The sequence below is a fragment of the Podarcis liolepis genome (genome assembly GCF_965112155.1).
Source record: "Podarcis liolepis genome assembly, chromosome: 17".
In the NCBI taxonomy this organism is placed as follows: Eukaryota; Metazoa; Chordata; class Lepidosauria; order Squamata; family Lacertidae; genus Podarcis; species Podarcis liolepis.
In genome coordinates this window covers 1,077,417-1,334,286 of record NC_139571.1, presented here as the reverse complement: position 1 = coordinate 1,334,286, position 256,870 = coordinate 1,077,417, and the positions used below count along the sequence as shown (strand labels likewise).

Below are 256,870 nucleotides of genomic sequence, written 5' to 3'. Positions count from 1 at the left end.
GGTGAGAACATATAGACCAGTGGTTTTCAACCAGTGTTCCCTGGGGTGCCTTGAATGATGGTCAGGGGTGCTGCGGGCAACACTGGCCCTCTTTCCTCCCCTCTGATGTCCTCTTGCATCTCTGCTTCCCAAAAGCTTGCACAGCTGTTTGTTGCAGCTTCCCTGGCTACAAGCTCCCCAGGCGAAGGGTGCTTCTGGGGCTGGTCAGGGGGTGCTTCCCAGGCCCCTGTGGGGCAGTGGGAGGAGGCACCTCTCTTTGGGGCGGGGGGGGGAGCTCAGAGACCAGGAGTGGCATCAGCAGTTGCCCAGAGGACTCCCAAGGAGAGGGGAGAGGAGGCCGAGGGAACATTCTAGAATCATAGAATCATAGAGTTGGAAGAGACCACAAGGGCCATCGAGTCCAACCCCCTGCCAAGCAGGAAACACCATCAGAGCACTCCTGACATATGGTTGTCAAGCCTCTGCTTAAAGACCTCCAAAGTAGGAGACTCCACCACACTCCTTGGCAGCAAATTCCACTGTCAAACAGCTCTTACTGTCAGGAAGTTCTTCCTAATGTTTAGGTGGAATCTTCTTTCTTGTAGTTTGGATTCATTGCTCCGTGTCCGCTTCTCTGGAGCAGCAGAAAACAACCTTGCTCCCTCCTCTATGTGACATCCTTTTATATATAAAGGATATAGAATGGTCACTGTTCCAAGGGGTCACTCCACTTCAGCTCGGCATTTACAACCAGCTTGATTTGCAGACATCAGTCGGGATTAATGTTCATGCACATCTTGCAGACAGCCTCACTTGCTGATATTTGCACATGGAGTGGATGTGAGAGGCCCAAGATCAGGCCAACTCACTTTGTCCTCCTCAGCTGGCAATGTCCTGAGGCCCAGCTCTTCCACTGCAACAAGAATGTAATAGCAAATTGTAATTGCTTTCCTGGATCAGACAAGCAAGCTGTTTCCAACAGCAGTCGGCCAGTTGCTTTTGGGATGTGTCACAACCAGAGCATAAAGGAACGGGGGTCCCAAAGGTCATCTAGTGCAGTGTTTCCCAACCTTTTTTGGGCAAAGGCACACTTGTTTCATGAAAAAAATCTCGAGGCACACCACCATTAGAAAATGTTTAAAAAATTAACTCTGTGCCTATATTGACTATATATAAAGTAACTCTCTTTAATAGGAATCAAATAAACACAAAGAAAGTATTTTATAATTACTTTATTATGAAATAGTAAGTAAACAGAAATATGAAAAATTATAAAATACTTTATTCAGTGCGCAACCTGGGCCTGTTTGGCTGAACACAAAGCTGATATTCTGGCTGGAATCGAAGAAAGACACACACGTAGCTCTTCGTCAACAGCTCTCAGTCTCTCTCTGTATTTAGTTTTTATAGCAAATGAAGGAAGAGTAAGCAGGCTGGGGTGGGTTAAGTAAGGGCTGAAAGTGCCTAGATGAAGTGGGGGAAGCTAGAGAGGAGGTACATTCTGACGTTTGAGGATAGACTAGGTTCTTTATGTGAATGATAGGTGAGTTATTTGACAGATCGAACTGAGAGCAAGTTGTGGCTTGTGTAGCTGGGGTGGACATGAATGTTTGGGGTGCAAACCCCAGGCCGGCCAGGTCCGAGGGGGGGCAGGGAGAGACGGGCCTGCCTGCCTCTGCCTGCGCTGTGGTGTGTTTTGCCCCGACCGGCGGACGGACCGACCTGCCAGCTGTCTCCGCAGTAGCAGCGCGGACTGGAGCTCCGTCATTCTCCCCGCCGGTGCCCGGGGAGGGGAGTGTGGGGCGGCCGCTGTGGAAGCGACGGCGTGCTCCTCCTCCACTTGCCGGGCTAGAGCCAGCCGGCTAGCGCTCGCCCCTCCTTGCTCGAGCCGACCCCGCCGCCGGGGGCCTTCCCGTCCTCTCAGCGGCGCCGCCTCGCGTCCCTCGTCCGGGGGTTGGGAGGGGGCTGGGGGGGAGGAAGGGGGCGAGGGGGAGCAGCCGCCGCCGCTCCTGAGGAGATTCTGAGGCGGTGGCGGGCGACGCGTGGCGGAAGAGGAGGGGTCCCGCCAGCCCCGCGTTTCTCTCTCTCTCTCCCTCACGGAAACCTTCCCCTCAGCTTCTGCCGCTTTTTCTCTTCTTTCCCTCTTCCTTTTTTTTTTTTTAAAAAAAATGAAAAATCTTTCCTTTCTCTCTTTTCCAGCCCCCCCTCCCCTCTTCACGGAATTTCACTGCACTTGGGCGCCGCGGCGCGCAGGCGCACTGCTCGCTCCTCTTTCCGCGCAGGCGCCTTCTCTCGCTCTTTCGCCTCCTTTTCTTTCTCTCTCGATGGTCCGCCTACAAAGGAGCGAGGGAGGCGCCCGCCATGTTTGGATTTGCATCCAGCAGGAGATGTCGCCGCCGCCCCGCCTCTCGCCGCCCGACTCGCCCGCCTCCCTCCCACGGCACACCAGGCAACGTCTCACGGCACACTAGTGTGCCGCGGAACACCGGTTGGGAAACACTGATCTAGTGCAACTTCTTGCCAGAAATAACTATTTGCTGCATATTTATCCCCAGCACTTGGGGCTGGTTGAGTCTTTGTACTCTGAAGATCATGAATTTGCAAAAAGGAACCATTTATTTCACTTGTAATCTTATCTTCGTTGGTCGAACAATCCCATAGCAAGGAACAGCACACTAGGCAGAATCAGCAGGGTGGAAGCATAAGGGTGCAATGACAGAAGCTTCTGCAATAAACAGAGTCAGCACAAAACATCCTGGTTAAGTAACAAAGAAGGCAGAAGACTTCCTATAAAGGTTTCCTAAGATTTTCAAGAATCTTAGGTGGAGGCACAATGAATATTATTGCTGCCACCTCAGGCCAAGTGCCTTTGAGGACATGCAAAATGCATTTTGCCAAAGTGGGATTTTAAAGAAGAGTTTAAAGACAAAATGTTTCTCAGCATGTACAGTGTGTCTTTCTATTCCAACACAGTCACTTAAAATAATAATAATAATAATTACCACAGATAGTTTTTGAGAATATAAATAGTGCCTACCCCACTCCCTGCTAAATACACATAATGATCACACTTTTTTTTTGGTCCTGGATTTATTTTCTCTTGATCTGGTAACTGGTGCCAGGAGCTTGAAATCTGGTCTGGACTGTTTGGCAAAAGTTTGCCCAAGCTAGATATGCAAATACTCTAATGGCGGTACAAGATTTTGCCTTGAAAACAAAACAGCATTGAGACTGAAGTGCAGTGACAGATTCCAAGAATGCAGAGTTGATTTCATTTCCCCGCTTATACAAACACCAGTGATGTCAGAGTAGGGAAACAGCAACAGAGCCTTGTGGCTATGGAGATTTATGCACCTGTAGGCCACTGCAACGTCCCCCACCCCTGGAGTGCTGTGGCACTTATGAGGAGCACCTTCCACAATCCCCTCTTTTACAGAGATATCTGTTTCCCTGAATATTTTACTTCTCAAGGAAAAAGGCAGCTGGAAACAGAGGGGTGATCTTGAGCAAAAATGAAACTGGAAAGGAAATAGTTATTGCCGCCACCACTTAAGACTGTGGGCAATTTAACAGCTGCTGTTCTGCCAGCTGAAAGTGAAATAACAACTCTGCTTCCAGACTTCGTAATTCAAATACAGTAACATTCTGTAGCCAAGTGAGCAACACCCCCCTGCACAAAATATGGAGAGAGGTGGTTTAATTGAGGCTGCTGTGGGGGTCAGAGGGATCTACATTGGGATCTGCTGCCCAAGGTGGTCACCTCACCGTGCCTCATGGGTGGGCTGGCCCTGTTTAAAGCATATTCTAAGCATGGTTCCTCCCTCAAAGGATTCTGGGCACTGTAGTTTACCACCCCAAGCTACAATTCCCAGAAACCCTTCACAAAGTACAGTGCCCAGACTCCTGGGCTTCGAATGGGCTTTAGAGGTAGAATGTGGACGCAGCCTCAAAATGGTTAGAACACTCCCTTGATGGCCACCAGCCATGGGTCCTCTGTCTCCACCGCTGGAGGCAGCAGGGCTTCTGATGCTGGGGTGAGAAGAGGATGCTGGCCTGGAAGGGTCATTGGCCTGGGCAGCAGGCTCTCCTTAGGTACTTAGAGGTCATATAAGTGACCAAACTACTGAAGGGTCCAAAGGGTCATCCATGTCTGTTGAAGTGAGTTCTACTGCATTTTTTAAAAGATGAATTTTCTCAGAAAGCAAGGAAAGGGAAAAGCATAAGCCTGTGGGGGTTGTTTCTGCCTTTGTGCTCTGCTCCGGGGTTCTTCACAGCCATCTGACTATCTGCTGTGACACAATGTTGCTGAACTAAAATGGGCCTTTTGTGTGAGCCAGGGTGGTTCCTCTTATGATTGCTGGGAGCTGGGGAGCCTGGTGGTTAAAATAAGCCCAGTCTGTGTGTGTTGGTGACACCAGATGACTCGGGATCTGGCCCATGAAAGCTCACGCCAAAGAGCCTTCTGTCTTTTCTAAGGCATTGAAGTTGATTACATCTTATAATGAAATTTATGCTCTCCATTGTTACTGTTATTTGCTTTTGTGTTTACCTTTGAATGTGAATATATATATATATATATATATATATATATATATATATATATATGGGAGCCTATGGCCTTTGAGATGTCGTTGGGCTCCCACCAGCCTCATTAAGCACCACCAATGGTCCAGAATGGTAGTACCTGTAACAGCCTCTGTAGTCCAACCTAAAGACATCTGAAGGCAGCCCTGTTTAGGGAAGCTTTTAATGTTTGTTACGGAAATTACGGGGGGGGCACATCTTTAAAGTTAAATATTACAAATATTATGCCTGAATGTATCCTTTCAACCTGACAGCTCAGGGAAGTTACCTAGCTTTAAAAATAATATAAAATCATCTCCTTTCCCAGTTTCCCCCATTCCAAAGCTATTTTCCCCTTGAAAAAGGACTCCAGGAAGTTCCCAGGGGTGACAATTGCTGGGCTCATTGTTAGTCAAAGGAAGCCAAATCTCATCACCTGACTCGCCTCAGGCTCCAGACATGCAAAAAGAACTTCTATTGTACTTTTGGGTGGTGGGTACTTAAGACATACTGTATTTGCCTATGCTATCTTATACCTGAGTCTTGCCCTGCCATGTCTGCTTATGCTTATCTTGTACCAAAGACTTTTCTGGACATGTTTGCCAAGGTTAACTCCTCCCCTTCGAACTGTATTCTGGGATATGGTGGGAAAGTTTTAAAAGTCCTTGTCACCCCATCCTTGGGGTTCAAATTTGCTCTTTGAACCTATTGTGCAATAAACTTTGGTCTACAGCTATTTGCTCCGGTTGGCTGGACTCCTTCCTTTATTTCGCAGGGACCCGCGGGCTCTGCCCGACCAGCTGGGTGACTGAGCAGCCTCACACCTAGATTTTTCCTTAACATGTTTAATAGGTTATTGTATTTTAGTGTTTTGTTGGAAGCCGCCCAGAGTTATTATTATTATTGTTAAGTTGTGGGTTGACATAGCAGACGACACAGCAATTTCTCCAAAGCAGCTCTTTATTTGTAAGCTGGAACAGAACTGAACTGAGGAGCTCAGTCAGCCTGCTTAATAGAGCTCCAGAAGAATTGTAACTGTTGCAGCTTTCTAAAACTATCCAATCACTGAACGTCACTTTCGATCCTTCATTTGCATAACTATCTACAGTATCCCCTTGCTGGCCCAGGGTGAGAACTTCAGTACATAACAATTATTATTATTATTATTATTATTATTATTATTATTATTATTATTACCTGGCAAAGGTTCCCCACTCCTGACTTCGGGTGTTGTGTGACAGGGTGCCTTTAATGTATCACCAGGTGCCCCCCCTTCTCTTCTTGAAACCCTTTCTGCCTAACCTGCACCCCTGCCTTTCAGAGCCCTGGTGTGTCTGCTCTGTCTAGCGGCTGTCAGGCTATTGGGGTTCCTGTCATTACACAGTGCACCCCAATCATAGAGGGGTGAGAAACTTAGGGGGTGCCTGGGTCTACTCACGGTTTTATATTGTTTTATTTACACATCCTGTATATACAGTCTGAGCACAGGATGGAGGGGCTCCAGGCATTAACATTATAAGAGATATTGACTCCCCATGAGGTTTCCAGGGAAGCCCCAAGCTCAGCTTTGGGTCCAGCACAGTGCAAGTCATGTCTTTGTCTCCAGCTTTCAGCATCAGCCAAAAACTCACAGTAAGTAACTCTGGCTAGTGTTCTTCTACCTTACAAGGTGACTTGTTTCCAGCTAGTTGTCTCCATGGCAACAGGGCAACATCTCTCTAAAGTAAATGGAAGGCTAAGGCCAACTGGTTTGACTGGTTTCCTCTTATAGAGTCAGACTGCACCTACACAGGTTTGGAAGGGACCCCGGGGTATCTTCCAGATTGACTCCCACCCAAACCTTTAACAATACCCAGCTCTGATGTTACAGACTCCTGCCATCTCCCCAACAGACTATGCTCTACATCAGCAGTGAGGAACCTGTGGCCATTCTTGACCATTCCTCATGTTGGCTGGGGCTTTCAGGGTTTATAGTCGCTTGGGGGCCACAGGTTCCTCCTTCATGCTTGAGATTTTGTGCATTGATCCACAGCTCTGCTTACAGAGAACAAAGAGTCTTGCATCCCCTTAAAGACTAATGAATTCATTAAGGCATGATGAATCTCAGGGTCCATAATGAATGGACAGATGATGCAGGAAATGGTGTCCTTGGCTGGTCGGTGTACATATGCCTATATCAGAGGTTTCCAACCTTTTTGAGTCCGTAGCTCCCTTGACCAACTACACTCTTTCTGTGGCACCCCTGTGGGCCTCAGGAGTTCAGTTATGTCACCCCTTGCCCTCAGAGCCAGCAGCCCCTCACCCCTTTTTGAACACCCTCCCGTGTAGAACGTGTCCAGAGGAGGGCAACCAAAATGGTCAAAGGCCTGGAAACGATGCCTTATGAGGAACGGCTAAGGGAGCTGGGCATGTTTAGCCTGGAGAAGAGGAGGTTAAGGGGTGATATGATAGCCATGTTCAAATATATAAAAGGATGTCACATAGAGGAGGGAGAAAGGTTGTTTTCTGCTGCTCCAGAGAAGCGGACACGGAGCAATGGATCCAAACTACAAGAAAGAAGATTCCACCTAAACATTAGGAAGAACTTCCTGACAGTAAGAGCTGTTTGACAGTGGAATTTGCTGCCCAGGAGTGTGGTGGAGTCTCCTTTTTTGGAGGTCTTTAAGCAGAGGCTTGACAACCATATGTCAGGAGTGCTCTGATGGTGTTTCCTGCTTGGCAAGGGGTTGGACTCGATGGCCCTTGTGGTCTCTTCCCACTCTATGATTCTATGACTTAAAGACAGTGAGGTCATTTCCCCGTTGCATTTCAAATTGCAAATGCACATCGTTGTGTGCATCAGTTTGATTGAATGACTTTCCAAGTCGCCTATTGTCTGTTCACCATATCACTTACATTTTCAAATTGGATTGAAGCTTGTCAGGGGGGAAATACATCAAAATGCAGTATTTCCAAAGAAACCAGGGTAGCTGTGGATTGTGGCCAATATTGTGACCCATAGTGGGAGAGCCCCAGGTGCAGAATAAGCAGCCAAAGGGGCAAAAGCCCCTGTTCCTGGGGTGACCCAAGAGCCAAGAATCACTGCCAGGGATGGAAAGATAGGGGGAAAGATTATTTCAGGTTTATGTGAGAAAGGCACAGATGTGCTAGCATACACCAAAATTCTGCGCACCATAAAGAGGCATGAAGTTCATATTTATATGATTGTTCTACCACGTTTCATGTGAACACAACCTATTATGAATACACATTGGCTGCTTGAGGTGTGATCAGCACATGTGCACCTTCTCATTGGTTAATAAAAACATGCTCCTATCTGCATAAACATTACCATGGCAACAGGCAACTTCAATCAAAGCAGCATTTTTTAGCTTGGCCTACTGCCCATACCAGCCAGGTATGAACTTCTACTTTGATTTAATACTGTTGTAATGATTTTATAGGTTTTTACATTACTGTATTTTAATGAGTCCCTTCCCCTCCAATAGCGTACACCACTGAGAGATTTTCAAAATTGTAAGTGGCCTGTTATATTGCCAAACCAGTCTTCAAGGCTCGGTTTCTCTAATAACCAGCCCATGTACATTGAGATCTTCCTCAAAGGCACCTTTCTCAGTGGTGTTGCCCAGTTTATTGAATGCTCTCTCCAGGGAGGCATGGCTGGTACCTACTTTGTTCTGGTGGTTACATTTTAGTACATTTTAGCAAATGTCTTTAAGTTTAAACAGCATGTGTAATGGGTTGTTTTTAATTGTTATTGCTGTGTTATAGTTTATTGGGCATTTTGTGGTTTGTGGTTCGTTAGATGCTCCAGGAACATTGAGAAATGTTCAAATATTGTAATTGCTGTTGTTTGTTTTATTGATAATAGTATTAGTAATTAGTCTTTATTCATTCATTCATTCATTCATTTATTCTTAAGAGCTGATAACAACGAGTGCTGTTTATTAATATTTGGGCAAAAAAGGGGTTAAAATGTCACCACACAGCATTGGGAAACGAGGTTTTTCTTTTCTGTCTTGCACAATGGCTTCTGGGAACAACCTTGATAATGATCTAAATTAAGAGGCAAGAGCTGAGGCTGAAACTGCAGCTGGAAATTTAACTTCTTCTTAAGAACTGAAAGGGGATTGGAAGAGCTATTCAAGTCAAGGAAATAAGACACATTATTGGAAGAATGAGGAAGCTAGCATAGACCAAAAGAGAGGGGGGCGGGGAGTAAAATCTCCTTGGCAGATAAATCTCTGCTCTGCAAAAAGAAAGAGATGGGACCTCTTCATAGCTCAAACAAAGCAGTGAATGGTAAAAAGCAGCCCCCACAGAACTGCAGCAGCAAAGAGGTGCTTTGCACACCAAGGAGAGGAGGGCTGCTCCTTCCTAATGTCTGCAGCTCAAGCTGCTGCCAAAGATGTGGGGACCAATTACAACATATTTATTTGTTGGCCGCTCCTACCTGGAGAGCACACTTTTAAGGCCAGGCTGTTGGACCCACAACTTTCATCAGCCCCAGCCGGCCTGATCAATGGTCAGGGATGATGGGAGATGGCATTCAAAACCATGCGACATGCTCCTGACATGGTGGTTTTCAGCAGCAAGCTGGCAGTCAGTAAATCACACCATGCATAGGAGCCCACTCCTAGGGGCAATGGGTGCTTTGGCCTCTGCAATAAAATATTTGAGGGGCCCGGGCCCCCACAGAGTTGATGAGCATAGCTATTCAAATGGTGTGCATGCACAGTGCCATTAGTGAGCATTCCCAGGTGTGTGCAGAAACAGGCCTGTATGGCATAGAAGACCCTGAAAGGCTTATTCTGCTGATTGCTGCAAATCAAGCTGCTGTTTAATGACATAGCAGCAAGGGCAGGACAATAAGTTGACGATCCTACCTGAGCCACTGCAAACCATGAAATCCCAGTGCAGTCCTTTCCCCCTTCCTTGGGATAATGATCACATCCACACACTATGTTTGAAGCACTTCCTTATACCTGCCTTAAATATACCAGCATTCTGGTTCCATTGGGTAAACTCTGGGTTCTAGTCTTCCCACCATCCATTTTTCCACACCGTGTCCTCTGTAAAGTCAGACAGCTGTGAAGCAACTCTGTGAATGAGGCAGGCCGTTTCCAGACTCCCATTATTTTCAGGTGGAATTCAAGCACATACTAGCTAATTCGGGTTGTGCAATTACAACAGATTTAGAGATCTTGCACAACAAACTTGCTCTCCCCCTCCCCCCTTTATTATTTTTTTTCTTTTTGTAATAAAGAATGTGATAGGGAAATGAATGCTCAATAAACGCTCCTCGTAATCTAAGCTCCAGGAAATTTTTGTGCAAACAAATCAGGATTAATGCTTGATAACCAGTTCACCTGAAAGTGACGCCAGTTGGTTTCTGAAATGGTAGAGTAGAGCATATCGCTTCAGTCTTAACTGATATTTTGAATGCTCCATGCAAGTTGAAAAGAAGTGCAGGAAAGAGCTTTTCACCTTGGTGTGCCAAGCTGGCTGGCTGGCTTGCAGAGAGTTGATGTGGCTTTGTGATGAAGGGAATAATTAATAAAAGGTGATTTGCCCCACCTACTGTACCTCCTGAAGTGGTACAGTCCAGTTACCATCTCATAATCCTGTCTGTTTTATGAGTCACCCTGGCTTTTGTGGCTGCAGAAGTCTGGCAAAAGGGTGACCCAGATATAAAGAACATCAGAGCCACTCAAAGAATGGGACCGTGTTTCATTCCATTTTCCCAACTTGTGTGCGTTTTGCTTTGTTTTACACTACAGCCCTTCACTGTGCTGAATCATTACTGTTCTGCAATTGCTGAGAAGCAGAATCATAGCTGTGGTTCTGAAGGGCATTATATTCCAATTAAAATCCTGCAGTGCTCATCCTGACAGGAAGAGGCTGCTTGTCAGCTTTTGTTACTTTATTGTCTTTTTGTGAACACAGTTCCATTGTAGGGGCACCTCCAGACTCTTGCTATTGGGGGGGATCCCAATCTCATACTGAAAAAATCAAGGTGTGCAGTTGTTGTTAATTGGCAGCTCTGGTGCAAGAAAGCCACTTCACCAAAGTAATCAGACTTGTCACAAGAAGGAAAGCACCAGAAAAAGGCACCTGCAAGTGTGGGTGAAATATACTTGGAGTCGCATAGTGATTTCATGCTCTTTATTGCAGCTCGTAAAACAGTGACTGAATTTTCCCCCAAACCTCTGGCTTTATATACATTCTTTACACAATGGGTCCCGTTTGACTGGCTGATTCTGCTTCCCTCCTGGAGCCTCCAGTTGTTGCATTCTAGGATCCTACCTGCCTAATAGACTGATTAACTTCCTCCAGGGGCCTGATGGCCTGCTCCTGCAGGCCAATCAGGTTGTTGCATTCTAGGATCCTACCTGCCTATTGTTCTAGGATCCAAGCTACCCCATAACAGTGGGGTAACAGTTGCTTTGACGCAAGTGTCATCTAATCTCCCTGCAAACAGATCGGAGTGAATGCTCTTTAAACAGCCAACTGCTTTCTAATCTCCCTGCAAGCAAATCAGGAGGAGTGCTCAGTAAAGAGTCACTCTGGAAGCCTGGAAGCAAGAGGTTGAATTCAGTAGAACTTACTGCTGGACAGACATGGTAAATATTGTGCTGTCAAGTAAGAGGTGTTGTTTTTGCAAATACTATAAGGTAGTGAACAAATACACACACACATTCATTAAATGTATTTAGGGAAGTGACTATGACTCTGAGGCTATGCTTAAATTATGCAAGTGCATTGTTCCACTCCACTGGCAAGTACACTTTAATTCTGGCAAATCTAGGGCTGCCATGTTTGAAATAGGAAAAACCAGGTCACTCAAAAAATGTTAAATTGTTGAGCTTTTTTTTTTTTTACAAAAACACCAAAAACATGATTTTTTGATTGACTTGCCTAAGATCCAGGACAAAAACCACCTTGCGGAAATCCTGCCCCCCTCCCCTGAAGTCAATTTCGCCTTTGAAATCTCAGTGACGTCTGGGAAATTCAGACATCTGGCAGCCCTAGACGAATCCCTTTTCTGCAGCTGAGAGAAGCGAAGGGGGAATCACCTGGAGCTGAGCGTGAGCTCCACTCAGACAAACTTGCAAAGCTGCGGACCCCAACCCTTCTCTCCCACTAGCTCAGGGTTGCACTGCAGGCACCAAAGAAACCATTTCAACCACTTTTTTGTTCCCCTTTTTGATCCCTTGTGCTACATTCAGCACAAAAACAAACTTTAGAAGAAAGACGTAACAGTGGCTCTGAAAATGTAAATAGGAAAAGGGACACAACTAGGCTGAAGAGCAAGTCAGGTGGATAATAGTGCTTTGCTAGCACACGTGGAAATCTGCTACTGAGATATCATTCAAAATAGGGTTCTCTTCCGAGAGAAAGGAGTATGGCAGTGCAGGGGTTAAGAGTGTGGGACTAGGGAACAGGGTGCAAATCCCCACTCAGCTTATCTGTAGTGGCTGGTGTTAAGTTGTGGGCGAACATAGCGATTTCTCCAGAGCAGCTCTTTATTTGTAAGCTGGACAGAACTGAAGAGCAAACAGCTCAGCCGGCCTGCTTTTATAGGCAGCCGGCTGTCAACATTGTAGCAACAACAACCCAGGGTTTCCCGCCTAAAATAACTGACGTGGACCTGAGTGAAAACTATCTACACTATCCCCCTGCTGGCCCAGGGTGAGAACTTCAGTACATAACACCCCTCCCCACCAAGATAAGGCGTTAGTTACAATTGTAATGGTTTCCTTATATACAGCACTACATGTAATGGTTCAATTAGGCACAAAAGCATATCGGTTACATTTCCCATACTTAGACCAACAGTGATACATGTCCAACAACATAGTCCTTTAAATAAGTTGGGCGCTTGGAAACTCTGCCAGACCGCTGGGGACTGGTAGCCAAGTCCGGGGGGCCACACAATTCTTGCTGAGGCTGTGGTGCGACCCTAGGTGGCGTTGAAACCAAATCCCCTGGATCCGCTGCTGTGGGTGGAGCCTCCGCAAGTGGAGTGGTCTGAGTCTGTGGTAAGTCTGGCAGACCCTCTGAAGCGGCTTGGTTCGGCTCCACACTGGCAGTTTGCGAGGGAGGTGTAGGTGGAGCCTCGCCATCTGTAAGTGTCTCTTCTGGAGCCACAAGCGCAGTTGGGGGCACCACGGTAGTGTCCAAGTCCCCAACCCTGTGCCTAAGCTGGTCTATGTGCCGGCGCCACAAGCATCCGTGTTTGAGTGCCACCTGGTACGAGCGAGGTCCAGTGACTCCCCACTACTGTGGCTGGCACCCAAGGAATGTCCCCCACATAGTTCCGGGCAAAGACCTGGTTTCCTGGAACAAGACCATGGCGCGTTGGCACAGCCTGGGGGTTTGGCCACGGCAAAGTCCGGGTGCAGCCGGTCGAGCGGTGACCTGAGGCGGCGGCCATAAGCAGTTCAGCAGGACTCCGCCCTGTGGCCGCATGAGGGGTGATGTGTTGCATGAACAAGTATTCGGCGACCCGCTCGTGCCAGTCTCCCCGGTCCAGGCGCGCCAGTGCCTCTTTTGCCGAGCGCACCATTCTCTCCACTTGCCTGTTGCTGGATGGATGAAAAGGTGCTGTTAGGGCATGGCGGATGCCCAGTCCCAAAAGATACTGCTCAAAAGTGCCTGACGTGAACTGCGGTCCATTGTTGGAGACAAGGACATCAGGACACCCATGTGTCGCAAACAGGCCTTGCAGCACCCAGATGACGGCCTCGGTAGTGGTGGAGGGCATCAGGGCCACCTCCAGCCATTTGGAATAGGCGTCCACCACTACCATAAAGGTCCGGCCGTGAAAGGGGCCAGCCAGATCGATGTGCACCCTCGACCAGGGTGTCTTTGGCGTCTCCCAGGTGTGTCCCTTAGCTGCCAGTGGTGCAGGCCTTGATTCTTGGCAAGCTTGACAGGCGGACACCCAGGCAGTGATGGCATCGTCCATGTTAGGCCACCAGATGTAACACCGAGCCAACGCCTTCATTTTGACAATTCCCGGGTGGCCAACGTGCAGAGCCTCCAGGACATGTTGATGGAGTCTTTGGGGAATCACGACACGGTCTCCCCACAGCAGACAGCCACAATGAGCCGAGAGTTCATGCTGTCTGGTTGCGAAGGGCTGGAACTCCGATGCAAAAGGCCCTTGTGGCCACCCCCTCCACACCCAGTTGAGCACACGGCTGATGGTGCGATCCTGGGCAGATGCAGAGGACACAGTGGCAGCCGATACGGGCGCTGCCGGAAGAGCCTCAATCAGGAGGAGTGATGAAGCTGGAGCCGGGTCTTCCACAAACACTGGAAGAGGGCAACGGCTGAGGGCATCGGCATGGCCCATCGATTTCCCCGGGCGATGGACGAGCCGGTAGTGGTAGGCAGCCAGGAAAACAGTCCATCGCAGCATGCGTGGCGAGAGGACCAGTGGAGTTGGACGATCACCGGCGAGGAGGCCCAGGAGCGGCTTGTGGTCAGTGATGAGGTCAAAAGTCCTGTCATAGAGGTATTCATGGAACCTCTTCACTCCAGCCACAAGTGCCAGTGCCTCCTTGTCTAGCTGGCTGTAATTCCATTCCGTTGGAGATAGCGTCCTGGAAAAGTAGGTGAGCGGTGCTTCTCTTTGGTCTGGAAAACGGTGACTAAGGACAGCGCCGATGCCAAAAGGTGAGGCATCGCAGGCAAGGACCAGTGGCCTGGATTCACTGTACTGTACCAGCACACGGTCTGATGAAAGGAGAGCATTGACCGCGTTGAAGGCCGCCGTCTCCCGATGACCCCAGGACCAAGGCGTCTTTGTGCTGAGGAGTCGGTGAAGAGGCTCAGCCACCATGGCTTTGTGGGGCAGGAACATGTTATAAAAGTTCAGTAGCCCCAGGAACGCCTGCAACTCCGTCTTGTTCTTTGGGATGGGGGCCTGCTGGATAGCGCGGATCTTGGATGTGGTCGGGTGAAGGCTGGAGGCGTCGATAAGATAGCCCAGGAACTCCACCTGTGGAATGGCAATCTGGCACTTCTCCCTCTTTAAGTTGAGCCCGGCCTCCTGGAAAGTGGTCAGCACGGCGCGGAGGCGCTCGAACAGCTGCTGGTTTGAGTCTGCGGACACCAAGAGGTCATCAAAATACGGTACCACGCCCGGAAGCCCTTGCAGGAGACGCTCCATAAGGCTTTGGAAGATGCCAGGAGCCACACTCACCCCAAACTGCAACCAGCGGCAATGGAATGCCCCTCGGTGGGTGACGATCATCTGGGCTTCAGCAGTGGCATCATCGACGGGCAGTTGTTGATAGGCTTGGGCAAGGTCCAGCTTAGCGAAGACCGTACCCTCACCCAGGGAATGCAGCAGGTGTTGGACAACAGGAACCGGATAAGCGTGCTGCTGAAGTGCCTTGTTGATCATGCACTTGTAGTCAGCGCAGATTCTCACCGACCCGTCTGGCTTGACAGGCGGGACGATGGGGGTTTCCCACCTAGCGTGGTCAACCAGCTCCAAAACTCCTTGGGTGATCAGCTTGTCCAGTTGTTCATCCACCTTAGCCTTGAGAGCAAAGGGAACCCGGCGTGGCTTTAGCTTGATGGGGGCGACTTGTGGATCAAGGCTAAAGGAGATGGGCGTACCTGTATATTGCCCCAAAGTGCCATCAAAAACCTCGGCAAAGTCTTTGACCAGACCCTCAGTCTCTGCGTTAGAGATGCAGTTGATGCTGGTGACTTCCAGGCTGAGGGCATCAAACCAGTCTAGCCCTAGGAGGCTTGGCTGCTGACCTTCGACCACCACCAACCGGAGCAGGCCCGAAAAATCCTTGAAGGCGATCCAGAACCAGCCAACGCCTACCATGGGGATTTCATTTCCCTGGTAGTCTCTCAGGTGTACGCGGTGAGAGTCGAGTTGCCTTTTGGACACTCTGGGTACCAGTCTTTTGATGGTGCTCCAAGACACGATGGACAGGGCAGACCCGGTGTCGATCTCCATGTCACATGGAGCTCCTTCAATGAGCACCGAGACGTTCAGCTTGCGTCGCGTAGGCGAGTCGGTTTGGCCAATCGTGGTTCCAGATGGGCAGCGGCAGTTGGTGAGAGCGAAACAGCTTTCCTTGGCAGACTGGAGTGAAGACTTGGACTTGCGAGTTGGTGAAGGGGGGGTGTCAGACAGAGCCGATCGGCAGACCTTAGCGATGTGGCCCCTTCTGGAACACGTCCGACAGTCTCTGAATCGACACTTGGCACGGGAATGGTTGCCTCCGCAGCCGGCACATTCCGGTTGGCCCTTGGACTTCTGTTGGAGTTTCCTGCGCTCCCGCTTTGTCTGGTGCACGTCATCGTCTTCACTAGAGGATCCCTCATCACTGCTGGCCTCTTCGTGATGCCCTGGAACTGGCTTCCTAGCAAGACACGGGCTGCTGGACTTGCGGATCTCCTGGGCAAGCTGCAAGTTCAGCAGCTTCTGAGGCCACAGCCTCCTCAATGGCTTTCTGTAGCGTGAGGTCTGGCTTGGCGAGGAGACGCCGTTGCAGATGGATGTCCCGGACCCTGCAGACGATTCGATCCATCAGGGCATCGTCTAAGTCTCGGAACTCGCAGTGCATTGCAGCCTGTCGCAGGGCGGTGGTGTAGTTGTTGATTGACTCCCCCTCTGCCTGGTTCCGGCAGTAGAACGCATGGCGAGCAGCAATCTTGGACGGCTTTGGTGCGTAGTGGTTGCGGAGTTTCTCTTGGATCGTGTCCCACGGTGTTGCCTGGACTGCTTCAGGTGCAACCAATGCTCGGGCCATCTCAAACACCTCAGGCCCACAGAGGCTGAGGAATAGGCCCCGCTTACGCTCCTGTGATACTTGCGTCAGCTCGTTGGCTTGGAGGTAGCAGTCAAACCGAGCAAGGTAGGAGTCCCATGATTCAGAGGCTGGTGCAAACGGCGGTAGAGGCACAAGTGAAGCCATGATTCCGATGCCGGCGTGAAGGGCGATGGATGGAACACAGTGCTCTAGCCAGAACAGTCAGCTCTGAATTGGTTCTGTTCAGTGATTTCGCTCAGTGATTCAGCTCAGTGATTCAGCTCTGCTCAGAGGGTGGCTGCATCTGGCTGTGCTCTGATGTCCATCTATCCCATCCTCGTCGCCAGTGTTAAGTTGTGGGTTGACATAGCAGCCGGCACAGCGATTTCTCCAGAGCAGCTCTTAATTTGTAAGCTGGACAGAACTGAACAGCCAACAGCTCAGCCAGCCTGCTTTTATAGGCAGCCGGCTATCAACATTGTAGCAACAACAACCCAGGGTTTCCCGCCTAAAATAACTGACGTGGACCTGAGTGAAAACTATCTACAGTATCCCCCTGCTGGCCCAGGGTGAGAACTTTAGTACATAACAGCTGGCATGTCACACTAGGAGCTGGGAGACCAGCATTCAGCCATGAAGCTCACTGGGTGACCTTGGCCCAGTCACAATCTTGCCCCCTAACCCACCAGCAATGGGGAGGGGAAGAACCATAGATGCTCCTTCAGCTCCTTGGAGGAAAGGCGGGCCGGAAATGTAATAAATAAAATAGACCTTACATGCATGATGGGAAATAGCGTCATGAAGCTTACGGTATTTCCTGACAATAACATGACACGAATTCTCCGGAAACCCTGAAATGGAACCTGAAACATGGGTTGATATCAGTTCTGGCGAAAACACACAGTTATCCTGGTGAACCTAGGAACTTCAATTGTTTTCACACAATAAAAGGCTCCATAATTTGATCAGCAACATTTCCTGCATGTGGAATCATTTTGTTTCTCCTGTGCTGTTCTGCCTCATGTTTTCAGCAGGTCTCCTGGGGATACTGTTGTGCTGTTCCTGCTTTGTAAATGTGTTGATTCGGGCTGCAAATCCTATCCACACTTCCATATGAAACTAAGCCCCTGGACTCATGAGGACACACAGGGGATTGCCCCATTGTTAATTTAAAACAAACAAACAAGCAAAGCATTTTGAGCATCTGCACATGCACGAGCGGCGAAACCCGGAAGTAACACGCTCCGTTACTTCTGGGTCGCCGCAGAGTGCAACCCGAAAATATTCCTCCCGAAGCTACTTCAACCGGAGGTATGACTGTATCTTGGAGAAACCTTTCCCAATAGTTATTTCACCTACAAATCCTTAAGGGAATATTTTGCGTATTAATACAGTATGAATCCTGTGACCTGGATTCAAGAACTAAAGTATTTGCCATCTCAGAGGAATGGCCAGGCAACCAGCAAGTATTATCTTAACAGACAGGAAACAAGCCACACTCTCAAATTTCTGCTGCAGACCACCTCTTTCTGTGTATGATGCTTTTTGGGTGGTCTTTGGCTAAGGGGCTGGGCAATTTCCAAAGTCTTTAAAGGTTCTTTTACACCTTTGCTCTGGGTCTTCACCTCCTTGCAATGCAGTGGGGAAACTGTTGCCATGGAAAAATAAAGCTCTACTTTGCTTTCACTGAATTCTAGCGGACACAGAGTCCCTTGATGGAGAGTCGAACTGTAAAAGCCAACCCCAATTTCTTCTATAGCACAGCTTTGCACGGGTAGTGGGGGAACGGATAAATGGAGAGTGGTGGGGGGACAGTCAGAAGGGGTTGTCCCACTCAGCTTTAGGAGCTCCTTCTGTGCTGGTTTTCTCACAGCAGCCTGGCAATGTAGGGATAGTCACAAGGTGGGGCAGTTCTAGGGGTCTTCCTGACTCTGCCTTCTGAGATTTTGCCTTTGTGCACAAATCCCCACAATGTAAGTCAAAGGCCTGCTGTGCAGTTGTCAATCAGAAGGTTGAAGGGTGTTTTTTTTAATCATTTTTTATTGAAAGTTTCCCACACAAAATGCAATAAAAGCCAAGCTAATCTAATGTGAAACGATTTATTTAAAAAAGAAAGAAAAGGAAGAAAATAAAGAGTAAAAGTAAAAGTACATACAAAGCCCTCTAGCACCATTATTTATTAGCGTTTATGCCACACACAAAAGAGTGAACCCTCCCAGGTCACCCCTGGGAGCTCCCCCCTCTTCCCCCAGCCTCCCACCCAGCGAGATCCTCTCTGCCCTGTCTGTCAGGCAGGGCCCCTCCTCTCCTGTCTATCACCTTCCTGTGTGTATCTGCATTAATCCAAAATAGGGAAATTCAGAAATCAACACAGAAGGAAAGCATGAATTGGAAATCACAAAGAGCTAAGATAGGTTTTGGGATGAAGGGAGCATCTTGGAGTGAGGAACCACCATCATGTCCAGCCGTGAAGGTTAGGCCTCAGGGCATCAGGTTATGATTTGGGTGACCTGTCTGTCAATTAATTTTCACCTAGAACACAAATTGTATGCTGGCATAAGAAGATACATTAACTAACAGGCTGAAAAATAATATAAAAATTGCATCTACAGTCATACCTCGGGTTAAATATGATTCAGGTTGAGTGTTTTCAGGTTGCGTTCCATGGCAACTCGAAAGTAATGGAATGGGTTACTTCTAGGTTTCACGCTCGCGCATGCGCAGATGCTCAAAATGACGTCACGCACATGCGCAGAAGTGGCAAATCACAACCGGCGCATGGGCAGACACAGGTTGCGTTCTGCTCAGGATGCGAATGGGGCTCCAGAACAGATCCCATGCGCATCCAGAGGTACCACTGTAATTATCTGACATTAAGAAAGATTATAAACAGGTAGGGATGCTCGGGTTATTTTATATTACTTTTTTTTAAAAAAAAAAATTTTTTTTTATTGGGTTTTCCACTTTTATAACAACAAAACACACACAAAAAAAAATGACACATAACAAAACATGTATAAATTCAGCCAATCCTCGTTTCATGACCTTGTTCCCTGACTTCCCCCCACCCCCCCTCGTGCATCCCAATTCCCAAGATTATATCAGCAAATTGGTATTTCTCCTCTTAACCATCTTGTTCTTCTTATTACCTCTTTTGTAATTAAAATTGATATTCCTAAGTTGGACTTAAGATCTCTTCCATCGATTTTTCATTTTGTCTTAATTAAAAATCATATTAACCAAACCTAAAAATCTTAAGAGTTTCTAAAAGTCTCCTCTTCCCTCCCTCCCATCCCCGGTTTTTGTCCCTTCCCGATGAAAGTCCAAAGTCGAGATTCTCAGCCTGGGTTCCTCACGTCCGAGGCTTTCAAGTCCCTTTCAGTCCCTATCCGCCGTTCTTGTTGGTAGCCCTTTATATCAGTCGTCGAGTCTGGAAAAGGCATCCAAATATATTCTCTTCCCACAAGGAGATTTGTAATCAATTGCTGGAAAATTTCCACCAAGCCTGTATCCTCAGAACCAAAGTCCAAACAAAGGCCCCAATCATGCCTCTTTATTTTAAATTCCTGTATTCCATATTGTCCCAGGGCCTCTTCCTTCTTCTTCTGCATCTTTCGCAGACTTGTGGTAGATGTGTTCCCAAGATCTCCTTGCTTGTATTCCACAGATGTCAGCTTTTGGATGTTGCTTCCCAAAGTTACTTTCTCTTTTTCTTGTTTAGTCTCTTCCACCTCTGAAAGTATTGTTTCCTCTTCAGCTGTGGATTCTTTCTCATTCAAGTCCTCAACACAAACAGCAGAGTTGCCTGTTCCCAAGGTCATAGTCACAAGTTGTTTATTCATAGCCAAACTCTGCTCTTGTAAGGTTCCCACCAACTGAAACATCCTTTCAATTTCAGCTAGTAACTTTCCATCCACAGCCATTGTATCCATTGTAGTTTCACAGAATTCCCCCTAGGGGGAATCTGGTTACTTATTAATCTTTTACTCAACAACCCTTTAACTTCTTATTGTTACTTTGTTTCCAACAATTTTGATTCAATTGTGTCTTAGTCCAGGGGGATCTTAAACAACAATTTTTCCGCTTTAAATTGCCCGTTTGTCAGCTTTGACAGCTGTCAAACTCCGCGGCTCTAACACAAGCACTAAGGCAGGACGTTCCCGAGCCCGGGAGGGGGGGTAGTTTAAAACAAAAAGAAGGCTTCTGAAACTCCACTCTCCAGCATTAACTCACCCCACCAAGGGCAGGCTCTCCAGCTTAGCTCTTATGTCGTTGCTTAGATCTTCTGCAAGGGGGGGGGTGCGGACTTCCTTTTAGCACACCCCCCGGTCGTCTCTAATTCAGGGTAGAAATTTTTAAAGTCCCAATCCGTCTTACTCACGGGTAGTTCTTTCAGTCCAGATTTTCAAGGAAGGAAGTTGGCGCTCTCTGGTTATGGCTCGCGGCTTCGCTCCACCGAGGTAGCGATCGACTCTCAGTGCCACGCCACCCCCGTATCCCCTCCGCAGCCTTTAAAAAGGCTCTTCGCGAATCAGGGGGGCGCTTAAGGCACCCGCCGAGTCTTCAGTCCGCAGGCATCCGCGCCTGCGGTTTTTAAGGGTCCCCGCGTCGCCGGCGCGGCTAAGACCCATCCTCGGTAGAGCCGATTCCCTCCGGAGCTCAGAGGGAATCCGCCATTTCCAGATCGCGTCAACCCGGAAGTCCCTATTTTATATTACTTTTAACTCTCCGTCCTTTCTGTGAGCGCTGGTTGCAGAACTGAAACTACATTCCTTAGCATGGGGAAAGAACGTCTTTCTTAAAGAGACAGATGCAGATTTTGAAGGCAGAGACTGCTAAATTGGAAACCAATGGCCACTTAGTTTATATCCAACATCATTCTAACATTCATTAATTTTACAGTATTTCTGTAAATAATCTTTAAACTTTTTCCAATCTTCTTCCACCGACTCTTCTCCCTGGTCTCGGATTCTGCCAGTCATTTCTGCCAGCTCCATATAGTCCATCACCTTCATCTGCCATTCTTCCAAGGTGGGTAGATCTTGTGTCTTCCAATACTTTGCGATGAGTATTCTTGCTGCTGTTGTGGCATACATAAAGAAAGTTCTATCCTTCTTTGGCACCAATTGGCTGTCAATGCCCAGGAGGAAGGCCTCTGGTTTCTTCAGGAAGGTATATTTAAATACCTTTTTCATTTCATTATAGATCATCTCCCAGAAGGCCTTAATCCTTGGGCACGTCCACCAAAGGTGAAAGAATGTACCTTCAGTTTCTTGACATTTCCAACATTTATTATCGGGCAAATGATAGATTTTTGCAAGCTTGACTGGTGTCATGTACCACCTGTATATCATTTTCATAATATTCTCTCTTAGGGCATTACATGCCTTAAATTTCATACCTGTGGTCCACAACTGTTCCCAGTCAGCAAACATAATGTTATGTCCAACATCTTGTGCCCATTTAATCATAGCAGATTTGACCGTTTCATCCTGAGTATTCCATTTCAACAGCAAGTTATACATCTTTGACAAAATCTTAGTTTTAGGTTCTAACAGTTCTGTTTCTAATTTTGATTTTTCCACCTGGAGGCCAATTTTCTTATCCAAGTTATATGCCTCCATTATCTGATAGTAATGAAGCCAGTCTCGCACTTTATCTTTTAATTTCCCAAAACTCTGCAATTTCAATTTGTCTCCTTCTTGTTCCAAAATTTCCCAATATTTTGGCCATTTGGCCTCCATATTAAGTTTTTTCTGAGCTTTCGCCTCCATCGCTGATAGCCACCTTGGGGTTTTGTTTTCAAATAAGTCTTTATATCTTGTCCAAACATTAAACAATGCTCTTCTGACAATATGGTTTTTAAATGCTTTATGTGCGTTAACCTTGTCATACCACAAATATGCATGCCACCCAAAAACATTATTAAAAGCTTCTAGATCCAAAATGTCTGTGTTCTCAAGAAGCAGCCATTCTTTCAGCCAGCAAAATGCTGCTGATTCATAATGAAGTTTAAGGTCTGGCAGGGCAAATCCACCTCTGTCCTTTGCATCAGTTAATATTTTAAATTTTATTCTGGGCTTCTTGCCCTGCCAGACAAATCTAGAAATGTCTCTCTGCCACTTCTTGAAACAGTCCATTTTGTCCAAGATTTGCAATGATTGAAACAAAAATAACATTCTTGGCAATACATTCATCTTTATAACAGCAATTTGACCTAACAAGGAAAGCTTCAAATTTGACCATACCTCTAAGTCCTTGTTATAAGAGAATATGAGAAAATGGTTATTAATAGGTAAAAATTTAATGTTATAATATTTTAAAATTGAAGATCAAGATGAATGAAGAGGGGAGGGATTTGCTGAATTAACAATTTGAACTGGAATACAGAAAAGGGAGGCGTGAGGAGGTCCAGGAAATAAGCAAATGAAAAATATGTGACGGAAAGACTGAATTGTTTTTAACTATTTTTATTTTGTATTTTTCTTTTTTCTTTTTCTTTTGTATTTTCTTGAAAATCTCAATAAATATCTTATTTTAAAAAAAGGAAACCAATGGAACCCCATGTGGCAAAGATATTGCTGATTTTTGGTATCATGAAGCAGTTTTTTTAATGAGCAATTGAAAGAGCTCATCTTTTGCCTTAGGGATCCTAGATCTCTCTCTATCTCTCTGTGCTGCTCTGGGCTTTGCTCAAGTGGCTTGACCTCATGAGAGCAGACTGCTCCTGCTCTAGCTAGATCACTTCCCTTGCCACTTCTCTGTATTTATTGCTTTCTTTGGGCTAGTTAGGACCCTGAAAGGAACACAACAGAAGCCTCATGCTCACCATTAAATAGTTTTTTATTATTATTGGGAGGTCCTAAGGAGCTCTAGTCATGCTGGCCACATGACCACATGAGCTGTACACCGGCTCCCTCGGCCAATAAAGTGAGATGAGCGCCGCAACCCCAGAGTCGGTCACGACTGGACCTAATGGTCAGGAGTCCCTTTACCTTTACCTTTAAGGAGCTCAGTTTGCTTGCTAGGACAGTGCAGAGCCCAGGGCTTAAGGGTAACCTAGAAAGCCTGCCTTATGTGTTCAGCCACTCCATCACAGCCAATGTTCTGAACAATACACAGTCTCCTTGTTATTATCTGCAGACTGTCATACATTCATAAGACTTGTTGCCTGGCACTTGCCAGAACTCCAGTATACAACTGCAATGCCCGCAGGTCACAGTGACATTCAGGAAATTGCTTCATCTTCTTCCCCTTTCCTTGGAACAGTTTATTCCAAGTCATGATTTATTATTTCCCTTTCTCTCTGTCGTTTCCATTTCCAAAAAAAGGGCTGTCTTTTTTGCTCCCCATGTGCCTGAAATATGAATCATGCATTCAAGCATTTCCCCAACCCCTGATGCATCTAGGACTCCAGTTCAAGTCACCAGCTTCTTGTACCCCTCCCAGTTTATCATACCGCAACCATGAGGCTCTCTGCTTCTGCCTGCTTCTATCAGTTTCATAGGCAAATCTATGCTATTGGTCCAGGCAATGTGGGCTTGGAAGGTAAGTTGTGTGTGACCTTGCTGTGATGAACCATTTGGCCATTTGGCCACACTACATTTGGCCCTGCAAGGCACAAAGCCATTTTACACCCCTGACTGGCATGATTATAGGTACATAAATAAATTATTTTATTCAAACTCTGATTTGGTCTCAGTGGTTCTCACCAATTTCCCCCCAAGAACTTAAGGCAGAATTCAATATCCGCCAGAGCACGCAATCTCCAGATTAAATCACCCCCAAATTGCCTGTAAACACACAGGCGAGCTTGAGAACACAGCTTCCTTCCTATCTGATGGTGTTTCCTGCTTGGCAGGGGGTTGGACTCGATGGCCCTTGTGGTCTCTTCCAACTCTATGATTCTAGGATTCTATGATTCTTCTAGTCCCTTCCCTGGCTTCTGCTTTCTCCCAAAGGTGGTGATAGGTTGTTGGCCCTCTTGGCATTGCCACCGTTTCCATTGGCCCTGCTCCCCTGCCTGTAACAGAGGGGTGGAGATGCCGTGGCCCCCCGTATGCGACTGGTCTCTGACTCCCCCCCCCCCCGCAGACATGGCCAGGGTCAGGAAGGAGGAGCCACCTGCAGCTGCCCCATCTCGGCTTCACCTGCTAAAGCACATGGGCTCGGCTGCTGGAAAGGGCACAGCAAAAGGTGGGCATTCTGGGCACCCCTTGACTCACCTGCTTCCCTCCTTCTCCCCACCCTCTTTGCCCCTCAAGGATCTCAAAGATCAGCAAGATATGTGGAAAGTGAAGAGAAAGTAAAGGGCCAAACTGCGTCTCATCCATTTGACTCTGTATGAACTCCATTCTCCCCTTTCAGGATGGATGGCGGCTAACAGATTGAGGTTGAATCCTGACAAGACAGAAGTACTGTTTTCGGGGGACAGGAGGCGGGCAGGTGTGGAGGATTCCCTGGTCCTGAATGGGGTAACTGTGCCCCTGAAGGACCAGGTGCACAGCCTGGGAGTCATTCTGGACTCACAGCTGTCCATGGAGGCACAGGTTAAATCTGTGTCCAGGGCAGCTGTTTACCAGCTCCATCTGGTACGCAATTTGAGACCCTATCTGCCTGCGGACTGTCTCGCCAGAGTGGTGCATGCTCTGGTTATCTCCCGCTTGCACTACTGCAATGCACTCTGCGTGGGGCTACCTTTGAAGGTGACCCAGAAACTACAACTAATCCAGAATGCGGCAGCTAGACTGGTGACTGGGAGCGGCCGCCGAGACCATATAACACCGGTCTTGAAAGACCTGCATTGGCTCCCAGTACGTTTCCGAGCACAATTCAAAGTGTTGGTGCTGACCTTTAAAGCCCTAAACGGCCTCGGTCCAGTATACCTGAAGGAGCGTCTCCACCCCCATCATTCTGCCCGGACGCTGAGGTCCAGCGCCGAGGGCCTTCTGGCGGTTCCCTCATTGCGAGAAGCAAAGCTACAGGGAACCAGGCAGAGGGCCTTCTCGGTAGCAGCGCCCGCCCTGTGGAACGCCCTTCCAGCAGATGTCAAAGCGATAAACAACTACCTGACATTCAGGAGACATTTTAAGGCAGCCCTGTTCAGGGAAGTTTTTAACGTGTGATATTTTATTGTATTTTTGGTTTTTATGGAAGCCGCCCAGAGTGGTTGGGGAGGCCCAGCCAGATGGGCGGGGTATAAATAATAAATTATTATTATTATTATTATTTCATAAACACTTCTCTTGAGAGTATTAGGGAGGGGCTCTTTTAATGAATCATAGAATCATAGAGTTGGAATAGACCACAAGGGCCACCGAGTCCAACCCCCTGCCAAGCAGGAAACACCATCAGAGCACTCCTGACATATGGTTGTCAAGCCTCTGCTTAAAGACCTCCAAAAAAGGAGACTCCACCACACTCCTGGGCAGCAAATTCCACTGCCAAACAGCTCTTACTGTCAGGAAGTTCTTCCTAATGTTTAGGTGGAATCTTCTTTCTTGTAGTTTGGATCCATTGCTCCGTGTCCGCTTCTCTGGAGCAGCAGAAAACAACCTTTCTCCCTCCTCTATATGACATCCTTTTATATATTTGAACATGGCTATCATATCACCCCTTAACCTCCTCTTCTCCAGGCTAAACATGCCCAGCTCCCTTAGCCGTTCCTCATAAGGCATCGTTTCCAGGCCTTTGACCATTTTGGTTGCCCTCCTCTGGACACGTTCCAGTTTGTCAGTGTCCTTCTTGAACTGTGGTGCCCAGAACTGGACACAGTACTCCAGGTGAGGTCTGACCAGAGCAGAATACAGTGGCACTATTACTTCCCTTGATCTAGATGCTATACTCCTATTGATGCAGCCCAGAATTGCATTGGCTTTTTTAGCTGCCGCGTCACACTGTTGCCTCATGTCAAGTTTGTGGTCAACCAAGACTCCTAGATCCTTTTCACATGTACTGCTCTCAAGCCAGGTGTCACCTATCTTGTATTTGTGCCTCTCATTTTTTTTGCCCAAGTGCAATACTTTACATTTCTCCCTGTTAAAATTCATCTTGTTTGTTTTGGCCCAGTTCTCTAATCTGTCAAGGTCGTTTTGAAGTGTGATCCTGTCCTCTGGGGTGTTAGCCACCCCTCCCAGTTTAGTGTCATCTGCAAATTTGATCAGGATGCCCTTGAGTCCATCATCCAAGTCGTTGATAAAGATGTTGAATAAGACCGGGCCCAAGACAGAACCCTGTGGCACCCCACTAGTCACTCTTCTCCAGGATGAAGAGGAACCATTGATGAGCATCGATAATGCTTTGCACGTCTTTCAAATCACATACTGTACAGTAACCATTTGTTTTGTTGTTGTTTTATTATATTGCACTTTTCAAAATAGTTTTCCAAAAATGAATTATTAATTATTAAGATAATTATTAAAGGAGCTTGCTTGTCCCCACCCTCATGTTCTCTCTCTCTGTTGGCTTCACTTAAACAAAAAAAGAAAAGTAAGAATTAATGGATGTGTAATAGCCATGTCTGGCCACACGAGGGAGGTACCAAACCACAACAACACACCATGTGCAGCAATCAATGAGATGCTGGGGGGGGGGCTCCCCGCGAGGGGTTTGGTGCGCTGGCAGAGTCGGGGATCTGGAATATCCCAAGTGTGGGGACTCGGGAACTCCGGCTGGCAGGCAAACACTTTTAAATAAAACAGGTGTTTGACCACCGAGGTCTGTCTGGGCTGCTCTAGGCTGCTTGTTCGCCTCTGCTGCCATGTTTGCAATTTAAATACGTTTTTAACTGCCTTACATTAAAAAAAAAAACACTTTCCCATATGCTCTGATGTTTACATTGTGTTACTGCATAATACAGTTTGCAAATTGTTTATTTTCTGTTGCAGACCTTATTGTTAGCTTCCATGAACAATTTTTATTGAAAAGTGGAAGGGATAGATCTCTGTCAGAGGCAAATACATGCCCTCCAAAATTTCTTTGATGAAAATAGGGACATCTATTCTTCATTTATATTTATGTTTATGTTTATACCCTGCACTTCTGACAGGGTTGCCCCAGCTACTCTGGATGGCTTCCAACATATATAAAACCATAACAAAACACTAAACATTAAAAGTCTTCCCTATACAGGGCTGCCTTCATATGTCTTCTAAAGGTTGTCTAGTTACTTAAATCTTTGGCTCGGACGTCACATGACTCCATACCCTCCAACATTTTTCAAGTGAAAATAAGGATGTCCTAAGGAAAAGTGGGATATTTTGGGACCAAATCAGAAAGCAGGACAGCTTCTGTAATTCTGGGTCTGTCGCTGGAAAATAAGGACACTTGAAGGGTCTGAAGACAGCCTTTGTTGTATACAAATTTGAAACAACAACTCAGAGTACAGTGGTAAGCAAGCAGCATGCATCTCCCTTTCAGATAATTGCCAAAATACCCTTTGTCATGGGGAAGTCCAAGCCCAGGAAACAAATGCCGCTCCCTTGCATCTCTGTCTGCTCTTTGGGACTCCCCCCCCCCCGCACTGCCCTTGCTTCACATGCCTTGAGAGTTGTGGGGGCGGGGGGGTTGCCCCGATGTCTTGTGTTCTTGAACACTCAAAATAACATCCCATAAACACCTGAATGGGCACAGAGAGTGTGTGTGTAAACTACCCTGCTGTACAAAGGTACAATTCACATTCATTGTTCTGAGCATTTTGGCCTCTGGACCTTCCCATTACTGGAGGATCTGCCAGAAGAGATCACTGCCTCAGGCTAAACATGCTTTCCACCCCATGACAGCATCTTGAGTCATGCTGCTGTGATGCTGTGCTGTACAAAATGGGGAAATGCACCATCCCATAGTCTTCCATGTATCTCTGTCACAGGTGGAAACTAGATAGTGGACAGTAATGGACAGAGAACTGTTCTAAGCACCTGGAATGCAAGTCATGTCCACCTGCCACAGTGAATGCTGAAACAAATTTTTGCTTGCTCTGGTAGTGCTCCTCTGAGATCTCGCGGAGTGAGAGAATCCCAGGGTCACTTGCCTGCCTGGCTGCTTGCTCCCATGAATAAGACCATGGCATTTCTTTCAAGAGCAGGTCACCCATGGTCAAAGGTCAGGGGTGATGGGAGCTGTAGTCCAGAAGCGTTCCAAGAACATCAGGTTTCCCAGATCTGCCTGGGAGGGGTAGAGCCTAAGATAGCAGTTTTCACAACCTTGGAAACTGAGCAGACAAAAATTTCCAGAGCACGTTCTGGGGCATTATCACATGTGATCTAGAACAGGGGTGTCCAACAGGTTGATTGGGATCAACTGGTCGATCCCCGGGAGGTTTTGGTAGATCATGATAGATCACTGGCTCCTCCATCCTGCCCCGCCCCCTCGCCCTATCCTCTAGATTGCTAGAGCGGAAGTTGGAGTTATCGCAGCCAGGCTGACTGTCTCATTAGTGAACTCTTTGTGAGTGCCTTATTTTATTTAATAGACATAAGCCGCTAAATTCACAAACAATTCCTCCCTAAAAGCTCAACAACTTTTACCTGAACCCCCCCAAAGGGGTAGATCACTGCCAGATTTTAATTGTGTGAGTAGATCACAGTCCCCAGGAAGTTGGACATCCCTGATCTAGAAGATACTCAACACTTGTCTACAGCTGCACATTACTGCTGAAGCCCAGCTGCAGTGGCTGAGACGCATTTCAGAGCAGCTCTTCCACCAGGATCTCTTGTCTCTTTGAGAAGCCATAGTTCGATATCAGAGGCTCAGAGCACACGCTTAGCATGCAGAAGGTCCCAGGTTTAAACATTTCCAGGTGATGCTGAGAATGTCTCCTATCTGAAACCCTGGAGAGCTACTGCCAGTCAAGGTGGGCAATAGTGAAGCAGATGGGATAATCCATTTACTCACTATAAGACATCTTCCTATAGTCTGAATCCATGGTAATGTAGTGCTTTTCAAACATCATGCAAGGTTACCCTTCAAAAAACCTGGGCACATTTCTAAGGCCCCTCTTCTGATGTTAGCACCAAAGCTGATGCCATGATCTTTAGGAAATCATCCACGGGCACAACATCTCCATTGCAGAATGAGGGGAGCCACATGTATTTGATGCTGGGGCCCAGGTGTGATGTTAAGAAGCTAAGCTGAAGAGTGTCTTAGAGGCCTCAATATCCTAACCATCCAATCTCCACGGTTGACCCCATGAGCAATAAAGTGGAACATTCTGTTGGTGGACAGGGTCCCCAAACTTTTAATAGTCATCTAGAAGAGAGAAAAGGGATGTGGGTTAAACCACAGAGCCTAGGAAGCTGATCAGAAGGTCGGTGGTTCGAATCCCTGCGATGGGGTGAGCTCCCGTTGCTCAGTCCCTGCTCCTGCCAAACTAGCAGTTCAAAAGCACGTCAAAGTGCAAGTAGATAAATAGATACCGCTCCGGCGGGAAGGTAAACAGTGTTTCTGTGCGCTGCTCTGGTTCGCCAGAAGCAGTTTAGTCATGCTGGCCACATGACCCGGAAGCTCCCTCGGCCAATAAAGCAAGATGAGCGCCACAACCTCAGAGTCGGCCACGACTGGACCTAATGGTCAGGGGTCCCTTTACCTTTAGAAGAGAGAAATCCAGCCTTGTGGCTTTGCCCCTCACCTACATAGCAAAGCTGCACCTGATGTACTTCTCTCTCTTCTGCACTACTGTTAAAGGCATGGGAAGTCTGTCCATTTAGATCAGTGCTTCCCAAACTTGAGTCTCTCTCCAGCTGTTTTGGGACTACAGCATCTATCATCCCTAGCTAGCAGGACCAGTGGTCAGTGATGAAGGGAATTGTAATCCAAAAACAGCTGGAGATCCAAATTTGGGAGATCCTGATTTAGATAGTGCATCTCTCTTTGCAGATTCTGCAGGCAGCATCTATGAAAGAAGTCAGTGCACCTCATTTGTCAATAGTGCAGCCTTTCACAAGCTGGTGGCCTCCAGGTGTTTTTGAATACAGCTCTCACCAGCTCCAGCCAGTAAGTCTTTGCTGACTGGAACCTATGAGACTGAAACATTGAGGGGAGGGCAGTAGGTAGGAGCTGGGTGCAAGAGCTCCATAGCTGGAAAGCTCTTCTTGCTAGACGCTGCCAGATTCATCGTGTGCTGTGGCTGCTAGCATTGGGAGATGAATTTAGTCTGCAGGACACCATATGCTCCCAGCTTCTGAAAGATCAGTGGAGTCACTGAGGCTAGAAAAGTTGGTCACCTGCAGTATAATGACACCCCACCACTGCCTCCCTCCCATTTGCTACCACACAAACGCCCATCATCCCAGAACCCTGGCCAGGCTGGATGTGGCAGATGGGACTTTGAGGGCATGAGCAACATCTGAAGGGCACACACATGAAAGCTGTACTTTCTTTCTAGGAAATGCAGATGACTCAGGTCCCAGAAACCCTTTTCAGGTCTGCCCTCAACTCCTTGCGACAATTGTTTGTACTCCTTCATTGATTAAGCTGTGAACCAGATCTAAAGTGTTATTGTGTAATACACTTTAAAGTGGGCGGGTCCCAGCCATATCGACTCACCATCTAAGAGCTTGTTCCATCCAGCATTTCCATCATGCCCTTATCAAAAGGGTACACAGAGGGGAGAGGAATGTCAGCCTTTGGTGATGTCATCTGTATGAAATCACCTCCAGCCCTCCAACTGCCACTTATCCCTCAGGTATCAGAGCTGATTGTATTTTTATAAATTGCAGGGTGACATCACCAGGGTCCCCAGTAGCACATTTTCTTCCCAGCCTGTTTCTGACATAGTTAACTGCCCAAATGTGCCCCCACTAGAAGCAGAGAATGGATGTGGGAGCCCCTATTCCCTGTCTTTCACCCCCTGACCTTCCCATATCCATTAAAGACAGTCTGTTCTTGGACAGTAAGGCTCAGCAGCCCCTCACAAGTTTATAAGCACCCATTCGCAACCCGACAAATGTTTTGAATATGAGACATCGCAGGGAATATCAGTGTGATCCTATGAATGTGGTGTTAGAGGAGCCCAGGTGTCTTGGCCTCATCCTCCCCCCAGACCCAGACATCAAACAAGAATCTCATCTGGTTCTTGATCTGAGAATAATAAAAGCCCACTTCAAATGTTCAAAGCTCTTTGCATATATTATTTTAGTAATCCTTCTAGCAACCCTGTAAGGTAGACCAGTATGGTCAGTGCATCTGGCTGTAAACCAGAAGACTGGTGTTTGAGCCCACCCAGGGGAGGGACCAGCTGACTCTTGGGTTCCCCTCCAACTCTACAATTCTGTGATTCTGTGACCATTCCCCATATTAAAGACTGGGAAGGCACCGAGGAAGAGGAGCTTGTCTAAGGTCGCCTCACCCCTACACAGTACATTCAAAGCACTAGCATCATACCACTTTGACAGTCATGGGGAATCCTGGGAACTGTAGCTTCTTAAGGGTGCTGGGAACTGTAGTTCTGGAAGTTCAGCACCCTTAACCACACTGCTCAGGATTTCCCATGGCTATCAAAGTGCCTTAACTTGGGATTCCTGGCTCACACTTGGGCAGGTAAACTTGGAAGTGAGTTCCCCTGGGTTCAGTGAGGCTTATTCCAAAGTGGGTATGCATCGGACGGCAGCCTTTACTTCCAAGCTGCACAAGCTTTAGCAGAAGGGATTCCGTCAGCCCCTTCTATGCCTAATAAGCATATCCCCAATTTCTTAGGAAATTTCTCCTTCCCCAGTCTGGCCCCCAAGACTTAACAGACGCGTTTCCAGCCCATAGAGCCAGCCCGGCTGTTCTGGTCTTGTGTGTTCCCCTGCTCAGCCTGGAGCGGAGCCCCAGAAGGGAGAGGAAACCTCGCCAAGGTATTATTCACCAGCCGAGCTAGAAAAGGCGGCGGCGGCGGAGATTGAAGTCAGTCTAGCAGCATCCCAACATCTTCCCCCTACCTCTCCTCCATACATCATGACATCATTTCTGTCCCCTGCCCACCCCACGGAGTGGTGATCTCCATCTGGGCGGTCCCTCGCCTCTCCATTGGCTAGGAAGCTATGTCCGTCATTCCCTGAAGTGGGCGGCCCCCACGCTGCTCTCCTTACAACGCCCCCCCCCCTTTGAAATCTGGGACTTCAGAGCGTGACAGCTGGAAGCAGGAGTTGGGTACCTACCGACCCCAGCAAAAGAAGCCGGACCCCGGCTGTGCCCTAGGCAAGGCAGCGGGTGAGTGAGCCTGGGTCCCCCAGTCCACGGTCGAAGGATGCGGTTGCTGCGGGAGACGGGATGCAGGAGGTGGAAGGGGCGGAGTGGGGAAGCAGCTAGGCGGAAAGTTTCCCGGCTTCATCTCGTCCTCTGTACTGACCTAATTCCTCAGCTCCCCTTCCTCAATCCCAGCACCATTCTCCCAGCCCATCTAGCCATCCCCGCTTCTTCTTTGTAACGCATCCACTTGGGTCCATCCAGCGATCTGCACTATTCCCCCATCCTGGCTCCTGCTCCAGGGATTCCCTGGTGCCCAGCCCACCTTCCCTAGCACCCCACTCCCCACCTAGGATGGAGGATATAAGCAAGCCAGGAGTTCTGCAGACCACCTTTCCCAGCTATCTAAAGTCAAATCCAGTCCAAGCAATCATTGATTCTGGCACAAAAGGGAAAATGCTGTGCTTGTGGTATTTGGAGTGATTTTTAAAGCTGCCCTTCTTTTGTCACCATGGTACATGCTACATCTAGGACTGGGCAAAAAAGAGAGAGAAACAACTCCTTGGGTCATCCCTGGAGTGTTCCCCTCCTAAATTGCACAGGCAGGTGAGGTGGGGCTGGAAGCCAGGGCTTAAGGTGATCCACCACAGCCAGGAAGGTTGATGAAGGAACCCTGGGACTCGACTAACTGGGGGCACAGACTTCCATCCCCATGCACATTCAATGCAGCCAAGCAGGCCGTGCCATTTTTAAGGGTTAGTTTGACTCCCCGTGCCTGCCTGCCTCCAACCAGCCAGTAGCCATCAACACATTGCTTCCTAGTTTCGTTCCAAGTGCTTTGGAATTAACTGAACAGCCCCAATATGTACTGAAGTGCATGGTGTGCCAACTGGCAGCAGGTTTAGCTCTACTGTGTTACTTCACTGTGCTGTCACTTATGTTTTGATTCAAGGAATGGTGAGGTTGAAGTGCTCTTGCTCTGTTCCCAACCTTGAAAGCCTCTAAAATGGCAGCAAAGAAGGAAAGCTCTTTGAGGGTGACCACAGGAAAGGGGAGCACATCTCAGGAAGAAAGCACCTGCCCAGGTGCATCTCCAAGTGGGGCTGGGAGAGACTTCTTGCCTGAAACTGTAGGAGGTGCTGCCAGTCAGTGTAGAGGAGCCAACAGTCTGACTCCACTGCTCACTACAACTCTTGAGAGCCTGGACAGAGACTCTGAAGCAGTGCAGAAACTCCAAGTGGAGGACACAGTTTCGCTGGGAGAAGCCACCCTCCTCCATGGGACTCTTTTGTCCTGCCCCAGCTTCCCAAGGAGAACGTGCACTGGATGAGAGCAGGTCCCACGTCCAGCCCCTTAAGATATCTTCTAGACAGAAGCAGAAGTCTTGGAGACACTGGGCAGATGGGAACCACCCATTCATCTGCACCTTCTCTGCTTTTCAGTGTCATCCTGTAATCACCCTGCACAGGTTGCGACAGAATAGAAAAACGAATTCCACATGGGGAAGGCACAGCTCAGAGTATGAAGGGCAAAGGCTGTCCTTTGCTAAAGGCCAGTCCTTCCCCAGAGATGACCTTCTGGGATGGGGGGGGGAGCAATCTCATCAGAAAAAAGGAGAGAAACTAGCCATGCTTTCCCTTGAGCAGGCAAGAACTGCAGCCTCACCGGGTAAACAAAACAGAGGCAAAAGAGAAAGAGAAGTTAGAGGAGCTCTTTGTTGCACCCAGCTGTGGTGGGTTCTTCTGGGCACTCTCCCTTTGACCCCTGTTTAGGATTCATTGAATATGGTCATTCAATAATTGTCCACTGATTCATTCATATCCTCCCCGGGTCCCCATTTCCTCTTCTTAATGCAACTGAGCTCATTTATGAATTATTATTTTTTGCCTAGATGCCCTCGTCTAGGTTAATTTTGGAGGATTTTGGTCATGTCCCATAAGAAAAGAAGGTCAGCACATAACAGATAAATTAGAAAGATTCCCAGCCGAGAAGGGAGCTTCAAATCAAAGAGCAAAGAAGAAAAGTTGAGGGAACTGGGCAGTTTTTACATTGGGATGAGGAATGCTTCTGTGAAGAAATTACTAGCTCTGTGAGATGTGCACTGTAATGGGGCCCAGGACTCCCTGAGGCAACCTAGGGGTCAGTGAGAGGGAGCAGGCTTGGAGACCAAATCAAATGCAAGAACAAAACAACAACTTTCCTGCTACCAAAAATCGGTCCCAGTTGCTGGAGGAGCATTGGATACACAGTCATCCAGAAAGGTTTGGGATAAAATTATCTCTACTTGATGCAGTGGCAAATCTCTCAAGGTGCCCTCAAAGGCCACAGTTCTCCCTGCACAAAGTAGCAATTGAGTCCCTTGATCAGCTGCTGACACTGCTTGCTGGCTGTACTGCGTTATTTCCATCTGTTCATAATAATACTTGTTATTTGCCTTTCCTATCCATGGACTCAAGAGAAGCAAACAGGTTTTTTAAACAAGCAACAAGCAACAACAACAACAACAACAACAACAACAACAACAACAAAAGATCACAGTAAAAACTACACCAAAAATAAGCTACTTTTTTTTAAAAAAGCCAACTGGCACTAATAAACCACCAGCCCTGGGGGGAAAAGCCTTCAATATATGACAAAATGTAGTTACTTGTGTTCTGCATATACAAAGCAAAGCTCAGGTAAATGGTGTCTGAGATGCTTATCGAAAGTGGCCTGGCCATGGGAGGATGGAAGTGCCTTTGGATTATGCTTCTTGGGGGAGGCAAGGAGAGCCTGCTTACACTCTGCCTTGCACAACTGCCTTGCAAAGTAGGCCTGTCGCATCTGCAAACTACCCAGGAATCACTGCCATCAAACCCCTTAATTCAGCTAATCAGAGCATAGGTCATGTTTGCCAGGTAACCAGGTAACCGACTTCTTTCCAGAAGTTGAAGATCTGGCAGACGCCATGGTTATTGCTGGTGGAGTTTGCCAGTGGGGTTTTCTCAATCTTCCTGTGCTTATGATTTCAGTAGTACATGCCTCACCTGCTCAGGCTAAATGGAGCGGGGAGGGGGAGCAGGACAGCAGGGCTTTTATCCACATTTGGCTCATGCTGGAGTGAGTCAGTGGCCACAGCCAAAGTCGCTGGCCTTTCAGACCTTGCTCAGTTCAAAATATGGTCCTTGTTAGAATATTAGTTGCCCACTTGGGGCACACAGGAAGGATGTCAGGGAAGGGAGCTCCCCAAAATAAGGCCCTGCTATACACAATCTGTGAATTCACTTATAGAATTATAAAACCATAGCTCTGTGGAGTTAGAAGGGACTCCAAGGGTCACCTAGCCCAACCCTTTACACTGCAGGAATCTCAACTAATACACCCATGACAGATGACCATCCAACCTCTGCTTCAGAACCTCCAGGGAAAGAGTCCACAACCTCCCAAGGTTCCACTGTCAAAAAGTTCTTCCTGGTGTTTAGCCGGAATCTCCTTTCTTGTAACTTCAATTCATTGGTTCAAGTCCTACCCTCCAAAGCAGGAGAAATCAAGTTTCCTCCATCTTCCATGTGACAGCCCTTGAGATATTTGAAGATGGCTACATCTCCTCTCAATCTCCTCTTTTCCAGGCTAAACAACCATTCCTCATAAGGCTTGGACTCTTGATCATCTTGGTTGCCCTCTGTATTCCAGGTATGGTCTGCCCATGGCAGACTAGAGCAGGACTATGATTTCCCTTGATATGGACACTAGACTTCTGCTGATGCATCCTAGAATAGCATTAGGGTCTTTTGCTGTTGCATCAACCCAGCTGCCCATGCTAAGCTTGTGATCCACTAAGACCCCTGGATCCTTTTCATACGTACTACTGGCAATCCCTCATTTTATATTTGTGCAGCTGGCTGCTCCTGCCTAAGTGTAGAAACTTACATTTATCCCTATTGAATTTCATTCTGTTAGTTTGGGCCCATTTAGTTCAACAATTTGTTAAAGTCATTTCAAATCCCAATTCTGTCTTCTATGGCATTAATTTATATGAGGGTGAGACCATTTTCCTTTCAGCATCCTTAAAATAATGGCATCTGACTCTGAACATGATTCATTTCAGAGACAAATGAGTCTTAGCTAAATCCATCACAAAGGAGTGCAGGATTTCAACCAATGCCATAATACTGACGCCTGACAATGGCTCTCAGAGTGAACAATTCACAGGGTTGTGTTATCACCCCAACTCTATTTATTATTTTCATTGTCATGATCCTACACTTTGTCCAAGAGAAACTCCCCACCAGGGTGGAAATAGATCAAACAGATGGTAAGCTCTTCAATCTGAGCAGGCTGAAAGCAAAGAGTAAGGTTACCATAACTTCTGTCATAGAGCTTCAGTATGCTGATGACAACGTAGTGTGTTCACACTCAGAGGATGACCTCCAAACCATCCTTAATATCTTTGTAAGTAAAGGTAAAGGGACCCCTGACCATTTGGTCCAGTCGTAGCCGACTCTGGGGTTGTGCGCTCATCTCGCTTTATTGGCCGAGGGAGCCAGCGTACAGCTTCCGGGTCATGTGGCCAGCATGACCAAGCCACCTCTGGCAAACCAGAGTAGCACATGGAAGCCATTTACCTTCCCGCTGGAGCGGTATCTATCTACTTGCACCTTGATGTGCTTTCGAACTGCTAGGTTGGCAGGAGCAGGGACCGAGCAAGGGGAGCTCACCCCGTCGCGAGGATTAGAACCGCTGACCTTCTGATCGGCAAGTCCTAGGCTCTGTGGTTTAACCCACAGCGCCACCCATGTCCAATATCTTTGTAAAAGGTAAAAGTAAAGGGACCCCTGACCATTAGGTACAGTCGTGGCCGACTCTGGGGTTGCGGAGCTCATCTCGCTTTATTGGCCGAGGGAGCCAGCGTACAGCTTCTGGGTCATGTGGCCAGCATGACTAAGCCACTTCTGGCGAACCAGAGCAGCTCATGGAAATGCCGTTTACCTTCCTGCCAGAACAGTACCTATTTATCTACTTGCACTTTGATGTGCTTTCGAACTGCTAGGTTGGCAGGAGCATATCTTTGTAGAAGCATACAAAAAGTTTGCCTATCACTCAACATCCAAAAAACCAAAGTGCTGCACCAACAAGCACAAAATAACCCTTCTGCAGCGCCACAAATCCAACTCAGTGGAGTAAGGTTGGAAAGTGTCGATCACTTCTCCTACCTGGGCAATTATCTCTCCACAAGGGCTGACACTGATGCCAAAATCCAGCATCACCTGAGCTCTGCAAGTGCAGCTTTTTCCTGGTTTACAAAGCTATTGTACTATCAACCTTACTGCATGCTTCTGAAACATGGACCACTTACAAACGCCATCTCCAACTCCTTGAAAGATTCCATCAATGGTGTCTCCAAAAATTTTTACATATCACTTGGGAAGACAGGCGAATTAATGCCAGTGTACTTGAAGAAGCAAAAATCACCAGTGTCAAATCAATGATTCTTCAACATCAACTTTGTTGGACTGGTCATGTTGTGCAGATGCCTGATTATTGTCTTCCAAAGCAACTACTCTATTCTGAACTTAAAAATGGAAAGCGTAATGTTGGTGGTCAACAAAAGAGGTTCAAAGACTTTCTCAAGGCAAATCTTTAAAATTGTGGTATAAATACTGACAACTGGGAAACACTGGCCTGCAAGCGCTCTAGTTGAAGAACAGCCTTTACCAAAGGTGTCATGGACTTTGAAGACACTCAAACTCAGAACACAAGGGAGAAACGTGCTAAGTGGAAGGCACACTTGGCAAATCCACACCATGATCAACTCCTGCCCGGGAACCAATGTCCCCACTGTGGAAGGATGTGTGGATCCAGAATTGGCCTCCACAGTCACTTACGGACTCACTGTTATAACCGTGTTCATGGAAGACAATCTTACTCAGCCAGGAGGGATCGCCAAAGAAGAAGAACTGGTGCCTGGTGCCTGACCCCGTGAACTTCATCCCAAGGGAAGGCCACTTTGCCACCTCTATAGAGATCTTTCGCTGCAAAGAAAAAAGCCTTTGTGGGTTATTCAGTTGCAAACTGTTTTAATTGTTTCATTTGATGCCTTTAGATTGCTTCAGCCTTGGCTACTTTTAATTTTTGCACATCTTCTGTGTTGTTTAGCTTGGCTGTTGTCAGCTGTCTTAAAGTGTTTTTGAGGAAAAGTGGGATTTAAAAAATTGCTTTACATGGATATATGACTCAGAAATAAAGGAAAGGAAATGCACCCTTCACATGCTGAGGTGCAGTCTCCTTTGCTGCTGCTTCAAATATGCTGCTCTGCATATTCTTGTCATCCATAGCAGAGCCTCCAGATATCCTCATTCACCAGGGAATGTCCATATTTTCTGATGCTTCTCTCTGCGATATAATCGTCTCTATTTTTGCCTTTTAAAATTTGTGCTCGTGTGAGATGCTAGTGTCATACAGGTGGACTTCTGGTGAAAGAAAGAAAGGACTTGTCTTCTCTATCTGGGGAGGGTCATTGCAGGCAGACAATTGTCTGTGACCCTCAGCCTCGTTTTATGCAGCACTCCAAGGAGGAGTGGGGTAGTACAACAGGAAAAAGCTGTTCATAGAACTGTAGAGTGGGAAGGGACCCCGAGGGTCATAGAATCATAGAATCATAGAGTTGGAAGAGACCACAAGGGCCATCGAGTCCAACCCCCTGCCAAGCAGGAAACACCATCAGAGCACTCCTGACATATGGTTGTCAAGCCTCTGCTTAACGACCTCCAAAAAAGGAGACTCCACCACACTCCTTGGCAGCAAATTCCACTGTCGAACAGCTCTTACTGTCAGGAAGTTCTTCCTAATGTTTAGGTGGAATCTTCTTTCTTGTAGTTTGGATCCCTTGCTCTGTGTCCGCTTCTCTGGAGCAGCAGAAAACAACCTTTCTCCCTCCTCTATGTGACATCCTTTTATATATTTGAACATGGCTATCATATCACCCCTTAACCTCCTCTTCTCCAGGCTAAACATGCCCAGCTCCCTTAGCCGTTCCTCATAAGGCATCGTTTCCAGGCCTTTGACCATTTTGGTTGCCCTCCTCTGGACACGTTCCAGTTTGTCAGTGTCCTTCTTGAACTGTGGTGCCCAGAACTGGACACAGTACTCCAGGTGAGGTCTGACCAGAGCAGAATACAGTGGCACTATTACTTCCCTTGATCTAGATGCTATACTCCTATTGATGCAGCCCAGAATTGCATTGGCTTTTTTAGCTGCCGCGTCACACTGTTGCCTCATGTCAAGTTTGTGGTCAACCAAGACTCCTAGATCCTTTTCACATGTACTGCTCTCAAACCAGGTGTCACCCATCTTGTATTTGTGCCTCTCATTTTTTTTGCCCAAGTGCAATACTTTACATTTCTCCCTGTTAAAATTCATCTTGTTTGTTTTGGCCCAGTTCTCTAATCTGTCAAGGTCGTTTTGAAGTGTGATCCTGTCCTCTGGGGTGTTAGCCACCCCTCCCAGTTTGGTGTCATCTGCAAATTTGATCAGGATGCCCTTGAGTCCATCATCCAAGTTGTTGATAAAGATGTTGAATAAGACCGGGCCCAAGACAGAACCCTGTGGCACCCCACTAGTCACTCTTCTCCAGGATGAAGAGGAACCATTGATGAGCACCCTTTGGGTTCGGTCAGTCAGCCAGTTACAAATCCACTGAGTGGTAGCATAGTCAAGACTGCATTTTACCTGCTTCTTTACAAGAATATCATGGGGCACCTTGTCAAATGCCTTGCTGAAATCAAGGTAGGCTACATCCACTGCGTTCCCTTCATCTAGTCATCTAGTCCAACCCCCTGCAAGGCAGGCATCCTGCCCACAGCCATCCCTGGGTGAGCTCAAATCACCTCCTTCTGGTTACCAGCCAGACTACAATAATGCAAACCCCACTTGTTCATGGGCGAATCAGGGGCCAGCTGCTCCCCCCACCCCAAATCAAGTAAATAAATAAAAATACTTCACTGACTGATTGTGTGGCAGATAATTCAGTTCACCCCCCCATAAAGCCTCTTCTCCCCCCCCCCGAAAATAAAGCCTGGTTACATCCATGCACTTGCTTTTGTCCCTGACTCTGCCCAGACTGGTACTTAAGTGGGGGTGGCTGGTTTCCATGGGTACTTTTAGGGTAGAAGTCAGGAGGCCAACAGTAGGGGGAGCCAGAGACAATGGCAATTAATTCTTGTTCCTCTCCCATCTTCTGCCCCCTGATGCCTACAATGGCAGCCATGAGACTATGGAGGTGGAAGCTGATTGCCAGGGCCTCCGTTGGGCTGGTTGCAGACAAGAAGGCAACAGGTTGGCTCAGAAGAATCAAGGCTGAGGCTGGTGGGGCAGTGCCCCATTTGTCCTCATGGACAGCACTTAACTTCCTGTTCTCTAGTAGTGCAGAAGAACTAAAAGACCAGATGGAATTTCCTGGGTTCCTCCACTTGGTTGGGTGAGGTGGGTTGAGGGACAGACATAGCCAGCCCAGGGTTTCTTGCCACCTTAGGGCCAGCGCCAGATTCAGTGCAGTGGGGGTGGTTCTTTCGCACAGGGCGCTGAGCCAAGGGGGCACAAAATTGAGAAGATGCATTTGGGGGTGCCAGGTGTTGGCCTCACACATAGTCTGACCCTGCTTGGGGCTGATGCTGCTTGCTACCTCTTGACCGTTGACTATGGCATTCAGGCTCCATATGTGTGCTGGTTGACTTAACGGGCTAAACTTGCAGGCCTTTATACAGCTCCTTAGGGTGGGGCTCTTAAAGTAGTCCTGAAGGATAGTTCCTCCCCCACTCTCTGCACCCCCTAAATCCTAAGAACACAAAAAACTCAATGGTCAATACAGTTAAGTAACATAAAATCACTCACTGTTAGCATCCAAAAGCCTTCTGAAATACCGTATTTTTCGCCCTATAGGGCGCACCGGCCCATAGGGCGCACTTATTTTTTTTGGGGGGGGGGAATAAAGAAAAAAAAAGTACTTCCCCCCGAGCCCCAAAGAGCAAAGAAGCCATGACAGCGAGCGGGAAAGATCCCGCTTGCTGTCTTGGCTTCGTTTTTAGCCTCGGGGTTGGGGTTCCGGGAGCGAAGGCGAGGTTGCGCTCAACTTTGCCGTCACTCCCGAAACTTGCCAGGCTGGGGGTGGGGGAAGCCAGAGCTTCCCCAGCCCCCAGAACGGGTCCGGGAGCGATGGCGAGGTTGTGCTGTAGCCCGCAAGCTTGCGGATAGCTGCCCTAAGCCCAGGGTGCGCAGTGCAGCGCTCCCCAGACTTCGGGCTGCAAGCACCTATCCGCAAGCCTGCGGCGCCCGGCGGGAACTCCCGCTGGGTGCCACAGGCTTGCAGATAGCTGCCCTAACTCCGGGGTGCACAGTGCCGCGCTCCCCGGGCTTCGGGCTGCAGGCAGCTTCAGGCTGCAGGCAGCCTGCAGGCTTGCGGATAGCTTCCTGAAGCCTGGAGAGTGAGAGGGGTCGGTGTGCACTGACCCCTCTCGCTCCCCAGGCTTCAGCGAAAGCCTGCATTCGCCCCATAGGATGCACACACATTTCCCCTTCATTTTTGGAAGGGAAAAAGTGCGTCCTATAGGGCAAAAAATACGGTAAATAAAAAGTCTTCACCAGTTTCCATTAAACCTACCAAATTCACATATGTGTCTCTGCCCACATACCCATAGGTTTCTGCAAAATGTTGCTTGCTCCTTTTTCTTAGGTTTTCCCAATTCAGATTTACTGAATCCTGGACTTTTGTTTTTGCCTGTGGAGGAAACAAAAATAAACTGAAAATGGGCGGGGTGTGGGTGTGTGGAAGCTTCGTTAAATGAATGGCTTCCATGATATGGGGTTTTTCTTTCTTTCAGTATTTAATGCAGTTTTATTAAGGGAGGAAATTTTATATATATATATATATATATATATATATATATATATATATATATTAAAGTTTTCACAGTATTACATAATGAAAAAGAAAAAAGAAAAAAATAGGAAATAAAAAACAGTTTAAAATAATTCCATCTTTACATCACTTATCTTTCATTTACTTGTTTCCCGGACCTCCTCATACCTCCCTTTTTTGTATTCCAGTTCAATTTATTAGTTCAGCAATTCCTTTCCCTCCTTATTATCCTGATCTTTAATCTTAATATATTATAACATTAAATTTTTACCTATTAAAAATCCAATTTTTCCATATTCTTTTAAACCATTACAGCTAGAAACCACTTAACTTCAATCCAACATCATTCTAACATTCCTTAATTTTGCAATATTTCTGTAAATAGTCTTTAAATTTCCTCCAATCTTCTTCCACCGACTCTTCTCCCTGGTCTTGGATTCTGCCAGTCATTTCCGCCAATTCCATGTAGTCCATCACTTTCATCTGCCATTCTTCCATTTTCAAAGCCTTGGCCTACCCCCATACCCTGTAAGTTTTTTTCATAAAAATCCAAGAAATGTTGTCAAAGGCTTTCTCCGCATCCACAAAAATTAAAACTGCCTTAGTGTTTATATTCACTTGTAATTTTTCTAAAATATTAATTATGTTTCTCACATTATCAGATAGATCAGTGTTTCCCAACCGGTGTTCCGCGGCACACTAGTGTGCCGTGAGACACCGGCTGGTGTGCCGTGGGAGGGAGGCGGGCGAGTCGGGCGGCGAGAGGCGGCGGCGGCGAGGATCCGCGTCGAGCCGGGGGCGGCTCCGCGGTGCTGGTGCCGAGCGGCGGGGCAGCGCGCGCAAAAGGGAGGAGCGCGAGACAGCGGAGGAGGAGGAGGCCGGCATGTCCGGGCAGCAGCAGCAACAGCAGCAGCAGCAACTCCCGGCGACGGCTCCTCCTCCGCCCGCTATCGCCGCCACCACCACAACAGCCGCCGCCGCCTCAGCTGCCGCCGTCCCTCAATCCCTCGCTCTGCTGCCTCCTCCCACCCCGGCAAGGGGAAGGGAAAAAACTTTCACTTTTGTGCGTCCCTCCCGGCGTGACGCTGCGTGCTGACGTCACGGGGCGGGGCTTTAATGGTGGTGTGCCGCGAGATTTTTTCCCGGTAAACAGGTGTGCCGTTGCCCAAAAACGTTTGGGAAACACTGAGATAGATGTCTTCCTGGGAGAAAGCCTGCTTGGTCCTTATGTATCTCTTCCACTAAGACTCTTTTTAATCTTTTAGCTAAAATATCTGCAAAAATTTTGTAATCCGCATTAAGCAATGATATGGGGCGATAGTTCTTAAGCTGCGTGTTTTCAGTCTCTATTTTCGGTACAAGTGTGATATATGCTTCTTTCCACGACTCTGGTGCCCTTTTCCCCTCCATTATTTCTGGAGTTTCTACTCCAGATCTAGAATTCTTCCTCTGCAGCAATGACCTTACTGTTTAGGCCTATAAATTTCTCCTGGCAGCTCTTCTCCCGCTGGATTAGCATCAGGGTAACAACTATCAAAATAACAGAACCCTCATTTGGGCAATGAAACCTCAGGACTGTGATATGTTTAAACAGGAACACAGAGACAATATTCGCTTATCAGTTAGGCTGTCCTTCTCTCAAAAGGGGACAAAACACACATGCCATTGTCATTATCATCACTTTTCATGTACATATGCTCATTTATTTAAAGAAATTTACTAATTGTGCTACTAACTAGGTAGCACCTTCTCATTAAAGCGTGAGTTGCATTTTTTATATTATACAAGAAACCTCATCCCCAGCGTTGCTTGAGAATTCTAAGAAAGAAACAAACAAACAAAATCAATACAGAGTTAAAATCATTGCAATTTTGAAAGGTTCAGCCCATCATCTTGTTTAATGGCATCCAATTATATACAAATTTGGACAAAAACATGCTCCTTGATCTGAGGAACCATCATGCAAGATTTGGTTACAATATCTTAAATATCCAAATACATGGTGAACAGACAAACAACTTTAAAAAATATTTTGTAGACATATTACAAACCCTGCCTCTGTCCTCAAGGGCTTAAGGAAGATCACCCAAAAACATTCAAAATGTCTAGCAAATGCCCATCAAATAAGCTCATGCTGTTAGATCACCTATCCTATACAAGTGAAACATCCACACAAAAAGGAAACATATTTAGTGCACAAAGACACATTTTGAACTACACAATATTGAGATAAAATATGCAAACTCTTGATTCCAAACCCAGCCAGCTGTACAATTTTAAAAAGCTAAAGTACCATATATGAAAATGAATGAAATAAAGAGATCTGAAACTCTGAAACTTCTACATTACACCTTAGAACAAGCCCTTTACTTGTGCAAGGTCTGGGGGGCAGGGCCATAGCTAGAGGGTGGTGAGGTAGGCCCCTACCAGGGGTGCAGGCGATGGGGGGGGCACAAAATTGGCTAAAATATGTCCATAAATATAAATATTGATTATTGCCTCGTAAGAAATGGTTTTAAATAGAGGGTGAATTGAATGGGTGGAAGGGGGGGTTGGAGGAGTGGAGGAAAGAAGAGCTAATTTGTCCATGGCTAGGGGGAGCAACCTGGGCGGTTCTGCCAGAGGCGCAAGATCACCAGCTACGGCTCTGGTGGGGGAACAGTGGCAAGGGAAACTAACTACAGGTTTGGTTTGCTCATAAAACTAAGCCATGGTTTGTTTAGCCAAAGTGTGGCTTGTTTGAATGTCTGAAACCAGTTCAGCAAACTAACCTTGGCACGTTTCCAGCACAAATTACGGTATGATGTGAAACTATGGTTTGTTGTTGACTTACAAACTATGGCTTCTTTGAACTATAGGTTGGCATTATGCCTGAAACCAACAGCCTTGCTTGACTACAGTTTGTTTGATCACCCCATCCCAGATGCTCACCAAACTATAGAGGCATGAGGGGAAAACAAACCGAGCTTTGCAGAAACACACCATGCCTGGTTTGCTCTTCTGTGAGGTGACTCATGGTTTGTTGAACAAATTCTGCTTAAAACAAACCATAGCTTTGTTTTGTCAGTCTTGCTATATCATGCTGTATCATGGCAACATAAAAGTTAAACCACAGAAGACATCTGAAGGCAGCCCTGTTTTGTGTCATGTTTAATGTTTTATTATGTTTTTATATATGTTGGAAGCCCCCCAAGTGGCTGGGGCAGCCCAGTTAGATGGGTGGACTATAAATAATAAAAGTATTATTATTATTATTATTATTATTATTATTATTATTATTATTAAATAGGGAATCACTATGAGAAATGTTGGATGGTATAGAAGCAGCCTAACTATCTGGGGTTCTTGAGGGAGAGATGTACAGTGCATTTGTTTGTTTTGCAAAAAACAAAAAGAAAACAGTGGGGGAGACAGATCCCCAAGGGGCTTACAATCTAAAAATAGACACAAGGGAAAAACAGATGAAAGATTTTATCTCTCTCTGACTTAGTTCAGTCAGATATTGGTTCTAGGGGCTTTTTCAAATGCCTTAATGTAAAATTATGATTATGTTGTTTTATCGTATAAAAAGTGACCAGGTCCAAAGGAAGGCAGTGCTCCTGTACCTTGGATGAGAGAATGTTGGTAGGTTTTGTTTTTTTCTCCTCCCCTTTGGGATGAGCAGCTGCACCTGCCAAAATCCCTGCTTTCGTAGATCCATTTGACAAGGAGCCTGGTTCTTCTCTGCATCTAGTTACCTGCCAGCGCAGCCGCTGCAAACACATGCAAATAACCACAATGCACAATCATCAGTGGGCAGTCACAAGTGCACCCCCCCCCCCAGCTATGTGAGGCCCTGCGCCAACACACTCTAGAGCCAGGTCCGTCCTGACATGATGCGCTGTGCATGTGAGTGTGTACAAAGAGGGTCAGTTCAAGTTCGGGATTGATGGGTGTGGGGATCAATTATTCAAGAGGCCCAATTAATATTCATAAGCCTCCGGCACCAAACTGTCAAAGACAAGGAGGGGAGATGAGAGCAAGCATCAATATGCTGTGTTTGTGTGTTGCAGGGCAGAGAGAAGAGCAGTTCCATCCCAGTACTTGCAACCCAATAGTCCCAGAATTAATAATCTGTCCATTAAGCTGGGCTCTCAACCTTGGCCCAAGAAATGACCCTAATTAAGAGTAAGAAAAGCTATGTTTGCGCATGTTCTGTCCCACAGACCCAAATGTAGACCTGGGTGAGTGGATCGCTGGGGCCCCAAAGGAACCAGTTGCAGGGATTCCAAAGAAGGCTGAACAAAGTGCTCTGGGATCAGTTCTAAAGCTTTGCTGTAGAGAGACTCACAGTGAACCACTCGGTCAGGATTCATATTTGGGCAAATGGGTAAACCAGCAATCCAAAGCCTCACACACACTAATTGAAATCGGCAGGAGCAAAGGAGTCACTAAAAACCTTACTGAGTAGCAACTACTATACAAGATTTCCCAAATTTCCAAGCCGCTGGGGGGCAGCATGGCCAGGGGCTGTGATCACAGTGGAATCACTGTTGCCATGTGGCAAACCTTTAAAAGGCATGTGCAAGTGCTTCTCTGTTCAGCATGTCTGCATTGCCTACCTTTAATTCTAAGTAAAACTGCGGGGGGGGGGGGCAACAAATACTAAATGAGGCAGCAGCAAAACAGTAAATAAAAAAACCCATTAAACAAAGGACAGAGCAAATAAAAGAGTCTTCCTCTGACAATTCACCTAGGTGCTAAGAGAACCTTAACATCATATATTTCAAGGCAGGTGATTAGCTGTGGGAGGAGCTTATCAGAGCTAGCAGGGCAGCAGCTGAAGAAGGAGCAAAAAGGGTTTTCGTGTGTGTGTGTGTGTGTGTGTGTGTGTGTGTGTGTGTTTCTTTGTGGCTGATTAGCTGCTCTCCCTGTGCAAAGGTCAGAGGGGGCAGGGTTTCTGTTGAGTCAGGTGATTAGCTGTGGGAGGAGCTTATCAGAGCTAGCAGGGCAGCGGCACGCGCAGTTTGACCCATCTTTTAGATTTAGGGGAGCTAGTCTCAAACATTTGTTGGGGGAGACCTAGGGTTTTTTTTTGTGGTGGGAGTTATTTGTCCTGTCTTCACGCTTTTTATGATGGAGGGCCGCTGTAGCCACCCCCAACAACACGTTCTCAAGATGGAAGGGGAGGGAACAGCTGCAGTCGCCTGCGGTTCCTGCGCAATGTTTGCCATCTTGCCAAAGGTTGCAGGCAGCTTTACCTGCAGCAATTGCATGTTGATTGCCCTCTTAAAAGACAAAGTCCAGCAACTGGAGGAACGTGTAGCTACGCTCCAAAGAATTAGAGAGCTGGAGCTCTTCTTGGAAGCAACAGAGCACCAAGGAGGAGACAGGGGACTCCCCTGAGAAGGAGGCTAGTTCACCAACACAGGAGCCAGATATATGGAGAAACATGACTCAAAGAAGTAGGAGGCCCAGGGTTCGCTCTGATTGTTTAGAAATACACAATCACTTTGAGGTCATCTCCCCTAGCATGGAAGACGAAGAGCAGACTCCATTTGAGGATCTCTCCCTCATTACAGTCGATCAGGTATATGAAGACGAGCAGCAAAGTCAGTCCTCAGGGAATGTGCAGGCGACCTTGGAACGGACAGCTCATGGAAGAACCCCGACCAAACCCAAGAGGAGGTGTGTAGTGGTGATAGGCGATTCCCTACTGAGGGGAACAGAAGCAGTGATCTGTGGGCCTGACAAGAACGACTGCAAGGAATCATAAAACCCACTGACAAATACCCCTTCCTCTTGGTTCATGTGGGAACCAATGACACTGCAAGCAATAGCCTCCAGAAGATCAAAAGAGACTATGAGGCTCTGGGCAGGAAATTGAAGCAACTAAATGCACAAATTGTCATCTCATCTGTCCTCCCAGTTGAACGACGTGGCCCAGGGAGAGAGGGAAAAATAGTGGAAGTGAACAGCTGGCTTCGCAAATGGTGTAAACAGGAACGGTTTGGATTCTTAGATCACGGACTGCAGTTTCTTGAAGATGGACTTCTGGCAAGCGATGGGCTGCACCTCACAACGGTTGGGAGAAATGTTTTTGCCAAAAATCTCAGAAACCTCATCAGGAGGGCTTTAAACTGACTAATGTGGGGGAGGGAGACAGTGCTCCTGAAGGTAGGAGTCTATCAATTGATGAAGATGATCATCCAAATGTCATAGACCAAATGGAGCAAACAGCACGCAGACCTAGTGGTGGGAGGAAAAAATCCTTAAATAAGAGACACGGGGGAATGATTAATGGACTTCAATGTCTGTACACTAATGCGCAAAGCATGGGAAATAAACAAAATGAGCTTGAGCTCTTGGTACAGCAAACTAAATATGACATAATAGGCATCACTGAAACCTGGTGGGATAAGTCCCACGATTGGAATGTATTAATGGGGGGATACAATCTATTTCAGAGAAACAGACCAGACAAGAAAGGAGGAGGAGTGGCGTTATATGTCAGGGATGTGTATACCTGTGAAGAGATCCAAGATTTAGAACCTCAAAGCCAAAGTGAGAGCATTTGGGTCAAAATTAAGGGAGAGAAGAATAACAGAGACCTCATTGTGGGAGTTTACTATAGATCCCCAAGCCAAACGGAGGACATAGATGATGCCTTCCTGGAACAGATGGCCAAGCATGCAAAAGGAAGGGAGATAGTAGTAATGGGGGACTTCAATCACCCGGATATTTGTTGGAGGTCAAACTCAGCCAAGAGCATAAGGTCAAACAGATTCCTCACTGGCCTTGCAGACAACTTCATTGTCCAGAAAGTGGGAGAAGCAACAAGAGGAACAGCCATTTTAGATCTGGCCCTAACCAATGTTGATGACCTGGTTAGTGGGGTAGAAGTGGAAGGATCATTAGGCGCGAGTGATCATGCTCTTCTGAAGTTTACTATACAGCGGAAAGGAGCAGCCAAGCATACTAGGACTCAATTTCTTGACTTTAAGAAAGCCGACTTCATAAAACTTAGGGAAGTGCTGGGTGAGATCCCATGGACAGTAATACTAAAAGGAAAGGGAGTTCATGATGGCTGGGAGTTTGTTAAGAGGGAGATAGTAAAAGCACAACGTCAGGCAATACCAATAAGACGGAAACATGGAAGGTGCCTAAAGAAGCCAGGGTGGCTATCTAAAGAACTTTTAACTGAGTTAAGATTAAAAAAGGATGTGTACAAAAAATGGAAAAGGGGGGAAACCACCGAAGAGGAATTCAAACAAATATCCAGCACGTGTATACACAAAGTCAGAATAGCTAAAGCACAGAATGAACTCAGGCTTGCTAGAGAGGTTAAAAGCAACAAAAAAGGCTTTTATGGGTATGTCCGTAGCAAAAGGAAGAACAAAGAAACAGTGGGGTCACTCAGAGGAGAAGATGGTGAAATGCAAACAGGGGACACAGAAAGGGCTGAACTCCTCGATGCCTTCTTTGCTCAGTCTTCTCCGATAAAGAAAACAATGCCCAACCTGAAGAATTTGGAGCAAATGATTCAGCAAAGGAAACACAGCCCAGAATAACTAAGGAGATAGTACAAGAATACTTGGCTAGTTTAGATGTATTCAAGTCTCCAGGGCCAGATGAACTGCATCCAAGAGTATTAAAAGAACTGGCAGATGTGATCTCAGTACCACTGGCAGTCATCTTTGAGAATTCCTGGAGAACAGGCGAAGTCCCGGCAGACTGGAGGAGGGCAAATGTTGTCCCTATTTTCAAAAAGGGGAAAAGAGAGGACCCAAATAATTACCGCCCAGTCAGTCTGACATCAATACCAGGGAAGATTCTGGAGCAGATCATTAAGCAAACAGTCTGTGAGCACCTAGAAAGGAATGCTGTGATCACCAATAGTCAGCATGGTTTTTGCTCTGATGGTGTTTCCTGCTTGGCAGGGGGTTGGACTCGATGGCCCTTGTGGTCTCTTCCAACTCTATGATTCTATGATTCTATGATTCTATGATTCTATGATTCTATGATTTCTGAAAAATAAGTCATGTCAGACTAACCTGATCTCGTTTTTTGACAGAATCACAAGCCTGGTAGATGAAGGGAACGCAGTGGATGTAGCCTACCTTGATTTCAGCAAAGTGCCCCATGATATTCTTGTAAAGAAGCTGGTAAAATGTGGTCTTGACTATGCTACCACTCAGTGGATTTGTAACTGGCTGACTGACCGAACCCAAAGGGTGCTCATCAATGGTTCCTCTTCATCTTGGAGAAGAGTGACTAGTGGGGTGCCACAGGGTTCTGTCTTGGGCCCGGTCTTATTCAACATCTTTATCAACAACTTGGATGATGGACTCAAGGGCATCCTGATCAAATTTGCAGATGACACAAAACTGGGAGGGGTGGCTAACACCCCAGAGGACAGGATCACACTTCAAAATGACCTTGACAGATTAGAGAACTGGGCCAAAACAAACAAGATGAATTTTAACAGGGAGAAATGTAAAGTATTGCACTTGGGCAAAAAAAATGAGAGGCACAAATACAAGATGGGTGACACCTGGTTTGAGAGCAGTACATGTGAAAAGGATCTAGGAGTCTTGGTTGACCACAAACTTGACATGAGCCAACAGTGTGACGCGGCAGCTAAAAAAGCCAATGCAATTCTGGGCTGCATCAATAGGAGTATAGCATCTAGATCAAGGGAAGTAATAGTGCCACTGTATTCTGCTCTGGTCAGACCTCACCTGGAGTACTGTGTCCAGTTCTGGGCACCACAGTTCAAGAAGGACACTGACAAACTGGAACGTGTCCAGAGGAGGGCAACCAAAATGGTCAAAGGCCTGGAAACGATGCCTTATGAGGAACGGCTAAGGGAGCTGGGCATGTTTAGCCTGGAGAAGTGGAGGTTAAGGGGTGATATGATAGCCATGTTCAAATATATAAAAGGATGTCACACAGAGGAGGGAGAAAGGTTGTTTTCTGCTGCTCCAGAGAAGTGGACACGGAGCAATGGATCCAAACTACAAGAAAGAAGATTCCACCTAAACATTAGGAAGAACTTCCTGACAGTAAGAGCTGTTTGACAGTGGAATTTGCGGCCAAGGAGTGGGGTGGAGTCTCCTTCTTTGTAGGTCTTTAAGCAGAGGCTTGACAACCATATGTCAGGAGTGCTCTGATGATGTTTCCTGCTTGGCAGGGGGTTGGACTCGATGGCCCTTGTGGTCTCTTCCAACTCTATGATTCTATGATACTATGATTCTAAGCACATGGCTAGCCCCCCCCCCCAAGAGAACTCTTGGGGCTGTAGTTTGTTATGGGTGCTGTGAATTGTAGCTGTGTGAGGGGTAAACCAGTTTCCTCGATTCTTTGGGGGAACTCAGCCACTGTAAGTGTGCTTTAAATGTCTGGTGTGGATGGCTCTGCAGATGATGTTCCAGAAATTTAGGCATGCTAAGAAAAGGCCTTATCTAGAGTCTGCATCTGCTTATCTCCAGTGGTCAGAGCATTCGGAGCAAGATTTCCAGGGATGGGGCACCTGTGGCCCTCCAGAGATTGATGGACTGTGACACCCATCATTCCTAGCCATTGGCCATGCTGGCTGGGGCTGATGGGAGTTTGACAGCATCTTGAAGGCCACAGGTACCCCATCCTTGAACGAAGGAAACAGGCAGGTACTGGATGCGCTAACAGCTCAGCTGTCAAACGCCAGGGTCTTTGCAGCTGCGAACGATTACATGAGACAAGTGGTTGGCAACAAGCGTCCTCAGACCAAGGAACATAGAAACATGGGAAGCTGCCTTAGACTGGTTCAGACCATTAGGTCTATCTAAGCTCATTAGGGACTGGTAGCAGCTCTCCAGGGGGTCGTGCAGGGGACAAATGGTGCCCCTTCCCTGTTAGACAAGTGTGGATCTTCACTCACCCCTTCTTCTCTGGTGGCGGGGCGCCATTTTGTGGTTTGCTTCAGGTGCCAAAATGCCCTTCTTCATGACAGGGCTGGCCCGGGGGGGGGGGGTCACCACCATGTTGCCAGCTCTGGCTCTCTGCCACTTGCTTATATATATATATATATATATATATATATATATATATATATATATATATGTCAGAGCTGCTTGAAGATCCTAGCTCACAGAGGATCACGCTAGCCAGCGGTCATTAAGTAAAAGTCTTTATTGAGTTACAGTTTCCATTCTCAAGCTGCTGCGTGCAACTCTACGTCTAGTAGCTAGATCGGCGAAGCTCCGTCTGAGTCTCCGCCCCGTGTGCACCAACTTAATATCCTAGCCCGGCTCCACCTTTTCCGCCTGACTGTCCTCCTCTGGGTCCCTCTACCCCCCGGGGTCTCTTCCTTCCGGGATTCTTCTGACGCTGACCCCCCGGACCCTCCTGTCTCCTTGCGCCGGGCTTTAGGACCTGGCTCCCTTTCCGGGCTGCTTACTGCGCCGCCTTCCTCTGCATTTGAACTTGGCGCGCGCGCCCAACCTTCCACTTTCCGCTTAACCGTTTCTTCGCTCCCCGATGGAGGTGTGGCCACTCCTGACTCGTGCCCTCCCTCCTGTGGTGAGCTGCCAGCGCTTGCCCCCTGGCTCCCTTCCTCTTCCCTGCTCTCTGGCGGTGACGCTGGTCCCGATTTCCAACTGCTCTCCTCTGAGTCCCCTCTGGCTCTATCTTCCTGGGGTGCCCCCCTAGACTCCCCCCTTGCCCTGGCCACTGGTGCTCCTTTCTGTGAATCCTCTGATTCACTGGAAAGACTCGGAGATCTCGGGTCGTCGTCATCACTCATCTTTTCTTCTGCCTCCTCCCCTTCGCTCTCTGTTTCCTCCCTTGCCCTTGCCTCTGCTCCTAAACCCCTGACATCCATCCCCCCCTCGAAGCCCCCCATTCCCCCCTCCCCTCCTTCCGGTGCTGGAGCTGGGTGCTGCTGTTGCAAAGGGACGAACGTCGGATATCGTTCGCTTCCCGTGGCGGGCCTCCATCTGAAGTCTCCCGGGTCTTCCTCCCTGCTCTCGTCGACGACGGTCACCTCCGCTTCCATCTCTGTGCCGCCGTGCTCGAAACCAGGGTCGTCCCCGAAAACGTCCATGTCCGTCTCTCCCTCACTTCCTCCTGGCGGCGTTGCTCGTCCTGGGCATTCCAGCCACTTTCTGCGGAACTGCTCCTCTGGTCTATCGTCCCACCAATACGAGGGTTCTGAGGCAGATCCCGAGGGTGACCCCTCCGGGGAACGGACGTCTCGTGTCGGGTCCTCGTCCGAGTCGAACCCCCGGAACGTGCTGGCCGAAAGCGTGGGCGTGAAAAGCCAGTCGTCGAAAAAGTCTGCTGGCATTGGTCTATGTGGGAAGAGGGCATGAAACTCGTCTTTGAGCAGAGGTTCGTCCAAGGCGTAGCCCGGCACCCAGCTGTTCGCACTGGCCGGGGTGCCCTCCTTGGCGAGAAAGTATTCTACCCCCTCTTCCCCCCATCTGGAGTCCAAAATCTCCGTGACTTCGTTGATGCGCTCCTTCTGTGCCACTCCCGCGTGCCCTGTTCTGTCTCTGACCGGACTCGGCGCCGTTCCGGGTTCCTGGAACCTGTGCGGTGCCTTGTAGGGAGTGAGCACCGATCTGTGGAACACCGGATGCATTCTGGAACCCTCCGGAAGTGCCAGTCTGAAAGCTACCGGGTTGACCTGCTCTTCGACTTGGTAGGGCCCCAGTTGTTTATGCCCTAGTTTCTTCTTGGCCAACGACCTGGCCGGCACTGCGTGGGCTGCTAACCAGACCCAGTCTCCCACGTGGAGCTCTTCGCCAACCCTTCTGTGTTTGTCCGCTTGTACCTTGTATGCGTGCTTGGCCAGCTCCAGGTGGCGCCTCAGCTGATCGTGGACTTCCTGCAGCTCCGACGCGAACGCATCTGCTGTCTGCGGCTCCCCCTCCCCCATTCTTTCCAGTCCCGGGAAGGTTCTGGGGTGCCTCCCATTGTTGGCGAAGAACGGCGTGACCCCCGTGGACACGTGCTTCGTGTTGTTGTAGGCGAACTCGGCAAGCGGCAGGTAATCCACCCACGTCGCAGGCTGTTGATTTGCATAACATCTCAGGTACTGCTGCATGATGGCATTGACCCGCTCCGCTTGCCCGTTGGTCTGCGGGTGTCTCGCCGACGCCAGGTTGATCTTGACGTTCAGGAAGCCCATCAGCTTCTGCCAGAAATTCGAGATGAACTGCCGCCCCCGGTCGGACAGAATAGACCGTGGCAGACCGTGAACCTTGAACACGTGGTCTATGAACAGTTTGGCGGTTTGCTCCGCCGTGGCCACCTTAGCACACGGAATGAAATGTGCCATCTTGGAAAACAGGTCCACCACCACCAGCACTGCCGTCTTGCCCCTCGAGCTGGGCAGATCCGTGACAAAGTCCAGGGCCACCCTTTCCCAAGGTTCGACCGGAGTTTGCAGCGGTTCCAACAGTCCGGCCGGCGGTCTGTGCACTGGCTTGGCCCTCTGGCAGGTGTCACACCTCGCCACGTAGTCTGCGACCTCCCCTCTCATTCCAGGCCACCAGAAATCCCTGGCGACTAATTCCACCGTCTTCTCCTTGCCAAAGTGCCCGGCAGTGGGCGCGTCGTGCAGCTGCTGCAGCACCTTGGCGCGAAGGTCGTCTCCCGGCACGTAGATGGCCCCTTTACGGATGAGCAATCCATCTCTTAGCTGGAAACCGTCGGCCGCTGCCTTGCCCCTTTGCACCTCTGCCATCTTTGCTTGCGCGAAGGAGTCATCCTGCAACGCTCGTCGCACCGCCTCCAGGTCCACGGTTGCCGCGGCGCACGCCCACACTGTTGGTGCGAAGATGTGCATGGCGGCCGCTGGCGTTGCGTCCTCCAGATACTGTGGCTTACGGGAGAGAGCGTCCGCCATGATGTTAGTGTCCCCCGGGACATACTCTATGCGGAAGTCGAAGTTCGCAAAGAACTCAGCCCAACGTATCTGCCTCTGGTTTAGGAACTGTGCCGTGCGCCAGTGCTCTAGATTCTTGTGGTCCGTGCAAACCTGCACCGTGTGCTTGGCGCCGATCAGGAAGTGCCTCCACGCTTTGAACGCTGCATGAATGGCCAGCAACTCCCTGTCCCAGATGGTGTAGTTCTGCTCGGACTTGCTGAGCTTCCTGGAGTAAAACGCTCCCGGTCGCCACACCCCCTGCGGGTCCTTCTGCAGCAGGACCACCCCCACGGCTCTGTCCGAGGCGTCTGTCTCCACCCTCATCGGCCTGCTGGGGTTGACATGAAGCAGCTGCTCTTCCGACGCGAAGAGACGCTTGAGTGCCTGAAAGGACTGCTCCGCCTGCTCTGTCCAAATGAACTTCTTTTTCTTGGAGCTAAGCGTGTCTGTGATGGCCGCTGTCTGCATAGCGAAGCCCTTGATAAACTTGCGATAGAAGTTCGCAAAGCCGACAAACCGTTGGACCTCCTTCCGGTTGCGTGGGCTCTTCCAATCCAACACCGCTCGAACCTTGGCGCTGTCCATGGCGAGCCCCTTGTCAGACAGCTTGTAGCCCAGAAAATCCACCTCCGTCACGTCAAATTGGCACTTCTCCAGCTTGGCGTAGAGCCTATGTTGCTTTAGCCTGCTCAGCACTTCCTTGACGTGTCCGTCATGCTCCTGCTGCGATTCCGAAAAGATCAGGATGTCATCTAAGAAACAGACGCACGTCTTGTAGAGAAGTCCCGCCAACACGTGATGCATGAAAGCTTGAAAAACGTGGGAGCCATTTTGCAATCCAAAAGGCATAACTCTATATTCGTAGGTACCCAGTGGCGTGAACATGGCCGTCTTCCACTCATCTCCTTCCCGCATGCGAATGAGGTTGTACGCCCCTCGCAGGTCTAACTTGGTGAACACCTTTCCGTTCCGCCCCTTCGCTAGGAGGTCGTCGATTCGGGGCATGGGGAAGTCCGATGGCTTGGTCCCATTGTTTAAAATGCGATAGTCCACTACCAGTCTTTTTTGGGGCGTGTCCCGCTTTTTAACAAAGAATACAGGACTGCCCCCCGCTGCCTTGGACTCTCGGATGAAACCGCGCTCCAAATTATGGTCTATGAACTCTTTGAGTTCTTGCAGTTCGTCCTCTGACATGGAATACAGTTTCCCTTTAGGCAGCACCGCCCCCGGCAGCAGGTCAATTTTGCAGTCATATGGTCTGTGAGGGGGTAGCCTGTCTGCCTCCTTCTCGCAGAAAACTTCCAAAAATGCTGCGTACTTGTGGGGAATCGCTTGCAGCGTGCCTAGCAGCAGCTGTGACTTCTCTTCCTCTCCTTCCTGCCGGGGCACGATGCAGTGTTCAGCACAAAAGGAAGAGCCGAAGGTCAGCTGCCTCTGGTACCAAGCCAGCGTTGGGCTGTGCTTGTCCAGCCAACTCATTCCCAATACAATGGGCGTATCCGATAGTTGAGTGACATTGAAGCTGATGATTTCTTTGTGATTCCCAAGTCGCATCACCATTGGTGGCGTCTGCTTCACCACTTGCCCCCCGAGCAGCTCCCTGCCATCCACCGTGACAACCTGCAGGGGCAGTGTGGCCGGCAGCAACTGTATAGCGTGTTTGTCGACAAAGTCCTGCCCTATAAAGTCCACATTGCTGCCTGAGTCAATGGTGATTGGAACGTCCATGGTGATTCCATTGGGCAGCTGGAGAGATGCGGTGAGCCTCACTACTGGTTTGGGCGGGAGGGGGTTCACGGGCTGTAAAATCTCTGGGGACTGCGTCACTAACACGTCTGGCTGGGCCCTAGGGCCTCTTCCTCCAGCCAGACTGCGTCGTTTCCCTGCTGTGGTCCTCCTTGCTGCGTTGCTGCAGTCACCATTGCTGAGGCTGCAGTGAGCTTGTGGAGCCTCTGTAGAGGTGAGATATTTGCTTTCGTAGATTTTCACAGGAATGTAGGTTTTCCTCTCTGCCCAGAACGTTGGAGGCTATACACCACACCCCCTCAACAGTATTTATAGGAACTCAAACACTGAGATCCTGCTCTGTTCCAGTAACAAGAAGCCGAAAGCACCAGCCTGAAGATGACGAGTGAGACCTCGTCGAAACGTCGCCTAGACACCCCAACTCTTACACGGGAAGACACCCGAAGACACCAAAACCTACATTCCTGTACCCGTGAAAATCTACGAAAGCAAATATCTCACCTCTACGGGGAGGAAACCTTCCAGCTGACAAGAACCTACGAGAAACTAGAAATCCGAAGAGCCACCATCTTATGTGATCTCTTGTTCCTACGCAACTGCCGAGACAACAACTTAATTCCCACATGCTTCCAACTTAAATTCCACTCTAAAACCCCAGCTACCGAAAGGATCCTGAAACGAACTGAACTATCCCTAGTCAGAAACGAAATACATAAGAAAAGATACCTACTAAACCAAACCAACAAAGATCTGCTCACTCTTCACCTCAAACTCTGTAACAAAATCCACCCTGCACTCTGGGACAAATGCAAACAACTAGCCGTCTGGAGAGCTGAAACTGAGACCTCACATAAGACAAACAGACACACCAACAAACTCCACAAACTAGAGAAACGCCAGAAGCCCAGCCACCCTCCACAACAACCCATGAAACAAACAGTACATAACATATCAGACAGGATCCTCACCTCAACTGAAACCAAAGTACTCTCCAAAGGTTTCAACTTTGCAGTCGCCCCGAGACGCATCCCCACGGAAAACATCATATGCGGAGTCGAAGCTAGCCTAACCAAAATCAACCCAGATGAAGCCAATAAAATCAGACTTGAAGTCACCAACATCCTCTGCTCCAGCAAACCACCCAGAAGCAATTTACACAAAGAAGAACAGAAAGCACTCACCAACCTGAGGAAAGACAACAACATAATCATTCTCCCAGCAGACAAAGGTAATGCCACTGTTGTGATGAACACATCGGACTACCAAGCAAAACTATCAAATCTACTCCAAGACCCTACCTACCAACCTATAAAAACAGATCCCACCACCTATCTGGAAAAAACCACCAAATCCAAAATAAAAGCCTCTCCTATCAGTGAAGAAATCCAGCTAAGAATCATCCCCAGAGAAAAATCATCCAGATGCCCCAAACTCTACGGTCTCCCCAAGATACACAAAGAAGGAACACCACTCAGACCAATAGTCAGCTCCATAGGCTCACCTCTACAAAATCTCGCTAAATTTCTCGCTAAGCAACTTCAGCCCTATGCAGAATCCATCGCTTCACACGTTACTAACTCCTTCCAGTTCATAGAAACAATAAAGAAGCAAAACCTACATCCCGATGACCTACTTGTGAGCTTCGATGTTGTATCTCTCTTCACACAAGTGCCCATTAATGAAGCCTTGACAGCCATTCAAAACAAATACAATCCCCCCGAATACATCCTGGACCTGACCAACCACTGCCTAACCAACACGTACTTCATCCACAATGGACAAAGATACAAACAGATAGAAGGAGCACCTATGGGATCACCCCTCTCACCGGTCATCGCAAATTTGTACATGGAACACTTTGAAACCAATGCTTTAGACAAGTCAGAACACAAACCCAAACTTTGGCTCAGATATGTTGACGACACCTTTGTAATTTGGCCACACGGGAAAGAAAACTAGATAGCTTCCTCACACATCTCAACAGCCTACACCCCAAAATACAATTCACTATGGAAATAGAAGCCAACAACCAACTTCCCTTCCTTGACGTCCTAATCTACAAAAAACCTGATGGCTCCCTAGGACACACTATCTACCGGAAAAAAACACACACCAACCGCTACTTACATGCACAATCACACCACCACCCTGCACAAATAAACTCCGTAGCCAAGACTCTCATCTCCAGAACCAAACGCCTGGCTGACAAAGACCACTTGACAACTGAGTTACAGAATCTCTCAAATGTGTTAATCGCCAATGGATACCAGCAAAACAGGGTTACGAAGCTAATCCAAAAAGAAACACCCCCCAAAAACCAAGACACAGAAGAAAACAATGGCATGGCCCTCCTTCCTTATATCAAGGGCACTACAGATAAAATTAGCAAAATCCTCCATAAACACAATATCAAAACAGCCTTTTGCACCAACCAAAAAATAGCCAATATCCTCAGAAACCCCAAAGATAAAATCCAGTTGGAAAACCAAGGGGTCTATGAAATACCCTGCAAAGTCTGCCCAGCCACGTACATTGGACAAACAAACAGACGAATAAATGCACGGATCGCAGAACACAAGAATGCCGTCAAAAAAGAAGAAAAAACTTCCTCTCTTTTCCAACACATGAAAGAAACAGGACACGAAATTAATTTTGCAGATTCCAAATTGCTCTTTAACATGGAACATCACCACAAGAGAATAATCATGGAAGCCATCGAGATAGAGAAACACCCTCACAACATGAACAAGCGTGACGACACGTCCCGCCTGCCAGACATCTGGAAATTAGCCCTCCCCACAAAAACCGACACCAGAACCAGAGGCACACAGAACGCCATCACCAATCAACCACACCAGACCCAAACCCAGACCCTCTCCACAGATAAATTACAGACACCATCCAGTAGCCAAACCATAGTGGCACCTCCGGATGCTGCACCCCCCTGCAATCCCTACACAGATCTGGCTGGCACAGGGCACAAAACCACAGCTCGCCCCTATACACGAAGCCAAGCCAGAGCACAACTAAGTGCAGTACAGCCATCTTCTCAGAAAAACTCTTCACAAGCTCAAGAGGTCAAGACACGAAAGCTTTAGCAACTAATCCACACTTAATGACCCACCTAAGTGGTACTCAGAATATCACTCAAGAAATCACTCAAGATATCCCTCAAGTAATTAAGGAACAAAAGAAGAAAAGACACACTAACCTGGGAACTTCCTCTCTGCCCAGAACGTTGGAGGCTATACACCACACCCCCTCAACAGTATTTATAGGAACTCAAACACTGAGATCCTGCTCTGTTCCAGTAACAAGAAGCCGAAAGCACCAGCCTGAAGATGACGAGTGAGACCTCGTCGAAACGTCGCCTAGACACCCCAACTCTTACACGGGAAGACACCCGAAGACACCAAAACCTACATATATATATATATATATATATATATATATATATATATATATATATATATATATATATATATATTTATTATTGGGTTTTGTCAATAGAAAAGTTTAGAAAAATACAAAAAACGAAAAAGATACAAAATTACAAAATACAAAAATACAGACATTGAACACTAAAAAAGAAAAGGAAAAAACACATATAAAAGAAAACAAAAATTCCCTCTTTCTTAATTTTTCATCTTTAGTTAACTTATTTTCCTGACTTCCTCACGTCTCCCATTTTTTGTATCCCTTTTAAAAATTGGTTCAGCAAATTCATGTCCTGTTAGTTTATCTATTATTAATCCAATCTTGCATTTTACCTTGTTGCTAGAACCCCTGCAGTTCATTTCAATGTCATCAGCATTCAAAAATTTTACAATATTTCTGCAAATAAGTTTTAAATTTCCTCCAATCTTCTTCCACCAACTCTTCTCCCTGGTCTCGGATTCTGCCAGTCATTTCCACCAACTCCATATAGTCTATTAGTTGCATCTGCCGTTCTTCCAGAGTGGGTAGGTCTTGTGTCTTCCAATGCTTTGCAATGAGAATTCTTGCTGCTGCTGTAGCATACATAAAGAAAATTCTATCCTCCTTTAACACCAATTGGCCAACTATGCCCAGGAGAAAGGACTCTGGTTTCTTCGGGAAAGTATATTTAAATACCTTTTTCAGTTCATTATATATTATTTCCCAGAAAACCTTGATCCTTGGGCACGTCCACCAAAGGTGAAAGAATGTACCTTCAGTTTCTTTACATTTCCAACATTTGTTATCGGGCAAGTGATATGTTTTTGCAAGCTTGACTAGAGTCACGTACCACCTGTACATCATTTTCATAATATTCTCTCTTAGGGCATTACATGCCATGAATTTAATCCCGGTGGTCCACAACTTCTCCCAGTCAGCAAACATAATATTATATCCTATATCTTGTGCCCATTTTATCATTGCAGATTTTACCGTTTCTTCCTCAGTATTCCATTTCAACAGCAGATTGTACATTCTTGAAAGTATCTTAGCATTGGGTTCTAACAATTCTGTTTCTAACTTTGATTTTTCCAAATGGAAACCTTCTCTTTAAGTTTGTCATAACTCTGCAATTTCAGTTTGTCCTGACTCTCTGCCACTTGCAATTCCTTGTGTTCCCTCTCTTATACTTGCCCCAAATATCTCTTCTTTGGCATCCATACAGTCCTAGGGGGCGGGGATGTCCTCACATTCTGCTTCCGTGTGGCAGGCAGACTTTGTAAGAAAATAGTCCCAACTTCCCTGTCAGCGGCTTACAATGCAGCTTGCTGGTTAAAAAATATATATATAATCCTGCTTCTCCGTCACTGCAGTAATCAGATGCAAAGGAGAGTGGAGCATCTATCCCATAATTAGTAAAGTTGCCTTTTTCATTAAAATAAATAAATAAAAGGGCCCTGCTCTTGTATTTGCAGTGACAGCCTGACATGCAGCAATTTAGCAGGCGGAGAGTTTCTGAGTGCAGAGAGGAAGTGATAGGAAGAACTTAGCTTAAAATGTTCTGCATGTCACATTGATGTTTGAGAAAACTAGAAGAGCGTAAATCAAAAAGAAAGCAACCTTGCCTTTGTTAGTTGTGGCTGCGGGTCGAACCCCCTGCTCAACACACACAGTTTCTCATTGCTGCATGCCCTTATCTGCTAAAATTTAGTCTTCGAGAGCAATGGGTCCCACTAAGCTAAGGGCTGCAGATCCCCCTGTTTTTAAAGCCAAGCCATGGACCCCCTACTTTTGAAAAAAAAAATGATATCTCTATGGTAGTTTGTGTTATGCAAACAGTGTCATGGACCCCCTGCAAGGGTTACACAGACTTCCTGGGGGCCGCAGACCACCAATTGGGAACCACTGAGAATAATCCAGGATTCCTGTTGTGACTTTTTTTTTTTTTTTTGCATGTGACAGGCCAGCACATCTCACAGCATGCATCAGCATATCGCACAGAGTGCTCATGTCACACAGCGCAGGTCCCCTCAACTGCAGGGGCAAGTCGGCACACCTGAACAGAAGTCTAGCGTCCTGATCAAGGGAAGTCATAGTACCACTCTATTCTGCCTTGGTCAGACACATCTGGAGTCCTTTGTCCAGTTTTGGGCATCACAATTTAAGAAGGATGTTGACAACCAAGATGATGAAGGGTCAAAAAAACCAAGCCTTATGAGGAATAGTTGAAGGAGTTGGGTATGTTTAGCCTGGAAAAGAGGAGACTGAGAGGAGATATGATTGTTGTTGCTGTTTAGTCGTTTAGTCGTGTCCGACTCTTCGTGACCCCCTGGACCAGAGCACACCAGGCACTGCCTCATGCTGGTAGTTTCGAGAACACCGTCCCACCATCTCGTCCTCTGCCGTCCCCTTCTCCTTGTGCCCTCAATCTTTCCCAACATCAGGGTCTTTTCCAGGGAGTCATCTCTTCTCATGAGGTGGCCAAAGTATGGAGCCTCAGCTTCAGGATCTGTCCTTCCAGTGAGCACTCAGGGCTGATTTCCTTCAGAATGGAGAGGTTTGATCTTCTTGCAGTCCATGGGACTCTCAAGAGTCTCCTCCAGCACCATAATTCAAAAGCATCAATTCCTGGGCGATTAGAAGAAGAAGAGTTTGGATTTGATATCCCGCCTTTCACTCCCTTTTAAGGAGTCTCAAAGCGGCTAACATTCTCCTTTCCCTTCCTCCCCCACAACAAACACTCTGTGAGGTAAGTGGGGCTGAGAGACTTCAAAGAAGTGTGACTGGCCCAAGGTCACCCAGCAGCTGCATGTGGAGGAGCGGAGACGCGAACCCGGTTCCCCAGATTACGAGACTACCGCTCTTAACCACTACACCACACTGGCTCTTCTTTATGGTCCAGTGATAGCCATCTTCAAACATCTAATGGGTTTTCACATAAAAAATGGAGAAAGCTTGTTTTCTCCTGCTCTGGAGGCTAGGACTCAAATAGTGGCTTCAAGCTGCAATAAAGGAGTTTCGGACTAAACATCAGGAAGAACTTTCTGACAGTAAGAGCTATTTGATAGTGGGGGGCTCTCTTTCCTTGGAGGTTTTACAGCAGAGGTTGGGTGGCCATCTGTCATGGATACTTTAGTTGAGATTCCTGCACTGCAGGGGGAGGGACTAGATGACCCCTGGGGGTCGCTTCCAACTCTACAACTCTGTGATTTTGTGAACTAAATTAACAGGATCAGCTGCCTTTGAGAGAGTCCACAGGAAATATATGGTGCCTTTGGAATCATCTAGGCTTTGTTTTTGTTTTTTGTTTTTGCTTTCACAAGTGCCCCTGCAGAGCAGGCCGTGAGACAAATCTTATCCCCTGCTAATGTTTGCCGATCATGCTATTGTTAAAGCCACAGGTGTAGGAATCAGAGAGGCTGGCAAGCCTACTTTAGATCAAAGCCAAAAAATGTCCCTTCCCCTACCAGGCTATGGCAAACGGAGGGACAGTTCAGTTGCATCAGATCCAGGGATTTCCCCTCTTTTGTTTTCATTCCTTATTGCTAAGGCTTGAGCAGCAGAAGGCTGGCGCAGCAGGTGATGCTTTTCCTGGTAGGAAGCGGTTGGGCAGGTGCAGCTTGCTCTGCCAAGGCTAGCACAAACTGCAGCTGCCAAAGCTCTTCTGCAGGAGTTGTGCCTGCTCAGCCCAGTCACCACAGGCCATTTTTCCTTATAATGGCAGGCAATTACCAAACAACAAAAGGCAAGCCAAACAGTGGGTTGTCGTGTTGCATCTGCTGCTCAAACTGAGCCTGTGCTTTGTGACCCTTGCAATCTGGACCATTTGTGCAGCCATTAAAAATCTGTGGATCAGAGGCTGTTGAAGGTTACAGTTTACAGGCACACTTCCATGCAGGGAACAAATCTGCCAAGGAAATGCCCCAGAAGACCATTCACACGCTAGTCCCAAGCCAGAGCGGGGGGTGTATGTGTCTTCATTCACTTCCTATGGGAAATGAGACACAACATCATTGGAGTGTCCCATGTGCTTCCTCTGTCTTTTCTCAGACTGCAGAAGGCAGACTTTCTTTTCATTGCTGTCAAGAGAATGGAGCCCTTATCGCCATTTCTAAAAGTTAGATTGCTGTAGTGCAGAGATGAGCAATGTTGTTGTACTCTAACTCCCATCGGCCCCGGCAAGCATGACCAATGGTCAGGAATGGTGGAAGCTGTAGTCTAGAAGCCTCTGGAGGGACCCACCAGTTCCTCATCCCTGATCAAGTGCGCTCTCTCTCTCTCTCTCTCTCTCTCTCTCTCTCTCTCTCTCTTTCTCTTTCTTTCTATTTCTTTCTTTCTTTCTCTTTCTTAAGAGTTGTGCCTTAGATATGTGCAACGAGGCAACAGGTGGGTGAACCCATATATCTTGGTGCACTTTCACTGTTATGTTTCTGGTCAGGATCGTTTTAGGTGTATGGAGTTTTTCTTAAAAAAAAACCCTGATATTTTAATTTGTATTTTTCAGCTATATAGTTTTTGAAAAGCTAAGTATTCATGGCTAAATATGTTATAGTGCAGTTTTGAATTTATTTATTTTTGGCCAAAAATATTGCCTTATTTATTGGTGTAATTTTTGAATCGTATTTGCTTTTTAAAAGTTTTCCTTCTGGTTTTTAACAATACCAAAGTAAAACATACCAGCAGTTGTCTTTTGAAGCTCTTTAGTGCCAACTTGAAAAATCATTTAAAATTTCAGCAAAACTGGAAAAAAAATTGAATGCTAGGTGAACTTTCCCTTATCTTCATGTCAGTTGCAATTCTGCATGTAGCACACAGCACTGATTGTGTACCTCTGGAAACCATCAGCCCAGGCACACATTCAAAATCACTTCAATCTGATTAGTCCTCAGACTCACCAGCCTTTGACTTTTCCAGATCGAAGACTGACTTTTAAGTCAAACTTGCAATGTATGACCCACTTTAATTTCTGTAAGATCTTCCTCTGTCTGTCTGTCTGTCTGTCTATCTGTCTCCTCTCTCTTTTCTCTCCCGAAGATTGCCATGGCAGTTCTTGTGTGAACCACTTTAAATCGAGCCTCAATCCAGTTCTGGATCACATTCTACTCAGGGAAAGATGGATAAGTCTAGATCCAGTCCATTTCCAGTACTTCACATTGATAAATCTTCATCCCCTTTTTGTATCAATCTTCTCTTTTAAAGAAATATGCTCCCCAAAACTGTATTTAAATGTATGCTTTCTCACAAAATACACATTACTAAATGTATTTTATCTTAAAACATAGACTTATATATGCTTTTAAAAAAACTTTTGTTTGCTTTTTGAGCCAAGAACTACATCACAAAATTTGGAGAAGAGCAGTGTCTGAAATATATCTTCATACTGATCACACATTAGTCCAGGAGATGTGGATCAGATCAGTCTGCAAATTGGCAGAAGTCAAAATTCCTCCAGCCTTCGTCATTCTACCTGTTAAACACCAGTGGCCATATTCACAAGCAGTGTAGTTAAACAGAGGTGTCAAAGGGATGTCAAACTCAAAAAGTGGTTTGAGTGCCCAAATTCATCATTCATGAGATGCCATTACAGTGGTACCTCGAGATGTGAACAGGATCCGTTCCGGAGCCCTGTTTGCATCCAAAAGCAAACGTAACTAACGACGGCACGTCTGTGCACGCGCGTGTTGCTTTTCGCCGCTTCTGCGCATGCGCGTGACGTCATTTTGAGCTTCTGCGCATGCACGAGCGGCAAAACCCAGAAGTAACACGCTCCGTTACTTCTGGGTTGCCGCAAAGCGCAACTTGAACACGCTCAACATGAAGCATATTCAACCCGAGGTATGACTGTTCTACAAAAATGTCACTTTTTGTGATTGCAAAGCCAAATTATTAAGTCTACCTCAACCTGATACAGCGGTACCTCAGTTTGAGAACAGTCCAGTTTAAGAACAAGTCAGTTTACAAACTCCGCAAAATTGGAAATAGTGTCCCGGTTTGCGAACTTTACCTCAGTCTAAGAACGGAAGCTGAATGGTGGAAAGGCACCGGCAGCGGGAGGCCTCATTAGGGAAAGCATGCCTCGGTTTAAGAACAGTTTTGGTTTAAGAACGGACTTCAGGAATGAATTAAGTTCGTAAACCGAGGTACCACTGTACAAAAAATGCAGGGCGTGGGGGAGGGATGTTAGTTGTTTCTGCAGCTGAGGCAACTTGCCTGTTCTCAAAGCACTTGAATGTGAAATAAAGAATATGTTATGTGTACACACATTTGACCATGCTGAGTGCTGGGCACATGCAATGTGGCTTGCAAGGAGTCAGACTATTAGGCCACGTAGCCCAGAACTAGTTGCCCCAAGAACATTCCACCAACTAAAAGTCATCTTTAAAGCAGCATGCAAGCCCATCACACAAACACACACAATATCCATGAGAGCAGAAGGACAAAACAGTCGTAGGACAGAAAGCCCACAACAATGTTCCAGGAATCACGTGTATAGTCAAAACTCATTGGGTTAAATGGCAGGCAGGAATGCCAAAGGCATTTTCCTGGAACTCCACTTCCTTTCATCATCATCATCATCATCATCATCATTATTATTATTATTTGCCACATGTGTTAAGCTGAATGTGCACAAGTTAAATGCGTAAGTTGTGAGCTGTAACTGGCAAGAGTCAGTTCCTGTGGTTTACTAAGGGGCTTTTGGCTTCCATGAAGATGGCTCTGTGCAATGTGTGTGGAACGCACATTTGCAACCCTGAAAGAGCTTTGTGTGGATCTCCCCACCCTGTGACTCAGGGGCAGCCAACAGGGTCCCATCCAGATATTTGTGCTGGACTACAGCTCCCATCATCTCTGTTCCTTTGGCCATGCTGCCTGGGGCTGATGGGAGTTGTGGTTCATCTGGGGGGCAGCCCATTAGCAGCCTGTGTAGAGTCCCAAGGGGGAGTACTTCTGGCCATGGAATGCCAGAGCAGAACTCATGGGAATTTCAACATTGCATAGCACTACACTTTCCCTAAATAGATCTCCCTTAAAAAAATTAAAAACCTTTTTTAAAAAAGCTGCTCTTCTTTAGTGACCAGCCACAAAGCAATGTTCTCCTGCAAAGCTGGCAGCTCTGAACAAGAGAGCCGGGGACAAGAAGGGATGTGAGGTCAGGATTAAGAGCATCAGTGACAGAGGGGGAAACATGCCTTCATCACAGGCCTTGTCAGCAACAGCAAGCAGCCATCCTGAACAGATGTACCGCCCTGCCCTGCACCTTGCCACTGCCACAATTCGAACAAGGGAAGCACCTAGGTGAGGACACAGGGCCAGGATCTGTGTGTCATGCCTGTTCTGAGTCGCTGACAACTTCCATCCGCTGTTTTCCAGTGCTGCTCACCCTTAATGCAAGTCCTCTTAAAGTCACAGTCCTAGTCACAAATTCTACTCTCCACCTCCCCCCGCCCCCGCCCCGTCCGCCACTTCTCTCTCTCTCCTCTCTCTCTCTTTGACACATCTCTATTTTTAGCTTCCCCTTCACGGCAGCATTTGGCTGCTGTTGCTGCTCTCGGCCCTCGTGCAAATGAGCTCACGCTCTGCCTCACATGCCTCAATCGCAGTACCTTCCAGGCCTGGCGCCAGTTCTGCGGCTGCAGGGGAGAGGGGGGCAGGAGGGGCAGGGAATGAGGAGTCTCAAAAATCCCCCAGCTTCTGCTGGCCCTCTGCTTAGTGGTACACCTTGTGGAAGGCACCTATGTGGCACAGTGGCTTGGTCATTGGGCTAGGACTGAGGAGACTTTGGGGGCCTCGAAGCCGGGTGGCTGGACTTGGACCAGTCACTGGAGTCCACTATTGAGCAAAAGGCTAAAATTGGCTCTGCAATGCCATACCCTCCTAACATTTCCCCAATGAAAATACTATTAAAGTGTTGTTGTTGTTGTTGCTGCTGCTGCTGCTGCTGCTGTTGTTGTTGTTGTTGTTGTCATCATCATGCCCCCACCCTTCTGACTAGGTTTCCCCAGCCACTCTGAGCGGCTTCCAGCATATATGAAACCATAACAAAACATTAAGCATTAAAAAGCTTCCTAGCCAGGGCTGCTTTCAAATGTCTTCTAAAAGTTGTCCAGTTACTCCTCTCCTTAACTCAGGGGTGGCGTAACTTCATACCCTCCAACATGTCTCTGATGAAAATAGGAATGTCCTAAGGAAAGTGGGACATTCCAAGATCAAATCAGGAACCAGGATGGCTTCTGTAAATCTGGGACTGTCTCTGGGAAATAAAGGAGGGTCTGCAATGTTTCTGAATGCCAGGTGCTGGGAACCTCAGGAGAGAGGAGAGGGCTCTTGGGCTTGGGTCTTGCTTGGGGGTTTCCCTGTAAGCATCTGGGAGGACACTGGGAGAACAGCTGCTGGACTAGAAGAAAGGTGCTTGCAGAAAGGTTACGGTACATGGTGGCTAGACAGTGTGTGGTATTTATTGAGCAGTAGTTCTGATTCATGACCATGAGCATTCATCTTGCAATCCTAAGAGGGAGAGAGAAGCCTGAGATTGGCCAGAGGCACCTAACTCTGCTCAGTCCTTGCCCCATCTTCCTACTGTCCAGTCATCCAAGGGGAATATGGGCAGGGGACAGCATTGCTGTGCCCTTCAGAGCAGACAACAAGCAGAAGCTGATTGTGGGTGGGGAGATTCAAGGGACTGCCTGCAGGCTGCAATATCCCTCAGGCAGAATCCATCGCTTTGGTTGCTCCTGTACCACCTTCAAGGATTGCAAAGGAGAGTGAATATAAACAGGCATCTCCTATCCTAGTGGTGCCAAGATGGGGAAAAAATCACACCTGGTGAAGTTCTCTCTTCTATGCAACCCTCAAGACGGAGGTGGCTAACTTGTGGCACTCAGCTCCCCTCCCAGCAGAGCCAGGAGCCAGGACTGATGGGAGCTGTAGTCTGAGGAAGGGCACCAGATGGACAAAAGCTCTCTCATGGGGTCTGAATTTGGCAAGCCATCATCCTTCCTGCTGCAATATGACTTACTGCTCCCATCATCCTAAACCCATGCCTCTACTTTGCTCTCTCCTCCTGCCCTCCACAAATCCTGCCCTGCTCCTCACATATCGCACCAAGTGCCCTGATCCACACAGTCATGTTTTCTCATCTTCTGTCCCCTGACTCTCTCCCCCCGTGCCCCCGCCCAGAGATCTGCAAGGCTTGTCAGGCTCCAGCTGTTCCACACAGTGGTTTATCTAGGTCACCAATTACCCAACAGGCCCTCTTGCTGCCAGCACCACTGTCTAGAAAATCCCATCCTGCACAGATGGGACAGATCAACAGCACCCAGGGTTCAGGAGCCGGTCACTGATTTTTGCTCCCAGGGACGAGGAGGGGAAGCTTGGGAGAATACAGCTCACCCCCCTCAAGCCCCCAAAGCAGGAACAGAAGCGCCAGCATCTACACCAGCTGTTTTCCTTGGGATTAGTCCCAGAACAACCCAAGAAAAGCTGGTATAATCTGCATCTCATCTGCTGTATTGGCACTGATCAGGGTACCAAACCAGGTTTATTTCATGGCCATAACTGCTTCCTCATAGATGTATTATGCTCACCTATGACATTTTTCATCTCCAGAGACCTCCCAGGGAAAATGGTTCTGCCCTCAAATTTGCCACTTATAATGACATGATGGTTGGGAACTTACAAACAGTTCCATTCCTGGAGAAGTGCTCCAGCCAGATGGGCAGGGTAGAAATAAATTATTATTATTATTATTATTATTATTATTATTATTATTATTATTATTATTCTACAAGTAAATTTGCTCACAAACAAGCACACTAATCAGCCATTTCAAGCAATGTGCTGGTGTACCTACCCATGCACAGATCACCCCTCAAATTAAGCATTTGAGGCTGCCACTGCAGACTGTAGAATCATAGAATCATATATTTGGAAGAGACCACAAGGGCCATCGAGTCCAACCCCCTGCCAAGCAGGAAACACCATCAGAGCACTCCTGACATATGGTTGTCAAGCCTCTGCTTAAAGACCTCCAAAAAAGGAGACTCCACCACACTCCTTGGCAGCAAATTCCACTGTCGAACATCTCTTACTGTCAGGAAGTTCTTCCTAATGTTTAGGTGGAATCTTCTTTCTTGTAGTTTGGATCCATTGCTCCGTGTCCGCTTCTCTGGAGCAGCAGAAAACAACCTTTCTCCCTCCTCTATGTGACATCCTTTTATATATTTGAACATGGCTATCATATCACCCCTTAACCTCCTCTTCTCCAGGCTAAACATGCCCAGCTCCCTTAGCCGTTCCTCATAAGGCATCGTTTCCAGGCCTTTGACCATTTTGGTTGCCCTCCTCTGGACACGTTCCAGTTTGTCAGTGTCCTTCTTGAACTGTGGTGCCCAGAACTGGACACAGTACTCCAGGTGAGGTCTGACCAGAGCAGAATACAGTGGCACTATTACTTGATCTAGATGCTATACTCCTATTGATGCAGCCCAGAATTGCATTGGCTTTTTTAGCTGCCGCGTCACACTGTTGGCTCATGTCAAGTTTGTGGTCAACCAAGACTCCTAGATCCTTTTCACATGTACTGCTCTCAAGCCAAGTGTCACCCATCTTGTATTTGTGCCTCTCATTTTTTTTGCCCAAGTGCAATACTTTACATTTCTCCCTGTTAAAGTTCAACTTGTTTGTTTTGGCCCAGTTCTCTAATCTGTCAAGGTCGTTTTGAAGTGTGATCCTGTCCTCTGGGGTGTTAGCCACCCCTCCCAGTTTGGTGTCATCTGCAAATTTGATGAGGATGCCCTTGAGTCCATCATCCAAGTCGTTGATAAAGATGTTGAATAAGACCGGGCCCAAGACAGAACCCTGTGGCACGCCACTAGTCACTCTTCTCCAGGATGAAGAGGAACCATTGATGAGCACCCTTTGGGTTCGGTCAGTCAGCCAGTTACAAATCCACTGAGTGGTAGCATAGTCAAGACCGCATTTTACCAGCTTCTTTACAAGAAAATCTATCATGGGGCACCTTGTCAAATGCCTTGCTGAAATCAAGGTAGGCTACATCCACTGCGTTCCCTTCATCTACCAGGCTTGTAATTCTGTAAAAAACAAGATCAGGTTAGTCTGACATGACTTATTTTTCAGAAATCCATGCTGACTATTGGTGATCACAGCATTCCTTTCTAGGTGCTCACAGACTGTTTGCTTAATGATCTGCTCCAGAATCTTCCCTGGTATTGATGTCAGACTGACTGGGCGGTAATTATTTGGGTCCTCTCTTTTCCCCTTTTTGAAAATAGGGACAACATTTGCCCTCCTCCAGTCTGCCGGGACTTCGCCTGTTCTCTAGGAATTCTCAAAGATGACTGCCAGTGGTACTGAGATCACATCTGCCAGTTCTTTTAATACTCTTGGATGCAGTTCATCTGACCCTGGAGACTTGAATACATCTAAACTAGCCAAGTATTCTTGTACTATCTCCTTAGTTATTCTGGGCTGTGTTTCCTCTGCTGAATCATTTGCTCCAAATTCCTCAGGTCAGGCATTGTTTTCTTTATTGGAGAAGACTGAGGCAAAGAAGGCATCGAGGAGTTCAGCCCTTTCTGTGTCCCCTGTTTGCATTTCACCATCTTCTCCTCTGAGTGACCCCACTGTTTCTTTGTTCTTCCTTTTGCTACGGACATACCCATAAAAGCCTTTTTTGTTGCTTTTAACCTCTCTAGCAAGCCTGAATTCATTCTGTGCTTTAGCTTTTCTGACTTTGTATCTACACGTGCTGGCTATTTGTTTGAATTCCTCTTTGGTGGTTTCCCCCCTTTTCCATTTTTTGTACACATCCTTTTTCAATCTTAACTCAGTTAAAAGTTCTTTAGATAGCCACCCTGGCTTCTCTGGCACCTTCCATGTTTCCGTCTCATTGGTATTGCCTGACGTTGTGCTTTTACTATCTCCCTCTTAACAAACTCCCAGCCATCATGAACTCCCTTTCCTTTTAGTATTACTGTCCATGGGATCTCACCCAGCACTTCCCTAAGTTTTATGAAGTCGGCTTTCTTAAAGTCAAGAAATTGAGTCCTAGTATGCTTGGCTGCTCCTTTCCGCTGTATAGTAAACTTCAGAAGAGCATGATCACTCGCGCCTAATGATCCTTCCACTTCTACCCCACTAACCAGGTCATCAACATTGGTTAGGGCCAGATCTAAAATGGCTGTTCCTCTTGTTGCTTCTCCCACTTTCTGGACAATGAAGTTGTCTGCAAGGCCAGTGAGGAATCTGTTTGACCTTATGCTCTTGGCTGAGTTTGACATCCAACAAATATCCGGGTGATTGAAGTCCCCCATTACTACTATCTCCCTTCCTTTTGCATGCTTGGCCATCTGTTCCAGGAAGGCATCATCTATGTCCTCCGTTTGGCTTGGGGATCTATAGTAAACTCCCACAATGAGGTCTCTGTTATTCTTCTCTCCCTTAATTTTGACCCAAATGCTCTCACTTTGGCTTTGAGGTTCTAAGTCTTGGATCTCTTCACAGGTATACACATCCCTGACATATAACGCCACTCCTCCTCCTTTCTTGTCTGGTCTGTTTCTCTGAAATAGATTGTATCCCCCCATTATTACATTCCAATCGTGGGACTTATCCCACCAGGTTTCAGTGATGCCTATTATGTCATATTTAGTTTGCTATACCAAGAGCTCAAGCTCATCTTGTTTATTTCCCATGCTTTGCGCATTAGTGTACAGACATTGAAGTCCATTAATCATTCCCCCGTGTCTCTTATTTAAGGATTTTTTCCTCCCACCACTAGGTCTGCGTGCTGTTTGCTCCATTTGGTCTATGACATTTGGATGATCATCTTCATCAATTGATAGACTCCTACCTTCAGGAGCACTGTCTCCCTCCCCCACATTAGTCAGTTTAAAGCCCTCCTGATGAGGTTTCTGAGATTTTTGGCAAAAACATTTCTCCCAACCGTTGTGAGGTGCAGCCCATCGCTTGCCAGAAGTCCATCTTCAAGAAACTGCAGTCCGTGATCTAAGAATCCAAACCGTTCCTCTTTACACCATTTGCGAAGCCAGCTGTTCACTTCCACTATTTTTCCCTCTCTCCCTGGGCCACGTCGTTCAACTGGGAGGACAGATGAGATGACAATTTGTGCATTTAATTGCTTCAATTTCCTGCCCAGAGCCTCGTAGTCTCTTTTGATCTTCTGGAGGCTATTGCTTGCAGTGTCACTGGTTCCCACATGAACCAAGATGATCTTCTGTAGGTGAGAGACATTCCAGGTATATTTCATTTGCTCATTTGTTTAAGCTGCAAGCATTTCTGCTGCACTCTTCAATCTTAAAAGAGATCCCAGAGCAGGCAAACAAGAAAAAACAAAACAGCAACAAATGATCACACTAAAACTATGATACATTTCAAAACATCTAAAAGGCTTACAAATAAAATTCCCTGGAAAACAGAATAAGATTTTTACAGAAGCCATTTCACACCAAAAAAATTGGACGAACTCTTCCTAGCTGGCACTACTTTAAAACTTTTTACACCCACTGACTGCCAGTAAGACAGGATTTACTATCTATCGCTACTCCTGTCTCTGAGAGGTGAGAGATTCCAGGGCTTCCAGGAGCTTCCCTAGAGTTTGTGTTTCTTTTGGAACAAGGAACAGCGGAGACTGTGGTGTCTTTAGGATATATGGTTTATTTACACATATATCCAATCTGTGCCTACGATGGAGGGGTTTACAGCATTAAACCCCCCAAAAGGGTCTTGCTTCTCCCAGAGCTGCAGCCTTGGCTTCAAACAGAAATCAAGCATAGCTCTGTCTCCCAGCTGCTCAGTCGGCAGCCTGCTAGTTTCTACTTCAAACACACCTGAGCTCCCAGCTCTGGCCTTTGATTCTCTAACTACCAGCAAGTTGAGGGAGGGAGGTCCAGGCATCTGGCACAGAGCCATTTCCTTTGTTACCTTAATGGCCCATACTTAGAGGGCCCTTACCAAGAGACTTGCCTGGCTGTTTCAGCAATTTGAATTAGATTTTAACACTTGCTATATCCAGGAATTAGAAGAGTCTCTGCATACAGCCTATCCCACCCCCACCAACTCATAACACTGTGTTAATTTCTGAGCCTGACTCAGGCATAAGAGGTGATACTGTTCATCTTGCTAGCTAGGAACCTCTTTCTCCGCCTTTTCCTTATCCCTTCTACAGTACTTTCTGCTTCTGAAGAGCTCTCCATCCATTTCCATCAACTCTGATGGACCCCTGTCTCACAAAATAAGGACCCGGCATTAAACTTCCTTTCTGAAGCCCATCAGCTGACCACACCAGTCTCTGACTTTCCACTTCAAAGTCCAATCAGGTCCCTGTTCCTTGAGAAGACTTGCTCCTTTTCTTCCTCCAATTAAGGACTGGTTCTTTGGATACAATCTAGGGATCTTTGGAAGAGCATCCCTTTGTTAATCTGCTATTTATGCAAACAAATCAGAAGCACCCAACCCAAAAGAATCCTGGCAGCTGTAGTTTACACCCCTTGCAGAACTACAGTTCCCAGCACCCTTAACAAACCACAGTTCCCATTATTCTTTGGGAGGAGAGAATGTGCTTTAAATGTATGGCATGTACTTGGCCTGGATTCTGGTACCTTCTAAGGGTGGTAAAGCAGAGGACATTTCAGTAGGTGCAGCTTGTTATGGGAGTGTGTGTGGGGGAGAGAGAGAGAGAGAGAGAGAGAGAGAGAGAGAGAGAGAGAGAGAGAGAAGCTGCACTTGCTAAAATTCCATCTTATTAGAGACCCCCTTCCTTTTTTTGCATCTGGTCATCCAGCTTATAGAGACAAGAATTTACCTGCTTTGGGCCAGATCAAATTCCTCTTAAATGGAAGAGACAACCATGTAAGTAGGAGTGTGACTTTGTTTTCAAGCAGCAAAAGCTCTTAAGGATTTTCATAAATATGAATGTGATTGATTGCAGCAGTGACAATGTGCTTCACAAATGCTCTTGGGGTATATAAACACATAATTCATCTCATATTTGATCTCTGATTGATGTATTGAGTTACAGATACATTTCTACATACATACCTTGCACACTTTTGACTTTGGCATTCATTACTTTTTAGCCTATGGCCAAGACAAATAAAAAAAAGAGAAGGGGATGGGGAATGTGCTTGGAGCAGACACAGGTGAACTGCAGCAAACCAGGAGTTGCCGCCAGCGACACACCGCAGAAAAGTTGGTTTGAAATTCAGATCGCTTTCCCAACAAAGGGCACATATCGCACACCAAAAGAGGAATTCTCCCAGATAGACCTCTTAGCAGGGAAGTCAGATTTAACCTTTTAAGAGTGGTGGAGGAGAGGACCAGAAATGTTGCTGCCCTGGACATGCCCACTTTGGTTGCACCATGAGAGCGCCATGGAAGCCCCTCCCTCTGCTGCTGACCTCTCTCCATCTTTTCCCAACTGACACCAACTTGGACCTTCCCATGGCTGTGACATTGCAATGCCTTAGCCAATGGCTTGTATAGTCTGTGTTTTCATCAGGTCTTGCCCTTTTGTGACCATTTTTGCAAAAGTGCCGTGTGCACAGATGTTGTTGTTAGCTCCTAAAATTCCATTTACTAAGAAAACCTGAGTTAAGAAATGGAATATAGACTTTGGGGCTCAGAATGGGATCTTGTGTAGAGAGCAGCAGGAAGTTCTTTACGGATATTTGCACACATTTTCTTACTCTGATTTATTCTGTTCTAAAATAGTGATGATCGGAGAAGAGTTGAGAAATAGTTCTGTGAAAAAGTCGGGGTGGGGCAAGAGACAGGGAAGGGGAGAGCTGCAAGGAGCAGCACAGGGCACGGGCTGCTTACGTCCTGACCACAGCTAAATTCCTACTAGTGATTTTCAGACCAGATGTTGCTCACATTGTCCACTACAGTACTGAGAACTAGAAACGTACTCTTAAAAAGAGACAGAGAGTGTGTTCACATTACTCCTTTAGAGCACAGTGAAGTTGTTGCGGTGGGTTTTTTTTTTTTTGTTTTTTTGTCATTTCACTGCTCTCCCCACACCCAGCTGTTCACATTCTTGTGCTTCATTTTCTTCTATTTGTGTGCACTCCAGGGGGCACTGGCTGCCTTTACTCTGTGAAGAGGGGTTCACACCTGGTCTAGAGATGAGCTAAAGGTAAAGGTAAAGGGACCCCTGATCATTAGGTCCAACCGTGACCGACTCTGGGGTTGCGGCGCTCATCTTGCTTTACTGGCCGAGGGAGCTGATGTACAGCTTCTGGGTCATCTGGCCAGCATGACTAAGCCGCTTCTGGTGAACCAGAGCACTGCACGGAAATGCCGTTTACCTTCCCGCCAGAGCGGTACCTATTTATCTACCTGCACTTTGACGTGCTTTTGAGCTGCTAGGTTGGCAGGAGCAGGGACAGAGCAAGGGGAGCTCACCCTGTTGCAGGGATTCGAACTGCCGACCTTCTGATCAGCAAGTCCTAGGCTCTGTGGTTTAACCCACAGCGCCACCTGCGTCCCTCGAGATGATGAGCTAGGAATGGCTTCATGTCTCCAGAAGCACATGGGGGCAGCATTCCATGGAGCAAGCTGAAAAGCTGGCGTGGACAGAAGGCTTGCCATGGTGCTACCTTGAATTCCTCCACCAGCACTGGAAACACAGGGAGTTCACAGTCAACAGGAAGCAGAATACAGCCAGAGGCAGGAGGCTAGATTTGAACTCAGAATACATGCCTGCTCTGAGAAACCCCACTTTCATATCTGTCTAACCCAGTGTTTCCCACAGTGGGCAATACCACCCCCCGGGGGGGGGGTGCTGGAATGACCCAGGAGTGGTAGTAGCCTTGGGTGCAAATGGAGGACATTGAATAAGGGGGCAGTGGAAGCATACAGTAAGAAGAGAGGAGAAGAAAATTTTGAAAAACAGTTTGTAAAAACAGTTTCATCTGTTGTGTAATGACACTTACTGACAAGTCAGGCACCATTGCAGGACAGCAACAGTACCTCCCCTGGATCTGGCAGTCAGGCTAGAGACAAGGGCTTCTCCCTTTCCAGCTTCACCCAGGCCTGGAAAGTGGGAAGTGTTGCAGAGCATAGGTAGCAATATAAACACATAAAAGATCACAAATTTGTCGCTGCATCTTTCTGTTTGCTTGCTTAAAGAAGGTAGATTTCCGGGGGGGGGGAGTAATTTTTTTCTGTAACGGAGGTGGTAGGCCAAATAAGTTTGGAAACCTCTGGTCCAACTCATTCTCTCTTTTGCCTTCCAGAGATGAGCTTGCTCCATGGACTGCCCTAGAGCTCACATCTGACAGATCAAGATTTTCTCCCCAGCTGGACCCGGCCTGTCTGGGGCGGACACAATGCCCTCCTTCCCGCTCCGCACTCTGCTGGTGCTGCTCCTGCCAGGATTGCTGCCTGCCACCCTCACCTGCCCGCCACAGTGCGTCTGCGAGACTCGCCCGTGGTTCACGCCACAGTCAGTCTACCACGAGGCCCGTACAGTGGACTGCAATGACCTGCTGCTGACCCAAGTGCCAGGGAATCTCTCTTCAGACACCCAGGTTCTCCTGCTGCAGAGCAACAAGATATCCAGGGTCAGCGGGGAGCTGCAGCACTTGCTCAACCTGACGGAGCTGGACCTCTCGCAGAACCACTTCTCCAGAATCAGCGATACTGGGTTAGCTAACCTCTCGCACCTCATTACGCTTTACTTGGAGGAGAACCAGGTGGAGGAGCTACCTGACCACTGTTTGCATGACCTCACGTCACTTGAGGAACTTTACATAAACCACAACCGCATCTCTTCCATCGAGCCGTTGGCCTTTGCCGGTTTGAGCAGCCTACTTCGGCTGCATCTCAATGCCAATCATCTCCGTGCCATTAACCACCGCTGGTTCCTTCCTCTCCCCAATTTGGAGATCCTGATGATTGGAGAGAACCCCATCTCGCAGCTAGAAGGGGGCAGCTTCCAGCCACTGGGACGGCTTCACAGCCTCGTCTTGGCTGGGATGGAGCTAAGCGAAGTACCCGCTGATGCTTTCCGAGGGCTGGATTACCTGGAAAGTTTGTCCTTCTATGACAACCATCTTCCACATGTTCCCACCAAGGCACTGAAGGGCCTTCCTCTCCTGAAGTTCCTGGATCTCAACAAGAACCCCATCGCAGAAGTTCGGACAGGGGACTTCAAGGACATGCTGCACTTGGAGGAGCTGAGCCTCAACAACATGGAGGATCTGACCGGCATCCACAAAGACGCTTTTGAGAATCTCCCAGAGTTGGCAAAGCTCGAGCTGTGCAACAACCCACGTCTCTCCTACTTGCATCCTGGAGCCTTCCGGGAGGTGCCAGCTCTTCGCACCCTTCTGGCCAGCAATGCGGCCCTCAGCCTCTTCCCTCTAGGCCTGACAGGGGCCTTGCCAGCTTTGGCAGAGCTCAGTCTCTATGGAAACCCACTCCGCTGTGATTGCCCAGAAGCCTGGCAGCCGTTGGCCACGGGACATGTCCGGTTAATTGAGTCCCAAACCACGCTCTGCACTCTGCCCTTGGAAGCCGCTGGGCAACAGCTCCAAGAAGAGCTGAAAGGTGTCATGGGAGGATCATGCCTGCCAGAAATCTCCTCCAAGGCTCTCTCCGAGAGGCTGGAGGTATCGGCCGGCTCAACAACAGCTCTGGATTGCCCAGCCAGCTCAGAGCCACCACCGCAGTTCCACTGGATAACGCCATCGGGGGGGAAAGTGACCACAGGGTCAGGGAGGCTCCATCTGAGGGTAGGGGGAACTCTAGAGATCAGTGCCACCAGCCCGGCAGACTCAGGAGTCTACACTTGTGTGGCGTGGAATGGGCTGGGCTCTACCAGCCGCAGTGTGGTCCTTGCTGTGACGGAAGACAGACCCATTGTCCCCATCCGGCTGCTTGTCCTTGCTAAGAAGGTTCAGTCACATTTTGTGGTGGTGGAGTGGACGACATCCTTTGCGGAGGGGAGGAAGAGTGAGAGGAGTGATGAGTCCTCCACAGCCCACCCACCTCCTCCACTGCTGCCGTGGTCGTCAGCTACCATGCGAATCCATAATCCCCACCTGAGCTACACAGCACGAGTCCCTGTGGGCATCAAGGAGTTCAACCTCACGCACCTACAACCAGCCACCCGCTATGAGATTTGCCTTACTGTTGTGTCCTCCGTTCCCAGGTCCTCGGCAGCTGCTGGTTACGCAGATGTCCCCCCATCCTTGGTGACCTCCACCAGCTCTTTGGAAGCTGCCTTAGCAACCCCACGTGCTTCCGCAACTTCTCTGGATTCCTGGGCAACCCAAGAAGGGTCTTCCGCCTCTTCTGTGGGTCATCTGACAACCACAGTTTCTTTGGCAGTTTCCAAGGGCTCCTCGGCACCCCCAACAAGCCCCTTGCCAACCTCTGCCATGACTCCGCCTCTTCTGCAGCTGCCCCGCACCCAGCGCTCCTGCCTCAATGTCACCACCAAGGAGGCCTCGCTCGCAGTGGAACTGATGGGAGGTTGGGCTGGAGGAGCAGCCTTGGCTGCCGTCACCGGCTCCTTGCTGGCCGCCCTGAGCGCAGTGCTGCTGCTTCTCTGCGCCTCGCGGCGACTCAAGGAGAAAGGCTGCCGTCATTCGCTCAAGAAGTACATGCAGCATGCGGCGGCCATCCCGCTCAACGAGGTCTACCCGCCCCTCATCAGCTTGTGGGATGCGGAGGGGGACCCGCCCCTGCCCATGGCACCGCTGGCGCAACTGGCTCCGCCCATGTCAGCTCCGCCCCCTCCTCCAGTCACAGGAGGGGGGCACCCTCTCCTGCTGCCCCCTCCACCAGGCCAGATTGACACATCCAAGACCTACCTGTGGCAGCAGCCGTGAAGGAAACAGGTGGCAGGTGGGCACACACACCTCTGCCTCCTGCTCCTGGTGGGAGAACTCCCTTCCCCATGGATTTTAGGGTATGGGGCTTCCCAATCCATGCCCTTTCCTCCCACTTTTCTTCCTTGCGCACCCACCTTTGCATACACCGCCTCTAGAGAGCACCAGGAAGCTAGATGTTTATTCTTTAGTCAAGGTCTCACTGTGTAGTCGTAGCCAAATAAGGAGGGGAGCGTGACAGGTGGATGACAGAGCAACTGGGACAGTGTAGCCTCTGGGGGGCAAGGGGGGAGAGATGAGTTTTTGAATAAAGCTGTGGCATTAGAGAACACAGAGAGTGTTTGGGTGTGTTGGTTGGAAAGGACGCCAACGCAGAACATCCCTGTGCAAGCTGTGAAATGCATCCATCTTACCCAAAGTAAAAAATAAGTTGCTTTTAGAAACTAAGGTTGAGATGCTTCCCTCTTGTGGGCATTTGGGGATTAACAGGCCAGTTTCTCCTCCTGGGCTGGACTGCAGCTTCAGTTTCAGACGGGAGAGAGGAGGAGAGAGAGACCTGTCCAGATCAAGGCATCCATGGCCTTTAGAGACCCTAAGCACTGGGGGAGGGGTTTGGTGCCCCCAAATTCATGATGAAAAATAAAAACAATACTAATCCCCTAAAATATATTTTTGTTTTTCAAAATGACACAAAAGTTACACATATGCCGAAATGCACAAGCATAGAGGTCCCATGCAACCGCATTATTGTGATCTACTGTAGCAGGACCCCCCCTGGTTTAGGTGGGTGTTAGGAAGAGAGCAGGAAATGGGGGGGGGAGGGTGCCTAGGAGAGTGTAAGGAAGCCTAAGAAAGTTCTGAGTTTTCACATGTTTTTTAAAAAATATCAAATGTCATTTTATTTTTTAAAAATCTCATTTGTGTGTGGGGGGAGGGGGAGTTTGGTACCCCTGCTTTTCTGATGCCCTAAACACATGCTTAGTCTGCCTGTTGGATAATCCAACATTGCGTTAACAGCAATCCCATGCTCTGGCCTGTATGTCCTCTGTTCTGATCCCAGGCATACAAGGACAGATGGTGCTTACCTGAGTGGCAAAAAAAGGCACTTTGCTCAAAGGGCATTACTTCTCATGTTCCAGGACTATGAGCCATGGCATTAAAAACTGGTTTTGCAGTTTGAGCCCTGAATCTTGTGAGCTTTCTCCATGCTGTTTTCCACTGGCTGGCTTCTGGCTAGCCTCAGCCAAACCCCATGGACTCTCTTTGTCGGAAGGTGATGAGTCAGCCGGACCTGAGCATCTTTTACCATTGAGAGCTGGCTGAGCTTCCTCAGAAGACAGCTGGCAGTTGCTGAGTGCTAATCCTGTGGCCCCATCGTCATCATTTCCCCAATCATTTCAAGTCCTTTGAAATTCCTTGACCAACTGAAGATGATTCTCACACCAAATCCAGGTTACAGAAAAGGTTGGAATCGTAGAATGGTAGAGTTGGAAGGGGCCATGTGACTCATCCAGTCCAACCCCTGCAGCGCAGGAATCTTTTGCCCAGCGTGGGGCTCAAACACACGACCCCGAGATTAAAAGTCTCGTGCTCCACTCACAAAACATTATGGCGGAAGCAGGAGAAACAGGAATGGCCACCCCAGGGGTTCACATTATGCATAATTTCAGAGGGGAACTTGCATTTTCTGCTGCAACAGTGTGACCATGCTGTCTCAGTACACACCCTTCTGCTCTTCAGGAACACCAGAATGCAGAGTGCTGTAATATGGCCATTTATAGGATATTGCGCTTGCAGCACTGAAGCCACTGTTTGGCTCAGCTAGTCCACTGGCACACAACATCACAATCCTGACAGCAATGCTGACATGGTTTGACAGCAATGCGAGGTAATGGGAAATTGTCACTTCAAATGCAAATAAAAAAATTTTGTACAGGAAGAACCTTGTAGGGCAGGCTGAGTGGTAGAAAAGTATAGGACAGGGAGCCAAGGGGCAAGACGGCTAAAGAAAGGGTCAAATGCAAGCAATGGAATAAGAATGAATAACCTGGGAAAAGGATAGGCTGAGGACAAGACTTGAGGCAAGGAAAGGGACTAATGAGAGAGGGGCTTCAGACGATGAAATCTCTAAATTCTTAAGATCAGCTTGCCTTTGGGGGGTGGGGGGTAGAAGGATACAGAAGGTACCAAGGAGTAGGGCTGCCATACATCCGGATTTCCCCGGCCATTACCAGAATTTCAAAGGCAGAACTGACATCCATGTGGGAATGTTAAGGAAAAGGAAAGGATATATTGAATAAGTATTCTCCTTCCTTCACTCACACCAGTGAAGGAGTGAGTGATGTAGCAGAGCAGATTCCCCTTAATATAGCAGGGGGATATAGTAGGGAGCTGGTCTGCAGATTTGTTTGAATCTCTTTAGTTGAGTAATCTAATCTGGCTTGTCCAGATGGGCTATTCCTGGTGTCCCCTTTGATCCCTCTTAAAAGAATAAAGACACAAGAGTCTTTCCTTAAAAGTAACAAGAAGTTTACTCACATTTCAGTTCACGATTTGATCCCTGAAAGGCAGGCTTTACTTAGTAGTTACATAACAAACTGAGTTCATTTCACATGGAGATTGAGCTCATGTGTTGCTGGCTAAGAACCAGCAGACAGCAAAATTACATTAAGAGAACAAAATGGTAGCAAGAGATCAGCACGAGAGGGAGATCAAGAGAGAGAAAATGGCTGCATGACTCGGCTCCTTTATGGAGTCAGCCAGGGCCACGCCCATCTCCCAGGTCACATGCAGGGGAGGATGCTCCAGGCCAGCAGAACAGGAAGTTACACTGGCTGGAGTAGCATCCCACTCCCTGTGCCCACTGGGGAAAGAAAGAATGTTGTACAGTACTTGACTGTTCCCATGGATTACATCCCACAATCCAGGCGGCACTTTCCCTGATTTTATGCAAGTCAAGTGAAAAATCGTGGTCTCTTGGTGTTTTTGTAAAAAAAACAAAAACTCAGCAACTTGCTTGTCCTAGTTTTTACATTTTGAAATATGGCAACCCTACCAAGGAGGAGGAAGTCTAAAAGAAACAGGAAGTAGGGCAGAGTAGGAAGTGGGCTGAAAAACCTGGTGAAGACATGGGACTGAAGGTGTGCCAAGTCCCTTTGGCCACCTCAGTGTTGGGGGGCGCTGCAGAAACTGGTGCAGCCTAGCAGAAGGCTGCACTGACCTGTGCTGTGTCGAGAGATGTGCGTGACGTCATGCACTGGGGCCCCTCAATCTTGGGGGCAATGGGGTGCTTCTGAGCCAAGGAGAAAGAAGATTGTGGTGCAGTCACACTCATGGCCTAACAGAGGAGGAGGAGCTATGTCCTGTGGCCAGGAAGGAAATCTCCAGACAAAGGAGGAGATTTGGGGGGCTGGGTAATTGTGGACCAAAGACAGAAGGGAGAGTCACACCCTGTCGCCTGTGTGAGGCAGAAATGGGGCACCTGTGGCCCTCTAGGTGTTGTCCCAACTCCCATGATTCGCTGACCATTGACCATGCTGCTTGGGGCTGGTGGGGGCTGGAGCCCAGCAGCATCTGAAAGGGCCACATGCCCCCCTTGCCACCATCCCTGCTATAAGAGCCGCTGGGCAGGGATTGAACTCTGCCAGTTCTGTTCTCAGCTGCCACTGCAGGAATGTGACCTGGCAGCCCCATAGAGGATAAGGATGAGGATCAAACTCAGAAGGTGGGTGGGGGCAGGCAGGATGAATTTCACAGTGTGGTCTGGATTAATGAGCCAAACTCCTTTTCTAGTAGAAGCTGTGTGTTCTGTGGCAGGAGGGCCAGCAAGAGGTCCTGGGGGCTGAACATGGTGCTCACTTTCCAGAGAGAAATGCCACTGCTATTGAGCCCGTCAGAAAGTGGAATGCTCTGCTTGCGGTGCCTTGCCTGCTGATAGCAAATGTAGCAGAAATGGAGGCACCCTTAGCAGGGGGGCGGGGGGGGCAGAAAAGTGGGTGCAACCAAAGGCAAAAATGAACAGGGCAACAGATGTGGCTTTTACCTTTATATAGTCGGCCGTGTTCCACCCCATACGTTTAGCACATGGCTTACCCAAGGAATCCTGGGAGTTGTAGTTTGCTAAGGGTTCTGGGTATTGCAGCTCCATGCAGAGTAAGCTACAGTTCCCATGATTCTTTGGAGGAAGCCAGGCACTTCAAATGTATCTTGCAGAATTTGGAGGCTTGTACAGCAACCCCAACTGCCCAGCCCCATGGATCCAACCAGGCAAATGAGAGGCATGATGTGAGCCCAAGCGCACATTCCAAGCCAGCCCCAAGCACTCCTGTTGGACAGTCAGTGGGGCCAGGTAGGGACAGCATGGCCTAGGGAGCAGGTGTGCACTGGCCAGAGTCAAAGGGCCAAAGAAAGCCCCATGGGCAGAATGGCCGTATTTGGCTCAAGGCTGAAGGTTCCCCACCTCAACCTAAAGCCACCTCCTGAGTGGATGGCAGCTGGGTCATCCGGAGGCCAGGGCACCTGATGTTCAAAAATACGGGTGACTGGAAGTGTTTCATTCACAGTGGGCATGGAATGAGTCCTGGGCACAGGTGTTGGTGTGGCACAGGCCATGGTAGAGAAGGAGGGTTTTTTCTGTTGAGGGCTCCTTTCTCTTTGCAGAGACTCTGTTTGTGGGTTCATGCCAAGTCGCTGAAGCTGATGGGAGGGGGCCACAGCTGCAAAGGGAAGGGCCACCCCTTTTCCTCTGCCTTTTTCACCATCTCCTTTTCTATCCAGTGGTTCCATCCGGGACAGAGGCAAGTCACTCATGAAAGATGTCTGAACTTGTAGCTGGAGTCTCCTTGCAAGTAATCCCTAAGCAGCCAATGAGATGTCATCTCAGGAAGCCCCCCCCCCCCGTGTTATTTATCATCACTCCAGCAGCCGCTACAAGCTGCCCAAGGGAGGAGGCCAGCAGTGGTCAGCAGCCATGGAGAGACCTTGGAGAGCCCCCAGGATGCTCCCTCACAGCCGCTGCTGCTCAAGACAAGCGCTAGTGCTGGCAGGGGAATTAGGAACTGTCAGGGGCTGCCTCAGGTCTCAGCTCACAAAAGACCAACGCCAAGCTCTTCTTATATACAAGGATGTTTATTGCGGTTCATTAACGGTTCCACAACCGAGGCGCGCAGCCCCGCGTCTCTTAACCCTAGACATTTGAAGTCCCCTCTGAGTCGGTCCCGCCTCTACACCAGCTTAAGAGGCTTGTGCTAGACCACCTCTTCCTGTCCTTCCTTTTCCGCAGGGTCTTTCTGCCCCCCTGGGTTCCTTCCCTCCTGCTCTCTCCTGAAGCGGATTCCTCAGATGCCTGTTCCCCCCTCCTTCGTGCTTTGGGGCTAGGCTCCTCCTCCGGGCTTTCTCCATTTCCGCGCGCCTCCACATTTGAACTTGGCGCGCGTTCGCTACCCCTGACCTTCCTCTTGACACTTACACTACTCCCTGTACTACTCTCCGCCTCTTCCGGCAGGACGTCCTGCCCCGATCTCCTTCCCCTGTCTCTTTCCTGCTCCGCTCCGTGTGTCACACTGGGAACCCACCTCTCTTCCCTTCGTTCCTGCTGGGAAGCCGGCCCCGATCTCCCACTCCCACTCGGGGTTTCCCTGCTGCTTCCCTGCTCCTGGCAGGTCCCCCCTGTGACCCCACTTGTCCTGACTAGGGGCGCCCCCTCCTGAGAATCCTCCGATTTACTTGAGAGACTCATGGAAGACCTCGAGTCACTGTCATCCTCTTCCTCACTGTCCTGGGATTCTTCCTCATCGCTCTCCGTCTCCCCCCCCCCACCTGTGCCTCTGTCTCTGAACCCCTGACAGGAACATTACAGGATCAGATCAGAAGCCAGGGTGGCTTTCATAATTCTGGGACTGTCCCTGGGAAATAGGGAGACTTGGAGGGTATGCAATGAGATTTGAATGAACCTCTTCCCCACAGTGCTACACCACCTCTCTGAAGATCTCCTTCACTGAAGATTTTAGATAGAGTAGACTGTGGAGCTGGGGGTGGCCGGGGGGGTGCTGGAATGAAGGAGAGCCCCAGGAGAGTAGAGGCCTTTATCTTGGCAGCCAAATTTGGCTTCCACCCCCACATCCCGCCAACACTGCAGTCAGCTAGAAATAGATCAGCGTGCATTAAGGAACAAAGAGAATGGCTATGGCAACCACAAATCTGTGCTACTTTTAAAGCAAACAGCTAATGAGTGCTTTGGAGAAAGGAAGAGGAGAAGCGAGGGTTTCACCCACTCATTAGGCCCAAGATTACCAACTTTTCTGCTATTTGCTGGCAGGCCTCCCCGCTTAGGTTTTAACAGCTGCATGGCCAGTTGAAGTTCAGAAACAGAAGTTCAGCAAGTGAAGACTCCTGCAGTCTTGCAACAGCAAGGCCAGAAGGAGATTCGTTAACTGAATTTCTGGTGGTTGCACAGCTTAAAGGCACAGGAGCCTTGCCCCAAATGGGAATTGACAACCCTAGAGGAGGCCTGACTAATTAACTGTAAATAAAAAGTAGGCTATTTTAAGAGCATTGGTAGCAGTGACATCTCAAACCCCAGAATAACAACAGCAAGGTTGCTTTAACACATGACCGAACCCAAAGGGTGCTCATCAATGGTTCCTCTTCATCCTGGAGAAGAGTGACTAGTGGGGTGCCACAGGGTTCTGTCTTGGGCCCGGTCTTATTCAACGTCTTTATCAACGACTTGGATGATGGCCTCAAGGGCATCCTGATCAAATTTGCAGATGACACCAAACTGGGAGGGGTGGCTAACACCCCAGAGGACAGGATCACACTTCAAAACGACCTTGACAGATTAGAGAACTGGGCCAAAACAAACAAGATGAACTTTAACAGGGAGAAATGTAAAGTATTGCACTTGGGCAAAAAAAATGAGAGGCACAAATACAAGATGGGTGACACTTGGCTTGAGAGCAGTACATGTGAAAAGGATCTAGGAGTCTTGGTTGACCACAAACTTGACATGAGCCAACAGTGTGACGCGGCAGCTAAAAAAGCCAATGCAATTCTGGGCTGCAACAATAGGAGTATAGCATCTAGATCAAGGGAAGTAATAGTGCCACTGTATTCTGCTCTGGTCAGACCTCACTTGGAGTACTGTGTCCAGTTCTGGGCACCACAATTCAAGAAGGACACTGACAAACTGGAACGTGTCCAGAGGAGGGCAACCAAAATGGTCAAAGGCCTGGAAACGATGCCTTATGAGGAACGTCTAAGGGAGCTGGGCATGTTTAGCCTGGAGAAGAGGAGGTTAAGGGGTGATATGATAGCCATGTTCAAATATATAAAAGGATGTCACACAGAGGAGGGAGAAAGGTTGTTTTCTGCTGCTCCAGAGAAGCGGACACGGAGCAATGGATTCAAACTACAAGAAAGAAGATTCCACCTAAACATTAGGAAGAACTTCCTGACAGTAAGAGCTGTTCGGCAGTGGAATTTGCTGCCAAGGAGTGTGGTGGAGTCTCCTACTTTGGAGGTCTTTAAGCAGAGGCTTGACAACCACATGTCAGGAGTGCTCTGATGGTGTTTCCTGCTTGGCAGGGGGTTGGACTCGATGGCCCTTGTGGTCTCTTCCAACTCTATGATTCTATGATTCTATGAAAGGATATATTTTTAAAGTGATGGGTTTCCTGCCTTTGGCATACATACCATAAGCTCATACATTTTTTAAAAATGAACAACACAAACCAATGGATAGATGTAAGTGCTGTCAATGGCAAGATTGCCATATTTCAAGAGGTACAAATCCAGACACAGTTGCTCCAAAATGTTGTTGTTGTTGGGCTTTTGGGGCAATCAGACAGTGGTGTGGCAAGTGCACTTCTGAACTCGCCATCTAGGGGGCAACAAGGAAGCGACCACTGCACAGCACTTCCGCTTCCATCAGGGGGGAAAACTAAATCATGGACATTTACTATTAATTGAAAATTCCCCCCGGGCTCCAATTTAGCCCACACACTCCAGACATTACCGGAAATTTCCAGTATATATGGCGACCCTAGTCAATGGATGTTCCCAACAGTGTTTGAAACCAGTGTGGGATGGAGCCACCCTCTCAACACGGCACCCTCCCCAGTCAGCAGTTACTATAAGGGCATTTTGAAGAGAGGTGACTAGGGAGGGCAAGAGTCCCGCCTCACCCCTTTAAGGGTGCTGCCCATGCAGGTGCCATGCTTTACAGCAGGTGGTAGCAACTGGGAGAGGGAATGGTATTCCTCAGTCCTGGGACCACCCATGGCTGGTTCTTAGGGTAGGGTCTTATGACTGTATGTACCTCAGTAGGCCTCTAGCGTGGTGCTCTGCAGCAGGAAGCACATGCCGAGTGCAGCTCTGGACAGCTAGCCTCTGTCCTCTATGGCAAGACCTGTGGCTCCTTTGTGCCACACACATCCCTGAGCGTGGGGAGCGCCATCTGGAGTGTGTGTTAATCTGAAGGGCTCCATGTTTCCCTCTGAAATTCTGGAGACCGACTGAACTGCACTTCTGCCTACCAATAAAATTCACAAGTCCACCTGAGCAAACTTGAAATCAACAGGACTTACTTTCCTCCAGTGAATGTAAGGAGAACACAATAGTTTAAAACTTCAAAGTGGGGGAAATGAGTGCAGCAACTGCGGGTCGATCCAGGCTGAGTGTTAGGGCTGCTAAATCTCAAAATAAAAAAATACAGTGAGTCCAACAGCAAAGCCCAAGGGGTTTTTGGGGGGGAGAAGCAGTGCCCAATAGTTTTTGACATCTTAGAGTGAATCCTGCTACAAAAACTCATGCTAGATGCACATCTAAAAGCACAGAAGGGTGGGTAGGCCTCACTCAGTGTCTTCCTGGAAACAGGTCCAAAAGCAACGTGTGTGTGTGTGTGTGTGTGTGTGTGTGTTGGCTTGGCAACACTACTGAGGACACACATTATGTACCTGCCCAGGCACTCTCTTCCACCTCATTGTTTCTCCGCTTCCAATCACCCCTTCCTGAAGCAGCTTTTCTTGGGGTGCTGTAGGGAGCTCTCCAGGTGCTGATAACACTGGGCAACAATTTTTTACTTTTTGAATGTTGTCTAGATTTCTACAACTGATTTAGGGTATTTTTGCACTGCTGAATCAGGAAATGGCATCCGTTTCTCTCCATCAGGTCAGGTTTTCTGTAAACTGAATGGTGGGCATTGATAAAGGTAAGTACACGTAAATTGCATGTTGCTTCACCATTTTTCAAACTTCAGGGCTTGAACTTCTGTTTCTTGGAACTCCTGGAATGCTCAGCAGCACGGAGATCTCTCTTCAGAGTCCAACAGTAGTCAGCCATCATGACTGCGTCCCAGCAACCCTGATACCTGGTCTCCATCTCTTTCATGTCCTAATGGAATCTCTCCCCCTGCTCGTCACTCATTGAACCCAGGTTCTCAGGAAACCGGTCCATATGTGAAAATAGGTAGTGCATCTTGACGCTCATGTTGCAGCCCAGGTTTCTGAAAGCAGTCAGCATGTTGTTGACAAGTTCTGCGTAGTTTCTGGCCTTATTGTTGCCAAGAAAGTTCTTCACTACCAGAACAAATGCCTTCCACGCTTCCAGTTCCACTTCGTTCATTGAGTTTCCGAACTCTGGATCTCTGATGAGCTGACGGATCTGAGGACTGTCAAAGATGCCAGCTTTCAACTTCTCCATGGTCAATCCTGGAAAAGCCTGGCACAAGTAAATGAAGCAGTCACAGTTAAGCTGAGCTTGATGTGCAGCGGTGGGAAGAGTATTCTGTCTCTGTCCACCAGAGGGTCGTTGATGACGTTCCTTTCTTTGCAAGGCACCAATTCCTCCTACACAGGCCAGTCCTTCTTCGTGTAATGCTGAGCACGGTCCCTGCTATCCCACATGCACAGAAAACATGGGTACTTGGTGAAGCCAGACTGTTGTCCCAACAAAAAGTTCACCATCTTCAGGTCAACACAAATAAACCACTTATGCTGATCATAACCAATTTTCTCCAGCACATACTTCACCGCTTCATAGTTCTCCTTCAGTGTACTCAAGTGAGCCAGGGGTATAGAGGCAAACTGGTTGCCGTTGTGTAGCAGAACACATTTCAGTGATCGCTTGCTGCTGTCAATGAACAGTCTCCAATCTTTGGGTTCGTACTGTGGCACTCCAAGCTTGAGCAGAAGCTGCGCAATATCTGCACAGTACACCAAGTCCTTCTCTTCCAATAAAAAACAGAGGTACTCTTGATGCCTGTTGCGCAAGAAGCTGATCCGAGCACTGTCAGAGAGGAGGTTTTTTCCCTTCAATCTGGATGCCAACAGTTCGGCAGAGTCTTTTGACAAGCTGAGGTCATAAACTAGATCATTCAACTCCTTTTGGGAAAATGGATGTGGAGCATCATCTTCAAGAACCACTTCTTCTTCTTCATGTCCTTCAACACTGGAGGCATCTTCGTCACTAATGTCAGGAAGTTCTCCGAAGATAGGCACTGGAATTTCATCACAATGAGCTACAGGACAACGTGCTGATTGAAGATCAGGATACTTCGTGGGGCGGCTGCCCCATTAACTTAGTTTTGATCCCCCAACTTTATGCTTTGCTGGACCAATTTATGGAAGATTTCGAGGTTTTATGACTTCAAACTGATCCCTTTTTGACATAATCACCCAGAACTATCGGACCTGAATACTTCTTGTCATTAAAATAATCATTTCCAATCAAAACAATTATTCGACATGGCATTTTACCCCCACCAACTTCTTCTAAAATGCTCCACACAAGCGTACATGTGAACAAAAATGTAAAAAAGACATGTGGCCATAGCTTAAAAACTTGACCTGATTGAGCAAAACCAATGTGATTTTTGGATTCAGCGCATCAGATTCATCCTAAATCAGCTGAAAAAATGCAGACAACAAATTTGTTGTTGACCAGTGTAATGTGAGTCAGTTGGGCCCTGAGAAAGAAACTTTAGCAATGCTGGTTAAGGGCTGCTTCTTGCCTCAGGTGTCATCTCCATTATATAAAGGGAACCCTTCTCAAGAGAGAAAGAAATTTTAGGTTTTGAGGTGGTGGTGGGGAACACAGCACGACTATTTTTTCCTTTGCAATAGATGAAGGTTGTTCAAGAGTTACTGTAGATGGTTTCTGCTCCTCAAGGCCACCATCGTCATGAGGAGAAGCAAAGGCCTCTCAGACAAGGTGGCCAAGATAGGGAGCTGGGTGCAATTTAGGAGCAGCAGTTTGTCTGAACTATGCCACGTCTCTCTGGGTTCAAACTCACCAACTTTGGCCTTTTGGGGGGGTGGGGGAGAAGAGACTGGCCAAAGAAAATACACAGAATGGGAGAAAACGCCTAGATCATTGCGCATATATACTTGAATCAAGGCGTATTAAGGCATGAAAGAAATGTGTAATGGTCAAAGTTATAGAGATTCGCAAAAAATGAAGCAGCATTCTGTTAATCAGTGAGATGCAGCCACATTTAGCATAGGTGTTTTGTTTTTCAATTCTGAATATTTAGCTTTTTGCTAAGGAAGAAGCAGAAAGTGCTGCTTTGGGCATAGCTCACTGTGGAAAAGCAACACAGAAATAAATTGAATTAACACTTTCTAGACTGGCCCAAAGTCAGTTGTTTTAGGAACTGCGTGTGCGTAATCCAGCTACTCAGTGGTTCCATCTTCGTCATTCCTGCCCTGCTGGCTTCAGCCAACTAGACGGAGGCAGAGGAGGAGGAGGAAGCAACCACCCTCCTTGACATGTTCTACTCTGAGGAGCTTTTGCTCTTGGGGATGGGGGAGAAATGATTCTGTTTGCCTTTGAAGACAAACCTATTGAATCCACACTCTCCAAAACAATATGTAACCCAAAATAGGTATCCTTCAGAATTCAGTTATCCAGATTTTTTAATTCTCCAAGCAATGCATTTACAAAAATGCACATATTACAGTAAAGTGTGCATTAAAAGAACATATTAGTGGAAAAATTAAATGTATATTAGGGGAAATTGCTTCCAAAAAGGTGTACATTAGTCAAAATGGCAGACAAAAATGTGTGTAGTATGCTGATGAATTATCACGAGGATGTTGTATTGTTTTTCTTATGCTCAACTTGCAGCAGAAATGTAGGAAACTGGATTTAAGATTAGAAAAATGGGAAACCGAGAGAACTGAAATTAACAAACCTGCCTATCTCTAACTACTACTGCCACGTCACTCCAGGCACGTGTACAAGACAGCCACTCAAGGTCAGCCCTATCAGTAGGCAAGCTGAGGCAGCTGCCTCAGGCAGCTGATTTTGAGTGTCAGGCAATGGCAGCAAATGGTTAGTTATTTAATGAATTCTTTTTGTATTTTTACTACCGGGGTGGGAAAGGAAATTTTCTGCCTTCGGCTCCAAACTAGCTTGGCCAGCCCTGGATACTCCTCTGTCTTGTAGAAGGGAAAGCCATTTGCTGTTTGGCTTCCCATAGCACAATGTCATGGGGCAGCCCTGATAGGCTTCCCCCCCATGGTTCCTCTGTTGCCCTGATTGCTGTGTCACACTCACGTGGACTAAGGTAGGAGCAACTGTAGTGAGAGCTCTGCGTCCCCTGTGAAAAACGGTGTGTGTGTCTTTGTTGCCTATAGTTTCCCTCTGCTCTCCATGCCTGGCTGAAGAATCAGCTGCAAAACCACAGCTAGAAATTCCTCATAACTCCTCTCCCTACAGGGGCAAACTGCACATTACACAGCAACTTGGCATAAGAGAGATATCAAGAAGGCATGGTTTGCATCAGAGAAAGGGAGCAGAAAGGGAACCCTTTATCACCTTCTTCTGTTGACATCTCCCCCCACACTTTTTAGCAATATTAGCACAGGTTGAGGCTATCTGGGAAATGACCGCAGAGAACTGAGAGGATTTGCACGTTGGGGGGGGGGCAGACACAGAGAAATTTATCAATTCTATTCAATAAATTAAGTTGTAGAGAGGGACACTGCTGTCCAGGAGCCATTAGCTGCAGGCAGTATCCCAGTCCAGAACGAGTCTCCCCCGCCCCCGGGCCCCCGATCCAGAGCATGTGCATTGGGGTACACTTCCAGAGTAACATGGCTTAGGGTTATTGAGGTAGGTGCCACTACTCCCACAAAGAGTGACATTTTGTGTGGTTTACATTAAGTAGCCCAAGGGAGAAAGAGGCTTCCAAGAGACTAAAGGATCTGGAAACAGTTAGGAAAAAAGAAAGAGTCAGCAATGAAAGGGTTTTGTTGAAAAATAAATTTATTTACAGGGCAGGATCCCAGAGAGAGTCATCATAAAAAATAAAACAGGATCCAAGCCCCAGTGCAGAGGTAACCAGAGAGGAAGAGACCCCCATCACCCCTGGCTCAGGGCACCAGACCAGGTCAACAATGAAGAAGATCAGGAAGGGGGAAACTGCAGCACATCTACTTCAGCATGTTGCAGGATCCCAGCAGATTATCTACTTCAGACCAAAGTGCTAAATCCCTGGATTTTGCCTGGGTCTTCCCATGTGTCTCAACCAGTCCCTGCCACATTGGCACTCTCAAAGTGCCATTGAGATAAAAAGAGAAATCCTGAACAGCACAGACCCAACAAAATTGACAAGTCCTCAAATACAAACAGAAGCATGTTCAAGCGAGGAAGGCAAAAAAAAAAGTCACTTCTTTCCACGGACAATTGTTAGTTACTGCAGCAAGTTCCCTTGCTATATATTAGATGAAATTATTTTGGAATCAATGGTACAAGTCCCTTCCCCATAGCCCAGTCTGAATGTGATGTGAGGCTCAGGGAGAACTGGTGCAAGCCTTTTAAAAAGAGGAAGACACCACATTCCCTTCTCTTGGGCACACGTTACTCTATGGCCACATCCAGAGGCTATTCATTTAGACATGGTCAAGATGTGATCTTACATCCTCAACAAAGCTTTGCAAAAAGTCTCTTGGCACCTTAACACCATGAGAGATTTAGTGCAGCGCAAAATTTCATTGACTAAAACTCACTTCATTAGACGCCATTTGATTTCATGACTTGTCTTTAAAAGCTTGTGTGGCAATATTGTAAGCCACAAGACTGTTAAGTTCAGTTCAGTTTATTAGTCACAACCAAAAAGGTTTTACCCACTGTGACTCTGTTTTGCTTTAACTTGACTTTTCTGCTTGGCCCTGTCTCAACAGACACACTGGCCAACAGACGTAGCTTTGAAATTTGACAATTATTATATTTGTTTATTAGCAGCTTTATACAATATTGTAATTACCAGTGAAGTTAAACCAGCTTCTTCACTTAGCAAATTGAAGCTGGTAAGGTTGGAGAAAGGTCTGCAATTTTCACCTTCTGCCCGTCATGCCTATTATACAGAGATTTTAGACTTCCGGTCGGTGCCAGCGCTTAATGGCGGTCCTAGCCCCGAGCTCCGGGGAAGGACTGCTTCGCAAGTTCGGGTCTTACCTGCTACGGCAAGCGGGGGACCCCTAAAATCCCAGGCGCTGAAGCCTGAGAACAAGGAGACTCGGTGGGCACCTTTGCGCCCCCCGGTACCGTGAAAGCGACACCGGGAGTGAGCGCGGTGCTGAGAGTCGCTACCCAGCCTGCGAAGTGAAGCCGCGTCGCCATTAGCGGAGAGCGCCGATTCCTTCCTGAAAAGAAAATTTGGACTGAATTCCCGTGAGTAAGACTTGAAAAATAACTGGGACCCTCTAAATTTTAAAATTTGAACTAAAAATGGGGGAGATCTAAACAAAGGAAGTCTGCCTCCCCCCGACTGCATGAAAGTGAAAGCAACGGAGCTCTAAACTTGCATCCGTTTAAACCAGCTCTTTAATCTGCTAAACCGGACATTTGGACCTTTGATCTCCCCTCCAGCTAGCAGGGCAGAGGGGAGGTGAATTGGACTAATAATTGCATGATCTATTGGAAGTTAAAAATCTCTGCCGTCTCACCCATCTGAAAGCATGAAACGGTCTGCCTTTTTTTTTTTTTTTAGCACACTGAACTGACTTTTCCCTGTAAAGTGATATCTTGATACAAAGTTCCCACAGTGTCTGGCTACTCTGTAGTATAAGAAGAAATAATACAAACTGGATAACTGTGGCAGCTTAAAGCTACAAGCTTTCTAGCAATATTGATTTGGACTGTGTTAAGCTCTTGTTTTGTATTCTGGACAATCTCCCCTGTTTTTTGTACTTGGAACATTGTTCTATGGCCATTTTGATTTGCTCCCTCTAGAGGATAAAGTAAAGTTTGCCACAGCTTGACAGTGGAACTTTCCAAGGGAGAAAATTCCCGTGGGAAGTGACCTTGACATGAGTGGCCCACAAGAAGAGATAGTCACAAGAGCTAAGACCAAGCACCATCAGCAACAACAACAGCTGCAGCAACAACAGGCAAAGAAAAGAGGATCAATTTCAGGCCCAACAACTGGAGCAGCAGGAACAACAGGACAAGATAAAGGGACAGCTGTATCTATGGAAGCTGTGACAGATGCGCTGCTTAAGATCAACCAAACTTTGGAGTCTTTAACAAAACAGACCTCAGAGAACACACTAAAATTAGCAGAAATCTCAGTAAGATTAAACCAGAATACAGAATCTATAAATAAACTGGTGGAGGAAAATGCCACTACGCGTCAAATTGCGGAAGATGCCAAGGCTACGGCGGGAGAGACACAGGAGAAATTAGAGCCGATTGCCAAGAAGGTCTATGAGCATGACTCAACTTTGGCCTTGTGGGACTTACAGAGGAAAGAGAGAAACTTAAAATTAAGACTGATCCCGGAGAACGAAAGAGACAACCTTGTGGAATATCTGACACGGGAGTTTGTGGATTGCTGGGACCTTGAGGAAGACGAATTCAAAATTACGACTGCTTTTAGATTGGGAAAAAAGCAAGACAGAAAGACCCCGAGAGACTGTTTGATTACATTCAGATCCAAGGAGGAAAGAGACAAAATATTAAGATTACACTTTGAAAAGGCCTTGCAAATTGGAAATTCAACTGCACAGTTCTTCAAAGACATCCCAAAACACATTTTGGATTTAAGAAACTTCTACAAGGACTTAGCTCTTTTGCTAAAGAAAAATTCCATCCGTTTCAGGTGGGAGTTCCCACAAGGACTGTCATTTGACTACAAGTTAAAGAAGGTAAAAATAAAGACAATTCAAGATAAAGAAAAATTTTTGGCAAGATATCAGGAGGAGCTACAGAAGGGGATTGTGGACGTACTTGGAGAACAGAGGAGAGCACTGGAGATCCTGATCCGTGACCAACGAAAAGAGACGGTGGAAGAAGACTGGAGAAAATTTAAAAGCTATCTGAAGGACTATTATAAACTTAATGAATGTTAAAAATGTCGTGGTTCTCAGAAACAAGGGGGTACAGGGATATATGGTTAGAAGATAGAAAAGGACTAAGTTGACAGAGATTTGAAAGTAAGAATTGGGAGTTGCTAGTTGAAGTATGGATATTGGGATGCAGAGAGGGGGGGTATGGGGAAGTCCAAGAAAAGAGGTTTATAAGAAATATGTATGAAACTATGCGTGTTTGTTTGTCATTTTCATTGTTTGTTTGTCTTTTTAAAACGTTGTAAAACCAATAAAAAATTTTATAAAAAAAAAAAAATATTATACAGAGATTTTACCTAGTCTCTCTATATAATAACAGCCACTCCCTGGTACCCCATTGTTGCTTTATTCAAATGTCAATGAAACATAAAGGGATCAGTTAGTTTAGGAGACGTAAAGGAGGCTATATATGGAAGGGTTGGGCCTCAGCTGAGGTGAAGAAAGGAAACAATGTGGTTCTAAAAAAATGTTTAGGTAGGGCTACTCTTATTTTAACTCAAGAAAATCGCCAGGAAAGGAAATGAAGCCACCATCAGAGGTGGTAACAACGAAACTGACCATCACCATGCTAGATTCCAACTCCTACCTCACACATTAAACACCGTGCCAGGAAATGGGGCCGCCATCAGGGGTAGCAGCAGAACTTTTTTTTTAGTTTCTTCTCCCGTTAGATTCCCAAAATATTTAGGGGTATGCGTACCCAGGGGGGAAAGCACTGGTTCTGGTTCTTGCTTCTTCCTGACTCCCCAATAAAAGGGGGGCAGTGCATCAGAAAACTCCTTCTTTTCTCATCCACCAGTGGAGCTCCAATCTCAGGAAGTGCAAGAGCTGCTCAGCTTACAAGGCTGGAGAAAGAGTTGGGAATAAGCAAAGGAGGGTAGGGCCACACACACACACACACACACACACACCCTGCGTATTTAAAGTACATTACTCTCCCCAAATAATACCAGGAAGTGTAGTGTACCCCTCACAGAGCTACAGTTCCCAGCACCCTTAACAAAGTACAGTTCCAAGGTTTATTTTAGGGAAAGCTATGTGCTTTAAATGTATGGCATATGCAGCCCAAGCATGGGAAAAGGCTGGAACCCTAGAAAATCATCGGCTTTTAATTCATACTATGTGATAACTCCACTACCTCCTCATACAGCTTATGATTTCTTTCTCTCAGGATTCTATCAAGTCAGGAAGGGCATATAATGGTACCAAATACAGTTTAGTGAAACTGCTGCTTAAAGTTATTTCTGCTTTGAGAGCTTGCAGCCACACATCTGATTACTCCTGAATTTCACCATGATGTTGGCATGAAAGGATTCCAACTGGTGACTCAGCAGAGTTTCCCTCAAATGTGCACCAGTAGCCCAATCCTGTGAAGAATGCTGTAAGGAAGCCCATTGAAATCATTGGGCACACTTTTAAGCACACTGAACTCCACAAGGGATCAAGCTGCAATGTGTATAAACAAAAACAAAATTACGCTCGCTTCTGCCAATTAGAACATTGCCCCTAAAAATTAAGCACTCCCACTTCTGGGTGCTGCCGAATGGTGGACGGAGCAGGAGCCTGCTCTCTCTGACAGGCTCGGGGTTAGGGGAAGTGCAAAGATGATGCGTACCCCTTAAAAAACCTAAAAGGGTTCATTTGAGGCTCTTCGGGGTCCTGCTGCCCGAGACGTGAGCTCTCTTGCTCTCCCCCGCTGCTCTGAAAAGGGGAGGGGACGAGTTCGAGCCGCCGGACAAAGGCTCCAGCAAAGAAAAGCCTCAAGCGCCAGCCAATAGCGCTTACCTTTCCCAAAAACTGTAAAGCTGAAGATAAAAAACTTCTGGATTATTTGGAATACCTGGAAAAATTGGATTGATTTGGCAAAGCGATGGGGTGTTAAAAAGGAAGTCCATCCCGGCCGTGGCTTCCTTTACTCTGCATGGGAACATTCTGCAAGTGTAAGAGGATCTCTGACTTTCACTTCTTTTCTCCTACTAATACTACCAAAAGATTAAATAGTTAAGAAAATTTGGATAGAGGACTTGACTTTGACCTTATTTAATATAATTTTATAAGGTCAGTTTTTACTTTTATTTTTTATGGTTTTTGACTTTTATTTCTTTTTTTCCTGCTAATGATTAAGTGCTAAAGGATTGATTAATTAAGAAGATTAGATAGGGGACTTGGTTTCAAGTCCACCTCCCCCCCCCATATTTTTTAAATTTATCTTGCAGTGGTATAAAGGTAAAACCATTCCTTTGTGTTATTTAGAAATGAGTAACCTTCTTGGGGAACTGAGCACCCAGGTCAGTTTTGGGAGTTGAAATCTTGCTAAACAATTTTTTTTAAAAAAAAAAAATTACTTTTTTACTTTGAAAGTTGAGGCATTGAACTGGAGACATAAAATTTGGATTTATGTATTTATTTTAGCAAAAAAGTTGAGACACTGAATTTGATCTCTCTGCTAGGGAATTGTGAATAATATTGAATGACTTGGCTTGATCATCATTATAGACATTAATTATAAGATATCCAATACACATCTTGTAACCTGACCTGCCAAAAAAAATGGAATCTTCGCTATTATAATTCAATTTTTAAAATATATTTCTTCCTCATTATCATTATCTTGATTGATTTGGGCCTATGGGGAACAAACTAAAAAAAAGCCTGGGAACACTCCTGGATTGGGCTTTAAGAAGCTGAAGAAATATTCCTCTGGAAACTGGATTCCTGGCTCTCTGGTTTTATCATTTTTTTATTTTTTCATTTTTATCCTGCGAGTTTAACATTGGATTTGATTCCTGAGTGAAGGGTACCCTTTCCCTTTTCTTGTTGGGGGGGATTGAATTTGCCTTTTAAGGTGTTGTTTGGTTGGATTAAGAAAAGCTCAGAGAGTAAAGCCATTTTCCAGGCTTTCTTCCATTCCCCCTGTGTAGTTCGTTACAGAGAATGACAGGAAAAACTATAAATAACCTTTCCCTTTGGGTGAGCAGAACTTTGTTTTGAGGACAGTCAGCAAAACAGAAGAAGTGTTTTTAAACAGGGGGAGATAGAAGGAGAGGGGAGGGGAGGAGAGGGGGAGGAGGACATCTGTTGATGGGAAGTTGTAATTGCATCTGGATTTTTTTTGTTTTCTCTGTTGAAAAGAGAAAGTGTGACACCTAGCAGACAGAAAAAAGTACATCCGATAAAACTTGTGATAAAATTGGGAAAGATTGTGTTAATTAATAGAAATAAACCATAGAATTATAAATATTTAGATATGGCGGCAACCCCCCCATTCCAACAGGAGCCTCGGTGGCAACTCCAGGACAGGGGAGAAGGGGTTCCGCCCAGGAATTAGAACCAAAAACTGATATTGCAGAGATGATTATGGATTTAAGAAAGGAAATGAGGGAGAATGCAAAAACATTGGGGGGTCAACTGGATCAGAATACAAAATTTGTACTAGACTTGACAGGACAAATTAAAGAATTGACAAATAAGATGACAGCTTTGGGAATATCAGTACAGGAGCTTAAAACTAAGACACAAAGTTTAAAAGAAAAGACAAAGAAAGCACAGGCAGAGGGAAAAGACTGGATAAAAGATCAAGAGGAAGGGGTTTGCAGAAGCGAGGGCCTTGCAGGAATCAGCTTGGGATGCAATAGCAGTATTGGAAATGTGCTTCCGGGGAATTCCAGAAGAATGATAGGAGGATATAGGATCTAAATCAAGCATGGCCAAACTTGGCCCTCCAGCTGTTTTGGGACTACAACTCCCATCATCCCTAGCTAACAGGACCAGTGGGCAGGAATATATAGGATCTAAATCAAGCATGGCCAAACTTGGCCCTCCAGCTGTTTTGGGACTACAACTCTCATCATCCCTAGCTAACAGGACCAGTGGGCAGGGGTGATGGGAATTATAGTCCCAAAACAGCTGGAGGGCCAAGTTTGGCCATGCCTGAATTCCAAATTAATTAAGGAGCTGTCAGAATGGACAGGGATTCAGGAAGAATTGGTGGGAAATTCGATAGACAGAGCCTTCAGTTATGCTTGATTGCCAGGAGATTGCCTAGTAATTTTTAATCCATGTGTAATAAAGGATACAATATTAAAAATGAATTATCAAAAAAGATTACAAATTATCAAAAAAGATTACAAATTATCAAAAAAGATTACAAATAGGAGAACAGAATTCAATCATCCTGAAGGAGATACCTATTGGATTACTTTTAAAACTAGCTAATTACAAATTTCTGACATATGCTCTGAAAAGTAATTCCATATAGATGGGAATTCCCAGAAGGAGTTTCCTTTACATATAAGGGTAAGAAACAAAGGTACAGAGACATATCAGAGGTACAGAAATTTTGGAGAAAGTATAAAAAAGAATTAGAAGTGAAGCCCTTGACAGAAGGCGAAGGGGAGCGAAGACAAGAAGAGGTAGAAAAGGAACAAGACTCGTAATTAGATAACTAGAAATAATAAAATTTTAAATCAAATCAGAATGGTAGATTTAAAAGTATTAACTTGGAATGTAAATGGCCTTAATGGTAAGGCAAAAGGAAATAAAATAGAACATGTGTTGCAAAAACAGAATTTAGATATAATTTACTTAAAAGACACTCATGTAGCTAAAAAAACATAGAAGAGTCTTGATAAATAAAATAATTGAATTGGAATTTGTAACTCAGATAAGAGAAAGAAAAGTGGTATCATATGTAAAACCCAAACTGGAGCCAAAACAATTATTTAAGGATGTGAAGAGAAGAATGATTGCAGTACAAATAACATCACAAAGCGAGAAAATAATCTTAATTAGAATATATGCACCAAATGAGAGAAAATCAGAATTTTTAAAAAATGTTAGAAGATAATATGTTGGAATATATGGACCAGAAGATAATTTTAATGGGAGATACAAATGGGGTAGTCTCCCTAGAGATGGACAGAACAATAAGAAAAACAGAAACAAAGGAAGGGAGACTACCCACAACCTTTTTAAAAATGGTGGAGAATTTTGGTTTGATAGATATTTGGAGATTTAAACACCCACTGGATAGGGAATTCACATTTTTTCCAGAACCACACCAGTGCAGTGGAAGAATTGACTCAGTATGGTTCTCGAGAGAATTATTGATACAGGCCTAAAAGGTAGATACACAACCAAGAAAACTTTTGAACCATAATTTAATAATACTTGAATTAAAGGGAGAGAAATACCCTGTGTAGATGGAGATTAAATGAGGGACTTCTAGATAACCAGAACATCTTACAAAAAGCAGAAAAAGCCCTGAGGGAATATTTTGAGCTAAATTTAAATCAAGAAACAGGTAGAAAGATGGTCTGGGATGCTAGTAAAGCTGTAGAGATGATTCTTTATCCAACAAAATGCCAATAAGAAAAAAATTAGAGAAGGAGAAAAGAAAGAAGTATTGGAAGAATTGAGTTGGTTAAAAAACCAGGGAAAGTCAATAAAACAAACAATAAAGATGCTACAAACACAATATTCAATTATAATAAATCTGGAAATAGAGTGCAAAATAAAAAGGAGGAAACAGCAAATTTTTGAATATGCCAATAAGCCAGGTAAATTACTAGCATGGCAGCTAAGGAAAAAACAGGGCATAAATTTAAGAAGAAGAAGAAGAAGAAGAAGAAGAAGAAGAAGAAGAAGAAGAAGAAGAATTTATTAACACCCCACCCATCTGGCTGGGTTTCCCCAGCCACTCTGGGAGGGTCCCAATCAAATATTAAAAACAAAATACAGCATTAAACATTAAAAACTTCCCTAAACAGGGCTGCCTTCAGATGTCTTTTAAAAAGTACTTTGAAAGAAACAAAGAGAGATTTGAGGTAGGATGAATTTATCTTTTTGGGGAAGAATATCAGTGATAAAAATGAATGTATTGCCAAGAATGTTATTTTTATTTCAGTTGATACTGGTGATCGGCAGTGCAGGACACTTCAAGGAATGGCAAAAAGATATTTCTAGATTTATTTGGCAGGGGAAGAAACCAAGGATAAAATATAAATTGCTAACAGATGCTTTCGCCTTACCAGATTAAAAATTCTACTATAAGGCATCCTGAATTTGCTGGATCCAGGAATGGATAACATTGAAAAATGCAGATATTTTAGATTTAGAAGGACATGATAATAGATTTGGATGGCATGCATATTTATGGCATGAAAAAGCAAAGGTACACAAAGATTTTCAGAATCATTTAATAAGAAAATCATTTTTTATGGTATGGGGAAAATATAAAAACTTATAAGAACAAAAAAACCACCTTGGTGGCTCTCCCCTTTAGAAGCAATATCTCAGGAAAAAACTGAATATGAGAAGTAATTGGCTGACATATAGAGAGCTGTTAACCAAAGTAGAACACCAAGTAAAACTAAAAGACTATGAGGAGATAAGGGATTTATTAATGGATTGGTTAGAGTTTCACCAACTAAAGGATATTTTTAAAAGACAATAAGAAAGGGTTTAATTGTGAGATAGCAAGATTTCAAAAAGATCTATTAGAAAATAATCCCAACATTGTCGAAAATGTACAGTTTGCTCTTAGAATGGCATACAAAAGATGAACAGGTCAAGTCAGTAATGATACACTGGGCAAAGGATTTGGGACATAATATTTAGATGGCATATTGGAAAAGGTTATGGAAAACAAACTTGAAATTTACGGCATGTTTGAAATAAAATTATATGAAAATGATGTACCGGTGGTATTTGACTCCTAGTAAGTTAGCAAAAATGTATAGGACAAGTACAAATACCTGCTGGCAATGTAAAGAAAAAGAAGGTACTTTTATCATATGTGGTGGACTTGTAAGGTAATAAAAGCCTTCTGGGAGATGATATATAATGAAATAAAAAAAATGTTTAAAATGCCTTTGTTAAAAAAACAGAAGCTTTCTTATTAGGAATTATAGGTACTAACATCCCAAAGGAGCAGAAAATCCTTTTTATGTATGCGACAACAGCCGCTCGGATCTTACTATCCCAGAGATGGAAAGAAGACAAAGTCCTTACCAGAGAAGAATGGCAAGCTAAGCTGATGCCAAAATGGCAAAGCTGACTGGAAAACCCAGGAACCAAGGGAACAATTTTTTTTAAAAGAATGGGGAAATTTTATAAGGAGACCACTGTAAGCAGATGGAAACATTCGCAGGATTTTAATTCCACTTGTATTATAATAAATACTTTGGATAATATGGATTGATATAAAATTTAGAGTATGGAAGAAGTTGTAAATGTTGAAAATAGAGGGAGTGGGGAGAAGTTGCAAGATTCAGAGTAATTTCAATATATGGATATGTATTTGGATTGTTATAATTTCATATTTGTAAAATCAAATATTTCAAAAATATAAAAATTAAAATTAGGCAACCCCAAATGCTAAAGTATTTTCTGATTGTTTTGGCTTATAAAATAATTCAGATCCACTGATCTTGCAGTATTACTCTCAATTTACAAGACAACTGAACTTAAGAAGGAAAATATATGCAGTGTATGTTATTTGCTGCAGTATCGTGTTCCATGGTCCTTTTGCAGTCACCTCTTGAACATGCCTCCACACGAGGATCCCTTTGTCACATGGGTCAGCACTAATGTATGGCTACAAAAGTGGTTTTACTCCAGCACAAAAAGTTATCGAAAGCTGCGCATGGTGAAGGGAGGAGGGGGAGCAAAACACCACCCTAGGACTGCGTGCGGTTCCTTTGACTCCTTCGGAGCCGCGCCCTCCTAAGTCCCCCGGGGACTTTCAAGCAATTAACCCTGAAGACACAGGCTTCAGGATGGAGAGCGCCAAAGAGGCCGTTTGTCCTAGGCAAAAGGTTGATAAAGCTACTTTGCTGGGTGCTCTCAAGAAAACTGGGACAAGCCCAATGGCACCTGCATGAGAAAGAGGCTCCACGTGGAGAGCCAGCGATTGGAGAAAGCCCGGCTCAAATGGTCCCAAGCATTGTGCAGGCTCTCACATGGCTTGACCATATCAGTCAATCATGGCTTACTTGATCTCCTCACTGTTTGCATATGGTGTACTCAAAGTGTAACCATATTTCACTTAGTTTATATGAAACAATATTTGCATTTTACTGATTGTTTACTCATGGCTTACCTGCGGTTTGCATGTTGGATGGCTAAAGCTAAACCACAGGTTATTGATGAAATTACGTTACAAGTTCATCGTTTACAAATACTTACACATGATGTATTAGAGGGTTACACAATGTCTTGCCATAGTTCACTCTTCCCTTGCCTGCGCGTTGCCAATGGTTTTTCCTTCCATCTGCCACTTGGATACACTGGGCTCAGCCACAATGTATTCTCATTCCCACCTGTTTTGCTATCGTGTAACTCATGGCTTATGCTGGTGTACTCACAGTTTGCGCTAAAGCACACCTTACTTTATACACAAATCACACATGATTTGTTCATAGTTAACACTCGTGGTTTGTACCTGATTGAGTTGCAGATTGCTGTTTACACAAAGTGCCTAATTTATTAAATAAATCTGTAAACCACCCCTTGTAAAGCACTTAAGATTTCTCCCAATGGGAGGCAATATGGAAGTGCAAAAAAGTATAATCATTATTACTATTAAATGCTACACAAAGGGATGATTAAAATTAACCACATATTTCTTTTAAAGCACAGAAAATCTGCCACTTAAAATGCTCTTCGGCCACCTCTTGTCTCTATCATCCAATCTCTACTCCCTCTTGGCTTCCTCTGGCTTCATAACTTGTGGTAGCAAGAGCGCATTTAGCATCATCGGCCACAAAAGGGATCGGCTTCAAAAAGGAATGAAGCCTATGCATCTTAATTGGTACTTCTAAAGTTACAACTGGGTGTAAGCGAATCAGGGCCAAACTGGACACAAATGCAGCAGGAGTGTGTTTTCAAACTGCAAGAGGGGCAGATGGGTGGGGGCGATAACCTCTTACCCCACCCTTTCCATAGTTTTCTCGCAGCTAAACTCACTTTCCATATGGGATCCCTGCTGGTGGAAAAACCATGCAGAACAAACTGTGGGGAGGTAAGCTGTGAGTCAAGGAGGGTTTCATGTGCCTCATGCAGAAGACCTTCTCCCTTTGTCAGCTCCTCCCCAACCCCAGTTTCAAGGTGGCATGGGGTCATTTCCATGTTTAAATACATGGGCCTGTAGTCAACTTACCTGTCACCATAGCAAAAGCCAGTGCAAGGGCTCCCACTAGTGCAAAGGGGCCTTCTCCCTCCCCCCCCCCACCCAGCCTTCCCCAAATGTGCTCTGGAGGGTCAGGAGAACCCCCAGAACACCCCCAGGGGGAGGAGAGGAGTGGCTATTCCATCTGGCAAGCAGAAATGCTGGCACTGACAGAACTATCAGAAGAGCATGACACAGAATTCTTCCCCATGGATTTCATGCTGTTGCTCTAGTTTGGCCCTCAGATACCACAGAGAGAGAGAGAGAGAGATTTCAATGAAGTCACTCTGTGTGACCCAGGTGTACAGCTTGGCACAGTCAACTATCCTCTCCATTCAGTCAACCCTTCCCACAAGGAGGGAGGCCTTGTCGCAGAGGAGCTGCTGAGCATCTGCTACCAAGTCCCTGAATGCATGCATCTAGGGCTCTGGACAGCCTCCCTGGGCTCCCCTAAATCAATGCTCAATGTTTCCCTGTTGCTGAAGTTGGGGGAATCTCAGTAATGGTAGACATGTTGTCTCACAGAGCAGCCTATCCATCGTTGTGAACTTCTGAGGGAGCGTTCTGGGAACAATCTGAAAACCATGGCCCTCAAAACATGTCCCATAGTCTTCTGTCCACTTAAAAACCAAACACAACTGGAGAGCCAAGGGCTTCTCTTTCCCACTTGCTTTAAAATAAATCTTGATCTCCCACCCCCACCTTAAAAAATAGATATAAAAAATGGACGGATAAAAAGATAAATATAGCTTTAAACCATCTACTATTCTCTCAGTATGACTTTTTTGATAATAGATAAACCTGTGATATATACTCTGTGAAAAAATAGAAGGCGCCAGGAGTTCTGATTAGGAATCATATGATATTTCTGAAACAGTATCTTTTCTGCTTCATTAACAAATAGTTCTGAGGAATCCCCACAAAAACCTCAAAGCAGAAGGGACGGAGTTTTCACGATCTGAGGACCCAAGTTAAAAACTCACCTTATGAAAAGACACAGCCCTTTTGTAAAGAGTCACAAATTCCCTTTTGATGTAACTGGAAGGAAGTGGGAAGCTGCAGAAAGAGGCTTAACTTCCTTTTCACTGTTTCCATAGAAAGCTTCCCCCTCCCCTGCCCCCTTGTTTGGGTTGCAGGAAATGACCAGGATACGCTCTAACGTGGGAATTTGTCACTGCGGCTTCCAGGGTGACTTGAGAGCTGGAAGTAAGTGAGGAGGTATGTGAGGACTTTCTCTTTAGTGACCAGTCAGCAAGTTAAACTTCCCCAGAAGATGGTCAACATCTGATATTTCTCCACTGAAGAAAGAAATGAAGCCATTAAGACCGACTCCCAAGTTGAAAGGATTAAGACTTCTCGCTCGGTCATTTCTGTGGTGACCTTCGTCGTCAGCAAATAAATTAAGGAAACCATTCTGTAAAGTCGGTGGGACTTCCATTCTCTGGTCTCCACATTGACGAACTGGTGACCTTTGACCTTTAGGTGCATCAGTACTGAGGTGCATGTAGAAAAAAACAAAAACAGGGCTTCCTCAGCTGCAGTTGTGATGTCAAATGGAATGTCTAACATATCCAAAAGAAACACCAGAAACATCTCCCACCTCACTGAGCCAAAGGACTCATGGACAACATTGTTTAGATAGAACTATCGTGGCTGACACTGCTACCTTTTCTGGCAAAACTGAACATGACTAGCAGTGCCTCCTCCTCCGGTGCTGAGCAGCAAACACATCCAATGCATTTTCCTTTGCCATGCCAAGCCAATTAAAGAACACTCTGTGCCAAAACCATCTTTCGTGAAGTCTGAAGAAACATGACCAACTGTGCTTCCTCTTCTCCTTTCAGCCACAACAGATGTGGTTAACCTTGACATCCAGCCAGCCACAAACATGGCTGAAACTCTTTTGGCCCAAAAATAGCTTGCACACCAACACCCTGATCATCCATAGTTGAAATCAACACACAATCAACACAAATATGGTTGGTGCTGCTTCTGCCCCCCTGCAGACAACCAAAACAAACATTGCTGTCAGGGTCTATACCTTTCTACCTTTGAACCAAGGCTCTCCTGAACAAGGAGGGAGCTGATGAGATGAGACAGTTGATTTACCTTGTAGGATGTCAGGAGATAGGTCGCCTTCTTGAACTTGGACCATCACCTCAACTCATCTCCATTATGAGACTGAATAGCAAGAAAGAGAATACGAAGGACAGCCCAAGCTGCTATACTAAAGGTAGATATGGGCAACCCCTTAACTGGGGCGGCAGGCGGCAAATAACTGAGGTTATAACCTCTTTGCCCCCAGAGAGGTATTTGAGGGTCACATGAAGCTTTTCAGAAGCAGGTAGGTGCAGCACAACAACTTCTTGGTGTTAGGGAGACACCGTTTAGTTTCAGAGGAACATCCTGGCCTATTCGAGGCAATTGGATGAGATCTGTTTGCTACACCATTTCCATCCTTCAAGCAGCTCATTAGTCCTTGGCTCACCAAAGGGATCCTCCGGCCAGTGAAGAGACACACAGTTGTCCATCCAGAGAAGTAATCCCAACTGCTTGGAAAGAAACTCAAACCAGCTCTTTGGCAGGAGTACAGGACACAGCGATGCTGAGCAGAAAAGCTATGGCTTCTGGGGTCCGGGAGAGAGGACTACAGGGGTGGAGAGTCCATCCACGCTGAGAGAGGGGATGTGAACTTGGGAGCTGGAATTGCTGGGAAACTAAAGAGAGAAGGGGAGGGAATTAAGATCTGCATACATTTATAACAAAAGTCAAAGACAGCGTTTCCTGGGCTTTGGGGGGGGGGCAATTTTGACCACAAAAGCAGAGAACTGCAACTCTCCTCTGCTCCAAATCTCTCCCCTCCCCCACCAACCCCCCCCCCACACACACACATAGAGGGCTGCAGATGCCTGGAAATGGGGTAAAAATTCAATTCAGTTCACTTTTACAGGTGAATTTACCTAATTTGCACACAAAATGAAACACAACCATCCCTTGAAATTTACACCTCTCCAAATTTTGCAAGGCCATTCTGTAACCTTGTAATGTGTGCAACAACAGATACACTAGGGTAAAGTGTTATGAAAATGTGTATAATAGTGAAGATAACATACAAAAATGCTTTGTATTAGGGAACACTACTTTGCAAAAATGTGCATTTAGCAAAATTTCCTACAAACAGCTGTATATTAGAAGAAATTCACACTGAAATGTTGATGAATTTTAATAAATTTTAATACAAAATCACAGACTGATGTGGAAATGTGGAAAAATGAGCAACCAAAATTGACAGTTTCACCCATCAATCCCTATTGAAGCTCCACCAGAAGAAAGTGGCTGCATGTGTATGCAGAGCTTACCTGGAGCAAAGAACTGGCGAGATGAGATATCCTCCCCGCCCCACCCCACCCCACCGGAAGCTTTCATTCTATGCACCACAGCAGAGACACATCAGGTTTCATGCACTGTCCCTCAGATGCCACATCCCTCTCCCCCATGTCCCTCAATTCTTGCCCAATGCTAGGGCATATTTCACATGCATCCCCCAAATTAAACATTCGGTTATTTTTGTTTGTGAAGCCATGTACCGTAGATACCATGTTAGCCACAATTCACATCTATCCTGTAAGTTCTTGAGAAACACTGCATTTTGATGCACTGCCCCCCAAAGGAACTTCAGATTTGAAAATGTCTACAGTGTGGACAGTGGGCAACTTTGGAATGTATCCAAGCATCCTGACACCTGCAACGGGGTGCAAATGTGCTTTGAAACAAAGCAGAAAACCTGTCCTTGCTGCATTTTAAGTTGGCAATGTGTGCATAGCCTCAGACTTCCACTCCTTTTCAGAACCCGCCCAACCCTTCATCAATTAAGCTGTATAAAAGCCTCAAAGAAAGGTCAACTCCACACATTGTGGGGCCCTTACAAACTTTTGCCTTTTTGTTTTCTCCCTTAAATTCTAAATGTGCACCACGGCACCCGTATGAGTGACTGCAGCGGCATTTCACCCCAACCCAAATAAATGAACAAGTACCGTAGGCCATTTTTTAATGAAAGATGGAGGACAGGACCAAGGACAGCACATTATTTCTGCCCAGACCAATCACAAAAGCTTCTACCTCCTGAATGAGGCACAATATTTATGGGGGTGGGGATGAATCAAAGCAGAGCACAGCCAGTTGTAAATCCCCGGAGGTGGTATAGAGTTTCACCCTGTTCTTATGTCAAGACCCATCAGTCAGGACTGGCTGGATGAGGAAGAGTGGTGGGAGCTGCCCACCCAAGAGCCCCCAGGGAGGGCACAGAAGACGATGACTCACACTTCCGGGTTAGCGCCTCCGGCAATGGCGGATTTCCTCTGATTGGGAGGAATCCACTTCGTGGAAAATAGGGTCTGGACAGCCACAGTGAGGCGGAGACCCACCAAAAACCACAGGCGGGAGAAGCCTGTGGACGTGGGATTCGGCTGGCACCTTTTGCGCCTCCCCTACTCGCGGGGAAACCCGGTTTCGGGGATCCGGAGTGACGTGGGGTGAGCGGCGCGGTGCTTCGAATTGACTGCTCTTTTCACGGAGTGAAGCCGCATTGCTGTTGCCGGAGAGCGCTGACTTTTTCCTGTGGACAATTGGACTTTAAACAACTACCCGTGAGTAGAACGGAAAATTGGACTTTGAAACATCCTAATTTGGCATGGAAGCGGGAAGGTTCTAAACAGGAAGTCCGCCTTCCGCTTTTGTAAATAGATTGAAGCAAAGACATTGTAAGCTAAAGTCTGGAAAATCTTTTGTAAAGGACTAAATCTCCATCGGCTAAAACTACTAAACCCCCCTAGGAAGCAGGAGAAGAGGGGGGAAATCTTAAATTGTTTAAGCCTGCAGGAGAGAGAGTAAAGAAAGATATATTTTCACCGTCTTGAACCTGGGAACGGGGTGCCAGGAAGATAGACGTTTTGGGAAAGTTCACTGACTGAGAATAAAACGTTCTTTGACAGATAGTTAAAAAAGAGAAACATATTGATTCCAATGTTTCCTTTTGCACTTAAAAGGAACAAAATATTTGAAAAACGAAAGTAACTTTGTTGCTGGATCTGCTTTCAAAAGGACGGATACAAATAGAAAATGTTTTCCTCTAGAGGGAGCTTTTGAAACTGTTGTTGGGAGTCGATCTGGGGAATTCTCCAGCTGCAGAGATTAAAGATCGTGAGAACCAGACATTGACCTTGAACAAGAATGTGCGCAGGAGAAGCCTTAGTGATTGCTTTTTGCAAAACAAGCGCTTTACTGGAACAGCTACATGAGAAGATGGATTTGATGACTGTTGCAGTTAATAATTTTGGACGTTGTTGAACCTCAAGTAATACAAGTGGAAAGAGTCGCGGCCTTGCAGGAACATAAGCAGGAACATAAGCTGTTGTCTTTGATGACTGAATCTGGAGAAAGTCAGATTTGGAGAGATGGAGTCTCGTTTGGTTTGGAGATGGGAAGTTGGATAGACCCCCCCCTATGCAGGGATGTTCTGGCTTCTGGGATCTGGTTTTGGGCCAGGGGGAGTCTGGAGTTGTGGGGGCCTTTAAACTGGAGGGACTTTGAAACATGCCTTCAAATACCTTTTGGATTTTAGTGCTGACTATGGAGAATGGGCTGACCTGTTGAGAAGGGATAAAGACATTGTTAGGTTGGAGTTTCCCCGAGATCTACTCCTCAGCGATAAAGGAAGGAAATTGAGAACAAGACCAGCAGAAGACAAAGTAAAGTGCAGGTATAAATATGAAGAAGACCTGCAGAAGGGACATGGAAAAGAGTTAAGAGCCTCGGATAGAAGATCACCAGGATAATGGACTAGATGGAATGGATAGAAAGGACTGACAGAACCCGAGACCAGGAAGAAGAGACAGTGGAAGAAGATTGGAAGAAAGTTTAAAAATTCATTTAGAGAATTATTGTAAAATTAATGAGTATTAGAAAAAATGTTGGAATGAAAATATTTGGCTTTAGTAGAAATACTATAAGGAGTTGTGTATAAATAAGTTTTATATTTTAGGGCTTTTTATGGTAAGATAAGGTTAAAATAAATCAAGACAATTTAATGACAGAATATAGTGAAAGATGGAAAGGATTTGCTGAGATAATTAATAACTAGAATACAAAAAGGGAGGTGCGAGGAGGTCGATGAAACAAGTTAACGAAAGATAAAGATTTGGGAATATTGGATTTGTTTTTAATTTTTTGTTTGCTTTTGTTTTTGGTTTTGATGTATTGTGTGTTTTGCTCACTTTTTTTCTTTTTATTGACTTGTACCGTTTAACTCCTTTTTTGTTTTTGTTTTTTTCCCTTTTCTTTTTTTCTCTGTAATTTTAAATTCTCAATAAATATCATTTTTTTAAAAAAAAACAGAAGACGATGACTTAGATCCCGGACACTGAAGGGCAGCCTGTGGAAGGGACAAGCTGGGAGGTGCCAGAAGCAAGGGGGCTGAGCGATGAAAGGGGGTCAGTCACAGTGGGAGCACAGACTCAGACGGAGGGGAGTCAGAGGCTGCCCTTGCCACACAGCCATGGGACAATCCCAGTCCTGCTGCCTCTCCTCCCCCTCCGATGCCCGGCTCGAGGCCCTGAGCTCTCCCCCTTGACGCAGCCTTCATCTGCTTAGGAGGGAACCAGAGTACGAGGCTAGAGAGGGAAGGGTGGGGTCAGTTTCAGCAATGTCTCAGCTCTGGAGTCAGGCGAACCAAAGGACTCTGCTGTGGCGTTATTTTCTGCTAATACAGAGCTAATTGCAATTCATGCCTTCCATGTGTGTGCCTGCCCTGTGCTTGATCTGACTGACAGCTCCTTGACACTAAGGGAACCTTGGGAAGAGGGAAAGAAAGAGGGACCTCCTCCCCCCCCCCAGAGTAGCAGCAATGGCGGCAGCAGAGCAGGTGGGATGTGGCACACTTTACAGGGAAGCTGGTGGCCAGTTGAAGTTCCCCAACAGCAGCAGCAGCAGGTGCTCTAGTTCAGGGAGGTGGAGTGGGTCAAATCTGCATGGCAAAGCTATCCCTCCGGAAAACCAATGATCTTCTGCAATGCTTGGGAACCACATATTGCACATTAGCACTCAGGTGAGCCATTTGGTCTTCAGACACCACTTGCACATTTCAAATTTTGTCCCAACTATGAGGATTACAAACTAGGAAGGAAGGAAGGAAGGAGCATATACACACAGGTGGTCAAATGCATGCTGGATACCAGAATTTACACTTGCACAGGAGGATTCCAGAAGTGCAAGAAAACACACAGCTTGTTATATTCCCTTTGTAACCAAGCACCAGACTCCCCAAACAAACCTGACTGTCTCTCTGGCTCTACCCATAATCCTCCACCCTCACCCCCCACCTCAGTACTTCTGCAAGACCGAGGGTCTTACATCCTACCTGGAAGGAGAGCTTGGCTGGGCTCCGGGGTGCGATGGGGCTGAGCGTGCTCCAGAAATGGATGGTGGGTGGCAAGGAACTCGGAGTGAGCAGCACTGGGGTCTGCAAAGAAAATCAGGACGTCACAACCAGAACACAAAATGGTTGGTGGCAGAGAGAAAACAGCACTCCTTTAAGAATCCTAGTCCAGCTCCATTGGCCTGTTTTCTGTGTCTGGCTCTGAGAAGGCCGAGGGCAGGACTAATGGATTAGATTTTGGCACAGCGAAAGGTAAGAGGCAGGAGTGTCTGAAGGAGCTGTCTCCACCCCCATTGTTCTGCAGCGCCGAGGGCCTTCTGGCGGTTCCCTCGTTGCAAGAAGTGAGGTTACAGGGAACTAGGCAGAGGGCCTTCTCGGTGGTGGCGCCTGCCCTGTGGAACGCCCTCCCATCAGATGTCAAGGAAATAAGCAGCTATCCTATTTTTAAAAGAAATCTGAAGGGAAGTTTTTAATATTTAATGCTGTGTTGTTTTTAGCACTTGATTGGGAGCCGCCCAGAGTGGCTGGGGAAACTCAGCTAGATGGGTGGGGTATAAATAAATTATTCTTATTCTTATTCTTATTATTGCCATTTAAAGACAAGAGAGCACATTCTGCCTTCTCCTGCAGCACAGGGTTCTAGGTAGTAGCTGAGGACAACGAGGCTAGTTGGCTACAGGAAGTGGGTGCAATTTTATGAGGCCATTCTTCTTCTTCATATGTGTTGCTCTTTGGAACAATTTGTACTTAACGTTACCAGTGGCAAAGGGCTCCTGACCTGCCCCTTTGGCTGCCACTCAGAACAGACAATTTTGGCAGAGTTAGCTTGTTGTGTGAAGCGAAAAGGCAACCTCCTTTGCACCTGATGATCCAACTGGCGCAGTTCACAACTTGAGGTTGGGACAGTGGGTGGTGGGTGAGAACACCCTTCCCTAATGCCATAAAACAAACTGCCAGCAAATCCCTTTGCTGCACAAAACAGTCTCTCTGGGTTGGTAACCAAAGTGCCACTTGACGGGCCAGATTTGGGCTCTGGAGCCCTACTTGCCAATTCCTGCCTTACTGAGCCATGTGCATAGCTGTTGGTTGGTTGGTTGTACAAAGGAGAAGTCACATTTGCCATCCAGGCGGAATGTTAAGCATCCCATTCAAATCAGGCACATCCTCCCTGACAAAAACAATTTTGGAAAAGATACCTTAGTTCTACACCCCCCCCCCCCCCCGTTTTCTGGGAAACAAATGAAGTCCGCTCCCAACGGGGCCAACTGAGAAACATGGTCTCACCAGTGCATGAGAAGAAATGACCGTGGTTGGGGTCAGCGTACTCCCTGCCCCTCCAGGTGCCAAGAGACTGTTCACAGTGGCATTCACTTTCTCCTGGGTTGGCAGTGAAGGTAGCTCCAGGACTTTGGGCTTCTTGCCCTTTTGGGGCTGTCCCTCAAGAGACACGGTTGCTGGTCTGGGGGACTGAGCTTCCTCTTTCAGCAGACCACCCCCCTCCTCTGGCAGCTCAGCCTCCAAGGACACCTTCTCCAAAGAGGCCTTCTCTGAAGGCAAGGTCTCCTCCTTGACTCCAGCCTCCATTAAGACCAGCAGAGCAGCTGCTTCCCCATCAAGGTCAAGGTTCTCTTCCACCTTCACCAGAACCTTCTCATCAAGGGGGGGAGGATCCAATGGGCCGGGCTCCACTATGACCTGGATGACAGGAAAAATAAATAGAAGGAAGGGAAGAATCAGTCAGGTAGTCTCTCATGCAAAGAGAGGGTTGGGGTCCCCCCCTATCAAGCAATATGTACATTTTATGAAATAAATTATGAATTTGCTACTGCCCTCCCCAGCTTCACTTAACCCCCAACCTTGCTTTCAGGAATCCTTCCTCAATCCTGCTCTGCTTTTCAGCTTTGCTCACCTGGGACCCATTCATTTACTCTGCTCTCCTTGTTGGCGTTCAACCAAATTCTTGCCCTAGCAAAGGGATTAGAGGGATTCCCCGCCCCCCAGCCTCAACCTGTGCCATCCCCAAATCTGCTCCAGAGGGATTGGGAGAAACCCCAGAACATATATAGGGAGAGGAGAGGGGAGAGCATTCTGCTACACAAGGAGAAACACTGGCCCTGATGGAATGTCCATCTTAAGTCTACGTTGACCACAACCCCAGGACTTCAGGCCTCACAAGTGCTGTCTTGGGGAGGCCAGATCTAAAGGCCTGACCAATCTCACATTCTCTTTCCTTCACAAAGGCCTGTTGGATACTAACAAGAAGGGCAGGAAAATGAAGGACATCCCCAGCAATACACCCAACATTCAGAAACAGATGGTCTCAGAAAAAGGAATCCTACCAGACATATATGGCTGTTACCAACTTTTTTTCCTAATACTTCCTTTACTGTGCCTCATGCTCTGCCGGTATCCCTGCGGATGCCTGTTTGAGACCTCTTCTATCCCATCCATTTGCTGTTTCCTGAATGCACTGTGGCCCCCAGTCCATGCTGCTGAGTCACACCTGCTCACCTGATCCCTGGTTTCTGCTTTATGTTCTCCTGCTCTTGCGGACACAAACCTCCCCAGCTCCCACTCCCGTCCCAGCAAGTCCTCAAGTCAGGGGCGGAGGAAGGGGGTGGGGGCAGTCCACCAAACAGTCTGCCCACTGCCTCCCCCTCAGCTGTAGGGCGGCTGAGTGGGAGGAGGCAGGCAGATCCTTGGAGGCCTGCCCCAGCTCGCCCTGCCCTGCAGGCAGCTGGTCCCACCCCTGGGCACAGGGCACACACGCCACCCCAGGCGCCTAATCGGCTTGCTCTGCTGCTGCCTTAAGTACAGCGTTTCACAAAAGAAATACTTCCACTTGCTGACAGGTTTTTTTGTTTTTTGTAATGCATTCCACTCACTGTACTTCAATGCACTTGGGCACTGCGAAAGGAAAGCCACAGAAATTGTGGGTGGTATGTTAATGAAGAGTAAATTATAACACACTGCTTAATGGGGCCTTCACTTTTCTGTGAACCATCCTGAGACCTCTGGGTATAGGGTGGTATATAAATTCAATAAATAATAATAATAATTAACTGCATATCAGTTCATCTTCATATCAGAAACTTCATGCACCTGCAAACTAAGCTCCGACCAGCATGATATATAAAAAGACACAAAGTCAAGGTGTTCCCATCCCAAGTGTGCACAGCACAAAATCTACTGCCAAGTGTGTGGGGTTCTGGAACCACAGCCTTTACAAAAAAAACAAAAAACAAAAACAACCCAAACGCAAATTTGTGGAGAATGGCAGGATTTATGCTTTCAGATGCAGACTGACAAGCATAAGATGAGATGGGGAAGCTTTCCCAGGCTTGATGTGAAACGCTTCACTTGTTTTATGTCAGGCTGCTGCTAAGAGGCAAGACTAGCAAATGGTGTTGGCACCTCTAATAATGTCTACTAAGGATGAAAAAGAGACATGAGGATGGGCAGAACTTCCAGCAGGAAGGACATGGTGAATGGGTGCGTCTTCTGTGCACCTCCTCTTCTCAGGGCCAGCTATGTGAGCCACCACCGGCCTTCTTTATTGCTGCGGCTGCTGCTGCTGCCTGTTCAACATCCCTGTCTGAGTTCGAGAGCAGTGACAGCAAGAGCTTCTACCTCCAGGCCCAAATTGGGCCCAGGGGGAGAGAGCAAGGAGATGGACAGCTGTGACCACGGGAAGGAGGAGGTGCGTCCAATCAGGGCATCTTGCTGCAGGGCCGCCAAAAGCCTTCTCCAGTCTTGTTCACTTATCGTCAGCCTGCTTCCAGTCAGTTGCTGTTTTCTGGTGGGATTCAATCACATACTGTACCGTCAAATAATTCTGCACAGTTATAATGGATTGGGAGGTCTTACACAATAATAAAGGCCAATAAAGCTTGGCCTTTTTGCTATGAGGAAAGTGAATGGCGGAAAGGCATTGCAAAGTGTGGGATAATACTTGCTTTGACACAGCGTCACCTAACTTTTAGCAAATAAACCCAAAAGAATGCTCATTCTTTTGCCAACTACTCTGCCTGCAAACAAATCAGGAGGAAAACTCAAAGAACAGGCCTTCTTTGGAAATATATAGAACCTCCAGCCATCTATCCCTTTGGAACCAAAGTCCTGTCCTTCCAGCAAAGTGGAATGCACTACCTGGAGTCGCTTGCGGCTCTGAAAAAGCAAAACCTTCCACCACTTTTGTGACTTACCTGCAGGGGCTCCTGAGACTCCTCTGGCTCCTCAATCCTGATGTGCAGCTGAGGCGGACTGTCCACTGTGGCCAAGGAGGGGGGTGGTGGTTCAGGGGCAGCAGCAGGGGGTGGCACTGTGGGCAAGAGCTCTGTCTCCTGGCGGGAGACCCGTCCAGCAGGCGAAGGAGCCTGCAGCGACTGAATGGTGAAAGTGGAGTAGAGCCCAGAGCGCATATACTCATTCCGGCTGCTGCGTGGGGCACCCCCAGCTCCACGCAGGGCTTTGGGGGCCCCAAAAGCCCCCTCGCCCCCTTTTGCTTCACTCTGCACCTGCTCAGGCCTTTTGGCTCCTCCCTCATCCTTTACTCCCTCCATGCTTGAAAGCTCCGGGTAAGAGACAAATTTGTAGACGAATTTCTGCCCACTGACTTTACGGATGATATTCTGGAAGGAACAGAGGGCGGCAAAATTAGCACAGCACAGGGTACAGTGATCAAACTACATCTGCCATGCATCTCACAGAGGCTCCGTCAATGGTATCTTCCAGAAAGGGAGTCTGGTGTGTTCTAGACTTGCTAGGCTACAATTTCCATCAACCCTGAACTTTCCCAATGCTCATGGGAGCTGATGAGAGTTGGAGTCCAACCGCATCTGGAAAACACAGCAGTGGCCACCCCTGACTTGGGGCATACCTGAATGCCAGGCTGGCACCTGAGCTGCCTCTGCTTGCTGCTGAAACCACACAGCCAAGACCAGGCATCCTGTATGCTTTGTACATGAAAATTACGTGCCACAATAAAACTCAAATTCTGCACCAAGAAAAGATTAATACTCTGACCAGCATTAATTATGTCATTTGTAAATATTTTCTTGTCTGGCATGATTTATTATTTTTGTGGAGAGAGACAAGCTCTGCCCCCTCCCTCACTGTTGTTGTTTTAAAAGTGAAGATAGATATTTGAAGAGAATTCACAGCAGGTTCTTCACCCCTGGCAACAGCATACCTTTGTAGATTTCTTCATTTTATTAAAGAGAAAAATGGATATATATTTTTTACATTGCAGAACGACTCCTGTGAGTGGAGCTGTGTAGATGATGTCCCGGCTGCTTTGCAGAAACAGAGTCACACACGCACAAACACCCACAACCCCCAGCCCTGGGTAGGTAAGAAATACAGTTATGGTCAACGGACAACCAGCAATCCACCTGATGAAAGCTAAGAGTCCCTAGATGTCCCTTTAAGGGAGTTAGTCACAGAGATATGGTTTTGATATTGCTTGAAAGTAAAAGTCATCAGACTTGGTTACAGGTGTATGTGTGGGTATAAAGAAACAGTAGTTCTGAGACACCCACAAAGAAATCCTGTGCAAGTTCACGTAAGAGCAAAGTCCCACTGTATTCCGTGGGGCTTAATCCAAGGGCAGAGATAGAAGCAGAGAAGCGGAAGACACCTTATGGGAGATCTCTCTGGAGATCTGATATCAGGTGGTGGATTAACTGGGTGCTCTTGGCCTCCATTAATGATTCATCTATACATTTGTAAACAAAAACAAATATTACACAAATGTCATAGGTTTCCAGTGCTGTCTCTTCCAAAGGTAAAATACCCTGTGTGGTGGTGTGCTGTCCCTGGAACTTCTTGCCACTTGGGGAAGTGGGGAGCATTTGTATGGACCATAGCCAGGATGCTTCCAGATCAGCCCTGCTGCTCTGCCTCTGTCTTCACCCTTACACAGCCAACACTCAGCCTTCCGAGATTTCACACACTCTCAAGCTTCTCCTTGCACAAATAAGGGCTAGGCATGTGCTTTAAAGAGAGAGGGAGTGATGGGGTGGGGGGCGGGGGTTGAATGTGAGATTCTCATAATGCTCAACTCTCCTTTTGATGGCCCTGCCCACCAATCCTTCTCTTTTGGTAAATATGCAAAGACTGCACACACACCTCACCCCAAATACCCTTTTTAACTTTCTAGTGCATTCTCCTTCACAGGTAACTGATCCTGAAAAGGCTGATCTGAAGGGGAAAGCAAGGCAGGGGCGGGGTTAATCTAGGAGTCCTTGGTCTTCTGCAAGGGAGATGCTGGGAAGCCAGACTGCAGACTCCCACCTTGTCATAGTAGTAGCGCAGGGCCCGACTCAGCTTGTCGTAGTTCATGTTGGTCTTGTTCTTCCGCAGCCCCCAGAGCCGTGCGACTTCCTCAGCATCAACTAACTTGAACTCTCCGTCGTTGGATGTCCATGCGATGAGATGTCCGTTGCTCTGCTGCTCCAGCAGCTGCAGGAGGAATTGCCACAGGGTGACTGAGGGATCCATGACTAGAGGGGACAAAGGGAGACAGAGTCAAGGGCGCTGTTTATGACGTGTTCCTGTTCCCTTGGGGGTCGGGGCAGTTTATACCGTCAGGAGAATCAAGAAGTACAGCTTTTCCTGAATGACAGGTTAGGAAAGCACCTATCTAAATGCTCCCGGGTCCAGGAGGGAACAATCCCCTTCACAGAAAAGCAGCATATCAGGGAAAAGGTCAGGCTAAATGCTGCTTCACATGCTAGAATTCTGTGTGCAAGGAGGTGCCTCCCTTTCCTCCTTGGGGAGCAATGATGTCATTCCCTCATTCGGATCCTGAAGTGATCCAGCCCCAAAAAGTCCCTCTATGTGTTGCTTGATGTTGCCTCAGCTTTACTGTGCTGAGGAGCAGGCAGCTGTGTGGGCCTGATTCTACACACGTTCCTGTCACTTGCCTGGGCCACTTAGAGTTACACTCCACCTTTGCAGATCACCTGTTGATCTACAGTCTTCCAGGGGACCATTTAATGACAATTCAACCCACTGTACAAACACAGCACAAAACACAACAGATGCAGCAAGAAAGCAGGTGCAGTGACACCTTTTCCATCATTTTGTTGACTGTATCCTTTTGGGACCAGCAAATTGGGGAGGCTGCAAGAAACTCACTACACAGCAGTCAAGTTACCACTAGTGACAGTTGGAAACACCGGCTGCCAAGTTGTGCATGTGCTTCTTCCTTACAGGGTTAAGTTTATGTCACAAGTTCTATGGTGGTAATTTATTATGTCTCAGGCATATATCTGCTTGCCACTGGAAGATGTGCAGTGATCATTTGCCCATAACTGTTCCTAATAATATTCTACATACATTTGTAGAAGATGAAAAGATAACAGTTGAAAACATAATCGCTGACTGCTCTCCCTTATCCAGGCACAAAACAATTTGCAAAAATCATTTGCCACCAACCAGTGCTTTTTTTCTAAAAAAATGTTTAAGGGTTTTCTCATTTTCCTACTCATATTGAAATATTGCCCCTCAATGAGGCCAAACTTAGATTCACAAAATGTTTAGGGGTATGCGTACCCCCACGTTCCCCCAGGGGGGGAAAAAGCACTGCTGCCAACTGAGTATGCAGTAAAAACTTATCAGTTCTTGCTCCAAATTTAGCTCCGGCCCACTTCTTGAGAATAATGATTAGACCTTGTTCTGGGGTAAACCTGTTATACCAAAACAATAGATTGCAACAGAGCAGACATCATTCTGGTATACAATGCACAGGAACACAGAAAGCTGCCTGCGACCAAAGCAGATCATCAGTATTGTTGACGCTGACTAAAAGCAGCTCTTCCGAGTCCATGATCCCACCTGAAGATGCCAGGGACTTAACCTTGGGTGTTTTGCAAAGCATCTGTTCTACCTCTCAGCTCCAGCCCTTGCACCTAAACACCCCAACTGCTAAAACTGCTACTTATAAATACTTCTCTTTCACACACATGCACAGACACGAAACAAGAGCATTTACAAACTAGCCTTGGAAATAAAGTGTGCCAGTAAATTCACTACAACTTGTACGTGTCCCCTCTTGATATCAGCCCCAGGAGTTGTTCAAACTGCCCTGAAGCAAAACTTGACGCATGTGTGCCAGCAGACCTATGAAATACAATACAGGAGGTTGTCATTCTCCAAGCTTGTCATATATACATAAGTCTAAAACCAGGATTTTCTTAAATAACAATAGACAGTTCTTATACAAAGAGGCTGAGGAAATCAGATTTCTACCTGAGTAAGCAGCATAACATCCCAGAAGAGACAGGATGGATGAATGGGGCACCAATGTACACCTTGCTTTACAGTGGAACATAAACAAAAAAGGCAGGTCTCTGCACTGAGCAGCTTACAATTGGCACCAGGAAAGGAAGGAGAGCTGACAAGGAAGAATGCAATGGCACCTACTAAGGCTGAGTTTCTGTAGGGGGTGAGAACTGAGAACCTATGGCAAGTGCTTCACAGAAAGGTGTGTTTTAAAGGTAAATTTGAAAGAATAAATAGGAATGACAAAGTAGTAGTAATAGTAACCAGTGCTTTTTTCTAAAAAAAAACCTATATGTTTAGGGGTACTCTCATTTTGACTCAAGAAGATCACCATTTTATAGTTCAAATCGGGAAAAATAAACACAGTAAATGGACAAAAGTACAAAGATTCACGAAATGTTTAGGGGTGTGCATGCCCCTGCGTCCCCACTGAAAAAAAGCACTGATATTTGTTTGTTTGTTTGTTTGTTTGTTTGTACCCCGCCCATCTTACTGGGTTGCCCCAGCCACTCTGGGCAGCATCCAGCGTATATAAAAACATTAAAGCATCAAACATTAAAAGCTCCCCTTCAAGTGTTTTTTAAAAGTTGTGTAGTTATCTCCCTGACATCTGATGGGAGAGCGTTCCACAGGGTGGGCACCACTGCTGAGAAGGCCCTCTGGCTGGTTCCCTGTAACTTTGCTTCTCACAGTGAGGGAACCGCCAGAAGGCCCTCGGAGGAGGACCTCAGTGTCCCAGCTGAGGGATGGGGGTGGAGACGCTCCTTCAGGTCTACAGGGCCAACACTGTTCAGGGCTTTAAAGGTCAGCACCAACACTTTGAATTGTGCTTGGAAATGTACTGGGGGCCAGTGGATATCCTTTAGGACTGGTGCTATATGGTCCCAGCAGCTGTTCCCAGTCACCAGTCTAGCTGCCGCATTCTGAATTAGTTGTAGTTTCCAAGTCATTTTCAAAGGTAGCCCTACGTAGAGCACACTGCAGTAAGCGAGAGATAACCAGAGCATGTATACCACTTTGGCGAGACAAGGCAGAGGCAGGGAGGGTCTCAGCCTGTGTACCAGATGGAGCTGGTAGACAGCTGCCCTGGACACAGAATGGACCTGTGCCTCCATGGACAGCAGTATATATATATATAGTATGGCCTATATAGGCATTCCTTGGAGGGACTTCCAGGAATAAGGGCAGCAAGAGAGTAAAGGGCAGAGACATTTAACTATGGCAGTTCCCATTTCTCTATATACATCCAAAAGGAATCAGTACTGAGGTGAATGTCTTAATTCAGGCATTACCGTTGTCATATATGGGACGTGGGTGGCGCTGTGGTCTAAACCACAGCGCCACCCACAAGTTTGGTGGTTCGAATCCCCGCAATTGAGTTAGTTCCCGTTGCTCTGTCCCAGCTCCTGCCAACCTAGCAGTTCGAAAGCATGCCTGTGCAAGTAGATAAATAGGTACCGGTGCAGCGGGAAGGTAAATGGTGTTTCAGTGCGCTTTAGTTTCCGTCACGGTGTTCCATTGCGCCAGAAGTGGTTTAGTCATGCTGGCCACACGACCTGGAAAGCTGTCTGTGGACAAAAGCCGGCTCTCTCAGCCTGAAGCAAGATGAGCGCTGCACCCCATAGTCAAGTCTGACTAGATTTAACTGTCCAGGGGTCCTTTACCTTTTACATGTGCATGCATGAGGAGCCGTGGGCAGAGGGGCTCTGGGAGGCTGTGCAAGTGACATTTGCAGGCTGTGCCAGAGCCCACTATAAGAAGAGACAGATGGATCTGTTCCAAGTGCAAGGGAAGGACACTCTCCTTCAGGGCATGCCCAGGACACGCACTAGAGGCAGGATCCAGGCACGGGAGGCAGAAGCTGGAATAACAACTTCCTTTGGCAGAATACAGAGTGCACAACCACCAGACAGTAATCAGAAAATGGAAGGGACTATTCACTTGTGTCCCCTAGACTTTAATCTCCAGCTCTCCCTGCCTCATATCCTATTGGTGGCCCTCAAAGAGTGATTGATTTCTAAAATGGAAGCAAATGGTGATGAGGTATTATTATTTTTTGGTCACATCCCACTACTAGATATGTGAGGAGCAGTTGTGGTTATTCAGTGTTAAATGAAAGGTAACTCTGCACATGCTCAGAATCACACACTCTGGACCGCAGTCTTGCTGTGGCCTGGCAAAGTCCAAGCCTGGATCCTGGACCCCGGCTGGGTTGGGCCTCCTTCCTCTCTTAGCTCCCCTTTGCATCCCCATCAGCTCCAGACTCACCCCCCCCCCTTGCTTCAGCTGACAACCCCCGAATTGTCACAGGGAAGGGTCCTCTGTTAGCCTCTGGTTTACCTTTCCTCCTGGGAGACCCCCCCCCCATCTGACTCTGGGGAAAGAAGGGCCTGCACCGGATCAGGAAGAGGAGCTGCAGGGATGGACAGGCAAAGAAGGCTGATTTGGCTCCTCTCCTGCTCTCCCCCCCCCCCTGAATCTTTGGATTTGGCCTAAAGAAAGGATTTTCTGGTGCTGGATTTAATGCAAAACCCCATCAAACCCTCCGTAATCCGGCAGTTCCTGCCGAGTGCGGGGGCGGCCGGGGGCGGAGAGATGGGGGGCAGGTGGTGATCTGGAGGGCCGGCAGAGGCTGGGAAGAGTCTCTCGGCATTGGCAGCCAAGTGGGCAGCCCAGCCGCGGGGATCCCGGGAGCCCCAGCGCGGCGCTCCTCGCCAGAAGCGGCTGCAACTCCGTCCGAGGGAGACTCGGCTCTGGGCGCCGCGGCTGCTGCCCGGGGACGCCCACCTGCCCGCCCGCCGGCGTCAAGGGGGCGAAGGCGGTGCTGGGGTCCCCGGGCAGGCGGCGCCCCCCAGGCAGGGAAGGAGGCCGCGGGGATCCCTCGGGGAAGCGCCGTCCGGGCGGGGTCGCCCTCCATCCCCAGCTACTCACCCGTCAGCAAGGCGGCAGCCGCCGCGCCCGACCCGGGAGGCTCCATGGGCTGCGAGGCTGCCGGCGGGCTCCAAGTTGCTTCTGCCCCGCGGGACGCGCCGGTCCCTCTCTCCCGGCTCCTCTTCTTCTTCTTCTTCCTGCCTCCGACCAGCCGCGCAGGCCGGGTCCCTCGCCGGGGAGGCAGCGTTGACGGCGCCGTCACATGCAAAGCACGGAGGCGGAGCTGGCGCCCGGACGCCTGGGTCCTTTCCCGGCGGCGGGGGCGGGGGAGGGGAGAGAGGTTCCGGCCGGACTCCCGGGCCCTCCTCCGGCGGGAGCCCGGAGGTGCCCGATCTCCCGGGGGAGGGGAGGAGTTCAGCGAGGGCGCCGGGACTCCTGGCTCCTCTTGTGCAACTGCTCCGGGGTCTCTGCGCCAGGACCGCGGGCGGAGGAGAGAGAGGCGCGGGGCGCCGGGCGGGCCCAGCCGGGTCTGAGCCGGGCGCGGGCTTGGCCTGGCAGCGCGGGGCCGCCCCTTGGCCTCCTCCTGCCCCCGCGTTGCGAGGGGGCTGCCTGGCACAACTGCCAGCCCACCACCTGCTCGCCCCCTCGCCATCCTTGCGCGCCCCCGCGGTTGCCGCGGCAACCGAGGGAGGGGATGCAGGCGGGGGCGCGCGCGGGGTGCGGGGCGTCGAGAGGAGCGAAGGAGGTTGCTGCCATGAGAACCTCTCTGCCTCCGCCGGGGCTCCGCCGCCCAAGGCCGCCCAGGGCCTCGATCGCTATGGAAACCAGGCTGAGATGGCAGGGAGACCTGGGCATCCTGGCCAGACTCTGGTGGTGCTGGCAAGCTGCTCCATCCAAGGAACAGCGCCTACCTGGCAGGATTGTTGTCAGGATAACCAAGCTCCTGTGTGTCAAGTGCTCAGATTTAGGGCTTAGGCTGCAATCATCTCTACACCCGAGTGGAAGTCTTTACTTCTGAAAAGACATGCACAATCGATCTGTTTCCCATGAAATATATCAAAGACAGAGAGATGAGTGGCCCACAGCAGTTGGAAAGGATATTTCTTTAACCACTGAAAAGCTAGAGTCCACACACATCAGGGTTTAGGACAGAGGTTGTCAGCATGTTGTTGGTGTAGGACAGGTTTTAACGGGTAGGACAGGATATAAAGGTAAAAGGACCCATTAGGTCCAGTCGCAGACAACTCTGGGGTTGCAGCACTCATCTCGCTTTGCTGGCTGAGGGAGCCGCCGTTTTTCCAGGTCATGTGGCCAGCATAACTAAGCCGCTTCTGGCAAACCAGAGCAGTGCACAGAAACACCGTTTACTTTCCCGCCAGAACGGTACCTATTGATCTACTTGCACTTCGTGCTTTCGAACTGCTAGGTTGGGAAGAGCAGGGACCAAGCAACGGACACTCACCCCATCGTGGGGATGAACAAAGTTTCAAAATCCAATCCTAGGCAGTCAAATTTAAAGCATAGGAATTAGGCTGTAAAACCTCATTTTGAGGAAATCCAGCTATGAAGTAAGCTGGCTCCCTTTCTTACCCCGCTTAATAATCACACAACAACCTGGGAAGTAAGCTTAGAAATATTATTTACTTGCTTCTTACCATGTTTTAGTTTATGGCAATGGTGGCAAGTTTTGGTATCCATCCCAACTTCAACCCCTCCCCAATGATTAGGTTCTAAATTATAGCAGCCTTATTATGCCCCATGCTGGCATTAAATGTGTATGCAAAACCTTTTATTAGCTACTCTTCAGCCATTGCTTTCAGAGTGGCTTACCAAACAAAACTATAAAAATACATTAAGGAAGGAAGATGGCAGCTAGTTAAATGTCCAGTATAAAATAAGCACACACTAAAAGGGTGCCTGTCTGTTCGGGATAAAACATAATAATCTTTGATTTGGTTTTCTTTAAGCGTAGAGCCACAAACCTGAACCTCTAGTGGTAACTCAGGGACACAGTCCAAATGAAGATCTACCTAACATATATTTTCTCATATCAGATGCTTAGCGTTGGAATGCCATTTGGAGTTTCCGTCGTCAGCACTGTGGTTGTCAAGGGGCTTGGGGGCATCAAGTGTACTGCTAATTCAAGGGGTCAGACATTTGCAAGTCTTAGTACCCTAGATTGTCCACTGCTTTTTATTTTTTTAACTTTCACAAAAAAACAGCACCATCTACAAAGTTCAAAACAAGGCAAATAACAGTAGTGATTTTTGAATTTACTTATACTGTAGTATGGAAAAGCTCAGAAATGTAATGGCTATAATGCTGCTGAAATCTCAAAACAAGGGATAAATTGTTTAAAATAGCTTGTCAATTAAATTGTAAACCAGCTGGGTCCATGCAGGGAGGGGGACACATTTCCTCCACTAGTGAGGGAAAAACTCCACAGAACTTCAATCCATTTGATTTGGCTTCTAAGGAAAATGTCACTTACAAAGCAGAATTTCTGCAATGCTGAAAATTTCTGCCAACATGAAAAGGTATCAGTTTTTGAACAGGATAATAGAAAAGTGAAAGCTATCCTTGTTTGGAAACTAATTTATTGAGGAGGGGCCTCCTGTCAGTGGACAATCTCCCTGAGTATACAGTGGTGCCTCGCAAGACGAAATTAATTCGTTCCGCAAGTCTCTTCGTCTTGCGAGTTTTTCGTCTTGCGATGCATGGTTTCCCATAGGAATGCATTGAAAATCAATTAATGCGTTCCTAGGGAAACCGCCTTCAGACAGTCTGTCCCCGGACCTCTTCTGAAGGCTGGGGGGGGCAAGGGCTTTTCTTCCCACCCCCAGCATTTTAAAAAACCCCGGGACAGCGGAGGACTTCTCCGCTGTCCGGGGGATCTTAAAATGCTGGCGGGCGGCATTTTAAAATCGCCCCGGACAGCGGAGGACTTCTCCGCTGTCCGAGGCGATTTAAAAGCCCCTGGGAAGGCAGGCAGGGGGGACAAAGACTTTCACCCCCTGCCCGCCTTCAGAAGGTGTTCCCGCCCCCCGCCCCGCTTCGGAACAGCGTTCCGAAGAGGGGCGGCTGGGGCAGGTGTTCCCGCGCCCCCCCCGCCCCGCTTCGGAACAGCGTTTTAAAATGCTGGGGGTCAGCAGCGAACGCTTCGCTCCCGACCCCCAGCATTTTAAAATCTCCCCGGGACACGGGGAGATTTTAAAATGCTGGGGGTCGGCAGCGAACGCTTCGCTCCCACCCGCCAGCATTTTAAGATCGCCCGGGGCAGGCGGGGGGGAGGCAGGCGGGGGGGAGAAAAGACTTTTGCCCCCCGCCGGCCTTCAGAAGAGGTCCTCTTCTGAAGGCCGGCTGTGGGCGAAAGTCTTTGCTCCCGACCGCCAGCATTTCCCTATGGGCTTTCGTCTTGCGATGCAAGCCCATAGGGAAATTCGTCTTGCGAAGCGCCTCCAAAACAGAAAACCCTTTCGTCTTGCGGGTTTTCCGTCTTGCGAGGCATTCGTCTTGCGGGGTACCACTGTACCCACTTTCTCCTCACAATTGCCTTTAGGTGGTTTAATACTCAGCAAGGTAAAAACAAATATGGGCCAATGTTCTCTAAGACTAAATGACAGAAGAAGGGTTTGGATTTGATATCCCGCTTTATCGCTACCCTAAGGACTCTCAAAGCGGCTAACATTCTCCTTTCCCTTCCTCCCCCACAACAAACACTCTGTGAGGTGAGTGGGGCTGAGAGACTTCAGAGAAGTGTGACTGGCCCAAGGTCACCCAGCAGCTGCATGTGGAGGAGCGGAGACGCGAACCAATGGGAAGGTGGGTGGAAGAATGGGGCAAAAAGACAACCAACTGGAATAATCATCTTTATTTATTACTTTTGCAAATTGAGATGAACTTATACTAAGACACAGTTCCTGGGGAAACAGAGGCAGAGAAGGGTTGAATATTTGGAGCAGTGAAATCAACCACCCCAAGAGAAACTGTTTTCTCTCAAACTCTCCAATCTGCTGTCCCTGTAAGTACATTCACCCTACTCAACTCATAAGGGTTTCCTCAGTTACAAACGCAGTTCCTGCTGCCACCACCAAAATGCCCAAGAGACTAACTCTTCTTCCAGCATATCACATTGAAAACGTCCCCTCTAGGAAGGGCTGGTGCCTAAAGGAAGATGTCCCTTCTGGTCTCCTCAGGCAAATCTTGGAGACCTTGGAGTTCATGCAAGCCCTGCAGAGAGGAGTTGGGAGTGGGAGAAAGACAGTCTGAGCCTAGGATGGTCTACTGATTTCCTAGAGCATCTCTTTCATACTGCACCATAAGTTAAGTGCTATGGGGTGCAGCACATCTTGCTTTTCAGGCTGAGGGAGCTGGCATTTGCCCACAGACAGCTTTCCAAGTCATGTGGCTAGCATGACTAACTGCTTCTGGCACAAGAGAACGCCACAGCAAGTGCCAGAGCACATGGAAATGCCATTTACCTACCCACAGCAGCAGTACCCATTTATCTACTCATGCTGGTATACTTTCAAACTGCTAGGTTGGCAGGAGCTGGGAGAGCAAAGGGAGCTCACCCTGTTGCGCAGATTCGAACTGCCGACCTTCCGATCAGCAAGCCCAAGCGGCTCAGTGGTTTAGATCCCAGCGCCACCAGCCACTCCTACGCACCAGAAGTAAACATGCTTCCCACACCATAGGCAGCACTCCAAGGAAAAGCAGGCCACAACTTTCTGCTGCTTTCCTCCTTCCCCTGCTGGATTCCTGCCCAATAGGAATCTGTCTACTTGGAGCAAGGAACACCCATCATTACCTCTAAAACCATCCGAATATTGGCTTTGATCTTGGCAGAGTCTTTGGTAAGGGCTTCACTGAGTCTGTTGGAGACAGAAGAAATTGTGGGTAAGGAAGGAGGGTGGATGCAGCCTGAAACTCTAAAGCAGGCTTCCTCAACCTCAGCCCTCCATATGTTTTTGGCCTACAACTCCCATGATCCTTAGCTAGCAGGACCAGTGGTCGGGATGATGGGAATTGTAGTCTCAAAACATCTGGAGGGCCGAGATTGAAGAAGCCTGATCTAAAGACTCTTGGACCATTCACAAATTAGGGCAACATGCTATACCGGGAGGAATTTGCCTGAGCCCACTGAACACAGTGGAACTTTACCTTCAAACAAACATGCTCCAGACTAAGTGGCACAAGGAGAGAGAGGGCAGAGTTTGCTTGTTTCCATCTAAGAGATCTCACCTGTGCTTTTCTGGCTCTTCTCATTGCTTTGGGGGGCTCCTGCCATCTGCATTCCCAAAGCATGGTCTGCTTGCATTAGCCAGATAATTGGTTGCAAGAGATCGTCACCCTAAGCTATTGAAGAGTGCTCTTGTGAGGCCTGCCAACTAAGATTCCTTGGATAGCATGGGGGGCACAGTGGGACAACTGAATTCCTTCTACTCACTCTGTTAGTAGCTTGTTCTTCTTCTCAATGAATGCAAGCGCCTCAGGAAGAGTCAACTCCACAAAGAACCCATAACCCAGTGCTACAAATATGGTGGAGGCATCAGGCCTGCAGGAAGAAAAGGTATTTAAAATGGCATGAATTTATAAATGGGAACACTTACTTTGGAAGAATGGATTACTAAAAATATGGGATATTGGGTGCATGGTGAAATTAACGAATATGCAAAATGAAAATGATATACAGGTGGTACATGACCCCAGTCAAGCTTGCAAAAATCTATCATTTGCCCGATAACAAATGTTGGAAATGTAAAGAAATTGAAGGTACATTCTTTCACCTTTGGTGGACGTGCCCAAAGATTAAGGCTTTCTGGGAAATGATATATAATGAACTGAGAAAGGTATTTAAACATACCTTCCTGAAGAAACCAGAGGCCTTTCTCCTGGGCATTGTCGGCCAATTGGTGCCAAAGAAGGACAGAACTTTTTTATGTATGCAACAACAGCAGAAAGAATACTTATTGCAAAGTATTGGAAGAAACAAGATCTACCCATCCTGGAAGAATGGCAGATGAAGGTGATTGACTACATGGAATTGGCAGAAATGACTGGCAGAATCCGAGACCAGGGAGAAGAGTCGGTGAAAGAAGACTGGAAGAAATTCAAAGACTACTTATAGAAACATTGTAAAATTAATGAATGTTAGAAGGATGTTGGATAGAAACTAAGCGGTTTCCAGCTGTAATGCTTTAAGAGATATGATTTTTTTTTACAAATGGGTAAAAGTTTAATGGTAAGGATTTGCTGAACTAACAAATCGAACTGGAATACAAAGAAGGGAGGTATGAGGAGGTCCGAGGAAATAAGTGTATGGAAGATATGTTATTGAAAATCAATGTGTGTTTTTAACTTTTTTATTTTGTATGTTTATTTTTCCTTTTTCTTGTTATATCTTTAAAACTTTTAATAAATATCTTTTTTTAAAAAAAGAAAAGAAATTAACAAATATGTTTAATGAATGTTATTTTTTTCTTGAAAGAGAAAACAACTGTTTTCCCAAGGGCAAAATACTTATACCAGCTGGGTAGAGAGGTGTTTGGCCTTGCAAAGGTTGAGCCTGAGCTATGGCAGCTACCCTGCCATTCCTCCCTGAAAGACCTGGCTTTTAACTTCCTAGTTTCTTCTGCACAGATTGAGCCGATCTCCCTTTTCCACTTGTCCTGATCCACAAGCCCAAAGGAGTCTCTGTGTGAGTGGTTTGATGCAGGGCCACCAAAAATGCTAGAGTGATCAATTCTAGTGCTTTATTAGAAAAAAGTGAAAATGGCAAGCCCTTCTCATAATTTCTCCGCAAGAGGCTAATATACAAAATGCAAGCTACGTTAGTTGGCCTCAACAGCCCAATTAACTCACCCCTAATTTAGGGGCCCTTTCCCAACTCTCACCCATCTCTCAGAAAAGGAAGTAGCGGGCGGGCAGGCAGCTAGTCTCCTGACTAGCTAAATCAAAACTAAGGTTCAAAATTTCTAAGCAAGCAGATAGGTACATATGAGCTCATTCTTGCAGCAAATAACCATTATATATATATATATCTACGAAAACAAATATATATATATATATATATATATACACACACACACACACACACACGTTTTTATTAATTTTTAACATATCAATTCCAACAGTCATAGAACATAACTTCTCATCTTATACAATATTTTTAGACTTCCGTCAACACCTCTGATTATTTTCTGTTTTTATCACTTATTATGCATTTAATTTCATATTACCTTTAATTATCCTTAACTAATATTTCTCCTCATTGTCTTTCTTGCAATATTTCAAATAATTCCCCTTACAAAACTTCTTGCAAACCTACTAGCATAATCTGTTCATCGCAACTGCTTTTCAAATAGTTCGTAAATTTATTCCAGTCTTCTGAGAATTTCTGGTCCCGCAGGTTTCAAATCCTTCCTGTTAATTTATCTAATTCTGCGTAGTCCAACCATTAATCCTGTTGTTATCTTGACTACCAAGATGGCATTTACAGGGCTTCAGGAACTTTTTCACTGTTTGGTACCACACACCACTGCCTGATCCAGTTAGCCCAGCCTGATTCAGTTAGCTGAAATCCTCCTTAAACTGCTACTCACATTCTCATGAATAACATAGAGCAGTGAAAGTGTCCAAAGTATTTCACACAGCTTGTTCCACTAAATCTTACAATAACTCTGAAAAGCAGGCCGTGTTACTATCCCCATGCTGCCGATGGGAGACTGAGACTGAGATATGCTGGGTTACCTGGTTAGCTTGTGGCAAAGGTAAAATATGCCTTCAATGACTGACAGATGTTCCAATAATGAGGAAAGCTATCTACTTCCCCCTCCATAGTAGATTCCTCAGCTTCCCTCAGCAAGAAGCACAATTTGTCTGCCTGCCTGAGGCCTCTGAAGCTTGAAAAACATCATACACATACACAACACATCTGCTTTCTGATTGTGGCACATAATCTGGATTGAGTAGGATTATCCAGAGATGCCTGCTTTGTTAGAGGGAGCTGGATTAACTGGCCTTCTGCCCTTTCTCAACTTTTAGGATCCTAGTGTCACACTTTCCTTACACGCAAGGATGCCATGAAGGAGATGTGCAGAACCTTTTTCAATGGAGAACTACCGTATTTTTCGCTCTATAACACACCCTTTCCCCCTCCTAAAAAGTAAGGGGAAATGTGTGCACACCGATCCCTCTTGCTCTCCTGGCTTCGCGTCGCTGGAGAGGTGCTGTGCAGCTTTCCTCTCTGGTCAGCGCCCCTTCAGCGAAGCGGGAGAAGTGGAAGGGGCTCTGCTTCTCCTGGTGCTTCGCTGAAGGGGCGCTGCACAGAGAGGGAAAGCTGCGCAGCGCCCATTCAGCAAAGCGGCAGGAGAAACGGAGCCCCTTCCATTTCTCCTCCCGCTTTGCTGGAGAGGTGCTGAGCAGAGGCGAGAATATTTTTTTTCTTGTTCTCCTCCTCTAAAACTAGGTGCATCTTATGGTCGGGTGCGCCTTATAGAGCAAAAAATACGGTGCATTCCCTTGTGGATGATTCCATGGGCAAAACATTAGATGCAATTCTTCTTTTTGTATAGTAGTTTATACTGTAGTTGCACAACTGAAATAAGTATTTCACATGGCAAAAGCACTTGAGGACAGTGTGAAGAAGGTCAGGTGATGGGTGTGGTCTGGGGAGAATCCTTAGGACAGATAGACCCTGAGATCATCTTCTGAGGCCCTTCTTTGTTTTCCTCCTCCACGTGAGGTCCAGGGGGTGACAACATGAGAAGTGGCCTTTTCTGCAGTGGCTCCCCAGTTGTGGAATGCTCTCCCCAGGGAGGTTCAGCTGATATCTTCATTATGCACCTTTAGGAGCCAGGTGAAAACATTCCTCTTCAACCAGGCTTTGGCTGATTTAACATCCAATACCCATTTAAACACGTTGTGGGAGGGGATGGGGGAAGGGGAGTTATTGGTTTGTTTTGTTCTTGTTTTTATTATGTATATTGTGTTTTTATGTTGTGAACTGTTCTGAGAGCGACGGATGAAGGGTGGTATACAAATGCAATAAACAAAGAGGCCTGGAAAATGCGTTTGGGACTGCGGCTCCCCATCCCTGCCATAAATAGGGCCAGGCAGTATCTGGTTTTCAGCATCATGATATATCAGCAATATATCATGATATCTGAAACAAGGATGGAGTTATGTAGAGGAACTGCCTGAATTCAGGGTTTTTCCCACATTGTGATTTTTGCCGGCGCCTGTTCTTGTGATTCACCGCCCAATGCAGGAGGCAGGGGAGAGCTGAGCCGTTAAGGGTTAACAGGGGCTGCAGGAATCAAGAGAAGCACTGGCTGGCTTCACTCCCCCCACCCCCGTGTGTGATTTTTGCATAGCAGATACACCATGATTCACGATATATTGCCAGGTCAAAAGTTATGAAACAGTTACCACAATATGGATTTCAAACCAGTTTTGGACAATATATTTATATATCACCCAGCCCTAGGCATAATCCTTACTTTTTATATCAAAGACAGGTCTCTCCTGTCACTGGAGCAGACAGGAAGTCAAGGGGCAAGAATACATGTGGAAATGGATACAGATGAGCTCTGTCTTTGTGCTACTCACACTTCTGCATTGACATAGAAATTGCAGCCTAGATCCACTTGAGTTGTCAGCTCCTGGCTTCCTGTCTCCTGGGAGAAAAGGAAGAAACGTTTACCGATCTCTGCTCTCTGGAGTCAAACAGCTGTTATAGTAAGTAACACGCAATGCCCTGCTGTCTCCTACATCTACCCCCCCCCCCCGCAGAACACTGCTGCAGATCTTTCTGTGTAAAGTGCTGTAAGCAGCTTAAAGAAGTTTTTAGTTACCTGCAACCGCTCAATAATATTCTTGAGCTGCAGGTACTGAGCCATCTTTTCATAGACCTGATCCCGCTGCTCCAGAACCTTCCTGGGGAGAAACACCAACAACGGTCTGGAAGCACGAGCAGAAAGCGGAGCACAAGAAGCCGAGGGCTCCGTCTCCCAGCCGGGGGTGGCGGCGCGAGAGGCGCCCGGGAAGGAGACACTCACCGGAGGTCCCTCTGCAGAACCTCGCTGACGAAGGCCTCGTACTGAAGCACCTTCTCCTGCACCTGCCGCTCGCCCGGCATCCCGGCCAGCTGCCCGCGGGAGATCGGCGCCACCGCCAAGCGCGGCAACTCCGCCTTCCTCCCGCGGAGACCAGGAGACGCTCGCCCGCCCGCCCGCCGCGTCTCTCAGCTCATGGCCGGGGCCCGAGGGAGGCCAGGCGCGGGGGCGCTCCGCTCGGCAGACTCTATGGCGCACGCACGCACGCGCGCTGGCAGGCGGGGCGCAGACTGCGCAGGTGCGGAAGGCGACTTCCGGCTGCTGCATCCGGGTTCCCTTCAGGGGGGGAATCTTGTAACTGAAAGAAAACGTGCCTCTTTTAGGCCCAAAAAAGGATTCCTCTCGTTAGAAACTGCTCGCCCGTCTACGTAATTCAAGAGACGTTTCTTTTGGTAAACAAAACTGTGTTCCGAGCCCGCAAATACGGTGCAGGAAATGACGTCGTTTCCGCTAGGGTCACCCTCCGACCCCCTTTCTCCTGATATAGAGACACATTATCGCCACAAAGCTGGAAACCGTGGCGGGCGCGAGAGAAAGGCGGCCGGAAGTCGGCGTTGAGTCAAAGGCGCCACTTCCGGCGCCCTGTTTGTGCGTTTCCGGCCCCAGGAGCCTCTTCTCTCAGACGCCATGGCGGCTCCGGAGCTGCGCCTGGACGGCTCCATCCGCTTCTGGGTTCTGCTGCCCGTGGCTTGGATCGCGCTCGCCATAGGGGTTCTGCGCCTGCGCATAGCGGGCCTGCTGCGCGGCGAGCGCGCGCTGGGCTGGCTCGAGCAACGGCAGGACACGTGAGCGGCGGGGGGGGCGGGGCTGAGGGAGGCCACGCCCACATGCCAGGCCCCTGAAGGTGGAGTCAGGGAAGAGGACGCGAAAGGGACGCCTCCCTGTTTCCCGGGATGGGGGTTTCTGGGCGCAAGCTTTTAAGTTTCACAGAAGTCTGAGCTACACTAAGGTTTCCAGATTTCTTTCAATGAATCTGGACACTTTTCAACTAAATAGGTGGATTTTACCAGGATTTTACCATTTGTAAATCCGAGGACTGCCCCGGGATCGGGACGTCTGGTAACCTTAAGCTACACATGACCAAGAGTCCTGTGACACTTTGCAGCCTGCATGTTTGTTTTCTTTATGTATTGGTAAGTTTAAAATAGTGTTTCTGCTACAATCAAGTGTAACAGCACCTTGCTGACAATCCAGAAAAATATGCACACTTGGAATAAAAAAGCACAAACCACCATAATAAATGACAACCTTCCATATGCCATCTTCCTCCAATAATAGAATCATAGAATTGCAGAGTTGGAAGGGACATCAAGGGTCATCTAGTCCAGCCCCCTGCAGTGCAGGAATCCTGCCCACAACCGCCCCTTTCAGTTAACACCCAGACACCCTGACCCGTTGTGCTGCTGGGCTGTCCGCGTCTCGTAGCCACAAGGGCTACGTTCTCCTTCCATTGTCAGAGGCATCACACTTCTGAACACCACTTGCTGGGAATCGCAGGCAGCGGCAGAGCATATGCCCATGCTGCCCAGGGCAGGCACGCTCCCGGGGGGGGGGGCGTGGTGTGGCGGGTGCCCTTCTGGGCATGGGATAGCCACTCAGGTGCATGGAGTTGCACGCGCACCTTGCAGCCTGGGGCGGAGCGAGCAGACATTGGGCGCACTGCCCATCCACAACTGCCAAATGTCCCCTCCTTCAGCGAAGACACCCAGGACGGTTCGCCCCCACCGCACCCCCCTTCCTCCACCCCGATCACAGGTGGACAGAGTACTGTGTGTTCATGTCCAGCTTGCAGGCTTCCAGAAGGTTGTGAGAACAAGGTGCCAAATAATGAAAAAGCACAGCTGCTTAAAATATTGAAACCCTGCCTCCTTCCAAAAGCAATCTGGAGCAGGGATGCTTTAACCCAGGGGTTGACAAAGTTTACCTCGCCTGGTCCAGTTCACTCCATCAGAGATCCCTCTGCGGGCCGAATTGCGTGCATGTGTGAGTCCGTGCACCCGCAATTTCCAGCATCTGCGTTTGTGTAGACGTGATTTCTGGCACTGTGGACGTAAGTCCCTGCACCGCGCTGCGCCGATTTAGCGCAGCATGGGGACTCGCCAAGTGGGTGGCTTGGTTCGGGGAGGCTTGTGGGCCAGTTAAATGACCCCCTTGTGCCACTTGTGGCCCATGGGCCTTAGGTTTTCTGATGAAGAGGAAAGAGGCCGCTAGACAGGCTTTGTTGTGGAGGTGTTCCAGGACTGCTGCAAATACCTGCTGGCCACTAACCCCCAAGGAGAAGCAGATGATGTAGAATGGAACAGGGAAAGGGAACTTAATACTATATCATTTGTGCATGTCTCCACTCCATGTAACTATATGCTACTACTACTATATCCTTAAGGGACGCGGGTGGCGCTGTGGTCTAAACTGCAGAGCCTAGGGCTTGCCGATCGGAAGGTCGTCAGTTCGAATCCCTGCGATGGGGTGAGCTTCCGTTGTTCGGTCCTAGCTCCTGCCCACCTAGCAGTTCAAAAGCACGTCAAGTGCAAGTAGATAAATAGGTACCGCTCCAACGGGAAGGTAAACTGCGTTTCCGTGCACTGCTCTGGTTTGCCAGAAGCGGCTTAGTCATGCTGGCCACATGACCTGGAAAAACTGTCTGCAGACAAACGCCAGCTCCCTTGGCTAGTAAAGCGAGACGAGCACCGCAACCCCAGAGTCGTCTGCAACTGGACCTAATGGTCAGGGGTACCTTTACTTTTACTACATCCTTGAATGATAAAACGTAACTTAAGTAAAATAATAATGTTGGTACCAGGGATTGTCAAATGAACATGCTCTGTCTAACCGCCTCGACGACTTTGACAGGTCCTCAGTGCCACCTTCTGGGTCTACAAAGAACCACATGAATCCATAAACTAAAACACTCTTTATTGAATGGGTCATTCATAAAAAGCAGATACACCATTCAGAAATGTCAATAGCCCATTCACAAATCCTTTTTTTTTAAAGGATATTTATTAGAATTTTACAAACAATAAAAAGTTACAGAATTAAAAATAAAATAAAAAAACAGAGTAACAATAATAAAAGAAAAAGAGATACAAAAATACAAAGACAAAATACATAAAAAGCAAAAAGGTTAGGAAAAAAAGAATCAATATTTTCATGTCTTATATTTCAATTACCTCCTCACACACCCCTTTTTTGTATTCCAGTTCAAATATTTAATTCAGCAAATCCTTACCCTCTATCCTTTATCTTTACTTAATATCTTAACCTATTTATAACTATATATTTCCAATCATTGTCAATCCATATTTACATATTCTTGTTAATCTTTTTACCAATACCGCTTATTTTCAATCCAACATCCCTTTAACATTCATTAATTTTACAGTATTTCTGCAAATAGTCTTTAAATTTCTTCCAGTCTTCTTCCACCGCTTCTTCTCCCTGATCTCAGATTCTGCCGGTCATTTCTGCCAGTTCCATGTAGTCCATCACCTTCATCTGCCATTCTTCCAGGATGGGTAGATCTTGTGTCTTCCAATACTTTGCAGTAAGTATTCTTGCTGCTGTTGTTGCATACATAAAAAAGTTCTGTCCTTCTTTGGCACCAATTGGCCGACTATGCCCAAGAGAAAGGCCTCTGGTTTCTTCAGGAAGGTATATTTAAATACCTTTTTCAGTTCAAATCCTTCCTTTCCCCTTGAACAATAGCTGTAAATTGTTAACGGCAGGATCTGGGAACCCCCCGATCTTTATCGATAACCTCAGAATCCTTTTGCCCACCAAGCATTACCCCCAGCGTCACCGTCCCTGCAATCATAAAAAAGAGTGATCCTTAGCACCAGGGTGGGCAGTATGGGACTCTCAAACACTCAGACATCTACATATGTGCTCATGCTTTTGTACTATCACCAAAACGTCAACATTCTAGCAAGCTGCTTTTGTCTAACAAACGCTTACCTGTAATCTCCCCAATATGTGTTTTTCCTTCCTCCTCGCATATCCCGAGGCGTGGGAACCAGCGACTCCACTTGAAATGAAACTGTATATAAGTATATATTGCCAGGCTCTACATTACAGCCGTAGGAGGGAGGCTGGAGGCAGTGGAAGACAGGAGTGCCTGGTGTGCTCTGGTCCATGGGGTCACAAAGAGTTGGACACAACTAAACGACGGAACAACAACAGCAACACATTACAACCGCATCTGTTCCAACTCTACAGACAGGGATTCTTACCTAAGAGATCTACAGCAAACCTTTTTGGAACTAAAATATCCACCCAATGAAGTTAAACAACAGATCAACAAAGCCAGACTGATACCCAGAGAGAACTTGCTGCAAGACAGACCCAAAAAATAACAGAACACCACTAGTAATCACATACAGCTCCCAAGTTAAAACAGTTCAGCACATCATCAGATATTTACCACCTCTCCTAGACAACGACAGTTCACTTTCTCAAGCTCTGGGAGGAAGACCTTTCATTGCCTACAGACAGCCACCCAATCTTAAACAACTCCTCACCCACAATAATACAACAACCAGACTTAACATGGACACTGGTACCAGAGACTGCAGTAAACCCAGATGCCAACTTTGCTGCCACATACACCCGGACAACACCATTACTGGCCCCAACAACATCAAACATACCATCTCAGGCCTATTTAATTGCTCATCTTCTAACATTGTTGTCAGAGCTGCTTGAAGATCCTAGCTCACAGAGGATCACGCTAGCCAGCGATCATTAAGTAAAAGTCTTTATTGAGTTACAGTTTCCATTCTCACGCTGCTGCGCGCAACTCTACGTCTAGTAGCTAGATCGGCGAAGCTCCGTCTGAGTCTCCGCCCCGTGTGCACCAACTTAATATCCTAGCCCGGCTCCACCTTTTCCGCCTGACTGTCCTCCTCTGGGTCCCTCTACCCCCCGGGGTCTCTTCCTTCCGGGATTCTTCTGACGCTGACCCCCCGGACCCTCCTGTCTCCTTGCGCCGGGCTTTAGGACCTGGCTCCCTTTCCGGGCTGCTTACTGCGTCACCTTCCTCTGCATTTGAACTTGGCGCGCGCGCCCAACCTTCCACTTTCCGCTTAACCGTTTCTTCGCTCCCCGATGGAGGTGTGGCCACTCCTGACTCGTGCCCTCCCTCCTGTGGTGAGCTGCCAGCGCTTGCCCCCTGGCTCCTTTCCTCTTCCCTGCTCTCTGGCGGTGACGCTGGTCCCGATTTCCAACTGCTCTCCTCTGAGTCCCCTCTGGCTCTATCTTCCTGGGGTGCCCCCCTAGACTCCCCCCTTGCCCTGGCCACTGGCGCTCCTTTCTGTGAATCCTCTGATTCACTGGAAAGACTCGGAGATCTCGGGTCGTCGTCATCACTCATCTTTTCTTCTGCCTCCTCCCCTTCGCTCTCTGTTTCCTCCCTTGCCCTTGCCTCTGCTCCTAAACCCCTGACAATTGTGTATACCATCAAATGCCAGTACTGCCCTTCAGCTCTCTATATTGGACAAACAGGCCAAACCCTACGCCAAAGGATAAATGGACATAAATCTGACATCAGGAATCACAAGACAGAGAAACCAGTAGGACATTCAATACGAGATCTCAAAGCAGCTGTCTTATTCCAAAAGAATTTCAGAAATAGACTTGAAACCAAACTGAAAACTATGGGGAGCCCCGGTCTGAATAGAGATATTGGATTCTTGTTTCATTGCACATGCTAAAGCTATTTTTGGTCATCTGCATACTATTCCTTGCTTTTTCCTGTAGGACTAATTGCAGTCGTTAACAGTCGTCAACAGGTTTACCATACACATTAGCCAATCACCCATCTCTACTACCCTTCTGAGAAAAACCCCACCCCACCCTCCCACTATATATAAGGGTCTGGTGACTTTTGCTTATACCAGAACAAACTTACGGTACCAGTTACAGATAGGTAGCCGTGTTGGTCTGCCATAGTCAAAATAAAAAAATTCCTTCCAGTAGCACCTTAAAGACCAACTAAGTTAGTTCTTGGTATGAGCTGAAGAAGTGTGCATGCACACGAAAGCTCATACCAAGAACTTAGTTGGTCTTTAAGGTGCTACTGGAAGGAATTTTTTTATTTAAACTTACGGTAGTTGATCTAAGTTTGGACAATTTTAAAAAAATATTATTATTGTATATAAGTGTGTTTTGCCCTTTTGTTCAGGGTTTCTCCTCCATCCTGCATGTGTGAGTGAGGACCCTGTTGCAACAGTCTGTCTTCCTGACAATAAAGATCAGGCTTACTTGCTGCCTTGCTCAGCATATCTCAGGTTGCTCTCTGTTCATTCTCCAACTGATAGAGAGCCTAGCGACCTCTATACAGACTTCTTGCGTACCTCCTACAGGGAAAGAAGCAGGTTTTTAATATTTCTTGATCACAGATGATACAGTGTTATAAGAAAGGGAAAAACCCTGCTCTTTTCCCCTTATGCGGTATCCAAGAGCCCATATAGAGTCCTTAAGTAGGTTCCCTATTGGTAGGAGAAAATAATGGAGGCCAACCAGAGTATATTGAGAAGCAAATCGACTAGTAAGTCTGATCTTTATTGCAATAGAAAAGTACTGTTGCAACAGGTCCCCACTCCCCACACACAGGAGGGAGGAGAGAACCCAAAACAATGGTGCACAAGTCCTTATATAGACTTTTGAAATTACCCACCCTTTAGCCCCCCCCCCCAAGGAGGCTGTCTGCAGCAGTGGAGGTGGTCTACAGCAGAAATCCTGTTTGCCAGGATACCTGATGATTGCATTACCTGGGCAGCCTGGCCATTCTTTTGTGATGGTAAATACTTTAGTTCCTGAATCCAGGTCACAGGCTCACCCTATTCATACACAAATATGCCCTTAAGACAGGATTTGTAAGCAAAAAGGCAATGGGAAGGCTTTCCCCATTTTCCTCCCATACTGCAGAGGAATATTTGAGGTCTCTGGGAGTCTCAAAATGGCTTCAGGATTGCTCTCCTGTACTATTACAGACATGTGGTTTCTAATGTATGTGTTTGCCTTGTACATTTATGAACATTTATTTTATTTTTGAGACCTTAGAATTCTTATAACAACAGTATGGTCTCAGAGGATGGATGCCAGGAGCATGGAGCCCTGGACCAGCACATTTAAGGCTTTAAAAACCAAAACCATCCATTGAAAACAGTTTTCTTCCTTGCAGTATTTAACCTTAACCATAAGGAGAGCTGGTGTGATGCAGTGGGTCGAATGTCGGACTAGAACCTGGGGGACCAGGGCTCAAATCCCCGCTCAGCCATGAAGCTCACTGGGTGGCCTTGGGCCAGGCACTGCCTCTCAGCCTGACCTACCTCACAGGGTTGTTGTAGGGATTAAATGAGGGGAGCAGAACCATGGAGCTCCTTGGAGAACAGGTGGGATAGGAATGCAATAAATGAATACAATTTCTCAAAGTGGTTCACAACATTGAAATCAGATGCATAGATGACAGGTCCTGTGAAATGTGTCCAAATCATACTTAAGTGTGGAATTCCAGAATTGCACAACGGCTTTGTTCGGACCCCTGAACATATTGCTCCAAGCAGCTGTTTGTCTGTAGTCATGTGGATTGCATGAGTAGCTGTGAGCGGGCCAGTCTTTTACTGCCGCATTTGGTTTGATGATCTGATCCCATTACTTTTGTTTGCAAATTCTGTTGGACCTACAGCTGAGTTGAGTGTTCTTTGTCTGTCAGGCAGATTCTGGCTCGTAGTCGCCTCCTGAGAGAAAATGGACGCTTCCTAACTCATCAGGTAAGGGAGAGTGTGGGTGCAGCTGCTTCTGAAAATCCACTTGCCTCCTTGCAAGTGTACAGACATAAAGCTACGAAATTTCATGGTCCACACACAACCTCCTTTGGCTTGTGACCCAAATGTGATCTATTCCCCACAGTGGTTCTGGATTAATACTGGAACCACTTGATTGATGCAAGTCAGAGGGGTTTTTGTTTTACTTAGGCTGCTGGCCTAAAAAGAACTGATACGAGGGTTTGAATAGCAGAAGTGAAATTTTATTCCCCTCTCTGAATTTCCTTTGTAATTCTGTCTTGTCATTCTTGAAAAGGAGGGGAAGAGCAAAAGGGCGCTTCTTTGGGGAGGGGTTGGGAGCACCCCTGTCGTGTGGCTATTCTCAAGAATGCCTGTATCATTGCTTGAGACCATAACTATAACAAATGGGGTTTTTTAAATACATCTTTGCAATGTAAATATATTGAAGGGCAGGCCTTTGAACGTCTCCTGCCTTCACCCATCCTGCTCCAAAGCTGGGAACGGCACCCTCAAAAAGGCAGGTGACCAACACTTCGCACCTGTGTGCTTTTACCTGGAAGGAAGCCCCACTGAAGATTTAACTTATTTATTTAACTTCCGAGTACATATGCATAGCATTAACATAAGAAACTGCATGCCCTTGTTCAAATCTTTCCTCTTCCATGAATTTAGTATGTGACATGAGGCCATTCTAAGGTACTATCAGGGAACCTGTAGATGCCGCCGCCGCCCTCCCAGCTCCCTTGGGTCCTAGCAGTCAGGGATGAGAGGAGTTAGTCCAGCATTGGAGGCCACAGGTTCCTTTTCCCTGGTTGAAGATGTAAGGCGGTCAAAGATAATGCATATGAAGCCCTTCAAACCATCTCAAATGCAATGATAATCTTCCTTGCTGAAAACACCTTCAGCTCATCTGGATTTCTGAGGCCCTTCCTCTTTCCCCAGGGCTTCCTCATGCGTAAGCATCACTTCAATAACCCTGAAAGTGGCTTCTTCCGCCAAACGAAGCGTAAAGTGCAGCCCAGAAACCTGCTGACAGGTAACCATGGGAATGGGCATGGGAGTACAAGGGGCAGTGGAAGGGTTCTGCTGTCTCATCCCGCTTGCTCAATCAGTGCTGTTGTCCAACCATGGGACTGCTGCCTGGAAGCAGTGATAGACTTGATGGGGCCCAATAAGCTGAAGCGGATAAGGTGGAGGTCCTGTGAATGGGTTCCTTCTGTGTCCCACCTTCTTCTTGGAGTGGTGGGACTCCCTTTGAAGGAGCAGCTTTGTACTGTGGGAATACTCTGGGATTCCAACTTGCCACAGGAGATTCGGGTGGCTTCTGTGACCATGTGCCTTCAGCCCAGCTTTGGGCAACCTGCCAGCTACAGCCTCTCCTGGGCCATGATAGCCTCACCTCAGCTGACTGCCCATCTGGACTACCATCACAGCCTAGGTGTGGCCCAGAGGCTGCAGCTAGTGCAGAATGCGGCTGCTAGGCTGGTAAGTGGGGGCACCATGTGGCACTGGTTCTGAAGGTGCTCCTGCACTGGACCCAATTCAAGGTGTTAGTACTAGCGTAAAAAGCCCTAAATGGCTCGGGGACCAAGCACTTTGTTCTCCAGTATAAACCACCTTGGACCCTACAATTGGCAGGTGAGGCTTTGGCGGCAGCAGTGGAATAAGGGGGGGGGGGGGAGATGAGCTGCCAACCATGAGGGGGCCTGGTTCTGTGTGTGCTGGGGCTGGTGCCTGTGGACAGAACCTGATTTGCCCTCCAGAGTCACCAGCTCAATTTAACAGACATTGGCTGCCTCGGGATATCAAACCAACAAACAAACCAGTTTTTTAAGGCAGGGCTGTGAGCGCTCTGTGCTCAAGTTTATTCTGGACCAACGTGGTGCAAAATCTGCAGGAAAACGAGCGGTTGGATTCTGTGGTCTGTATATAAATTATGCTATTTAAGCACCCTTCCCTTATTTTGGACATTTTGTTCAAGTAGACCCCTGCTTGTGTTTGAGATTTCTGCAGCTATCATACGTCCCCACACGCCCACAAACCCCAAGGAGTTAGAACTTGCTTTTGTTTTTGCTTTTGTAAGATGCTGATATTCACATAAAACCAAATTTTGTTTCTGGCACTTCCTTCTGTGGTTTCCATGTGTCCTTGTGGAATCCCAGGCTGCACAGTACCCTGTTTGACACACACCTCTCTCCCTCTCTCTCTCTTGCAGATCCCAGCCTGGTTATGGAGATGATGAAGGGCAACTTGGTCCATGTCCTGCCCATGATCCTAGTTGGAGGCTGGATCAATTGGGCCTTCTCTGGCTTTGTGGCCAGTGAGTGATGCGGGGATTTAACACAGGCCTGGAAGCTGCAGGGCGGTGCCCTCGTGGAGACCCATTCCTTGTGCAGCAGAGGATGAAGGGAAACGGTGGCCCTCTAGCTGGTTGCTGGACTACAATTCCCATCATCCCTCACAGTTGGCCATGCTGGCTAGGATTGATGGGAGTTGGGAGTGTCAGGAGCTCGTCCTACACTCGAGTAGGACCCTAGCAGAGACACATGCCCAACTGGCATGTTCCCTCCCTCCTGGTCAATCGTTTGGGAGCTTCAAAAGCTTTCTTCAGCCCGAACATCACAGCGACTGATGCCAACAGACACTGGCACACTTAGGGATCTACAGAGTCTTCACAGCTTGCAACTCAGCACTTTGGCTAATCTACTTTATTTACATATAAACACACACAGTGCATTACAACATGGCTCCCTCTCTCTCTAGCAGCAGACAGCAAAGAGAAAAAGAACAAAGGACAATAGTCCCACTTTGCGGAACACAGTAACACAAACATCCTGTCTCCGTCACTTCCCACTCTGTGCAGTCAAAACATACACCGTCATGTGATAGACAAAAATCCCATGACTGCAATCTTGGAGCAGGAATTCTAACAGGGAGCCCAATAGCCCCTGCAGGGCAACAGGGGACCCCTCCCCCTGGTGGACAATTTTAGTATTGCTGTATGTGCTATTTGATTACAGTGGTACCTCAGTTGAAGAACAGTCTGGTTTAACAATGATTTGGTTTACAAACTCCACAAAACCGGAAATAGTGTCTTGGTTTGAGAACTTTACCTTGGTGTAAGAATGGAATCTGAACGGTGGAAGGGCACCGGCGGAGGGAGGCCTCATTAGGGAAAGTGCACCTTGTTTTAAGAACAGTTTCAGTTTAAGAACGGACTTCCGGAACGGATTAAGTTTGTAAACCGAGGTACCACGGTATTTTGTTTCTAAATCTGCTGCTGTTTTGTTTTTGTTTTGCTAGGAAGAGCAGTATAGCAATATTTTAAAATAACAGTATTTAAAGAGATCATTTAAGGCAGGCATTGGCAACCTCCAGCCCTCCAGATGTTTGGAACTACAATTCCCACCATCCCTAGCTAACAGGACCAGTGGTCAGGGGTGATGGGAACTGTAGTCCCAAACATCTGGAGGGCCGGAGTTTGCCTATGCCGCCAAGATGCACTCTTCCAGCATCCGGTGTGTTTCTGAGCCTTTGGCTCAGCTTGCCTGTAAAGCAGACCACCACCCCTAGTTGTCCTTTTATTCCAGACCAGAGAGCTTGGGCTGAGGGCAGGTTGCCTCTAGCTAAATTAGGTGGTTATGAATCAGGAAGGCCCCCATCCAAATCTGCCCTCTGCCCTGAACTCTTAGGAAAGTGGTCACCCCTCTCAACCTCTTTCCCTCCCTGCCACCCACCCAGCCCAGTAATTTACTGGGATTCTGTGACCTGCATGAGAAGATTTGGTAAGAAGGGATTGTAGGCCCCTTAAGTTGCTCCTTTGCTTGCAAGGGGAGGGGGCTTTAGCTTGGGATCTGAGCTGATCCGGAGGGTGGCACTATGCGCAAGGCAGCTGGGAGCTGTAAATCACTGAGGAGGAGGGTGGTGGGGCAGCAGCCCTAGAGCTTGGGGTAGGCGGGTCCAGCTCTAACCCCTCTCCCTCCCAACCTCCCTCCCTCCCAGCCAAGGTTCCCTTCCCCCTGACCCTGCGGTTCAAGCCCATGCTGCAGCGTGGAATTAGCCTGCCCTCCTTGGACCCCTCTTGGTAAGCACCTGCCTGCCCCCAGGCCCAGCCAGCCCTTCCATGGGTTTGGGGTGGTGATGGCTTCTGGCCTGGGTTCCCACCCTGTGGGACTGGGGGCCAGGAAGGCTCCCTGAGATAGTCACTGACAGATGTTTTCACTTCCCAGGGTGAGTTCGGCCTCCTGGTACTTCCTCAACGTTTTTGGCCTCCGCCGAGTGTACAGCCTCATCCTGGGAGAGGAGACTGGTGAGCAGCTTGGGGACAGGGAGTGTTGGGCTTTCAGGTGGGGTTGGTGTCTTACTTGGGATGTACCTCTTCAGATTGCAACGTGGAGGGTGGACATTTCGAGTGCTTATTGCGGCACGAGCTTTCATGAACTAGAGACTACTTTGACAGCTGCATGAAGTGGTCTGATACTTTGGGGAACCAGTTTGAAACCATGGGGGGCAGCGCCCAACCTCTCAGGGTTGTAGCGGTCACATGTTGGAACTTGCTCTGTACAGCCACTCATTTCCTGCATTTGACTACTCTTTGAAACTCCACTATTGCTCTATAGGTCAATGCAGAGGAACAAGTGTCAAAAAACCCCATTTCTGCTGAGAGTTTACACCTAATCAAAGGCAGCCAGATTGTTAGTAGCTGACAGTTATCTCTTGCCTTGTTGTCAACTTGCAATGTTTACATGCCTCCCTCACAAGCTTCCCTGATGTTCTCTCCACAGCTGCAGAGCAGAACCAGCTGCTCCTGCAGGACCAGTTCCTCAGCCCAGCTGTCCCCACCCCACCTGATCCCAACAAGGCTTTCAAGGTACTGCCCTAGTTTGTTTCAATGGTTTCACTTAGGTGAGAGCACGTAGCTGATAAGATTAGATGCAGTCCATTTGATGCAAGACTAATTGGCTGGATGGCATCTTATCTGCAGGGCGACAGCTGTGCCACAGTGAGACTTGTGGGCGTAGGCAGCCCCGCATATCCCAAGAGCTGGTGCTGTGGCCCAATATGTGCGCTAGACAATATCTTTTTAAAGAAATGACAGGAGGGGGGCTCAACATATGGTTGGACTTGCAACTCCCACCAGGCCCCAGACAGCACGGCAGTTGGTCAGAGATGATGTGAGCCAGTTTCCCCTCCTACCTTAAATCATTGCCATGGCCTCCTTGGGTGGTCTTAGGAGAACCCTCTCAGCTATCCTCCCCCCACCCCCAACAAGGAGACAGTGCTGACCTTTCCTATGGGATCATTGTAAAACTGTATTGTGAGTGAGCATGGGAACACTTTGGAAGGGCCATACAAACACCTCGGGAACAGTCAGCGCTGCTCATTTTGAAGCTTAGAGCTTTGTGCTTGCCAGGGCTGTCACCTAGCAAACATCTCTGATGGCACTGGTGTTTGCACACACAGCCTGTTCAGCACAAGAATTTCTGTTTGTGCAATGGGACTTCCTTCTTCCCCCCCCCCTCCCCAAAAGTATCCCAGAGGGCTGGGGGAACCATATGGACCAGATTTAAGGGGCACATGGGAGAACATTCCGTTGCACAACCAGAAGTCCTTACGCTGACGGAACAATGGTCTTGGTGCTGCTGGATCCGACCCTTCGATTGCAGCTTGATGCAGAGCTTGTATGTGCGAGTTTCTGCAGCGATACGCTGCTCAAGGCTGACAGACCTTTTTTCTCCATCCAGGCCGAGTGGGAAGCCTTGGAGTTGGTTTCTCACCACTGGGCTCTGCAGGATGTGGAAGAGCAGTTGATGTCACAGGACCTCAAGCTGGCAGGGCTGCCTGGGCCTGACTGATCCCATCCTGTGACTGCTGCAGGCTACTTCTGTCCTATGGGACAAATGTGTGTGTGCAAGAGACCCTTTCACCTCCTTGGGAGGTGGAAGAGGCTGACCCTCCCTGCATCATCAGTGTGGAACGGCTTTTCATCTTAGAGGCAGGAAGGTTGCAGAAGAGTGCTTGAAGTCTGTAGCATGACCCACCCCCCATCAGTCAGTCAGAGCAGTGGGCAAATAGCCTCTGTGGAACTGGCTCTGGGTGCCTGAAGTCTTGCAGGCGTAGCTGGAGCCAGCAAGTTAATGTCAAAAAGCTCCTTTGCTTGTTCTGCTTGCAGAGAGAGAAGCCCAGTGTGGCAGACAGCTTTATGGGATGCCAGTCCCAAGTGTGTGTACAACAAGTTTGGCTATTAAAAGCAAGGTAGCTGCAACAAACCCTGCTTTACTCTCCTTATTTGCAGTCTCCATGTCTGGCCTGCCCCTGGTGGCTGGTGCATAAACACTGCCTAGGTTCTTCCACGCTGCGCCTTGAAAGAGTTTTCAAGAAAAGCATCACCTCCTTAACCTTTGCAGGGAAAGGGAGGACTGAGTGGAAGCTCAGGGCCAGTGTAACTTGAAATATAAGGCACCAGTTTTGAGCAGGGGGGCACACAATGTATTAACTGAGAACTCCAGTAATGCTTCTGCCAAGTTGAACAGGCTACTTAGCACTGTCAAAGGCCTCCACCTCCAGCCTCTCCAAGAACCCAAGTTGAATCCCATCCTGCAATGTGGGGTGTACTCTGCCCATCCAGTCGAGTTCTTTTCTCCTTCCGAGAGAGAATCATGGCCTCCACAGCGCAAGCTGGCCACCACATTGGAGGTTGCTGTCCAGAAGTTGGAAGAGTCATGTTGTGGTTGCCTCTGTCCTGGCTGGCAGAAACCGATGGTTTGGAGAACACAATCCTCCTCTACTTAGGGGTAAATGTATCATAGAAGCTTGCCAACTGTCTTCCTCCCCAGAGGTCAGTCCACTTCTAAGCACCAAAGAGCATGGAACAGCTTGAAGACTACCAGGGAAGCGTGCACCTCCCTGCTGCTGCTGACCAGATTTGAATTCATTGGTGTGGCATCTCGCTACCAGACATTGGTTTTCCTTACCCATCCCTCTGCAGAGCAGATGGCAAAAGCAGCAGAAGGAAGTGCAAATCTACCGCTCTCTTATGGCTTGCTACAATGGCCAGGAACATTTGCAAGAGAAGTCCATGAGTGGCACCATGAATTCTCTCTGTTCCCACACGTGGGCATAACTATGATGGGACATGCAGTGGCAGCTTGAGGCTGGAGATGCCAGTGCCTGAGGAGGCTGGAAGGGAGTCAAAGCACTACCACGACTGCATCACAACCTGAAGCAGCGTAGAAGTTGCCAACACGGTGCCCTCCAGATGTTGCTGGGATTACAAAGTCCTATAAGGCCATGGGGGGTGTTGGGGGGCATCCAGTTGGCTTGCCCTGTTTGTGGAAGAGTCCGGGATCCAAAGAGAGGAATGAAGCGCTCAGGAGGGAAATGGGGGCAAAAGGAGGCCACATGCCATTTGAAAGAAGTTACTTTATGTACAAGTTTTGCCACATGCCAAAAATATTTTCTTCTGGGGAAAAAACACACCTTCAAAAGAAAAGAAAGAAGCCCCCAGAGTCAAGTGAAGGAATATTCTTCCCAAACTCCTTAAGAAAATACCCGATGTGCTTCTGCCTCCGCGGGTGTCCTGTCCCTGCTCTCCCCAAACATTGCACACAGAAACCTATTTACAAGCCAGTGCAATCCCTGAGCCTGGAAGCAGCAGCAGTGGCACCAGAGACACTCGGCAGAGGGGAGAGAACTTCCATGCACTTCTCTGCGCCCAGGGCAGGCGCAACACCCGAGGTGCCAGGGCAGAGAAGGAAGGGGGCATTCAGTGCTGGTGGCGGCGGGTGTTGGAGACACTCCTCCTCTGCCGGAGTGGGTGTGTGGTGGCAGCAGCAGCAGCAGCAGCAGCAGCAGCTGTGACACGGTGCAGGCCCCAAACCCCTCCGTGGCCTTGCCACAGGCTTTGCTGCTAGACTCTGAAGCAGCACCTCGGCTCAGCAGCTCAACCACCACCCCTGTAGCTAGAGAGGGGCTTTGGAAGCAGCCGGCTGTCAGAGAAGGAGGTCCATGAAATGCAGGTCAAGGAGAGCTGTTGGCTGTGAGAGGAAGACGGCGGTGGGGCAATGGCTGGAATTATTGCTCTCGTTGAGGGGAAGAGGAGGCACTTGGGAGGTGAGGGGGGAGAAAACAAGGGTCTGTTTATCCAGCCAGTGACCAATGGGAGGGGTTTTTTGGGGTGGGGGAAGTGTCCCAACCGGCTGCAGAACCACAGCGGGGTTTGAATACCTTTGCAAAGTCCTGCAGGGCTGTCTAGAGCAGAGGCCCTAAAACCAGGAGCAGCAGAATAAGGGCAACTCCCCCTGATGCTAGAGAGTAAAAGGGGAGGGGGCAGCACCCACAAGGGATCACACGAACGATGCACACATCCCCTCCCCCATGTGAGATGGAGAAGAGGGACACTTCCCCCCTCCCCCTTCGCATCTTATAAAAATGCTGGTGCAAGACAGTGGCCCTGTCAAGGGGGCAGGAGACACACACACACACACACACACACACACACACACACACCCAAAACACCCCCTTCAGAGCAGGGGAACTATGTGCAAAGCAAAGGGCCCTGTGCTTTGGGGGCACAGCAGAGGGGATCCATTCCCCCTCCCCCCTATTCCATAGCCTGAGTAAAGAGCTGCTGCCCTTGGAGAATCCACTGCTGGCTTCAGTCTGAGGAAGGGAAGAGGCAGGGCATGCAGCCGCCCTGCCGGCTGCAGATGGAGGAGGGAGGGTGGGGGTCAAGGTCAGTCCACATCCATAAAGTCCCTACTGGCTTGCTCTCTGGGGTGGGTCTCGCAGCAGGCCCCGCCGCCACAACCGCCGTCCTGGTCTCTGGAACCTGCGGCACTCGGCGCAGCAAGGAGGACAGGGTGCCGGATCTTGTCCTGGCGCTGGTAGAAGAGCACATAGGCAGCTTTGGACTGTTGGGGGAGAAAAGAAGCACAAGAGGCAGCAGGTGAGGGCAAAAGAGATGCTTGGGAGCCTGAGATGCAGATCAGGGGAAGGGGGGTCACAGGGGAGTTCAAGTGGCACAGGATGGGGCGAGGGAGAGTCAGGGGACATGCAAAGGTCCATACCGTTGAGTTAAAATGTCCTCTGCCGCTTCTTCAAAGAGGATCAAAGCAACTTGCACTACAGGAAACTCAGTTAACAAAGAATCAATGGGGTAGAGTAGATCACATAACCAAGAAGGGGGGGGGGTTGTGTTTGAGTTCTCCTTGCCCCCCATCTCCAGGCCATGAAGCTGATAGAGCAAGTCATTCTCAGAGTTGTGAGGATATTGTTGGGTTGGAGGGGGGAAGGAGAGCAGTCAGATCTCGAGATCCATTGCTTGAGGGCTGCATAACTGCTACCCTGAGCTCACTGGAGGAAGGGCAGAGTGCCAACGTGAGAGAGTCAAGTTCCTGACCCTCCATTCTTAGTCCAGACAGACCGCGGTGCCAAGACCTCCTTCCTGCCCCCACTGCACCCCTCAACTTGTTCAGGATAACACCAGGGGGCTTCTGAAGCAGGAAAAAGGGATAAGTATCAGTCTGCTTGAGAAAAGAGACTGGAGGACAACCAAGTTCTGCTTCTTCCTTGCAAATGAAAAGCCCAGTCTGCTTAGAGACATGCCTTGCTGAGATGCGATGGAGGTGTTGTTGTAAAGCGATGCACAGGCCATCGAGAGGGAGATTTTGCCAGCCTGCCAGCCAAGAGGGTGGGATGGCATTGCCATCCAAGACAGCTGCCAGCAAGTGCCAAGAAGCTGAGCCCCTCCAGGGCTGCCCTGCCTGACTCACCTCAATCTGGACTTTGGAAACTGCAGAGACACTGCTGTCATCAAAGTAGAACCACGTTCCGCTGTCTTTGTTCCGGGCAAAAGTCGTGTCTAGAGGGCACAAAGACCAGTCAGACTCACCAAAGTGCTGCTTTGCCTTCTGACACCCATTGTGCCCCTTCAGGTGCTTCACAATCACATCACCTGTCAGCCACTACCTAAGCACTTTGGTCCTCTCCTCCATTTGTGGAACCTTCCTCCCATTTGAAGAGAAAAGAATCGGGCCAGCTGGAGCTTCTGCACAAACAGCATTTTGCGTGGCACACCCAGTCCTCTGGGGAGGGAATCTGCGGGGTGGGCTACCTGCACTGCTCCTCTGCTGCATGAATCCTGCCGCTAGCTGAGGCATCTATCAGAAGGGCCTCAGTTTACATTTAAAGCGGAACCGAGCAAGTTCTAAGCTGAACTAGTGTCCACTAATATCTCTGAAACTACAAAAGGGCTGGTGAGGTCTTAACAGTTGGAGAAGGGATTTTCATTCCGCACTGAGCTTTGCCCCTCCCCTCAGGGACACCACTTCCTACCCGCCCCTCTTTCATCTACCAATAGCCAACATTTGTTTGCACTTAGCCTTTTCTAATAGCAGCTGTTTAGTCCCCATGTGAAATTCTGCAACAATGAATTGTTCCTTTCTAGACTGTTCTCATGGTCAGTTCTGTTCCTTACTGTTTTGTTCCCCCAAAAAGAAATAGCTCTCGCACAGGCACACAGGCCACATTCACCTGCAGTGCTAAAGAATGGTTTAGCATCCTGATAGGCCACAGCAGGCCGTGGGCTTGTGTTTTTGGCAGGGGAGCTGCAAGACACTTCAGTTTCTGTCCTAATTAGCCAGAGTTCAGTGTGATGTCCTAAACTGAACTTAATCATAACTATGGTTACAGAAAACAAACTGGCTTCATAAACCATGGTTTGAAGTTGGCTGGTTTTCACTAACTATGGCTAAGACTAATTGAACTGACACAAACTGCGGATGTCACAACAAGCTGAGGTTACCCCCTTCCTCAAGGAGTTCATAGAATCATAGAGTTGGAAGAGACCACAAGGGCCATGGAGTCCAACCCCCTGCCAAGCAGGAAACACCATCAGAGCACTCCTGACATATGGTTGTCAAGCCTCTGCTTAAAGACCTCCAAAGAAGGAGACTCCACCACACTCCTTGGCAGCAAATTCCACTGTCAAACAGCTCTTACTGTCAGGAAGTTCTTCCTAATGTTTAGGTGGAATCTCACCCCATGGAGTTTCACCCCATGTCTCATTTAATTAAAGCATCTGCTCTGTTGTATCTGTACAGCATGTCACCAATGCTGGTTTCATTTAGTTGCTTCTACTGGCTCAGCAAATGTTCTCTGCTCTGTTGGTTTGTACAGTTTTTAATGCTGAATTTTATTATTCTACTGTTTGATGTGAACCCCCCACCCCTGGGAGGGGTTCTTTGTAACTAGAGGGTATCATATAAGTATTACAAGATAGTGATAATAACAATATAGATTTAAATTCAGTTTACCGTATTTTTCTGTGTTTAAGATGATGTTTTTTGCTAAATTTTGTTAGTCAAAAATTGGGGGTCATCTTATACATGGAAAAATATGGTATTTCCTTGATCTTCCCGCAGCCGCCAGAGAATGCTTCCACACATGCCGCCCTTTCTCACATGCACACACATATGTGCCGGGTCATGGGCTGCACTGCAAACCACGCAAAGTTACGGGCAGCAACTGGAGCACTGAAAGGCAAGTGCATCTGGGGCCCGCTCCACTCCTTTGCTTGGCATGTGTGCCCTGGAGAAAGAAACCGAGTGCCAACGGCTGCCTAGGGAGACTTCAGGTTCTCCAGCAGTAAAGCACAATGTCCCTTCAGTGCCACCGCCAGGAGAATGGGGGTTGCGGTCAAAATTATCTCAACAGCTTTGAGGGCAATTGCCCCCAAAAGCTGAGCAAATTCTTAATTTCTTAGTTTGAGGTTCAAAAAAAAATAGGGGTTGTCTTATACATGCAAAAATATGGGGTGGGATTCACCTAATAAGCACCGGTCAGAAGCGCTGCCCAGGGACTTCCACAATGGGGCTTTCCTTCCCTCTCCCCTCTCTGAGCTCCCCCTGAAATTGGCTCTGGGGGCATGTGGAAATTGAGAGAACTCGCCAGAACAGCACACGGGGAGGAGGGGAGGGATCGTTCCATCTGGCAAGCTGAAATGCTTGCGCAGACAGAATTACTGGAAAGCCACCCGTTAGATCTCAGATTTACCTGTTGTGCATTTTCACTTTGTAAAGGTAAAGGTACCCCTGCCCGTACGGGCCAGTCGTGTCCGACTCTGGGGTTGTGCGCCCATCTCACTTAAGAGGCCGGGGGCCAGCGCCGTCTGAAGACACTTCCGGGTCACGTGGCCAGCGTGACGAAGCTGCTCTGGCGAGCCAGCACCAGCGCAGCACACGGAAACGCCGTTTACCTTCCCGCTATAAAGCGGTCCCTATTTATCTACTTGCACTTAGGGGTGCTTTCAAACTGCTAGGTGGGCAGGAGCTGGGAACGAACGACGGGAGCTCACCCCGCCGCGGGGATTCGAACCGCCGACCTGACGATCGGCAAGTCCTAGGCACTGAGTTTTTACCCACAGCGCCACCCGCGTCCTTTCACTTTGTAGGAAGGATAAATGAACCAAAGTCCTAAGTCTTCGGCTACCCAACAAAGCAGGCTCTAGTTTTGCTGTTAAGCATTTCATTTCAACTCCAAGTGTCTTTTCCCCACCTTGCATTCATTCCCTTCAACACAAAAGGAATACATACAGCCCCAAAATAATACATACAGTGCCCATCTCGGAGACCCCCGTAGTGGTTCGACACGGCGATGAGGTCATATTTGTACAGTGTGGGGTCAGTGTCTTTCTGTGGCTTGATGACGAACTCTGAGAAATCGAGATCCCTACAGGATAGAGACGATAATGCTGCTGTTTTCTAGGGCCAGAGGGGGATCCCCTCAGCAACACCCTCCACATAGTTTTGGGGCAGAACCAGCACTGGCATCAAAAGTCACAGCCACCCTCAAGGCATATTCCTAAGCATCATGCTAACTTCTGGGGTTTAAGGCTGCACTTTCCTGAAGTGTTTTCAAGAAGACCTTGAAACACAAACACCCACTCAGAAATTCTCTCTCCCCCCCCCCCTGCCCCTGTAAGGCCCGTTACTTCCTGCCGACAGCTGAGGACAGTCTTGTGAATCAGCCCATAGAAAGTTGCTAGCTTTCAGTAAGAGGGAGAAGAAAAGCCTAAGGAGTAAACCCCACAAAATGTTTGAGTGGAGTCCTGCAGATGGCCAAAGGGCACCTTGAACGCCTTCCCCCGGCAACTCCTGCAGGCAAGCTAGGGACAAATGTATTGTTCTGCTTCCTTTGGAGGCCAAAAGGGGGCAGGTCTTGTCTCTGGGCAACCCAGAACTTCCACACTGGCTGCCCAGGCGTGCGCCCCGGAGGGGTCACTTTGGTGTTGCTAACACAGTGGTTTGACTGCCCACTCCATTGTCTCTTGAGACAGACGGATGCCAACAAGTGACTTCTAACCTCTGTTTCCCAGCAGGTTGTGATGGGAGAGAAACCCTTTGCTTTCCGCAAAGCAGGAAAATGCAGACGACTGACCTCCGAGCACGCTAGTAAGAACAAATGTCTTCTGCCAGTTGGGTTGGTGCAGGAGGAATGCTTAGACATGCTAGTGACCAAGGGATCTATGAATGCCACGAACAAACAAATGCCAGGCTGGCTCAGGCTCCCAAGCACCACACAATTCTGGAGTGCCCTCTGGGTGCCCTGAAGTCAGACATGGGGGAGGGGACCATGCTGGACTCTGGACTCTCATCATCTCCACCTTTGGGCCACCCTGACTTGGGCTGATGGGTGTTGAGAGCCCACAGGGCCCGGAGGGCCACAAGTTCCCCAGTCCTGCATGAAAGTCATTTTTTAAAAAAGCAAATGTGCTCCATTTTATCAGGTATCTTCAGAACTGGGGAACTGCTCTCTGCAAGCTGCATAAGCCAGCTCCAGTGGGAAGTCAACATGCCTTCTGAAAAACCTTTATTGATACTGGGTTCAAAAGGAGGAGGTAACTCTTTGGCCCGTGGAATCCTGAAAATTTAACAAGCATGCCTGTTTCCTCTGAAAGATTTCTCCCCAGTGGAATGATTTCAGAGGCATGAGCCACCCAAAATAAGCTGCCCCCCTGTCTCTTCTCATCCCTACAAATTGTCCAATGATTTGGACCAAGTGGCTTACTGGACAGGGAACTCCACCAGGGTGTCCAGCTTCTCCCTGGAGAACTTGGTGTAGGAAAAGCGCTTGAGGTGGATGATCAGGATCTCTGGCAGCGACCACAAGTCCAGCTTCTTGGTGGCCAACTGGTGCTTCTTGCAGGTGGGGCAGTACCTGCACAAGAGGAGCTGGGGGTGAGCACAGCACTCAGAACAGCAGAAAAGCCACAGGTGTTTGCATGAGGACTAGCAGGCAACCCATCTTAGGAGACAAAGGAGGAATCCTGAGACGGGTATCTGGGTTGGGGGTAGGAGAACAAACGTGAAAATGATTTGGGCAGGGCATCCAAAATCCTGCAACACACACCAATTCTGAAAACTGAAAAATGCCTAGCCAAGCACCAGGTGAAAAAGAGGGTCATCAGGAGGATCTGCAAAGAGACTGGCATATTTACCCACCAGCCCCATGGTTCATCATCTCTTTGAAGTGAGAAGGCTGGAAGTCTGATGTCATCAGCTGTGATGGACCAGAAGACTCTGCCACTGATGCCCGCTGCACATGAAGGCATGTTGCCCATGATGAAACCTATGCACATCCTGTGTGCGCGGAGGGGTGGGGGTTGTCTTCCCCTCTTACATAACAAAAGTGCACGGGGTCACATTGCATGGGGGGGGGACGACTCCCTCCTTCTCAAGATCCCCCGAAGGCTCTCCAGTCAGGCTAGGCAAGAGGGTTTCAGCTGTAAGGCCCCTTGGCTGCCACTACCAGGCCAGAGTCGAATGGGGCCACCTGCACAGCAAGCAATACCAGGCCTCAACAGTTTCAGCCATAAGAGAATCTGAGGCGCTGCAGCTTTGCCAACCCAGCTGCCTCCAGGATTCGACTCTGCTCCACCGGTAGCTCCTTCCCTTCCTTTCTGCCTCTGGAAGCAAGAGCCCCACCTGACCCACCAGGCTCTCACCAGGGATTCTCCTCCTCCAGGGTCTCCACGGTGGTGAAGAGTTCGAGGCACTCCTGCAACCTCACTGGATTCTTCCTTGGCGTGAAGTCCATGCAGTCGTGCTTGATGTAGCCCTGGCAGTGAACACACAGGGGGGGGGGAGAGGTGAGCGGAAGTGGGGAGGGGGGCACCCATCACCCTCCAGTTTTTTCCTTGTTGTCCCTGAGAGCCAGGCTGGCAGGAACTGGGAGTCCAGAACCCTCAGGAGGTCTGCCAGGTCCCTGTGGCTGAGCTGGAGGAGGGCAAGGGAAAGAGAAAGGAGGACGACTGGGGGCAGGAAAATGCCTCGCCCTCACCTCCGCCTCTGCCTCATTGTAGTAGCGTTTCCTCATGTTGGAGTCCCAGTCCATGGCAATGTACGGTTGGGCTGTGCCAAGGGGAGAAACTGTGGTTAAAGTGGCAGGAACCCCGAGCATCTCTCAAGGCAGTGCAGGGGGAAGACATTCATGAAACCCTAGGCTAGAAGGACCCTGAACAGAACTAATCCTGCTGCTCTCCAGTTGCACTGCCACACCCACTACAGTCCCACCCCCTACAGGAGTATCCAGAGGGCAGGGCGTCAGAAGGAAAGGGGCCAAACAATGAGGAATTCTGCCACTGGAGCAGAAAAGGGTTTCTAGCCAAAGGGCCATTTCCCTTCCAGGTAATCTTTCGTAGGGCACATTTCACTGGTGGCTGCAATTACTCCAGCAAGGCAGCCATTAAGACCCTACACAGAGCCTTGACACTCACTGACCAGAAGGTGGAAAGGTGAGAACAGGCTCAAGGGCTGTATCCTTAAGAGCACAAGAGCCCTGAGAGATCAGGCCAAGGCCCCACCTGGTCTGGCATCCCGTTCTCACAGGGGGAGACCCCAGGCAGTACCTGAGGGCAGCAGCACTCTCCCCTCCTGCAAATTTCAGCAACTGATAGGACCACCAAAATTAGTGGACCTAAGCGAGTCGTGTTCATTCGTGCCAACGGGTCTACTCTGGTTAGGACTGACCCGGGACACAAGCCTTAATCAACATTCCAGTAGATGAGTGTTTGCATATCTGAGCTGGAGGCCGTTAAACAAAAAAGGTGAACCTGAGAATGTCAGAGAAGGGGGCTGGAATAGCCCATGGACACGTGTGCAGCCAGGCTGGGAGAAAGGCTCCGAAGAGGGGCCTCCCCACCCCCACCTGTTGCTGCAACACCCGCAAGGGAATCCCAGAGACTCTCCCGCCCCCCAATATTGGGAGCTTGCATGGACCAGGAGCCAGAGGGAAGACTCACAGTTGAAGGAGACGGTGCTGCCCTCGTCCTGGGCAGCCGTCCGGTCACTGGTCCCGTTGGAATTGACGGCCTGGAGGGTGAAGAGCAGCTTGCGGCGCTTCTGGCAGCATTTGCGTTTGGCCTGGTTGGCCGTCGGGGGGCTGGGGCTGGAAGAGGGTGTCTGGGGGGACTGAGGGGGCTGCTGAGGAGCTGGGCTGGGGCTGGGCCTCCCCTCCACGCCAGCCCCTTCCTCCCCCACAGAGGCGTCCGAGGGGTTTTCCTCTGCCTCCGAGCTGGGCTCCTGGCTCGTGGAGCCTTCTGCCGTCGTCTCTTCCTCCTCCTCGTCCTCCCCTGTTGTGCATTTGGAGAGGAAAGGACAGGCACCGGCCAAATTAAAAACCTGGCCAGCCCCCCCCCCATCAACACTCTGCCCTCGCACCAACCCCTCACCTTCGCTCAGCCCGTTGGGCCTCTTGTTGTAGAGGTCCTCCTCATCCTCCTCACTCGGATCCTCCTCTTCCTCAGAGTCTGGTCGTGTCACGTAGCGGCTGCCAAAATGGGGGGAGAGGAAGCAAGTCACACCCTTGGCCACTAGGGGGAAGCACTGTCATGGGCAAGATCCACAGCTCCCCCCTGTGGCAGCACTGTACAATGAAAGGTGCTGCTGGATGAAGATTCGAGTGAAGAAAGCAAGAGACACATGTTTGTCAACTGGGAGAGGCACAGGGATGGAGGGAGAGCAGGGGCAAAGCTACTTTGCAGAAAAATAATGTTAAAAGAAGATTCCGTAAAGTTTTTGCTTCAGGCATGAACCAAGGTTTACTAGGTTTAATAGAGAGCAGAGCGTTTGAGCATGAATGGGCCACATCTCCCCTTTGGGAGCAAAGTGCCCCAGATCATGCAGTGAACACTTCTCGCTTTTTGGTAATAGGAATATCCCTCTGAGCATCTGGAGATCAAGGGGGCGCAACTATGGTGCCCTGCACTGCCAAGTGCAGCAGCAAGCCCAAGGCTGCTGCAGGGAGATGGCAGGCAAGTCCAATACAACACACCTGCCGGCCCCAGGGCAGTTCTTCCATCTGCCATAACTGCAACCACAGCTCCCTGTGAAGATTTCTCTCCCCTGCAAGCAGCAGACCTAGAGGGAGTGGCCTCCCTGCTTTTGAGGGGCCTGAATGGGGAGTTCAAACTCAAACTGGAACCAACAACCCAGCTGGACTTTTATATCTTCTCGCACACAAGAAGAGAACCTAGATTGCTGAACCCAAACCAGTTTTTAGGGTCATGCAGGAGCGTCCCCAGATCCAACCCCTGGCATCTCCAGGGAGGGCTGGGAAAAGAGCCCTGCCTGAACCCCTGGAGAGCTGCTGCCAGCCAGTGCTGACAATACCAAGCAAGACAGACCAGTGGTCCAGCTGAGGGTAAGGCCGTTCCCCATGTTCCTTTGTTTCTACTGAATTCTGTGCTACAAACCACAAAGTGTGGCTGAAGCGGTTCAGGAAGTGCCCTGCCAAAGATGTCGATCTTGAGGGACGTAAAGAAAAAAAGGGGTGGGGTAGGAGGAAGCACAGCATAGGGGAAGGCAGATATGCTTCAGATATGGAAAAGTACCAGAAAGGGAGCAGACCCCAGCAAGGAATTCCTAGGAAACAGTACAGCCCCAAGGGGAAAGCACCTCGGAGTACGGAAAGGAGATTCCCATCCCACAAACCTGTGGGATGGAAGGAGCCATTACTTGCAGGGGACAATGGGGGACTGGGGTTCAAATGCATCCTCAGCCTTGAATGCTCACTGTGTGATCTTGTCTGTGAAAGTCACCCAGGGCTGGTTGACCCATGCGCAGAAACATCATTTTGAGGCCTACCATCAAGCATGAATGAGGCCACCCGAACCAAGGGTTCCATGTCCCCTCCAAGGTTTATGAAACAAGAGACTGTTCAGACACACAAGCTGCTGGCCCTCCAATATGGAGTAAAATCAAGAGATGGACACTGAACCACCTGGATCTCACCTTCTGGCCTTCAACTTGAAAGTTGGGATCCAGGAGTGGACAGCACCCTGACCACAGGTGAGCCGCACCAGCACCATACAAAACGCAACACAAACATTCCCAAGGTCCCCAAATACATATGTTTGGGCTAAGGGTGGGTCTCAGGTCTAGACAAAAGTTGAAGACTACTGGCCTCCCTGATGCAAAGCTCTAAGTCTCCCGCTGCCTTTGGGCTGCAGGCAGAGCCTAGAAGGCAGGCCCTGGGCAAGGCCCTTCACCCTCTTCAAGCAAGGCAGGCAAAAGCAGGAAGGGCGCTCGGTCTGGGAGGAACTGGAGGGCCAAGGCTGCTGCCAGGAACTCACGAGAGCCGGTGCAGCAAGAGCTGATAGAGCGAGTCCCAGGAGAGCTGGTCCCGGGGCACAGACACCAGGAGCGGGTGACCAAAGAGAACCACCCCATAGTAGGTGTTGCTGCAGTCGCGGCCCTGGGTGCGCTCGCGGAGGTACACGGGGAGCACCACTGCATCTGCCGTGGCCGGATCCTCCAGTGTGGACACAGACACCTCGTATCTGGAGGGAGAAGGAGACAAAGATCCAGAGGGGGTGGGAAACAAGCAATGCCCCCCTTGCCCTCCCCCAAAAGATGAGACATGCATATTACCAGGAAGTTGGAGTAAGGCTTTGAGTGCGGTGGCGCCTGCCCCCTCCCTTGACATATTGGACCGGTGCCGCCTCCGTTGTCTTTTTGGCACCTACAAGACCTCCCTCTTTCAACAAGTGTTTTAGATATGCTGTAAGCTGCCCAGAGTGGCTGGGGAAACCCAGCCAGATGAATGAGTGTGGTGCAATTGTTATTGAAGTGGAGATCTTTCTCCCAGGCTGAGTCTGCATTGGAGCTATTTTTAACCAGTTCTATAAACAGAATTGTTTTGGCATTGTATATATATATATATATGGAACTATTTTTCTTTCTACACTTTTCTTGTTTTATGTTCTTTGTTTATGTAACTGTGCTTTGTTTCATTTTACAGTGGTATATTTCATTGTTCTAACACACCTTGGGGCATTACTGTAAAGGGTGGGTAAGAAAGCTGATAAATATCCAGAGGGCAGGCACCGCCAGGCCTCCAGATACATTTCAGCAGCAGGCAGAAAGAATAACAGAATTGCAGCGCTGGAAAGGACCCCAGGGGCATTGCAGCGTTCTGTAGCTGGCTGTATGCTACAAAGAGCCACTTCTCTCCCTGCCCAGAGATGCTATTTCTAGGGCCAGTTTCAATTATCTCACTAACTCCTAGATGCCTTCCATAAGGCACTCTTTGTACACATGAGCCCATTTCTCCAACTCTGGCCAACATCAGGTTCCACAGAGGTACTGCAAAGATGCCCCCCTCCTCAAAGAGAGCCCCTCCCTGCTGGTCTTCAGGTGCAGCCAAGACAAACCCATTCTTGCAGATTCAGGTAGGTAGCCGTGTTGGTCTGACACAGTCAAAATAAATAAATAAAAATTAAAAAATTGTCCAGTAGCACCTCAGAGACCAACTAAGTTTGTTCTGGGTATAAGCTTTTGTGTGCATGCACACTTCTTTAGCTGCACCTTCTTGCAGACCTAGCATGCCTAGGCATCTTCCTTCTCCAGTGGATCTACTCCAACCCCCCCTGCTCACACACTCACATGAAGATGTCGTCCCGGTCCAGGATGCAGCTGAGGGATTCTTCCATCTGGTAGATCTTGTAGAAGCGGTGACTGAACACGTCAGCCACCATCATCTGAGAAAGAGAGACACACCGAGTCACCACAGAGGGAAGAAGGAACTAAGGGAACTCTTTTACTGATTATTTATTTAACCAGATTCAATCAAAATCTCTAAGCAGTTTACTTAACATACGCACTAAAATTACTGATTAGAAAACCCAGATGTTTTTCTCTCTGCCCCCAAACTCACCCGCTCAGCAGGCACCTCTGTATGCTTGGAGAGGCTGTGGCAGAGATCTAGCACTTTCCCGGCCTTTGGGACAATCAGTCTGTGCTGTAAAGAAAAGAAAGGGGAAAAGGCAGTTCAACTTAGTGCTGAGAGTCTGCCTGGAACAAAGCCAGAAACCCAAACCCAAGACAAGTTGCTGTGAGGTGACCTGTCTCCAGCCCACGCTGTCTCCTTGGGGACCTTCAGCTCACGGCCAGATATGAGCAAGTCCTGCCCCCGCCTCTGTGGTGCACCCTTGTTCATTGTCCCCAGGCAGGAAGAGTATATACAGGAAACTGCTGGGTACCAAATCACACCAATGGTTCCCTCTAGCTCAGCACTGCCAGCAGCTCTCCAGGGTTGCAAACAGGAGACATTTGAAGCCCCACCTGAAGGTGCTGGGGATTGAACCAGACTCCAGGCAGGCAAGCAAGGCATTGGCTTTCTGGTCCTTACTGCAAATCCCAGCGACTCAATCCTGGTTCATGCAGAAGCCCTGCTCGTCTTGCCAGGCACCTTCCCTGACTAGTTGCTTACCTGTTCGGGTTTCTTGCTGGGGTCCATGGACACAAAGAAAACCTCCATCACCCGGTCCTTGCTGATGGGCAGGGGAGCACTGAGGTAGCAGAAGGGATCAAAGGTCACTGAAACCTTGCCACATTCGGGGCACACCAGCGTCGACTTGAAGAGCCCGTGGAAGATGTCAACAATGATGGAGTGGTTGCGGCGCTTGTGGTTCCGCCATGCTTCCTCCGCTACTTCCTGGGAGGGAGAAGGAAGAGCTGAAGGAAGGACAGGGCTTCCCTCTAGCAAGGGGCACATCACTGCCAAGGGGTTCCAAAATACATACACCCAAATCCCAGGCACAAGCCTAGATGATAAATCAGTTTCTAGGACGCAAGGCTGGCAGTCGAGACCTTTGTCCTACTGCTGCCCTCCAGGGGTTTGGGGCTACAGCTCTGTGCTGGTCAGGGTGGTCATTGCAGGCCAAGCATCCAGAGGGAGGAAGGCTGCCTTACAAACAGCACTGAGCTGCCTGCAAAGCACAGAAACCTCCTGCAAACCCCCTCAAGGACAGAGCTCTCCTCCAGCTTCCCTCCTGCCTCACTCCTCTCGGTAGGCTTGGAAGCCCAAGAGCAAAGCTAAGCTCCTCTTTGCCGGCTGTGGAGGCGAAGGTGGGATGTGCTGTCACCTGAGATATTGTACAGTGGTAGAAGGCTCCAGAAAATCATTAAGATTATGAACTGAATTGAACATACAATGACAGAGTATTTCCTGCATCCCACCTTCTATGGCAGCAGTAGGGGACCTGCGGCCTTCCAGTTACTGTCAGACCCCCAAGTCCCATCAGCCACTGTCCGTGTGGTCAATGGCTCAGGAATTGCTGTCCACCAGAAATCTCAAGGACCACAGGCTCCCCATCCCTGCTCAGGGCACTGCCTCAAACATCCTCCAAATTCCATCATTCGCCAGTGAAAAAGCTTTGGCCGAGTCAGCACCTCTGTTTTCCACCGCATGTTACAGGGAGCTAGTGACCTGCTCCGTGAGGCTACACTGAGGATCAAGACTACAGAAGACTCGGCACATCACTGAACTTCCTATGGAAGCAACACACAAAGAGCATGGAAATCACAACTGAGAAGGTTGCGAGTTTGCCCAGGTTTACTCCCAATGTGCCGCATTCATTTAAAAAAACAACGCAACAGTGGCTGGGCCCCAGAGTTGAGATCCCCAGCGCTGCCAGGCCCTGTACCTCCTGCTCACCTCGTCTGGCCTCCCTGCTGCATCCTTCAGCTCAATGTACTCTTTCTTCTTGACCCGGTTGAGGTCCTCATGCAGCCCGTCAAGCAGAAAGGAGAGCAGCTCCTGGGAGTCGTGCTGCTGGTAGCCAAGGAACTGGGAAGCAAAATGGCCCACTTTGGTCTGCAGGGAAGAGGAACACCAAGAGGGTGGCCTTGAGTCCCAAGGAAGATGGCAAGAGAAAGCGCAATGGCGAGGAAAAGGAAGCTCACCTTGAACATGCGAGGCACGATGGAGCGGTGGTGGCCGGACCACTGCTGCTTGATGAGGTCAGCGTAGGCCTCTGCAATCTCACCCTTCATGCCCAGGGGGTTGTTGAAGTTCAACTCGTCCAGGTAGCGGTTGTTGAGGAAATACTCAGTAAGAGGGGGCACATTGCTGAGACACTGAGAGAGAGAAAGAGGACCATAGTCCATAGAAGGAGGAGCTCAGCAATTCCAGAATGGAACAGGTCTTGCATATCCTAAGAGCCTCAGCTGCTTGTGTATTCCAAGAAAGTCTTTAGGTACAAAAGAGTGAAAATAAACTTCCAAGTATGCACTGAGACCTGCACAGAAGACTCATTCCCCCAAGCCAGGATATTTATCCTGGCAGTTCTTTGCCCCTTTGCTTCCTGGCGGCTCCTCAAGCAGCTCAGAGAGCACACGTAAGGACACAATATTAAGCGGCTCACCAGTCCGGGGGGGGGGGGGACCTGCAGAAAGAAGATGACCACTTGGCTTCTCTGCCTTAGGAGGATCTAGTTCCCACCCATTAACCCAACACCTAATCGGAGATCTCCTGGTGTAGGGCAGTAGACAAATTTAATAAATGGTAATAGTAATAACTGGAGAACTGCTTCAAGTCTTTCCAGCAGACAGCAAGTTTTGCTATTTTACTCCCCACTGCAACAGTGCACCCTGCTAGAGAGCTCAAGCAAAACCCTCCTTTTGGCCGAGGGGCTCAGCCTCCAAGCAACAGCCCCCCCTCAAGCCTCCATTTTTATTTACTGTGCTCGTGTCCTACAAGGAGCTCAAGGCAGAGTCTGCTGCTCTTCTCCCCACTAGCCTCCATCTTTATTCCCACAGCAACCGGAGTGAGGTGGGTTAGGCGTTAAAGAGACAATGACTGCTCCAAGACCACCTGGCGAGCGCCACGGTCGAGTGGGAAATTTGAACCCGGGTCTCCCTGGCCCTAGTCCACCCACTTAACCAGCTACGCTGTCCTGGCTCTCAGCTCTGCACCTGCCACAGCCTGCGCCTCCTACCTGCAAAGCAGAGTTCATGAAACAGGTGTTGCCTAAGTTGGTGAGACCGCAGACGCCAGGCTGGCCCTGATAGAGTTCCTCGTCCTCGAGGGAGTTCTTCCTGGGGGGGGGGGGAGAGGGAGACTGTGAAGAAGGGCAGCCGGCAGGATGAGGCCCAGGGTCAGGAGCCAGCCCACAGTGAATCACACAGCACAAGTTGCAGTTAACTCTTTAATTGCAAAAACACATTTGGCACAGGAGTGTCAGGCCTAATGAGCACAGTGGCGCATCTCCAGTAGGTTTTGCCTGCATGAAGCCAACACTGAGACAGAAGGTCCCCACCTCTCTCAGCTGCCTAAGCCCCCTCCTCTCCAAGGTTTCCCCCAAGCAATTGGAAACTGTGCCAGCGTGAAGCCAACCTCTCCTCCACGCTCTTCATGCCTCTTCTGGTTCTGGGACACCGGGGGAGGGGCTGCACCAGGAGGAGGAGACCCCCCCCCAGGTTCCTTTTTATTACTTATTTATCATTTTCATTTTTTTACAACTTTAAACAGATAACTTTAAGTCCAAATACAAAACATACATTTATCGTTGATTTCCCTCCCACCCCCATCCGTGGTTCATTTTCTTTTCTACTACATAGAATAGAATCATAGAGTTGGAAGAGACCACAAGGGCCATCGAGTCCAACCCCCTGCCAAGCAGGAAACACCATCAGAGCACTCCTGACATATGGTTGTCAAGCCTCTGCTTAAAGACCTCCAAAAAAGGAGACTCCACCACACTCCTGGGCAGCAAATTCCACTGTCGAACGGCTCTTACATATTCTATTCCGCCGCCGCCACCCCCCCCCCCCATTCTCATTTTTCCAATTTTGTATCAATATATTTTTTACTGCTGAATTTATTCTAATGCTGTTAACATTTTAATGTTTATATTTTTTTCAAATATCTTTTCCAATCTTCCTTAAAAATTCTTTCATCCTGATCTCTTATTTCTATACAGTGGTGCCTCCCAAGACGAAAAGAATTCGTTCCGCGAGTCTTTTCATCTTGCGATGTTTTTCGTCTTGTGAAGCACGGTCTGTCGCAACTGCGCCTCTTCAAGCGGCTTTTAAAAAAAAGCGCAAGACGTTTTCGTCTTATAGAATCATAGAATCATAGAGTTGGAAGAGACCATAAGGGCCATCGAGTCCAACCCCCTGCCAAGCCTCTGCTTAAAGACCTCCAAAGAGGCAAAGCAAGCAAGCCCATAGGGAAATTCGTCTAGCGAAGCAACGCAAAAACGCAAAACCCTTTCGTCTAGCGAGTTTTTCGTCTAGCGAGGCATTCATCTTGCGGGGCACTACTGTATATTCTGCCAATTTCATCTGCCATTCTTCCTTTGTTGGTGTCGTGCCCTCTTTCCATTTCTGTGCAGACACCAAGGGTGCTGCTGTAGTTGTGTACACGAAGAAATTTTGAGACCCCCTGGATTCTTCACCAGCTGGACTCTGCTCTGCCTCCGAGTCTGGACTGCTCTCTGCCACAGACTCTCCCTGTTCACTAAGACCTGTTATACCCCTTCAGCTTCCACCACCTCCTCTTCCCAGCCTTCTTCCTCTGACCACGCATTGTCGTCCCACCACAAATCTCTGGCCTTCTTCCCTTGGGGGCTCTCCAGCTGGCTCCTCCCACCATTCCTCAACATCCATGACACCCAACTATCTGCTGGAACAAACAACAGCCAGAGAACAGCAGCACCTGCAGCCTCCCACAGTTCAGGCTCAATCTGCTCCTGAGACGCAGCAGCCTCTCAGGCAGGGAGGCAGAGTCTGAAAGCGTTGAGGAAAGCCAGGTGCCCCACTTTGGAGCTGTGCAAACACCACATGCAGGTACTCACATGATATGTGGTCTAGAGCTGGGCCAAGTGCCGTCCTTACTCCTGGTCTCCATTACCACCACCTGGCAGGAGTGCAGGTGCCAGCCGGGGGAGGGGAGGAGAGACAAAGGAAGGAAGGAAGGAAGGAAGGAAGGAAGGAAGGAAGGAAGGGCTGGATTAACTGCCGTGTATCTGGACAAGCGTCTCCGAGGGGCTCATAATAGAAGCCTCCATTCTTTCAGTCCAAAACAGATGGGCCCAGAAAAGGCCAACTGGTGGCAAAGCATCTCAACGCACTCATATACACTTTAAAACTGTTTAACTAACTCCAGCACACTTTGTTTTAAAAAAAGGGAAATGGGGCAGTGAGGGAGAGGTGCTAGCGCAGGTGTCTGTCTGAAGGCAACTGATTCTTCTTTTTTTGCCCCCTCGGCCTCACCTCCCTCCATCACTCCTCCCAGTTTTGTGTTGTTGGTTTTCAATGGCAGGAACAGCAAGAGGGTATGGGCTGGTTTTAAACCAAGCTTATGCGATGGACACTTCTCTGTTCTTTATTAGCATCCAATGTAGTAGAGGGGAAGACAACCCAGGATCCAAGCCCAGGTCAGGCCGGCCTGTGGCTTGTGCAGGAGGGGAGCTGGCTAGAGATTCTGAAGGGTGAGATTAAATACAAATGCTCCTCGTGATGGTGTCAAAGCCTCACACAGAGGCTCCACACTGGGGACCCCAAGAGGACATGAACCCATCCTTCCTATCCCACCAGGCTATTTTTCCCTCTAGCCCAAGCTGACCAGTGAGCTCAGAGCAGACTAGACCAACTGGCCATAGCTCTCCAAGGCCAACTCAAACCCTTGGACTCAGGTGTGGAAAACCGTTGGCCCTCCAGATCTTGCTGAACTGCAATGCCCATCCCTCTTGGCCCTCCTGGCAGTGGCTGGTGGCAGTTCTGGTTCAGCAACATCTGGGCAGAGGTTCCTCACACCTGCTTTGAATGGACATGCCAGGGATGGATCCTGAGATCTTCTGCCCGCAAAGTAGCCCCAGACCCTGGCAGTAGGAGCGTTACCTGCCCTGAACTGAGGCAGGCATCCAACACCGTCATCTGCAAGTTCCGTAGCCGCTCACATGAGTCGTCTGAGTTTTTCACCCACAACCTTGTCTCAGCCTCTGCTGGAACAGAAAACTGGCGTCGTGCTTCCTTCAGCACCGTTTCTAGGTGAAGGAAAGAGGTTGTTTTATTTATTTGTGTTTAAAATAGATATGTGACCAGTGCTTTTTTCTGGAGGTACATACCCCTAAACATTTTGTGAATCTAACAGAAGAAACTAAAAAAATTTTTTTTTAGTTTCTTCTCTAGCACGGTGAATCATCCATTCTGTTGCCACCCCCAATGGCAGCCTCATTTCCTGTCATGGTGTTTCCTGAGTCTCAGAGGGAAGCGAGCGTTTAATGTGTGGAGCAGGAGTTGGAATCTAGCGCCTCACGGCAATGTGGAAGTTACTGTGAGCTGTCAGCTGTGTAATATGAGGTAATGCATGTTCTTTGTACTTTTGTCCAATTTAATGTATTAATTTTTCCCAATTTGAACCACAAAATGGATTTTCTTGAGTGAAAATGAGTGTACCCCTAAACATTTTTTTAGGGGGAAAAGCTCTGTACGTGACCAAAGGAGAAATGGTCCCTCTGTGAGAATCCTGGGCCTTCTTCCTTCTCCTCACAGCCCGTCTTGTCTCCACCATCTGGGTCCTTACCGATAACGTCCATTCGGCTAAACTGGGCAGTGACAGGGTTGTCCATGTCACTGTGCTGGCAAAGGTAAAGTTCCACCAGGTAAACCTCCACTTTCTGCATGCTGGAAAGATCCACCACCTGAGAAGGAAGAATCAGAACTGCATCCGTCAGTAAGAGACCGTGTACCATTAAAGGGGGTGGGGGAAACCTGAAGCAATTTCTTCTCTGCCAACACCAAGGGATCCTTGCGGAACATCAGTATTTCTGAGCAATGTGGAATACGTTGTTCTGTTGGACTCTACGACAGGAAAAGCACGTGTCTCCACAGTGAGTTTCTAGTTCTCATGGCTGTGGGGCAAAAGACTGAAACTGTGCAGGGAGTTTCTGCTAAAAGCTCAATAAAACTTCACAGCCCAACTCCATGTGCCTTTTTGCTCAGAGGTGATACTGCCCCGCAATCTGAGCTGAGGTAAGCACAGGACTGCAGTCTTTAAAGCAAGGGGAGCTAAGGTCCGGAGAGAGAGAGAGAGAGAGAGAGAGAGAGAGAGAGGGCCCACTGTGCACCAAAAGGAAACAAGCAGAGCACTTGCTAGGATACTGGGCTCCACCAGAGAACAGGAATGGCTCCAGAGGGGGCTGTGTCCAGTTAGTCTCTCTCCAGCCATGACCCCAACAGGCCCGCCAATCTTTTCAGCGCCCCCTGCAAAACAGGGCCGCTGGCGTAGATTGCAGGGACGCGGTAAAAATTTCTGAGAGAACGTTTATGAAGGACGCCGAAGGAACCTATGCTGCCCAGGGGTTGCCAACCTTTTGGCGCCCATTGGGGCACCTGCAAAGCACCAGAAGTGACATGAGCACCGCGTGCGGGAAACGCCCTTGCCCCTGGGCCAGAGTTAGGTTTGCAAAAAGCCACCAGCTGGCCAAAGGCTCCCTCTGGGTCTAGTTCCAGCAAGGGGAGGGCATGGGACCTTCCGGGTGCCGGGGACAGCCGCTGCAGGCCCTGGGGATCAATGATAAAGCACACTTCCAGTTAAAATTCTTCTTATTCCACACAAGACAGCTGCTGTCACTGACATGAGGAGAGGAGTTTCACACAGAAAGTCCTGCAGCCTCTCCTCACATTCCTGTCACACTCTTGGTACAGTGGTACCTCGGGTTACAGACGCCTCAGGTTACAGATGCTTCAGGTTACAGACTCCGCTAATCCAGAAATATTGTCTCAGGTTAAGAACTTTGCTTCAGGATGAGAACAGAAATCGTGCAGCGGCAGCGGGAGGCCCCATTAGCTAAAGTGGAACCTCAGGTTAAGAACGGACCTCCAGAACGAATTCAGTTCTTAACCCGAGGTACCACTGTACTCTATAACCAGTGCTCCCCCCCTCTAAATAAATGTTCAGGGTTTTTCTCATTTTCCTACTCATATTGAAATACTGCCCCTCAATGAGGCCAAACTTGGATTCACAAAATGCTTAGGGGTATGCATACTCCTGCGTCCCCCCAGAAAAAGAGCACTGTCTATAACCTAAGCTAAATGGCCTGTTATTACATCCTGGCAAGTGCTGGCCATTACAATGGCTGGAAAGCGGGCAAAGAATGAGAGCTTCTGCGTTGGGAGCAACCTGAGCTAAGGGTGGAGATGCCAGACAGAGGGGGCCAGACATCAGTTTCCAAGGGCTGAGGGTCCATTAACCTCAAAGAGGGTCTCCAGGGACTTTTCTGCATAAGAGTGAATGGAAAGCACTTGGCTGCACAGGTGAAATAAAGGCTGACCTCAGGGATACCTTTGGCGGGGGGACTCTGCCAGTTGCTGAACCACCAAGACTCTTGGGCAGCCCTCTCTCCACTGAGAACCAAGGGACGTCCCAGCCAGTATGGCGGAAACTGGCTTCTAGAGAGATAACCTCTCTCACACACAATATGCACATCAGGTTTGAATGGGGCGGGGGGGGGAGCCTCTCCTCCTCCCCATTCTCTACCTCATTCTCAAAAGCTCCATCTCTCCTCCTCTCCCTTTGTCACAGCAGAATATGCCAGTGCTGAAGCTCTGGGCGGGGGGGACAACCTGTGGCCACCCAGACGTTGTAGGAATCCAACACACAACCAATTGCTCAGGGATGTGATGGCAGCTAGGAATCCCAATATCAGGAGCACAGATTCCTCAACAGCCCATGCTCTCTAAGCTACAAACTTCTCACCTTGCGTTCAATGGCTGGCTGGTCATGCTCAAGGCCATACCAGGTCACCAGCTTGTTCCAGACCTCCTCTGGCACCAGAACGTATTCCTCATGCTCCACCAGTCTATCCTTCAACCGGTACGACTCTGTATCTGGGAGGATGGAAGGAAGGAAAAGGGCTTGAAATCCAACAGGGCCGTCTGTCTGTGGAGAAGGAGAAAGGCTGGCACAGGACCTTCATCAGCAGAACTCCCTGCTGTAAGACGGGAAAGCTATTTCTCAACTTCCAACACATTTCCCCTCCCATGCAACTGCATCAAGGAGCAGCTCTGGGATGGAAAGCCAGGCGAACAGCTGACTGGGCATCTTTGGATCTGTTGCTACATCTTAGCCCACTCTACCCCACAGGGTTGTTGTCTGGATAAAATGAATGACATTCTGGGCTCCTTGGAGGATGGGGGTGAAAATGACATAGTGCTGGTTTTCATCTAGCCGTGCTGCCCTGGGAATGTATGTCAAGGGAAGAAGGAAAGAATCTCAAAATAAAATAATAGGACAGAGGAAGCTGTACCTTCAAAGAGCTCAGCATTGTTGATCCGTCCAGGGAAAGAGATGGAGTTTTGATCTCCAGATTCCACGTATGCTCTCCACTGTTTGTACCAATGATTCTCCAGCAAATACCTGTGGGCAAAGAAACAGCAAGTTCAAATCCAGAACCACACCAGTGAGCATAAACATAAGCAGGCAAGTCTCCCTCCATCCTCCAGCCCAAGCAGGGTCAGGAAGGATGCCTCCTCCACAAGGAAAGCTAAGGTCTCAATCCAAGGCCTTGCAACTGTGCCAAATGCTGCATACATCTGCTTGCAGCTTATCAGTCCAGACAACTGAGAATTCCACTATTTTGATTGAAATAGAAAATTTCTAGTCCTCTTGACCACAGAGATAAGCTTTAAAAAGGTAACAATCACACCATCCAAAGGCTCAGATAAGGAGGAGGCAGGTCATGGCTCCCTTCAGCTGCAACCACTCTTTGCAGCTTCCTGTCACAGAACCAGTACCAGCTCACCCAGGTCTGCTAATATCCAAAGTCCTCCTCTCCTCCACTTCCCTAGACTATGGCAGTAAAGATGGGCAACACAGTCACAGCTTCGACTGAAAGCAAACAGGTGTGCCTAAGAAATCGTAAGTTATTTCTAGGCCCATCATCTAAAAATATTTAGTTAAGTAAACACCTTGAACCAAACTATGGCTTAACTTAAATATATATATACATATTACCCACACTTCAATCTATGTGCTTTGTTGCAATGCGAAAGAATACACAAGGTAAAGGTACCCCTGCCCGTACGGGCCAGTCGTGTCCGACTCTGGGGTTGTGCGCCCATCTCACTTAAGAGGCCGGGGGCCAGCGCTGTCCGGAGACACTTCCGGGTCACGTGGCCAGAGTGACGAAGCTGCTCTGGCGAGCCAGCACCAGCGCAGCACTTGGAAACACCGTTTACCTTCCCGCTATAAAGCGGTCCCTATTTATCTACTTGCACTTAGGGGTGCTTTCAAACTGCTAGGTGGGCAGGAGCTGGGACCGAAAGACGGGAGCTTACCCCGCCGCGGGGATTCGAACCGCCGACCATGCGATCGGCAAGCCCTAGGCACTGAGGTTTTACCCACAGCGCCACCCGCGTCCCAATACACAAGGTAACTTTTGCTTATTAAATTGTGGATTGCCACATCATTAGAAGGAAAGGCCCTCACTTGCAGCCCCACAGAATAAAAGAACCCCTTCCAGTTGCTCCTGGTTCAAATATCAAGTTAGCCAAGAATTTACCAGGCAAGCCCCTGCCATTCAGTCTCAACTCCAATCCTACAATTTGCAACTACTGGATAGAAATGACCATTCCTCACACCAGGGGCAGGGCAACGGCAGTCCCTCCAGACATCAGCTGCCATCACACTGACCAGCATGGCCAATGCCCTGCAAAAACTGGGATTTTAGCCCAGCCAAGACCCGGAGGGCACACATTTCCTCATCCCATTTTGCAGGGTCACTGTGTATGAATTAGACTGCAATCCAACACTCATCTACCTGGGAATAAGCCCCACTGAACTCAGCAGGACTTCCTCCTGAGACACGCAGAGTATTGTGCAATGTATAAGAAATACTTGGGACGTTCAAAGTAAGAGTCTTTCTATTAAATGGATTAAATCACGTAGCCTCAATTATTTGCATAATTTATTCTTGCATTCAACTTGCAGATGTGGATTGTCTACAAAAGTCAGTTTTAATTTTCTGCTTGGCAGTAAACCAAGATCCCTGCCCTTAATCTCCTTCCCTCTTTGTCAACAGCCTGGATTTCCATGGGCAGAAAAACCTGCATTCCACCCCCAAGGTGGTTGATTTTATATTACCCCTTTATACCACCATAGGGTCAGCTCAGACCATGAAATATGTGTCCCATCCTGAAAAACAGTTCCCTCTCCTATTGCCCTGGGGCACTATATTAAGAAGTCCACAGAAGGGAACAGGCTGTCACCTTAACACCAGCCGCACGATGGCAAGGAGCAACCTGACGGCAGCGGAGCCTCTGCCTGATCTTCCAGTCACATCTCTGGCGGCTCAACACAAACCACAGGGCCATAAAAGGGGTCGGCACAATCTTAAATACATATTTGGTGCGTTGTAAGCAGACCACCTCGAAGTTTCCACCCTTTTCACGGAGGAAACTTTGTTCTAGCAGCAGCATCAAGGTTTGGACCCCTTCCTCGTAATATTGCCTTAGACATTAATGTAAGTTCAAGTGCAGAATGTTCAGCTTCCGTCCTTTTGTGACTGTGCAGGGGTCTCTGGACATTAAGGAAAGCAGGTGGGGTAAGGGGAAGACCCCCCCTCTCCTCTTCCCTACGTCCAATGGCACACTCTCACCGACTGAACTCAGCCCTGGGTGGTTCCTCCATCCAGGCAAGCTCTATGGGGCCAGGAGGAATGGGAAGGGCTGAGGAGGGGGAACCCAAAGGCAGATCACAGCTTGCAAGTGTTACGCTGGCTCAGCATCCACTGGCACAGTCCCACTGAGAACCTGGGAGCGACAGCATCTGATACAGCCAGCATCCTTGAAATTCCTCAAGGCTTTGGCCCGCAAGGAGAAGCAACACATGAAATGAAAGCATGCCTTTTAGTTAAGACAGACATCAGCCCAGCAAAGAGTTCTATGTAGCTAGAAAGCCTGCCAAGTCTAATATATGGTCTCTCTTTCCTTTGCTCACGATTTCAGGCCCAGATTAGTTCTAACTCAAGATCAATGAAGACCATTAATTGGCTGGGAAACATTTTTAATGCTAGGAAAAGTTCTAAGTTCTTCTCAGGCTGGGGAAACCAGTGGCTGGGGAATCCCTCAGGGCTACCACAGTGGGACAAATCTTAGGAAGGAAAGGGCAGAACAGCTTGTTGAAAGCAGGTCTCCCCCCCCCCCCCCGTGAGAGTCTGACCAGCTTCCCAGGGAGCTACATATTGATCATGATACTCATTCACTGCCATGCAAGGCTGGCTCCTCCCACTAGTGAGTCATGGGGAGGAAATTAAATGGGGGACCAAACTGGATCTGTGCAAGCAGTAACTGCGGCAGCTTTCTTGTGTGAGCAGGAGCAGAGGGGAGAAACAGCAGGGGAGCCTGTGCAGAATGAAGGGCACAGGAGAGGCGTAGAGAGCTTTAAAAAACAAGGACTAGAACAGTGGTTTTCAACCTTGTGGGGTCCACAGCTCCCTCGACCAACCACATTCTTTCTGCAGCTCCCCTGTGGAAGCCACTTACCCTGGGGTTCCATTACAGAACGTGCATTAAGTGGGGACTTCTCCGTTCTGCCCTGCCCCTTTTTGGAGCCACTTTTGGACACGTGCAAGGGGGAATACAAGTGCCAATGAGAACCCAAGCAAATGTGTAAAACTAAGGAACTGTTATCATTACTGAAGTTGAGGAGGATTCTTGTTTGTGTGTAGGGAGGGGGAGATCAACAGTCAGGCAAAAATGTTTCCCCACTTTTTTGCCATTGTTTTATTTCAGGAAGATAATGGGCTGCAAGTTAAAGGTGTCGACTCCCCCCGAATGTTCCTCAGAGAGAAAAATAATGCAGGAAGATATGGGCTGCAAGTTAATGAAAGGATGCCCCCCCCCCCGGGCTCCCCTGAATGTTCCTCATGTCACCCCAGGGTGCCACAGCACACTGGTCAAAAACCAATGGACCAGAAGCTTGAAGTTGGTATGCAATGTGAACTGACTTACTTGTCCCACACTTATCTCATTTACGCTGCAATCCTATGCACACATTTACTAGGAAACAAGCTCTTTTGAACTCAGTGGGATGACTGGCTTCCAAGTAAAGGAGCGTGAGATCGGACTACGCACCTCATGGAACTGCAGAGTTTGAAGGGACCCAAAGATCCTGCAATGAAACGAGGAAGCTCTGCCTTTCTGCTCTGTGACAATGGAGGTGGTTTGTTTCACTACTGGGGCTGTGGTTCCCCAACTGTCTTCCCTGAGACACAAGTGCATGTTAGTTGGCACAAAACAGGTTGGAGAGGTAAGATTTCTCTAAACCCCATCTAGGAGAAAAGTAGATGTAGCTGACAGAGGGAGTCTAGGTTCAGTGACAAAAACAGGAAGTTTGCCAGTTTATCGAGAGTGAAATTAAAACTCATTCCACAGAAGATAAAGCCACACAAGGATACAGAAGACCGCCAAGCGCTCATGCAAGAGAGACAGGGGCTGCTACCAAATGAGGCTGGCCTTGTAGGGGGGGCAGCTGAGAAACTGAAACTTCACTGCACTTGGATGAAGCCACTAAGAGGGCGGGGGGGGGGGTAAGAAAGCTTTGGAACCAAGCCCACAGCAGGTCTATGGGGGATCACCCACCTCCAAAACTAAGGCAGCCCTTAAAAACAACAACTCAGTGGTCCTGGGGGGGGGGCAGGAGCAGCTCTCTCCAACAGTAACTCCATGCTAAGTACCTATTGACATTCTTTCTGACTCAGACACAGACACAGAAGCCTTTTCTTGGGGTGGGGATCACCAAAAGGTCACCTCAGTAACCCTGCTACACAAGAAAAAACAAAGGGGGGGAGGGAGGTGACTGGTTTTCAATCACATAGTTGTTTAGAAATATTTGAATGCTACAGCAAAGCACACATATTTTGGCAAAGAGTTTAGAACCACGAATTCTTTTTTTAAAAAGGGAAAAAACCATGTAGGAAGAGTGGGTCGCATTCACGAAATCCACTGATGTAGTTGGAGTGTCTACCCAAGACACAGGAAGGAACAGAAGAAAATGAATTAAACAACCAAACGCAAGAAGATGCCAAGTTGATTCAGAGCAGCCATTCCCTCCCAAAAGAAAAAAGGGGAACAGCATGTTCATTCCGGAAGTGAACATGTCAGCAGTGCGAGAAATGTGCTCCGGGAGAACTGGAGGCTTTGGCTTCCAGCGGAGACTCCGGGAGCCGAAGCAGCGCGTCTGAAGGGAGCAAATCCCGCGAGCTTCCCGGGGAGGAAATGCCGGGCAGCCCCGTCCCGCGCCAGGCAGGGAGGCCTCCCGGGAGCCGGCGGGGGATTCCCCCAGGAAGGAGCTCGCCACCCCGGTTCCCGGAGGGGTCTCCTCGCGAGGAGCCTCCGCCGCCCCGCTCACCACTTCTCTCCGGCGCGCAGCGGGCGCTCCCTCCCGGGCTGCTCGGGCCCCTCGCCCTCCACCTGCCGCCTCTGGGCCTCCAGCCCCGGCCGCCCCCGCTCCGCAGCCATCGCCGCCTCCCGCCCGGAAGCCCGTCGAGGCGGCGCCCGGCTCTCGCCGCCACGCCCCCCCGCTTCCGCCGGCCCGAGAGGCGGGGCGGCCATCTTGAGGGCGGCCTCCGTGACGAGCGGGGCGGGGACTCGGGCCCGGCCTCCTGGCTGCCCCGTCCCTAGTCGAAAATGGACGCGGCCTCTTTTTATCCGTATGCCGGGTGCCGTCAGAGAGAAAGTAAAGGGGACGCGATGCATTCTCTTCCGCAAAACCAGGCCCGCGTCTCAGGGCGGAAGCTTTTGCTGCCATGTTTGTTGAGGGCATGTTCCCTGCGCTAGCCCATCTGAAGTCAACCATCTTTGGTGCTGGTAAATGTGCGGGGCGGACAGAGACGCCATCTTGAGAGTGGCATGTGTGATTTTTTTCCCCCCTTTCCAAACCTTAGGTCCTCATCTGTTTAGTCGTTTAGTCGTGTTCGCCTCTTTGTGACCCCCTGGACCAGAGCACGCCAGGCACTCCTGTCTTCCACTGCCTCCCGCAGTTTGGTCAAACTCATGCTGGTAGCTTCAAGAACACTGTCCAACCATCTCGTCCTCTGTCGTCCCCTTCTCCTTGTGCCCTCCATCTTTCCCAACATCAGGGTCTTTTCCAGGGAGTCTTCTCTTCTCATGAGGTGGCCAAAGTCTTGGAGCCTCAGCTTCAGGATCTGTCCTTCCAGTGAGCACTCAGGGCTGATTTCCTTCAGAGTGGATAGGTTTGATCTTCTTGCAGTCCACGAGACTCTCAAGAGTCTCCTCCAGCACCAGAATTCAAAGGCATCCATTCTTCGGCGATCAGCCTTCTTTATGGTCCAGCTCTCACTTCCATACATCACTACTTGGCAAACCATAGCTTTAGCTATACCAGTGTTTCCCAACCTTTTTTGGGCAAAGGCACACTTGTTTCATGAAAAAAATCTCGAGGCACACCACCATTACAGCCCCGTGACGTCAGCGCGCAGCGTCACGCCGGGAGGGACATGAATTGCTAGCAAATTACATAATCACCTCCTTGAGGGCTGGCTCATCTTCTCCGAAGGCAGAACCCCATTAATTAACAGCACAGACTCACACCATAGCCAAGATGAGGGGGGAAAACCTCAGTCATGCACATGTGGGGGCTAAATGAGGACGAAGACCGGGCAGAGAGCAGGGTTCAAATCACCCCACCTGGCCAGGACAATCCCTGGGTGCTCCCTTGGGCCACTCGCCTGACCCACCTCGCAGGGCTGTTGTTGCGAGGATAACACGGGGAGAACCACGCGCGCCCCCAGGAGCTCCTTGGAAGAGAAAGCGGGCGATGAATGCAATGCACGAAATATATGAGAGGCGACCAGGTTTTGCAGGTGAGGGGCCCCCGCCAGCCTCCGCTTCCAACACCCGCCGCAGCGACGCCGAAGTTTCCCCCCGGGCTCGGCTCGGGGAGCAGCGCTGCTCCCCCCCGGCTCCCCTTCACCCTCCCGGCTCTCTCTGCCGCCCACTGGGGACCCCCCTCACCTGCCAAGTCCGGAGCGCCGGTGGAAGTTGCATGCATGCATGCAGGGCGCCGCGTTGCCATTGCATTGCACTGCACTCCATGCAACGCCTGCACGCATGCATTGCCTTGCACGCACGCCAAGGGGTCTCCCCGCGGTCCGATGCATCCCCTCCGGCGCGGATGCAGCATTGCAAAAATAAAAAAACCCTGACGCAGCCCTACCTGGGGGGCAGCCTCCACCGCTCCGCCTCCGCGGGGATCCCCGGGCTCCATCCTGCCACCCGATCTCCGCGGGGGCGCAGGCAGGCTGCGCGGGGTCTGCGCGGAAGAGCCCCTGCCCGCCCGGCCGCCGCCGCCGCGCTCATTCCATGGCCGGGAGAAGAGCGCTTCAAACAAAACGCCCGGCCCGCCAAGCCACGCTGGGAAACGTAGTTCACGCACCCCGCGCGGGCGCGGAGCCCAAGGGCGAGGGGACTACGGATCCCGGCAGCCCCCGCGCCGGGGACGGAGGGGGAGAGGCCGGGTGCAGGGATGGAGGGACGGGTGGGCGAGCGAGTGAGTGAGTGGCAGCCGCCAAGCCTTGGCCGAGAGCCAGGAAGGGCCTCCCCGGAGGAGGAGGAGGAGGGAGGCGCAGAGCGGGAGGGAGGGAGGGAACCCCAGGGGTCATCTAGTGACGGCGCCCCAATCGAAAATTTGACTTTTAAAAAAAAATCTTTCGAATTTTTTAATTTTTCCCGCGGCACACCAGGCAACATCTCGCGGCACACTAGTGTGCCGCGGAACAGTGGTTGGGAAACACTGAGCTATACGGACCTTTGTTGGCAAGGTGATGTCTCTGCTTTTTAAGATGCTGTCTAGGTTTGTCATTGCTTTTCTCCCAAGAAGCAGGCGTCTTTTAATTTCGTGGCTGCTGTCACCATCTGCAGTAATCATGGAGCCCGAGAAAGTAAAATCTCTCACTGCCTCCATTTCTTCCCCTTCTATTTGCCAGGAGGTGATGGGCCCAGTGGCCATGATCTTTGTTTTTTTGATGTTGAGCTTCAGACCATATTTTGCGCTCTCCTCTTTCACCCTCATTAAAAGGTTCTTTAATTCCTCCTCACATTCTGCCATCAAGCTTGTGTCATCTACATATCTGAGGTTGTTGATATTTCTTCTGGCAATCTTAATTCCGGCTTGGGATTCATCCAGCCCAGTCTTTCACATGATGAATTCTGCATATGTTAAATAAGCAGGGAGACAATATACAGCCCTGTTGTACTCCTTTCCAAATTTTGAACCAATCAGTTGTTCCATATCCAGCTCTAACTGTAGCTTCTTGTCCCTCATAGAGATTTCTCAGGAGACAGATGAGGTGATCAGGCACTCCCATCTCCCATTTCTTTAAGAACTTGCCATGGTTTGCTGTGGTCAAAGGCTTTTACATAGTCAATGAAGCAGAAGTAGATGTCTTTCTGGAACTCTCTAGCTTTCTCCATTATCCATCACATGTTTGCAATTTGGTCTCTGGTTCCTCTGCCTCTTCTAAATCCAGCTTGCACTTCTGGGAGTTCTCGGTCCACATACTGCTTAAGCCAGCCTTTTAGAATTTTAAGCATAACCTTGCTAGCATGTGAAATGAGTGAAATTGTGCGGTAGTTGGAGCATTCTTTGGCACTGCCCTTCTTTGGGATTGGGATGTGGACTGATCTTCTCCAATCCTCTGGCCACTGCTGAGTTTTCCAAACTTGCTGGCATATTGAGTGTAGCACCTTAACAGCACCATCTTTTAATTTTTTAAATAGTTCAGCTGGAATGTCATCACTTCCACTGGCCTTGTTATTAGCAGTGCTTTCTAAGGCCCATTTGACTTCACTCTCCAGGATGTCTGGCTCAAGGTCAGCAACCACACTACCTGGGGTGTACGAGACAGCCATATCTTTCTGGTATAATTCCTCTGTGTATTCTTGCCACCTCTTCTTGATGTCTTCTGCTTCTGTTAGGTCCTTTCCACTTTTGTCCTTTATTATGGTAATCTTTGTATGAAATGCTCCTTTCATATCTCCAATTGTCTTGAAGAGATCTCTGGTTTTTCCCATTCTATTGTTTCTCTGTATTTCTTTGCACTGCTCGTTTAAGAAGGCCTTCTTGTCTCTCCTTGCTATTTTTTGGAAATCTGCATTCAGTTTCCTGTATCTTTCGCTATCTCCCTCACATTTTGCTTGCCTTCTCTCCCCCGCTATTTGTAAGGCCTTGTTGGACAGCCACTTTGCTTTCTTGCATTTCCTTTTCATTGGGATGGTTTTCGTTGCTGCCTCCTGTATAATGTTACAAGCCTCCATCTATAGTTCTTCAGGTACTCTGTCCAAATCTAAATCCTTAAAACTGCTCCTCACTTCCACCGTGTATTCATAAGGGATTTGATTTAGATTGTATCTTATTGGCCCAGTGGTTTTTCCTACTTTCTCCAGTTTAAGCTTGAATTTTGCTATAAGAAGCTGATGATCTGAGCCACAGTCAGCTCCAGGTCTTGTTTTTGCTGACTGTATAGAGCTTCTCCATCTTTAGCTGCAGAGAATATAATCAATCTGATTTTGATGCTGCCCATCTGGTGATGTCCATGTGTTGTGTTGTTGGAAAAGAGTGTTTGTGATGACCAGCTTATTCTCTTGACAGAACTCTGTTAGCCTTTGCCCTGCTTCATTTTGAACTCCAAGCTGGACTACAACTCCCATCATCCCTGACCACTGGTCCTGCTATCTAAGGATGACGGAAATTGCAGTCCAACGGCAAATGGTGACCCTGGGCGGAGAAAGGCGGAGCTTAAACAGAGATGGAGGAGGCTGGCTCTTTGCATTTGCTATGCAAATAAAACCATTTTTAAGGGGGGGGGACCCTCACCAATTTCTTGCTCTTTTGAAAAGGAATGCGGAGCAAGTACTTTTGGGTAAGTATGGAGATATCAAAGAAAACCCTGCATAAAATGCAGATTTCCTGCTTTCTATTTCTGTGGCAATCGGAGAACTGGAGTGCACAGGATAAGTTGAGAGAGAGAGAGAGAAGTGTGTTCAGTGTCTTCTGATGAAGGCTGGTATTAATAATAATCTCTCCAGGAGTAGGACTGGCCCGAATCTGAGCCCCCCACTAGTGTGGAGCCCTCTGTGGGCCAGGCGCCTTTGGTGGGCGGAGCCAGAGGGGAATGTGGGTGGAGCAACAAATGTATTTTACCTTTGTACAGGAGGCTGATTTGTGCCCCACACTCGCCCCTTTCCATCCATCCAGATAAGAAGAAAGCCACATCGGTGTTGAAGGGCACATCCCAGGCAGGCAAAAACTCTTGGGGTGGGAACCAATGTCAGGGAAGGGTGTGGCCCTTGGAGAGTTATTAGGGCCAGAGAGACAGAGGCCTGGGGGGCTATATTGAGCCGTGGGACTGATGCCCCCCCCCCATGAATACACCATTACAATTTCAAGCAAATTCCCCTGTGAAAGGCAGAGGGAGAACTTTATGCTGGAATAGGCCCCTTTTAAAGACATACTGTGGTGCTTAATTATAGGATTTGGGGGTTTTTTACCTGCAAGTTTCTTTAGTATACCAGATGTCCCTCCATCATCAAGACTGTGCCTAGATCAGCAGTTTTTACACAAGTTGCTGTAAAATGCCCAAAGTCCAGGACACCCCTGGCAAACTCTTTGGTGCTGCGCTTCCTGACTTTCTTGTGCAAAAACACAGCCTCATGTATTTTTAATCATTGTTGGAAGCCGCCCAGAGTGGCTGGGGAAACCCAGCCAGATAGGCGGGGTATAAATAATAAATTATTATTATTATTATCAGTATCATTATCCTCATCATCACCATTTTAAAAGGGGGAACATTTAGTATAATTGGTTTAATCTCACAATGTACCTCTTCTGGGCAATTTTCCTGCCTATTTTCTTTCACTAGCAGAGCCCTTTTCAGGTTTTGTTGGCGTGACTTTGTGACACAGGGGAAGCTGGAGTGAATTACAAGCCTCACAACCCCACAAATGCTTGCATTTTGCAAATCTGGTTTGTCTGAAATCTTAATGTTATGCATCTGCATCTGTACACATAAAACACCATATTCTGCCTAATATGTTGTGTTGAAATGGTATTTGGGCAGGAGTCTCCCTTAGCTCCACCTGGAGATCATAGAATCACAGGGTTGGAAGGGGTCCTGAGGATCACATAGTCCAACCCCCTGCAAGGCAGGGATATGCAGCAGTCCCATATGGGCAGGCCGGATCAGGGCCAATTGCCCTCTGGATCCGACCCGCGGACTGTCCTGGAATTGCTGCTTGGATCGACCTGATCATTTGGGCAGCACAATTTTATCAAAAAAAATTAGGCGCCATTTACCCCCCCCCCACACACACACACACCTTTACGGTGCCTCCTCCCTCCTGGCTTCTCCCCACCTTGCAGAGGGAGCTGGGCTTTGATTGGTGCCAGCCAATCCGAAGCCTCGCCACCCATGTGCTGAGGTGCAGCCCAGACTCGCCACCCACCCACCGGCCTCTCCGTCCATGGCCATGCTGTGGGCATCATGATGGGCGCATCGCGGGGCTTCGGCTGGAGCTTGGCACGCCTGTTGGCCCCATGCCTGGTGCCCGGGAAAGCTGGCCTGGAAAGGAGAGGTGCCACCACCACCGCTGGCTCCCAACCACAGGCAGAGTGGCAGAGGAGGTAGGAAAGCGGGGGGGGGAGGGGCTGGGGGAGAGAAAGCCCCCCTCCACCACGTGCGTGTGTGTGCATGCGTGCACGCAGTCAAGCCCACCACAAGGTCTGAGGGGCAGTGAACAAGCCCCCTCCTAAAACAAGTTTCCTCACCCCTGCATATGGGGATCAAACCTGTAACCTTGGCATTTGTATTGCTCAAGCAATACCCGAAAGTGGCGTTTCTCAATCTCGAGGTAATTGCAGCAGTAAATCTTTATCTATCTCTCTAATGTAGTGGCCGTGGCAGAAATCTGTCGTTAGATGGTGCATCTGCTTCCAATGCAGCTTTGCTATAAATCTACCTGAACAATGAGGAGTTAGTTGGCGTCAAGCGCAGGTCTAGCCAGCTGGCCTGATAAGCAGAGGAGTCAACTAGCGGACAGGGCTTCCTTGACCCAGCCACTGAACAGAGGGGAGGAAGGATGGTATCATGCGAGCACCTGTACAACCTGGCATGGAGTCCTTTCTTTTGTCTATAAAAGCACCGACCTGAGGAGATGAGTTTAGTCTCTGAAGAAGCACCGAAGAGCTGAGAAACTAGAAGGAACAGAAGAATCAGCCGTGCAGGGACCGACTCTTTCACCACCCAGGTGTGTGACCTGCCCACCAGCCTGAAGTGTCGGAGCAGTCTCTTAGTGGTGGGCAGGATGTGCAGTTGAGCTCATGCCCATTAATATTGTTAGTATTTGCCAATCAATAAACCACTTCCTCCTTTATCTATCAGTCCACCAGTCTTCCATCTGCTCGGATCCAAAAGAAATCCCTGCTTGCTCTAACCATTAGACAGCAGAGCACAGCAAGACAGTATTATCAGCACCATGCTCTCATCAAATGAGCAACCAGGCGATGCAGGGATATTGAGCTTGAGATCTTTTGCATGCAAAGCAAGAACTCTACCGAGAACACAAACTGCCTCTGAGAAGTTGTGTACTACTAAGAAAGAGATGTCAATGAGCTCTTCAGGCAATGGCAAGTGTGAGGTTTGAATGCAGAAAGTGCAGCCCTGAAGGATTGGCCAGAACCCAAGATCTGAAACCACTGTTTGAATTCTGCTCATAAACCACAGGTTATACTTCCGAAGGCTAAATGTTGCATCTGATTTCAGTAAAAGCCCAGCTGTGAAGCTTTTGTAACTTTTGCAGCAGGGGCAAAACACCTGGAAGAAACAGCACTACCAGCAGCAGAATATTCCACGGGGAAAGGCTAGGGAGGGGGATTTCCCCCCTCTTGCTCCTTGTAAAGGACAGCCTGCTCCAAGGGTACCACCAAGGCTGAAGCAGAACTCCTTCCTTTTCACCAAGACCCACTCCATAACCCAACCAAGCCAGAGAGTGCTCCTGCCACGTGGGTCCCAGCGAGAAGCATCAAACACCCAGGATTGTTGGAGACTTTTTATTCAGTTCCGTACATTTGAATATGGCGCATTTGTTCACCCTGAACAGGGGCAGAGGGAGCACCTGGGAAAGAGAAGTCTGCCCATGTCCTTCCACAGGGAGTTTTCTTCTGCAATGATAAATTTCTTATTTGATAAATAGAAGGCTGCTCCCTCAATTCAAGTTATGTACAAGAACAAGAATTCCCTTTTCCGTACCAGGACAACTGATCTCCATATCTACTCTGTCAAAGGGGGCAGGGAAGCACATGAAGATAAGTGCGCTCCAAATGTGAATGATTATCTGCTCAAGGGTTTCAGTTTGCTGCAAGGAAGGGTTGGTTTATCATCTCCAGCCCAGAAACAAATTCTGGGGAACTCCCCTACCCCCGCTACACACAAAAAAGCAAGGTCCAGATCCTCTGTACATTCATTGTCCAATACATCGTTTTGGGTTTCCCTCTCACACACAGAGATCCAGTCCAGATGTTCTTACCCAGATGTGCCCCAAGAGGAAATATATGCTGGTTGAATTCTTGTGGCATTTGTCCCCCCTGTTCACCTCTGAGAATTCTCAATCCAGGGGTGGGGGAGGGGCTTTACATTTTAGCCCAATCAGAACCCTGGCACTTATTTGAGTGGGGGGGGGACCAGTGGATGGGTGCAGCACATCTATGTCCCCCTTTTGCTACAGTTCCCTGAACTCTAGAATCTAGAACTCTAGAACTCTAGTCTGCCAACAGCAGACAAAATGGAAAGCAGTTCCATGAACCAAATCAGACTGGATTTTGGACCCCCCTCAAAAAAGTGGCACCATGTATTTTGGCCAGCCTCTCCCACTATTCTACCCAGGCTGCACTGAAAAAGGAGCTCCCACAGGCCCAATGCAGACCCAACACTTAATTAACCATGGTCCATTGTCCTCAACCACAATTAAGTGTTTAGTCTCAGTACCTAAACCATGGCTAGGGATAGGCTGCAAACCAAGATCTGAAACCATGGTTTGTAGTGGGGCTAATAAAACAGTTTATGTTATTAGTAGCTAACCGTTACATCTGAACTGAGTGAACACCATGGTTAAGGCAGTTTCCCTGCCCCTTTCTTTCCATATTACTGAGATGCACCCTGTGGGAGAAGGATTTAGCTTGGCAAATTCAACAGAGGTTTCATTGGATACCTGGAACCTTAATCAGCATTAAGGCAGCAAACCACAGCCAGGGCTAAACCACAGGAAAGCATTCTGCCTTCACTGTGTAATAGTAAAGGTGCAACAGAACACATGCGCCTTGAATGGAAGTTCCCATGGGAAATGGGATTGATACCCCAGAGATGGATGAAGAATTCAGAGGTCGAAAGAGCTTTTTGCATCACCACAGCTCTTAAGGAAGAAACAGGTAAGAAGAGGGCAACTGTGATTGGATGGGCTTCAGAAACAGGCCCACCTAGCACAATTATGGTGCACCCGATGGAAGAGACTAAATGGAAATGGGAGTCTAAACTGGAACAAGCAAGGAACGGGGGGGGGGGGTGTCATTCAGGCAGGTTATTGGGCTAAACAAAGACCCTTCGTTGCTGTTCTCTGATCCGAAGGGCTGGCATTTCCTGCTTATTGGGTCCCCTTTGTAAAGACACCCTTGGCCTTGGCCTATTCACAGCAGCTGTCCTTTGGCATCAGGTGACCATGCCTTGCATGCTGGGGGCTCTCAGATCTGTCTGCCCTCCCAGGCAGGTGCCAAGCAGAATTTCCCCTGTGCTGTGGAGTCCTTGAATTCCAGCCCAAGGCATATCCTCTATGGAGGAGACTCTTTCCCAGATATCTTTTATGTTGCCTGAGGGTTATAATAGTTGTAATCATCATCATCAGAATAATAATAATAATATGGCTCTCATTGTGGGAGGGTGGAGATTTGTGAAACTTACAAGTGCTTCATGCTGTATATAAAAATGGTTACATATGTACATATAAACACACACAAACACACTCACTCACTCTCTCTATGCTGTGATCAAAGGGAGAAGGCCGGGTGCCACTTTGTCCAGAAACATGGAGAGAGCAAATGGGCAGCCTTTGGATCTGCTCCCTTTAGTTCTTCACACCCAGGCCTCTGTCCTGAGCTGGAAAGGACAGTCCTAGCCACCTGGGAAGCTGCAATACAGTTGGGGTTTGTAAGCTGGGGACAAGTGTGGCTGACATTTCCCTCTTCCCTTGAGGCACCTCTCGGCAGCGGAGTAGGAAGCATAGTGAGCCGAAATCTTTGGAGATCCCTCAGGCAGGCAGGAATCTCCAATGTTTCCTTTGCTTAAAGGAAGATTTAGTGTAAGGAGAGATATGGGATTGACTGGCCTTTCAGGAACTGATAGCTTGCTTCAGGGATGGAGAACCTGTGGCCCTCTAGATCTTCCTGGACTACAACTCCCATCATCCCTCATCATTTGCCACACTGGCTGGGACTGATGAGAGCTGGAGTCCAGCAGCTTCCAGAGGGCCACCAGTTCTGCACCACTTGCTTTTGTGTTGCAAAAAACAAGAGGAGAAGCTGAGATGAGTAAGTCATTGGAGTCAAGACTTAGCATGAGGCCAAACAGTGTCTGATGATACAAGCTGGGCTTAGCCCTTGGGCAGGAACTGAGTGACTCTGAGATCACTGCATAAAGAGCTGAGCCAAGGGCCCATTAACCCTTGAGTGGCTGGCCTGTGAGTGAAGGAGTGGAAGTTGGTGAGCCTCAGAAGAGCTACTGGTTTACTTTTCATGTGGGACAGAGTAGGACCTGGTCATTGGATTACAGTCTGAGAAGCAACTAAGTAAAGGTGACACAGAAGGGGGAAGGTGTTAAGCTTGCAGAGACCGACACAGACTTCTGTGAAAGAAAATACAGTGGAATAGGGGCCAAGACAAGGGTTCTCTTCATGAAGACCATCTAAGGAGTGTCCAACATGGTGCTCTGCAGATGCTGCCGGACTACAACTCCCATTGTCCCTGACCACTGGCCATTCTAGCCAGGGCTGATGGGAGCTGGGGTTCAGTAACATCTGGAGGGCACCTCAGTGTCATTATATCAGCAAAAAGTTTGGGTGGTACCATTAAAAACAGAGCTGTTTGGATTCAGGAAACATGGAACAAGCAACGAAGAGTGATCATCTAAGCACTGCAGGACAAGTAAGTATGAAACGGAGGGTGGGGGGTGGATGAGGCCCAACCCACCAGGGACGTCTCCTACACATGCCTGGTTGAAATAAATGGCACCTGTGTTTAAGTTCCTGGTGGACAGGGCCAGCAAAGGCAAAGGAAGAAGATCAAACCCTGAGTAATGCAAGCAATGCAAGAGGCATGACCGGTCGACAGGAGTAACTCAGCCGAGACTGACAGCGTGGACTGAGGGTGTGGGGAGAGCCCAAGCGAGGCACAAATCAAGACCAAAGGAAGACACAAGCAAGAGAAGAAAACATGGGACTTGGCTTTGGTGTGAGGAGAAAATCGGGAGGAGCAAGTAAGTGGCAGATCTAATTGGAAGCGGGGTGGGGGGGCTCGCTGTAGCAGAAAAGCCAGACAGATGAATAATCTTGATAGGGATCAAGTTGGCTAGGAAAAGATGGGATTGTGTTCTGTTCCTTGAGGATACCTGCTTGCCTGTTCAACACTTGGACTCCTAAACAAGTATCCGCAATGGGAAAAGATCTTGCCCCAAGTCCACAGAAAGGTGATTGAGACTTGGGGGTGGGGGAGACAGAAAATTCACATGAAAAAAAGAGCTTCCCTTCTTCCAAATCACTGACGTTGTTCACAGCTCCAAGATATACAGCGGATTAGGACCCAGACACAGTGGGCCCTATGCTTCTCCTCCCTCCTCCTCCGTGCTTCTCTCTCCCGGTCCAACCAAGTGGGGAGGGGGGTGGGCTCCCTTGTAGTTAATACTGTACACTCCCCAGAAATGGAGAGGCGAGGGCAGGGGTGTCTCTCTATAGATATTTGCAAATATAATATTTATAGTATTGCATTGAAAAAATAAAACTTAAAAAATAAAATGAAACACCACGTTGGGGGGGGGGGAGTCCATTCCACAGCAGCAGAGGGCATCCGTGCCTGGCTGTCGGGTGCTGGGGCAGGCTGCACTTCTACTTGGCATCGTTGCCCCCAGCCCTCACCCCTACGAAATCCCAGCACAAGTCCTTGCTCCACCGTCTGATATGGAGAAGCCGGCAGTGGGAGTGTCCGCGGGGTGGGGGAGCTGTCTTAGCTCCTGCCCCCACCAACCCCAATCCACAGGTTTCAAAGCAGCAGGCTTGGTCGTCCGTTCTGCCCATTCACTGCAGGAAAACAGCAAAGGGTTATGGGCATCTAAGAATCATCTAAGCATCTAAGCAAAGGTTGGGCAGATTCCCTGCATTGGCAGGGGCTGGACTAGATGACATTTCTGGATCTATTCCAGCTCCAAGCTTTCTGGAAGGCTTTGACCTCCCTGAAGTGTTTCCCAGAGATTCTTACAACTACGTAGGGAGCAGCTCTCTGTCAATGCACATTTTCCATACGTTATCTCGGTCATCCTTACAATCACTCTACAAGGTAGATGAGCACCATATTCCCACAGTGCAGATGAGAGACTGAGGCTCAGGGCGGCATGCCTGAGGCCCTCTTGGTCCTGAGCTGGTGGTGGCGGGCCGTCCTGGCTCCCAGCTCAGCCTCCAGGCCTCCGCGCTCTTCTCCGTGTGCTCCTTGCACCAGGCCTGGCTCCCTCCCCGCACCTCTCCTCTCCCTGCTTCTGATCCCAAGTGATACAGCGCCCACCAGCTGGTGTGTATCGGGGTTGGTGGGATCAGGGGTGCAGAAAGGACCACAACCATATGCTGATGAGAGAGGGGGGAGCCACCTTGTCATGCTGAGAACAGGAGGGGGTGCTGATGGAAGAGAGGCGGCACATATACCTGACCTGGTGGCTAAAATTCAGTGTCCACTACCCGGAATGCGGCGCTGCCTGTGGGAGAGGAGAGACCGTTCACCGCACAGTTGTAGACAATTGCTACAGGGACTGTACAGCTGCATCTCTAACCTGGAAGGTGGGACCAGAGCTCTCCCCCACCGGTAGCTGGCCTTGGGGGGAGGAGAAGGGGCAAGAGGCAAGGAAGAGGCTGTCAAGGACCTTACAATGCCGAGTGGCAGGACTACCTGCTCACAAGAGGGAGGATGGAGAGAGCTTCCGTCCAGAGCCAAGGCAGAGAATCTAAGCAGCACCCATTCCCCTCTCATGCATTAACACCCAGGGGCATAATCTGCGGGGAAGTTCTCCTGCACAAGTCTGTGGTGGGGCCTCTCTGCTTCCTGCTCTGGCAACTGCAGCTGCCTCGCCTTGGCCTCACCCAAGGACTGACTCTGGCTTGGGTGACTTCTGAGTAGTAAAGGATGGGGAGGAACGTTTGGGGAAAGTGCTGGAGTAAAAGTGGGCGGGGCTTGATTCCCAGTGGGCGGGGCTCTCATTGCTCAGGCAGTAGCCTCTCACCTGATTCGGGCAGGGAAGCCGATCTCAGGCCCGTCTCTTTCTGTAACTGAATCTCCTTTAGTGCAAATATTGACGTTGCTGCAAGAGGAGGAGATGGAAAAGAAGAAACACAAGAGCAGGTGAGAGCCTTTTACAGGAGCTGCTAGTCTGCAAAAATAATGGGAGAAAGCATCTGAACTGCAGCTAAAATCCATTTGTGTGGGAACTCTTCTCAAAATTGTGGGTTTTCCCTACTGGGCTCCTTTGGGGAGGTGGGATATAAATTTAATAAATAAATAATTAGATCTCTAGATCCACATTTTTTAAACACATTCTTCAATTAGGGATGGGACAGGTTGCCCCTCAACAGTGGCACTTAATATATTAAAAATTCATATCAATTTTGAAAGTGTGTTAAATCTTATTGCAGCTTAGGCTCAAACTATACATTCTTCATCAACCTTCAGGCTAATAGCCTTTTAGCCGCTAATCCGCTAATCCTTTAATAGCCGCTAAACCGCTAATAGCCGCTAAACCGCTAATAGCGCTAATCCGCTAATCCGCTAATAGGGTTGCTTCGCAAGACGAAAGAACCACTAGACGAAGAGACTTGAGGAACGGATTAATTTCGTCTTGCGAGGCACCACTGTACAACTAATCCAGAATGCGGCAGTTAGACTGGTGACTGGGAGCAGCCACCGAGACCACATAACACCGGTCTTGAAAGACCAACATTGGCTCCCAGTACGATTCTGATCACAATTCAAAGTGTTGGTGCTGACCTTGAAAGCCCTAAACAGCCTCGGCCTGGTATACCTGAAGGAGCGTCTCCACCCCCATCGTTCAGCCCGTACGCTGAGGTCCAGCACCAAGGGCCTTCTGGCGGTTCCCTCATTGCGAGAAGCAAAGCTACAGGGAACCAGGCAGAGGGCCTTCTTGGTAGTGGCGCCGGCCCAGTGGAACGCCCTCCTATTAGATGTCAAAGCGATAAACAACTACCTGACATTTAGAAGACATCTGAAGGCAGCCCTGAATCAGAGAATCATAGAATCATAGAGTTGGAATAGACCACAAGGGCCATCGAGTCCAACCCCCTGCCAAGCAGGAAACACCATCAGAGCACTCCTGACATATGATTGTCAAGCCTCTGCTTAAAGACCTCCAAAGAAGGAGACTCCACCACACTCCTTGGCCGCAAATTCCACTGTCGAACAGCTCTTACTGTCAGGAAGCCCTGTTTAGGAAAGTTTTTAATGTGTGACATTTTAATGTATTTTTAATTTTTGTTGGAAGCCTCCCAGAGTGGCCGGGGTACAAATAAATTATTATTATTATTGTTATTATTGTTGTTGTTGTTGTTAGTATTATTAGTATTATTTGCCTCTAACTCTAATTCATAGGGATTAAACCTCTCAGCAGCAAAAAAGGTCTACAGTCCAATTTCTGTGAAACCAGATACTTTGCAGCTTGTCTGGGATGAAAGTCTCCGTATGAGGAGAAGGTTAAGGACCAGAAAGCTGCCTGTGGTGAGGGGAAAGCAGGAGAGAAAGGATGAAGGAGAGCGGCAGCATAAGCTGAGATACATGCACGTAAGAGGGCAGGTGGGTGAAAAGGCTTCCAGGGCTGAGCCTAGGCACCAAAGGGCACACCAGGTGGCAACCCCTGGACCCTGAGAGAGCTCCTGCCCACTTAAGGGTGGCACGGAAACTGGTTGCTGCTCTGGAAACAAACCAGCTGGCGGGAGGGGGCAGAATTCCACCTCTTGCGCTGGCCAGCCAGTTCTTTCCCTTCCAACCAATCAGAAGCAAAACGGCTTCAAAATAAGCTATTCTTCCCTTAACTTTTAGCCTCACAGATCAAAACTTGCCTTCACCAATTAATCAAGCAAAGCTCATCTTCCATTTAAACAAATCAAATCTGGCAGCCCTACAAAATAACAGAGGAACCTGAGAAATGGGGGCGGGGGGGTGGGGTCCTGCACTCCCACTCCGGGGACAACAGATCACAGAGCATTATCAATACCATAGACCCTCACCCTGCTGGTCCGCACTCAGAGGCCAAGACCACCTGCCCTTCCGTACATCGATATGCCCATCCCCATATCCCATAGTGCCGGCCTCCTTCCCTCTCTCCCTCCCCAGCCTGCACCTACTGTCTGGGAGTTTGAGGACTCGTTCGCCCAGACTGTGGAAGAACAGGTGCCGCATGGCCTCGTCTGCAGAGATCCGCTTCCTGCCCTCAAACTGCGTCGGGAGAGAACAGGGAGGGGGAAGAAGAGAAGACGAGAGAGATCAACTGCTGTGCTGCAAAGCTTCTGCTTCCACCAGGAATGCCATTCTGAGCGGAAGTGGGAATGTATAGCCATTTACCCAGGAGTAAGCTATGCCCAGCAGTCACCTGGCTGGATAGAGAGGACTCCTTCACCACATGTTCTAACCCCCACACCGGCTTTCCCCAGCCTGGTTTCCATTTTGTTCCCAAAGGGCAGCTGTGTTACGTTTTTCTTGGCACAGACAACAAGCCCCTGAAGATGGACAAGTGCAATGCCACATAAGGCTCCCAGTCCTCGATCCATTCTGCAATTCCCTGAGGAGGGCAAGGCCAGGCCATCCAGCCCCAGCAGAGAAGGCCTTCCTGTCACCTGAAGCTGCAAAGACAATAAAGGTCCGCATCCGGCCGGAGGAAGAGACAAAGAGGAGCCACAACTTCTCACCTGCAGCAGCTTCCCCAGGAGGTCAGCCCCTTCGCTATCCAGCCTGTGGAGATCCAGGAGAAAAGTAAGATCAGGCTCTGGAAGGGAAAGGGAGGCCCTGCTTCCCAGGTGGAGGTGCTCAGCTGCTCCGCAAACAGCATTAATAGGGGCTTGTAAATGAGCAAAGTACATCTCAACTACGGGTTGGCAACTGGTTTGAAAAAGGGGCAGGTCTGGAGCAGGACTCAGGGGCCAGCAAGGTCCCCAGACCCTTCAGAGCCAAGACACAGGCAAAGGCCTTGTAAAGCCCCCAGAGTCAGCAGAGGAGGGGCACAAGCCGCCATCTCTGACAGAATCCATGTTCTGGAAAGGAGAGGGATAAAAAGCCTTTGATCTGCACCTCTGCTCACGAGAAAGCAATGGAAGCCAGTGCATAAAAGGGGGGCGGGTGTCTCTGGGATCAAGGGCCAAGTAGAAAAACAGCGAGAAGAAGAAGAGGAGGAGGAGGAAGAGGAAGAGGAAGAGGAAGAAGAAGAAGAAGAAGAAGAACCACCTGTAAGTACTTGGCAATCATTTCTAATGATTTCTATGCAATTTTACACACATTTTACTTACTAAGCTAAACTAAATTACATTCATTAACAAAAGTATCATTTGAACTCCCACCCTTCATTTGGGGAATTGGAAAGTTGAAAAGTTCAACCCACCCTAACATTCCCTGAATGGCAAGTTGACCCTCACCTTGGGGCATGGTTGATGAGGGCCTCGGGACGGTATTTAGGGTAATTATAGGCTCGGAATTCTTCATTAGACTGGATTCCAGGCCACGTCTCTTCGTTGGGAGTCCCTGGTGATGCAGAGGAGAGAGAAGGAGAGACCAGAAAAGAGTCATCTCAGGACACAGGCAGGTTGCCCTGCTGCCCTGAGCAGGAGAGCGGCGCTGATCCTGAAACAGGACTTTTAAGGAGCACCCACACCAGCACTTCTGCCATGTTTACTTATGTATATGTTGTCCTTTATTGATTGACTAGCAGAGTTGTTTGGGAATTCTAAGAAACAAAGAAATCAGTGGTTAAAATCAGTGAAGTCTTGAAAGGCTCAGCCTGCCATCTTGATCCAAAATGGCATCCAGCTGAATCTTTGATCTTCTTTGATCTCAGAAATCACCATGCAAAATGTGGTTACAATACCCTAAAAGCTATCCAAATTCATAGCAAGTAGACAAGCAACTTGCTAAAATATATAATACACTGGTTATCGTTATGGATTTATTATGGTAATTGATTATTGATCAACTGAGTTGTATCCCCCTCCTTGTCTAGATTCCTCAAAGCAGCTCAGAAGACTCCTGTGAATCAGCAGTCTAGTCTTCTGTAAGGCCCTCCTGCTTCTCCCCACTGATCTCTCGGCAACACAGCAGTCCCATCAAGGTCACCCCAGGACCATACCCAATATCCGAAAGATGAAGTGCAGCTGCTCCTCAACTGTGGAGCCTGGGAAGAGCGGCCGTCCTGTGGACATCTCATAGAAGATGCAGCCCACACCCCTGTGAGGAGAAAGACAAGGACATCACTGGGAGGAAGTTCAAAGCAAGGCTTTAAATCAAAATCCTGATTCTCTCCACTGGATCAAAACAGTATGTTCCAAGAAAATCCAAATTAGAATCATAGAATCATAGAATCATAGAATCATAGATTCATAGAATCATAGAGTTGGAAGAGACCACAAGGGCCATCGAGTCCAACCCCCTGCCAAGCATTCTGCCACTTGAATGTGCTATGCGACTTAACCAAATATGTATCTATTTCTTCATTTTGCAGCACCATTTTCTGGTGAAGAAGAAGCAACATTCCACAGTCAGTGGGTGGAGCAGCTTCTGGATTCTGCACAGATCTTTGTCCCACCCATGAAAATCAGAAGCAGAATTAGAAAGATATAAGAAAATATGCAAAATTCACATAATTTCAAGAGGGTACAGAATTAAACTTTTCTTTTTCTTTTAAAATCTTATTATCATTTTTAATCATACAAAATTTGCACATTTACATTTACCAAAATACAAACCAAACATTTAACATCGACTTCTCTTCCATGGTTTGTTTTCATTATCCTATATGTAAGGGATTTTCAAACTTGCTGCCTTTAGAGTATACTTTTTAGAACTAGTCGGCCAAAGACCTTCCCTGCATCTCTGCCCTGGACCTGAGCCTGCACATTGCAGAGGATTCTGGCATGCATTGAGAAGGGCCAGAAATATCTCAGAAACAAGTAGGACCTGCAACTAAATGTTGCAGCGCAGAGTCCTCCTCACTAGCACCATGGCAATGCTTAGTCAGCATCTATGGCCAGTGAGCATTCTCAGACTTCATGAGGCGAGTGGGGAGGGGTTTCTCTCCTTCTGTCCACTCCTGACCCCTCCCCAACGTACAGTGGTACCTCAGTTGTCAAAAGTAATCCGTTCTGGAAGACCGTTCAACTTCCGAAATGTTCAACAACCGAGGCGCAAAGAGCGGTCGGCAAAGCCAATGGAGAAAAAAAGGGGGGAACGCAGCGGAAGCTGTTTGACTTCCAAGGCGTGTTCAAAAACAGAAGCAATTACTTCCGGGTTTTTGGCATTCCGGTTCCGAAATGTTCGGCTTCCAACACGCTTGAAAACCAAGGTACCATGTACTTCTTTCTGCAAACCTTTGGATTCCCCTCACCGTGCCCCAAGCTTTCTGGTATCTCCCTTTTGTTTGAAGAGGGTACCATTTTGGAGCTGCTGTTGGAGAGTCTCATTAACTCTCTTATCCTCTTCCCTGGCAAATGTCCCCTTGGGAGGCCACCTGACACTTAGAATCCTTGTTTTGAAGCATAGAAGAGAAGGCATTCCAGAGCAGGGGCAGCCAATCAGATGTCCTCTAGATGTCGTGGACCACAACTCTTATCCTCCCTGACCTCCGGCCAGGCTGGCTGACTAATGGGAGCTGGAATGCAGCAAGAGCTGGAGGGCACAACGTTGGCTATGCCAGTTCTAGGATGTGCACCCAGTTCACCACACGTTGCATGCTCTTGTTCCTGCACATTACAGGGGAATGTCACATGGCAGTGGGCAAGTTGTCCTTCAGAATGGCTTGTCTGCCACCCCTGGTCTCCACATGGAGGGATTGGGGAGAAACCTCTAAGGAACTCCACCACAGTTTGTGTTCCTAGCAGGCCACTGTGACTCAGCTACTGGCTCCATGCATTTGTTTGCCCCTAGCTTCAGTCTCCTTTTTTAGCTCTACAGTTTCCTGAGATCCAAGCGGCTCAGCTCTAGGTATTCACCGCTGTTTTCCTTTACATGGCCTCTGTTTACTTACGGTAAAGATAAAGGGACCCCTGACCATTAGGTCCAGTCATGACCAACTCTGGGGTTGCGGCGCTCATCTCGCTTTATTGGCCGAGGGAGCCGGCATACAGTTTCCGGGTCATGTGGCCAGCATGACTAAGCCGCTTCTGGCGAACCAGAGCAACACATGGAAACGCCGTTTACCTTCCCGCCGGAGAAGTACCTATTTATCTACTTGCACTTTGACGTGCTTTCGAACTACTAGGTTGGCAGGAGCAGGGACCGAGCAATGGGAGCTCACCCCATCGCGGTGATTCAAACCGCCAACCTTCTGATCGGCAAGTCCTAGGCTCTGTGGTTTAACCCACAGCACCATCTGCGTCCCTCTTTACTTAAAACACCTTTTAAAAAGACAAGAACCATGCAGAAAACAGACTGCACTCCTAGATGGGGAACCTGTGGCCTTTCAGATGTTGCAGGACTACAACTCCCATCTCTCCTAACCACAGGCCAAGCTAGCTGGGCTAAAGAGAAAGTCCAACAATATCTGGAGGGTCACAGGTCCCCCATCCCTGGGGGAGATGACAACTGATGGGCAAATGGAAAGCACTATCAAAATTCACGGATTTCAACCACAGGGAGGGAGAGCTGGCCACAGGCTGCTGAACCCTTACCACATGTCAATCTGGGTGGAGTATTCTGTCGAGCCCAATAGTATATCTGGGGGTCGGTACCAAAGTGTCACCACTTCATTGGAGTAGGTCTTGGTGGGAATGGATTTTGCCCGGGCCAGTCCTGGGAATGTTAAGTTGCATTGCATTACATTTTACATTTCATTACATTTGTTAGTAAATGTTGCAGAGCAAGGGCAGAGAGATAATTAGTACTCACCAAAATCTGCTAGTTTGAGCTCCCCTCTCTCATTAATGAGCAAGTTCTGGGGCTTGAGGTCTCGATGGAGCACCTTCTGACGGTGGCAGTAGGCGAGGCCGCGCAGCAGCTGGAACAGGAACAGCTGGAGGAGGGAACAGAGCCACCTCAATGCCTTTCCCTCTAGTTCATCACTAGATCTGCCATATACAGTACTTCTAACCAGCCATGGATGCAAAACGAGTGCATTTAGGAAAATGTTTCCAATTCATATAACTTCTTCAAACAGTGGGATTTTCTTTAGAAACATGCCTTTATTTTCTCAGGACAGTTCCACGTTCGTTTGATGGGGTCGCCACCAATAACCAGAGCATTGAAGGAGAACATGCAAAGCAAGTATCAAATCCCCCAGTGCAATCTCATGCTGAAGTGAGCTTTTGCCAGCAACATCTGTAAAGTTGCTTGCTACGCAGTAAAAGAATCCACTGAAACAGACTCAGATGGGAGTCAGCAACTTACCTTCACATTGTGCATATTTATTACATTGCCGCAGTCGTCAAGATACTGTTTCAGATCTTTATCCTGGGGTGAAAGAAGACGCAGGATTGACAACTTTCCTCTTCATTAATTTAAAATGACTGATTTGTGCAAACAAGTCTGCAATCCTAAGAGCACCTGGAAGTTAGTCCCATTGAATTCAAGGGAATCTTACTTCTGAGTAAACATGGGCAGGATGGCACCCCTTATCGTTAAGACTATATGGGAATCCTTCAACCTAGAGTGGGCATGGCATTCCCATGCAGTGGACTTGCCATAGACTCAGCAGAATTCCCCCACCCAGGAATGTGCCCTGGACCAATAAAGTGAACAGAAGGTTCATACATCCCACATCCCCATCCTTTCCCCTGTGCCGACATGGTTTGCACCAGGCTGAGCAAGAGGGCTGGACAGGGATGTGGGAGTCACGTCCAAGCCCTCACCTCCATATTGGCCCAGCACTGGTAGTGGTCTCAGGGGCAGGGAACTTACTGTACTTCCTAGGTTTCAGGAGACTACCCTTGAAAAACTCGCCCCCACTTATGCTACAATAATTTCCTACTGAAGTGGCTGCTTCAGGAGGGCATTGAAAGCTACCTTGAGCATTCTTAAACCTATCATAAAACTGTAATTCCCAGGAGTCCTTGGGAGGAAGCCACGACACTTTTAACACCCTCTCTATGTGCACTGTAGGCAACATCTTCCTTCAAACCAGCCAGGCTGTTCAAAATACGGGTTTTCTGAATGTTCAGCTTTCAGTCGTAAATAATTTGAGATGTTTTCATTCATAAAGAAGTATAAGTTACAGTTACCATGCCCGCCCCTGTTTACTCACTAAATACTCGAAGACAAGCGTGAGGGATTTCTCTGTATGGATGATATCATGCAGGGTCACAATGTTGGCATGTTTCAGATCTTTCAGAAGTGAAACTGGAAAACAGAGAAAGAGAGGCACGTTGTGGGACGCGCAACAGAAGCACCTCTAAAGAGTTTAATGGAGCCATTCCTAAACTCTGGGCTTTGAGAGAAGAACACCAAGCACATGACATGAAAGAGAAAGCTAGAAAGCTCCAGGGAGCCTAAAGCACCCACCAGGGAGGAGGTTATCTGCTGTGTCCCTGCATGATCCACTGCTCTGAACTTGCCGCTGCTTGGGGTGGGTAATTTTGCGCCAGTGTGCGCCAGTATGCCGTTCCCCTGCCTCTCCTGTTCTTTCTCAGCCTCGCCAAGGGCAGCAGAGTCCATCTTCCTCCTGCTCCCTGCAAACTTGGGGGGGGCCCTTTGGGTCTGCCCTCTAGACACCTACTGGGTCCTACTGAGGCAGGTAAAGCTGTGAGAGGGAACTGGCTGAGCTGGGAGGGGCAAAGAGATCTGGTCACAGATCAGAAAATGACCTCTCTCGGCCTCTCGGCTGTGTGTACATTTGCTCCCGTCTTCCTTCCCCTCTTCATGTGAACCACACACGGGCACAGACATCCTTCTCTTTCTGTCTAGACCTCTCTTCTTTTGCTCCCTAAGTTTTTTTAAAAATGGTTTTACCGACATGTAGTGGACGTGTGAACTAGGAGAGGGGGGAGGATAACTTCAGGTCCAACAATTAAATCATGGCATAATAAGGTGTGGGATTGTGTAACAATGGCAAAAACTAACCTGTTTTAATTAGACTTAGAGAAAGAACATAAAAACAGTTAAAAGGAAAATATTTTTTTTCTAAAGTGGAGTAAGTTTATTTGACAATTGCAATTTCTATGGAATACCTCTGTGTGTTAAAGAGGGGATTTTCAGTACTTTGACTGGAGATTAATGGTATCCTAGTTCTAACAACACACCCTCACTGGTTCCTTTGATTTGTTGCCTTGTTTTTATGCTTCTTTGACTGACTGACTGACTGATGATGATGGATCAAGTTCTGCTAACCTCAGTTCCCCCAAGCCCACGGATACCTCCTCCCTCCTGAGCATGGGAAAGGTGTGTGTGCACATGTCCTTATGGCTGCGCATGCACCCCTGAACTTCACTAGCGAAGGAAAATGATAAGAACACTGCAGGTGATATTCCTCTTGTCGGCCACATCTGACTTACCCCAGAGTCTCTACTGCCCTAACATGAATTCCTCTGGACTTCTGGCTGCTACAGTAATTTTTCTGGTCAATGCAAATATCTTATGACGAGTCTTTGTGTTCAACTGCATTTTCAGTCTGGGACCCCCTCCATTCATGGATGCAGCTGTTTGGCTCATCCAAACGTCTGCAGCCATTTCCACTTTCCACTGGCTGTGGAATTCTTGCAGCTGCTCTCTGAGACAGGCAGAAGGTGGAGGGGTCTCCGCAGATGGAGCAAGAGTCAAAGAGAGGCAGAGTTTCCCCCCATCTTCCTCTGCCTTGAGTTCTACAAGGGCAAACCTGAGACTGGTACAGGACGCTGTCGTCCAAGGCCATCCCTTGGACTGGGTACAAGGAAGGAAGTGGTCTGGTGATGGCAGAGTGCCCCAATGGACCAGAACCCACTGAAACTGGCTGACCCTTCTGATTTCAGGGAGTGTTGATGTACCTTCCCGAATGGCTGTGCAAGGTGCTCCTTCTTCGTGCTCAAGACGGATCTCCTTCAAGGCCACCAGGTTATCGGTGAGTTTACTCTTCCCCTTGTAGACTGTGGCGTACGTCCCCTTAATGCAGCAAAGACAGAGCTCAGGCTAGCAGCCCAATGCCCAACCTCTAGTCAACTGGCCTCACACCCCAACTCTCCTCCAAGTCCCCAGTTGCCCTGCAATTTAGTTATGCCCCCATGCCAGCAAAGAATAAATTTCATCAAAAAACCAGAGTGCAAAACGTCGTCTGTGTAATTGCAGAAAGATGTTCTCAACACCAGGCTGGTTTGATCAGGGGAAGAAAGTTCTCTGCCCTAGAGAGGCATGATTTACTCTTGAATTCATAATCTTGGGTGCAGTTAATGCAATTCCCTTCTCTCATTTATCCTCTCAAGAGCCCTATGATGGATTCATTAATTGGCCCATTTTACAGAAGAAAGAGTTGAGGCTGACGAGAGATATGGGTTAACAAGGAGTTCTGGATAAGGGTGTTAGTGGCAATCCTGGAAAAAACGAGATTCCGTGTGCTTTAACGTGTTCTGAATGCATGTGCTGGGAAGGATGGGTGACTGAATGGAACTCCCCAAGGCCATTCTGGAATTTGAACCAGGACCTCTTAAATCCACTGAACTAAAGGTACCCTCCCAGGCTGAATGGATCAAATCCACCGTGAGAAGTGATACTAAGGTGGGATGAGCTGGAAGTCTTGTGGAGATAAAGGAACAAATACCCTGGACTGGCCAAGCTCACTGCTCTCAGGCTAAGCCAGGGTGGTGTCCTGGGCTGAGTGCTGGGGAGATCCAGATTCAAACCCCTGCTCCCTGACCTATGGCACGCCACCCTTTCGTGGCCTATTCTACCTCACAGGGTTGTTGTGAGGATATTAGGTACACCATCCTGCACTCCTTGGACTTGAAGGAAGAGCAAAGTAGAAATCAATACATTAAAAAGAGAGAGAAAAATATATTAAAATCAGCGTGAGAATGACCCTATCCCAGGTGCCCTGAGATGAAGCAAGCCGAGCTGAGTGGTCATCCCCAGTGTGTTCTAGACTGGAATTCGTTCTCAGCTCCGCCTTCCGGAGGACGGTCAGGGCACTCACTTCTCCCAGCTTGTCCAGCTTCACATACGTCTCCAGCTTCCCAAAGCCAATCTCCGACTGCACAAGAAAGCACAAAGAGACAGGGTGGGAGGGGCTGACTTCTCCAGCCAGGGGGCCCTACTGCACTAGCACCCCTCCAACGTCGTAGCAGGAGGACGGTTATAGGTGACAGAGACTTTATCCCACCTTTTTTGTGCTGCAGAGAAGGTGGCAAGCAGGTGGGAGCTCTGGGAAAGAATGAATGTGACTCTACCACTAAAGCACCATTCCAGCATCAATGACCCATTGCAGAATCCACCTACAGTCGGGAGGGGCTCCTGGTCACTGTTCCTACTGCAGTGAAAGGACAGAGTAGGCAGTTGGGGGGAGGCTATAAGTACTTGGCTTAGCCTTTAAAGCCCTGAATGGCATGGGGCCAGGTGACCAAAAGGTTGCCTTCTCCCATACACACCTGCCCAAACCTCTTTAGAGACCCCCAGCAAGTGAGATAAGGAAATGGCTATTAGGAGAAGGGCCTTTTCAGTGGTGGTGCTCTTTAAGCTCTTTCTGGTGCCAGGTGAATGCCTTTCTTTATTCTCCCATGCCTTTATAATCTGTGATCTTTAAAGATCTGAAAGCTGGATTAGCGGAGGTGCTGTTTGCGCAAAATGAGGCCCCCTTGCTCAATGCGACTCCCCACCTCCTGCTGCCCCACACCCCCTAAATCTGCTGTAGAGGGTTGGGGGAATCCCCAGAATGGGACAGGGCAGGGAAGAGGGTGAAAAGTCCTGTTTTGCACACAGACTTCCTTCGACACACGCAGACCCACAAAGCACAATGGCAAATTCCAACCTGAATTTTGATCCCAGTGATTGCATATTTTGTATTTTTAGTTCTACTGTGAATTTTATTTCAGCATTCCTGCCTCTGCTGAAAATGTATACACAGTCATTGTTTTCATGATACTGTTAATATTGTGTTTTATCGTTTTATTTGGCCAACCACCCAGAGAACTATGTCATGGGAGAGGGGCACTATAAAGAAAACCCAAGTGAACAAATTGCATTTAAATCTGACTTACCAAAGAGACTCTCCGTAACCGTCTGCTCAAGGGCTTGTCAAACAGGGGGCTGTTTAGAGTGAGCTTCTCGAGGTAACCTTCCGGCAGGCGGATATCAGCGGGAAGTGACAGGCGCTTGTTAATGTCCTGGAGAGGGAGGAAAATGGGGTCCAAATTCTGGGGGCAGAACTAGAACTTGTAAACCCTAAATGAAGACTGGTGTCTTCTGAGGGCTTTCTCTGCTGTTGGGCCACTGCAGGATTCCCTTCTGAAGGGCACGCCTCAGAATGTCTCAGCTGGCAGAGCCTGAGACTCTTAACCTCAGGGTTGGGGCTTCAAGATTCCTGCCTTGCAGGGGGTTGGACTAGATGACCCTTGTGGCCCCTTCCAATCCTACAATTCTATGAATCAGGCTTTCACACAGGCATTCCTCAGAGCATTAGGAGATAATTCAGCTGCATCGGTGTGACTTTTACCTGCCTGATTTCACAGAAGGTTAAAAGTGCCAGCTGAGGGACTATGGTCCATGTATGGTGGGGCTGCAAAAAAGTTAAAAGATTCTGGGAATGTATCCACAATGAGTTAAAAAAGATGTTTAAAATTTATATAGAGAAAAAAACCAGAAGCGTATTGGGTATCTTAGGAAAGGATATCCTACAAGATAAGAAAAAAATTATTCTTATATGCCACAGCTGCAGCTAGACTTGCAAGGAACTGGAATGGAAATATTATCCCCACAAAGGAAGATTGGATATGTAAATTAAGCAAATTTATAGAGTTGGTGAAGTTAACAGCAACCATAAGGCACCAGACTAATCAGAATTTAAGGTCGGAATGGCAATGCTTTGAGGATTACATGAAAAAATTACCTGTTCTAAGGATAATATGTTGATATGTATAGACTAAGTTTGTAAAGTAGAACTAGAAAAAAGTAATATATTAAGGATATTAAGGATGACCAAAAGATGCAATGTTAATAAGAATCTAAAGATTAAGAGATGATGAGTAATGGGGGAGGGAAGCCACATGGGTGTATCCTTTGTTTTTGTTTTTGTCTTTGTTTCTGTTTTTGTTTGGTTATTATTTTGTATTGTTATTGCTAATTGAATATTGTGTACCTTTGGAAAATAAAATAAAATTATTGGCGGGGGGGGGGGAGTGCCAGCTGAAGGAGTCTGTGAAAAATAAGTATATTGCTAGGTAACTGAACAATTCACACTATTTTATTTAAGGTTTCTTGGCGCAGACTTTGTTATTTCCTGGCTTTTTTATGTGGGGGGGAGAGAGAATGAGTGTGGGTCATATAGACAGTGGTACTTCTGGTTACAAATTTAATTCGTTCTGGAGGTCTGTTCTTAACCTGAAACCGCTCTTAAACTGAGGTACCACTTTAGCTAATGGGGTCTCCCGCTGCCACAGCCGCAAGATTTCTGTTCTCGCCTGGGGCAAAGTTCCTAACCCGAGGTACTACTTCCGGGTTAGCGGAGTCTGTAACCCAAAGCGTTTGTAACCCAAGGTACCACTGTAGAGCCATCTCTATACATCCCTTCCATGGTCCTCTCTAAAAAGTGACTTGTGCGAAAGGGAGATGGAGAGAGCCCCTCAGTGACAACTGCTCTGAACTTTGCACGCCCATCTTTAATGCTCGCACCTCGGTGGAGATCTTGCGCGATGGGTTGTTCCTCATGCGCACTCGGACTGGAGATTGCACCTCATCAGATGATGTCCCTGACGCCTGGTCGCTCTCACCATCTGAACCCATCTTGAGGTCTTCGTGGACGATTTCTGCATCACAGAGAGATGGAGACAGCACAGGCAGGGAAATTAAAAACCTTCTTCTCAAGCAACTCCCTCTAATACCCCTCAAGGATCTCCCATGGTTCTCAATATGTCATTGTACCTTCCCACCTACCCACTGCCCCCCACCTTTGCAAAAAAAATTCCATTCTGTGGGACAGGCTGTCACTACAATTGGCCTCCCACAAGCAAAAAACAAATGGGTCTGGTCTTTAATGTAGCAGACTTCTGAATTGGGCTGTCACATTTTGAAATGCTCCCCTATCTACATTGAAAGCTCCTCGCAAACAGAAAATCAGTGCAGGAGGCAAAAGTCTGGGCTAGAAATTTTCTTCCGGATGTACCTGTTTTCTCTTTTCAGTTAATTTTTCAGTGTTAGACCATTCAAAAGCCACTCCCTCCAGTCCCCTCCGTCTGCTGCTTACGTAGACCAAGCCCAAGACCTAGCTGGTTTGAATAACATGCCCCACATGCACAAATTTCCCCTTTCTCACCCCAATCCAATTTGACCATGTGTGTTATAAAGTACCATATTTTATTAAGAAAAGTCCACTATAGCCCAGTATGGTATTAAAGTAGCCGGTGGTTTTCATTTTTTAAGTAGATTGTTATGGTTGATACAACAGAAACTTGCACAATGTCATGTAACGAGTTCATGGCCAAGATAGGTGACAGACCCAGGTCCACACCCAAGGCTCTAGAGCAAGGAGGGAAATGTGTGGCTTTCCAGGTATTGCAGCACTCCAAACTCCCATCCGCCCCAGTCAGCCTGGCCAATGGTCAGGGATGATGGGAGTTGTAGTCCAACAACATCTGGAGGGCCAGAGGTTCCCCATTCCTGCTCTAGGCACTGAACATGTTTTAAATACCAACAGGGACCTTATAACCTGTGTCTAATAAACTGTTTCAATAAAAAATTTAAACAGATAGATGTTGGTTTCATGTCAGTTTCACTTCCATTTCACATCACACCACCCTGTTCTGTGTGACATCTTACCTGATAAAGAGCTGAGGAGATTGCAAAAGCCTGCCACACTTTTTTTTACATTTTGGTTGACTCTCGTAAAGGTAGAGATTGGGGAGCTTTCACTCCTGGGGATCTGGAAGGACAGGAAGCCGCTTCAGACCAAGTCATTCTGCTGGTCCATCTCGGTAAGCAGCAGTTTTCAGACAGGAGACCTTCCAGTCCTGCTGGAGATGCCAGGGACTTTGGCAGGCTCCCTCATGGAGCCACAGCCCTGTCCCTAGGAGCCTTTGTGAAACTGAGATGAAACTGAAACTGACGCAACATTGAGCCACAAATCTTAAGATCTGTGTTGATAAGGAGTTAGCACCTGAAACCAAGATCCCTGGGAATAAGGCCCCTAAGCCTTGGTTCCCAGCACCCTTCCCAAACGCCTTCTGAAGCAAGAAACAGAAATGAAAGGCTCAGGGTCCCCAGACTTCTTGCTCAAGGGATTCCCAGCTCTGATGCAGCCCAGCTTACTGACGAGAGGCCCAGGTTGAAAGGATTTCAGGTGGGACTCCAGAAAGGCTCTCTTTTGGACCGGCCAGCACTGGCCAAGCCCCTGCCCACACAAGGGGGAGGTGCAATAGTCACCTAGTCGGGCGGAGCGGTTGAGGTGGGCGCTCAGGCTGCGGCTGACGGCCAGTCGGGGCCTGCGGAAGGAGCCTGCGTAGCGGTGCAGGAGGGCGTGGACGCTGCGGGAGGTGCTGGGGCGCACGCTCTTCCCTGTGGGGCCTGGGGGGAGGGAAGCGGGGAGGGAGGGAAGCCCGCACATGGATAGCCAGATGGGGCAGGTGATACAAGAGTTATGAGAGGCGCCAGAGAGTCAAGCGGGCAGCGGGATGGAGCGGGATGGGGGGCGGAGGACACAGCAGAGGCAGCGTTGGCATTGGGGAAAGAGCCCACCCAAATGTCCATCGCGCCACCCAACCACAAAGGAGAGTTTAAGGGAATGAGAAAAGAAAGTGTGATATAAACAGGGAGGAGGGTGAATAGGAGGCAAATAGGAATCGCAAACACTCCAAAAGGAGGGGAAAAGTTTGGACACAGTGGAAGAGAAGCACAGATGGCAAAAGCTCACAGGAAGAGAAAGCAATATGCATAAAGAGGCAGGGAGGGGAAGGGAGTCACACCACCAGAATGAAAGGAAGGCAGAAATAAAGCAGATACACAAAAAGAAACAAACAGAGGGAAGAAAAAGAGAGAGAGAAATATGAAGGAAGGAAAAACAAAAGAAAAATCAAAGCAGAACGGGAATCAAACTTAAAGTGGAATGAAAGGGGTGTAATGGAAAGGCAGGACTTACCTGAGAGGGGCAGCCTTCTCCCCACAGCTCTGGTAACCTGAGACACCCCCACTTCAATATTAGAGGAGTGGGGTGGACGGTTATAATGAACCCCAAAGACCACCTGATCTGCTTCCATCACAGCCGAAGACCAAACTTTCCAGCATCTGATGCCAGAGCCACATCAAGGCCTTTACTCTACCTGGCAGGGACAGGTGTCTATATGGCTTAAAATCAAGAATGTTTTCTAGTGTGGTCTCTGGAGCACCTAGCAGATACCTTGAAATCCCCAGGTTTCACTTTAAAAAAGAAAGCCAACACGTTTCTAGTCTGCAGTGTGACAGAGATAACCTAATAATGGCAAAGACAACTATAATCTGAATACACCTATGAGAGACTTCTGGTGATACGGATTGCCCCCTCTTCACAGTTCCTTCTTCTTTCCTCAAGGGGAGCCATCCCTCTTCCCCATCCCTTCCTCCTGGTTTTCAATGCTCAGTGACTGGATCAGTAGCCAGCCATTCTCTCTGGTCTTTCCCTCCCTCTGACTGCCAGAGGATTTGCAAGATGGGAGCAAAGGCCTCTTACTGGGCTTCAGTGCAGCCAAAAGCAGCCAAAAGCCTCTTGTGCTGCTTCTGCTGACACCAAAGCTCAGCATAGACAGAGAGAAACACTCCCTGCCCCCATGTGTCTGCTGCATCCATCCAGCGTAAGCAATCTCATCCGCATTCTCTGCAATTCATAAAACCAGGAGGAGGGGATCTGCTCAACCTCCTCTGTCACGCTGCCAAGGAGATTTGTGGAAGGCAGCTGATGAGTCCTATTCCCACTCCCCCTTCATTGCCACCCTCTGCAGTCAAGGCAACACCTCACCCTAGCAAAGGCGGTACAGTCTTATAGGAAGTGGCCTCACCTGGGCAGAAGAGAAGACCCCTCGCCAATTTCCAGTGGCCACCTAGTTCTGGTTGCCAAGATCCTTGCAAAGAATACTGGACAGAAAGCTCTTGCCAAGTACTTTCTGAAGCAGGGAAACGGAAGCTGCTGTTGGACTCCAACTCCCATCATCCTTGATCATTGGCCCTGCTGGCTGGGGTTGATGGGAGCTGCAAATTCAGCAACATCTAGGGCTGCAGGTTCCCCATCTTTGTTCTTAGGATAATCCAGTGCTTTTTTTCTTTAAAAAATGTTTAGGGGTACTCTCATTTTCCTACTCATGTTGAAATAATGTTTAGGTATATGAATACTCCTGCATCCCCCCAGAAAAAGCACTGGATAAATCATTAGTGAAATATGATGGATAACACTCATGGAAACTTGAAATTGGTTGGTTAGTAGGTGGAATCTATTAAATGTCTGATTCCCAAATCAGTAACAAGCCTGCGTTTTAAGTCAACAAACTTTAATATTTCTGTAATTCAAAACCAAATGGATTAGGGGTTAGTTTATATTCTGCATGACTAAGCTTCCAAGCACCACTGTTTTTCACATGCTCTGCTGTTGGTTGCTACCCCCCTTTGTTTTTTTGAGAGAAATGTGAATGTCCCATTTTATGTTAGTCTTTTGACTGCCCTAAACTAAACATTTTTAAAGGTTGGATCTGAAACCAAGCAGCGACCTATCATGTTTGACTAGTATCTACCTGGCAGATTCAACATTTCCTTTTCATATGGTGTTCATTTCTGATCCAGCTGTTTGATTTGTGGTCAAAATCTTTCTTGCATTTCACACTGAAAAGCAGCTCCTTGTTGTTTGTTGATCAGTAAACCTTTAGACTCAAGTGCTGGATGGCTTCCTCTCCAGGTTAGTAAACAGAGCATGCAAGAAAGCAGACGCATGACCCTGAGCCAAGCGAGCCTGGGGGAAACCACCATTTTATGCCCACTACTACTTTCTCAATAATTGGCACATTAATTGAGATCTTGAATTAACAGACAAGGCTGCACCCAATGCCAGTCCTGAGCAGAGCACTCACTGAAATTAATGGACAGGACTAACTCAGGTTCATACATGTCAATGGGTCTACTCTGAGTAGAGCTAGCTATAACGTTTGACTGAGTTTGTAACATGGTGAGCTAATTACAATTTCTGACAGGAAAAGTTTACCCAATGCCAGCAAGACTGAAGACAATTATGTAATATTTGCACACATTAAGCTACTTGCATCTTCTTACAATAAGGGTGTTTTTTAAGAAGTTAGAACTTTGAACCAGAAATTCACTGAAAAGTACAATGAAGCTATGAAGGCAAAAAGACCGGGACTGAGGAACCACCAGGAGACACCAGTGCCTGTAGGATGTATGCACTGAATTAAGTACACTTACGGTTTTTCTTTATTAAGAAGTTTATAAACTTTTCCAAATAAATAAAAGTATTAAGCAAAAAGGTCCCAGCACCTGACCACTGAAATCCTCAGCCTGAACAAACTGCAAACAATCTTCCCCGTGCCCGACTCCGCCCCCCCCCCCGCTCCTACTCTCTGAAACATTAAGGGCTAGAAACTTGCTCTTTTAGCAATACTTCAAGTTGGAGGGTTCCATAGCAGGCAGCAGACTCTGAGCAAGATGTGGCCCTCCTTAGTGCGTTCCTGGGCATGTGAGAGCGTCGGGGGAGCTCCTCCGCAACATGCACTGTTCTCCGCTGCTGGTAATCGAGGGCACTCACCATTATCACTGCTGTTGTTCTCCTCTAGGTTGATGGGCTCATTGAGGTTTTTCTCTGCTGTCCGGCTCCCACGCAGCGTCATGGACAGCTGCCGCTTGATCTTCTTCATCCGATCCATGGTGGGGAAACGGCTGAAGTCACTGCACGTGGCAACAAGGAAACAGGGGGTTAATCCACAAGGTGAGCAACTCCCACTTGACATGGAATGGGGACGGGGAAATGCCAGTCCACAGGGCAAGATACAAATCCTAACCCCAATCCACTCTTAATGTAGGATAAGCCAGATGTAGCAAAATGTATGCATATACAGTATACTTCATTATGAATCACCCTGTATTCATCATTTTAATTCTGCTTCTTTGCCTACAAGGTGGCCCATAAAATATTTCATTGCTAAAAAAACACCCACTTAAAAGTCTGCATATATGCAGTCAATAACACACGTGGGCAGGGGGCTAATCCAGGGACACAAGAGTGCACTGTGGATCCTGAATACTTCAAGGGGAGGGGACTCCTGGGTCCTTTGAAGAGCCATCTCACGTGCTACTCATGTTCAAAATGCATCTGCTTCTTAAACTGTATTTTTAGGCATGTAAAATATTTATGTCTCGAGTTGTGTACTATGGTGACTACAGTGAAAGAACTAAAAGTAAAAAGTCTCTGGAAGTATGTGGGGAAGGAATTTTACAAAGTTAAGAAAACTATCGATCAGATGCCTGGAAAAATAAAGAAAAGGTCTGCACATGTTTCTGGAATGCAGGTAAGGAGGGGGAAGTTTCCACAGCTGTGGTGCCCCCCCCCCCGCCCCCGGAGAATGCCCAACTGCAGGACCCTTAACAGCACAATCCTAACCGCCTCTACAAAGAAATAAGCTCTACTGAATTCAATGGGGTTTACTGCCAGGTAAAATAGGATAGGATTGCAGCATAATCTGGGAGCAAAGAAGCACCTGGAAATGGATATATTTATGAAAGGCAACTTTTGCCTTTTAATTTGCTGTTTCAGTTGCGTAGCTGAAAACCCAGTCTGTCACTCAATTTCTCCCAAGCTTTTCTTTCAAGCAAGGTTGCAAAGAAAGCTGATAAGAGGTTCCTCAAGAAGATTAGTAACTGCTTGAAGGACAGCTTGCCCAGGACCACACAGCTCCAGCTGCTAAATCCGAGTCCGGCCACTTGCGCTCAAGCTCAGGATTCCCAACACTTTCAGGCAGGGGACATTTCCATTTCCCATTTGGAGAGGCTGGGGGTTGAGCTATGGCCCTTTCACAGAAGCAGTGGGGATACGAATACTACGTGCTCTCTGCTCATGTAGAGCTTGAGGAGGCCTCAGAGAACGGAATGTGCAGCCTCAAACACTCCCCAGAATCCTCTGCAACATACAGGGGCTCCATAGCAGATTTGGGGTCCCAGGCTGACAAAAGGAAAGTGTTCCCCCCCAAAAAGAGAAAATCTGAAATCCACTGCTCTGAGGCATCAAAAATTCCCAAGGCTGCACATATTCACATTTGAGGAGTTTACTCTAGATTTGGGGGGAAATGAGACACAGGGGGAGAGAGAGGGGTGACCCAAACCCTTCCTTTTGTAGAAGGATGGGTTTTATTTTATGCTTATCACCATATTTGGAGCTGGGAAGAAATTTTGCCCCAGGGCCAATTGGCTAGCGACACCATTAAGCATAATTCATTCCAAGTGCATAATTTGGAGGGTGTGTGTCCATGCTCATCATACACACAAAGAGCCAGTCATAACAAAGAAGAGAAGGAAAATGATTTCATTGGAGGCTTGAACTAGCCTCGTTTGGTCACAAGCTGTATTTTTGGGTATTCTTGCTTTCATCTGCCTCTTGAGCCTTTCCATAATGAATGGTGGGTTTAAATATAGCCCCAGGAGCCGGAGAGTGTGCGAGGAAACCGCCCAGTCTGGGTATTCAGTTGACAGATGGAATCCAAAGGCAGCTTAAGAAAAACACAGGTGATGGTCTGCTTGGGGTCAGGTTCTTCAACTGTAACACACACGGACACAACTGAGAGAGGTGCAAGTCAGAGGCTCACCAGCAGCTGTGACAATTTCACCCAACCCTGCAGCACTGGGAAGTCTTGGATCCAGACTGCAGTTATTCTGAATGACCAGAACTCTCATGAGACGCCAGCAGTGTGTGAAACTCCCCTTGGTCTGGGCACATTTTGCTACCAGGAATTTCATTAGCGTGAGCAGTTTCTGAGCTCCGGACACAGTACTGTGCCTAACATTTCAGATTAAAACTGCAGAGTGGAAAGAAAGGAGGACCTTTTTCTGCCTTCCCACTTCCGGCCACTCTCTGAAGACTGGAGAAGAGACCCTCTTAAGAATATCAGGGGGGTGGGCAGGGGAAGGACACTAGACCATGTGAAAAATGAACATAAGATTTTAGCTGCAGTTCATTCACTTTCAGCTTTGTATTCTTGTTCTAAAAAGTGTGTTGTTGCGCCCATAATATCAATTTAAGATGCTGTTATGAGAATTATAAGGTCTAAGATATAAAATAAATGTTCATAAATGTACTAGGCAAACACATACATAAATATATAAACCACATGTCTTAAACAATACAGGAAAATAGTCCTGAAACCATTTTGACTCTCCCAAATTTACCTCAAATGTTTATCTGCAAAGAGGAAGGAAATGGGAAAACCTCCCCATTGTCTCTTTGCTCACAAATCCTGTCTTAAGGGCGTATTTGTGTATGAAATGGGTGAGCCTGTGACCTGGATTCAGGAACTGAGTATTTACACAAAGGAATGGCCAGACTGCCCAGGTAATGCAATCAGTGACCATTATCAGGTACGCTGGCAAACAGGATTTCTGTTGTAGACCACCTCCTCTGCTGTTGACCGCCTCCTTCTGTGATGTATGTATGATGTTTTGGGGGGTGGTCTTGGGCTACATGGTGGGCAATTTCAAAATCTATATAAGGGCTTGCACACCAATGTTCTGGGTTTCTCCTCCCTCCTGCTTGGGGGTCTGAGCACCCTATTGCAACAGTTTAATAAAGATCAGGCTTACTTGTCGCTTTGCTTCTCAATATTCTCTGGCTGGCCTTTGCTATTTTCTCCTACCGATAGAGAACCTACATAAGGACTCTCTACGGGCTCTTGGGAGCAGTTTTTTCTTATAAGAGTGCCATTTAGCTCCAAGCTTCCATATCTCAGTTTCTAACACTGGACAATGGCCGTCATTATGGACATGGTTCATTCACTAGGGACTCAAATTGCTACTGTCAATATCAATAAAAGAAACCACGTGCACTTACTGTCCTTGCAACAGCAGATGTTGACAACCTGGCTGTCAGCCTCCCCCGTCCAAAACAGCCCATTATTCAGCTACAGTGTGTTCTGTTCCGGAGCCCTGTTCGCATCCTGAGTAGAATGTAGGTCATGACTGCGCATCTGCACAGGTCGCGTTTTGCCACTTCCGCACATGCGCGTGATGTCATTTTGAGCGTCTGTGCATGCGCAAGCAGCAAAATCCGGAAGTAACACGCTCCGTTACTTCCGGGTCGCCGCGGGGCACAACCCAAAAATGCATCACCCGAAGCTACTTCAACCCAAGGTATGACTGTATTGCAGTTAGTGAGGAATTCAACAGCCTTGTAGTTGTTAAAGGTAAAGGGACCCCTGACTGTTAGGTCCAGTCATGGACGACTCTGGGGTTCTGGCGCTCATCTCGCTTTATTGGCCGAGGGAGCCGGCATACAGTTTCCGGGTCATGTGGCCAGCATGACTAAGCCACTTCTGGCGAACCAGAGCAGCGAACGGAAACGCCGTTTACCTTCCCACAGGAGTGGTACCTATTTATCTACTTGTACTGGCGTGCTTTCGAACTGCTAGGTTGGCAGAGCAGGGACCGAGCAACGAGAGCTCACCCCGTCATTGGGGGGAGTCGAACCGCCAACCTTCTGCTTGGCAAGCCCTAGGCTCTGTGGTTTAACCCATAGCGCCACAAAAAACTGAGAGGAGCTGCAATCAATATAGTGCTAAGAAGATGGTGGGAAACGTAATATTCTCCCTCTCTCCTCCCCCTGCCCCATCTGTTCTGGAGGTCCCCTCAACCTTCCAGAGCAGGTTTGGGTGTGGTACAGGGCATGCACAGAGGGAGGGTGAGAATCCTCTTCTGCCAGAGAAAAATGGTGGCTGAATAGTGCCCATGGTTTATTAACTGCACTCCAGCCCATGTTGTTTACTGACTGTAAAAGAGAGGCCTGCTTTTACTCCTTAAACTGCAGCCTGATGAGCAGACATCAGCAGGTGAAAGTTTTGGCAGCAAGGAGATAAACATCAGCACCTATTCCAGCCTGTGGTGAAAGACACAGCTCCAAATGGTTGCAAAGACTAACTTAGGACATCAGAGGCACCTCTCAAGGTCCTAGTGCTGGTTGTGCCGCTGGGGCTGATGAAGCAGAGGCCCTTGGGCATCACATCGTGTGTGTGTGTGTGCGCGCGCGCGCTGATGCAAGGGTGTGCACTAGGGGGGTGTTCCCAGCACTGGGAGTTCATTTGCCACCTTGGTGTGGGGTCAGCATGTGGTCACAAGCAGAGTTCGCGACTGGTGGCCAATGGCACAATTTCCAGGGGTGCTGGGGGTATACCTGACAGCTTTACCCTGTTTTTTGCATTGTCTACTTCCAGACTGAGCCTCCATGGCTATGGTGTATGCTCCGCTGGCAAAGCAGAAAAAAATGCCCCACTTCCAGGATGTTTCCCCCTACAAATAAGAAGATTGTCTTCTTATGTGAGCACCAAATTTAGCGTTTCTATTTTGTGCAGAAATATCCTGACACTTTTGCTTTTCCATAGAGTTAGCCCCAAGTGTCTCTCAGAAGACGCCATCAATACCACTCTCCATGCTGCTCTGTCCCATCTGGAGCAGCCGGGGAGTTATGTGAGGCTGCTGTTTGTGGATTTTAGCTCTGCTTTTAACACTATCCTCCCCCATAGACTGGTGTCCAAGCTAGAGGCGATTGGACTCTCCAACTCCACCTGTCTCTGGGTTTTGGATTTTTTGTCAGAACGTTCCCAGAGGGTTAGAGTAGGGTCACACATGTCCACAGCCCTTAGCCTTAACACCGGCTCACCACAGGGTTGTGTGTTGAGTCCCCTGCTCTACACTCTCTATACGTATGACTGTACAGCCATCTATTCCAGCAACAAAATCATCAAGTTTGCTGATGACACTACGGTGGTAGGGCTCATTTCAGGAGGGGATGAGTCCGCCTATCGGGACGAGGTGGAGCGGCTCTGTGTTTGGTGTGGAGAGAACAATCTGGCTCTTAATACGGCTAAGACCAAGGAATTGGTGGTGGATTACAGGGAAAAAAAGGCGGACATTCAGCCCTTGTATATCAACGGGGAACGGGTGGAGAGGGTGGCGGAATTCAGGTTTTTGGGAGTAGCTATCGATCAGGGCATGACTTGGAGCGCACATACCACTGCTCTGGTGAAGAAGGCCCAGCAGAGAATTTATTTCCTCAGACTTTTAAAGAAGAACAATCTGAGTGAGAGACTGCTGGTGTCCTTCTACCGAGGCTCCATAGAGAGCATTCTTACATACTGTATTTGTGCTTGGTTCTCCAGTTGTACAGCTAGGGAGAGGAAGGTGCTCCAGAAGGTCATAACCACAGCCCAAAGGATTATTGGTCATCCTCTCCCATCTTTGGAAGAACTGTACGGTTCCCGTTGTCTTAGGAAAGCAAATAACATCCTGCAGGATTCATCTCACCCGGGATACAGTCTGTTTGCACTACTGCCTTCTGGCAGGAGATATAGAAACATCAAGTCAAAGACAAATAGACTGAAAAACAGTTTCTATCCAAGAGCTGTGGCCTTTTTGAATGCTGTAACTCGATAGTGTGACCTGGGAGTTTGATGGGTGTGGGTGTGGGTGTGGTTGGAAGGTGGTTTGTTTGGTTGTTGCTGTTGTTTTGCTTTTGTTGTTTTTAAGGGATGGCATCCAATTTCGTTGCACTTGTGCAATGTTGCACTTGTGTAATGACAATAAAGAATCTATTCTATTCTATTCTATATATACCACCAATAACTGTTAGGCCATTCACAAGCATTAAAAATGCAGTCTAAAAAGCAATGTACAATAAAGCAAGAATGGGAAGAATACAATGCTATGCAGGCAAAAGTCAACAAGTTTAAGTACAAAAGAGAGACAAACTCAAGTTGGAATACAAGGGAAGTGAGAAACAAGTTGGTCTTGGAATATCCATGGTTCCCTCTCTGTTCCTCTTTGGCTTTCTGTCAAATGGCTGTTCATAGTGGTATTTAGCATATTTCTGACTACTAAAACTTGCTGGAAACTTTTCCATTCCATCAGGCTTATGCAGGAAACTAAGAGCAGACCTTTCCACAACACTGATTTCTGATTTTTTATGTACAATTGTTGTAAACTGCTCTAGTTTTCTTAATGAATAAGCTGTATATAAATACTTTTGATAAATAAATCCTTCTGCCTTTCTGCTGAGTAGACACACAGAGACACAGACACAGACACAGACACACACACACACACACACACACACTCACTGCTAACAATATAAACATCTTATTTATTTTAAATACTTATGTTCTGCCTTTTAGGACAAAGGTCTCACAAGGCAGCTTAACAAAATAGACACTAAAAGAAATGCAAAGAAATGCAGTGCAATGTGTGCGTCCTTCCACGGCTGGGTTTTTGATGCTGATCAAGACAAAAGCATGGCTTTTTTGTTCTGAAACCTTAGCAATGTACAGCCCTCCTCTGAGTATAATTTGAATGGATTGATTGAATTTCAAGGACAGAAGCTATGGATATTGTCCAGCCTTCGAGACAAATGGCACAAACATTATGTGTGTACTGTGGTCAATTACATTTTCCCAACCTCTAACCTTTATTGTTGTTAGCCGCCCTGAGCCCGGCTTTGGCTGGGGAGGGCGGGATATAAATAAAAATTATTATTATTATTATTATTATTATTATTATTATTATTATTATTATTATTATTATTATTTCTGGGTATCCTTGACGTTTAAAACAATGGCGGTGAGGCTGGCAGAACACGATGGAACCTTGAAACCAGGATCAGCGCTCATTCCCTCCCTCTACCGGCAACACACCTTCCACCAGAGGCTGAGGGTATGAAGGGCTGGTGGTATCTGCTGCGTCTTAACCCCCCCCCCCACTAAGTCGCCCTGGGCTCTCTCTCTGCCAGGCCGGCACGGCCGAGCCAGTGCGATGTGACAAGCTGGGCGCCTAGGGCCATGAAGGAGGCAGCAAGCGGTGGATGCAGGCTGGTCTGTCACTCTGTGTTAAACAGGACTGGGACAGGGGGTGGGGGGAGCCCCCGTGGCCCCCAGTGGCAATCACAGGAAGCGGAGAGCAATGCGCCTCGAGAGCACGCGCCTCATGCAGAGTCAGAGCATCGCAGAACGAAGCTCAGTACTGACTGCAATTGGACTCCAACTCCCATCAGCCCCAGCCAGGAGGGACAATGGTCAAGGGGGGTGGGAGTCGGAGTCCAACCAACATCCAAAGGTCACAGCTTTGCCATCCCTGGTCTACAGTGCCTGGCAGTGGCTCTCCTGGGTCACAGGCGGGGGCCTTTCACAGCCCCTACCAGGAAATGAATGGGATTGACGGGATTCTCTGCCACTGAGCTCTGGTCCTTCTGGCTTTATGCCCCGTTGTAGTGCTATCTGGGGCATCTGCTCTTCCAGTTGTACTGCCATCAAGCCACACAAACTCTTCCACTCTCTTAAAATGTTTCCTCCTAGTCTCCCTGTCTCTCATAAGATCTCCCCTTGCTGCAGTCATTTGGTTTTTTGAAAAAGAAACAGATCTGCAGCAAGGCTGTCCTTCATCTAGGGGTCGGCAGAGTTCAAGCTGGTGGGATCTGCTTCTACACCCCAAAGACTCAAATTTCCACCAAGAGGAGCCAAATGTCAAACAATGGCTTAGGGCAGACATGCACTTAGAACTCAGGAAGAGAGCAATTCTGAAGGCACCTTGGCCCAGTAATTTGTTTTCACGATCAGAAACAGAAAAATCTGCTCCTGGTTTCCCCTGAACTTTTATTATTTTCAGCAGCCTTTTGCAGCAGGGAGGATGTTGATATTACTAGAGTTAGACAAATTGCCCAGAGATCCACCAGGAGACCCTGGTTGTCAGGGATCGACTGGCAGAGAAGGGGGGAGAGACCGGAATGTACACCTGCACTTGAGGGAGAGGAGAAGGGGCTGTCAGGAAACACAGAAAATGAGATCCAAAGGCTGGTATAGCAGAGAAAGGAACAGCCTCTGATGCTTAGGTTTTCACGTAAGGAGAGGAGGAAAGGGAGCTTCTCTGCTGGAAGGGGAACAGGCGCGAGCCACTTCTGGCAACTGATAGCGACTGAGGCAGACATGCTTGTGCATAGTTTGGGACTTAATAAATCTTGTAAAGACTGGCTGGAATCGCGGGCTGTTATCTCGGCAAGCACCCACATATCATCCTGACACTGATCAACCTTCCACCCACATGGTATATGAAACTACTGTGCTAGCACCCTCACAGCAGCACATACAGCTCCAAGCCTGGGAAGCCTATAGAAAGCAGCATTTCCATAATTTCAGCTTTCTTTTCATTAAAAGCAAGCTTCTAGCCCTCTTGCTTGCACACACAAAACCAGAGAACTTTTAGGCAAAATTTTCAGAGTCCTGTGAACAAAGCATTTCAGAACTGGACAAGGCTGGATCTGGCCTAGGACAACCTGGGTTCAAATTCCTGTTCAGCCACAGAACTCTTGGGGTTTTTCTTGTGAAGACAGTATTATTTTATTATTTATTATTATTTAGTGAATTTATATACCGTCCTATACCCGAAGGTCTCAAGGTGGTTCACAGAAAAGATCAACATAAAATTCGCAATATATATAATCAAAATAAAAACAACAACCCAATAACATCCCCCCCCCCAAAAAAGAGTCACATTTTAAAAGGGCATACTATATGTGCTTGCAAGTGCTGGAAAGCCAGGCTGGGATACAAATGTAATGAATAAATTATACTATGAACTGGCTCAGTTTATAAACAGGACAATTATTTAGTAATGAAATAATTGTCTGAAGCAAGACAGTTTAAAGAAGGGCAGATAACCTTGTTGCAGACGACTCTACTCCTCAAATCACACATGGACATGAATCCCAAACATGATTCAGCATGACTACTCCTTGTGGGCAAAGAAGGCTGCATCATGGCAGAAGAGCGGGAAAGCGTGCGGCTCTGGAGCATGTGGAAAAGGTGAGCCAGGCGGCTCTCACTCTTGCTCCAGCTCCAGCCTCTGCTGTGGGGCCCAGGTAACCAACGGGATGCTCTCTGGGTGCTGCTGGATTACAGCATCTGGAGGACATCTGAACTTGAGACCTGCTTCTGGCTGATTCCCACTGGGGTCAGTCCACATCTAGCATTGATACATCACTCCATACATGTAGCCTGACCAAATCAGAAGAGCACATGGGCAGTGCAACTAAGGACAAATGTTTCCAATATTTAGCTTCACCAAACACTTGGGATTCTCCAATTGCTCTGTCATGCAACAACTTTATGCTGGTACCTAGAGATGTTTTTGCTTCCCTGACACCCTAATTCAACACGGAGAAAAAGGAAAACTTCAAAATGCACACAAAAACATTCCAAGATGTTCTGCATCTGCAGTGCAGGCATGGCTCATGCTGGTTCCACCACCCCACCCCACTTGAGCAGACGCTCCCAGCCCTGGCCCAGTAAACTTCCTATTTATACCTAATCTTCTCTAAGCTGGGCCCGAGAAATCAGCAACCGGTAGCTACACATGAGGCCAAATATATCCTTGGGGTTGCAGTGCTTCCTTCCACCGTCCACACTCCAGGCACTGACTCTCATTAAGAGAAAAGTATGGGAAGTCCTCTCCCCAGATCAGAGAATCCCTTCCCTCTGTTATCCAACTAACAGGTCTGGTCTCCTGCCCGTCTTCTGATAAGCAGCCTTGACCCTTTGATGGAGAGACTTTAGTCTAAAGGAGTTAAACAGGGACAGGACTTGTCTGCCAGAGTGTGCACTCAGCTGTGTTTGCATCCTCCAGGAATCTGAAGTTCTGCTTCTAGTTTGGAGAGTGAAATAGCAGCATCCAAATGGTTAGGTTTGGCACCCCATGGTGGTAAAATTAAATTCCACACAATTAAAGAACCAAAACTGGTAAAAAAAAATAATTCCTTCATTTAAACAGATTTTGCAGATATACAAATCTAATTAATGCCTTGCTGAATCAAAGCAAGGTCTGTCTAATTCAGCAATCTCTCCTGAACAAGATCACCCAGATGCAAGATAAGGCACAAAGGTTATGACTGCCCCCTCGACTGCGTCTCAATATCTGCTGCTCAGCAATATACTGCCTTCTACAGAGGTTCAATTTCACTATCACAGCTGATCCTTTGCTATGAATTTGACTAATCTATTTTTTAAAGTCATCTGTGACTGAATTTAGATATGCAGCACAACATAGTTAGACAGCCAGTACGGAAATCCATTTTTGAATACTCCCCTACGTGGAGAAATGGCCCTTTAGTTTTACTGCCAACAATTTCATCCTGTCAGGCAGATAAGGGCCTAATATTTTTTTTAAATCATCACTTCACGGCCTTGCAGTTTAGTCCTGATGCCACCCTGGGGTGCTTCTCAGGAGGAAGCGGCATGCAAGCAAGTGTTAAAAGTTTGCAGTACAGTATCTGTGAAATCCTGGGGGGGGGGGGCGTTGCTCAGCATTGCTGGGCCTGTGGAAGACAATTAAGGGGGATGCATGGAAAAGACTGCTCAGTTTCTTTCTGCTGAGAGATATATTCATTTCATTTTCTCCTTATGTTTATGTTTATATCCCACAGAACCAATTCTGTGCTGCTGAATGGTGGGGGATGAGCAATGGCAGACATTTTTTTAAATTGCTAGTTTGACCCCATTGTGTTTTGAGCAGGTCTGCTGCCTCGGATTAGACATGTAGAAGGTTTTTGACTACCAGCATTGAGTAGCTAGTAGAAAGTCCTGCTCCACTCTGTAAAATTCATTTTGTTTTTTTCACTTGCCACGAGCAACAAGCAACAATCCAGGTCACTGAAGTTCCAAACCCCTGAAAATATTGTTTGGCTTCCTTTCTGGCTTCTGAGATTTCAGCAGGAATTGACCACACATTTTGGAGCAGGACTGCGGCTAGAAACTTGAGGGTTTTTTTTAAAAAATGAAAGCTGACATTTGCAGGAAGCCAAACCTTCTGCCTTTACTGTGCATGCCCTTCTCTGCTCTCTGAGAAACTGCAACATCTACACAGGACTTCCCATGCATTTCTTCCTGCCTGTCAGAGAACCGCTGCTTACCAAATGTTCCTCAAAATCTTTCTAAAATAGCAGCTTCCAAATAAAGCACACAGAAGAAGGCTGTTGACGCAAATCTGGGCAGCCCCATCAGTCAAAAGGACTGACTCATTAAGGAGGCAAAAAGAAGAGAAGGCGGCCTTGAGCTTGAGGCTCGACATCCTCATGTTATCATCAAAGGTAAGAAGGCTCATGCTTGCTCTACATATGGTCCACACGCACCCCAATATGTCTCAGAACAATCCCCACATGGTCTCCCTTATTAGAAATCCCCTTCCAGGTTTTGTTAGTGGAAAGTTAGTTCCTCATCAAGGGCAGGACTTCCACTTGCACAGCCGGCTTCCCTCCTCCCCCCTTCAACATGGGGTTCCTGGGGCTGGGAGACCGCTCAGAACAGGGCACAAGGGGGTCCTTCCATCTGGCAAGCAGAAATGCCTAAACAGACAGAATGGTAGGAAGAGCAGGACGCTGAATTCCACCCAAGCTCACTTTCCTGTTGTAGACATCAAGTTACTAGGAGAGCCAACTTATTGTCCTGAACAGCAAGTTCCTAACTTACCTTTGAGCACATTTGTCTCACCTGACGCTGACTACTTTGTACATATGACCTCCATATGATACATGGTAGAGCAGAGGGGCAGGCAAGGAGAAAATAAAAAACCCAAGAGTGAATCAGCTGCAACAGGGGGCCACTGGTTCTATCTCCCTTTTGCAGCTTGCTCTGCTTTCAATAAGTTCCAGAAGAGCTGAGAGATGCTGCCCTGAAAGAGTTTGCAGAGTGCAAGTCAGCCTTCCCCAACTTGGTGCTCTTTTGCTGTTGCTGCTGGTTGGCAACTCCCATCAGCACCAAGAATCAGGGATGACAGGGCAGTAGGACACCACACATGGAGGCCGCCATATATTGGCTACACCTGTTGGACACTGCCCTGCAGCTGGATGGGGAAGAGTGGCACAGAAATGTATAAATAAGTGCTGTACAGAGAGGGAGCAGAAGGCAAATTCTACAGCCAGGCAAAGGAACTGGGGATGTTCAGCTCAAATGCCCAGTGGGGGGAAACACGGTGGCATTTCTTATGTATTTAAAAGGTAAGTTTTGTTTTGTTTTTCTGGGGGTGAAGTATGAGATTCAGAGCAAGGCAGAAAGGCTCATGCTTAGATATATTCAAGATTAAAAGAAGCTCCAGCAGTGCATTGTACGAGCGTGGGCTTTTTACACAGCATAACTTCAACAGTGTTTTCAAAAGAGGTCAGTCCTAAGTTTCCTTATGAATGGGATTTGTATCTTTTGCACGAGTAAATATAGAATGCCATGCACACACCTATTTAATTCTTTAGAGCACCATCACTCAGTGTGTAGAATGAATGATACGGTCACAGACTTAAATACTCCTGATGAACCATCACACAAGGTTTGAAACACAAGGTGGAGGGAACTGTCCTCTGCCACCCCTCCCTAAATGGCACTTCTGGCGTCAAAAAGGAGGACAAGTCATTCCTACTGTTCGCTGACAAAAGGACAGAAAAAATAGTTTACACTTCACAAACTGCAAGGCTGCATCCCTAGACTGAAAACTGGGGGAGCTCTTTCCTTGCTTTCAGAGCAGCTCTCCTTAGTGGACAGAGCTGCCAAGGAAGGTTCTAGAACTCCCCCGCTTGGAGTTATTCAGGAGAAGGTTGGACAAGCTTCTGCCAAGAGAACAACCTGACAAGAGAAAGCAGGTTGATTTCTCTTTTCCCCAGGAGCCCGAAACAAGGCCAAATCTTCAGAGGCACAGTTGGACATCAAGGTCCATCTTCCACTACCAGGCTGCACCAACTGGCAGCCTTAGGCATTGTTTAGCAGAGGAAATGCTTGTCTCTGTGTGCCCTGACTGCAACCATCAGTTTCAGAAACCCCAAACCAGCCTTTGGCAGCTTGGTGAGGCCATGGGGAGAACAGTCTGATGTAGAATTTGAATTATGCACTCCCTACCTACTTCCCCATTTTTTCCATCAGACAGAACACTGTGATTGGGACAAATTAACCAGGATCAGCACAGTCTTAGCATAGTACTATATTTCAGTAATTTATCACTACAGAAACCATTTCATTCTTGGAATAATAATAATATTTAAAGGCTCAGAAACCTAGAGGTGAAATAAAGGTAAAAGATATCGACAGGCAACAGGAGCTGCATCGCACCTTACAGCAGACACCGCCAATGGCTACGCCACTTTTCCCTCCCGCTATGTGCACAGGGGGGAAGTACCATTAGTCCCAGCTCCCTGCCGCACACTTCTGTGATTCAGATGCAGTGAAAATCACCTCAGGGGACCTACTGGCACATGGAAAGCCTTTTACCAGAGCACCCACTTCTTCTGCAATGCGTGAAGCGGACCTTTGGAGTGTGGGAGTGAGCAGGGTAAATGAAAACCAATTCTTTCATTTAAAAAAAAAGCTGTGATATGCATTACTTTTTAAAAATAGCCTGGTTTTAAAATGAAATCTGAATACAAACATATTAAAGTCTACACCTACAGTTTTTTTACAGCTGGATTGTAATCATCCATCAAAGACACTGTGTTCCCACAATACATGGAGAGGGGTAGCTAATGCCACTGGGCTCAAACTAACACAATGAATGCCAAAAGGGACCAATGTCAGGTTCTGCACTTAGGCAGGAAGAACCAGATGCACAAATATAGGCTAGGGGACACCTGGCTTACTAGCAGTACATGTGAAAAGGATCGAGGGGTCCTAGTAGACCACATGCTTAACACGAGTCAGCTGTGTGATACAGCAACAAAAAAAGGTAATGCTATTCTTAGCTGCATCAACATAAGTCTAGTGTTCAGATCAAGGGAGGTAATTCCTTCTGCATTGGTCAGATCACATATGGAGCCAAGTGTCCAGTTCTGGGCACCACAGTTTAAGAAGGACAGGCTGGAACATGTGCAGAGGAGGGCGACCAAGATGTTCAAGGATCTAAAAACTAAGCCTTATGAGGAGTGCTTGAAGGAGCTGGGTATGTTTAGCCCAGAAAAGAGGAGACTGAAGACGACAGCCATATTCCAATATCTCAAGGGCTGTTACATGGAGCATGCTTCTTTTCTCCTGTTCTGGAGGGTGGGACTTGAGCCAATGGCTTCAGACTAAACATTAGGAAGAACAGTAAGAGTCGTTTGACAGTGGATTCCCATGAGAGGTGGTGGACTCTCCTTCCTTGGAGGTTCTTAAGCAGAGGTGGGATGGCCATCTGTCATGGAGGCTTTAGCTGAGATTCCTGCATTGCAGACAGTTGGACTTGATGGTTTTCAGGGTCCCTTCCAGCTCTATAATTATATGAATGTAAAAAATAATAAAGCATGAGGAAAAACATCTGAGCCTAAGCATTTTTAGCAACACAGTAAGTCATGCACTGTGTTTATTTACCGTGGGTGACATTTCCTGGATCTCGGCATTCATGATGAATTGCCAGATCCTGAGTCAGTAGGAGCAAAGGTGGTGTTGGTAACCTAACAGATACCTGTATTGGGTGACTTCATTGAATCAGTCCAGCCTGGAAGAAGGGGTCCATAAGACCAAGGTAGTGTGTGGAATAAGAAAACTTCCTCCCCAGAAAAAGCTCAGTTGTTGCAAATGGAAACAGTATTGCCAACATGATAAGGAATTTTGTGACAAGGATAAAGGACGCTTACGGAGATTGGCTGAGGTGCCCTAATATCTCAGACAAATAGGGCCCCTTGCCGGATCAGACCAAAGGTTGGCAGCATCTGATTTACCCCAGTGGCCAACCCAACTCCTCCGGGAAGCCTGCAAGACAGCATGAAGGCAAAATCCCACGGCTGTTCCTTCGGAACTGGCGTTGTGCTATTCTGCCCCAGAACCTGGGGTAGGATAAGGCGTCCCCTTGAATTCAACTCATCCCCTTTTAAAGCCATCACTACATCATGTGGCAGCAAATTCCACATCTTAATTATGTATTGCACTGAGTAAAAACAGATTTTACTTTGTCTCTCTTGAATCTCTTGCCCAATTTCACTGGAGGACCCCAAGTGCTAGTATTTGGAGAGATGGAGAAATGTCTTTTTCCATACAATACACAATGTTAAAAACCTCCACATGTACTTCCTTACTCACCCTTTTTCTTATCTAAAAAGCCCCAAATGGTTTAGCACACTCATTTTGTTTTCTGCATCTCCTCCAGGTGTGCAATATCCTTTAGAATGCTACAAGCCGGGAAACAGAACTGTATACAGGATTCCAAGAGTGGCTGCAACATGGATTTGCATGGGGACATTACTGAAGTGGGAGTTTGACTTTCTGCCCCTTTACTAATCATCTCTAGCATGGAATTTGCCTTTTTCACAGCTGCTGCAGACTGGGCTGACATTTCCAAGTGTCTCTGGCTGCCATCTTCTGAGTTTCTCAAATCCTAGAGAGAGGCAGATCAGGCAGGAAGGCCTAGAAAAGGAAAAGTAGGAAAGGAAGGGCAGAGAAGAGCTGCCCCCCCAGCCAGGCTATGCAGACATGCACAGGACCAGAGTTCAAATATTGATTTGAAATACATAGCCAAATAATTGACTAGTCCTCATCAGAAGCAAAAACTCATCAACGGCTACTATTCTCCCATAGGCCTTCTTGCCACATTCTGATCTGAATGCAAGCCTTTAATCATGAGAACCATGCAGCCATGATCTGGCTTATTAGGCCACACAATTCTCAAGCCCCTTTTGAGTTTATTTTGGTCAAAAAAAGCATATATCCCACTACAAAAATCAAGACTTAAAAATCATATTGTAAAATCACAGTAACATTTTTCTTAAAATATTGGAGTCTTCAGACTGATGCAAATGTGTTGCTGTTGCATCATAAACATAATGTGATTTTGCTGCACTGCTGTGGGTACAGCAATTTCACCCTGGTTTTGATAAAGCTGCTACAGACCAAGCCTGGACAAAGACTCAGAGTGTGAAGCCTGGACAGAGGAGGAGAAAGAACTCTCAGTCCTTCCCACAGCCACCCCAAAGGTTAGCTACTTAAAAGAGGTGCTGGGCCTCAAACCAGCCTGAAGATGATGCCCTCGGACTTGGGAGCATGGCTGTGTTGCTGTGGCACTCTGCACACGCTTGGTTTGACACTCTATTTATTACTTCAAATGGTGTATGGGGATTGAACCATGATGGCTCTGCAGGCAGGTCTGAGCCAGAGTCCTTTCCCCCAACCCCAGTGCGCAGTGCAAGCGCTGAGAGGCATTGGCTTCCTTCACACCCATTCCTTTGAACCACGAAAGAAAGTCGAGCCAGCCAAGAACCAAATTCACTTAGTTGCTGGAGCCACAAACGCCTTTTCTGTACTTTTTATGTATTGGACCCAGGTTCCCATTAGTCAAGGTTGCATCCTTTCATATTCAGGCATACATGGATTTGTCACTGCTGTCCCCTCCCAGTTTGGCCCTTCAGGGACCTCCAGCTCAGGCAAAACCCCGCAGCTGAAGAACAGAAACCACAGCACCCCAAGCAGCAAGCCAGGTCTTCTCACAGCCTTCTAACTAAAAGCTAGGACGGCTGAGAGGGCAGAGGTAGTCAATGTACTTACTGGCAGGGCTGATGGATAAGCAAGGGTGAATCCCCAGGAATTCCCTCTCTGCCAGTAAAGGGCCCCCCTCCAGCCCCCACCCTTGCCTTAAAGGAGCAAGGAGGAAAAGCAAGGAGCAAGGAGGAAAAGAATCCTGCTGCAATGAGAGGTTCCATGCGGCACGCAAAGGACGGTACTCATCCTTCTATTAATACGCGTGGGAATAACTTGGCCAACTAAGAGGCAGAGATGCAGCCCTGCAGAGTCCCGGGCACACAGCCCAACGTTGGCTGGACACTGGGGTGAACGGCTGTGTGCGGAAGAGAAGGCGAGGAGCCCATTTAAAGGTCCTGTGGTTCTGTCAGAGGCATGACTAGTGATGTTAAATTCTCGAGAATAATCATGGGTAAACTTGTTCAGATGGCAACCAAAAGCTGTACAGATACTTTTATTCAATGCGGCAAAGAATTCGCATTCTTTGATTTTTTGCACCAAACTTGAAATTGAAAATTCAGTGTGAATGACTCACATTAATCACTAAGCCTGCCACTAACCGTATATTTACCATAAACTTTGAATTCTAATTATGTTGTGTATGTATGAAATGTACCTTTTAAAGTAAAAGGAATATAAAACACAAGACACACTAAACAACTGAAGATGATTGACAGTGTGGATGGGATCATGGGAGTGGGAGGAGTCTAAAAAACGCTTTCTTATTGGTCAGCAGGTCAGCACTGTTGACATTTAGGGAAATTTTTGTTTAGTAAAGGAACCACAGTGAAAATATATAAGCCTACTTGTCACTTGCAAGTATCAAATTAAAAAGTAAAGTCCTGCCAGGAGGGCTCCCCTGCTGTGGGGTCCTGTCCCTGCCTCTCCCCTTCTGGCCCAGGGTGGGGCCTGCCCAGGAGATCTCAGAACAGAGCAGAGTTCTTTTTATAATGTTTTTTAAAATTTCTTTTTACCTTTTTAAATTATTTTTGGTGTGGGGGATGGGTTGGATGTTCAGTTGGATTTGGGAATTTGTTTTAATTTTGGTAATTTTTACGGTTTTTGTTTTTTGTTTTATTGGGTTGTTTTGTTTTTATATAGGTTTTATTTTGTTTTAAGGGGAGGAGTCAGGGCTGCCTGGGAGTCGGTCCCAGCCAACAAAATGGCTGGGGCAGGTTCCATTGGGGGGGGGGTGCACTGGGACAACTGATCTCAGTGATCACAGGTAGGAGGAGGAGTTACGCTAAGACCAGATCATGTCATTTCCAAGGAGGCAGGTTTAGTCATTATTTGATGACTATCCTTGCCTCCAGGTCTGGCCTTGTACAGACGGATACTGGAATCAGCAAGGGATACCCACACGACCTGAAGGTGCTGCTGTGCAATGCCAGGTCAATGATTCATAAGACCACTGCCATCCATGACTTGATCATGGATGGAGGACTTGACCTGGCATGTGTAACAGAGACTTGGTTGGATGAAGCTGATGGGCCTGTTCTTGCTACTGCGTGCCCACCAGGTTTCTCTTACACACAGCAATCCAGGCCTTGTGGGCGGGGAGGGGGGGTTGCAGTGATTTTTAGGAAGTCATTAGTTTGCATCAGGCGTCCTATTGGGAAGACCCAGTTTTCTGAGTGCATGTTCTGGAAGTTGGGCACAGCGGCGTAGCGTGAGTTGTCAGCACCCGGGGCAACGCAAGTAATTTGCGCCCCCTAACCCGGGGCAAGGCATGTAATTTGCACCCCCCCAACCCCTAACCTGCGAGTTGCCACTGGCGCTGCTGCCCAAACAACGCCGCTTGCCCGGAGGAGGAGGGGGGCAGAGAGGCGAGGAAAATGCAACGGCCCAGCAGCTGCAGCAGCACCGGCAGAGGCGGGGCTGTGAGGAGGGGCTGCCTGGCGCGTCCTCCGCGGCGAGCGCTGAGAGCCGCTGCCTGCCGGGCGCCTTCAGCCGGGCGCCGCGAGACATGCGGCTCTGCTACAGCCTGCACCCGAGGCTCTTCGGCGACTCCGGAGGCAGCGAGCGCCCCCCCCAGATGTTGCGCCCGGTGCGGCCTGCCCCCCTTGCACCCCCCCACGCTACGCCACTGGTTGGGCAATAGGTGTAGCAACCTCCCCGCTGCGCCAAGGATTCCCTGCCTGAGCTGCTTCAGGTCGTGGTGGATGTTCTCCTGGAGACACCTAGTTCGGTTGTCCTAGGGGATTTTAACATCCATGCCAACACGACCTTACAAGGGGCTGCTCGGGACTTCGTGGAAAGCATGGCCTCCAGGGGGCTGTCCCTGAATAAGTCTGGCCCAACTCATAGCCGCGGACATGCCTTGGACCTGGTGTTCACCTCTATGGATGTTGGTGATCTGACACTAAGTAAAAGTGAAATGAAAGAAGTGCCATGGTCAGATCACTTCCTGGTGCAACTGGACTTCTCTGCGACCCATGCCCTCTGCAGTGAGGTGGGGCCGATTTGGATGATCCGCCTCCGCCACTTAATGGATCCAAATGGTTTCCAAAGAGTGGTAGGGGATGTTTTATCCCATGTTGATGGCCTTTCAGCTGATTCCCTGGTGGCCCGCTGGAATGTGGAGTTAACCAGGGCTATTGACTGTCTGGCTCCGAAGCGCCCTTTCCGATTACATGGAGCCCGGACAGCCCCATGGTTTTCCACGGATCTGAGGGCAATGAAACAATCGCTGAGACAGCTAGAGCGCTGGTGGAGGATAGCACATTCTGAAGCTGACCGGACACGGGTTAGAGCTCAATATCAAGCCTACCAAGTGGCGATAGGTACGGCGAAGAAGACTTTCTTCACTGCCTCTATTGAATCTGCAGAAAACAGCAGCAGGAGACTCTTTCAGATGGTTCGCACTTTAACGGAACCACCTGCTCCATCAGGGCCCAGTATGGGCCACATGATCTCCTGCAATGATTTTGCAAACTTTTTTGCAGATAAAGTCACTCACATTCAGGAAGAGGAAGACTCCACCGGGGGAGCAGAGCCGGGGTGGGAGAGTACTAGAATCCTGTCCAGTCAAGTTGCATGGGATCAATTCCAATCTGTTACTTCTGAGGATGTGGACAGGCTGCTTGGACAAGTGAAACCACCAGTCTCCTTGATCCTTGCCCATCCTGGCTTATAAAAGCTAGCTGGGAAGGGCTGAGCGATGGGCTTCGCTGGGTCGTGAATGCTTTTCTCTGTGAGGGAGCCTTCCCAGACACGCTGAAAGAGGCAGTCATTAAACCGCTTCTTAAAAAAACAACTCTAGACCCGGCCAATATGGCCAACTATCACCCACTCTCAAATCTTCCATTCTTGGGCAAGGTGACTGAGCTAGTGGTTGCTGAACAACTCCAGGCAGACCATTTGGATCCCTTCCAGTCAGGATTCAGGCCTCATCATGGGACTGAAACTGCCTTGGTCGCACTGGTTGATGATCTCCGGAGGCGGGCTAGGGACAAAGGTGAAAGTTGTTTCCTAGTTCTGCTGGATCTCTCAGCGGCTTTTGATACCATGGACCATAACATCCTTCTGGACCGTCTAGAGGGGCTGGGAGCTGGGGGCACTGTTATACAGTGGTTCTGCTCTTAACTCCTGGGCTGCGTTCAGAAAGTGGTGGTGGGGGATGAGTGTTCAGACCCCTGGGCTCTCACTTGTGGGGTGCCTCAGGGTTCTGTCCTCTCCCCTATGCTTTTTAACATCTACATGCAGCCGCTGGGAGAGATCATCAGGGGGTTTGGGTTGGGTGTTCATCAATATGCAGATGATACCCAGCTCTACCTCTCTTTCAAATCGGAACCAGTGAAGGCGGTGAAGGTCCTGTGTGAGTGCCTGGAAGCAGTTGGAGGATGGATGGCGGCTAACAGATTGAGGTTGAATCCTAACAAAACAGAAGTACTGATTTTGGGGGACAGGAGGCGGGCAGGTATGGAGAATTCCCTGGTCTTGAATGGGGTAACTGTGCCCCTGAAGGACCAGGTGTGCAGCCTGGGAGTCATTTTGGACTCACAGCTGTCCATGGAGGCGCAGGTCAATTCTGTGTCCAGGGTGGCTGTCTACCAGTTCCACCTGGTACGCAGGCTGAGACCCTACCTGCCTGCAGACTGTCTCGCCAGAATGGTGAATGCTCTGGTTATCTCCCGCTTGGACTACTGCAATGCCCTTTACGTGGGGCTACCTTTGAAGGTGACCCGGAAACTACAACTAATCCAGAATGCGGCAGCTAGAATGGTGACTGGGAGCGGCCGCCAAGACCACATTAACACCAATCCTGAAAGACCTACATTGGCTCCCAGTACGTTTCCAAGAAAAATTCAAAGTGTTAGTGCTGACCTTGAAAGCCCTAAATGGCCTCAGTCCAGTATACCTGAAGGAGCGTCTCCACCCCCATCGTTCTACCCGGACGCTGAGGTCCAGCGCCGAGGGCCTTCTGGCGGTTCCCTCATTCCGAGAAGCAAAGCTACAGGGAACCACGCAGAGGGCCTTCTTGGTAGTGGCACCCGCCATGGGGAACACCCTCCCATCTGAAGGCAGCCCTCTTTAGGGAAGCTTTTAATGTTTAACAGATTACTTAATCAGATGTTTAATCAGACCTAGAAGGGCAGCAGTTGAAGAAGGAGCAAAAAGGGTTTTCTTGTGTGTTTCTTTGTGGCTGATTAGCTGTTTTCCCTGTGCAAAGGTCAGAGGGGGCAGGGTTTCTGTTGAGGCAGGGGATTAGCTGTGGGAGGAGCTTATCAGACCTAGAAGGGCAGCGGCGCGCGCCTAGCGGCGCGCGCAGTTTGATCCATCTTTTAGATTTAGGGGAGCTAGTCTCAAACGTTTGTTGGGGGAGACCTAGGTGTTTTTCTTGTGGGGGGAGTTATTTGTCCTGTCTTCACGCTTTTTATGATGGAGGACCGCTGTAGCCACCCCCAACGACACGTTCTCAAGATGGAGGGGGAGGGAACAGCTGCAGTCGCCTGCGGTTCCTGCGCAATGTTTGCCATCTTGCCAAAGGTTGCAGGCAGCTTTACCTGCAGCAATTGCATGTTGATTGCCCTCTTAAAAGACAAAGTCCAGCAACTGGAGGAACGTGTAGCTACGCTCCAAAGAATTAGAGAGCTGGAGCTCTTCTTGGAAGCAACAGAGCACACCGTCTCCACCAAGGAGGAGACAGGGGACTCCCCTGAGAAGGAGGCTAGTTCCCCAACACAGGAGCCAGATATATGGAGAAACGTGACTCAAAGAAGTAGGAGGCCCAGGGTTCGCTCTGATTGTTTAGAAATACACAATCGCTTTGAGGTCCTCTCCCCTAACATGGAAGACGAAGAGCAGACTCCATTTGAGGATCTCTCCCACATTACAGTCGATCAGGTATATGAAGATGAGCAGCAAAGTCAGTCCTCAGGGAATGTGCAGGCAATCTTGGAACGGACAGCTCACGGAAGAACCCCGACCAAACCTAAGAGGAGGCGTGTAGTGGTGATAGGGGATTCCCTACTGAGGGGAACAGAAGCAGTGATCTGTGGGCCTGACAAGATGTCTCGGGAAGTGTGCTGTCTCCCCGGGGCTAAGATCCAAGATGTAACTGAACGACTGCAAGGAATCATAAAACCCACTGACAAATACCCCTTCCTCTTGGTTCATGTGGGAACCAATGACACTGCAAGCAATAGCCTCCAGAAGATCAAAAGAGACTACGAGGCTCTCGGCAGGAAATTGAAGCAACTAAATGCACAAATTGTCATCTCATCTGTCCTCCCAGTTGAACGACGTGGCCCAGGGAGAGAGGGAAAAATAGTGGAAGTGAACAGCTGGCTTCGCAAATGGTGTAAACAGGAACGGTTTGGATTCTTAGATTACGGACTGCAGTTTCTTGAAGATGGACTTCTGGCAAGCGATGGGCTGCACCTCACAACGGTTGGGAGAAATGTTTTTGCCAAAAATCTCAGAAACCTCATCAGGAGGGCTTTAAACTGACTAATGTGGGGGAGGGAGACAGTGCTCCTGAAGGTAGGAGTCTATCAATTGATGAAGATGATCATCCAAATGTCATAGACCAAATGGAGCAAACAGCACGCAGACCTAGTGGTGGGAGGAAAAAATCCTTAAATAAGAGACACGGGGGAATGATTAATGGACTTCAATGTCTGTACACTAATGCGCAAAGCATGGGAAATAAACAAGATGAGCTTGAGCTCTTGGTACAGCAAACTAAATATGACATAATAGGCATCACTGAAACCTGGTGGGATAAGTCCCACGATTGGAATGTAATAATGGGGGGATACAATCTATTTCAGAGAAACAGACCAGACAAGAAAGGAGGAGGAGTGGCGTTATATGTCAGGGATGTGTATACCTGTGAAGAAATCCAAGATTTAGAACCTCAAAGCCAAAGTGAGAGCATTTGGGTCAAAATTAAGGGAGAGAAGAGTAACAGAGACCTCATTGTGGGAGTTTACTATAGATCCCCAAGCCAAACAGAGGACATAGATGATGCCTTCCTGGAACAGATGGCCAAGCATGCAAAAGGAAGGGAGATAGTAGTAATGGGGGACTTCAATTACCCGGATATTTGTTGGAGGTCAAACTCAGCCAAGAGCATAAGGTCAAACAGATTTCTCACTGGCCTTGCAGACAACTTCATTGTCCAGAAAGTGGGAGAAGCAACAAGAGGAACAGCCATTTTAGATCTGGTCCTAACCAATGTTGATGACCTGGTTAGTGGAGTAGAAGTGGAAGGATCATTAGGCGCGAGTGATCATGCTCTTCTGAAGTTTACTATACAGCGGAAAGGAGCAGCCAAGCATACTAGGACTCAATTTCTTGACTTTAAGAAAGCCGACTTCAGAAAACTTAGGGAAGTGCTGGGTGAGATCCCATGGACAGTAATACTAAAAGGAAAGGGAGTTCATGATGGCTGGGAGTTTGTTAAGAGGGAGATAGTAAAAGCACAACATCAGGCAATACCAATGAGACGGAAACATGGAAGGTGCCTAAAGAAGCCAGGGTGGCTATCTAAAGAACTTTTAACTGAGTTAAGATTAAAAAAGGATGTGTACAAAAAATGGAAAAGGGGGGAAACCACCAAAGAGGAATTCAAACAAATAGCCAGCACGTGTAGACACAAAGTCAGAAAAGCTAAAGCACAGAATGAACTCAGGCTTGCTAGAGAGGTTAAAAGCAACAAAAAAGGCTTTTATGGGTATGTCCGTAGCAAAAGGAAGAACAAAGAAACAGTGGGGTCACTCAGAGGAGAAGATGGTGAAATGCAAACAGGGGACACAGAAAGGGCTGAACTCCTCAATGCCTTCTTTGCCTCAGTCTTCTCCGATAAAGAAAACAATGCCCGACCTGAAGAATTTGGAGCAAATGATCCAGCAAAGGAAACACAGCCCAGAATAACTAAGGAGATAGTACAAGAATACTTGGCTAGTTTAGATGTATTCAAGTCTCCAGGGCCAGATGAACTGCATCCAAGAGTATTAAAAGAACTGGCAGATGTGATCTCAGAACCACTGGCAGTCATCTTTGAGAATTCCTGGAGAACAGGCGAAGTCCCAGCAGACTGGAGGAGGGCAAATGTTGTCCCTATTTTCAAAAAGGGGAAAAGAGAGGACCCAAATAATTACCGCCCAGTCAGTCTGACATCAATACCAGGGAAGATTCTGGAGCAGATCATTAAGCAAACAGTCTGTGAGCACCTAGAAAGGAATGCTGTGATCACCAACAGTCAGCATGGATTTCTGAAAAATAAGTCATGTCAGACTAACCTGATCTCCTTTTTTGACAGAATTACAAGCCTGGTAGATGAAGGGAACGCAGTGGATGTAGCCTACCTTGATTTCAGCAAGGCATTTGACAAGGTGCCCCATGATATTCTTGTAAAGAAGCTGGTAAAATGCGGTCTTGACTATGCTACCACTCAGTGGATTTGTAACTGGCTGACTGACCGAACCCAAAGGGTGCTCATCAATGGTTCCTCTTCATCCTGGAGAAGAGTGACTAGTGGAGTGCCACAGGGTTCTGTCTTGGGCCCGGTCTTATTCAACATCTTTATCAACGACTTGGATGATGGACTCAAGGGCATCCTGATCAAATTTGCAGATGACACCAAACTGGGAGGGGTGGCTAACACCCCAGAGGACAGGATCACACTTCAAAATGACCTTGACAGATTAGAGAACTGGGCAAAAGCAAACAAGATGAATTTTAACAGGGAGAAATGTAAAGTATTGCACTTGGGCAAAAAAAATGAGAGGCACAAATACAAGATGGGTGACACCTGGCTTGAGAGCAGTACATGTGAAAAGGATCTAGGAGTCTTGGTTGACCACAAACTTGACATGAGCCAACAGTGTGACGCGGCAGCTAAAAAAGCCAATGCAATTCTGGGCTGCATCAATAGGAGTATAGCATCTAGATCAAGGGAAGTAATAGTGCCACTGTATTCTGCTCTGGTCAGACCACACCTGGAGTACTGTGTCCAGTTCTGGGCACCACAATTCAAGAAGGACACTGACAAACTGGAACGTGTCCAGAGGAGGGCAACCGAAATGGTCAAAGGCCTGGAAACGATGCCTTATGAGGAACGGCTAAGGGAGCTGGGCATGTTTAGCCTGGAGAAGAGGAGGTTAAGGGGTGATATGATAGCCATGTTCAAATATATAAAAGGATGTCACATAGAGGAGGGAGAAAGGTTGTTTTCTGCTGCTCCAGAGAAGCGGACACGGAGCAATGGATCCAAACTACAAGAAAGAAGATTCCACCTAAACATTAGGAAGAACTTCCTGACAGTAAGAGCTGTTCGACAGTGGAATTTGCTGCCAAGGAGTGTGGTGGAGTCTCCTACTTTGGAGGTCTTTAAGCAGAGGCTTGACAACCATATGTCAGGAGTGCTCTGATGGTGTTTCCTGCTTGGCAGGGGGTTGGACTCGATGGCCCTTGTGGTCTCTTCCAACTCTATGATTCTATGATTCTACTGTATTTTAATACTCGATTGGAAGCCGCCCAGCCAGATGGGTGGGGTATAAATAATAAAATATTATTATTATTATTATTATTATTATTATTATTATTATTATATTGTTAAAGTTAAACCATTCTAAGGTGATGGCACCGGTAATTATCATGTTAAGGTTTGGTAAAAGGAAACTCTAAAGTTAAATCATATTTTATTCTTCCAACAGAATATGTACATGTTATAGGACAAGTCAAAAAATACAATTGGCATGTTAAGGTTTGATACAAGTAAATTCAGTAATACGCTATCTTGTGCTTCTAATAGCTCTAACACTTAATAACTGTTTTGGTGACTAAAACACAGCTTGATAAACAAAACCATATGCATACATATAAAAAAGAAGCCATTAACATTAAATATATTATCATTATATGATAATATATTTCAGTATGTCAATCTCTGGTAAATGGCACCTTGTACCATTGAATGGCACTGCAAAAACCAGTTACTGGCAGTAAATAAAAATATGGAAATGTCAACTGTTTAAATCAAGGGCACTTCAAATGCTCTTTCGCATAATAGGTACTTTAAGTGTATAAAGCATTAAAGCTACTTTCTGGGGGGAAAATCACACTGTATGGCCAAAGGGTACAGAATTGGTAAGAATAAGGGCACACCAAAATAGAAACAAAAGGCTATTACATATAATTGAAATACATACAAATTCATATGTTCATCAAATTAAATGAATAGCATTTTTAAAACTAAAAAAAAGTGTTTTCTGTAGCTCACATTTCAGAACTGCCAATGGTGAATAACACAATGTCCAGTAATGTAACTGGATCAAAAAAAATCATGATTCATTACTTACACTGGCAATATCACAGTTTGACTTATTATTTATTAGATTTTTTTTAATGTGGGTTGTAAAACTGGTTCTTACATTAGAATTTACAGTTTGTGGAGAATATTCTCCGGAGAATTTTCTCACTTCACATCACTAGGCACGGCTTCCCTCTCATTTTAGGGAGCACCAAGGACCCTTTGAGATTTAACCTGGGACCATGTACAGACTCAGCAAAAAAGAGTTCGGGTTTCTAGGCAACACTGATTTTAATCTGCCTGGGAAATGTGCTTTTTGGATGGAGCACAGAACTGAAAACATTGGGGCAGATACACATATGCAGCTGCCCAATACTATGCCCCAGGGCTTTTTTCCAGCTGGAGCTTACCGAAGCTCAGGCCTAGCACCTGTCAGGTGGGCACCATGGCCGTTCTAGGAGAACGAGGGAGGAGCTCATGGTGGGCTCCAGAACCTCTTTTTCTAGAAAAATAGCACTGTTGCATCAGACTATTGGTCCATATGGTGCAGTATTATCTATTCTGATTGGCTGCAGCTCTCCAGGGTTTCAGCCGGGGGGTTTTCTCCCAATCCTGCCATGAGATACCAGGGTTTATTATTATTTAGTCGATTCACATCCCATCCTTCCTCCTGAAGGAGCCCAGGGAAGCAAACATATCAATAATAAAATCATTTTTAAAACTCTAAAATAGTTATATCAGGATTGCCAGGAACAGCCTCTTTCAGGCATCAAAAACCTAGGTAAACAGGAATGTTAAACAAAAATTCTCTTGAAGGTCAGTAATGAAAGAGACAGAAACCTCACCAGAGAGGGCATTCCACAAATGGAGTCACCACCAGGAAGGCCCTGTCACAGGTCATCACCGACCCGGCAGCTGCTAGTGGTAGCACCAGCAACAAGGCCTTGCCTGCCAGTTGTGGGGTCCAAGAGGACCAAGATTGGGGAAGGTGCTCTTTTAGGACGGAACAGGGAACCTTTTGAATGTGAAGCATGTGATACAACACTAAGCTTTCCGCAGCCTCCCTACAATGGTTATTCTTTTAACACATGTCTATTCCACCTTTCAGCCAAGTTGGGTTTCCAAAATGGTTCAGTTAGCATCCAAGCAAAGGGATGAGGGACATCCTGGCTTGTGGAGCAGTCCCTGACTGCCCCTGGCTGTTGGCACTAACAGTGCAGCCTCTTCCAACCAGAGGGAGCAGCAAATGGAGGTGCAGCCGTGTTCAGGGCTTGGCAGATGGCAGAAGATGCCAACCCACAGAAACAGCCCTTCTGGTGATCTGCACAGCCTAAGAGAAATGGCTCCACATTCTGGTAGAACTGGAAAAATTTCAGGCACCTAATAATCCAGGAACATCCTGGAAATGAGATACGGATGCCTAGGAATTTCTCTTTTACGTCTTAAAATATGCAACAGAAGGGAACAAAGTCATCTAGCGGCACTTTTTATAGTCAATATTTATTATTCAAAACTAGCTCCTGATGACCCATCCTCTTCTCCCAAATACTCTTTTGCAATCTACCTTGAGCAAAAAAAACTAGAACCCATGGAAAAGTTGCACAAATTGGGGCTCACTCAGTTCTTCACAGCTTCCTTTTCTATGGGATAAAGCAAGCAGTTGTAAGGTGAAGGCACAGTTGCAGGGGTGGGGGCAAGCATTCTTCTCACTCCAGATATTAAGGGCACCAGGGGACAGTTTAGCCTCCACCCCCAAGAGAACATACAACCCCCCTCCACTTAAGTGAAAGACTTCCACTTCCTTGTATAAGAAAAATGAAAGGACAGCACTTGGAGACTTAACATTGGGGGGGGTGCAGATACAGAGATCTCACAGGCGCTGGCGGAGGAAGAGGAGTGTGGGGGGAGCACACCGCCCCCGGCAGCGCAATCCTGGTGGGGTGCCATCACGGCTGTGCCCCCACAGGCCGTGTGCCACACCCCCGGGACACCAGCCCTGCCTGCTCCCCACCCCCCCCCGTGCCAGAGCATGGCGCTCCACCACTGAACACAGGGGTGAGAAGTGCCCCTCCTCAAGGCAGATTCACCAGCACACACACACAAAAACAGGGCTGGTTTTTCTCCTATGAGGGGAGTGTTGACTTACAGCTAAAGTTGTACTCGTGGGGGTAAAATAAACCTGGCTGTCTGGCTGTCTCCATCTATCATAATATGCGCGCGCACACCTCTTTATCTCTCTCTCTCTCTCTCTCTCTCTCTCTCTCTCTCTCTCACACACACACACACTCACACACACACACAAAAAGAGAGCTTTTCATTCACCATATAGAATACCAATTAATTCAAGATTGTGGGTTACTGACAACTTCTACAGTATTCTTTAGTGTGAAAAGCATGGTATTTATTTCATCCTCACACAAAAAAACCAGCAAGGTTTTGCATTGTATTTCCCAATCTACAAAAAAAAGTAGGACCAAGGAATTCATATGTCTCCTTCAAACCTGTGGCCATATATTTTGAAGTAGTGAAGGTGAGCTTTTATGTAACAAACTACTCTCCAAACTGCATGTTTTGCCTTTCATGTTTATTTAGAAAATAATAAAAACATTTTTAAAAAGTAGAAGCCAGACCGAGAAGCAGCATCCAGACTGTAAATGGAGGAGCCTAGATTTGATCTTGGGTTTCTTGTTTATTAATTCCTACAATCTGTGTGCCACTTAATCCCAATTGCCTCTAAGCAGCGTACAGGAAACGCAATACAGTAAGATGGAAAAGGAGGTAAAGCTACAAAATCAGAATTCAATGAAAAAGCCTACTGCAATAAAAAAAAAGGATTCGTTCAACAGGGAGGGGGCTTGTGTGCTCCCTCCACCCCACAAAACTGGGTGCAGAATACTGCATGCCTGGCTCCTTGTGGATCTGAGTCATTCATCCAAGCCATGGGGGCCACTAACCGTAAGGCCTCAGTGATGGAGCAGGCAGCCCCTGACGTATCCTAGCATTCCCCAGGGCAGGGCACATAGAAGGAATACCCAGCCACCATCAGTATTTTTATGGGGTGGGGGAAGTGAAAAGTTGGTGGGGATTTTCACTCCCAACCAGTATTTTTCTAGCAGTGGTGGCCTCTTGTCACCAGCTGAGGCTTCCTCTCCTCCCCTTTATTTCTGCTTCCCCATATGCCTGCACTGGGTGAACCCATGTTACTGACCAGATGGGGATTCAGGGAGTGAGTCAAAGATTGCCACCCCTTGCCGGCATGAGGAATCCTCATTCGCCTCACCCTGGATTAAGGGATCATATGCACAGTTGCTAGATTCTCTCTGGAAGGTAGGGCTCACGATGCCATAGAGGGAAGACGTTGTTCCACTTACAAGCGTAGGAAGAACTCAGCTTCTACTGAGCCAGACCACTGGTCTATCCAGCTCCGTTCTTTCTACACGGACTGGCAGCTCCTCTCCAGGATTTCAGGCAGAGGTCTCTCCCAGCCCCACCTGGAGATGCCAGAGACTGAACCCAGGATCCTCTGCATGCCAAGCAGATGTTCTGCCACTCAGCTTTGGTCCTTCCTCTGCTTCAGGGACACTTTCCAAGGAGAGACTAAGGCTGAAGGTCAGGACCCCCCAAATCCCCCTGAAGTGGAATAGCAGGTCTAATCCCCACCCAGCACTCCTTCTTCCCCACTCCCAGCCTTTCTTCCTCAGAGTTAGCAAGAGAGAAGCCACGTTGCTTTCCACGACCACAGAAAGAGAGAGAGCAACTTGCAAGTGACACAAGGAAGGTAAACTGGGGGGGGGGCACTCCAAATGGTCCTTTTCCCAGGCCCCAAAAGGGAAGCTCCAGAAATTAGCCTCTGCTGTACCCAAATAGCAAGATGACAGCCAGAACCCAGCACTTGTGACTGATTTGCTTACGGAAGAGCCATGTACAAAGCACCCCATGTACTCCCTGGAATGCTTGGCTCTTGCAGGCAGCAGCTGCTGTCTCAGCTTGAGATAAGCACCTCTAAATACTGGTAGTGAGATTGGGCTCCAGAGACCAGCATGTGGTCTGGAGATTGGCAGTGATCTCTGGATCACTCCCACCCCTTCCTGTCCTCCAGCCCACAGAGAGAGGGAAAGGATTAAGAGTCAGAGGTTTCTTTGATGTTGCCCTCGGATGCTGAAGAAGCAATCCACTTTTCATATTCCGTTTTAGAGCAGGAGCTTGCCTCTTCAACAGTGCCAAACTTTAAAGACACCCCAACCCTCTTAGCCCTCACTGCTGAATGCACGTCTCATCCTGTGGAGCCTGTGGTTGGAGCATGTGCGCCTACAGCTCAGCACCAGATCCCCAGTCAACTCTGGGGAAGGGTCTTCTCATATCTGGGCAAGATGGAGGCAAGACAGCATATTAAGGCATCTCAGGGTCCCTCAGCCCTAACAGAGGGTCAGGATAGAACTTCATGGGGATGGAGGCTTTTATGCAGCTGAAGCCAGGAGGAAGGCATCTGTTAGGATATTCTCCTATCAAGGCTCAGCAGATGACTCAATCAGGAATTGAATTGGAAAGGCTCCACCATGGATGGACCACTCATCCTTGGGGTCAGCTGCCTGGGCTGCACAGGTCTTAGTTAAGCTTCAATACATCTGCATCCCAAGCCCATGAAGAGACATGGTACTCCTTTGAAATAGCTCTCCTTTTTTATTTTGGTTCTCTTGGCTGCTTTGGCAATGTGGGGCTATTGGGCTATCCTTGTCGAGACTCAGGTGGCTCTAAGCACGCCTTCCAGTTGTCAAGACTTTTGTTTAAAGAAACAACCATGAAATGAATCAGCACTGTTGAAATATCTGGTAGTTTGAGCAATTGGTCACCCATCTCTAAATCTAGAAAGCTTCTGAATAACTCAGCCAGGGTAAATAACAATCTAAGTAGTAACATCACTGTCAGAACTTGCAGCATGGCACTGGAAGAGTCTCAGAAGATAAACTTTGGTTTTTAGGTAGCCCTGGTGCATTTGGTAACTAGACCCTCTCAGGGACATGAAGATGTCCGCTCATGTTCAGTATGGATGGAGCAATCACTTGCCCCAAGGACTCTATTTCACTCTGACAAAACAATAGACCACTCTATCACTGTATCTTGAGTCTGTATTCCTAGATCCTATGCAAGACAATGGCCAGCATTTTCACTGATGTATTATCAATTAAGACCGGGGGGGGGGGGGACATGTGGCCTTTCAAATGTTGATGGATTCCCATCGGCCCCAAGCAGAGTGGGCAATGGGCAATGATGGGAGTTACAGTCCACTCCAGCAATACCTGGAAGGCCACCAGGTCCCCATGCCTGTAGGACACGGGTAGGAACACTAAGGCCCAGGAGCCGGATGCGGCCCAGTCACCTTCTAAATCCGGCTCACAGACGGTCCGGGTATCAGCATGTTTTTAAATGAGTAGAATGTGTGCTTTTATTTAAAATGCACCTCTGGGTTATTTGTGGGGCACAGGAATTCATCCATTCCCCCTCCCCCCAAAAAATAATCTGGCCCCCCACAAGGTCTGAGGGACAGTGGACCGGCCCCCTGCTGAAAAGGTTTGCTGGCCCCTGCTGTAAGATGTCATTCATTTTATGTCTCCAAGGTGCAGTGTTAGAAACACAGAAATATAAGCTAATTTCCAAAAGGCACCTTGAACATGGGTTATGGTCGCCACAATGGAATGTCTATGTGCCCTTTTTGCAGTGGGTTTATGTTGTTGTTGTTGTTGTTGTTGTTGTTGTTAAGCTGTTAAGAGGCATTCAACCCTGCTCAGACTTCCAACCTGAGATCCCCTCAGAGGAGAGCAAGAGGAACAGGAACTACCAGCAGATCTGCACCTTACCAGTAACCCTGAAGAACCAGTGGATCTGGATATCCCTGCCCTTGGACTGGAGGTCCGCTCACCAGCTGCCTCGGTTTCCCCCCTTCATTTTCCCAAGAGCCACAACAGCAGAGACAGCGAGTCAGGAAAGAGAGCCTTTTGGGGTGAACTCTGTACTGTGTGACCAGCAGTGGCATACAGACAAGTGATCTTGGTGACGGCTCTTCAACTGGATATCTGCCTTTCGATGTGACTGAAGCCCAAGCCTGTCTACTTTCTGCAAGAAGTGCAGAGCTCTTCTCTCAGCAGATGTTTAGTAGTCGGCATAAAGCAATGGCATCTTTAAAAACAACAGGGCATTGCTCGTATCAAGCATGTGTGATTTAACAGTTTTAATGCACCCCGAGCACATGGACAAAGTAAGGTGGAAGCTGCACCAAGATAAAATTTATTGAGTCTTCTCCTCCTATCTGCTTTCTGGTCAAAGGACAGATCAGAGAACGCAAACTACTCATGCACACAAGCCAGATCTGGTCTCCAGAGACCCAATTTTAATCCTTGGTCTTGCTTTTTAAGTCTGTTAACAGCTCCACTTCTAACAAAAAGCAAGAAAGAGTCCCCACCTGTATTATATTTATTTCACTATTACATTGCCAGCTCATGCTCATTCTGGGATGGCAACAGAGGACAGGATAAGTTTCTTGAAGGGATCATGCAAGATGCATATTCATTCCAGTTTCTCTTCCTCCATCCCCAGTCAAAAACCAAGGACATACCTGAAAGGCTCCCTCCTTCCTGACAAACCTTCCTGGGTGTCAAGCTCAGCAGAGCTGGCAGTTCTACCACCCTTTCTCTGTGGCAGCCCCTAAGGTGTGGCAGTCCCTCCCCACAGAGGTCCACTGGGTGCCTTCACTGTATAGTTTGCATCCTATGCTGAAGAAGCGCCTCTTTACCCTGTCCTTGGACATGTGTGATATAGATTTTCAGGACTCACCCTCCTATGATTATTATTTGTTTTAAACTCTTTTGAATGTTATTTTTAAGTTACTGCAACCCACCCTGGGATCAAATAGTGAAGGGTGGGTCAGAAACCAAATAAATAAAAATAAACTAATAATGTCACCCCTGTGTCTGGGAAGTGATGTCACGCATACTGCAGCATCTGACTACCTATGTCCAGAGAATATAGGGAGCCCAGGCTCTCAATAATGCATCCGATGGCTTCCAAGCTGGGGCCATATTCATTTTGTGCCATGTAGGGCCCCAAATCCACTGTTACTCCAAAATAAACACTGAATGGCAAAAGGATCATGTGGCTTTGAAGCAGTCAAGAGCAGTCATGGGGAAACAAAAGTCAGTATATGCAACAAAGATTTTCTTAAAATCAGGACTGTTTGGGCTCAAAAGAAAGGTAAGATTATTCATCACAATTCTGTGCCAAGAAAAACCAGCATATGGTATGGAAATTAAGCCACTTTGCCTATAGTTGCTAATTTAACATAATTTATTCCCCTAGCCAGGGGGTGGGTCAAGAAGCTACAGTGGTGCCTCGCAAGACGAAAAGAATCCGTTCCGCGAGTCTCTTCATCTTGCGGTTTTTTCGTCTTGCGAAGCAAGCCCATTAGCGGCTTAGCGCTATTAGCGGGCTTAGCGGATCAGCTGATAAGCGGCTTAGCTGATAAGTGGTTTAGCGGCTTAGCGGATCAGCTGATAAGCGGCTTAGCGGCTTGGGAAAAGGGGGGAAGGGGGGGAAAAACACAGGAACTCGCAATACATTTTCGTCTTGCGAAGCAAGCCCATAGGAAATTTGTTTTGCGAAGCACCTCCAAAACGGAAAACCCTTTCGTCTAGCGGGTTTTCCGTGTTGCGCAGCATTCGTCTTGCGAGGCACCACTGTACACATAAGGGCACTGAAACTCCTCCTTCCCAGGCCCATCTTCCCTATTGGGAGATTTTATTTATTATTACATTGTTCAAGCCTTTTTTTTTCAGACCGTGGGACCCAAAATGGGGGCAGACTAATGAAAGCTGAAACTACCAGGATGCTAAGCTTAGTGTTTGTGTGAGCTTGTGGGATACCCAGGGCCCCTTCCTGGACACAGAAAGGGAAGCGAGGAAGATCAAGAGCCAAAACAGCCCAGAATGTGCTTCACAACTGGACAGACTACAGCACAATCCTAACCAAGTTTACTCAGATGTAAGTCCCAATTAGTTTAATACTGCTTACTGTCAAGTATGTGCACACAAGGACTGCAGCCTTACAGTGCAATCCTATACACATCTACTCAGATGTAAGCAACATTAACTTCAGTAGGACATGCTCCCAAGTAAATGTGTATAGGACTGCAGTTTAGTGACCGTGACCACCACATGACACTCACAATGCAGTTAAAGAATAGCAAGGAGGTTCTAATTCTTATGAATGGCAGGGGTTCTAATCTAGGTTAGAAACTGAGGGCGTGCTACCAGGCCAGGGGGTGGAAAGATTACTCCAGGTTTGTTAACACAGAGTACAATCTGATAGGCAATACAAGTTTAAAAGTTCAAAATCCACTCACTAGGTAGCCTTGGGAAAGAGACTTATTTATTCACCATCCACACAGTGGGGAAATTCTCAAAAGATCACTGCAGAGGTGAATGAGAAACATCATCACACACTGAGACCCCCCGGGTGTAGGGCAGTATATAATTCTAATAATAATAATAATAATTTTAGAGCTATAGAAATAGCATAACATGATGAGCCAGGATATTAAATATTGGATATGGGAATGCAAGAGCCAGGACAAAACCCACACTCAACTGTGAAGTTCACCAAGTTGCCTTCCATTCAGCAGAGCCCAGACCATTGTCCTTGCTGGCAAAGGCAGATGGAAGTTGAAATCCAAAATATCTGGAGGGCAACAAATATTCACATTGGAGAAGACTCCTCTTATGAACAAATCAGAAGAGAATAATAAAATACTCTGGTGTACAGAGCTACAGAAGTAACAATTTATTTTCTCTGTGGCTTTCTTGTTTGTCTCTTCCTCTGAAATATACAAGTTGCCTTGCCTCTCAGCTTTTGGGGGCACATTTTGGGCAGTTCACCTGATCTCTGCCTGTGCTGTATTGTGCTCTGGCTTGTATGGGTTCAGTTGGGGTTGGAAGTAGGTTTGTCCTGACTCGGGGCAAGGAGAGGGACTAAGTGGCTTTTTAGACCCATTCCGATTCTATTTTCAGTGGGTTCAGCAGTGAGTCAAAGCAAGCTAAACAGCAACTATACCTGAAAGACCAGATAAGAGCCATCTAAAGAATGGAGAATCTTTTTTCCAGTGGGTTAGGATCTAAGAAGACATCCAAAAAATGTAAAAACTCAGAGGGAGGGAGAAAAAACTAGCATCCTTTCACCAGTTGCAGCCACTCTGCTTTTCTTCCTTCTCCAAACCAGCTCAGCAGCTAAGATGTTGTCATTGCAGCTCTCACTGCAGAACCCTGCGCGAGACCTGGCACCGGTGCCAACTCCACGGAGTGCCAAAAGCTGGTCACCAGGCCCAAGTTGGCAGGGAAATAAAAAAGGAGCAGTAGAAAGGAGCACCTTAGCATGGATGCAAGCACCCATGTGTTTGGGGGAAGGTGGGTGTTCCCAATAAGTATGCCTGACACACACCTTCCTCACAAGAGAGCAGGCAAAAGGTTGGCAAGCAAATCCGGACAAGCCCCCAAGCACAGCTCCAGCCGAGCACAGCAGAGGGTCAGGAAGGGAATGGCAGCCTTCTGGGGAACTCCTGGTTACAAGCATGGAGGCAAATGGAAAGGGGGGGAAACAAGAAAACCAGCCCCCCCTCCCAGGGGCCTCTGCACCAAACATCTCCAGGGCTAATACTGCCAGCAGCTGCCCCAAAAGCCAATCCCTTCCCAGATAAGCCTGATCCCTGCCAACCTCACAGCATCATCACAGGACCCATTTGCCTACCAGTGCATCATTAGTCGCACACAGACGCAGCATAGGGTGAAGTGGGGAGGAGATGGACGCGCCCCCCATGACATCATCAGGCTCACGAAGAGGTGAGCAAAGGAACTTCCTCCCACCAGGAGCAGCTGGAATTCCTGGACAGAGAGCTAAGAATCCCCTACGGAGACTCCCTGTGGTTTCCCCTCCTGCAGTCTCTCTTCTGCACCCCATTTCCTAGCTGTGGTGCCCTGAGAACATGCTGAATCGGGGAGCATCCCCCATCCACCTCTTAAAGGCCAGGAGGGGAACACCACCTGCCCTCCAATTTGGACGTGAGGGGGTGTGGGAAGGAGAAGAGGAAAACTTGGTCACTTGCACAAAGAAATGGCTCAAGCCAAGTTGCAGAGAAGCAACAAATCCTACAAGAGATACGCCTCCTTACATTTCCAGGTCCACAGTCAGAGTGAGGGAAGCAATTGGAAGCCAAGGGAATCTAGTGACAAGAGTCAACGTGAAAGCAAAGATCACCCAGCAAGTCCAAACAGAAAGAAACCACTCGTCCCTGAATCATGAGCCATGAGGCAAACGAGAAGCGCCTCCTCCGAGTCCCCCCAAAGGTCCTTGCGAGGTCAGAGCCAGGCAAAAGCCTTGGGCCAGAAGGAAGACCAGACCGGGGTGGGGTGGGGAGCCTCCAGGGCACGGCAGTCAACCGGGAGTGGTAGGACTCAGTAGAGGAAAAGACTGCGACACCAACGGGGAAGGAAGGTGCAGATGCTCAGAACTTCAGAACACTCCCTGATTTAAGCAGCAAGGAGTTTAGCCCAGTGGCAGAAGGGGCGAACCTCCCAGCTGAAGAGTATGGATCTCTGGGGGAAGATTAAGAAGGCGCCCCTAATTCATGCATCTCCCTGAAGTCCGACGGGGAAGGGATCTGCTCCGACCCTACTGAGGAGGGGCTAAGAAATACTGGGCGCAGCACTCGCTGGGGGGTGTAAGGAGAGAATTCAAGGAGATCAATGTGACGCCTCCTTCAGTCTGATGGCAGAGATCGGCATCGGGGGTGCGGGGCGGAACTAATGCCAGAGGTCAGAGCAGATCTCCTGCGTGGCCAGAAAGGGCCGAATGGCTTGAAAGCGAGCGATCCTATCCCTCGGGAGACAGATTCCTAACAAGGGGTCAGAGGTCACGCTGGTGCCCCCCCCCCCGTCCGACCCGCGTTTCTTACCTTGGCGGCGGCTACTGCGGTGGCGAGTCCCAGTAGTCCTCGGCCATGGCCGCCGGCCCGGGCCGCGTCTGGACTGGGCACCCCTCAGCCGCCCATGGCCGCCCCCCGCCCCGAGCCCGGATCGCGCGGCTCCGCCCTCCCGGCTGCGCAGATCCACCCCCGGCCCGGCCGCCTCCCGCCCTGCGACTGGCCCGCGCCAACCCCGGGCAGGGCTTCGCTCGCGCCGCCCCTCGGGGCGTACCATTTCCCGGCCGAGGGCGGCGAGCAGCTGCGTCCTCGCCAGCGCCTCCCCATAATTCACGACCAAAGGAGGTGGGAGAAAGAAACCCCCGTCCCCGGGGGAAACGGAGATTTATTTGTCTGGGAGAGAGCCGCCAAGAGCGCCCCCCCTCTGTATTTGAGTGGTAGAATCCCAGCCTGACCATTTCTGACATGAGTGAGGGGGGAACTCTCCCCCGACAAGAACGCTCTCGGTCTCCCCCGCAGTTCACCGAGCTCTGATTACTGCCAGGCACCCGGGGCTGGAGTTCACGGGAATCTCTGCAGACCCGAAGAGGCGCTCAGGGGCGAACTTAAAGTTGTCGTATCCCAGGCGCCTCGCCGCTCGCAAAGGTACATTCCGCGCCGCCTTTTCGCTCAGCTGCTCCCCCCCCCCCCGCCCCGGACGAGGCGATGTTATTTTTACTTTTCGGCTGACTCCTCCTTCCCTAAATAATAAGCTCGCCCAAGCCGCTTTAGCACTGCAGAATGGTGGGCCGGGACCATTTTAGTGGCAGCACTAAGAGTGTTTGGGATACAATAAATCCAGTTAAAGCAAATAAAAGCGCGCTTGATTGCGATGGTGGGCGAGAAGAAAGCCTTCATTTCTGCCCCCCCTCCAGCGATTCAAATGGTTTGCTCTGCCTTCAAGCCACGAGCCGTTGGGCACGAACCACAGAGCACATGCTGGGGAGATGGTTGGAAAAAGGACTCCGCGAACAAATCATTTATAACGCGCACAAATCATGTTTAAATACCAAATCCTCCCTAAAATCTTGTCAGTGAACGGGGGGGGGGGGGAGGGAGCACGAGACGCTCTAAGATATTACCCCCCTCCCTTTTGGTTGACAATGGTATAGCTTTCACAGTCCTGGGGCCGTTGGCTGCTACTACCTCTCAAAATAGGGGGAGCCTCAGACTGTGGCCTTGGCCTCTTCAGCAATAGGTACCTGATAGGTGGTGATGATACCTGGCTCAGGTAAACTTGTCCTTGCCCGCTATTTCTTATTCCAGCTCCAAGCTGGAGCCAAGTGGCGATGGGCTTTGCTTTTGTTTTGTCGAATTAGAATTTTACAACATGAAAGTCTGAGATGTTTTTCATCCACGTTTTGGAGGTGATACGGTTTATAATAGCTTTTAGAGAGAAATGCTACTTTTTCTATATAAAAAAGAAGAAAAAGCTAGAGCAGGATCTGACAAGAGAAGGGAGAAATGCAAACAAAACGATGTGATTTTTTTTAAAAAGGAAAGCAACACAAAAGCAGACTAAAGAACAATAGGACGCAGGCAAATGAGGATAATATCCTGGTCACTTGGAAGTGTTCTGCCCAAAGGGGACCCTTTAAAAGGCAAGAGGCAAATGATGGCTTTTACTTATTTATTTAAAAATATTTATATACCACCATATTAAAAATGCTTTACAACAATATCAATATGTACACTACACTAAACTTTAAAATCAGAGAACATCAGTTTATTACAGAAAGATGATTTTTGAACTGCTTGCATAAGCTTGGTGGCACAGACAGGTTTTCAGCAGACATTCACAGGTATAAACAGGAGGCACCTGCCCAATCTCTGCTGGCCGAGCGATGGGTGTTCCCACAGGACTGGGATGAGGGCACTAAGGCTCAGTTTCTTGTCGCCAACTTGGGGGAAGACCAATAACTTTTCTGAAGATGATCTCAGGGATTGAGCTGGGACATAAGGGTTCAGATGGTCCCGAAGGGCTTTGTAAATTAAGAACAAGGTCTTTGCAGCTGGCTGCATAGACAATAGACAGCCAGTGCAGATGTTTTAGCAACAGTTTAGCTATGTGCTCCCATCAGCAGTCTAGCCACCACATTCTGCGTCAACTAGAGCTTCTAGACTAGGTTCAAGGAGAATGCATTGCAGTAATCCAGTCTCAGTGCATGGACTATATTCCTGTCCAGGAACAGCTGTAGCAGGTGAACCTGACAGACTCTGCCACAGAGGACACTTAGGCATCTAGTGACAGAGATGTATTTGGGAGTACCCAGAAGCTGCAGACCTGCTCCTTCCAAGGGAGTGCAACCCTGTTGAAAAGAGGCAATGCTGTGGGATGGGTCTTAATAGGTAGGAGAGGATATCTTAAATGCAGTTTATCTCTCCAGGCGCCCACATGCACGGGTTCTTTTGCTTCCCAATCAAGAAGGAGGTCGTACATGCTGGATATAATTTTTCCTTTTGCTAGTATTAACTTCTCTTCCAATTTTGATATTTCTTTGGAGAATCCTTTTTGTCTATCCTTACCCAATCGTTCAGTAATTTGAAAATATTGGAGCCAATCATTTAAGTGCATTCAGATGTCTTCAATTTTTTTCAATTTTAATTTATCATCTTCCTCTTTTGTATGTTGCCCAAACATTTTTCTTTTTTCTTCACAGTCATGGTTTCTACCAGTGAGGTCCACCAGGGAGTTTTTGGTTCTAACAAGTCTATATTTAAGCCATATTTTGTACAATGATTTTGGAATTATATGGTCTAAGAATCCCCTGTGCACCTTTACCTCATATACCAGATAGGCATGCCAACCAAAACACGTACCTACACCTTCTAGATCCAACAGATCTTTATCTTTTAAGATCATCCATTCTCTGATCCAAGTCCAAATCAGGCAAAGCCAAGCCCCCCCCCCTCATTTCTGTCTATAATAATTTTATGCTTTATTCTGGGCTTTTTCCCTTTCCATATGAATTTTGCTATGTCTTTCCTCCAATTTTTAAAACAATCCATACCTCCTAGAATAGGTATCATTTGGAATAGAAAAATCATTCTAGTTAGGATGTTCATTTTTACTACCAATATTTTGCCCCAGAAGGAGAGATGAAGCTTGCTCCAGATTTCTAAATTTCTTTTCACGTCATTCCACATTTTGACATAATTGTCCTGAAACAGATTAATGCATTTTGATGTTAATCAGATGCCTAGGTGTCAGGGAACTGCCATCGGAGGGACAGGTGGTGGAAGGGCTCACGCAGGTTGGGAGAGACCCAGCAGCTGAAGCAGGAACCAGCAGGGGGAGAGGTGGGTCTCTGAGGGAAAGCGAGCAAGAGGGAGGGCTCAGGGACACGTCCAGTGAGAACAGTGGGGAGGTTTCTGGACCTCCCATAGGGAGACCCACTCCTCGCCGGAAACTGTCACGCCGCAAGTCCAGAAGACGTGTTTCCGTTAAGGAGCTTTTATGTTGGAAGCGATTCCGAAAGCAACCACTGTCGGAATCTGCCAGTGACTAGAGGAGCCATGTCTGAGGGGCTCCGTCACAGACAGAGGTTTGTGGACTTGAACAAACTCTGAGGGACTACGATTTTACACACAAGCAGCTCATTATCCCTTCACACTAGGTATTTCACTTTTTTCTTTATTTCCAATCCCGTAGTTTCCTGTAATTCTTTTTGTTCATCTATTCCCATGTTCTTGACTAACAAGTTTGTTTCCTTATAATTGATTTTAAAGCCAGCTAATTGTCCAAATTCGTTAATAGATTCTATTGCTTTTGGGATACAATCCTTAGGGTTTTCTGTTGTTATTAGTAAATCACCTGCAAGAAGAAGAAGGAAAGTTTGGATTTGATATCCCGCTTTATCACTACCCTAAGGAGTCTCAAAGCGGCTGACATTCTCCTTTCCCTTCCTCCCCCACAACAAACACTCTCTGAGGTGAGCGGGGCTGAGAGACGTCAGAGAAGTGTGACTGGCCCAAGGTCACCCAGCAGCTGCATGTGGAGGAGCGGAGACATGAACTGCAAAAGCTCTTACTTTATAATTCCCCCCACTACAATTCCTTTTATTATTTCCTCCTTTCTGATCTTATTCATTTAAATTTCCAATGCCAAAATAAATAATAATGGGGACAGAGGGCATCCCTATCTTGTTCCTTTTGAAATTTCAATATTTCCTGAGATCATACCATTTATTATCAGTCTAGCCCTTTGTTTATGATATATTGCTTCAATACATTTTTCAATTTTTTCTCCCATACCCATTAAATTAATCTGTTTCTTTAGGAAATACCAGGATGCATTATCAAAAGCTTTTTCTACGTCCACGAACATCAGAGCCGCTATTTAACAATTCTAAATTCAAGATATTCTAATATGTTAATAATGTTCCTGATGTTATTCTGTATTTGTTTTCCTGGTAAGTAGCTGGCCTGATTTTCATGAATTATATCTTTCAATATATGTTTGAGTCTTTCTGCCAATATGTCAGCAAATAACTTATAGTCACAATTTAATAGAGATATTGAATTATACCCACTTTTCTCTTTTCCAACTCATTGCAGTGAGGCTATAGAAGTCCTGAAGACAGTAATCGACTGGATGCGGGTAAACAAACTGAATATTAATTCAGACAAGACAAATGTTAGTAGAGCTAACCTTGGAACAGAGGTTCAACCAGTATTGGGTGGCAATAACACTCCCCTTGCAAATGCAGATTTGTAGCATGGGGATTTTGCTGAACTTGGATATTTAGATATCTACTGTGGCCAACTATTGTATTTATTGTTGGAAATTTCTTTTTAAAAATTGTGCTTATTATTTCAACGTACCTTGTTAGCTGCCATGGGCTCATTGAGGAAAGGTGGGGTATAAATGTTTTAAATACCGTACATACATAAATAAATAAATAGCAGAATCCTTACTGTTCTTTATTTTTCTGCTAGGGAATGAAACCTTTAGAATTTTAACCCATAAGCTGAATGGGAATGTTCTTATTTTGACCTGTCAAAATATGTCTGCCTTCTCAGTAAGCACTTGTGAAATTGTCCTAATACACTCAGGATCTTTGCACTGTCAACAACAAGCAAATTAAATGAGAGGCGAACAGGGAACAGATGGAGAAAGTATTTTGTTTTATATTTGATGTGGGGTTTTTTACTTCCTAGTAGCAAGCTTGCTGTTACGAATCCTCTGCCAAGATTGTAAGCTGTAAATAGTTCAGTGATAGTGAATTATAAAAAGGCTTCTGGTGGCATCATGAGTCCGCTCTGTGACTAACACACATGTTCATAAAGTCCTGTGGGTTCTCACTTTGGAGGTCAGGCCAGAGGGCATAGTGAATAATCTCTCTCTTTCTCTCTCTTTTTATAGCCAAACACAAGGGAAATGGCTTAGTATTAGATTCTGACAGGCCCTGGGACTGTATTTTCATCCAGCCATCCAGCCTCAAACTACACAGCAATTGTATCAAGGGACAAAGGCTCTTGCAAAGCCACGCATGCAATGAGTCACCCAAAATCACTCTAGACTTCGGACTTCCTGGGAGGTGCCTCCGGTAATGGCTGAATTCCTCTGATCGGGAGGAATTTGCCCCGTGGGAATTTGGGTCTGTACCGCCACGGCGAAGCCGGAAACCCGTAAAAATCACAGGCGGCAGAAGCCTGTGAACGTGGATTCGGCGGGCACCTTTTGCACCTCCCCTACTCGCAGGGAAACCCGGTCTTGGGGATCCGGAGCGACGTGGGGTGAGCGGCATGGTGCTTCAAATCGTCTGCTTCTTCCATGGAGCGAAGCCGCATAGCTGTTGCTGGAGAGCACTGACCTTTTCCTGTGGACAATTTGACTCTAAAGTAATTACTCGTGAGTAGAGCTGAAGTGGGGGAATTGGATTTTCAAACGTTTAATTTGGCATCGAAACGGGGAGGTTCAATACAGGAAGTCCGCCTTCCCTTTTGTAAATAAACTAAAGCAATGAGCATGCAAGCCGAAGTCTTGGAAAGCCTTTTGTAAAAAGACTAAATCTCCATCGTCAAAGAACTAACCCCCCCCCTTTGGAGACAGGAGAAGAGGGGAGGAAGTGGTGGACTGAATATGCCTGTAGGAGAGAGTCAAGAGAGTTAAAATACCGTCGCTCAGACCCTGGAAACGGGCTGCTAGCAGGATCGATGTCTTTTGGAATGTTCATTGACAGCGTTTAGAACGTTCATTGACAGGTAGCTAAACAAGAGAATACATTGTTTCTACTGTCTCCGGCTGTTTTTTAAAAGTAACTGAAAACTGAAACTAACTTTGGATTATTGGAACATTGTCCTCTTTCAAGAGGACAGTACTGACTAATACAAATAGAAACTGTTTTCCCCTAGTGGAAGCTTTTGAAATTGGTTGCTCTACAGGAGCTGGGCTAGGGGAATTTCCAGCTGCAAGATAAAGAATTGTGAGACTCTGGGATTGACCTTGAATCTTTTAAGTGTTATGGCAAATGGAAAGGAAAAAACAAATGGAATGTCGACAGAAGAGGCCTTAGTGGTCGTATTAGTGAAAATAAACGATTCGCTGGAACAGCTTCACAAGAAAACAGACATGATAAATGTGAAAGTGGGTGCTGCAAATATTAAAATAGACTTAATGGCAGAAAGTTTAAATAATCTGGGACAAAAGTGAATACCAATTCAGAAACCATCCAGAAATTGATACAGGAATCTACTTTGACACGGCAAACTGCGGATGAAGTCAAGGAGAAAACCCTTGCTGCTGAATGTAAAGCAACACAAGTGGAGAGAGAGAGAGTCCCATCCATACAAGGACAACTTGATGAACACAAGCTGACATTGGATATAATTGAACTTAAAGAGAAACAGATGAATTTGAGGATCAGAGCCCTACCTGAGGAAAAGGAAAGCTTGACAGAGTTTCAGGAGGAAAAAATGAGAGGCACAAATACAAGATGGGTGACACCTGGCTTGAGAGCAGTACATGTGAAAAGGATCTAGGAGTCTTGGTTGACCACAAACTTGACATGAGCCAACAGTGTGACACGGCAGCTAAAAAAGCCAATGCAATTCTGGGCCTCATCAATAGGAGTATAGCATCTAGATCAAGGGAAGTAATAGTGCCACTGTATTCTGCTCTGGTCAGACCTCACCTGGAGTACTGTGTCCAGTTCTGGGCACCACAATTCAAGAAGGACACTGACAAACTGGAACGTGTCCAGAGGAGGGCAACCAAAATGGTCAAAGGCCTGGAAACGATGCCTTATGAGGAACGGCTAAGGGAGCTGGGCATGTTTAGCCTGGAGAAGAGGAGGTTAAGGGGTGATATGATAGCCATGTTCAAATATATAAAAGGATGTCGCATAGAGGAGGGAGAAAGGTTGTTTTCTGCTGCTCCAGAGAAGCGGACACGGAGCAATGGATCCAAACTACAAGAAAGAAGATTCCACCTAAACATTAGGAAGAACTTCCTGACAGTAAGAGCTGTTTGACAGTGGAATTTGCTGCCAAGGAGTGTGGTGGAGTCTCCTTTTTTGGAGGTCTTTAAGCAGAGGCTTGACAACCATATGTCAGGAGTGCTCTGATGGTGTTTCCTGCTTGGCAGGGGGTTGGACTCGATGGCCCTTGTGGTCTCTTCCAACTCTATGATTCTATGATTCTAGGAGACAGGACTAACATCGGTTGAGAAAGAGAGGTATTTGGGGGGTTAGTATGACCACCAGAAATGTGAATTTATTCAAGGATAACTGTGAAGGACGTTGGATTGAAGAGAAGGGGGATTTGGAAATATGGACAAATCTGAAGTTTTTATTGTTGGGTCGAGTTGCTATGGTTGGGAAGAGGGTTGCTGTGTTGTCGGGGATGTTGCCTTTGTTTCAAACATTGCAAGCTTTGGATGGGATGGATTGTTTCAGGAGGTGGCAGAGGGACGTCTCTAGATTTGTTTGGCAGGGCAGGAAGCCTCGAGTAAAATTTAAGATATTGACGGATGCCAAAGAAGGAGGTGGACTTGCCCTGCCAGACCCCTAAACTTTGTTGTGAACCATCTGCTTTTTGCTGGCTGAGAGAATGGTTGCTTCTTGAAAGCACTGAAGTGTTGGATAATGGCAGATGAAGTTGATGGACTATATGGAATTGGCGGAAATGACTGGCAAGATCCGAGACCAGGGAGAAGAGTCGGGGGAAGAAGACTGGAAAAAGTTTAAAGACTATTTATAGAAATATTGTAAAATTATTGAATGTTAGAAGAATGTTGGAATGAAGTTATATGGCTTTAGTAGAAATGTTATAAGGAATTAAGTATAAATAGATTAACAGAAAATTAAAGGAAAAAATAAGGCAAGAATGTGTTAAGATAATTATAGGATAGAAAACAGAGGAAGATGGAAAGGAATTGCTGAAACAATTAATAGAAGTGGAATACAAAAAGGGAGGTGAGAGGAGGTTGTTGGAAATAAGCGAATGAAAGATAAGATATTGAAAATGTTTGAGGCGTTTTTAAATTGTTTTTGTTTTGTTTTGTTTTGTTTTGTATGCAGTGTTTTTGTATTGTATTTGTATTGTTCTTTTTCCCCCTTTTTTCTTTTTGTTTGTAGTGTTGTGTTGAAACTGTTCGAAAAGTAATAAATATCATTTAAAAAACAAAAACAAAATCACTCTAGACCAGTGTTTCCCAACCTTTTTTGGGCAAAGGCACACTTGTTTGATGAAAAAAATCTCAAGGCACACCACCGGCGGGGGAGGCGGCGGCGGGTGGAGCAGGAGGGCGGCCGAGGCCGGTGAGGGAGTAGGGTTGCCCGGGGCTTGAGGAGCCGTCGCCGGGAGTTGCTGTTGCTGTTGCTGCTGCTGTTGTTGCTGCTGCTGCCCGGACATGCCGGCCTCCTCCTCGTCCGCTGTCTCACGCTCCTCCCTTTTGCGCGCGCTGCCTCGCCGCCGCCCCATTGGCCGGGTCCTGTCAGCTGATCCTGTGTTATTTCCTGTGTGTGTGTGAGGGGAGAATGGAGAGAGAAACCTCGGCACCACCACCGCGGAGCCGCCCCCGGCTCGACGCGGATCCTCGCCGCCGCCGCCCCGCCTCTCGCCGCCCGACTCGCCCGCCTCCCTCCCACGGCACACCAGGCAACGTCTCGCGGCACACTAGTGTGCTGCGGAACACCGGTTGGGAAACACTGCTCTAGACTTCACCCAAGAAAAAATTAATCAAGGCAAACACTCAGTTACACATCACAAACCAAATTTAAATGCTCCTGTTATTTTCTATAGACTGTGCACTGAAGAAATTATACCAGATTACATATTCCAAAGGAAACCATTAGCTTGATGTTATCTGAATGACATCAGAGTCCCGGGGAGGGCAGTCTCCATTCATGCAGTATTGAGTTCTGAGCAACTCAATACTGTGTGTCCTTGCAAGGTCGTAGGTGAGTGGCGATTTATAAGCCAAAACTAGTAAATAAGTTCCCGGTTCCAACAGTCTCAAGTCTTTGCGCATGCTATGGGTGGAGGTGAGGTTTAGGGGCAAGGGAGCCAGGCTGACCATGAACTTCTATCTGAATGTGATTAATAATAATAATAATAATAATAATAATAATGTAGGTTTAATTAAATACTTTTATACAAAGGACTTCCGGGGTGGCGCCACCAGCAATGGCGGACTCCCTCTGAACCGGAGGGACCAGCTCCGCAAGAAACGGGTCTTTTCCGCTGCGGCGTAGCGGGGACCCTTCTGGAAATCACAGGCGGATGAAGCCTGTGACCGTGAGACTCGGCAGGCACCCTTAGCGCCCCTCAACCCACAAAGGAACCCACAAACGGGCTCCGAAGTGAAGAGGGGGAAGTGGCACGGTGCTGTGAGTTTACTGCTTTTTCTGTGGAGCGAAGCCGCATAGCCATTGCCGGAGAGCGCTGCCTTTTTCCTGGGACAATTTGGCATCTAAAATAACCAACCATGAGTACTGGAACAGTAAATATTTGGACTTCAGATAAGAATTGGCGAAATAAGAAGGAATTTGGACTTTAAAACGAACCCTAATTTGGTACTGAAACGGGAAGGATAAACAGGAAGTCACCCTTCCGTTTCTTTGTAGTTAGAACAAAGCAAAGACAA

At 47.8% G+C, this 256,870-nt stretch overlaps 7 protein-coding genes and 1 long non-coding RNA gene across 24 annotated transcripts; 4 read left to right on the top strand and 4 right to left on the bottom strand.

Annotated features, from left to right (window-relative positions):
- The first annotated feature begins 32,414 nt into the window (after positions 1-32,414).
- Positions 32,415-80,643, top strand: LOC310696684 (leucine-rich repeat neuronal protein 1-like). 4 transcript variants are annotated; one of them, XM_083482473.1, is made up of 4 exons: positions 32,425-32,519; positions 75,264-75,331; positions 76,554-76,616; positions 77,719-80,643. In XM_083482473.1, the coding sequence occupies exon 4, from the start codon at positions 77,812-77,814 to the stop codon at positions 80,317-80,319; it is 2,508 nt and encodes an 835-aa protein (XP_083338599.1). In that variant the 5' UTR covers positions 32,425-32,519; positions 75,264-75,331; positions 76,554-76,616; positions 77,719-77,811; the 3' UTR covers positions 80,320-80,643. The 4 variants fall into 4 exon arrangements, 3 of the variants coding, with proteins under 3 accessions (XP_083338597.1, XP_083338599.1, XP_083338598.1); XM_083482472.1 differs by lacking the exon at positions 75,264-75,331; XM_083482471.1 differs by lacking the exons at positions 75,264-75,331; positions 76,554-76,616 and having other exon boundaries at positions 32,415-32,519.
- Positions 47,158-232,337, top strand: LOC310696721 (uncharacterized protein). Of its 2 annotated transcripts, XM_083482614.1 has the most exons (3): positions 47,158-47,226; positions 47,393-47,484; positions 230,694-232,337. In XM_083482614.1, exon 3 carries the CDS (start codon positions 230,900-230,902, stop codon positions 231,971-231,973), a length of 1,074 nt encoding a protein of 357 aa, XP_083338740.1. In that variant the 5' UTR covers positions 47,158-47,226; positions 47,393-47,484; positions 230,694-230,899; the 3' UTR covers positions 231,974-232,337. The 2 variants fall into 2 exon arrangements, with proteins under 2 accessions (XP_083338740.1, XP_083338739.1); XM_083482613.1 differs by having other exon boundaries at positions 47,170-47,484.
- ELK1 (ETS transcription factor ELK1) lies at positions 102,326-124,799 on the bottom strand. Of its 2 annotated transcripts, none has more exons than XM_083482569.1 (6): positions 124,487-124,799; positions 119,564-119,772; positions 117,475-117,900; positions 114,554-114,964; positions 113,252-113,353; positions 102,326-108,554 (listed from the first exon to the last, which is right to left on the bottom strand). In XM_083482569.1, the coding sequence occupies exons 1-6, from the start codon at positions 124,530-124,532 to the stop codon at positions 108,456-108,458; spliced, it is 1,293 nt and encodes a 430-aa protein (XP_083338695.1). In that variant the 5' UTR covers positions 124,533-124,799; the 3' UTR covers positions 102,326-108,455. The 2 variants fall into 2 exon arrangements, with proteins under 2 accessions (XP_083338695.1, XP_083338696.1); XM_083482570.1 differs by lacking the exon at positions 124,487-124,799 and adding an exon at positions 121,274-121,685.
- UXT (ubiquitously expressed prefoldin like chaperone) lies at positions 128,283-134,656 on the bottom strand. Its single transcript, XM_083482680.1, has 6 exons — positions 134,488-134,656; positions 134,284-134,365; positions 134,039-134,106; positions 129,876-129,983; positions 129,237-129,300; positions 128,283-128,656 (listed from the first exon to the last, which is right to left on the bottom strand). Exons 1-6 carry the CDS (start codon positions 134,565-134,567, stop codon positions 128,591-128,593), a joined length of 468 nt encoding a protein of 155 aa, XP_083338806.1. The 5' UTR covers positions 134,568-134,656; the 3' UTR covers positions 128,283-128,590.
- On the top strand, positions 135,168-148,597 carry LOC310696738 (ER membrane protein complex subunit 3-like). 4 transcript variants are annotated; one of them, XM_083482657.1, is made up of 8 exons: positions 135,168-135,329; positions 142,256-142,313; positions 143,271-143,364; positions 144,544-144,648; positions 146,331-146,412; positions 146,558-146,637; positions 147,113-147,198; positions 148,073-148,597. In XM_083482657.1, the coding sequence occupies exons 1-8, from the start codon at positions 135,172-135,174 to the stop codon at positions 148,181-148,183; spliced, it is 774 nt and encodes a 257-aa protein (XP_083338783.1). In that variant the 5' UTR covers positions 135,168-135,171; the 3' UTR covers positions 148,184-148,597. The 4 variants fall into 4 exon arrangements, with proteins under 4 accessions (XP_083338783.1, XP_083338785.1, XP_083338784.1 ...); XM_083482658.1 differs by lacking the exon at positions 135,168-135,329 and adding an exon at positions 135,348-135,677 and having other exon boundaries at positions 142,260-142,313; XM_083482660.1 differs by lacking the exon at positions 135,168-135,329 and adding an exon at positions 135,350-135,677.
- Positions 149,736-177,385, bottom strand: USP11 (ubiquitin specific peptidase 11). The gene is given in 23 exon segments (XM_083482436.1): positions 149,736-151,240; positions 152,102-152,190; positions 154,942-155,057; positions 156,396-156,545; positions 157,333-157,445; positions 157,668-157,738; positions 158,629-158,958; positions 159,058-159,155; positions 160,960-161,166; positions 162,272-162,366; positions 162,543-162,626; positions 163,098-163,322; positions 164,325-164,483; positions 164,573-164,746; positions 165,607-165,706; positions 167,467-167,528; positions 168,512-168,657; positions 169,197-169,314; positions 171,372-171,502; positions 171,922-172,031; positions 177,024-177,289; positions 177,291-177,346; positions 177,349-177,385. Coding segments are annotated over 23 exon segments (3,099 nt in total). The 5' UTR covers positions 177,371-177,385; the 3' UTR covers positions 149,736-151,063.
- On the bottom strand, positions 184,726-246,962 carry CDK16 (cyclin dependent kinase 16). 7 transcript variants are annotated; one of them, XM_083482556.1, is made up of 18 exons: positions 246,775-246,930; positions 209,077-209,216; positions 205,725-205,865; positions 203,979-204,112; positions 202,349-202,474; positions 201,289-201,345; positions 200,150-200,264; positions 198,436-198,530; positions 197,583-197,645; positions 197,085-197,208; positions 196,868-196,988; positions 194,332-194,429; positions 193,625-193,730; positions 192,905-192,947; positions 192,344-192,434; positions 190,213-190,290; positions 189,641-189,690; positions 184,726-189,025 (listed from the first exon to the last, which is right to left on the bottom strand). In XM_083482556.1, the coding sequence occupies exons 2-17, from the start codon at positions 209,192-209,194 to the stop codon at positions 189,653-189,655; spliced, it is 1,548 nt and encodes a 515-aa protein (XP_083338682.1). In that variant the 5' UTR covers positions 209,195-209,216; positions 246,775-246,930; the 3' UTR covers positions 184,726-189,025; positions 189,641-189,652. The 7 variants fall into 7 exon arrangements, with proteins under 7 accessions (XP_083338682.1, XP_083338683.1, XP_083338681.1 ...); XM_083482557.1 differs by having other exon boundaries at positions 189,646-189,690; XM_083482555.1 differs by lacking the exon at positions 189,641-189,690 and having other exon boundaries at positions 246,775-246,962.
- A 137-nt stretch (positions 246,963-247,099) lies between these two features.
- LOC310696753 lies at positions 247,100-251,696 on the top strand. Of its 3 annotated transcripts, none has more exons than XR_014520706.1 (3): positions 247,100-247,386; positions 248,279-249,984; positions 250,398-251,696. It is a non-coding gene; the product is annotated as an uncharacterized lncRNA (long non-coding RNA). The 3 variants fall into 3 exon arrangements; XR_014520707.1 differs by lacking the exon at positions 247,100-247,386 and having other exon boundaries at positions 247,469-249,984; positions 250,398-251,192; positions 251,338-251,696; XR_014520708.1 differs by lacking the exon at positions 247,100-247,386 and having other exon boundaries at positions 247,469-249,984.
- The last annotated feature ends 5,174 nt before the right edge of the window (positions 251,697-256,870 follow it).

Coding starts and splice junctions, on each gene's coding strand:
- LOC310696684 (XM_083482471.1), top strand. CDS start 77,812: ATGCCCTCCTTCCCGCTCCGCACTCTGCTGGTGCTGCTCCTGCCAGGA.
- ELK1 (XM_083482569.1), bottom strand. CDS start 124,532: ATGGAGCCTCCCGGGTCGGGCGCGGCGGCTGCCGCCTTGCTGACGG. Junction 119,773..124,486: donor GGCTGCCGCCTTGCTGACGG/GTGAGTAGCTGG, acceptor TGTCCCCTCTAG/TCATGGATCCCTCAGTCACC. Junction 113,354..114,553: donor TCATTTCTTCTCATGCACTG/GTGAGACCATGT, acceptor TTTTCTTTGCAG/ACCCCAGTGCTGCTCACTCC.
- UXT (XM_083482680.1), bottom strand. CDS start 134,567: ATGCCGGGCGAGCGGCAGGTGCAGGAGAAGGTGCTTCAGTACGAGGCC. Junction 129,984..134,038: donor TTCTATGTCAATGCAGAAGT/GTGAGTAGCACA, acceptor TTCTTCCTGCAG/GCCTGATGCCTCCACCATAT. Junction 129,301..129,875: donor AAGAACAAGCTACTAACAGA/GTGAGTAGAAGG, acceptor TGTCTCCAACAG/ACTCAGTGAAGCCCTTACCA.
- LOC310696738 (XM_083482657.1), top strand. CDS start 135,172: ATGGCGGCTCCGGAGCTGCGCCTGGACGGCTCCATCCGCTTCTGGGTT. Junction 142,314..143,270: donor GACGCTTCCTAACTCATCAG/GTAAGGGAGAGT, acceptor CTCTTTCCCCAG/GGCTTCCTCATGCGTAAGCA. Junction 143,365..144,543: donor GCCCAGAAACCTGCTGACAG/GTAACCATGGGA, acceptor TCTCTCTTGCAG/ATCCCAGCCTGGTTATGGAG.
- CDK16 (XM_083482555.1), bottom strand. CDS start 209,194: ATGGATCGGATGAAGAAGATCAAGCGGCAGCTGTCCATGACGCTGCGT. Junction 197,646..198,435: donor CGCTTGTCTTCGAGTATTTA/GTGAGTAAACAG, acceptor CTTTCACCCCAG/GATAAAGATCTGAAACAGTA. Junction 193,731..194,331: donor CTTCATCTTTCGGATATTGG/GTATGGTCCTGG, acceptor CTGCATCACCAG/GGACTCCCAACGAAGAGACG.
- LOC310696721 (XM_083482614.1), top strand. CDS start 230,900: ATGATGGAGGACCGCTGTAGCCACCCCCAACGACACGTTCTCAAGATG.